The 279,814-nt window shown below is 52.9% G+C and overlaps 7 protein-coding genes and 3 long non-coding RNA genes across 21 annotated transcripts; 5 read left to right on the plus strand and 5 right to left on the minus strand.

Moving 5' to 3' along the window:
- Positions 1–993: 993 nt before the first annotated feature.
- GPR25 (G protein-coupled receptor 25) lies at positions 994–3,183 on the plus strand. Its single transcript, XM_058700998.1, has one exon. It carries the CDS (start codon positions 1,162–1,164, stop codon positions 2,263–2,265), a length of 1,104 nt encoding a protein of 367 aa, XP_058556981.1. The 5' UTR covers positions 994–1,161; the 3' UTR covers positions 2,266–3,183.
- Positions 3,184–6,172: 2,989 nt separating this feature from the next.
- LOC131495784 (uncharacterized) lies at positions 6,173–23,050 on the minus strand. The gene is made up of 2 exons (XR_009254119.1): positions 22,359–23,050; positions 6,173–6,506 (listed from the first exon to the last, which is right to left on the minus strand). It is a non-coding gene; the product is annotated as an uncharacterized LOC131495784 (long non-coding RNA).
- Positions 23,051–23,872: 822 nt separating this feature from the next.
- INAVA (innate immunity activator) lies at positions 23,873–45,071 on the plus strand. Of its 2 annotated transcripts, none has more exons than XM_058700661.1 (10): positions 23,873–24,061; positions 30,317–30,465; positions 31,228–31,352; positions 31,865–31,981; positions 32,935–33,157; positions 37,613–37,666; positions 38,499–38,709; positions 38,934–39,107; positions 40,981–41,638; positions 43,135–45,071. In XM_058700661.1, the coding sequence occupies exons 1-10, from the start codon at positions 23,901–23,903 to the stop codon at positions 43,225–43,227; spliced, it is 1,965 nt and encodes a 654-aa protein (XP_058556644.1). In that variant the 5' UTR covers positions 23,873–23,900; the 3' UTR covers positions 43,228–45,071. The 2 variants fall into 2 exon arrangements, with proteins under 2 accessions (XP_058556644.1, XP_058556645.1); XM_058700662.1 differs by lacking the exon at positions 23,873–24,061 and adding an exon at positions 27,157–27,383.
- A 23,577-nt stretch (positions 45,072–68,648) lies between these two features.
- Positions 68,649–77,885, plus strand: LOC131495554 (maestro heat-like repeat-containing protein family member 2A). The gene is made up of 8 exons (XM_058700558.1): positions 68,649–68,687; positions 69,594–69,734; positions 70,270–70,446; positions 70,793–70,951; positions 72,032–72,133; positions 75,558–75,660; positions 76,082–76,141; positions 77,603–77,885. Exons 1-8 carry the CDS (start codon positions 68,649–68,651, stop codon positions 77,749–77,751), a joined length of 930 nt encoding a protein of 309 aa, XP_058556541.1. The 3' UTR covers positions 77,752–77,885.
- A 3,798-nt stretch (positions 77,886–81,683) lies between these two features.
- On the minus strand, positions 81,684–132,285 carry KIF21B (kinesin family member 21B). 7 transcript variants are annotated; one of them, XR_009254501.1, is made up of 37 exons: positions 131,913–132,285; positions 118,349–118,571; positions 117,837–118,019; positions 115,330–115,479; positions 115,112–115,246; positions 114,546–114,713; positions 114,091–114,206; positions 113,380–113,575; positions 112,052–112,241; positions 110,759–110,822; positions 110,434–110,652; positions 110,015–110,096; positions 109,444–109,561; positions 108,430–108,621; positions 106,177–106,376; positions 102,868–102,975; positions 102,334–102,402; positions 101,686–101,918; positions 101,168–101,315; positions 100,728–100,922; positions 100,527–100,628; positions 99,078–99,243; positions 98,816–98,867; positions 98,573–98,630; positions 97,600–97,805; positions 97,447–97,521; positions 95,571–95,684; positions 93,784–93,822; positions 91,668–91,804; positions 90,545–90,725; positions 89,193–89,357; positions 88,740–88,857; positions 87,721–87,891; positions 86,982–87,181; positions 86,277–86,460; positions 85,271–85,841; positions 81,684–83,131 (listed from the first exon to the last, which is right to left on the minus strand). XR_009254501.1 is itself a non-coding variant. In XM_058702107.1 (35 exons), the coding sequence occupies exons 1-35, from the start codon at positions 131,951–131,953 to the stop codon at positions 85,787–85,789; spliced, it is 4,869 nt and encodes a 1,622-aa protein (XP_058558090.1). In that variant the 5' UTR covers positions 131,954–132,284; the 3' UTR covers positions 81,684–85,786. The 7 variants fall into 7 exon arrangements, 2 of the variants coding, with proteins under 2 accessions (XP_058558090.1, XP_058558091.1); XR_009254500.1 differs by having other exon boundaries at positions 83,399–85,841; XR_009254499.1 differs by having other exon boundaries at positions 81,684–85,841.
- Positions 122,255–124,680, plus strand: LOC131496495 (uncharacterized). Its single transcript, XR_009254506.1, has 2 exons — positions 122,255–122,395; positions 124,120–124,680. It is a non-coding gene; the product is annotated as an uncharacterized LOC131496495 (long non-coding RNA).
- Positions 132,286–132,407: 122 nt separating the features above from the next.
- Positions 132,408–136,372, plus strand: LOC131496494 (uncharacterized). Of its 2 annotated transcripts, none has more exons than XR_009254505.1 (2): positions 132,408–133,082; positions 135,722–136,372. It is a non-coding gene; the product is annotated as an uncharacterized LOC131496494 (long non-coding RNA). The 2 variants fall into 2 exon arrangements; XR_009254504.1 differs by lacking the exon at positions 132,408–133,082 and adding an exon at positions 133,091–133,909.
- An 8,591-nt stretch (positions 136,373–144,963) lies between these two features.
- CACNA1S (calcium voltage-gated channel subunit alpha1 S) lies at positions 144,964–210,365 on the minus strand. 2 transcript variants are annotated; one of them, XM_058700243.1, is made up of 44 exons: positions 210,121–210,365; positions 208,277–208,382; positions 194,227–194,366; positions 191,855–191,997; positions 191,531–191,683; positions 189,088–189,293; positions 187,398–187,501; positions 185,397–185,542; positions 184,877–184,958; positions 182,731–182,891; positions 180,930–181,155; positions 180,640–180,847; positions 179,746–179,866; positions 178,784–178,898; positions 177,561–177,654; positions 176,827–176,896; positions 174,138–174,270; positions 173,354–173,483; positions 172,984–173,043; positions 171,312–171,418; positions 170,776–170,863; positions 170,432–170,539; positions 168,035–168,087; positions 167,631–167,777; positions 166,956–167,157; positions 166,318–166,476; positions 164,872–164,982; positions 164,073–164,156; positions 158,323–158,379; positions 157,358–157,486; positions 157,093–157,158; positions 156,405–156,496; positions 154,835–154,994; positions 153,700–153,827; positions 152,597–152,693; positions 152,141–152,243; positions 151,110–151,211; positions 150,697–150,821; positions 149,380–149,508; positions 148,339–148,589; positions 146,871–146,956; positions 146,037–146,128; positions 145,694–145,831; positions 144,964–145,546 (listed from the first exon to the last, which is right to left on the minus strand). In XM_058700243.1, exons 1-44 carry the CDS (start codon positions 210,270–210,272, stop codon positions 145,295–145,297), a joined length of 5,616 nt encoding a protein of 1,871 aa, XP_058556226.1. In that variant the 5' UTR covers positions 210,273–210,365; the 3' UTR covers positions 144,964–145,294. The 2 variants fall into 2 exon arrangements, with proteins under 2 accessions (XP_058556226.1, XP_058556227.1); XM_058700244.1 differs by lacking the exon at positions 158,323–158,379.
- An 864-nt stretch (positions 210,366–211,229) lies between these two features.
- Positions 211,230–213,338, minus strand: ASCL5 (achaete-scute family bHLH transcription factor 5). Its single transcript, XM_058700245.1, has one exon. It carries the CDS (start codon positions 212,449–212,451, stop codon positions 211,879–211,881), a length of 573 nt encoding a protein of 190 aa, XP_058556228.1. The 5' UTR covers positions 212,452–213,338; the 3' UTR covers positions 211,230–211,878.
- Positions 213,339–231,675: 18,337 nt separating this feature from the next.
- Positions 231,676–251,542, minus strand: TMEM9 (transmembrane protein 9). Of its 3 annotated transcripts, none has more exons than XM_058700229.1 (6): positions 251,494–251,542; positions 250,895–250,996; positions 249,707–249,798; positions 243,868–243,976; positions 241,410–241,541; positions 231,676–232,715 (listed from the first exon to the last, which is right to left on the minus strand). In XM_058700229.1, exons 2-6 carry the CDS (start codon positions 250,958–250,960, stop codon positions 232,563–232,565), a joined length of 552 nt encoding a protein of 183 aa, XP_058556212.1. In that variant the 5' UTR covers positions 250,961–250,996; positions 251,494–251,542; the 3' UTR covers positions 231,676–232,562. The 3 variants fall into 3 exon arrangements, with proteins under 3 accessions (XP_058556212.1, XP_058556209.1, XP_058556210.1); XM_058700226.1 differs by having other exon boundaries at positions 250,886–250,996; XM_058700227.1 differs by lacking the exon at positions 251,494–251,542 and adding an exon at positions 251,410–251,487 and having other exon boundaries at positions 250,886–250,996.
- Between the last annotated feature and the right edge of the window lie 28,272 nt (positions 251,543–279,814).

The following is a 279,814-nucleotide window of genomic DNA, read 5'->3' on the forward strand; positions in this document are numbered from 1 at the left end:
TTTGAAAAGATAAAAAAGGATCCCGACCTAACTGGAGTTGCCCCAAATCCCTGATGTAGAAAGGGCACACCATAATAGAAGGCTTCTGCGCAACCAAGGAAATCATCAACAAAACAAAATGGGGAGAAGAAAGGGCACCTTCTGGAGTAAGGGTCAGCTTTGTCTCACCCATCCTCTCCTGGGGCCACCATTCCTTTCAAAGTCAGGCATCATTCCTACCCTTTCATGAATCTTCCCCTGACTCCCTCAGTAGGTAAGGGATTTCATCCTCCTCTAAACTCCTGACTCCTAATTAAAGACAACTAATGTGCGGCGAAATTGGGTACCATCTTGAGTCATCTTTTGTACTGAGCTTACTTCTGTGTTTGGCTTAATAGGGACGTTTGGCCAGATGAGGGCAGATAGAGAAGAGCTGCGATTAAAATCCCAGGCTCTGATCCTTTCTAGCTGGGTAGCTCTCCCTCTCTAGCTGAAAACCTTCCCACGTGGCTCCATGAAGACTTGATTTGGTCAGAAAAGCCACTGTTTGAGTTAAGACATTGAACCTACAACAGCTGAAGAGCTCTGATGGCCGATGCCCGCTTGGGAGGCAGGCCCCGAAGCCACAGGCTCCCCAGTTCACCCCGACCCCGCTGCACACCAGATAGCAGAACCCCTCTTTCCTAGAGGACGGGGGGCCCGCAGCAGGCTGAGGCACCAGCCTTACAAAACCCTCAGCTGGGGTTCTAGGCCCTCGCCCCTAATAAAACTAGAGAAAGCAGCAGCGCGGAGCATGGGAAGGAGCGAAGTGGGGGACCAGAAGGGAGGAAGGCTCTCGGGCACCCGCCACCTGTTGCAACCTGACATCAGACTCCCCCTGGGGGGGCAGAGCGGGTCTCCCAGCCCCGAGGCCTTGTCCTCGGAGGATCCAGCTGTGAAGCCCCCTCTGCCAGGTCCCCGTCTTTCCCCTGGGGCCAGCCCCAAATCGTAGGCCTCTACCCCCACGAGTCTGCCCCTCCCACTCCACCCCCTCCTCCCCCACCTTCCTGCCCACGCATTTGCCTGGGTCGAGGGTGGCAGGAAGGGAGGTGCTGGGCACCGGCCGTGAAGAGCAACCCCCCACCTCTCCCTGGGAGAGCCCGCACCCAGGCTGCGTCCGGCACAGGTCCGACGGCCCCCGCCATGCACCCCACCGAGCCCAGGAGCCCCAGCCCCGGGACGGCGTCCTGGGACTACTCGGGGTCCGGCGCCCTGGAGGAGCTGGAGCCTTGCCTGGCCCCGGACCTGCCCTACGGCTACGCCTACATCCCCGCGCTCTACCTGGCGGCCTTCGTGGTGGGCCTGCTGGGCAACGCCTTCGTGGTGTGGCTGCTGGCCGCGCGGCCTGGCCCGCGGCGCCTCGTGGACACCTTCGTGCTGCACCTGGCCGCCGCCGACCTGGGCTTCGTGCTCACGCTGCCGCTGTGGGCGGCGGCGGCGGCGAGCGGCGGCCGCTGGCCCTTCGGCGAGGGCCTCTGCAAGCTCAGCGGCTTCGCGCTGGCCGGCACGCGCTGCGCAGGCGCGCTGCTGCTGGCGGGCCTGAGCGTGGACCGCTACCTGGCGGTGGTGAAGCTGCTCGACGCGCGGCCCCTGCGCACCCCGCGCTGCGCGCTGGCCGTCTGCTGCGGCGTGTGGGCCGTGGCGCTCCTGGCCGGCCTGCCCTCCCTGGCCTACCGGGGGCTGCAGCCCCTCCCCGGCGGCGGGGGCAGCCAGTGCGGGGAGGAGCCCTCCGACGCCTTCCAGGGCCTGAGCCTGCTGGTGCTGCTGCTCACCTGCGTGCTGCCCCTGGGCGTCACCCTGGTCTGCTACTGCCGCATCTCCTGCCGCCTGCGCCGGCCGCCGCACCTGGGCCGGGCCCGGAGGAACTCGCTGCGCATCATCTTCGCCGTCGAGAGCGCGTTCGTGGGCTCCTGGCTGCCCTTCGGCGCCCTGCGGGCCGTCTTCCACCTGGCGCGCCTGGGGGCGGTGCCGCTGCCCTGCGGCCTGCTGCTGGCGCTGCGCTGGGGCCTCAGCATCGCCACCTGCCTGGCCTTCGTCAACAGCTGCGCCAACCCGCTCATCTACCTGCTGCTGGACCGTTCGTTCCGCGCCCGGGCCTGGCGCGGAGTCTGCTTGCGCGCCGACCGCCCGGCGCGCAGGGGCAGCTCGGTGTCCTCGCTCTGCAGGGACGACAGCTCAGTGTTCCGGAGTCCGGCCGGCAGCTGGGAGCGAGCCCGGACGGCGAACGCTGGCTCGGCAGTGCGGTAGCCGCCCCGGCCCCGTGGAGGTGGCGGCCCCGGAGCCCGCGGGGGGGACGAGACCCGCGGGAGTGCGTGGGGGGTGGGGGTGGTGCCGGCTTCCCCAGACATGCCTTCTCTGCTGGCTGCGGGCCGCCCCAGCCGGCGCTGCCTGGACTCCCAGGGTCTCCTTCATTAGCTTTCTCAGAACCTCAGCGCCTTTTGAACTCTCTCCCACCCCCGCCCCCAAACCAGTCGGCTGAGACCAGCTGTTCTCTCAGCCCAGTGGGTGTGTGGGGGGGGGGGGGTAATTTTCTCCAGTCCCATAAAGGTCCTATGAGACCGTGCAGACAGCAATCTGGACACCCACATACATGTTCGCCAAGTAGAAGAAGGAGAAGTGGGTTTCCTCCTTTGCCCCATCGGGAATAACACTGGCCAGAATACCAAACCCAGACTCCCCCAAGAGTGACTGTTGTCTCTGGCTATGCTTTCTCTGAACCCCTACAAATAGCTACTACCTTCTGAGAAATACCTTCTCGAAGTCGGACTCTCTGGCCCGCTCATTCTCCAAAATTTCTATAGAATATGGGAATCGACAGCCCTTTCATACTTAGTCATCTTTGTAGCTGTCTTTGCTGTATCATTAGTCACTATCAGTTCAGACTTTCGTTTTCAAAGCTCACCAAAGCCATGGGAACCAGCCCCAGCGTGAGCTGCCCAGTTTATCCCTCCGGACAATTTCCCTACATGTGCTTGGCCTGCCCTGGTTTTGTATCTTCTCCCCATTCCCACGAAGCTGAAGGACTCACCCTGGAAAGTATCTCGGCCCTTCCCTCTGGACAGAAGATTCTGAAATCGTTCACCAGAGTCTCTGTCACTTGGCCAGGGACACCAGAATCTCTTGCATCAGTTCACCTTTCTCAATAAACACTGTTGCTAGCCTGAATCTGACAACCGTGTCTTTTTTTACTTGAGCAATGGGAGTGAAATGAGCATCAGGAGGCAAATCCAATACTGCGCCAGACAAAATTCGAGCCAGTAGCTGAGGCTGCCCTCAGGATGATCAGAATTTGGTGTGAGGTCAAAGACCTGTACCACCTGTGGGTGCAGTAATCCTACAGAAAGGCAGCAAATCACTTACTCTTATTATTTCAATTTGTTTTGAATTTTTACACTTATTTATTTTTGAGAGACAGAGAGAGAGCACAAGAGGGGGAGGGGCAGAGAGAGAGACGGAGACACAGAATCTGAAGCAGGCTTCAGGCCCCGAGCTGACAGCACAGAGCCTGACGCGGGGCTCGAACTCACAAACTGTGAGACCTGAGCCAAAGTCAGACGCCCAACTGGCTGAGCCACCCAGGCGCCCATTTACTCTTATTATTTTAAAGGACGTTTCACATTTTGAAGGTTACGGGGAGAATAAAAACAGATTTAAGAGCATCTGCCAGCCACGTGTCACTTGAAAAAGGGTATCTGTCAATGTGATATTTTAAGTATGTATTGGGCATTTTTTCCTATCCTTTTTGGGCCTATCTATCCATTTTCTGACTATAACTTACCCCTTAAGGTTTCTGGAGGGTTTGGAAATTCGGTGTGTATACTTTTGATTTAAGGGGATTTGGCCTAAAGAAATGTTAGTCGGGGCAGGGAAAGGAATGTAATTCTTGAAAACCACCTCCCAGCCAGATCCCCACCAGGCCAATCATAAAGTTGTAGGCTCTGGGGGCGGTGTCCACTCAGATCAGCACGGCGATGTGAGGTTGGGTCTGTATCCTGGGCATTCATTCTCAAGCTGCTTAACCCCCTACCTAATACCTGCATTTGCGTTCAGCATTTGGGGCTGTTGGATTAGAGCGCATTGAATGTCACACTCCACCTTGACCCCACCTGTCAGCTGCCCCTAGCAGGTGAGGCTGTTAAGAAACGTTAACCACATTCCTCCCACATACCCAGAGAGTCACAAGCCTTGCAGCCTGTGGGGTTGCTGGTGCCAGTGGGACAAATTTCAGACGCACTAAGGTTTAAGAACTCAAGTATATCATGGCTCTTGTCATCCTCACCGTTCCTCTCTGGGCAAGAAATTATTCTGTGTCATATGGTGGGGCTGCAGGATGGGGGAGCCGGCTCTCGTCTGGGTCTGCATGTGCAAAACGTCCCCAACAACGAGGCTGTTCTGAGTGAGTCCCCACCTCCACTCCTGCCAATTTACTTCTCCTGATTTACCAGTTGGGCTCCCTGAAGGCAGGCAGAAAGAAGGCTTCTCCATGCCTGAGTTTTCATAGCCCCCCCTGCAGGAATTATTGAAACTCAGTGTTTCTCTCCCACTGTAGAACTGTGGCTGATGGGGAGAGAAAGTTCTCTTCCGTCGTTTGGGTAGGTCACTGAATTCGTCTGCCATGTGTCCCTTGGCAATTTTCTTTTATACTCAGGAATGAAAGGGGACCAGTAAACTTCCAGTTGCCACTGAGGCAGATGAGGCACAGGTTCAGGAAAGAACGGGTTAAATAAGTACTCCCACACAGATTGCTGGGAGGTGTGTAAGTGGCAGATTCTTTTAGAAAGTAATTTGTCAGTTGGGGGGCCTGGATGGCTCAGTCAGTTAAGACTCTGATTCTTAATTTTGGCTCCGATCACGAACTCTGGGTTCGTGAGATCGAGTCCCCGGATGGGTTCCACGCTAAGCGTGAAACCTGCTTGGGATTCTCTCTGTCTCCCTCTCTCTCCGCTCCTCCCACACTTAGGTGCACGGACACACTCTCTCAAAAAAAAAAAAAAATTAAGGGTAGTCCTACTTAAAAAAAGAAGTAAGCAATTTGTCAATCAATATCCACAGCTTTAAAAATATTCATATCCCAACCCCCCAAAATGTTCATTCTTTTTACCCTGTGCTTTCTTGTCTGCCACTCTCTTCTAAGCCAGTACTCCTGAATAAAACAAGTTTGATGCACTGAGTTCTAAGACATTCTGAAAGACTTACGCCTGAAAGAAACAACCTGAATGTTCAACAGTGGTGTAATGCCCTCGTTAGTATATGGGACTGTTGTTATGCAAATTTTAAGATGTTGATTTAATGTCAGATTGGAAAACGTTGACAGTAAATGAAAAGAAGGTAACAGGTACCTGGGTGGCTCAGTCAGTTGAACGTCCAGCTTCGTCATCATCATATGGTTCTCGGGAGTTTGAGCCCCGCATCACACTCACTGCTGTCAGTGCAGAGCCCTCTTCAGATCCTCTGTCCCCATCTCTCTGCCCCTCTCCCTATCCCCCTCTCAAAAATAAATAAACATTAAAAAAAAAAGAAATTTAGGGGCACCTGGGTGGCTTAGTCACTTAAGCATCCAACTTGAGTTCAGGTCATGATCTCGTGGTCCATGAGTTCAAGCCCCACGTCGGGCTCTGTGCTGACAGCTCAGAGCCTGGAGCCTGCTTCAGATTCTGTGTCTCCCTCTCTCTCTGCCCCTCCCCTGCTCGCGCTCTATCTCTCCTTCTCAAAAATAAATAAAAAACATTAAAAAAAATTTTTAAAAGGTGACAAAATTACTTGCGTTAAATATCCCCACACTTCAAGCTAAATAATTGTTAGCATTGGTTTTGTTGAAGCAAGACATTATATGCCACAAAGTCCTCTGGATAAAAATTATCTTTTGCTCTTTTCTTTCTTTAGCACAAGTTTTAAGCATCCTAGGTATGTTTCTTTCCTCTTGGTGCTAAGGTAAGAAATGCCATCTATTTTACTTTTTGGTTCATTGTTTGTCTCTGCCATCAGAATATGGGCTCCATAGTGAAAGGAGTTTGTCTGCTTTATTTAGTGCTGTATCCCCAGTGCCTGGAACACTGCCGGGCATGCGGTAGGTGCTCATGAACTGCCTGTCGAAGGAATGCTCATCAGAACCACATCGCAGTATAAAATAATATGATGCACTGTGAAGAGGAAGAGGAAGGTTATTGCATTTTATGTATGTTTGAGAAAAGGGTACACAAGAAAGTCTAGAGAATTCAATAAATGTTAGCAGTGATTGTGTCAAAGTAAGGGAACTACAGATTCTTTCTCTCCTCCCTCTCTTCATTCTTGAAATTTTCTATAACCTTTTTTTTAAGGGCAGTTGTCAAAGGGCTGTGAAACCGCTGATGCGCTGGGGCTAAAATCAGCCTGGGTCCGGTCTCCCACTGTCCCAGCTGGCTGCCCACCCGTCCTGAGGTATCTCTCCACCTCAGGAGCCTCACTTTCTTCATCTGAAGGATGGAGATGATCATGTCTGCTTGGGCTGCCTGGTAGATCAAAGGAAATCATGTCCTTGAAAGTACTTTGCAAGCTGTGGTGTTTTAGACAAACAAACCACAGGAGCCCCGCCCTTGGGATTGTCTTGTTCCAGGCCCAGCTGCCCCCTTCCCGTCCCCGCCACCACCACCCCCACCCAGGCCCTCGCCCTCGCCCTCTCTGTGGAGACAAGAAGGGTGGAGCTGCTCTGGGTTTTTAAAAGGTCAGCATCAACTATACTCAAATTTAAAAAAATATATTAAAAAAAAAAAAAGGTCAGCACCTGGTCAAAGCCTGGGCACATGGGGCTGTGTGTGATTCTGATTTCATTCTTGTGACTAATTCTGTGCTTTTTTTTTTTTTTTTTTTTGGTACCTCCTTTGACCCCAGGGTTCTTTCTCAGGGCACAGTGTGGGAACCCAGGGCCTCCCGGGGTGATGAGTGATCTGGGGAGTTCAGAAGAATGGCAGAGTTGGCAAAGCTGTACTTGGTGATATGACTCACCCCCGTGTCACCCCCCTCCCCATGTCACTCTGGGGGTAAAGAGAGGGCTCTGGACACTTGTGAGGACATCTCAGGTGGCAGAGTTTATCAGATCTAAATCCCTCCCTTACCCAGGCTGAGTGGCCGGCAGGAAGCTCCCTACCACCCCTGCTGGGCATCGAGCCCTCCAGCCTCAGTCCAGTGGGGAGAATGACGGAAAGACCCACAGCCAAAGGAGCAGGGAATGTTTGGTAAGTGAGAGGAAAAGAGGAAGCAAAGATGTGAAATCACTCTTCCTCGTCATTATCATCAAAGTCAAAAAGTGTTTATTGGGTGTGTAATTAATCACATCTTCCACGAGAGTGGACTGTGCCTGAGATTCACATTTACTCCATCGCAGTAACTTAGAGCTAGAGACCCATTTTCTCCGTTCTAAGAAGACACTGAGGATCAGAGGTGAAAGTCACTTGCTTAAGGTAATAATAACACCACTTAGGTCTCTGTAACACATCACAAATTTTTAAAAAGCACATACACATGATTTCATCAATTATTGTGACCCCGAAGCAAGCGGGAACGATTAGCTCCATTGTATTGATGATGAAACTGACAAGTAAAGAGGCTTGGTCAAGGTCACAGAGAAGCAAACATCGCAGCTCAAACCTTTGTTTAACTCTCCTACCCTCTCTTCCCCTGCCATCCCGCCCGTGTGAGACCCAAAGAGATGATCTCTCCATTCTGAACCCAGTCATACTCAGTGACTCCCTGACCCAGGCTCTCTCTTAAAAATTTTAAGAGTTTCCAAGACAAACACCGTTTGATTTCACTTAGATGGGGGATCGAAAAAATAAGGCAAATGAATAAGCAAACAAAAAGCAGACTCACGCCTAGAAATACACAGAACAAAATGGTGATTGCTCGAGGGACGGGGGGATGCACAAAACAGGTGAAGGGGAGTGCGAGATACAGGCTTCCAGTTACAGAATGAATAAGTCACGAGAATAAAAAGTACAGTATAGGAAATATAGTCAATGATATTGTAATAGTGTTGTATGGTGACAGACGGTAGCTATACTCTTGGTGAGCACAGCATAACCTATAGAGTTTTTGAATCACTGTTGTGCACCCGAAATTAATGTAACACCAACTCAAATTTTTTTTTAATTTTTAAGAGTTTTCCTCTAATCGTTAAGTTTTCCCCTAATTCCCCTTGATTATTAATCACAGGTTCTTTATTAATAAAAATGGATATTATGGAAAACACAAAGGAAAAAATGAAAAACACCCATTATTACACCATGAAGAGACACCTCAGAATATTTTTCTGTGTAGATGATAATACAGACGTGCCCTTTTTTTTTTTTTTTTTCCAGCTAAATTGGGGACAATCTACATGAGACCAAAGCCTACTGTGTTCCTAAGTGTATAATCAGTGCCTGGCACAAAATTGGGACTCAGTAACTATATGTGGAATGTATATCATATACATTATTTTGGTGTCAAAATAATGTATATGATATACATTTTTTTATTTATAATATAAAATTTATAATATAATTTTTTTAATTGAGTAGGCTCTACACCCAATGTGGGGCTTAAACTTACGACCCTGAGATTAAGAGTCACAAGCTCTACCGACTGAGCCAGCCAAGCACCAATGTATACATTATTTTGTAGCCTGCTTTCTTCACTTAGCAATATACTATATTTTATATCATTAGATATTTTTCTAAAACATGTTTTTAAGGTAACATTACATCAATATATGAAATAAAACCTCATTCATGTAACCAAGCCCCTAGTCTTTTTTTATTACGTTTATTTATTTTTTTAGTAGTCTCTATACCCAACATGGGGTTTGAACTCACGACCCCAAGATCAACAATCACATGCTCTTCTTACTGAGTCAGCCGGGAGTCCCTAAGCCCCTAATCTTGTTTCAAGTTTTCACCCTTATAAATAATTCTATGATGAACATCCTTGTACAAAGATTTTTATAACAAACTTTTATTCATTTCTTAGGACAAATTCCTAGAAGTGAAAGTATTCATCAAAGATTATAAACAATTTGAGACTTTTGGTACGTTGTGCCAAATTGTTGAAAAATTTATATTCTCTCTAGAGGTGTAGGCATTATTATTTCAACAAACATTTTGTCAGTTTGGTTTCCACCAAACTTTGAAAGAATATGCCACCTTATTGTATTATTCCAAAGACTTTTTATACATAATGTGTGATCACAACATCCCTCTGAAGGAGATGTTAAAATGACAGCTAATATTTACTGAGCACATACTATATGAGAGGCATCGAGCTAGAGGTTATATATATTGTCTTATTTATCCTCACAACAACTTTATGAGGTATAGAATTTATTGTCCCTGTTCTACAGACTAAAGAGTTGAGTCTCATTGAGTTTATGTAACTTGCGCAAGTATCTTCTCTAAAGAGCTTGTATTATTATCCCCATTTTACAGATGGAGGAACTAAAGTCCCAAGAGGTTTGATGACTTGCCGGGGTCACACACACACAGCAGCACACAAATCCCATGCATCCTGGACCACAGCTCAAGTCGGTTTCCATCTTCCACTACTCCTCCAGCACCTGCCTTGTCCTGTTTATCACTAATCAGTACTAAACCAAGGGCACACTGAGGTCAAGGCCACCATTACTGGCCCTGCAGAGAAATCACCCTGCTTCTGTTATCAAAAGATCAGTGGTTAATTGATGGTTAATTTAATGTGTCAACTTGACTGGGCCACGAGGTGCCCAGACATTTGGTCAAATATTATTCTGAGTGTGTCCCTAGGTGTGTATGAGATTAATATTTGAATCAACAGACTCAGTACAGTGGGTTGCCCTCCCCGAGGTGGGGTGGGGGGGGCCTCATCCAATCCATCGAAGGCCTGAAGAGAACAAAAACACTGAGTAAGAGGGAATTTATTCTCTGCCGTCTGAGCTGCGACATCAGTCTTCTTCCTGCGGACTCAGACTGGGTTTGAACTTACATTATCGACTCTCTCGGGTCTCCAGCTTGCCAGCTGCAGATCTTGGGACTTCTCAGCCTCCACAGGGGTGTGGGCCAATTTCTTATAATAAATGTCTTTAGAGACAGATGGATAGATAGATGGGTGGATTTAGATACAGATCTATAAATAGATATAGAACTGTATCTCTTCCGTTGGTTCTGTCTCTTTGGAGAATCCAGACTAATATAATCAGGGTCCTCTCACTAAGGAGAACTTGGGCATCTGACTGAGAGGGTGAATGGGGTTCTTCACAGATGTGCTGAGGTAAGGGGTCCAAATGGGAGAAACAGTGAGAACACCCACCACGTTGCCTGCATAGTCCTAACTGGCAAGCGAAAGTGGAGGGGCTTGGCCTTGGTGGGCAGCAAAGCCTGAAGTGCAGACCCGAGACAACGGCTGCCAGCGTCTGGTAGAGGCTGTGGTTTGCCCCAGTGAGATGTGCTAGACACAGGGTGATTAATCTCAGTCACCCTGCTCTGAAAATGACTGTCTTCATGATGTGCATGCTCACATCCCCTCTCTAATCCAATATGTCTTTTCACTGCAGCCCCCAAATCCCCCAAAGCGAGAAGGTCATGCCTTATACTAGCCCCATACTGGGCCCTATGCACACAAAGACACAACATGCTATGTAGGTCACAAGGCTTGCTGAATTTCTATCTTTTTAAACAAAATCTTGGGTTGTTTTTTTTTTTATAACCTATAGCTCCAAATCTTCTCAGGTTTCATTTTTTAAGTTCTTATTAGCATAAAGAGAGAAAATGTCATATTAAGAGTAAAATAACTCCAGACCCTCCACCCTAATCGCAGTAATTTTCTTGTTTGCACATTCTCTTCCCGAGCCCTTCTCTATCATGGTCACATTTTACATTGCTGTACTCAAGAGACATTCTGGTGTTTGGGGGTTGTTGTCACTGTTGGGTGTTTTTTGTGTTTTGTTTTGTTTTTGCAGAATATACTGTAAACGTTTTTCTCTGCCCCTATGTAGATTTCATAATGGTCATTTTTGAAGGTTTCCCTCTGTGGGTAAACCACCATGTAACACAACAATCCTCCATATTAGACATTCAACTTGCTCAAGAGCTTTCGCTTTGATAAATACATTGCAGTGAGCAGCTTTCCCATCTAGCTCAGGACTGGTTTTGAACGTCTGTTCCAAACCGAACGAAACTCCCTGACACCTGCTCCCCCTCCTTTAGCCTCTCTCCTTCGCTGCCTTCGTGGGATTCTATCACCTTCTTCTGGTCTGTGAGGAGCAGAAACAGGGAAACCCCCTCACCTCAAGAACAGCGGCCATGGACTCATGAACAATGCATTTTGGAAGCACTTTGAAAAGTAGCACAACACGTTAGTGGAATGAAGGGCATGTCAGTAGTTGTTTATTGTTATTTAGACCCTAATGAACCAACGGTGAAAACCAATATAACGTAGGGCTTTAGTCCGTAAACTAGTGCCACTGCCCGCGTTCAAGTTCCAGCTCTGCTTCTCACTTTCTTTGTTACCTGGGTAAGTTATTCAACCCTTTCCATTTCAAAATCCTCATCTGGAAAATGGGAACAATGCTTCTTATGTCAGTGGGCATGTGAAGGAGTTAAATGTGTTCAAATAGGAAGCGCTTAGAACTATGTGACACATATTAAGCATCGTATGTTTGCTACAATTATTGGGAGTAAAACAAACAACACAAACTATTGTTGACTGGAACTGCACTATACCATGGCTTTGGATTTCTCTTCTCAAATTCATGGATTCAACACATTTTTATTTTGCATTTATGATGCGCCAGTTAGTAAGTGAGGCCATGGGGCTACAGAAATTAAAGACTTCCAGTCCCTCTACAGAACAACCACCGAAGCTCGAGTCTCTGTCCTACACACACAAATAAGATGGGAAATGTGGGCTTACTGGTGTAAAAGAAGGAAATAAAAGCCATGTGGACCGTTAATTGGGGGCAAAATGTTATCTTTCTTCTTTCCTTTTTCTTGAAACTAAAAAGTACACAAAGACTTCTGTCCTATGAATAAGTCACTTTTGTAGATCATTGATTTCCAGAGAATTGGTTGATCACAGTGTCTCTTGAGTGAAAACCTGTGTATAGACCCAGGTTATTCTGTCTTTCAGGGCTGGGAATTTCCTGCTGAGCCCAAACATTCCCTGAAATGAGTGGGACTCAGAGACTTATACACAGCAACAGCCTTGCTGAACAACTGTGTCCAGCGGTGGACGGTCAGCCCTGGGTGGGGGTAGGATGAGGGGACCTCTCTGGTCCCTGTCAGACCAAAGATTCCATAGTCCCATGAATACAGGTCCAATCTGTTTTCCAGAGATATATCGAATTTATTACTTTCAAAAATATTTTAAATATTTTATAAAATGCACTCATCAAAAGGCTGGAAACACATATCCATCATTTAAAAATTAAACAATCAGGGCGCCTGGGTGGATCAGTTGGTTAAGTGTCCGACTCCGGCTCGGGTCATGATCTCATGGTTTGTGGATTCGAGCCCCATGTTAGCTGTGTTAACAGCTCGGAGCCTGGAGCCTGCTTCAGATTCTGTGTCTCCTTCTCTCTCTGCCCCTTCCCTACTCGTGCTCTCTCTGCCTCTCTCTCTTAAAAATAAATAAACATTAAAAAAATTTTTTTAATTAAACAATCAAAGCAAAACAATCCATACACACACACACACACACACACACAAAGGCAACAATTCGACCATGCCATCCATTACCACAACCAATCCCATCAAAAGGAGATCAAGGCAAGACAAACAACTTACATTAGGTCTGAATGTAAAATTCACTTATCAGCCCACTTAATAAACGCTTTTTGACACTTGAAAACCTGTTTCTCTGTGGTCCTACACTGAGAGAAATCCATGCATACATACTCTGGGTACTCTCAGAGGTTCAAGACCTGAAAGACTCCTGACCAGAGCCTGTCAGGGGCTCCCCAGCAGACTGCATGAATAGGGAAGTTATTTTAAAATATAATATAATAAATCAATACAGGTGTCTTTTGGGGGTTTTCTTATATCACAATCTGAATTTGGAAGGTAGTTCAATAAGAAGGTGATTGCGCACATCATAATGCAGTCTATTGCTTTTTAAGAAAAAAATTATTTTATTTATTTCTTTTATTTTGTGTATTAAACATTTTTTTTAATGTTTTTATTTATTTTTGAGAGAAAGAGAGAGAGAGAGAGAGAACGAGTAGGGGAGGGCCAGAGAGAGGGAGACACAGAATCTGAAGCAGGCTCCAGGCTCTAAGCTGTCAGCACAGAGCCCGATGCGGGGCTCGAACCCATGAGCTGCGAGACTGTGACCTGGGCCAAAGTCGTATGTTCAACCTACTGAGCCACCCAGGTGCCCCAGAAAAAAATTATTTTAAATAGAAACAGAAATCACCTTGTGTAACCTCTAAGAAAATGGTTCAGGCAACAATCATTGGTGGGTGCTAAAACCACGAGGCGAGAGCTGGACTATTACAAGATGCTGACGTGTCACCTCAGGGATTAGTTCTCAGTGATAAGAGAGACAACACGATGTGACAACCGAGGATGGTGAGGGTGAGGGTGGAGGATGACGAGGCGGATGGGATGCCCAGCACCACTTGTGAGGTGTTCTTGCCACAAATGATGAGCCGAAATCTATTTAAGCCTTTGCCGCTAATGTCCAGGTTACAGGAAACACGGGGGTCAGGAGTAAGTTAAATGACAATGTGAGGAGGCAAGCAGATAAAACACAGCATGTAGGGCATGAGACAACTGACCTGATTTCAACAAGGCACTGACATGATAAGAAAAAAATCGGGTGGGGGAAGGGGACCGACACAGGATTAAAAGAGCCAAATGCAAAGTGTAGACCTTACTTGGATCCAGATACAAACGGACCAACTTGAAAAGACCGTGTTGGGACAACTGGGGAGCTTTGAATGTGACTCGGTGTCAGGTGATATTAAGGAGTTATTGTGACAACAGTCATGTGATTATGTAAGAAAAGTGTCCAATTTTTTTCATAGCTGAGTTCTGAAACATCTACAAGTGATATGTCAGCATGATTAGGATTTTCTTTGAAATATTTTGCTAAAGGGGCACCTGGGTGGCTCGGTCGGTTAAGCATCGGACTTCGGCTCAGGTCATGGGTTTGAGCCCCACATCAGCCTCTGTGCTGACAGCTCAGAGCCTGAAGCCTGCTTCAGATTCCGTGTCTCCCTCTCTCTCTGCGCCTCCCTTGCTCATGCTCTGTGTGTGTGTGTCTCTCTCAAAAATAAATAAACATTAAATTAAAAAAAAAAAAACAAAATATTTTGCTAAAGAAAAGGTAAACTGGGGCGCCTGGGTGGCGCAGTCGGTTAAGCGTCCGACTTCAGCCAGGTCACGATCTCGCGGTCCGTGAGTTCGAGCCCCGCGTCAGGCTCTGGGCCGATGGCTCGGAGCCTGGAGCCTGTTTCTGATTCTGTGTCTCCCTCTCTCTCTGCCCCTCCCCCGTTCATGCTCTGTCTCTCTCTGTCCCAAAAATAAATAAAAAACGTTGAAAAAAAATATTTAAAAAATAAAAAAAAATAAAAATAAAAAAAAAAAAGAAAAGGTAAACTGAGGAAATATAGGGAAATGTTGATATCAGTAAGTCTAGGTGATAGATAAATGAGAGTTCATTATACTAGACTCTCTACTTTCACTTACGTTGGAAGGTATTCATAATAAAAAGTTTTAAACTATTAATTTTAATTACAGAAATTACACATGAATAAAGAATACATTTTCACAGCAAAAAGTCCACACAGAAATGATAAGTAAAGCTCAACTCCTCTTTGCCCCCCAGTCCCTAGGCCAGACTCCACCCCAGCGTTTGGGTGTATGGAGACTGTTTTTCAATTTCTTAGCTGCTCCTGCTAGAATCCCAGCTCTCAGCAGTGGGCAAGGATATAAAATAGACATCACCTACTTTCCAGCATCCAAGGCATTTTCGAAGCTTCTTGGACAAACTAACTGGTTTCTCCTCCCTGGTTTCAGCTTTAGGGGGCTTTTTGTCCATCATGAGCACCTAGCTAACCCTGGCTTCAGGATCCTCCATCAGACCCAGCATGGCGTCTTTCAACCATTCCATAGGACCAGCTCAGCCCTCTCTCTCCACCAACCTCCCACAGAGCTATCAAAGCACTGAGAACACATCAGTGCATGTGTTTATGAACAAATAGATGGAAATGCACTGACCAGGTGCAGAGGGGTTGGGACAAGAGCTTTGGGGTGGGAGGTGTGAAGAGGTCACACATCACCGGGTTTATGGACCATTTCAATTGATTTCAACAGCATCGTACCTCAAATTAAACCATCCTCCCTTTAAAACACACCCTTTTCTCTTCCTTTCTCATCATGTGGAGTATTTTAAGAGGAGACAGAGGCGTGAGGTACTAATTTGTTTCTAGTTAATCCATGCCAAGGCCCCAGGCCCGGGCCCGGTCACAGGAGGAAGGTGCCCTTTGAAGCCTCGAGCTGCAAAACCACAGGAAGTGAAACTTGGTCACCAGTAAACAGGTTTGGACCACTGAAGATGTAATTATCATGCAGAAGTTACTTGCTTTCTTTTTTTTCCCTGAGAGTTGGGTGTGAGGACGAGGAACTTATTTTTCTTTTAAGACGAAGAATGTGGAAAAAAATGTCTCTTAAAAAAATCACTACCTTTCCTTAGGTGCCTACTATGGGCAAAGCATAATGCTAAAAAGCATCTTTAAAAAAATGTTTATTACTTAAAAAAAAAAAATCTTTAATGAGCCCCAGAGAGAGAAAGAGAGAGAGAGAGGGTGAGGGGCAGAGAGAGGGAGACAGAGGGTCCGAAGAAGGCTCCACGCTGTCAGGGGAAAGCTCGATGTGGGGCTCGAACCCACGATCTGTGAGATCATGACCTGAGCTGAAGTCAGACGTTCAACCAACTGAGCCACCCAAGCGCTCTAAAAGGCATCTGATCTACACCCCCATTTTATATATGAAGAAACTGAGGCTGTCTGACTCCAAAACATACTTTTTATGTCTCTCCTAAACTAGGTACCTGAGCTGGTTAATAACCACCTACCAGGCAAAGTGAGGAAAAGGCCCCATGTAGGTCAAGTGCTATTTTGGAGGGCACCTCTATCTCTAGGCCTTTGAGAAAAGCAACCGGTTATTAGAATTCTGATAATAATCCAGCCCCAATGAGAGCCGCAGGCACCGCCACCCCACCCTCCACCTTTCCCGCCACGTCTCCTGTCAGCTGCCCAGTCTTCAGCCTTCCTGAGGTGCAGCTCAGACAGGGGCTGGGCGGCCAGGGGTCTGCTCCCAGGGGCCTGGGAATTCTCTACCACACATAACCCTGCCAGAGAAGAAATGCAGTGGGGACCAGGCTGACAAAGTGTCTTTACTACGTGCCTTCTGACTACAAGCAAATATGAGCTTTCTTTGTGGGAGCTGGAAGGGGGGGCCGGTGTGGAGAGCTTGGAGCAGAGGCGCCCTTGGGACCCAGGTGTCCTGTCTATCTGGATGCTGCCACATTTGAAAGCCCCCCAAAAGTCACAGCTCTCTCAGCTCTGGTATTTAGCTTTGTATCTTTGTAGTGGTGCTGTTTTTAACATAACTCACTATCTTTTCTTAGTTTCACGTTCTCTGTGGGTCTCTAGAAACAGAAGAGGGAATGGCTAGAGCCCAGGGCCTTCGGGCCTGCTGGGCAGTGGTCCCAGAAGGAAGGGAAGGTAGGCTGGGGACTTGGGGCTTGCAGTGAAGGAGAGGCCAGTCCTGCCCTCCGGAGAGGAAGGGTCCACGTCCTGCACCAGCTGGGCCGTAAGAAGCATGGAAGAGTCTCAGGCCAGATTAGAGCCTACAGGCAACTCCACTCTGCCCTCCATCACTTTTGCTCTCAGGATTTTTTTCTCCAGGGCGCAGGGAAGAAAGACCAGAACGTAGTTGGTCCAGACCCAAGAGCACTCAACTCTCGCCCCCTGGTGGTCCCACCAGGGAGAGCAAGTTACAACAGGGGCTTGCAGAGTAAGGGACGGGCGAGAAGGCGGCTCAGAGGCCAGTGCTCTGTACAGGTGCTCAGACATAATCCTGCGGTCCCTGGAATCCTGTGGAAGCCCTCGTGGCTAGGATGGAGAAGCTGGAGAGGAAGGGGTAGAAGGAACGAGAGAAGGCAGAGGAAAGATGAAAGAGAAGAGAGAGAGGAGGCGGGGAGGGTAAGGGGCAGGACCCTGAACACTGTGGAGAGGACCAGGCCGCGTTCAGAAACCAGCTGAGAATTGCTGGCCTGGAGGATGCTGGTGTGGCTTGGGGAAGTGGGTCCTTTCCCATCTCATGCAACTTGGGAGTCTGAGTCCCAGTGATAGGTCTGCCCTGCACTCCAAGCAGCTCCCTAGACTCCGTGTCCCCCAGCCCCAGTTTCTTAAGGGGGTGCTCTTCCCTTGAGGCAGTTAAGTACAGCTGCCTGGCTTGACCCCCGAAGTTGGTCATATGCATTTCCCATAGCTACTCACCTGCCTGCAGCCAGCCTGCGCCCCGTCGAGCGGGTTGTGGCCCACAGAGGCAGAGGCAGACGGGCACTGCCCCTCCTGCACCTGCCCCCAGCTTCGAGCTGCAGGATGCGGTCAGGAGAGGAAACAGGGCCTCCGGCTCCGAGTCATTCTGGGGTTTCCAAAGAGCTCCTTGCTGAGGGCATCGACGGGGCACTGTCTGGGCCGCTGAGAATCGACTCATTCTCCTCATCCAGCCCATAGAGGAAGGAGAGGGGGAGGGGAGGATGGACAAGGTGAGCCTCATCATCTGCCGGGCAGGCCCCGAGGCTGCCTGAGTCAGCAGCACCCGTGGGCAGGGAGAGGTCTGGGGCGAGTCCCCATCCCAGTGTGTGTGGGAGGGCTGTGTGCAGTGCAGAAAGGCAGCCGCCCAGCCCCCGGGAGGCTTTTAGAAGCTACGCCACGGAGATCCCAGCTTGTTCCTCTTTCTCCTTTCCAGCAAGAGCTCAGAGAGCTTTTCCCAAGACCCCTCCTCTACCATTTCTCAGGAATAACCACCTGACAGAGATGAACGGTTGCTCCTTCAGCCAAAGTGAGGAGAGGAACGTACTGGGGACTTGATAACCTCTCCCAACTTGTACCCCTTCCCTTCCTTCCATAGGGTGAACCAGTCCGTTCCCAGTGACGGCTCTGGTTTCTGCTTCCGGGACACTTGCTTCCCAAGCCCCAGCTTCAGCAGACCCCGTTCAAATCAGCCCCAGGCCCTGTGCTCAGAGCTGTGCAGCAGCAACTCAAACTTCAGCCCAAGGAGGGCAGACACATTTTTCTTGACTCCTTCTGAATAAAAACATTTTTTAAACGTTTATTTATACGTGAGAGAGACATAGAGACAGAGCAGGAGCAGGGGAGGGGGCGGTAGTGAGAGAGGGAGGCACAGGATGCGAAGCAGGCTCCAGGTTCCAAGCTGTCAGCACAGAGCCCGACGCGGGGCTCGAACCCACATACTGGGAGATCATGACCTGAGCCGAAGTTGGACGCTTAACCGACTGAGCCACCCAGACGCCCCTTGACTCCTTTTGATTTTTTAGTAAAAAAGTCAAATGTGTACAAACCAGATTTCGCGTAAACATTTGGATTTCCAGCATTTGTTTTTAAAATAGAAGCCCTTTGCTTGTGACATTTGCAGTGACAACCACCTTTGAGATAGAACCTCAGTGTTGGAATGTGCCACAGTCTCTACCACGCCTTTCCATGCTCCCCTCCAGCCACAACACATGCCAAGGCCAAGGTACAAGTTGTAGTGGGACAAACTAAATACGGCCATGTTGGAATGCCAGAATTCTTCTACCTGACATACTTCATTCCTTCACTTTATCTGATAGGCCCTTTAGGTGTTTGATGTTTTCCAACCACTGGTTTAGGGCTATGGAATTAGAAAGATCTGTCTTCCAATCCTGCATCAGTCATTTACTGGTTGTGTGACTTCGGGGTGTGTGGGTGGCTCAGTCAGTAAGGCATCCGACTTCTGCTCAGGTCATGATCTCACGGTTCACGGGTTCGGGCCCTGTGTCAGGCTCTGTGCTGACAGCTCGGAGCCTGGAGCCTTCTTCAGATTCTGTGTCTTCCTCTCTCTCTCTTCCTCCCCTGCTCATGCTCTTTCTCTCTCTCAAAAATAAAATAAAAATTTTAAATGTAAGACAGGAAGCCATCAAAATCCTAGAGGAGGAAGCAGGCAAAAACCTCTTAGACCTCAGGCACAGCAACTTCTTACTCAACATGTCTCCAGAGGCAAGGGAAACAAAAGCAAAAATGAACTACTGGGACCTCATCAAAATAAAAAGCTTCTGCACAGCGAAGGAAACAATCAGCAAAACTAAAAGGCAACCGACGGAATGGGAGAAGATATTTGCAAATGACATATCAGATAAAGGGTTAGTATCCAAAATCTACAAAGAACTTATCAAACTCAACACCCAAAAAACAAATAATCCAGTGAAGAAATGGGCAAAAGACGTGAATAGACACTTCACCAAAGAAGACATCCAGATGGCCAACCGACACATGAAAAAATGCTCAACATCACTCATCATCAGGGAAATACAAATCCAAACCACAATGAGATACTACCTCGCACCTGTCAGAATGGCCAACATGAACAACTCAGGCAATGACAGACGCTGGCGAGGATGCGGAGAGAGAGGATCTCTTTCACGATGCTGGTGGGAACGCAAACTGGTGCAACCACTCTGGAAAACAGTATGGAGGTTCCTCAAAAAACTAAAAATAGAACTACCCTACGACCCAGCAATTGCACTACTAGGTATTTATCCAAGGGATGCAGGTATGCTGTTTTGAAGGGGCACATTCACCCCCATGTTTATAGCAACACTATCAACAATAGCCAAAGTATGGAAAGAGCCCAAAGGTCCATCGATGGATGAATGGATAATGAAGATGTGGTATATTTATACAACGGAGTATTACTTGGCAATCAAAAAGAATGAAATCTTGCCATTTGCAACTACAGGGATGGAACTAGAGGGTATTATGCTAAGTGAAATTGGTCAGTCAGAGAAAGACAAATACCATATGACTTCACTCATATGTGGAATTTAAGAGACAAAACAGATGAACATAAGGGAAGGGAAGCAAAAATAATATAAAAAGGAAGGGGACAGAACGTAAGAGACATATATAGAGAACAGAGGGTTGCTGGAGGGGTTGTGGGTGGGGGGATGGGCTGAATGGGCAAGGGGCATTAAGGAGGACACTTGTCGGGATGAGCACTGGGTATTATATGTAGGAGAGGAATCACTGGATTTTACTCCTGAAATCATCATTGCAGTATAGGCTAACTAACTTGGATGTAAATTAAAAAATAATAATAGTAAACAAATTAATTAATTAAATTTAATTTAAATTTAACAAAAAGAGAGAGAGAGACTTAACTGGTTGTGTGGCTTTACCGCAATTACTTAGCTTCTCTAGGCCTCAGTTCCCTCATCTCTAAATGAAGGTAATAGTACTGCTACAAATCCCAAGCTACAAACTCAGGTTTGCAAGGCACACAGGTCGTTTCTTTTCTTTTAAATCAATTTGATTCTGTTCCGGGCCTGCTGGGATGGCAAAAACCGGCTACTTTCTCCAGCAGAATCCTGAAGGTTTAGGGGGATGCCAGAAAGCTGGGTAAGGGCGGACATCTAGATGCTGTAGCCCCCAGGGACCTCTTGTAGCCTGGGCTCCTGTTTCCTGGATGTGTGTGGTGCAAGAGTCTGTCGAGGCTAGAAACTTGGGGCCCAGCATCCCACCTCCCAGCCCTGCTGAGGCCTTGCCGCCTCTGAAGGGCATTGCATGAAGGTCCTTGCTGCTCAGGACACACACCATTTTCTTTCGCACTCCCAGGCCATCGCACCTCTTTTTCCTGGCTCTCAAAAGCCACCTCGCTGCCCTTGTCCCTGGGGACCCCTGCCATTGTCTCAGCAGGCTTAGGGCTAAGGCCTTTGGGAAGCTTCCACTTTCCACCCAGACAAAAGAGAGGGGTGAATGGGAAGGGAAAAGGAATGCAAATCAATATTTCAGCAAATTGTCCCATTGCATGAGTAATAATAATAATGTTTACCTTCATTTTTTTTTTTTAATGTTTATTTATTTTTGAGAGAGACAGAGACAGAATGTGAGTGGGTTAGGGTGAGAGAGTGAGGGAGACACAGAACCAGAAGCAGGCTCCAGGCTCCGAGCTGTCAGCACAGAGCCCGACGCGGGGCTTGAACTCACAAGCTGTGAGATCATGACCTGAGCCGAAGTCGGACGCCGACTGAGCCACCCAGGTGCCCTAATAATGTTTACCTTCAAAGGCACTTTCCCCTCTGTCTACCCCTTAAACGTTCCCAGGATCCCACCCCCTTCCCTGTCCTGTTCTCATTGTCCACACCCTTCCTGGGTGATTTCACCTACTCCCAGAGCTGCAGCTCTGTAGTGGCTCTCAAGCCCCCTTCTCCAAACTTCCTGGGGCTTTAGAACCCCCAGCCAGGCTGCTCACTGGACATCACCTTCAATGTCCTCAGGTGAACACATCTTACGCTGAACCCTCAAGCTAAAAACCTGGGAACCCCTAGACTCTTCCCTCTTTTTCCCTGCCACGTCTGTAGCCGGTCAACTGTGAAGTCAGGCCAGGTCTACCTCCTAAAAAGCTGTTTCTGAATGCTCCCCACTCCATTCACTCATTCATCAAAGTGATCTAAAACGGAGTCTGCCTAGGTTCCGGATCGACAGTTTTCAGTAGTGTGATGGATCATTTTATGTGTCAACTTGGCTAGGCCCGTGGTACCCAGATATCTGGTCAACCATTATTCTAGATGTTTCTGTGAAGGTATATTTATTTTTATATTTTTTTAAAGATTTTATTTTTAGGTAATCTCTACACCCAATGTGGGGCTTGAATTTACAAGCCCGAGATCAAGAGTTGCACACTCATCTATCAAATGAACCAGCCAGGTGCCCCTCTGTGAAAGTATTTTTATTTTTAGTTTTTTTTAATGTATTTATTTTAAGAGAGAGAGAGAGAGGCAGAGAGAGCTAGCACAAGTGGGGGAGGGGCAGAGAGAAGGAGAGACAGAATCCCAAACCGACTCTACACCATCAGTGCAGAGCTGGATGCGGGGCTCCACTCGACTCTTGAACCAAGAGATCACGACCTGAGCCAAGATCAAAAGTCTGATGCTTAACCGACTGTGCGCCACCCAGGTGCCCCTGTGAGGGTACTTTTAAATGAGATTAATATTTAAACCAACAGTAGACTGAGTAAAACAGATTATCCTCCATAATGTAGGTGGGCCTCATCCAAGCAGTTGAAGGTCTTAACAGAAAAAAGACTGACCTCTGATGAAGAAGGAATTTTGCAAGCAGACTGCCTCTGGACTCGAACTGCTATCTTCTCTGGGTCTCCAGCATGTCAGGTCACCCTGTAGATTTTGGACTCGACGGCATTTCCAACGGAATGAAACAATTCCTTAAAATAAATCTCTCTCTCCATTTCTCTCTCTCTCTCATATGTATTATATACATATATCCTATTGATTCTGTGTCTCTAGAGAACCTTGACTAATACAATTAGCTTCTCTTCAGTTTCAGGATAAAAACCTTAAATCCTTACTTAGCCCACGAGGCTCTTCAGTCAATTTAGCTCATATAGTGCCTTTGGACAAATGAGAAAAAGTCACCACCTCTAGGCAGGGCACACAGCTTGGTGGGTGGAACACGGGTGAGTCCTCCCTCTTAGTATGGTGGAAACCTGGACGACCAGACAGAGCTGCCCTGCTTCCTGATGAACCTCTGCCTGCCACTTTAGCCTTGTCTTTGTTTTCATTCTTTTCCTTCCTCCTCATCTGACACCCTAAGGTCCGCACAGCTCCTAGGTCCCCGTGCTTCTTTGCCACTCTGCGTTTGTATATCCCGTCATAGCTGCCTCAAGATCCTTCTTGCATTCTCCCGCCAGTTCCCCGGGCACATGCCTTCTCCTGCCAGACTTTGCGACCCTCAGCCTGGCCCAGCCGCGCGCACGGCCTCTCTCTCTCTCTCTCTCTCTCTCTCTCTCTCTCTCTCTCGCTGCTCTGAGTTTCAGCCCTTGCTTCATTGATGCTATTGCTACTTGATTACTGGCCTAGGTTGGGGAATCATCCAGGGAAGAATTTGAACTTTGATCCACCGTGCTGGGCACTCGTAGGTGCTCCATAAACTTCTCACACAAGTGAAAACAGGGACGTGTGAGTGAGTGAGTGAGTGAGTGAACGGATGGAGGGAGGGAGGGCACCAGGCTAGCGGTAACAGCAGGAGGCGCTCACCGGGAGTGGGCTCCTTTCCTTGCGCGGCGGAGCCCGGCCAGCCGGCGCCCAGGAGGAGGACTGGGCTCGGGCCGGGGGAGGGGGAGGCGGTTGCGGCTGCGCCAGCGCGCGGTGGCTCGGCAGCACCGCGGTGCCCAGCGAGGGGGAAGCGGACTCGCGGGGAGGGGGGACGGGGCCTGCGGGGGAGGGGCGCGGCGCCCTCTTGCCGGCTCCTCTCATTCTTTCACCCCGGGGTCTCCAGGAATGGAAACGGCCCCCGGCCAGGCCGGAGCGCGCGGATGAAAGGCGGCCCTCGGACGGAGAGAGGAGCCTCCTCCCGCCTGGGCGGAGGAAACTGGTAGTGCCGGGGGTGTCCCGCCGCACCGGCGTCCCAAAGCGGGAGAAGGGGGCGGTCTCGCCCCCCCGGGCCGGGGTCCCCAAAGGGTACCCATTCTCGCTGGCATCTTACCACCCCGCCATGGGGTCCCGCCCCGACTCTTGGATCGGAATCTCGAATCCCTTCTTGCGTCTTTCCCCTCTTTCCTCTGGGCCTTGGTATGCCCCAGGGGACAGATGTCTTGGGATCTTTAACATTTGGGATGCTGCAAATGCCGAAGTTAAATGAAATACCTCCCGGGAGGGAAGGCCGGGAGGAGGGTCGGGGAGAGAGAAGATGGCCTGGACAAACAGGTCCTGAAGCTTCGAGGCAGGAACGGGGGGCGCGGGGACAGGCGGGCGGCGCCAGAGCTCCATGGGACAGGTAAGGGGGAAAACTTAGGGGGACGCAGCGCGGGTGAACTGGGGGGCTCAAGCTCCTGAACCCGTGGTCCGTGGCCTGAGCGGAGCTGGCCCTACCAGGAACGGAGTGATTTACAAAGGGGGTGGGAATTTCAAGTTCCTACCCAAAGTGCACATTTCCGACTCCTCAACCCTTCTCCTTCGACCTTCCCCACGCCTGTGGATCCCCTGGCCAGGTTCCGGGAAGCCAGAAAGCAGCCAAACAAAAGGAGCAAAGTCTCGGGCCGCCTGGATGCGGAGGGGCGCGGTGGGGGAGGGGAGCAGGGTGGACCGGACAAAGGGGCTTTTTAAGGAAAGCCGAGAGGTCTGATTTCAGGGCGCATTCCTGGCTAGAACCCACTCCACCATCGCCTGCTGGAGGCGAACACCTTTCCCAGTGGGGACGGAGAAGAGTGGAGAAAGAAACCAGTTAAGGGACCCTCTTCCACCCTCCTTCGCCTTGAGGGTCCCGGGGCTATTCCCCTTCTTTCTGCACTGCTGGCTCCGGCGGCTGACCATTGATCTGTTAATTCATTAAGTGGGATCTTAGGAGTGCCTGAGACTGTTCTTTGCTGGGTGCTGGAGGCAATGTGATGATGGTAGATGAGGCTCTTGCTTTCAAGAACTTCTAATCTCGTGTAGCAGAAGAAACTTAAAGGGACTTTTTGAAACTGTGGGAGTGGATGGCCACAGAGTGTGGAAGTTTCCTGATGCAGCACTTCTCCTTGGGAAGTGAAAATCCTAAAGAGATGCAGTTTTTCTCCTTTGAACAATCAGATTCCAAGTAGTCTGACTTTATTCAAGGACACTCCACATCCTCACCAACTTGTGTTCTGGGTGTTGATGCTCTGGGGGTTGGGGCAGGGCACTGATCTGAGAACCCTGATCCCTTAGGCCAGCGGGCAGCAGGGCACTGAACCCCAGCCAGCTCCTGGGGGTACTACCCACCTCCCTTTTGGTATTTTGCGTTGAGTGGCCTGGCAGACAGTGAGATCCAACCCATTGGATCTAGGGTTCTTGGGAGAATTGGTTGGCTAGTCGCATTCCAGACCTCACGTTCTGCTGGGTCAGGAAATGCTGCATGTGAGTTTGAGGGAGCAGGGGGTTTACAAAAATTCCAGAGGATCAATGCGGTGAGTTGATTATCTGTATTTCTCTCCTCTGAACTCAGAGAGGGGGGATTACCTGAAAGTGGGGTTCTTCACTGGGTCCCGGGCACCAAAGCATCTGTGGATAGAATTCAGAGCGTTTGTGAACTTAGGTGGGAAGAAATATCTTTATTTCACACCAACCTTTAACAAAAATTTAGCATTGCCTTCAATCATGAAGGCAAGAAACCATTGGCAGTAGCTGTGGCTTTGCCGTTGATAGAATTCACAGATAGTTTACGGTCACGTCACAGTTGTTCTGTCTCGAAGCATCGTTTACATTCATCGCTTCTATGAAACTATCCACTGCCACATCCCGTTTAACATTAATAAAGAAGCATTATATATTACTATGTGTTTGTTTTTAGAACTGTATTTTAATATAATTCGTTCTCCTGGTGATTCTCTTCATTTCTTTTTTGTGCATTAAAAAACATGCCATGGGCTGGTTCCAGAGATTTCCAACACCCCCCACCTGGAGCTGGGGGATGGGCAAGGTGGAAGAAGGGGACTAGTTCCACTCAGAGTCAATCTCTCTGTGTTTGTCTTCTTTGGAAGAATGTGACAAGCCAATAGGGGGAGGGGAGGGCTGCAGGCTCTTTGGGACACCCAAAGCTGGCTCCACATCATGGGAGGGGTCTGCCCCCGGTTGGGGGGGCCCCCGTAGCCTCAGCCTGGGGAGAGGAGGAAGTGGTCAGCCTGGAGGACTCTGGGACTAGCATTGTTTGGAAAGAGGGTGTGTATAGGATGCGAAGGTGAGCTGGGTATGTGTGTAGGGACTGTGGGGGATGCAGGTGAAGGGAAGAAGGCAGACAGGAACTCCGTCGGTGACACAGCTCTGCTCTACAGGGGACACTTGGTGGAGCACACTTCTACCTGCCCAGCCACGGGGAAGGGGAGGGCGTTTGGAGATGGGGCTGGGAGAGGGGAGCAATCCAGAGAGATGCTGAGGTGCTGATACCCCAGCATGAAGGGACACAGTGGGAACATCAGAGTGGGAGAAAGGGAGGTGGTGCGATGTAAGCCTTGAGGGATGTAGTCCTTAATCTGTATCACGTCTGTGTGTTTTCCACGTGGAGCCACAGGTAGCCTTAGCCCTTGCTTCGCCCAATGAAGTGGGCTGAATTCTAAACAGTTTTGGGTTTGTCTGAGGACCAGTGGGGTGGGAGACCTGGAGGCTTGTTTTCTGTAGAAAACAAGTTCCGTTTCAGTCCCTGGTCCCTCATGTTTGGGGAGTGGATTTAGAGCCTGGGGCCCAGTGGCTCTCCTGTGGCATAGGGGCTAGGACTGGGGTTCAGCTTAGTGCGCCGTGGACCCTGTTGAGGGATGGATGTAAGAAATAAATAGGCCTTGATGATCCTGGGAGGAAATGAGTAGGATGAAAAGAGAGACCACTCTTGCTTTCTTAGGGACCCTAGAGCCTTCCCATACGGACTTCCATAGTTACTGCCTTGCCTGAAATTTCCTTAAACCTGATTTGGGAGAGACAAAACCCAGGCCTTGCTTTCCATGACTGTGTATGGAAAGAGTCATGACCTGTTCTTGTCATTCTGTCAACTTCTTGTTGGTATTCCCCATGGACAGTGGCCTTTCACCCTGCTTCTGGGGGTCTCGAATGCCTTGACCTCTCTCCTTGCTAGGGAGACTAAGGGTTAGGAGAGCAATTGTGCGCCCTAACCATTCACCACTTTTGCATTGGAGTCCCTTGAGGCCATGAAGACATGACCCCCGTTGCCTTCTCCTGGGGTTCCTCCACGGGGAGCCCCTCTCTCCCTCCTCACCCCACCCCCGGAAGCGTAGAGGCCCAGGAGCTGCCTGCTGGCAACAGCCACGGCAGGATTAGTTCAGGGAAGGACTTGCTCACCTGCTCCTCCCCTCTGACTCAAGTCGTAACAAGTAACCTGGTTCCCCTGGCCCGGCAGGCAGCCTAGGAGGAAAGGCAGCCTACAAGGAAAGGCAGGCAGGCCAGCAGGCGGGACCAGAGGGAGGGGCGGCCATCGGCAGCGGCAAGTAGAGAGCTGGAGCCAGGTCAGAGGAGAGCACAAGGGACACTGGCCTGTGGCCTGGGACACCCTGAGGCGACATGCGACACCCCTCGGCCCGCTGACCTGGGAACGGGGGTGTTTCCCGGAATCCTGGACTAAACCCCAGAAGCAGGTGAGAGCAGGGCAGGGTGGAACAGGTCTTTGGGGCTGGGGGGCAGGCCGGCCCGGGAGTGGGGGGAGCCCCTGTAGTAGCCCTCGTCACCACCTCCTCCTCCGCCTTGTGTCTGGGGCAAGGGATGATAGGGGGGTGCTGGTGGGCCCAGATGAGGAGCCCCTTGCTGTAGGTTTGCTACAGTTTCGCTGTAGTCCCCAGGCCTCCGTCTCCACAGGAAGAAGCGAGAGGCCCAGGACCTGGTTTTGGGGGCACACGGGTGATCGAGGAGGGTCCTCAGTGGCTCAGCCTGAGGGACGCTGCACTGGTGTTTCCCTGCCTTCCTCTATGCCTCTTCTTTCCTGTCTGCCTTTCCCTGGGGACATTGTTCAGTCAGGTGGACTGCTTCTTAGGACCCAGCCCTGGGGCTTGCCGCTTAGAGCTGAGGGTCTGGAGGGCAGGGAGAGATTCCTGCGTTGGGAAGGGGTTGGGCATGTTCCCTGAACTGCCTTTATCTGAAAGCAATGCCTTAAATATCTGAGGCTCAAGGGACTCCTGTGGTGCTGGTGGAGGCAGGAGCTGAGCAGATCCCTTGGGCTCCCGGGGCAGGGTCCCCACGGCCAGGAGGGCTGCCTTGGCAGGGCACATGAAGGCGACTGCTACATGGCTGTTTGGGGTTCCTGCTCAGCCCGGCATTGTCCAAGAGGTCCAGATTCTGAGCGGGGAGCTGGAAAGGGCCTTCCCTGGACACTGTCTAGTCTTTGTGTCCACGAGGAAAGGAGGCTGGCCGGGCCAGGTAACTTTCTCAGGACAACACAGGCAGTAGCCGAACTACAACTTGAAGCTCTCAACTTTGGGTCCTGTGCTCTTTGCTTTGCTTGGAGCCGTGAGTTAGCCCAGAGTGTGCCCGGCATCAGACCCTGGCAGCGTGTGCCCTTGACCCTGGCGGTGAACACTGGAGGAGAGGGGGTGTGCCAAGGGGGCTCTCCTCTCATACCCACCCCTCTGTCCGCATAATCCTACACACTGCACCAGTCAAGGAGGAAAGCAGGGGCTGAGTTATCGTAACTTGCCAAGGCAACTCCTTCGTGGTTAATAATTAATTAGCAAGTGTGACTAATTCATGGCTTTTCTCCCACATTACCTCCTCCCTTGTGCAAAGCAGAACGCTCACCGTGCTAGCTGAGACACCCTTGCTTCCTAGTTCTGGCTGGGCCCGGGCCCTGGCCCTGGCTTCTGGGGAAGGTCAGAGGCTGCCTGCGGCGGGTGGGAGGTGGGTGAGCCGCGTGCCCCTCTGTCCTGCTCTCATCTCCAGGGGACATGAAGGTTTGGGAGGGATGGGCCATGCAGAGGTAACTCTCACACGAATTACCCTGTTCTGGGTTTCTAGAACACGGGCTCTCTTTGGCATGTTTACAAAGGCCCTACGTAAACATTTTTTCTTTCTTTCTTTCTTTCTTTCTTTCTTTCTTTCTTTCTTTCTTTCTTTCTTTCTTTCTTCCTATCATCTATTCTCTGGACTTTCTGGGAAAAATGAAATTTCACAGTGCAGGTACATATTGTTATCAGGGCCACCTTTTTATTGCTATTGCCCACGGTACTTCGCTGGGCTGTGCCATTTATGGAGGTCTATAAAAGCGTTCCATCGGTCCTGCTCTTCCAGTCTCGAGAGGCAGAGGTCCTACTGGGGACCTGGCTGTGCGAAGTCCCTTCTCCCTCTCCTGGCCTTGCGCTGTGATCGGCTTTCCCAGGGCTGACTTGCCTCTGCTGTTGGCTGGTGGCAGAGGGGTGGAGCCCACCTCCTCCACCCCGTGGCCCTGTGCCGTGGGGAGGCAGGATAAGCTCCAGACAGAAACTCAGAAGGACTTTTGGACTGTTGCTCAATGGGCTGACTCAGTGAGGAGGTGGCTGGGCTCTCCTTCCAGACGGACTGCCTGGGCTCCTCCCGCCCCTCCCTACCCCTGCTCCAGCCAACAGCTACCAGGCCGCGGCCAGCTGAGACCCTGACCCAGGGATGTGGGCTCGGTGAGGAGCAGGTGTTGTTTTGGAGACTGGTACCCCTAGCTGGGCCGACACACGCTGAGACTGTACCTGTGCCACCCAAGTGCTCCAGGGAGATAGAGGAGTGGGTGGACTTCTTGTCCTCGGGCGGCTTCCACTCTAGTCACACAGCCCCTCCCCCTCCCCCGTGACCCTGACACACACACACACACACACACACACGCCGGGTCTCCTCTGGCTGTGGGGGATAGGGGATCTCAGCTGACTCCTCCTTGAGGGGTCTCCTAGACATAGTGGCTTGGGAATTATTTCAGAACTTTGGGACAGCTCTCTGGCACCTGCCTTTGGATGCATACCCTGGTCCAGAGGGCAGGGCAGCCTGGGCTTTGAGGACCCGAGAGCACAGGCTTGGGTGGGTACCCAGTGCCCAGCCAGTTTTGAAGTGTTGTCACCCACTGGGGCAGCGGGATGGGTCTCATGCCTCCTGGGTTCTCGGGCTGAGGACAGTCAGCCCCATGGCGATCGACGGCTGTGCCCCAAGAAGACATCTTCCCCTTCCTGCTTTCCTTTCCTCCTTTCTTTGTCCTCCCACCCATTTTTTCTTATCTTTTTCCTTTTCATTCTCTTTCTTGCTCTTTTCCTTGTCCTTGTCCCCAGTCTCAGTGGTCCCTGTGGCCACCACTGCTGTTGACTCTCTTGGGCTGAGAGGCCCCTCTCAGAAGGAGGAGGCAGGAGGCTAGGGTGGGCCCAGAGAGCCCCCGAGAGCGGCTTTGCTGGTGAGGCCCACAGAGCCTTCTCGGTAGCACCCCCAGAGCTGAGAACCCCCAAGGCCAGACTGTTCCAGAAATATGGCCCTCACTTCCACTCCCCGTGCCCTCAGATATCTGATCCTTAGGCTCTGTTTGGAACTAAGGGGTTTCACATCTATCTTTTTGTTGTTGTTCTCTTAAAAGCTGGGGAAACTGCAGGCCACTGACACATCCTGGCTCAGCTTGGGAACGGTGTCACCCCTCCCTACTCTGTGCCCCCTCCTCCCAGAAATCCACCATGGAGAGTAAGGATGAGGTCAGCGACACTGACAGCGGCATCATCCTGCAGTCTGGTGAGTGGTTTGGGGAATCCCGCCACGTGGGCCCCCTAGCCCTGCCTCTCTGAGGCCCCAGGCCCCAGGCCCCAGGCCCCAGGCCCCAGGCCCCAGGGCCGGCCAGGCTGAGAAGCTGGAAGACTGGAGTAGGGGGAGGGCAGGAGGGGTGGGAGAGGCCTCTGCTGGGGGCTAAATACGAGAGGGACTGCAGTTTTCCTGGATGGTCTGGCCTGGAGGTGTGATCCTATCTGGAACAGGTCTCTGCAACTCTGGCCCTAGTGATTACTAAGAAGTAGAAAAATCTTATCTGGCTGATAGAAAGGTCCTGTCTCTTTGGTTGGCCTGAGTCTGTGGGCCTGGTCTGGTCCTGACAGAAGAGAAGAAAGAAGCATGTGTGTGAATGAGAGAGAGAAAAAGAGAGAGGGAGAGGGAGAAAGGAGAAGGAGGAGGAGGCAGCAGTGAATTGTGTGGGTGGAGGGTGGGAAGGGTGAGAACGGAGCCCTGACCGGGTAGCCCTCCCACCACCTGCAGATGGCCTGGTGAGGCGGCCCTTCCTTTTGAGCTGTCATGTTGCCACCTCGGACAGCCAGGAGATGTGGCGTTTGTGGTCATGACACAGGCCGCAGCACCTCAGATCTGCGATCAGCGGGCAGGCATGAGGCTGTGTGTGTGTGTGTATGTGTGTGTGTGTACACGTGTGGGCCTGGGATAGTTAACGAGTGTCTGAGAGGGGCTTACCCACCTCGGCTTCCCTGAGCCAGTGCCCTGCGGCCCCCCTAGGCCCTGACAGCCCGGTGTCCCCGGTGAAGGAGCTGACCCACGCGGTGCGCAAGCAGCAGAGGGCCCTGGAAGAGCGGCTGGAGGCACACCTGGAGGAGCTGAAGAGACTCTGCCTCAGGGAGGCGGTGAGAGCCTCGGCCGGCCCCCGGTTCCTCCCAATAACTTGGGGTTAACCGGAGGAGCCCTAGAGCCACATTTGGGGATGTTTGGGCTGAGGGAAGGGAACCCCATTTGTGAGAGAGTTCTGGAAATCAGATGGGGGTGTGGTGCCTGGAGTCCCTGACCTGGGCCCTGAGCCGCCCTGAGCGAAGGAAGTAGCCAAGGTGGGGCCCCCAGACACGGGAGAGAAAGACAGAGGGGCTACAGAGGGAGTTGACAGAGGTGCCTGTGGGAATGTAACCAGGGCCAGAGTAGATCTCTGGCGGGGGTGAGCAGAAGGTAGAAGGGAAAGAGGAGGGAATGTGGAGGGTGCCCTGAAGAGGCCAGTGAGACAGGCCTGGGGGACGGGATGGGGTGGGGAGTGGGCAGGGGCCTCTGGGGAAGGGTGGGCACAGGCAAAGGGGGGTACCGGCTATGCTTGGTTGGCCAAGGGCTGGGCAGTTGGAGTGGGGCCTGGCTGATGTTGCTTCCACTGCAGGAGCTGACGGGTGTCTTGCCGGCCGAGTATCCCCTCAAACCAGGGGAAAAGGCCCCCAAGGTCCGCCGCAGGATTGGAGCAGCTTATAAACTGGACGAGCGGGCCTTGCACAGAGAGGTGAGGCACCTCAGGGGGATGTCTCTCACCCCCCCCCTCCAAATGTTGATCCCTGAGCCAAGGCCTCACCGTCTGGAGGGGCAGCTTCTGAGGCACAGGGCCCTCTCCTGGTTTTTGGCAATCTCCACCACCCCCCACCCCCCGCCATCACACCCAGTCAGGGTGCTCGGCTCCGTGTCGATGAGGGGCACCCACTCACATGTAGCCCAGTGGCCATGGGGAAGGTGTGTAAGAGCTGGGGACTCACGAGAGGACCCTGGGTTTGTTTGGGCCAGTAGGCAGAAGATCAGTTAAGAGCTCAACCACCAGCCCAGGGAGGCAATGGCCCATTTAAACAGGTTATTCTGGGGGCGCCTGGGTGGCGCAGTCGGTTAAGCGTCCGACTTCAGCCAGGTCACGATCTCGCGGTCCGTGAGTTCGAGCCCCGCGTCAGGCTCTGGGCTGATGGCTCGGAGCCTGGAGCCTGTTTCCGATTCTGTGTCTCCCTCTCTCTCTGCCCCTCCCCCGTTCATGCTCTATCTCTCTCTGTCCCAAAAATAAATAAAAAACATTAAAAAAAAAAAATTAAAAAACAGGTTATTCTGGCCCCTAGGGCTGTCCTCTTTCTCAGCGGGGGAAGGCAGGTGGTGAGGGGGCGGCTCGGGCCCCGGGATCCCTTCCCCACGGTGCGAAAGGTGGCAAGTGTCCCCTGGGCTCAGCTGCCCAGCCCTTAGGGTCAGGAGGGAGAGAGGCCCACGTTAGTGCCCGCTCTGCCCGGCTCAGTGGGCAGGTTGGCAGGTGGGTCCCCAGGCCAGCTTTTCGGGCCCACAAGTTTGCCCTCGGGCACCTCCCACCGCTCCACCTTCCACCCCAGGGCCGCCCGTGCTGCCGTCTGCTTCCCGGGCTGGGGGTCCGTCGGGGCCCTTCCCTGGGTCCCCATGGCCACTGAGCCCCCTGCCTCTCCCACTCCTCAGGACCCCCTGAGCGGCCTGGAGCGGGAGCTAGCCCTGCAGCTGCAGATCGCCGAAGCGGCCCGCCGCCTGTGCCGGGAGGGGAACCTCAGCAGGCAGGCCCGCCGGCAGCGGAAGCATGCCATGCTGCAGGAGGAGAAGAAGCTGAGGGAGCTGGAGCGCTGCCTGGGCGAGCAGCGGCGCACCAGTGGGCCCCCTCCCGCCGCTGCCCTGCCCCTGGGCCGAGGTGAGCCGGTCGCCCTGAGAGTCCCGTCCCGGGCCACGCGGGCCTCGTGGGAGCTTAGATGGGATGGCAGGTGGCATGGCCCCAGGGCCACTGCATTCGCCTTCGTGCCCAGCACTGTGTTTAATAGTCCAGATTGGCTTTAGCTGGGAAACCTGCTTCCTCGGTCCACCTCTACCCCATCCTGACCCTCTGCAACCCCGACAAGCTGTGGCCCAGGGCTTCTCCATCCCGTGAGGCCCTCTCCCCCAATCTCCTTAGGAAGCATCCCATTCCTTCCACGTCCACCTCAAAACCCACGGCCCTCAAGAAGGCCTTCTAGGCAGAAAGGTGCTCCCCAGGCTGACTTCAAGCTTCTTCCCAGGGTCTATGCAGCTGCCAGGTCCACCCTCCTGCCCTCCAGGCCCCAGGGGCTGGCTTATATGGTCAGGAAGCGTGAGGCTGACGTGAGCCTGAGGCTTGAGCTGACGTGCTGTCCCCGGCCTGAGTGAGGCTGCTCAGGGACCCAGGGCTACTCGTGGGATGTTTAGGTTGAAATCCAGCACCACCAGTGCCACACCCCACCATCCCTTAAGCATCTAGAACCACCCTGGTCAAGGGGAATCCCTCCACTTCTGCTCTTTGCTCTTACTGTGCCTCTAGTCTAGTCCCTGAGCCCCGTGGCCCAGAGACCTGGGGCTGTGGGGCACCTAGAAAGTCGTCCCTGCCCAGGACCTGCCGTTACTGGACACCGGTGCACCCAGCCCGGGTTACCTTCCAACAAGTGGTTCTGAGCCCTCAGTTGTGCCGGCTTTGCCCTCTCCTGACGCAAACCCAGCTTGTCAAGTCCACTCGCAGCCCTACCTTCTACTTCTCAGGGCATCATGCCCGTCGCTTGCCTCAACCCCTGGCCTCTCATGGGGCCCAGTTGTAGGGGAGGGACCTGGGGTGAAGAAGGGAGGGGTGACCTGGGGCCATCCTTGGAACTGGAGACCAAGGCCTTGGTCTGGGCTTGGGGAATTGTTTATTTCTCCCACACCCTCCGGCTCCTACCCCTGCACCTTGGGTTGGCTTTTCACAGAGGCTACTCTCCTCTTCTGGTTGGGGACGCTCATATTTAGAACCCCCCGTGCCCAGTGGCCCATGCTGTGGGCAAGGGGACGCTCCTAGTACAGGTCTCCAGAGTCCCCGCTGCCGCACGTTGTCTCTGATGTAGGTGAGAAAGGGTGTGACCAGACACCTCCCAGGTCACCTCCAGCAGAAGCAGAGAATGAGGGAGGAGGTACCTCTGTGTGACAGTTGACCCAGTAAACCCAGGAGACCGTGCACCTGACCCAGGCTCAGATGGCCAGACTTCTCTGGGTCGACTGGCTCTGGCCTGGCTGCAAGACAATACTCGTGGTCTCCCAGGCTCAGATGGAAAAGAAGTTCTCCATCCTCCCTCCACTCCGACAGGATCCCCAGGACTTGAGCCCCCCCCCCTTGAAAGGCAGCCACTGACTTGGGTGTGGAAGTCCCTAAGGGGCTTACCTGCGCTGTGCTGGTAGGGAGCCGGCGGGGGAGTGAGAAGTGCCCCTGTCCCAGTTTGCCTCAGCCCCTCCTGTGTCTTCTCCAGCCCCGTACTGCTCGGCAGCCTGCAGATGTTGGGGTGGCAGAAGGTGTGGGGAGATATCACACTGCTGCTGCCATTGTGACCAGTGATGCTTCTCGTTGGGGGTATGAGCGGGTCAGGACGTGCCTGGGGCTTTCGTTAACCTTCCATGGGAGACAGGCGGTTCTGAAACCTCGGTGCACTCAGCTGTAGAGAAGAAACCTGGGGTAGCGGGCGCCTTTCACCCTCCAGATCAGAGAAAAAGACGCGGCACCCTCCACCTTCAAACCCTGTCTTGCCGGTGGGCCTGAGGTCCTGGGTTCTAATGTCCTGCCTTGGCAGGGCAGGAGGAATCAGCTCTAGACAAGTGATTCCTTCTCTGGCTCCTCGGCCCAGCTGTGCTTTCCCCAGAAGGAGGAAGTAGAAAGGGATTAATAACTAGTTAGTAGCTGAGAGGTGTTTTGAATTAAAAAGGAAAAAAAAAGCAAACAGAAAAAAAAAAAGAAAAGGAAAAGCCACCCTGCCCCCTTGGTCTCCACACAAGGCTTATTCAATTTAGGATAATTACTAATTATGCCAAGTGGGGGTAATTAGCTAGTGCCTTGCAGGTGGCAGGGAGCAGTCAGGTGTTAAACTAATTCACCACAGTGAATTTGATGAGAAATCCCCCCACGCCCCCATCACACACCTCTAATTTTAGTAGGTGCTCGGAATGCGTTTGTGGACTGACAATACCTTCCTTTAGCAATGCTGTCTATTGGAATTTCTGCGGTGATGGAAATGGTCCATATCTGTGCTGTCTATAGTAGCCGCTAGAGTATACGAAATGTGCCTGGTTTGACCGAGGAACTGAATTTTTAATTTTATTTTATTTTAATTAACATAACCCCCATGCAGCTAGTGGCGACCCGTTGAACAGTGCGGCCTTTGAGAATGTGCAGAGTTGGTGGGTGTGACCTCTGTAGTTACCTCCTCACCTGGGGGGTCCAGCTGCCAGTGCTGCACTGAGGGCAGGGTGAGGTTGATCCGGGGCTGGGTTGGGGCAGTGTGGCTGAGACAGTGAGCGGCCCTCGGGAACCGCTGTGTTTGGCTGCCAGGTAGATGTGCTCCCTCCATGTCTTAACTCTACAAAAGCAGCGGGTCTCCAGATCACCCTCTTTGCATTGCATTTGTTTGGCCAATGAGTCTCTGACATGCTTGTTTTTATGAAGATTAGGGATGATGGGAGATGATGTCTCTCTTCCCAGATCATATAGTCAAACCAAAACACATGACACTAACCCCAGCTGCATCACGGGACCACGATAGTAACAGTCCCACAAATTCTTCAACTTGACAGATCTGTAAAAAAGAACACTCTTTATTCTCCGAGGTTTTGTAAAAGATCAGAGGCAGAGAACCAGAATTCAGTAAAAGGGTGTAGCCTCACTTGAACCCCAAAGCAAAGGCTAGTACGAGCCAAGCACAGCATGGCCTAGCTGGCTACTTGGGAGTCGGCCCAGCTCCTTGGGCAGTATGCCCTACGTGGTTTAAGAACTACTCTGGGTAGAGTTTTTTAATTCATTTAAGTTGTGGAGCAAAGGTTGACAAACTTCTATAGAGGCTCAGTAAATATTTTAGGCCTCAAGGGCTATAAGGTCTCTGTCACAACTACTCAACTCTGCCATCGTGGTGCAAAAGCAGCCAGACCTTATGTAAATAAATCTGTAGCTGTGTTTCGATAAAACTTTATTTATAAAAACAGTTAGTTAACTGTATTCAGCCCAAGGGCCCATAGTTTACCAGTCCTGGTACAAAGGATTTTAAGATGGCTGGAATTGTTTAACTGTCTTAGAACTTTCTGGATAATGACTTATGCATTAGATGCTAGCTAACAGGAGAACCCATAAATGGTAGGTAGCGGTGACAAGCCAGACTCTGGTCAGACTGTCTGGGTATGAATTCTGACTCAATCCACCTTTTGGTGGATTGGCCTAAGCCATGTTACTCAGTTCCTGCAAGCTTTGGTTTTCTTAGCTGTTACATGATGATAATAGTGTTTACCTTACACGGTGGTTATGATGACATAAATTAATATACATAAAGTACTTAGAAAACTACTGGTACAACAGAAATATTGGCTATTGTTAATTTCCCCTCATCATTGTTATCAAACACAGTTGAAAATACTTTGTGAATTCCATCCAGGTCAGTAGAGTATTCTCAGGGTCTAAATGTTTCAGTTTGTTCAAGGGCAATGGCAAATGTAAGTTCCCTCTGATTTCCTGGGTCACAGCTGCCGTTGCGCCATGCAGAAATGTCACACTCCCATTTCATGCAAGTGACTTGCCATATCACCAATTGAAGAATCAGATCGCTGTGAATTGATCCCACAACTCCACAACTCAAACTGCCACTTTGCGCTGCTCTTGGTACTCGTAATGCAGGGCTTCTCAGATTTGGGGTCTTTGAGTTGAGTTGTATTCATGATCTCAGAAGACTATAGAAACATTAGGCAAATTATTTCCATCCCAAAGGCCTTCCAGAATGACACTTCGCCTTTCCCTTCCACTGCTGGGAAACCCTGTCAGAAAAAGCCCTGGCTTTTTTTTTTTTTTTTTTTCTTATAGACAGGGAAACTGAGGCCTAGAGCATTGCAATGGCTTATTCAAGGTTGTGTAGTTAATGGAAGAGCTAGGATTGAAATCAGGCTTCCTGTTTCCTCCTAGCTTCTGATTTTTTTTTTCCACTTCCGAGTAATAAATTCATATCTAACATAGTATTTAGTACACAGTTGGTATTTCCTGATACGGGATGCTATCGGGAAGGGGGTGGGGTCAATACTGCCGGATAAGCCAGATCTAGGAGTTGATTTCCTCACCTCTTTCTCTCCTCTTTGACTTTTCCAGAGCTCAGCGCCTCAGATGACAGCTCTCTATCAGATGGGCTGCTCCTGGAGGAAGGTGAGAGGGGTAGTTTAGGGCCTATTGTCAGGATTGGGCTCATAACGGAAGACAGTGGGGCTTTGGCAGAGTTCACTGCTGAGGACTTCAAATGGGGAGTGAAGATTTACTGAACTAGTGAAGGCAGGAGTGCCGGGCTGGGCTCCAGGTCTCTGCTCCTACTTGATGCTAATTTCTATGTGCCCTTGCACACGTTCATTTGAGGGTGGGGATGTGCTGACCCTTTGCCATTCTAGAAGTTCAATCATTTTGACAGGGAAGGAAAAGGTGAATTCTAGCAGAGCCTATGGGCTCTGGGTTCCCTGCCTTTGCCCTGGGACCCTAAGAGCCATCTGGCCACAATCCTTGCCCTCTTTGAATAGAGGATGGCACGGGGGAAGGAAACACTGTCCATCGATTAAGAACCCTGTTTATAAACCTTAAGGATGCTGGGGGTCAAGGTGGACCAAGAGGGTAGCGCAGTCCTATGTAGGGGAGTGTCCAGGTCAATAAGGAAATAGTGCACCTGGGCACAGCATGAACAAGAAAATTAGGTAAGCGGAAAGGTAGCTGCAGATATAATACTAGGAGCAAAGGTTAGAAGGTGGAATGATGTGAACTAAAGGCAGTCAATCTGGGGAGGTTTCCTGAAGGAGGCAGGTGTAAAATAGAGCTATGGGTGAGGAAGTCCCAAAGGAGAACAAAACATTTTGAGCATCTGGGCCTGGAGCCACAGCCTGGAACAGCCAGATAAGCAGCCGTGGGAGGGAGAGCAAGGCGTGGGCCACGGAGGTTCTTGTTGGGCCGATTTCCTAGCCACTGCCTTCACCAGGTTTCTTTTCACTCCCCGCAGAGGAATCCCAAGTGCCAAAACCTCCCCCAGAGTCCCCAGCTCCACCTTCCCGGCCTCTCCCACCCCAGAGCCTGGAGGGGCTGAAGCCAGCAGGACCTGAGACTGGGGGCCTGGAGCGGGCCCCCATCCAGAACAGTCCCTGGAAGGAGACCAGCCTGGACCACCCCTACGAGAAGCCCAGAAAATCTTCTGAACCCAACAGCGAGTCCAGGTCAGGACGGGGAGGAAGGGGAGGGCTGGAAGTGGGTGGGAGCTGTGCTTGGCCAGGGGGGTACAGGCAGGGCAAGGCGTGGGAGACTGCCCCTCTCCTTAACTGTGTGATGGTGAGAGGTGTGAGTTTTGGGGCCCCCTTCCACTGTGCCCCCTTCCTCTGCACAGCTTGAGGCCCTGAATGGAGGCATTCTTGCCGCTGACCTGTCCCTAATTCTTTTGCAGCAGCCCAGCCACCACGCCACAGGACGGGCCCGGTGCCTCCAGCCTATGGCTGCTGGAGCCTGCCTCCTACCATGTGGTTCCCATCCGCAGCGTTCCTGGCCAGCGGCAGGGCCGCACCAGTGCCCCAGCCACCCCTGAGATGCAGGGGAGGAGGGGCCAGGCGCAGTCTCTGAGGTAAGAGACAGGTCACCCCAGAGATGCAGGGGGAGGCGAGACCCACTATTGAGAGCTTACATTTGGAGGGTGGTGGCTTCTAGGATACAGGTGGGACTGGGTGACACATGGCTAGTGCTGTGGCTTCTCCATCCCTTCTTGGGGCACCTCTCAATAGAGGCTTTGCCACAATCAGCAAAACCAGAGGCAAGTCACTTGTGAATCAAGCTGTTTTCTGCACAACCCAATTCAAGTTCCCCACCCCCCCCACCTATATTCTCCTATGGCACAAGAATATGTGCCTTGGTAGATACTTTTGCAACTGTTTAAGATTGTTGTATTACTGGTCGCTGACAGTGGATGATTCACTCTCTCAATTGACGTGCAGTCGATTCTCATTATTTGTGGGAGTCTGGCATCCTATAAAGTCACCGCAGACAGTAAAGTAGCAATACTGAACCATTGCTCCTAGGGAAAGCACAGGGTGAGGCTCTCGAGAGCTTCTGGTCACAACATTTTTGTCAGTCGATCAGTCCATAACCTTGTTTTATGTGTGTTTCTGTTGAAAGACACCTTATTTAATATATGCTGTTGACCCATTAACATTGAACTGGCCAATGGCACTGTCACTCATGCCCGAATAAAACTCATCTCCTATGTATATTCCACTGAAGGCACCTTCATAGCCTTCCTGCCCTTAGGAACACCAGACAGCACTTCAGCACTATGCTTAGGGCCATTTTAAACAGTGAAGTCACCAAGAAAAAGTACAAGAATATGAAACGCGTGACACTAAATAGACTGTGGCAAGAATACTCGTTTATGGTACAAAAGCCGAAACAAGAAGTCAGAGCATTGCCTTGTTCGGTCTCAGCTGGGAATGTGCCTATTGAGCATGTCAAAGTCTTCACCATTCTGTGTGTGCGTCCACAAATGACCGCAAAAGTATTGTGGGTGTTGACTTTGAGGCTACAAATGCATTTTGACTATGGGGGGGGGATTTGCAAATACAGAATCTGCAAATAATGAGAGTCAGTTGTATGTTATTTTCCAAGTGCTTTATCAGTATTCTTGGTGATAGTTTCAGTGACAGCGTTATGAAAGGCACTGTTAGCTACACCCCACGGAAAGCCCTGGGCACCAGTGCTGGGCTCTTCTGTCAGTTTAAATTCACTCATCAGGCAGCACTGGACTGGGTGCAGCCTGGGACAACTGCTCTCAAGTCAGGCCATGAATTTTATATTTTACATACTCCCAGGGCTATTTTACAAACAGTGCCTTTGTGCAAACTGGGAAAAGGGGCTGGGTTTCAGCCCCTGAGGGTCCTGGGCTGCCCCCTTGTGGAGGGTCGACCTGCGTGCAGTCCCCCTATGGTAGTTTGGTGGCGCCGCCAGAACAGCATGCCACAGAGTGGGTGGCTTAATGACAGGGATTTATGGTCTCACCGTTCGGGAGGCTGGAAGTTCAAGATCAGGGTGGGGTTGGTTTCTTCTAAGGCTTCTCCTTGGCTTGTGCATGGCCATCTACTTCCTTCACACGGTCTCTACCACATGACAGCTTTACAGGTCCAGCTTAGATACCTGACCACGGATTTTGTGGGTGTCATGTGGCTGAACACAGGGTCCCTAAAGCAGCTGAAAATAGCCCACGTGGCCGTGGCACGCTTTGCACAAAGCACAGAAGTGTGAATGCAACAGGAGGGATACGTTGAATGTCACACCAGGCCAGGAGGGCATCTGGATGCTTCCTGGAGGGGGGCGGGGGAGGTTTGTAGAGCGTCTGCCTCACCTGTTTATCTTCACCCCCCTCCCACCCCCCCCACCCCCCCACCCAAGGCCCAAAGGACTAGATTCGGCCTCCCCGACTCAGTGCGTCTCCCCTTCCCCCCCCTCAGGATGGATTCCTTCCGGGCGGGTCCCGAGGGCCGAGGCCGCAGCGCCTTCCCCCGCCGCCGCCCCACTCACTACACGGTGACGGTGCCCGACTCCTGCTTCCCCCCGACCAAGCCCCCGCTGCCCCACCCCGCCTACCACTCCTGCTCCGAGGACAGCGGCTCCGACGTCTCCAGCATCTCGCACCCCACGTCGCCGGGCAGCAGCAGCCCCGACATCTCCTTCCTGCGGCCCCTGTCCCCGCCAGAGCCGCCCCGTCCCCGCGGGGCCTGGGTCCCGGCCGGCGCGCACTACCCCAAGCTGCTGCCGCCGCCCGGGCGCTACGTGCTGGTGGCCGAGAGCCACCTGCCGCCGCCAGGCGAGTGGGAGCTGGGCCGCGCTGCCCTGGGCCCCGCCTACGAGGAGGACGCGGCCGCGCTGCGCTGGCAGCGGCTGGTGGCCTCCCGCGGCCGCCTGGTGCGGACGCCCTCCCTGAAGGACAGCCCGGCGGGCCGCGCGCTCAGCAAGGCGGCCGTGTCCGAGGAGCTCAAGTCGTGGCACGAGCGCGCGCGCCTCCGCAGCGGCCGCCCGCACTCGCTGGACCGCCAGGGGGCTTTCCGCGTCCGGAGCCTGCCCCCCGGGAGAGAGGGCTTCGCGCGAGCCCCGGCTCCCCGGACACAGGTACGGGCGGCCCCGGGGTCACGGGGCCTTCCAGCGGGGGGCGGGCTGCGATTCTAGCGGGCCCCAGAGTAGAGAGGTTTGATGCCACTAGGCTGGTGGCCGCGCCGTCCCCAGCTGAGAAGGACAAGCCACAGAACCTTTCCTCTTGGCTTTGGAAGGCACTCGTGACACCCCCCCCCCCCCACGCACCTCCCAATTTTGCCTCTAGCTCAAGTGCGCTCACCCACGTGCACTGGTGGAGGTAATCCTGGAAGAGAGCGGGGACTCTTTTCCTTAAGGGCTCCTTTCTTCTTGGCTTTGGAAGGCACTCGTGACATCCCCCCCCCCCCCCACGCACCTCCCAATTTTGCCTCTAGCTCAAGAGCGCTCACCCACGTGCACTGGTGGAGGTAATCCTGGAAGAGAGCGGGGACTCTTTTCCTTACGGGCTCCACAGATGATCCGCAAAGCAGATAAGCCTGTATTCAGAAGCAGAAGTCCAATCCGAATTAACCCCCAAGTTTCCTCATGTGAAGGCCCAGGACAAAGGGAGAGTCTGGACACGTGTTTGCAGAAGCCAGGACCTGTGATTGCCTGTGGGTCCACGTCCCCTCCGGCGGCCCTCCTGGCCGCAGGGCTGAGAAGCAGGGTGGCTAATGGTTAAGTGCACAGGCTTATCAGCCTCTCAAGCCAGGCCACGGGGGTGGGGGGGGTGGGGGGGGTGGGGGGGGTGGGTTCAAATCTCAGCCCTGCTCTCCCTGGAAGGGATATTAATGATTGGACAACTATGTCAGAGGGCCATGAACTTTAAATGAGTTATTATGTGTAAAATGATCAGAACAGTGTAGAGTAAGTATAAGAAAGCGGGATTCTTATCCGCCAAGGACCAGATTGGTAAGGTAGACGTGAGGTAAGGCTGCCCACTCTGGTTTCAGTGACCCAGTTTCTTCATTCTGGAAGTAGGGTAACACACATGTGTCTTGTCTTCTTTCTCCCTGGCATGGAGGGCTCTGCAGCCTCCAGAAGTTACCAACAGGCTGCTTCTTTGAGACCCAAGATCCCTACCAGGCCCAGCTGCACATCCCTCCCCCACCCACCAGGTCTCTGGGCTGCAGCTGGCATCCTGGCCTGGCAGCGGCCTGGCCTGGGTCCCAGGCCGCACCCTCCAGCTGACGTGCTTTTGCTTTTCCCTTCCTGCCAGCTTGGACCTGTCCTCAGCCCAGGCCCAGCCTATCCCAACCTGCCAGACAGGGAGGGTGACAAGAAGTGAGCCCAGGAAATGCGGGGAGGAGGAGGGCAGGGCGCCTGGCACACCCCAAAGAAAGTGGAGTGGAAAATGGATAAAGGGTGATCACTGGGGGACATAGAACCTCCTGGAAAGGCAGGGGCTGAGTGCCTGGGCCCCGGTAGCTGCCAGTCAGTGTCCTTAAGGGAAAGGGATGGTGTACCTGTGTTTGCTGTTTGATATTTCTACCTGGTTTGCTTACAGATCTCTCCTTTCTTCCTGACCCCGGCAGGTGACCACAGTGTATGTGCCCCGGAGATCGCCCGAAGGGGCCCCTGTGCAAGTCTTTGTGCCTGAGAATGGCGAGATCATCAGCCAGGTGTAACCAAGGCCGGGTGTCACCGTGTGCCCTGAATGCCTCGACCTGGCTGCCGGAAAAGACTGTTCCACAGCAGAGCTGGAGCCGAGACCTCCCTCCCTCGAGTGCCTTCTTCGGCTCCTTTACCCCATCGCTGGTCGATGACCTGGAGCTGAGCCTTTTTTTTTTTTTTTTTTTTTAATGTCTTTTGTTCAGAAACCCTGGCCTTAGGATTTATATTGTGATTTGTCCTCAAGATCCCAATAATATGATGATGCTTTATTCCCCAGAGCTTGGTCTACTGGACTTGAGGCATTGCCTGTCTGACTGACAGCATTTGTCTCCTTCTGCAAGACAAGTGGCAGGAGACACGTGGAGCAGAGAGGGCCACGTCGGGATTCCTCACAGACTATTCTCAGGCTCAATGCACATCCCCGGAGAACAGCTCCTGTCTCACTGCAGCTGGAGGCACACTAGTGCGCCTCACCACCCCCATTTCCCAGCTCTCTGGGTACTGTAGGGGTGCCTGACAGGGGGAGAATCTTCTTCCCCCTTTATAATGTGCTCTGTGATGCACACACGAAGTGGTAGGTTAAAGACCACACATCCTGGTGGAGTATTGTCTCCCTGGGCCCTATTTTCCTCACCCCATAACCCCCTCTGGAGGGCCCCCAGTCACTCACCATATGCTCTCTGTGCCGTGTGGGCTCCCACATCTACCCAGACTTCTGAGCCTTACGTTTGAGGCTTCACCGGACCGTAGCATTAGGAGGCCCGGGCTGGGGGCTGGCCCGTGGTGGTGTTTGGTGGAGAGCAGCCCACGCTTTGACCACCGTCTCCGGGCATCGTGAGAGCTTGCAACCCCACCCATTTCTCTGTCATCTTTTCATTATCGTCCTAAAAACGAAAACCTTCCAGATATCTTTGGAGAGGCACACTGTTGTGGCATGTTCTCCTAGGAGGGCATAGGGTTCCCTGCCCTTTTTACCCCTCACCCAGCTGTGCTTCTGCTTTTGAGACTGGATTTCCTTGAAAGACGGCAAGTCCTTATTTTTACCAATATGGGAATACTCACTCTTAAGGGCGTTCATTAATCATCCCATCTGCTAAGACTTGAGCAGGCCTGGACACTTCCTGTGCTAAGACCATCCGATAGTCTCTGGGTTCTCGTCCCAGGGCCTTTTTGCTGCCTGGTCACATACTCAGATCTCCTGCCTCAAGGAGAAAGCACAGAGTTGAAGCTTGGTGGTGTTAGGAAGAACGGCGTTCTGATTCTGCTCATGCAGACCCCTTTCCCCTCTGAGTGGCCTGGACTTGGACAGAAACTACAAATACAGCTTAAACCCCCAATCACTTTGATGCCTGACCCCAAAGAAACACAGTTCTCCCCACTGGACAGAAGGCAGTGTAGCCAACTGCACAAGGGTGCCGAGGGAGGAACTTAGGTGGCCTGTCAGGAATCCGGGGGAGGAGAGGAGAGCCTGAGGGGAAGCACTCGCATTTCTGTCACTGCCCTCTTACCACATCCTGCAGCTCCCTCCTTTTTGGGTGGACTCTGGCCCCATTATGTTAGAATGTCCTAGTTCGGATGCTGTTCTCTTCCATTTTATCTCTGAGTGCCTGTCCCTGGTGTAAAGCTATCTCCCCTCCCCGTGTCCTCCTGGGAGCCCAGAGCTCCTAGGCTGAGCCAGGAGACATCCCAGCACCGCCCCCCCCCACCCCCCACATGAGGGTCCTTTATGTTAACTTATTGGTCCTGTGTAATGCCTGGTGCAATTGCGAAGTGGCTGCATACTTGGCTGCGGGGCTGGAACTGTGTGGGTTTTAGTGCCAAATATGTCAATAAAGTCTGTTCTTTGTGATTGGCCTGAGCTGATGAAAGGTTCTTTTGTGCCAAGTTTTCTGAGCAGAGGTTTTGCCCAGCCCTCAAGATGCCTGACCAGGGAGGCAGAGTCTCCTGGTCTCCAGCGGGTCTGGCCTCGTCCCTGGGGAGCAGGGGGATGGCCGGGGTGGTAGAGGTTCTCTGCTCCCTGGCAGGATGGAATGAGGAACAGTCCCTGCCAGAGCTCCTTAGGTCTCCAGGGCCTGAGAAGATGGGCTCTGGGAGCCACTTTCTCAACGGCAGGGACTTCCGCTCCAGGAAGTCTGAAGGCTTCCCCCAGGCCAGGCTAGGCAGTGGATGGCGATGAGTGGGGCTGAGTCTCCTGTTCCTTGAAGCGGTTCTAGGAGCTCTGGCCGGCCCAGAGTGGAGGTTTCCATGAGAAATAGGAGCTTCTCCAAAGCTCTACAACGCAGGAGTTTCCTTGGGGTGGTGGGGGGAGGTGCTTTCCACAAGGTCTCCTCCCCCACATCTGGGCAGGGTTGCCCACAGCCCCTCCCACCTGGGGACCTGCGCGGGGAGGGGGAGGGGAGGGGGAGGAAAGCTCCAATTCAGCCCACTTCCCTGCCGGCCCTGCAGGGGCCGCTATAGGACCCGGGGCACAGCGCCCCCTGGAGCCACGATGCCCAGGAGAAGCGCGTGCCCTGGATCTGAGGTGCCCGGTGTGTCAGGTAAAGGGGTCCCTGCCTGCTTGTCCCTCTCCACAGCACACAGAGGGCCGATGGCTACGGGTAGGGGTGACTCCAGCCTGGCCCTGGGTGCTGAGCCCTGGGGACCGGGGGAATCTGTGGGCTTCAGGGGCTTGGCTTTCTCAGGCTTGGGGGAGACTCCATTCTGGGTAGAGGTGCGTGGGTGGAGCAGGTCTCTAGGGGTCTCTGGAGGAGTGAGCGTCCTAATTGTGGACCTAAGGATCTTCAACTTAACCGAACTGCTCATAACAGGGCGCTTGATTCTGTATTGTAGACAGTTGGGATGAGTTAGGCCCAGGGAAAGCGACCAAGTGCTGGGGAGTTCCGAGGGGGCAACCAGTCAGAGGAGGAAGCTCCCCAGCCACAGGACTGACAGAGACCAGCTAACACATGGGGACAGAAAAGAAGGCAGGGGCAGGCCCTCTGTCAAGGCTCTTCTAAGAACAGCCCATAATGGGATACACAAGTTTGGGGACCCCAAGGGCAGGGCAGTGAGAGAACTGGCTCAGGCAGTGGTCTCTTGGTCCACGAGAAGATTTTCCTGGGCAGTGTCTGGGGGCGGGGAAAGATATTTAGGGCTCTTAGCTCCCCTACCACAGGGCAGAATGGGATTGATGAATTGGAGAAGGGGGACAGAAGTCTCTGGTATAAGGGAGCTTTAGGATTTTATTCTATTTTATTTTATTTTTTTAATGTTTATTTTTGAGAGAGAGCGAGAGGGGGAGGGGCAGAGAGAGGGGGAGACCAAAAACCCCCGGCAGGCTCTGCAAAGTCAGTGCAGAGCCCAAGGTGGGGCTCGAACTCACAAACTGAGCCTGTAAGATCATGACCTGAGCTGAAAACAGGAGTTGGATGCTTGACCCACTGAGCCACCCAGGCACCCTGGGAGCTTTAGGATTTTAGCAACAAGACTCCCAGAGTCAATTTGACCCAGAGGCAGAGGGACGGACATCATTGGTGCCTGATTCTGTATTTTATTTTATTTTATTTATTTTTTTATTTTATTTATTTTTGGGACAGAGAGAGACAGAGCATGAACAGGGGAGGGGCAGAGAGAGAGGGAGACACAGAATCGGAAACAGGCTCCAGGCTCCCAGCCATCAGCCCAGAGCCTGACGCGGGGCTCGAACTCACGGACCGTGAGATCGTGACCTGGCTGAAGTCGGACGCTTAACCGACTGCGCCACCCAGGAGCCCCTGATTCTGTATTTTAGACAGTAGTGATGAGGCCCCCAGGAGACCACGTCTGCAGCTGAAATTTGCCCTTGCAGGTCACGCCCTGAATGGAAGACTCGTAAACAAGTCGGGATGAGTCAGGGCCCTTTCTGAGGGTCGCATGTCTTCCCATGGGGGAGGGAAAGGGAGCTGACGGTGAGAAGCTGGCGCTGGCATTGCTCAGCCAGTTCTTTTCTTGTAAATGTCCTGCCCCGCACAGCTTCACCCCTTGGTGGAGAAGCTGTATCCCTAGGAAGGAGCGTCTAACGCCTGACCTGGCTACCGTCCTCACGGGCTGCAGGCTGCTGCCCCAAGGATGCAGACGAATCCATATCCTCGCAAGCACCAATTAGGCAGAGTCACCTTTTTGCGATCAACTCACCAAGTCTCTTGGAATCCTGACTTAACGGGTGAGCAGTTGGCCCCAGACCGGGCTGTGTTTCAACTCATTGCAGTTCCAGAGGTGAAGGTGATAGGCCCAGCCTTTGCTCGAGATGTCACCTGGTGGGCACGAGCCTACCCACTTCCGGCTGCCTCCTTCACAGCTCTGGGCTCGTGTCGGTCTTCAGAAATGCCTCCGTGAGGAGCCTGGAGCCAGGCGGGGAACAGGACGCTGGGGCTTTGAATTTAAAGCTCACCCAGCTCACAGATGTTCAGGGAGCCAACTCCCATGCCCCCCTGCCTTGTGCATCTCTATGCCTGTCTCAGCTGAACAGCCAGACTGATCTTGTTAAACAAAAGTCAGACCATACCACTCTTTTACTCAAAGCCTATCCAGGGCTTCTGTCCCATTCAGGGCCAAAGCCCGAGTCCTTACAGTAGCCCTTTCCATAGGCCTTGAAAGGCCTTTGTGACGTGTCCCGTTACCACTCCGCTTCTGTCACCTGCCATTCTCCTTGCTCCCTCCACTCCAGGCACACGGTCCTTGCTTTCCATGAGCATGCCAGGCACGATCCTGCCTCTGGGCCTTTGCATTTGCTGTTCCTTGGGCCTAGAATGCTCTTTCCCTAGAAATCTGTATGGTTTGGTCCTCATGTAAAGGACCAGCCCTTCAAGACTGCTCAAGTTGAGTCAGTGAGCTTTTCTCTGTATAAAAACCTATATGAGCAAATACAAAAAGAATACCTTTAAAACAATAGTAACCAGAGTTTCCGTGAAGGAGCCATTTGGCCTGTAAGCTCTACTTTAGAAGAGGGCCTTTTCCCTAGAAGATGCTCAATAAACAGATGCCAAAGAATGAATTTATTGAGTTCCCTGCTATGTGCCAGGGATTCTCCTGATATTTTACATGAATGAATGAATTCAGACCTCACCACGGTAATACATACTGTGATTGTCATCCCCATGAGAAGATGACGGAACTGAAGCTGGGGACATTCAACTTGCTCTTTACATGCGTTCATCCATTTAAGCCTCACAACGGTAATAGTTAACCATCATCTTTGCCCTCGTATGGACGGGGACATACAAGTTGAGAGGGTTTGCTCTGCGGAAGCTCACGGAGCCAATAAAGTAGAAGAGCTGAGCTTTGAACTCAGGCAGTTTGGGGTTTGACTGCTGTGCTATGGCTTTAAGCCCCACCCTCAGTGCGCTCTGCTGGCCGGGCAGCGTGACTTGGCCTGAACCCAGGCCTGGTTGCTTCTGTTGCTTCTCGCTCTGGAACTGCTACCATCTCCAGCCTCTTGATTCACCCCTCCTGACACCCTGGGGGTGCTCAGTCTGCATTCTTAGCGTGGCCCCCCTCCCCCGCAGCCGCTGGGGCCCTCCTCCGGGAGGCTTTCCCAGAGGGCTCTACCAGCCCAATTGGCAAGGGAGGTTCCAAGGCTCATTTGAGATTTCAAGTCCGTTCACAGGATTTCAAAGCCTGTCTAGGAGAGCTCCAGTAATTCGTGGCCACTGGGGGTGACTTGAAGATCTCTCTCTTCATAATTACCCTTCTATATCTGGCCATTCGTGATGCAGACACCTGTCCATTGTCAGACCTGCCTCTGTGAGAAGCCAGGAGTCTTACCTGATTCCCCACATGATTGCTTTTCCACTTAGTCTTCAGAGATCCATACCAGGCCCTAGATCTGGAGAAGCTGGTTCTTGGAGCTGAGATACCCGCCCAGGCCCTGATGGTTTTGAACCTTCTTGGCAGACGATAGGGGGATAGGATGGCCCTGCTTTCTTGTTCCATCTGAGGTAATCAGCCAGCCTCCTCCCAACCACATCCCTTTGCAGGATTGCGCCAGTCAGAAAGAGAAGCTTGTGAGTTCATTGACGAATTTCTAGAAGAAGGACAACCGGTAAGGAAATTGTCTGGACCTTTTGAGAGCTGAGGAGAAAGTAGAAAAAAATGAGAACTCACGTTTCCTTGGGTTTTGGATACTAGCCCTGGTTCGAAAAGCACCTGAAATTCGGCCCATTTTTGCCTTCTGACCTGGACAATCTGACCTGAAAGAATCTTCCATGGGGACCCCTAGCTCCACTGTCCCCAGAGGGCTGTGAGGGGACCGGGACATTGATGAGTGTCAGTCTAGGGGATGGGGGAACTGTGTTGAGGAAATCAAGTGAGCTATCCATCCTGGCCGCTCTGAGGTCTGGGCTGGGTGTGTGGGGCAGGGTCTGGGGTACAGGTTTTGGGTGCAGCCCGTAGGAGAAGTGAAGGGCTGAGGCCTGGTTCACAGGCAAGAAATTTCTGTGGTTTTTTCCCCTAGTCAGAGTCGGAAAAACTGAAGTTCCTGAGGGCTGTGGAAACCTTGAGTGCCGCCGTTCAGGCCCAGGCAAATGGCAATATGAATGATTACTTTCCCAAAACCATTCTGGCCAAGAAAATTGAGGTGAGAAAGACCCAAGCTCTTCTGGGAGTTGGTCATCCAGGGATGAGGATGACCAAGTCCCAGAGCCAAGGGCTGGCATCTCTCCCTGAGGGAGATTCTTGTTTCTTCCCGGCCCTTCTAGGTATTAATCCTCGAAGAATCCACCGAGGTCTTGGTCAGCAGTGTGCATCAGCGAGCCATGCTCTGCATCGTGGCCCTGAGGTTCCTTCCTTGCTGTTACCTCCTCTGAGCCCCTGGGCCTTTGATGCTGTGAACATTTGGGTTGGGAGGAAGGGCAAGGTCTGGGGACTTGAGTTTTGTGCTGTGGGTGGCAGGGCCCCATGATTGCTGCCTCATCTACCAGCATCCTGGGGTGCTGGACGTACCCCCAGTTTCACTATCAGAAGCCTATTAGGACATCCAGTGTAGGGAAGGCTCCCCAAGAGGCCAGGACCTCTTTTCCTGGCAAGGAGGTCATTGGAAAGTGTTTGGGAGCCCAGGTCCTTACTGTTTGCTGTGCCTCAGAAGGGGCAGCAGAGAAGGTTCTGCCACAGGGTCCTGGAAACATATCCCACCCTGCCACTGATATCCTCCAAAGCTCTCTTGTCATTCCTCCCCTCTCACCCCAGCCAGGTGAATCCACCATTCTACTTATCCCAGAAACTGGATCTGGTGAATGCTGGCATCTCTAGCATATTCTCTCTGCCTCTCATCATGCCTAGTCTAGACAGAAAAGAGAGTGCTAGTCTCTACCTCCAGGTAATCCCCACCATCGCCTCCTGGTGGAGGTCTCCACAGGAGAGGATTTATCTTCAGTGGCTTCCTGGGTCCTCTTAGCTCCCAGACCCCCTTCCCCTCCTCTCTGACCTTCGGGAGCTCATAGCTCCATGGCCCTCGTGCTGCTCGAAGTAACCCCTCTGCCTCATCATCACCTGTCTCCCCGAGGACTGGCCCATGCTGCCACACTACCTGTGTCCTCTCTCACTAAGTGTCCTATTTCTCTAGGAAGAGACAGTCTAATGATAAAACCCACAAATTTTATGGAATAACTTAACCGGCCAATGGACTGCCAAGTCTTCTCAAGAGTTTTCAGTTTTAAAAATAGAACTTAATCTACCAGAATGAATCTCTAAGGGTGAGAATATCATGAGGGCTATATTTGTTGGGGAGAACTGCCCAATGCCTACATTTTGCTACTTGGTTTACAATTTGGGCTGGCCTTGGCCCAGCCTTCAGTGAGGTCAAGAAAGGTCAGCACTTGGGAAGATGGGAGTGTGGCAGCAGGGCTAGCCCGGCCCCCACTTTCCTTCCTCCTGAGGTGGGATCTGAGGGACAGGGGGGAGTGCCCCAGGGAGCCAAGCTAGCACAGCGGCTGTCGGTCCACCTACGCTCCATGCTTCCTCACTTGTCAGACGGTCCAGGCCTTAGATGACATGTTACAAGCTCTTGTAATGGAGGATATGGACCCCGACATGTCCCTGCTGCAGAACTTCCTGGAGGTAAGTGGCTGGAGAAATCGGGGAAACGGAAGTCTGATCTTTGGGAGGAAAGATAAGGAGTATGGGGATAGTCTGGGGGTCTTTTCAGCACAGAGGCCATCAGTTCTCAAACCTCAGAGAGCAATCACAATGACTTGGAGACCACTTCCTGTCTCCTTCTCACTGTCTTTAGAGCCTTTCAAATATTCTTAGTTATGATACGTTGTCATCTCTCGGGGTTGAATTTGAATTGGGGAAGTAGCCCAGAGTCACATGAAACCTACTTTCATCAACAAGATGGTAATTAATGAGGATAATATAATTTTGGATAAAACATTATGTGTGACTACAAATGCAGAGACAGGATCGCCTGGATATCTTTAAAAAACTTTTTTGTGGGTGCTTGGAGGGCTCAATCGGTTAAGTGTCTGACTTTGGCTTAGGTCATGATCTCACAGCTCATGAGTTCGAATCCCACGTCGGACTCTGTGCTGACAGCTCAGAGCCTGGATGGAGCCTGCTTCGGATTCTGTGTCTCCCTCTCTCTCTGCCCCTCCACCTGCTCGTGCTCACTCTGTCTCTCACTCTCTCTCAAGAATAAATAAACATTATAAGAAATAATAAAAACAACTTTGATGAGGGCTGTGTCTAGAGAGGAAACATATCCATATTGGGATTAGTGACGTGATTTTTTTTGAAATGTATCCTTTCTGGTACGTTTGTTGAGATGTGTTTCTGTGCTTTGTGGGTACCTTCACTGTAAGCAAACTAGTAAATGCACTGTTATAATTTGAGTTTATGGGGAATGGAGACGATGAACTTTGGTTCTCCATCAGGGTGGAGTCCTCAGGAAATCCATTACTGGGGTCCTCATTATCCAAAGATAAATGGTGCCCCCCAAAGGCACCGCTTATAGTTTCCAAAATTTCACTTATTGATTTATCTTGATAAATGAAATTTAAATGAGAAAAATAGATATTATTATATGCAACAACATTTGGATTATATTTCCTACTTCGAGGTAATTCTGAAAACAAAAAAATCAAGTGTGGCTATTTTAAGATTTTTTTTTTAACATTTTATTTATTTTTGAGACAGAGAGAGACAGAGCATGAACGGGGGAGGGTCAGAGAGAGGGAGACACAGAATCGGAAACAGGCTCCAGGCTCTGAGCCGTCAGCACAGAGCCCGACGCGGGGCTCGAACCCACAAACCATGAGATCATGACCTGAGCCAAAGTCGGCTGCCCAACCGACTGAGCCACCCAGGCGCCCCAAGTGTGGCTATTTTAGACATAATTTTTCCTACAAAATTATATGATTGCATGACACTTCACCTATTTCATGTTTGACTTTGCACAGCAGGATCAGAAAGAGTTTTAATTTTGAAAAAAAAAAAAAAAACATTTAAGGCCTATTTAGTTTTCCAAAGGGCTCCTCTCTCTTTTTGTCTTTGTTTTATTTTTCATATTTTTGTTAAGGTACAATTTACATATAGTATAATGCACCCTTCCTAGTGCATATAGTTCTACAGGTTTTGACAAACGCAGTCATGTAACCACAACGATAATCAAGCTACCGAGTAGATCTACCAACGCCAAAAATCTCCCCATGACTCTGTAGTCAACCCCTCTGCCCACCCTGGCAATAGATGATCTGTTTTCTGTCCCTATTGTTTTGCCTTTTCCAAAATGTCATATAAACAGAATCATATAGCCTCTTATGTCTGTCTTCTTTCATATAGCACAGTGTATCTGAGACTCACCCATGTTGTTATATATATCACTAATCCATTCCTTTCTATTTTGTCATTGTCCCGATGGATCACAGCTGTGTACCCCTTCTCTAGTTGAGGAATATTTGGCTTGTTTCCAGTTTGGGGTGATTATGAATAAAGCCGCAATGAATATGTGCATTCAGGCTTTTGTACATACATAGATTTTTTTTTTTTACTGTTCATATGTTAGAAGATTTTAATACATTTTTATCTATTTTATTTTATTTTATTTTATTTTATTTTATTTTATTTTATTTTATTTTTATTTACATCCAAATTAGTTCACATATAGTGCAATGGTGATTTCAGGCGTAGATTCCTTAATGCCCCTTACCCATTTAACCCCTCTGTTTACCTCCCACAACCCTTCCAGTAAACCTCTGTTTGTTCTCCATATTTAAGAGTCTCTTATGTTTTGTCCCCCTCCCTGTTTTTATATTATTTTTGCTTTCCTTACGTTCATCTGTTCTGTGTCTTAAAGTCCTCATATGAGTGAAGTCATATGATATTTGTCTTTCTCTGACTAATTTTGCTTAGCATAATACCCTCCAGTTCCATCCACGTAGTTGCAAATGGGTACATATATAGATTCTTCATTTCACTTGGGCAGATACCTAGGAGCGGGATTGTCGAATTGTATGTGCATATTTTACTGTTATAGGGAACTTCCAGAGTTTTTGCCAGAGTAGCTGTATAATTTTGTGATCCCAGCCACAATGTACCAGAACTGTAGCCAGCCTGCATCCCTGCCAGCACGTGGTATTGTTAGTGTGTTTTATTAAAGATGGTCATTCTTATGGGTGCGTAGTGGTATCTCCTTGTGGTTTAACTCACATTTCCTAATGACTAATGATGTCGAGCACCTTGCGTGGGTTTATTTTTTCTCTGTATATCTGCTCTGGTCAAGTGTCTATTCATATCTTTTGCCCATTTTTAAGAATTGGGGTATTATTGGGGCACCTGGGTGGCTCAGTTGGCTAAGCATCTGACTTGTGGCTTTGACTCAGGTCAGGTCATGATCTCACAGTTCATGGGTTTGAGCCCTGTGTCAGGCTTTGAGCTGACAGAGCAGAGCCTGCTTGGGATCTCTCTCTCCTTCTTTCTCTGCCCCTTCCCAGCTTGCTATCTCTCTCTCTCTCAAAAATAAATAAACATTACAAAATAAAAATTTGGTTTATTATCTTATTTTTGAGTTTTGAGAGTTCTTTATCCTGGATATAAGGCTTTTGTCAGATATGTGAATTGCAGATGTTTTCTCCCATTCTGTGGCTTGTCTTTTATTCTCTTAACAGGGTCTTTCGAAAAGTAGGTATGCATTTTGATGAAGCCCAAATATTAAGTTTTCCTCTTATGGTTATACTTTTATTGTCTTACCTAAGAATTGTTTGCTTAACCTAAGATCTCAAATATTTTCTCCTATTTTCCCCTAGAAGTTTATAGTTGTAGGTTTTAGATTTATGCCTGTGATCAGTTCTGAATTAATATTTGGATTGGGTGTCAGATACGTATGGGTGGTGGTTCATTCGTTTTATTTTTATTTGTTTTTTGCCTCTGAATGTTCACGATAGGATTTAATGTTCTGGCAGAAAGGCCACCCTGAAGGGCATCTGTCCAGCTCCTATGCAAGCAGGACACACTTTTCCAAAGGTTTGTGCCGAACAGGACACAGGTCTCTCCCACCTGATGGTGTCTCAACCTGTCTCATAGGGTTGTTGGGAGGATAAAGTGAATTATTATACACAGACAACTTATATGTTTGGTCACTAGGAGTATTACTACTAGTAATAGAAGTTAATGCTTCCAAATCTCATCTCTCGGAGACTATTTCCACCTTGGCCTGGGCTTAGTGGGGAAGAGTTTGTGCATTTATGATGTGAACAGAACCCCTGCTCTCCACGGCATCTCGTCCCTCCCAGCTCTTCTGCTTTGCAATTCCTCCTCCAAGTGCATCACTGTCTTTAACCGTTTCTATAGGAAGAGTCTCAGAAGGTAATAGGTGAAGGGCCAAAGACACCCTTGCTTTGCCAAGTTCATGGAGCTGTCACCTGCTGCGACTCCCTCCTGTTTGTCTTTTTGGTATATGCGCTGCCAGAGCGAGCAGCTGTTTGTCTTTTCGGCAGTTAGAGATGTAGACTCAAAACAAGGAGGGATGTTTCCCATCGAAGGCATTGTTGGTGTCTCTATGCTGCCTTTCCAGATCATCTTGCCTTGGCTAACATTGTCAGAGAAAGTGCATCAACAGATCCGGGCCTTGGGCACCATTTCCCGGATGCTGAGATTTATTTGCAATTTCCCTAGACTGTCGGTGAGTGCCTGGGGTGGCAGGAAAGGCTGACCCGATGGGCCTTGCCTCTCTGGGGTGCCTGATTGAGCCTGAGGCTCTCCAAGGGTTAACCAGAGCACCTTATTTATTTATTTGTTTATTTAGCCTTCGTGCCTTTTCTGCTTCCATGGGATATTGCCCTCAGACTAGTTAACTAACTGGCCAGACACATCTCAGTCTTGGTGGGGCAACTTGTCCTAGAGAGCTGGGATGCGTCCACAGCTTTGCATCGGCTAACGTATTTCAGGTGCCTGGCTGTCCCATTTCCCTAGGTGTCAGTTTGGAAGGTTCCCCACGCCAGGACAGAACATGGCACTGGCGGGGGGGGGGGGGGGGAGGTGAGAGGCCACACACAAGCAAATAATTTAGTGATGTGGGAAGAAAGGGAAGTTTGGAGGTGGATGATGGTCATGGTGGGGAGGAGCTCCTTTGGGGACAGTGAGGAGGTAATGGTTTCCTCTTCCCAGCAGCACATGATGGAGTTCTCGATGACTGGGAAGATGATGGGCATTTTAGGTCTCTCCTGCATGAACGCCAACCATGAGATCAGCGTAGAGGCATCGGAGGCATTGCATTACTTTTTCAAAATCCTTGTGCTTCATAGAAGTAAGTGATATGAGCCTGGACCATCATGTGGCTGCAGTTGGGGGACCCGCTGAGTAGCAGGAGCATACAAGCACCAGTCACTGAGTGCCTGCCTTGTGACAGGCACACCAAAGGGCAGTTCTCTCGTGCGGGGGTGCTGGAATAAATCTGCTTTATCTAAATGAACTCCAAACCCATTGCTGATGAAATGCCCTGTTATAAAAGATTCTAGGAAATCCCTGGCAAAAAGGGAGACCTAGATTTGCAGCCGCTTATGAGATCAGCTTGCATCTCCAAAACTTCCCGCTGTCCTGTCGCTACTGCTTGGGTGTAGGACTGAGAAAATGAGCATTGTTTCTCGGGGAACAAACTTGGGAATCTTTGGTCTAGACCTTCTCTGTCCCAGAAAAAACAAAGATACAGACAGCCACACACACTTACAGAGGTGCTAGAGGAATTTGCAAATGTGCCCTAGAGGGAGTTTCAGAAACCTTAGCTTTTTATGATTCAGTAGGATGTACTTCCTGTTTTGCTAGCTGTGGGGGTGGGGAGTGGGAACAGTTCTCACTGTGGCATGGGTACGGGGACAGCAGGGGTCAGGGGACCAGACCACCTTGCCAACTACAATCTCCCTCCACCCATCAACCTGGCACTAGGGAACTCTCCCCATTCTGCTGGGCAAACATTACTCCACCTGTTGAACCTTGTTGATCTTCTCTGAGGTTTGGAGGGGAAGTGAGGGAGGGTGTGTTCCTTTCTCCCAGTGAAGGCCCTGCCCCTTAATTGTTGTTTTTGGATCGGAGGTATGAAACAGAAGACAGAGATCATCCTGAAGGATTTGCAGAAGAATTTCCGCGGAGGATGGTTTGCCAACATACAGAATCTCGCAATGGTAACCCTCGCTCTCCATGGGTGTATGGGATGCCCAGATGGGGAGCGTTCACAGGGGAGAAAGATGGCCGAGTAGAGATTACAGAGAGCCTGGCTGGGGTCACAGAGGAGCACTCCCCCACACAGGGAACTGCCCCCAAATCAAGGTCTCATGGACAGCATGTTGGAGGGGTAAGGCCCATTCCTTAGCTGCACTTGAGTTGATTGAAGTTTGAGGTTATTGAGAGAGTTTTAAAATAGGGGCATAGCCGACCCTATCCTCCACTCACTGATTGTGTTCATGTACCTTTATTTGTGGACTAGCTTTAACCCTATTCAACCAGCAAGGGTGTATTGCTTGTCCTAACAATGGTGTCCTCAAGCTTAATCTATTTCAGACATGCCAGCCAGAAATCCAAGAGTCGTCCTTCCCTCTTTTCCTCACTTTCCACATCCAATTTAATCCCATGTCTGTCCACCCTCACCCTGAGTGGCTCTTGAATCCATCCACTCTGCTCTGGCCCCACCACAGCGATTCCACCATCAATCTCTTGCCTGGGTTATTGCAACAGCCTCTTGTCGATTGCCTTGCTTCCAACCATGCTTCTTGTCACACCATTTTCTGTACTGTCATCAGAGAATTAGTTCTAAAATGCACATATCATCATATTATTCCTCTTTGGACTTTGCACTGACTCTCCATTATTCTTATCCTAAAGGCCAGACTTCATATAGCCAATGAGGTCCTGCACGATCTGGCTCCTGACTCCCTTGCCTCATCTTGTCTTGATTCCCCTTTCCCACCTGGCCCAGGTCCCTTGCAGGACACAGTGACCACACAAAACTCCTCCCTAGGCCTTTGCAGAGTCTGTTCCCTGCCTGGAACTCTTTCCCCCACTTTCACCAAGTATGGATTTCGGAGATATTTCCTCCAGGAAGCCTTGTCTAATCTTGCAAGTCTAGCTTTGTCCACACTGTGTCCCTCACTGGCATTTCTCACATGGCACCACGACTGCCTATTTCCCTGCCCTGCCCTGACAGTAAGTTCCTTGAGGGCAAAGTCAGACAGTGCCTTGTGTGTGGGCTTCCCAGCTCCCAGCATAGAACCAGGTACAGAGTTGAGACTCTCTTTCTTGTGTGAGTGCATGAGCTTCACTGAGGTGTGTACATTTAGAGACAGGAGGCACATCTGTTTTAGACCCTGGCAGTCACTGCTCGCTTTGGAATGCTGCAAATTCACTAAACATCAGAACTTATTTCCAAATGGAATCACCTAATTATGTTCCAAATTCAAAATAGAAATGCCTTATTGCATTTTTCTCAGTATCATGTTGTGTGGACCATTGTTGTTACCTGAGGACTTAAGAGCTAATGACACTCGGGAGCCTGGCCTCACACCATGGAACAGCCAGATAGTAGCCAGGGGCTGCCTCCACTGGACCCTGGTTGACTGGTCTCTTTGGAGTCCAGAGGCTTCGGGCACTCCCAGAGTGGGATGCTGACATTGCAGAGACAACTGTCGTTCTCTCTTCAGTTCTTCAGGAAATACCTGACCCCCGAAGAGCGAGCGGATGTGATAATGGTGCCAATGGAGGCCCTGACCAATGCCAGCAGGCATGATGTCTGTGCAGCTTCCAAGATGTTAAAGATGATCCTGAAGCACCCTATGCCAGAGATTGGGAAGGTACCAGCTCTGAGGGACTTAATGGTTCAAGGTCAACTTAAGGATTCTTCCACTCTGTTTTGGATCTTGTTCTGTTTGATTTGCTACCGGTTGGGGTTCAAGGAATTGCAATCCTTTAGCCCAGAGGAGAAAAAGTTAAAGGAGGAGTTGTTTGCAATTGTGTGGAAGGCCATTCCATTGGAAAAGGTGACTTCCCAGTCTCCACTTCTACCAGAAAGGGAAGAATAAAGTTGTAGCAGGAGGCTACTTGTGGGGGCGTAGGACCAGAAGAGAACTCAGTTATCTCTTCTGCTTCCAGACAGTATGTTAGGTCTGTGGGCCCCTTCATCTTCATTCAGGTGGGAGAATACAAAGTGAAGACAGAGGTCTGTTTATCGATCGATTGATCGATCGATCTCATATATCTATATTATATGTATATGAATTTATGAGACACTGACCTGAATCAGAAATGGAATACAGAGACTCTTTTGTCAGAGGTGGGATTGTTTCTTAGTAAAATTAAGACAGCATAGTTTATCTTTGTCTTTTTGTTATGCCATTTTTAAAGGTCTCATGGATTGATAGATTCACTCTCATTTTAATGGCCTAACCCACTCCTCTATGATGCTAATGACACCTCCATGATAGGTCCAATTAGCAACCTGAGTCTTACCCTTGCCACTCTCTCTGGCCTGAACACTCATCCGAATGCCTCAGATAGACTAGGAATACGCTCTTCGAGCTGAATGCCACCCCAGAGGTCAGCCACTGCAACCTCCCACTCGATGCCTGTAACCCCTTCCAGAACACCCCTGAGCAGCCAGCCTCTGCTGAAAGCACTTTTGGGAAGCTCACTACCTTAAACCATAGCTCATTCTAATTTGTGGATCTTTCATTATAAGAAAGTTCCACTTTGTGGATTGAAATCTGCATCCCCATAGTTTCCAGACTCTGGCCCTAGTTTACTTTTTGGAGTTATGCGGAAATCAATTAATATTCACACTTTACTAAAACCAGGTGCCATGTGTGGTCCTAGCCTCATCCACATGTTATTTTGTTGAATTCTTACGACAGGTCTGCGAGGAAGTAATGGTTTTCTTTTTAGAAATGGGGGAAAGGGGCGCCTGGGTGGCAGTGTCGGTTAAGCGTCTGACTTCAGCCAGGTCACGATCTCGCAGTCCGTGAGTTCGAGCCCCACGTCAGGCTCTGGGCTGATGGCTCGGAGCCTGGAGCCTGTTTCCGATTCTGTGTCTCCCTCTCTCTCTGCCCCTCCCCTGTTCATGCTCTGCCTCTCTCTGTCCCAAAAATAAATAAAAAAAAAAAATTAAAAAAAAAAAAAGGAAATGGGGGAAAGGCTCAAGAAGGCTATGAGCCTTAGTAGCTGAAGTTTCTTGAGCACTTATTATGTGACAGACCTGTTCCAGCCAATGTAGATGTATTAGCTCAGAACCATGGAGGTGGGTAAAGTTGTTCTCATTTTCTATATGAGGAAATAATGCATCGAGAGGATGAAAACTTGCCCAAGGTCACACAACTGGTAGGTAAGGAAGTGAGGCTCAAATTCAGGCAGTGTGACTCCAGGGCCCATGCTGTTCACCACTAGGCACACTGTTGAGTCCATGTAGCCAATAAATGGTGAGACCTGAGCCCTCCCCTTCCCGCTACAATAGGCCTTATGTCTCCAGTCCTCCCTTCTCCGAGTTGCTCATCCCAGACACTTGCTTCATTCTTCATGACATGCTTTCCAGACATGACTTGAGTCACCCTTCCCTGATGCTCTCCATTTTGCCCCTCTTAACATATGGGGACAGGACAGCCCCCAGCCACACAGGTGTGGCCTAACCAGAATGGGACAGTGACTGCTGGGGACAGGTTTAGATCTGTGTGCCTCCACAGACTTTACGTGGGCGCTTGGTTACATGCCTCCCAATGAGCTGGCATTGAGTGTCCAGAAAGAACCTTGCTCCTCCTTGGCCCCCCTCCAACTTCAGGTGCCAGAAATCATCCAGTACATTTACCACAATATGAACAGAATTACTGAAACCACAGCCCAAGAGACCATAAAGAAGATCCTCTACCTGCTGGCTCAGACCTACACGGAAGAGGTTATCCTGACACTACTCAACATGGAAGATGGGTCACAGAGGTAGGTGACCCTATCAATTCCCCGGACAAGCCCCCAACACTCTTTTAATTTGCTTATTCTTAAAATGTACCCAGTTTTCAATACAAGTCAGTTCCTTATATATTTTATTTGGGAGCAGGGTGATTGTAAAAGTCATATGGACTTCTTGCAGCATATTTGAAAGCCTGTAAAATTTTTTGAAAAAGAAAAAAAAAATAAATCTTTTATCACCTAAGTATAATTTATAATTGGTCTACCTTTTAAACATGGTTTATAGAGGGCGCCTGGGTGGCTCAGTTGGTTAAGTGTCTGATGTCGGCTCAGGTCATGATCTCACGGTTCGTGAGTTCGAGTCCCTCCTCAGGTGAGCTCAGGCTCTGCTTCAGGTGAACATGAGGCCCTCTTCCGGTGAGCCTCACTTCTCTCTCTCTCTCTCTCTCTCTCTCTCTCTCTCTGCCCCTTGTGGGACTCTCTTTCTCTCTCCCTCTCTCTCTCCCTGCCCTCTCTCAATAAAAAAATTTTTTAAATGGTTTTTAAAAACGGATTATCAAGCCCATATTGTACATGCCAATTTGCATATTTTTCATTTAACATCTTAATCATAGAATTTTCCTAAGTTAAAACCTTTTTGGAAACATAATTTTAGTGGATAATATTATATGGTATGAATCTACTACACTATAATTTCCTTTATAATTTTTTTAAAAAGTTTATTTATTTTGAGAGAGAGACAGAGAGCACAAGCGGGGGTGGGGGGGAGCAGAGAGAGAGGGAGAGAGAGAATCCCAAGCAGGCTCCGCACTGTCAGCATGAAGCCCAGTGTGGGGCTTGAACTTATGAACTGTGAGATCATGACCTGAACTGAAGCCAAGAGTTGGGTGCTTAACTGACTGAGCCACCCAAGTGCCCTATAATTTCCTTTTCTAAACTTAAACAGTTTTGTAAAATATCAACTCTATGTAGACTATGAAAAGTTAGGTATGTAAAGAATCCTAAGACCCACTGAAACCCTAAAACATTGGAACAAAAACAGAGGAGACAAACAGAAAACAGATCATTAAACGGTAGATTTAAATCCAACCATACCTATCGATCTATCTATCTATCTATCTATCTATATACAATGGAATATTCTTTTGCCATAAAAAATGAGAAAATCCTGTCATTTGTGACAGCAGAGTGGACTCTGAGGGCATTATGCTAAGTGAAATAAGTCAGACAAAGAAAGACAAGTAGTGTATGGACTCACTTATATGTGGACTCTTAAACAACAACAACAACAAACAAACTCATAGAAAAAAAGATCACATCGATGGTTGTCAGAGGCGGTGGGGTGAGGGTGGGATTGGAGAAAGGTGGCCAAAAGGTATACACTTCCAGTGACAAGATAAAAAAATACTAGGGATCTAACAATATACATGATGACTGTAGCTAATACTGCCATATAATATATGTGAAAGTCATTAAGAGAGTAAATCCTGAGTTCTCATCACAAGGGGAAACTTTTTTCTTTTCTTTCTCTTTTTACTTTATCTATATGAGGTGCTGGATGCTAACCACACTTATTGCAGTAATCATTTCACAATATGTGTAGGTCAAACCATTATGTTATACACCTGAAATTTACACAGTGTCTTTATCAACTGCTAATTTCAGCATCTGGGTGATCTCAGGATTGGCCTCTGCTGATTTTTTGTTTGCCTTGAGAATTGATTACATTATCCTGCTTCTTTGTGTGTCAAGTAAATTTGGATTGTAGTCTGGACATTTTTAATATGATGTTGTGAGGCTCTTAGTCTTGTTAAATTTTCCTGGAGAACGTTGATTCTTTTTTAAGCAGTCAGTCTGGTGTATGGTTTAGACGGCAAGTTCTGTCTCACCTTCTGTTGGACGTAGTTTCAGTGTCTGTTATATTTTTAAAGTCTTTGCTATACTGCTTTGGGTCTGTCTTATGCATGTGCTTCTCAGGGGTTGTTGGGTCTGTCCCATACGTGCAGCTCTGGAGTGATCCCAGGACTTACAGGAATTTCTCTCTCTCTCTCTCTCTCTCTCTCTCTTCTCTTGGAGACTTCTCCTATTTTCTGGCTTTCAGAAATGTATTTTCCAGCTTTCAGAAATGCATTTTCCAGGTCCTCTGTCTAGAAAGTTGGGCTTTCTCTTAGAATTTTACCGCTTGTGCTACTACAACTGCATGGGGGCACCTGAGTGGCTCAGTCGGTTAAGCATCCGACTTTGGCTCAGGTCATGATGTCGTGGTTCATGAGTTCAAGCCCCACATCAGGCTCTGTGCTGACAGCCCAGAGCCTGGAGCCTGCTTTGGATTCTGTGTCTCCCTCTCTCTCTCTTTGCCCCTACTCTGCTTGCACTCTGTCTCTCTCTCTCTCAAAAATAAACATTTAAAAAAATACAACTGCACAACTGGGTCCACATTTAGGGCAGTAAAATGAGAAAAGAGAGAGAGCAAATATGGATCCCCTGCCATACACACATACTCTTTAGGTCATTAGTCCCTTTTGTTGCTGTGGCCACCTCCATTTCCACTACACAGCTTTGCATCTGGAACCATCCCCAGGACAGGGACAAAGAAAGAAAGAGTCCACCCATCCTCTCATAGAGTCACAACTCTTAGGTTCCCATTTTACCAGATCTTCTGCAGAATGACAGGGTTTTACTCAGAGATTTTGTTTCATGTGCCTGCTGCAACGTTTAACACTGCGGCCAGCTTCCGGTCAAAGTTGGGAGATAAAAGAGAAAGAAAAAAAATCTGGGACACTCATCCAGTAAGGGTTCCTTTTCAAATTGTGGCTTTCATCACCCAGTCCCCTTGCTATGAGCCATTTTCAAAATCTTCAAGTAGTTGCTTTCGTACTTGACCAGCACTTTTAGCGTGAATCAGAGGAAGAGATCAAATGCAATGTGCTTGCTCTGTCTTGGCCAGCGCAGCCCTGAAAGGACATAATTTCTTTGCAAAGAAATTAAGGAAATTGAGAGACTCTTAATCTTGGGGAAATTAAGATTGCCTGTTAACGTCTAATGAGTACTGAGTAGGAAACAAAAGCTTGGACAAGGCAATAGAGAGGACACCACAGGGGGCTCTTCTGACTGATCTGCAACATCGAAGTGTGGCCTGAGATGCTTTCTCATTTTAGACTCCTAGGCCAAGGGAACATCTTCAGATTTACCTATGTGTGAGACGATAGAGAACAGGGAGGTGTGGAGGTGAAGAAGAAGGAAAATTAGGAGTGAAAGGAGAAAAAGAAAATGAAGACAGAGGAAAGGAAGAAGAAGGGAGAAAGAGGGGGGCTGGAAACACTGGGCAAAGGAGTCTAGAGTCCCTTCCAGGGGGAATCTGTGGAGAGTGACCACGTTGGTGGGGTTCTGCCTCTACAGAGGGGTTTGCAAGCCCTGGGAAATCCTGGCATCGTTCCCCAAAGGCTACGAAGTCATCATGGAATTTCTGCTGCAGAAGCTGACTCCATACCAGAAATCGAAGGGTCAGGAGCCCAGCCACAGTACAGAGATCTCTCCGTTGATTGTATGGAGGGGCCCTCGGAGGGGGCTGGGGGCTGGGTGGGGGACATCCCAGTGCCCTGTCCCAGGCTGTCCTGAGCTCTCGGAGCCTCTCCCTTTTACATATCCGTGTTTGGTTGAACATTTTAATGGCAGAGTCTTGGGGTGCTTGGAGGGAGGGTTTTCTAGTTGCCTCTGCCTTGTAGGGAGACAGAGAAACTAGCTTCTCGTTCTCCCCCGGGGAGCTTAGGCAAGACACACACCCCCAACCCCTCCTTAACTCTCAAGGATGATAAGAGAACGAAACAGCCACCACGATGATGAGAGCACTTTAAAGTAGTAACGTTCTGGAAATTTCCCTTTATTTTCTTGGATCACGCTAATTTAGTCTTGACCTGCCCTGGCAGTATGGGCTTTTCGGGGCCAGCCCTTCATGGTGATAGGTTATGGGCAGGGATTTCATGATGACAGGACGCAAGAGTTGGAATATAAAATGATAATGCCCCTGCTCTCCTCCCCACCCGCAGGCCACCAGGGCCATCCAGGAACTCCTTCTGGAACCGAGTCGGCGGACGGAGGTGCAGACCTTCTTCCCCTCCCTGTGTATGGCCCTGTTGTTCCAGATCTCCTTTCTCGTGGTTGAGGGGGACACTGACTTTCAGGATCAGCAGCATGCAACCGAATGGATGGACCCTGTCAGGTATCCTTGGCCTCTGGGCCAGAGTTCTAGCCACTGTGCCCCAGGGCCCATCTGCTCAGCTCCCGTGTATGTCCAGGTATCTCCCTGCCACTTGCCTGGTCTGGTCCCAGGCTGCTGGTTCTGGACACCCTTCTTGCACCTCCTGGGCAGGGCACTGCGTGTGCTGCCCACACATCATTTCCACAAGTCTTACTGGACTTTTTAGAGAGGACTCTCTCCTTCTGACTCACTGGCCTGACACAGAGATTCTGTTCCAAAGTAAAATCAGTATAATGGATAAGAAGTGCACCTGCGCTCCACTCTCTACCCTTCTGCTGGCTTCCTGCAGCACCGCGGGAACCCCGCATCTCTCTCGGCCTCGGTTCTCATTTGTAAAATGTTAGCCTGGGTCTGTCTCTACAGGCTGCCCCACCTCTATCAGTTCACTGTTCTAAGGGAGGCTCCCGTAGACGGGAGAGGAGCCCAGATGGTGGGGGATGGCTTCCTGTCTGCTTTCTGCCCCGCCCCCACCCAGTTCCTCCGTGGAGGCCCTGAAGACGCTGATGCGAAGTACCGGGTATGGGGACTATGTGTCTTACATTCAGAAACTTGGAGGCTGGGAGCTGCTCACCAGTCCTGAAAGACACTACGAGGGTGTCACTCTACTGGCCAGGTAGGTCTGTGCCATCCTGTTGGCTCTCTCTTGGGGCCCGGGCCCGATCCTGAGCGTTCCGCTCTCCTCGGCAGGGCCATGGTCATCAAGAACTGTTGGCACAACCGCCCCCTCTTCAGCTTCCTCATCAGGATTCTCCAAGAACGAGACCACAAAAATCGCTTAACGGCCTTCATGTTCTTGACTGAAGTGAGCAGTTCTTGGTGGGAGGTGGGCAGGTGAGGGTTAGTTCCTCTGGAAAGCAGAGGTGTCCCAGGGGACACCTCCAGGGATGGCCAGTGGAGGAGGAGGAGGCCTAATTTCCTGTGGCTCCCTGCCTCACAGAAGGGTTGAGGGACATTGTTAACGACGGTGAGGTTACCTTGAGTCACAGGCTTTGAGTGTATGTGGTGTGATTCCTCCTTGAATCTTAAGGCAACTCAACTCTGTCCCAACTTCATGGGAAAACATAGCTCTTTCCTTCAGCCACCTCAGCTCTCATCAGTCTTCTAAAATTTTGTGGGGTGCCAGGGTGGCTCAATCCGTTAAGCATCCGACTCTTGGTTTCAGTTCAGGTCTTGATCTCACAGTTCGTGGGCTTGAGCCCCACGTCGGGCTCTATGCTGACAGTGCGGAGCCTGCTTGGGATTATTGCTCTCTCTGCCCCCATCCCTCAAAAATAAATAAAGGGGCGCCTGGGTGGCTCAGTCGGTTAAGCATCCGACTTCGACTCAGGTCATGATCTCACGGTTTGTGAGTTCGAGCCCTGCGTCGGGCTCTGTGCTGACAGCTCGGAGCCTGGAGCCTGCTTCAGATTCTGTGTCTCCCTCTCACTCTGCCCCTCCCCTGCTTGAGCTCTGCCTCTTTGTGTCTCTCAAAATAATAAATAAACATTTAAAAATGAAAACAATACATAAACATTAAGAAAAAAGCCTAATTTTTGCTAAGCACTGTTGATTGAGTCAGTATGTTCCAGCCATTTGACAGAAAAAAGGTGTAGAAAATTTAGAAAATATGAAAACTAAGTCAAAAAATTATAAAGCCCTTACTAATCACAATACCCAGGGGAAAGCACTTTTAGGTTTTGGCCTGAATGGGGGGGGGGGGGCATGTGTGTGTGTTCCCATGTGTGTGTTTCTTTATCAGGGTTGACATCATTTTCTGTTAATATTCTGTATCCTGCTCTCTTCAAGCATCTTCAAACAAATTTTATTTTATTTTTGAGATAGAGAGAATGTGCATGCATGTGAGCAGGGGAGGGGCAGAGAGAGAGGGAGAGAGAGAATCCTGACTCAGGGCTCCATCTCACCGACCCCAAGGTCATGACCTGAGCCAAGATCAAGACCCGGACACTTAACCGACTGAGCCACCCAGGCATTCCTCAAACCAGAATTTAATGGTGATGTAATATTTCATCACAAAGCTGTTCTATAATTTATTGGACATTTTGTTTCTAATTTTATACTATTATAAGTATCACTGTAATGGACATCTCTGTGCAAAAGACTCTGCCCATATTCTAGATTACTTCTTTAAATATTGAATGTAAGTACAAGTGTTGGCTCAGAAAATACGAATGTCTTCTATGATTTTGGCATGAGTGCCAAATTACTTTCCAGTAAAGTTGGGCCAAATCACACTTCCGCCAGCAGTGTTTGGGGAAGGTTTTGGGATTTCTGGCTCACAATATTTTTAAATAGGCTCCTTTTAAAATTCAAGCCACCTGACTTTTTTTTTTTACAGGAGCAGGATTACATTTCAACATAACTGAAGATACTACAGTGCGAATACTGGAATATAAGCAGATGTTCTCCTAGTGTGTCATAATGTGTCCTTACTTAGGTTGGGGGACATTGTCCTGCTGGAAGGTGCCCACTGCCATGAGCTGATATGTGCACAGTGGCAGGAGTGCTGATATATGCATTCAAGGATGTATGTCATGTTGGCAGAACTCTTGCTAGGGATGTGGGGATGTGGGAATGTGCATGCAAGGTGCAGAACTCTGCACGGAAGAGAGTGACTTAGCTCAGTGGGTGTCCAACATTAGTGGACCTCGTGTCACTAGGGAAGCTGTTTAAATGCAGATTCCTGAGCCGCATCCCCAGAGACCTGGGTTCAGTGGCTCTGGAGTAAGGCCTGGAAGTCTTAGTTTTCTATAAACACTCCCGGGGTTGATGCAGCACAGGTGGTCCTTGGCCCCAGCTTTGAGGAACAGTACGAGGTGCAAGCCTGGGTGGGACACCGGAAGGTGGACGGCACTCTCTGCAGAGCAGTCGTTCTGACCTCCGGCTGCATGTTAGAATCCTCTGGAGAGCTTTAAAAAGGCTAATGCCAAACCACAACTCCACTCCCTCGTCTTACTCCCTGCCTTGATATTCTGTTTGAATTGCTCTGGGATGAAGTCCAGGCATTGGTTTATTTTAGAAGTTCCCGAATTTAAAGCTCTATTCTAGAAATACAGTATTGAGAACCACTCTAGAAGTTCCCCCAAATATATAACACCCAACTAAACAAGCGGACACGTGAATGGCAGTTATTCACCTGCCACCCTTACTGGAATTTCGGGCTGAGAAGAGGGGAGGGAGGCGTCAGTAGGCTGGGGAGAAGGCTCCCAACTGCCCCTGAGTAAGGAGCTAGGTGAAACTCACTCTTGGACATTTAAACAGAGACCCAGTTTTAAAGTGGGGACCCGGGGCACTTGGTGGCTCTCAGTCGGTTAAGAATCCGACTCTTGGTTTTGGCTCAGGTCATGATCTAACGGTTTCTTGAGTTCGAGCCCTGCATCAGGCTCTATGCTGACAGCAGGGAGCCTGCTTGGGATTCTGTCTCCCTGGATCTCTGCCCCTCCCCCACTCCCGCTGTGCCTCTCTCAAAATAAATAAATAAACTAAAAAAAAAAAAAAAAAAAAAGGTGGAGAGCCAACAGGATTTGATGTACCGGCTAAAAAAGCTGATCAAACTCTATAAACAAGAGACCACAGCTGTGAAAGCTTTCTAATATTTCACAGCCTTTTGCAACGCCCTTGTTTGTTTTGTTACCCTCGGCCATTTCCCTGGGAGGATCGTTAAGTAGAAACATTGAAAACAGACAGGGCTGTGTACTTGTCTTCAGGGTACTTAGGGAACAGGGGAGACCTCAGTTATTTTGATTTTCATTGTAAGTGTGTGAAAAAGGTGTTATTATCTCTATTTTGTAGAGGATGAAACTGAAACTCAGAGAATTTAAGAAACTTGCTCAGGTAGTGGGTAAATGAGGTGGGTCTCCCTGGCAGCCGGCCAAAGACTGCGCTGTCCATGACAACTTTTTTTGCCAGTAGGATTACACTGTGAACATAGATAGATACACATACATTTGTGCATGTGTGCATACACACAAAAGCAAGTTCCTCTCGTTTAAATGTATCTGATTAGCTTTTGTCTTTTAAAATTCTATTTCAAATAACGTATAGACCCATATAATTTTACATAAATATACAAAGGAAGTCATGCATGCTATTTTTTTTATTGTAGCCTTTTTGTTCTTTCCCAATTTTTAAATGTTTATTCATTGTTGAGAGACACAGGGACACAGAGCATGAGCAGGGCAGGGGCAGAGAGAGAGATACACAGAATCCGAAGCAGTCTCCAGGTTCTAAGCTCTCAGCACAGAGCCTGACGCAGGGCTTGAACTCACAAACCACGAGATCATGATCTGAGCCAAGGGTGGATGCTTAACCGACTGAGCCACCGAGGTGCCCCTGTTCTTTCCCATCTTGCCTCCTCCCTTCTGCTATATCAGTTTCACATGCCGCCTCTTCGTTTCCTGAGTATTTCATATGCAAGCAACCAAATATGTATCCTTCCATATTTTTCTCCGTGCTCAAATAATTACACACACATGCACACACACACGGGTACACTTCTTACTTTATCCCCAACAGCTCCCCTCATCAAAGATGCCTAAGGGAAAACCTGCAGAATGGGTGAATGCCTTCTCACATGGAGTGCGACGTTACCTTTCAACTAAGCTTTGGCTTCTTTACCTGTCTTTCCAAATCCTTAAGAACATTTCTTTATGAATAATAGGAACCCAGATTCAAAAAAATCACTGGAGAGTTTTGTTCTCCTTGCCCACCATTCCAGTCTTTCTTGGTCTCCTTTTGCAGCTGCTTCGGTGCCCAGATGTGGCAGCCACCGTGGATGAAGTCACTGTGCACATCCTGGCAAACTGGTTCCAGTGTGAGGAGCCGGCCATAGTAAAGCTATTGCTGCGGGTGGTGGAGACCTTCGCAAAGCACGGGAACATGGTGAGATGAGGCAGAGGCCAAGGGCATGCTCTCAAGAGATGGCACCCAGGGAAGCAATAGAGAGGTCCAGAGGTCCGGTGTGTCATTACATAGAGGGTGGACCAAACTCTCAGGATCAGACAGAGAGAACCTTCGTGAAGCCAGGCCACTGAATACAGGGGTCAAGGACCTGAGCCATTCGTGCTTTCTCTCTCCCAGGAAAGGAAAGAGAAGGGTTTTCCATGGGTCATTTCTGGGTAGAGACCAAGCCAATTCCAAGATCCCAGACCATCCTGGTGTCCTGGAGATGTCATCACCAGGGATGATAAAGGCCATGGAGATGGGTGCTTATGGGCCTAGTGGGAAGAAGGGTCTCCTCTGCCTTCTCCCCTTTTTCCATGAGGACAAAGGACTGCCGCCCCTTTACCAGCCCGGTCCCAGTCCCAGAGTGCGTCAGCACTGGCTCTTGTGGGTCAGCCTGAGTGGAAATGCAAGTCCCTTGATGTAGCAGGAATTGTTCTGACTCCTCGTTTCCTGAGCAGCTCTCCCTCGGCAGGTGCAACAGTTCCACATCCTGGAGCCCTACGTGCTGGGCTGCTGCTACTCGCTGGACAATGACATTGTGATGGAGACTTTCACGGTGCTCAAGTGTCTCGTCGAGCACCTCACCTGGAAGCATTCCTCCTCATTCCTTACTCAGCTCACCTTCATGCTGGGGCCCCTCTTTGAGGAGGTGAAGCCCTTTGGGGGGCCATTTCTCGTCTCTGGGCATCCAAGGGAGTTGGGCAGAACTATCTTGAAAGGCCCTTCTGGCCTTTCTGCGAGGCCATTCTGCAATGGTCTGATTGTGTACGTCCTCTTGGGTAATGGCTGTAAAAGGGGTGAACGGCAGCGAGAGCAGACGGCAGTGACAGGGGAAGATCGGGATGCTGCACAGTCAAAGCAGATCCCTGGGGAGACAGGAGGGTGCATAGGGGCATGTGGTGGGAGGGGCGAGCTCGGGGGCCACCTGTCCCTCCTGGGTGAACAGAGGTGGTGGGTGAACAGAGGTGGGTGAACGTGTGTGTCTTCTCACACAGGAATCAGAGCATCTACGCTTGATGGCCTTTGAGATCTACGGGGCTCTCTTGGCTAAGGTCAAGAGGACAGTGCTTGTCTTCCCCTTGAAGCACCAGGTCCTCAACTTGATAGTCCTCCTTGTGCTCCACCTGGAGGATGCGAATGTCAACGTGGCTCAGGTGAGAGGGCCAGGCCACGGAGCCTGGTCTTCCATCCCCAGTTGTCACAGGAGGTAAATGCTAACCGGTGTTAGATGCTAAGGAAGGGGCTGTAGCAAGATTGGAAGGTGCTGCTGAAGGAGTTGCTTTGTCTCTGACCTTGGAGAGTTGCAGTGAGAGGCCCGATGTGACCAGATGCTTGCACCGGGGTTTTCTCCAGCTCCTGGCTCTCTCCAGCTGGCCCACAGCACACAGTGGGATGTGAAGTGGGTGTAAAGACTCCAGGGAGGAAAATCCTACCGTCAGGCACAGGGCCTCCCCCTGGTTCTCTGCCCTTGGCGTCAGCGGCCTTCCCTCCACGCTGTTCCCCGCACCCTCCTTCGCGCTGAACTGAGAGGGGCCTCCCTGAGCAGAGAAGCTCCCGTGAGGTAGCATGGTGGGCGGGACAGAGCGAGCCCGGAACTGGCCCGTGTTCTGGGATGCCAGGGCTGTGGGCTGCCGCTGGGGAAAGCTGCAGAGTGGCCGATGCGGTTGGTAACAGGACGCTGAGTTTCCAGATGGGGCTACTTTGCCAGGGCGAGCGAGGCCCCTGATGGGCACATGTGACGAAGCTGCTGGAACCAGCGATGACATTGGGATGTTACCTTTGTGGGGTGGAGCCCCTCCCAGGGAACCCAGTTCTGACAGCACCCACCCTGATTCAGAGGAGCGACCACGCCAGTGGAGGGATCAACACTTGGGGAGATCTGTTTCAGAGAGACTATTTTTGGGGGGGTGGGAAGCCGTGTGGTGGGTGCATGAGGCTAGGAGGTGGACAGGTTCATTGTGCCGGCTCTCAGGGCAGCACCATAGCAACTGGGAGAATCATTGCAACCACATGTTTTGACCTGCTCGTTAGTGGGAAACAGGTGTAAGCAAAGCCAAACTTTCTAGAAGACCCGGCCTTCCTCCTCACCCCTGGGTCCCTCTGGGTTCACTGGAGACTTCCATCCCTCCAGGGCTGGACTCACTGCTTGTTTGTCTCCCCTCTTTGTGTCCCTCCGTGTCCCCTCCCAGCCCCACCCCCGTAACTCCTCACGCGGCGCCTTCCTGTCCCTCCAGCTCTGCCGGCCTGCCCTCTGCCACACGGCCACCATACTGGGCTGGTCGAGACTCAAAGCGATATTTGCCGAGAAAGACGTGTGGACTATCCTCAGAGCCCTGGTAAGGCGGCAGCTTACTCACCGTTCTGCGGCTGCGGGGTGGTCAGCAAGTCTGCGCTGTTCCCTGAGGCGTCTGGGATTTGCAGCAGCTGTAGTTCAATAACGAGATGGCCACGGAGCATCTAGTTGAGCCCAGCACCTAAACCTGGTTCCCGCCCTCCCGTTGCTCCTTATCGAAGTTAGGGAGCTAGGCACACCACTGGACGATTTCAGTGGTGAGGGCTAAAAGAGAGGAAGGTACTTCATAGTACAAAGGAGGGGTGCCCAGCCCAGTCTGGGAGTTGAAGGCTTCCTGGAGGAGGTGTCATCTGGGAAGAGGGGGAAATGGAAAGCAGGATCTCACTTAGGCAAAGAGAAGCAATCAGTCTTGCAGGCCAAAGTGCTGCCATACACAGGGATGTGGAGCAAAGCACTCACTCTGTTCCGGGGAGTTTGCATATGTCACCTTATATAATTTGATCCTGGGAAATAAGGGTAGAGGAGCCTGGTCTGCGGGGCGGCTATCAGGGACTTGGAATAATGAGAGCAGGGGCAGAAAACTCAAAGGCCTACAAGGCTGTGCAGGGAACATTAATGAGGGAAGCTGACTGGGTGGGCCTGGAGGAGAATCGAAGGTCCTGGGGTCCAGCAAAGGCAGTGCCTTGTAGAATGGTCAGACACCGCACAGCCTTGTTCTAGTATGTCCTCAGTAACGCCTCCCTTGCTATCCTAAAACGAAGTTCACAGGTGATACCGTCTACCTATATGGATTTCCAAAATCGATATAATGCCCTAACTCCAATGGAGAAAGTAATTTTAAATGAAATAATGTGTACGTATGTAACACAATGTAACATAAATGATGCGACTACATGACAGGATATAACATAACATAAGGTCGAGCAATGGAATGGAACATAAATAGTATATGTAAGTGTCTGGGCCTCACTCCCCTGGAAGACACAATGAAGAGTTGGCTCCTTGTCCCTCTGTGTGGAACCTCTGTGACTTGACCTATTACAAATGCAGAATGGTACCGGACTGTTGTGCTGGGGACTCAAATGCCATAAGAAGTGCTGTCGTTGGTGACATGACTTTCAAAGAGAGGGACAATGTTTGGTGAAGATCTACATGCAATGAAGTATAGTCTTTCTTTGCTTCACATTGTAGGTGCATCCCTAGGAAATCCAGTGTGTATCTGAACTGTGAAAAAATATTGCGTTTATATAAAAGACAGGGTTGGGTTTTAGGCACAGATAATTAGAAACAGATCTTTGAGACAAATATGCAGTGGGGAATTGGAAATTAGTGTACCCCCTTTCATCATTTTGACAACCAAAAACATCCCCCCCCCAAGTTCTGAATTCCCCTGGGGACAGTACAGTCCCCATTTGAGAGGGCTGAGAACCAACTAATTGATTCTATGACATAGAGTGAGTTTAGTGTTGCTAGATTTTCCACTTTCTTAAGACAAGCAGGAAATCCTGACTTTAGGTGATATTTACTACATTTTATTGGCAAATAATTTACAATGTTTAAAACATCGTGTGGAGCAAAAGACAGAAAAAACCTGCGAGCTGGATTTAGCTCATGAACTGGCAGTGTGCGGGCTTGGTATGGGAAGCAGGAAGCAGGCGTCGGGGCTGTACCGTGTAGTGGGGGTTTGGGCACAATAAGGAACAGGATTTGATGCTGTAGGCAATGGGGAGCCACCGAACTGCTCTAAGCAAGGGGATAACATGGTTAGATAGCTGCGTGTTTTAGACAGACCACCTGGTTGCAGATTGGAGGATAAGTTCACAAGGGACAGGATTGGGGTCTGTGGTTGAGAGGGTCCAGGGAGAGAAGATGAGGTCATGAAGACAAAGACATGGAGTGAGTGGCCGGTGCTGGAGAGCTATCTGATGTGGAGTGTGTGAAGGTAAAGGTCACCTCTTGGGTTTCTGACTCGAGCAGATGCTGGTGTCATGGACTGAGGTCAGGAATACAGAGGGAAGAGCAGGTGTGGAGGCAAAGATGAGAGTGGCTTGATTTGGCACGGGTTGAGTTTGCAGAGCTTGTGAGATCTATCCCCCTGGAAGTAGATGCGCTCACTGAACCACGGAGGCTTGGAGAACAGAGCTGTGCTAAAGATACAGATTTGTGGACACTGAGCACACGGCTGAAGTGTAGATGGGAGCTGCAACCACGAGCCTGGCTGCACCCATCTAGGGAAATGGCATAGAGGGAGAAGCATATGGTTCAATATTGGGATCCCAGGAAGCATCAATTCCAAGGATCGCATGCCGGAGACTAGGAAAGGAAACCAGGCTAGGAGAGGAGGGTGGTGGTCACTTAGGAAGGAGATAGTTTCAGGAAGCAGTGAGTGGTTAACAGTGCAGTGACAATAGCACAAGTCCAGGGAGATAAAGACTGGATGTGCCTGTTGGATTGGGACCATGGAAGCCAGACCTGGATCAGTGGGAGGGTAGATGGAGACCAGCACACAAAGAACCCAAGGGTTTCTCAGGGTAACTTCGAACCTGGGGAAGATGAGAAGTGGGTGGGGCCCCGCCCACACCACCTTGGACCAGAACAGGCCCTCTTCTGCTGGGTCGGAATATTAGGTTTCCAGTTAGGATTTTTATTTGAAGAAAAGTTTTTTTGTTTTTGTTTTTGTTTTTTTACCAAAAAAGTCCGACACACCATGGATAGAGCCTCCCATTTAAGAACTGGGCTCCAGTGCAAAGGGGGAGGAGAAGAGTCACTAGGAAGGACACACAGGGGATGGGGTTACCGTTCGTGGTCTTTGCAAAAGACAGGACACGTCCATCCCCCAGAACCTTCACGGGAGAGAGTCTGGAAGCACGCAGAAGTAGGTGCATGCCTAGGCAGGGGAAGGTCTTAAAACACTTAATTATATGTGGCCCTGCTAGGCTGTGTTTAAACAGAAAGGTTTCTGTTACATGATTGTTTCTGTTGCAGCTTAACGTGGATGACAGTGAGATTGCAGATTTTAAGCCAAGCCGTAAATAAACAATATTGCAACAACTGAGTTCAATCCTCTATGGTTGGGAGTAGGAGAAAAAAAAAATGCACGAGCAAAAGACTGGGGTAAATCTATTCAGGTTTCACGCCTCCCACAGGGAAAGCGATCCCCATATCAATCCAGGAAGGCTTCATAGAGGAAACAAGACTTCAGGAGCTGGGGTGGGAGGGGACGGAGATGTAGAATTTTTGAAAATATAATTTATTTATGTTTTGAAAGTAATCCCTATACCCAACGGGAGGCTCAAACTCATGACCCCAAGATCAAGAGTTGCACGCTCTGAACCATCCAGGCACCCCTAGAATGCTGTGATGGGCTTTGGCACTGAGAAGATGTCTCCAGATTGTCGGGGCGGGGGAGGGGCAGGCAGAAGACCTGGCCATGAGTTCCTTACTTAACGCAGTTCCTGTTCTTACAGCTGAAGCAGGAGGGAAACAGAGCCCTCTGGTTTCTGAAGCAGTGCTTGGCTCTCTTCAAGAGCCCGCAGGCCCCCATTCGCCAGACAGCTGTACGATTTGCAGGTACCACTTTCCGTGTCCTTGTCCTAGTTCCTTCAAACAGCCTGAGGACCTTTCCCAGTGGAACAGGCCAGGTCCTGGCAGGCCAGGTCAGACCAGCAAAGTTCCCAAGGGGCGGGACGTCAGGGTGTGGGTGCTGCTCTGTTACAAAACTCAGAGACTGGTGAGGACTGCTTCGTGTCACCCCAAGGGAAGGCGTCTTTAGTGCAGAGGGATACCCTCCCCCTGCCCCATCTCCATTCGCTGATGACAGAAGAAGGGGAAGTAATTTCTACTTGCAGAAAAAGTCCAGGCAAGGCCAGTTAGGGGGAGGGAAATATAGACCAAAGGAAGTGTGTGTTTTGGGAAGGGACAAAAGAGCAGGTGCAGCCAGGGTCCTGTGGATCTTTGTGGGGCCCCTGAGGTGCTGTGTGTGCCCCTGTAGGCCAGATCATCCAAACCCTGGATGCGGAAGAGGCCAATGAAATTGAGGAAGTATATACAGGTGAGTAGCAATCCGCTTGCTATTTCTTGAATCTTTTAAGGGTAGTGGTGTTGGTGGGGAAGTCTCAGAAATGAGGGAGAATGGGCAGATAGTTCATGAAAAGTATCACTGGGAAGAATGAAGAGGTAGGCTCATCTTTCAAAAAAATTTTTTAGATGCTTATTCATTTTTGAGAGAGAGAAAGAGACAGAGCCTGAGAGGGGGAGGGGCAGAGAGAGAGGGAGACACAGAATCCAAAGCAGGCTCCAGGCTCTGAGCTGTCAACACAGAGCCCGATGTGGGGCTCCAACTCACGAACCCACAAACCATGAGATCATGACCTGAGCTGAAGCCAGACGCTTAACCAACTGAAACCACCCAGGCGCCCCCAAGGTAGGTTCATCTTAAAGGCGTTTAGCTTTGGGGCATTGGCCAGAGTCGTCCTCCTTTTCCTGTCCACTCACTGACCCACACCTGCATTGAACTCCAGGCCATTCATCAGCCAGGACAGTTCCTTGAACTCTTTCATTATTTCTTCTTCTTCTTTCTTCTTTCTTCTTTCTTCTTCTTTCTTCTTTCTTCTTTCTTCTTTCTTCTTCTTTCCTCTTTCTTCTTCTTCTTCTTTCTTCTTCTTCTTCTTCTTCTTCTTCTTCTTCTTCTTCTTCTTCTTCTTCTTCTTCTTCTTCCCCTTCTTCATGTTTACTTATTTTGAGAGAGAGAGACAGGCAAGCAGGGGGGAAGGGCAGAGAGAGGGGGAGAGAGAGAATCCCAAGCAGGCTCCACGCTGTCAGTGCAGAACCTAACTCGGGGCCCAGTCATGACCTGAACTGAAATCAAGAGCTGGACGCTTGACCGACTGAGCCACCCAGGCACCCCAGTTCCTTCAACTCTTGATAAAAAGGGCCATCATTGGATGATGATGATTTTCTCACTTAGGGATGTAGGGGTTTCCAGCCCCTCCCTTGTGGAGCCCCCAGGACTGCTCCAGTTATGGTCCACGTATTCTCCACCCATCCCTCTGAGACACGACCCCTCCCCCCCACCCCACCCCATGCTCTTCTCTTTTCCTCTGCCTTGTTTCTCTCAAGTCCCATATCTCATCCACCGCTGGGTTCCCTGGTACTGCCTGAAGTCCTTTGAAGTCAGAGGACTTCACTCAGAGGTACTCTCTGGAAAAGAGGACAGCACAGCTGGGCAGGAGGGGGTGGCAGAGGGGGCCAAATAGGTCGGTTGTGGATGCAGGACAAGCAGTGGTCGGCTCCCTGAGCCCGGGGCGGGCATGGCATCCTGCTTGTGACTGAGCAGTGTGGACTCCCTCCCAGCGGGAATTCTTCTCGGATTTTAAAACCTGCCAGTTCCCACCCCCCTGTGCTGCCCCTCTCTGCACAGCCGTCCTGGTGAGCCCACCGGCCGGGCCCAGACCTTGTGTCCAGCCCCACGGCATTACTTTTTCCAAGCACCTTAGCGGTCTCCGTGTTACAGCCCTAAAGTACATGCGGGAAGACCCCGACTCCATGGTCAGCTGCCTCGCCGCTCAGACCCTCTACATCCTGGAAGCCAAGGAGAAGCTGCTGGTCAACCCCCCTACCTCTTGCTTCTGCAGCAGGAGGCCACGAAAGACCTACTCCTGAGCCTGCGTCCTTGGGTCCTGGCCAGGGCGATCGAGACTGTGACAATGGTGACAGTGGGGCCAGGCTCCTGAGCCCTGTCCTAGAAGTGGGTATGTGTCCCTGCAGGACTCTGTAATAAAAGGAAGACGCATGAATTTCTGTGGAGTGTTTCCTGGCCTTTCCAGTTGGTTCTCTGGGGGCAGAGCCCTTCATTGTGAGCTGTCTCCTCTGCCTGAACACCTGGTGCAGGCTGGCCTCTCCCAGCCCCGCCCCTCCTGCCCCTCTCCCACGCAGCCCGGCGATCGGAGGCCGGAGCATGGGACATTCCTGTAACATCAGCCTGAACTACAAAGTGGGAGGAAAGTGATACTGGGACACGTGAGGTATTCTAGGCTCTGGTTGCACCGGGCAGGGTTCCCGGCGGCAGGCCACAGGGTCCACTCTGGCAGGTTTAAGCAGGGCAGTGATTTATTAAAGGGCATTAGTCAGCTCATAAAATATCCCCGGAGATCAGAGAGTTTGGAGACTACCCATCAGGAACAGGGTGGCTCTATAAAAACACCAGTGGGGCTGCCCCCTTGCGCAGCCCAAACCACAGCCCAGGTGACAACACTCAGGACCGGCTCTCAGAAGCTCCGCCACCATTTGTGCAAAGAGCCGGATGTTTCCTCCTCCCGCTCCCAGGGCTGAACTGGGTGAGCGCGATCTCCCGGGGCTCCTGTTAGAATCCGTCTTAACCCAGCGCCGTCTCACAGTCCCTGGAGTTTATCTTTAGGTTTACACAGGGTCATTGGATGCTCCCCTGCCACCTCCAACCCCCCATTGCCCACTCCCACCTCTGAGCCAGGCGTCACCTGTTGTGCCTGACCTTCAGTCAGCCGGGTCCCAAAGCTCTGGGCACAAGGACAGTAACCCAATGTCCTAAAATGTGGGCTCCCCCTTGGCCATACCTGCTCTGACTCGAAAGGAGCTCGGGCCACAGTGAAGCAGATTCCTAGGCTCTCGTCCTGCAGTGCTCAGCTACTGTCACCTGCATCCAAGCCCCCAGGAACATGTGGCATTCTGCCCTCGTTCACCCTCTCCACCCCGACGGGCCTCCTTCTGGGTGGTGGCCATGCTCCTCATAGCATTCTCTCAGCCCCGGTGCAGCCGCTGGAGTCGCTTGGGTCTGCTTGCAAACAAACCTCAGAGGGAGGCAGCATTAAAGCCCACACAAAGGTCTGCGTTGGCCGGAGGGCTCTTCTCACGTACTACCCTTGGCCTGGTCTCTGGTTCTCACATCAGCAGCCGCCGGCTGATGCTGGGGGCCTTATCAGCTGCACCTTTTATAGACGGAGGTGAGCAGAGAATAGCACAAGACAGTGGTACACTCACGTTCCCTTCCCTGACCTCCGAAGCACAATCAGGTCAAGTGTGTCTGTACGGGACCCACTTCAGAGACTGTTCTGACACCCCCCCTCCCCAAGTCACCCCCTCACGTTGGTCAAGCCAAGTTAACAGGCACGACGGGAAGAGACCACATGGGGGAAGTAATGGAAGTCCATCAGGCCATCTCTGTCCTGGTAGGATTGGGGCCAACTCTGTTGGCTTCTCTGGGCCTCAATCCCTCTCATCTGTAAATCGAGAGCGTTGGAAAAAACCCTCTTTGATGATGCCACCAGGCCTGACAATGAATGGCTCCTATCAAATTCTGAGAAGTGCTATTACATCCTAAATAGTATTTCTCTCCACACTCTCCTTTCCAAATTTTCTATAATAAGCAGATATTACTGTTACAGTTTGGCGGGGGAGGGAAGCAAATCCCACATTAAAAGAATAAAAGAACAATGTCCCTTCACCTGGTGTTCCTGCCTCCCTACCCCTAAGTGCTTTGGCATCTTCAAGACACAGGCTGACCTGAGTTTGAAAAAACCACCTTTGGAGGCAAAGCCTCTGCAGGGTGAGGGGAGCGGCACAATCACAAGGTAGAACCAGTTGGTTGGAGTCCGTTCCAGGGCCCTGCTCCTGACAAGTTCAGCAGCTCCTGGGCCTCCATTTTCTGGTTTCACCCACACCCCCCAGGCTTGCAGCTGGCCACACCCAATCGTCACCTCCCACAGTCAACAGTGGGCTCTGTCCCATAGGGTGGGATCTTCTGTAAAAGAAGGGCCTGTGGGGAGCAAGGGTGGGACAAGACCAGGTGGGAGGGTGGGGCAGGGCGGGTGGCATGGGGAAGGCTTGGTCAGCCGGCCAAAAACAATCATCCTTAGAAGCTACCCTTGCTTCCCAGGGTGGCCAGGCTCCTGTGCCTGCTGGACGGCCTTGGGAAATCAGGGCAACTCTGCCCACCTGGGTCCCCCTCTGTGGTTCGGGGTCCCCTTTTTCTTGCCAAGACCCTTCTGAGGACCAGGAGCCTCTTGGGTGGATCTCCACCCCCCCCCCCCCCCGCCTCCCCTCAGGGAGCCTCCCACCTCCAACCCACGATAACTTCTGCCTCCCACGGACCCACAGAACTCACCAGCTGGATCACCTGTCAACAGCCATAGGTCTAGATAAGCAGCACGGACTGTGTAGGTTGACAGGACAAACTCGGTTTTACATTCAGAAAAGCACAGCAGAGAGAGACCCTGTTGTCTTCACAATGCAAGAATCAGAAAGTAAAGCTTTCAGAATAGTCTTGGCTGGTGACGAAGATGCAGATCGTCCCCCAGGGGCCACCATGCCCAGGGGATGGGCCAGAATCTCCAGGAGTTGGTGGCATGATCTGTGGTTATCGAAAGGGAAGGTGACCGTTAAGCAAAGGAAAACTTCGGGGAAGGTATTTAATGACACCCCATAACTCAGCGCTCCCAAATATGCCACTTCTGCCCTTCCTTCGTTCACTGGCTCACCCACTCGTTCAAGGCCTGTTTGGCATCTGTCACCGCGAGGCACTGACAGGGAATATGGAAGTAACCAGAATAAAATCATCAGCCTCAAACAGAAAAGAGGGTGAGTTTTATGGTGTGGGAATTATATCTCAATAAAACTTGTATTAAAAATATTTTCTTGAGAACCGAGCCTGGCAAACTGGATAATTGCACACAGAGCGAACATAGGGCCACCGGTGCCATATAATTTTAGTGAGTGAAGCACAATCTAAAATTACATGGGGGCCCTGGGCTCCTGAAAATCAGTGGTAACGGACGAATGCATGGAGTTATAAGCACACGAGTATCTCGGGTGCACAGCAGCGACCCTGCATCTCCCGGGGGGAAGAGCCCATCACAGGTTTGCTTGGCATCTTCTCACACTCCTTTTTATGTTGAAAATAATGAGGCTAATAGGCAGAGGCAGGATTTTAGGACCTTAGGAAAAAAAGGGATTAGTTTTTAAAAATTGAAGAGCACTGATCTAGAAACAAAAATCAAGACCACTGTGGAGCTGTTTTCTTATACGAGCTTTGAATATTTGTCTTCCCTTCGTAAGTGGCAAGGGAAGGAAAGATGTCTTGTATGTGTCACGCACGGCGGCCTCCAGGCTCTAGGAAAGGCACTCGATGCGTGCGTGAAAGGAAAACGGGTGCTGTGGTCGGGAAGGTCTGGGTTCCAATCCTGGCGCTGTCTTTCCTAGCTCAGACCCTGGACAAGTCACTTCCTCTCGGAGACTTTCCCATTTCAGAAAATGGGAACACTACCTGTCACCCAGGGGAGCAAAGATCTAAGGAAAAATGCCCGAAATAGTGCCTGGAGTACAGCGGGTGCTCATTAAATGCTGGTGCCCCCTTTGCAGCTAATGTACCCATCCCAGGAGACAACATACGGAGTCTGCAGGCAATGCAACACTCTCAACACCGTTTTTTAATTAAGCCCCACACTCACAGCCCAGGAATTCTCACCCAGAGGCCTGCCCCACCTGCCTAGCATCAACCTCCCACCCCAGAGAAGGGCCGCCAGCTAAAAGCGGGCCGTTCTCGGGGGCCACATCACGACAGATGATGGTCATTCGGGTTTTATTGAGGACAACTTCTTTGAACACACACACATCCAGTCTGGGAACAGAAATGTACAGCATGAGGCTTAAATAACTTTCATACACTATGTACAGTCGTCGGCAGAGGTACAAAACATATATACATCTTGTGCTAGCCACATAGCGAGGAGGGCCGGAGCCAAATGAGACCCTGCAGCCTGGGCAGGGGGTGATCACTAGAAAAGAGCTGGTGGGCAGGGCAGGGCCCTGATTCACTTCAGGGGTCTTCTCTGACCCTTGGCTCTTCTTGGAGTAGTTCCCACTTCCCTGCAAAGCTCTCGGGACAAGGGTTCAAAAAATTGGACTGGGGTATGGTAAGGGTTGGGAGCTCATCTGAGTGCCGGGGATGGGTAGGGGGTGGGGGATAGAACAAAGATGCCACAGAAAACAGAACTTTCCTTGTAGACTCTGTCCTCGCACATAAGAGGGCAGTGAGGGATCTGGGAGCCAGGAGAGGAAGGCCAGGCCCAGGGAGGCCTGTGGGGCCAGTGGCCAAGCCCTGGCTCCTGAGGCTGGGCCAGGAGGCTGTGCTGAGCTAAGAGAGCAGTAAGCAGTTTCCTGTTTGGGATGGCAAGCGGACAAATGCCACAGATTTGGGCCACTTGGCGGGAAGAGACTCACCGCTCTTGCAGGGCAGGCCCTGTCCAGACAAACACGACGGTGGACACACCGGGCACAGGCAGGCGCTGAAGAGGCCAGGGGCCGTGCCTGCACCCAGCCCAGGCTGCGTCCGAGGATGCCCCCAAGAGTCGGCATTGTCCGCGTGATGGAAGAGAGCAGGGCGTTTCTGACTTCACAGCAGCGGCCTGCCTGCGTCTCCACCACACTGGGTGGCGTGAGAAAGTCCCAGCAACAGTCTTCCCTACGGTGGTTTTGTGCTTTAAAGCTGCCCTCTGCCCAAGCGACACCGCCCCAGGCGGGCAGCAGGGCCAGACAACCAAGGGTTGTCCTCGGTTGATGCTGTAGTGATGGTGGGTGGGCACGGAGACCACTCCCAGATCCACACGTGTCCCCTCCCAAGGGGCCGAAGGTGGCGCCGTGACCACGTCAAAGGCTTGGGTGTGCCTTTCCTCTTCCTTGGCAATCTCCAAGGGCAGCTGCAGGGGCTCCCCTGGGGAATTCTGGCTGTCATGGACGAATCGGCCACTCAGATGAAAGCAAACACCGAACTGGTTAATACTGAGAACAGAGCCCGGCGCAGGACTGTGCGGAGAAGGCCCACGGGCGGTCAGCTTCCAAAGCATTCGAGGGGGCTCGGCCTAGATGACAGGCACTGTGGCTCTGGGCTCCTTAGGCTCAATAGGGCTGCCACCCAGTCCGGGCTCAGACGTTTAAAGATCTGGGGCGTGGGGTCGAGTGAGGGAGCTACGCATTCTGATGTGGCTGGGCCGGCGTTGGCCCAGACCCAGGGCTGCAGATGGGCAAAGAAAAGTAAGAAGCAGTATGATGAGCCCAGAGTCAGGACAAGCCATGGGCCGAGCCCTGGTCTGAGTGAGGGCAGGCCCCTCCAGACACAGACATACCCAGTCTACCTTTGGACAGAACCAAGCTGGGGTGAGCCTCCCGGACTCGGGTCTGCCCAGGCCACCTGCCACAAGCCTTGCTATTGTGCTCAAATCACAACCATTTTGTGCTTCCAACCTTTAGGATGTTGGGGGCCTGCCCCCTAACTATGTACCTTGGACATCCCTGAAGGAGTAGGCAGAGACTCCAATGCTCTTGGAGCACAGCTTTTGGAAGGGCTCAGGGCTCCCGGGGGACTTCAAGTTTCGAATCAGTGATACTCGCCAGGACAGCAGAGCCAGCCCGCCATGAGGTAGCTGAGCCATCAGAAACAGCAGGAAACGGGCAACGACGCTGAGCACCTCTCGCAGGCCGTAAGGTCGTATCTGGCGCAAGAACGGGCCTTGCAGCTACAGTACAGTCGCCCCAGGCTGGGGCCTCCCTGGCCCATGGGGACAGTGCAGTCTTTTGTGTTTCTACAGTTTGTAAACAGTCATGCAGACAGATTCTTTCTTACAGGTTGCAAGGTTGAAGCTTTCTGACCGGGTGGAGAGAGGGTTGGGGAGGGGGAGAGGTGCTTACTTCCAAGTGGCTGAGGGAGCTGCCGGTCACCCCCGTGACGACTGGAGGAGGAGGGATTTCTGGCCATTGAAGACAGACTGTCCCCGGCTCCTCCGGGAGGCCAGTACTCAAGGGTATGCGCTTCAGCTGACCCAGACTCCACCAGCGTGTCCAGCAGGGGCCACTAACAGCAGGACAGCCTTCTTAGTCCCGGGGGCAGCTCTGATCAGGGCAGAGGCTGGGCTGGGGACTCAGGCCCCCGCAGGTGTTTTTCCCTTTCACAGCTAAGACCGCCTCCTCTGCCCAGTGCGCCGGCACACTCCCGTGCCGGGGACCACACAGAGAGGGCTCCGATCCCCTGGGCAAATCGGGAGAGGCACAGAGGACAAACACAGCTACCTCTGGAAAGTCTAAAAGTCACTGCATATCTCAGAACAGAGTGGGGGCTCCTGGCCCCCTCACTGAGGACAGGAAGCACAAGACCAGTTAAGCATTGGAAAAACACTGTGGACGGGTTGGGGCCCAGGAATGGAGGGATGTCCTGCGACTCCTTCCAAGGCCCAGTCCTGTAAATTCAGAACTGCCCCAACAGGGGGCGCTGGAACACGGATTTAACCACATCCTTGGAGCCTTGACTCCACAGCCCCAAGGCAAAAAGAAACTAGGAATTCCCCTCTTCGCTGCTAATCTAAAGGGGAGGACCTCTTGCCCCATGCCAGCTTTAAGGCTTGAAAATGTCTCTCTTGAATAACCAGAGAGAAAGAGGCTGGAAGGACTCCCTGCCCAGTCGGGGTGAAAATACAGGTGAGCTGGGGAAGGGGCTGGGCCATCCTCACCGTCCAAGCCACTTCCTGGTAGACACAATTCTCTGAGCTGCTTCCTACGTGGCCCACACGGGACACTGGGAACGGGGGACCCCTGGCCCTGGGCTGTGGGGCGGAGCTCCCCCGCCTTTGGGGGGCAGCGGGCATGAGACCCCGCGAGTGAAAAGACACATGTGGTGCCGCGGGCATGGCTGGTGTAAGGCTGCCCAGCATGGGTGCCAGGCCCCGGGGTGGAGGAAGGCACTGAAGCGTCAGGCGGCCTAGAGGTCAGGGGTGCACTAGAATGGTCCCTGGGGGCAATGTTGGGGACAGGCCCGAGCTGCAAAGCAAACAGAGGAGGTGGTCCTGGAGGGGCTGGTAGGGCAGATTCCCTTTGGGAGTCCCGAGCCCCAAGAGCAGAGGGGAAGAACATGTGGGGAGAAACTTCAAGTCAGTTTCCAGGAGGCAACAGCAAAAAATAAAAATAAAAATAAAATAAATTAAATAGCTGAAGTATTTCTGACTATCTCCCCAAAGGAATTTTTTCTAGCAGCTCTAACCTTGGCCCCGTCGGAAAGGGACCCCAAGGAATTGCTGGGGTCATCTGGGAATGGCTGTTGGTGGCCAAGGGGCTAAGGGTCAGCCGCAGGGCCCAGCTGCCTCCACCTGGTTTCCATGGTTACCTGAGGACTATCATTTTGGGCTCAGAGGCAGGTGTGGTGGCTCCAGAGGCTGCATTAGGGGAGGTAGGGGGAGGCCTGTTCATCGGAGGGGGCTCGGCAGGGGCTGGAGACGCTTCACCTCCCCTACGGGGCCCCACCACTGGGCCAGAGACTTGAGGAAGGGCATGGCCAGCTCAGCAGGAGAAAATGTGGCCAGAGGGAGGGCAAGGGGAGCCTGAGGGGCTGCAGGGAGAGAAATGAGAGGGAAAATGCCCTTTGGCTTCACAGCTTAAATTCCCCCCCAACCTCCCTCTCTCCCCAAGAGGCAGGGGCTGGGGGAATAGTATCCCATAGGAAGGTCAAGGGAGGGGAAGGATAACAGGAGAGGGGCAACACCCGATGCCCACACCCTCTGTCCCTAGGGCAGTTGGCCCCGTCAGGCCACAGCTTCCCTTCTGTGCTGTCCAGGCTGCCGGGGGCCGAGGGTCTGGGGGCCATCCTCTGAAAGACAGCCAGGGTGAGGACTGTTGTGTGCTCCTAGGGTGGGCCACCGGGTAACCGCCGAACACTCCAGAACTTCACCGTCAGGTCACTGGGGTGGAGGACAGAGAGGGACTGGTCAGCGATCGAAGGGGGCCTGGCTGGCTACCCCCAAAGCAAAGGATGAGCCAGATTCCCCAAACTCCCCAAATGTGGCTGGGGCCAAAGGGCAAGCATTGCTTAGGATGAGGGCGGACTGCAGGGGTGGAGGGGTGGCTGCTGGGCAGAGGGAGAGGGCCTGTGCTCTCAACGTCCCCAACAGAATTCTCATCATGGGTTTTCGTTGGTGTTGTGTTGTTTTGTTTTGTCCAGGCCTGGCTGCTCCCCCCTCTGCCTTCTGCCACCTGGCACCCCTCTCCTGGGGGTCTGTCCCACTGGTCATGCTCGGAAGAGGAGGGCGGGAGGAAGAGGGGCAGGCAGGGCATTCACTCCAGGCCAGGCAGGGCGTGAAGGGAGAGTAGGGAAGAGGAGTAAAATAATCTCATACCGTTGAGAAGCAGCTCAGACCGAAGTGGAGAAAGAGAGGGAAAAGGAAAGAGGGGGGAATGAGAGAGGAGACGGGAGGGGAGTGTCAAGGCAGGGTGGTGGCTCGGCCCTTTATGGCCAGGACCCGGCGAGGAAGGCAGGGGGTGAGTCCGGGGACGTAATTCCACACCTTTACCCGGCAGTCACTGTTGGGGGAGAGAGGCAGAGAGGCAGAGAGGAGAGGCAAGAGGACATGGGGAGGGAAAGAGGGGAGAGAAGGGACATGGTCGGACGAGAAGGAAAAAGAAGCGACCCCTCTGAGGAGCTCCCCTGTGGGACAGAGGGCCTGGCCATCCCCTGGATGGGGACCAGAGCTGGGGCGGGAGAGGGGCGAGTCCAGGGGGTGGCAGGCCTGCTCCGTGGTCTGAGATTCGTGGATGGGGGAGGGGGGTGTAAAGACAGCAGGGTGGGGGCTGCTCTGTGAGGGGCAGGAAAGGCTTGCAGATAAGGGGGTGAGTCCTGACCTGGGGCCCAGCACCTTCCTGCTCCCCTGCCCCCGCTGGGCACTCTTTGAAGGCCAGCACAGGCTAGCAGGCGCTGTGGGGTCTGCTCCACGAACCGAGCCTGTTAGGATAGCTGCAGGGGGGCCCGAGGCTCCCCAGCCTGCCCTGCCCACACCGGGGACCGGGGTGGGGAACAAAAGCAGACCTCTCTGCCCAGCACCCACCTGGAAGCAGTGAAGATGTGCTTGGCATTGGTGCAGATGGCGTTGATGGGGCTGTCGTGACCCCTGATCTCTCCGATGGGTGTGAAGTTATCCACGTTCCAGACCTTGATGACGCCTGCGCGGCAGGCGCTCAGCAGCATGGGGCGGCCCGGGACAAAGGCCAGGGCACACACCCAGTCCTTGTGTGCATTGGGGATTTGCTGCGGAAGGAACAGCACCAGTGAGGGCTGGGGCCAGTGCTGAGTGGGCAGAAGCCAGCAGAGGACCCTGTGCCACGAAGGACAGCTACCAGGATCCCTTCTGCCTCTGAGGTCCCCAGGTAGGCATCACTGGTCCAGGAGGCAGGCCAGGCGGGCCCATAGTAGGGATTGCAGGGGCCCAGTGATGGGTCCTTTGGTGGCCCCCCATTCCGGGACAAACCCAAGATCCTGCACTGGTGGAGAACTCTTCAGCTCTCCCAGGGTTAAATGCTCAGGAAAGGGAACATGGTGACTCAGCTTTAGAGTCAAACCTAGCGGCTGAGAGCAGCCCCCTTTCCTGAAAGCCGCTGCGTAATGGGGAAAATGGGGGGGGGGGGTGCGGTGCTGCAGGGAGGCAGGGGAGTGGACACAAAGGGGAAGAGGGTGGACAACAGGAAAGCTGAGGAGACTCTGGCCCAAGACCCTGGGTCCCCAAGGCCCTGCCTGGACTAGGGAATAGCCCCACCCTAGCGCCCCCCCTTCCCTTCCACCCTCCATACCTGGATGAGCTCCTGCTGTTCCAGGTCCCATTTCTTGATGCCATTATCCCGGGAGCCACTGAAGAGGATGTCTCCCTGGATGGCAAGACACTCGATGCCATCATAGTGCGGGGGCTCAAAGTTGTGGGTGGGGCCAATGGTGCCGGTCACACACTCGCCCAACTCGAACATCTGCAGGAGGAGAGGCTGGTAGGGAGGGCCCGAGGCAGTAGAGACCGAGGGAGGAGGGCCAGGGCCAGGGCCACCCCCCTGCTATCACACAGCACTGTGGTCCCCAGGAGCCCACAGACCCAGTTTGCCCGGCCCAGGGCAGTAGCCACTGTCCTGGGGGAGACAGGTGTCCCCAGCAGGAAAGGGGTCCCGGAGGAACACTGCTTCTTCCAAGGACAGAGGCCTCTGAAGGCTCGGGTCTTGACCCTTCCTAAGGGGACTGGGGGCAAGGGGTAGGGGGAGACTGGCTGAAATTAACACAGCTCAACATGCAGCCGATCTGGAGAAAGGTGGGTTTGGGGTGTGAACCTCCTTTTAAATTCCTTTTATTTTGTAATAAATATTACTTGTACTTTAAATAGAAACATTCGTCATGGCACCGACCGCCCTCTGCTTCTCTACTGCTTCCCAGTTTCTGACCGTGTACATACAGCTTTCAATGATGTAATCGGAGAGCAAACGGAATTAGTGTTGTTTTGTATCCTTTGTGTTTTGTTCTCATTTTATCATTTTAGAAGGTGCGCTGCAGCCCATTCAGCAGGTTTTCCCTAATTTATGTGACTGCTATTCGACCCTTGGACATTTAGTGGTTTTAAATTCTTCACCATTTACAAAATATCGCTGCCATCTACTTTCTTGCACACACCTGCTTGCTTCTTTGGGGTGATTTCTTCAGCATAAATCCCCAGAAGTCTCATTATATTTCATGAGTATTCCCAAGGCGACGGGGTGGGGGGAGCAGGCAGAAGAAACGCAGAGAATGCCCCCCACCCCCTGCCCCAGGCCGCAAGGGAGGTCTTCTTAGGTACCTTAACGTAGTGGTCCTTGGAGCCCGTCACCACCAGGTCGTGCTGGCTGGCGGTCTGGGTGACCGTCAGGCACATCACAGGGCCAATGTGGCCAGTCAGCTTGCCAACGGGCTGGAACCTGCGGGTGGGGAGAGGCCCGCCGGTGGGGGGAGATAGATCAGAGGGCACCCTGGGCTGTGGTGGCCGGGTCCATCCTGGAATGAATAGATCTGGCCAGGGCACTCTCCCTCCCTCAAAACAAGATGAACAATCTAGACATAAGCTGTCCTGGGTCCCAGGGATCTTGGGGAACACGGGATCTGCATCTCAGAGCAGGGACACAAGGCCGACAGCACGGGGAAACAGAGGACCCCCGGGTCCTGCCAGCCTGGAAGTGTGGCACCCAGAGCCGCGACCAGCGTACCCACCTCCACCACGCCAAGCCCCCTGCTGCCCCCCACGCATCTCCCTGACCTGCTGAGCTCCCAGATGCGGACGGCATTGCCCGAGGCAGCATACAGCACGGTGCCTGAAGGGCTGAGGGCGATCTGGTTGATCTGATGCTCCCCCTGAGCGCTGGTGATAGCGCGGGTGGATGTGGCAGCACAGGCGTCACCTGAGGTCACCTGGCCCGAGGACCTGCCACAAGCAAGGAAAGCAAGGTCAGAGATCAAAGCGGTCCATCCACACAGGCAGGAGACCGAGCAAACCTCACTCAGACCAGGCCTGATAACCCAGTTCTTCCAAGAAGTCTTCCCTGACCGACGGAGAGGAGCCAAGCTCCTCTTAGAAGTTTCTAGTCTGACGTGGGGGAGACCAGTGGTGATAGTGCCACTCCCCGCCCAGCAGAAAAAGACGGTAAGACTCAGTCAGGGGACTGGGTTTGAACCAGGGTCTGGTGGAAAACGCTTAATCTTTCTGAGTCTCAGTTTCCACCTCTTTAAAAAGAGGTGATAATACCCATTCTATTTCCTGCGCTTCTTTGGTTTTTTAAAAAGACTACTCTTAGAGAAATTACAGGATCACAGCAAAATTGAGGGGAAGGTTTCCCATATCCCCCGCCCCCACACATCCACAGCCCTCCCCCCCTTACCAACATCCCCACCAGAAGGGTGTGTTTGCTACAACCGACAGACCCAAATGGACACATCATAATCCCCCGCCGTCCACAGCTGACCTGAGGGCTCACTCACGGTGTGAGGTTTGGACAAATGTGTAATGACCCGTATCCACCATTATAGTCTCACGCAGCAGAGTTTCACTGCCCTAAAAATCCTCTGTGTTTACTCTTTTGAAAGGATCAAGTTAAATCACAGATGACAGCTTGTAACGTGAACACAAGGGTGAGCAAGACTTCTGTTAGGAAACAATTTCACTTTGCAGGAGCCCTTGTCTCACTTCTGTCTCCTGCACGTCTGTCCACCTGAGACCGTCAGGGTCGGGGATCAGGACCAGCTCTGGCGCCTCATTTAGGCAGCTAGGTGGCCAGCGCGGCTTTGGAGACTGCTGCCGTCTGCTGGGGCCACCCTGATTCCCGGCTCCCCTTTCAGACTCACAGGGGGCCGCCCAGCACACCCCAGGGCCAGGGTCTGGGAGGCTGAGATGAAGCGAGGGGGCCAAGCAGTGCAAAGGCTCGTTCAAGTTGCTGCCCTGGACGCTGTCCCCTAGCCCAGGGATCTCACTTTGCCCCCCAGATTCAGGTCAAATCCATGTGACTATAAGGGCCTCCGTGTCCAAGGAGCTGGACTCGGCTATACTGAGTAGGTCACCATGGCTGAGTGCTGGCACCCAGCCCACCACCACGAGCCAACTCGGGGAGTACCTACGTGAGGGTCCGAATGCACTTGGCGGAGTCCCGGATGTCCCACACCTTGATGTAGGAGGTAGACACGGAGAACACAAGCCCGGAATGGCTGCAGTACTTGATAGACACCACGTTGTTGGGGTGGCCCTTGAGCGCCGCGATCTCCTGGCCCGTGACCAAGTTCCACATCTTACAGCTGCGGTCTGGAAAGGACAGGGAGAGAGGCGGGGGGGAGGGCACGTGTCCGTTAGCGGGGGCCAGGTCATGCACGCTCCCCCTGCACGGGGGTTGTGGAGGATGGGGGAGACGGTCCACAGACATCCAGAGGGAGGAGCCCTAGGTCTAAGGGAGAGAAAGATGGGCTCGTGCATGTTCACGTGGTGTGTGTGCGCACAGAAAAACCCCGGCGAGAAGCCCGTTAGAACTTTAGGCCAGGGTTTCTCAAGCAAACTCTATACATAAAGACCAGAGTTCTGTGTGTGTGGCCAAGGTGCCCTGGGCTAAAATAAAATTCTTAAGCTTTTTGGTGTCTATTCCTACAATTGCTAATAGCTGACACGATCAATGAACAAACGGCGAGCAAATCTTACGGAGAAAACCTGGAATCAACAGATCACACCTGGATTGACAACTCGGCCCCTTCTCGCCGTGCAAATGTATATGTGTATGACTGTCTTTCTATTGACAGATCTACTGCAGAACTGTTCTTTCTGCTGGTAAGACTTTTCTGATTTTGTTGCTGTGATTAAGTAATCGTGACTGTGTGAGGTCCCACTGCCAAGATCATAGGGATTTCTTAGATGAAAGTGCTGGGGTAGATGTCAGGGGGTAGTAGTGTCGGGGGACTGCGATGAGGAGACAGGGTGGGGTACCTGAGAAGCTTCCTGGAATTTCCGAGGAAGCTTCGGAAGGAAATGCTGGATGGAGCCACTAGGATGAGCTATGAGGGGAGACTTGGTCAGGGGCACCCAGGCCGGGGATCCTTGAGCCAAGGCAAGAGCCATGAGACAAGGTAGCGAGCAAGCCGACCCCACGTCCTCAACTCCTGGGGGCTCTGTGTTTTCATCTTTATAGCCCACTCTAGCAAAGGAAGCAGGGATGGGTGTGAGACCTAACCCTACCAGGCCAGTCTGGGTTCTACTCACCTTTGGATCCGGTGAACAGCAGCTCATCCGTGGCGTCCAGGCAGAGGATGGGCTTGGTGTGGCCCTCGGCCATGGAGACGCACTGCAGTGGGGCTGTCCTCGCACCCTTGGCTCCTCCAACGGGGGTGATGATGCCCCTTCCCAGGAGAGAGGGAGAAAGGGGGCACCTGTCAGCCGGGAAGACTGAGGCCGGGTTGAGTGAGGTACACAGATAAGAGGGGGCAGAACGGAGAGAGGACTAAGGCCTAATGAAGGAGACCCCAGAGACTCCGGCCAAATGCCCTCAGTGCCTGAGAGCTGGGAATAGGCTGTGCAGGTGGGGAGGGCCTGTCTGCACAACAGCCTGTCAGTCACCATCTTGAGCACTTCTGGGAGCAAACTGTGTGCTAGGCACAGCAGGAAGGAGATGTGGGCCCTGCCCATGGGGAGTTGCCATCTGATGCCCGCCCGACCAGATCCTGAGACGTAAATGCACGGACGCCCCGGCGAGGCAGGGCAGAGGCCCAAGGGCTGCACTGGCTCCTGCAGCAACTATGACTCCTCCCTGCTGCTGCAGTTAACCCAGGGTGAGGTGAGGGGTGCAGAGAGGGAGGATGCTCGGGCTGTCACCCCCCAAGCACCTCGGTGTCATCTGTCAGCGACTTCTGGGGCTGATAAATGCACGCGTGCGTGCAAGTGTGCACACATACACTCCCGCCCACCCATGAGCCCCCTTTTGGACCTGCATGGTCAGACCTGTGACTGTCATTTACAACGGCCTAACTTGATCCCTTTAGGGGTCCTCAGCTCAGCTCTGGGTTAGGGATGTCGAGGCCCCCTGGGGAATGAGGCCACATACACCTGGAGAAGCACCTCCTCGTTTCCCACGAACATTCTGGGAGGGGGAATAAGGCTTGTCCTCAGTGAGCAAAAGGATTTTGCTACGCCAGCCTGCTGGAGGTTCTGGGGATGTTTTTTTTTTTGTTTTTTTTTTTCTCAATGAGGGTCTTTTGGAATGAGACCCTGGCCAAGTTATGTGCAAGTCTAAAAATATGTTCTAGTTCTTTTCCAAAGAGAACAATGCTCCTGACAGGGATGCCGTGGCCTGTGGGCTACTGAAGTGACCAGTGTTCTTCCCACAGTGCTGGTCATAGCCCCCATGGACTCAGCCAGGCCCCCCTGCAAGGATGGCAATCAGACAGGGCCAGGTGCCAGCTGGATGTCACACACGTGAGCCCCCAAAGATACCTGCTTCGGACACTGGTTTGGGCCCAGCTGTGTGGCTGGGAAAAAAGCCCAAGACTGCTGTGGAAAGTATATCACAAGGATAACCCTCCTTAAGGTTATGAGAGAGGCTGGTAGTCTGGCTAGCTTCTCACGGTGTAAAGCCTCGCTCCCTGCAGGCAGGTTTGCAAAGACATCAATAGCCCGGGCAGCAGGTGCAGTGAGCAGTGGGCACTGGGAGAGCCGGAGGGAGCTCTCCGCCCAGCAGGAGCTCAGGCCCACCAGGTCCTAGGACATGCTCCTCGTAGTAGGGTGCTATGCTGGGGTAGCTGGAGAAACTGGCCACTGGTCATCTCAAAGCTGGGAAAGGAGGTCTCCTAGCACCCCAGGTCCACGTACCAGGAGATGTGGGCAGCAGGCACCGCCCCCCTTGCTGCTCTTCTCAGAGCCAAGGTCTGAAATGTGCACCTCACTGGCACAAGCTGAGCAAGTCACAAGGACGCTGGCGACGGCCACCAACACCTGCCCAGCTGGGCCCTACAGGCCCCCAGGCTTTCCACAGCCTTGCCCCCTCACCCTAGCCCCTCAGCAGAGCTCGGTCCCAGCCCCAGACAACCCCGGGCTCCCATGCTCTCCCCCTCCCTGCCCAGGTGATAAGAAGAGAACAGTGCCTGTGGCAAGCAACTGTGCACCCCTCCCCAAGCCCCCAGCTCCAGCCGGGCCTGGCCAGTCTGAGGCCACGCAGCAACCCTGAGAGGGAGGAACCACGGGGGAGGGAGAGGCAGGCCAGTGGGGAGGGCGGCATGCTGAGGACTCAGGTGTGCAGGCGGGAGGGGAGGTGGAGCAAGAGGCAGAGAGGGGACAGTAGAGAGTGAGAGCTGGGAAGCCAACACGGGAGACATTCTGTGTGTACCTCAGGACCTCCGACAAAGAGGAGTCGCTGTCATCAGACCTGGGGAGGGCAGAAAATTAGCTGGATTAGGGGAGAGAGGAAAACACACGAAGGGATGGCAGAGGCAGCAGCAGCGTGGAAGGTCAGAGGGCAGGTTATTCTCTTCAAGGGCAGCGGGGAGAGGCAGAGGGCAAGGGCGCTAAGGGAAGCAGGAGAGGAGGTGGGGAGGGGCCGGCCGCCAGGGGTCCCTCAGTAACAGGGTAGGAGTGAGGAGAGGGCCACGCTCCAGGGCGACGTTCAGCTCGTGGGTCATTTGCCGGTTCCAAGCCCCTGGCTGCCCCATCGTACAAGCTGGGAACACCCTGCCCTGCCCCAGCAACGTTCCTACATGCCTGAGGCCAAAAGCCATGCCTGATCCTATCCACCCCCTCCACCCCCTACCCCCGGGAGCTGGCTTCTTCCAGCGATTCCTCAGGGACTTATTTACAAAGCCCACTGTCCCCCGCAAGCCCGCTGGGATGGGCCTAGGAGCTGAGTCTATACCATGCCTGGGCCCCAAGATCTGGTCCGCTGGACAGGGCCAAGGTCTGCAAGACAACCAGGCTGGAATGGCCAGAGTCCCACCTCCATGCTTCCGGAAAAGGGACCTGCTGACTGTAAAGGTATGGTGGGGGTGGGGGCACCCCGGTGGGCCTGGTCCAGGCTCGGTATGCTCCTTCCGAAAGGGAAACTGAGCCAAGGTGGGTTTGGGGAGGGAGCAGTATTTTGACCCGGCAAGAGACATTTCTGTGGAGAAGGGCTGATGTCAGGTACCAGGTGCAAGACCTAGCACTTTCTAGCCTGGGCTCCCCTGAACAACAGCGCTGCCGCCTTCCTCCCTGCCAGGGTACAGATGCTTTTAGGGAGCCAAGAGAAGAGCCCTCTCAGAGGCTGCAGAGAGTTGGAGAGGGCTGGGGCAAGGTCCAGAGTGTAGGGAGCACAGAGAGGAGCACGGGGAGGACAGGGTCCCCCCTCTCCCAAGGCAGAGTACCACTGGGAGGAACGTAGGCTGGAGCATGTCAGAGGCCCCAGGTTCTGGGCCCAAGCCTGCCACCTTCTAGGTAAATGTCCTTGGGCCTCTTTAAACCTCATTTCCTCTTCTGTAAAATAGGGAAGAGAGTTCTCATGGTTGATTATAGTCCACGTGAATCACATATATGAAAGCAGGGTGCACAGTGAAGGCACCTTCTGAACGCACAGGATTGCTGTTAATACCCACTCGACTATCCATAGTCACAGCAGCCCGATGGGAGCTGAACACATGAGTCGGGCTGATCCTGCCATGTGAAGGCAATTAGGGAGTCCCTTTCTGCTGGGACAGTGCACAAGGGCCACTGGGACCTCGCCTGAGCATGTGTGGCAGGGAGGGAGTGGCTGAAGTGCCAGGAAGGGGCTTCAGAGAAGAATCCGAGTCAAAGAATCAGCAGAGAATTCAAGGCCCAGTTCTGGTGAGGCCCTATGGGGGAGGGGGGGGTCTGACCTGTGTGAACATCCCCACCTGACTGCCCTCTGTCCCTGTGGCTTCCTTCTTGCCCTCTCCTGAGGTCCCAGCATGCTGGGGGGTGGGGGGGGGGGGTGGGGGGAGGAAGGGTCCACAGTTAGAATAGAAAGAACAGAGACACCAGCAGAAGAGCTTCAGAGGGGCTCTCTGAGAGCCTCTCAGAGGGGCTGGAGCAGCGTGGTCAGAGTCTGCCGGCTGCCCCAACCCTGCCTGCGTCAAGGATCAGCCCACCTCTGCAGCGCCCTCCCTGGCCCCCCCTGGCTCTTACTTGTCCAGTGCTGACCCTTGGCTCTGATTACTGGTGAGACGAGAGAAGACGTTACGGTCGTTGCGGGGCCGAGTAGGAGGGGATGAAGGGGGCGTGAATCCCACATCTGTGGACCTGGCGAGTGGGGACACAGCAGCATCTGTCAGTGACCACACCCCCAGCCCACAGCCTCACACGCACACTGTTTCCTGCACCACCTTCTGTCTTGGTTCTAAGGCCTGCAGGGCGGGGCCTGCTGTGCAATGATCCCCTCCGGGTTAAGCTCCTGGTTGCCGTTCTGAAACAGTCCATCCTCATTATTCATGGCTTCTGTATCTGGGAGTTTACTTGCGCATTAAAACGGATTTGTGATCCCAAATTAACTCTCACAGTGCTTTGGGGTCATTCCCAGACATGGAGCAGAGCAGCCAAAAATTCAAGTCCCCAGATGCACACCTTCTCAGCAGAGGTCAAATGAGGCGTCCCTCTGCCTTCTTGCTCTCCTACCGTAAACAAGTGGCCTTCTTGTGGTCTATTTAGGGCCATGTTTTTTGCATTTTTGTGCTTTTCGTTGGTGATTTCACTGCTTAAAATACCCCCAAAGCATAGTCCTGAAGGGCTGTCTGGCAGATGTCTAAGCACATGAAGGCTGAAATGTGTCTTATGGAGAAAATACATGTGTTAGGAAAGCTTCATTCAGGTGTGAGTTACAGTGCTGTTGGCTGCAAGTTCAATGTTAATGAATTGACAATATATATTAAATGGGATGTCTTGAAACAGAAACACACATAAAACAAGGTTCTATATCGACTGGCTGACAAAAATGTCATGACCGGAAGCTCTCAGGAACCTACCCCTGAATTTCCCCACGAGCAGTGGTTGAGTATTAGTTCAGTGAACGAATTCCATGTTCACAGTGACTAGATAGAACGTAAGTACCATGAATACTGAGGATTGACTGTATCGTCAGGGAAGGGTCCAAGACTTCACTGTACCGCCCCATTGCAATAGCCCAACATTTCCTCGCCTTGGAAAGCTGTCATCGGGTTTGGCCTACACCCTCCCTTCCTTTGAAGGGTCTTCATGAGTTCAGCCTAAAGCCCTCAGACCGCAGCTCAAGTGTGTTCTCTCAGTTCCTGGGTGAAGTGATGATGGTCTGTGAGGCCCCTAGTATACAGATATCCATGCAACTCCTCCCCACTGAAGGCCCCCACCACAAGCCACTGGTATGGGCATCTGGCCCGGCTTTGGACTGGAGGGAGGGCTGGGAGCTTGAGCAAATCCTCCTGCCTCCCATCAGGTCGCGTGGTGGCAAGAGGTCATCTTGAGCCCCTGCCCTTCTAGTACAAAGCTGTATGACTTGGAGAAAGCATCAAAGCTCTCTGAAAACTAAGTGCATGCCAGATGACCCCAGGAGGCATCTGGTGACCAGCAGAAGTTCTGTGGGTCATAGTGCTATGAATGGCTAACCAATTAGAGACTTGGCCACCATTCTGCAATCATCTCCTGGTTTTTCTTTAAACTTCTACGCTCCTCACATGACAAGACTTTAGAAAGGGCTGAGACCTCCCAAGTACCCGTGGTTATGAAAAGGAGCTGAAGCATATCAGTACAATGACTAGTTGAAGCCACGACAAAGCCACCAATGTTGAGCTCATATCAGCCAACAGTTTTGGGCAGCAGGCTTAGCCATCCAGTTCAAGGTGCTTATGGAGATGATATTTCCTGAGCCCATGCCTGACAGGATGGGGAAGGGGCCACTGGGGGAAGCTGAATGACTTAGTCAGACCAGCCCAGATTAAAGTATGCCTGATTATCTACAGAGTAGAACATCACAGCGATTCATGCATCCAAGGACGGCAGTGACTCTGGTGCAGGTTCCGGAACATGCTCTCACCTAATGGGCTGCCCTCGGTCATATGACTTCCTTCGGGTCAGCGGTGATGTCTCCGTGGCTCGAGACTGCCGGGGGCTAGAACAGAAGAGTCCAGTGAGGCCCAGACCTAACTCCCTGCCCACCCTGACCCACATGGCTGGCCTTCCTCCTTACAAAGTACTGCCTCTGGTGGGCAGGCTGATGGTGCGTGAGACCTTGTCCCGGTAGTAGGGGTCTCGGATGGAGAAGCCCACTCCATCCTCTTTGATCTCGACAAGGGAGGCCAGGGACTTGGTGATGTTCTTGGTGGAGATATCCAGTGGGGGACCCAGGCACTCGGCCGACACAGCCTTCATTTGGGCAGACAGCTTGGGCTCACCCTGGGAACAGAAGGACGGGGGTGAACCAACTTGCCCAAACATAACAGGAGAGCTGGGAGAATTCTAAGGAAGGAAATAGTGCCACTTGGCCGATGGTGAAACCACTAATGGAAGATCCAGGTGAACACCACCCAGAGACCATCTCTCAAGACTTGTAGAGAATCCAAAGCAACTGAAAGGGTTTTACTGCCCTTATTTGGACTCTGCACACACAGAATGCCCAGACTGACCTCTTTCCTGGTCACCAGCTAATCAGTTTACCCAAAAACTATGCACAACTCACTGTTCCCAGTCTGCAGTCCCCACCCTTCTCTCTTTAATAAATTCTTTTTCTTGGTTCAGATTAATAAGTGACCCCTCACTGGTAGGTAAGCTCCCCCATTGTTGACTCCCATATTATTGAATCAATAATCTGCATGCAGAATAACTAGAGGTCTCAAGTTAGCCTTTGACTCAGAGCATGAGGCAGAGTCTGGTGGGGAACGGGGCAACTTTTGAAAGCAGGGCCTCTGGCTCTGGTGACATCATTAGGCTGTGACTCCAGCCATTTCTCCCACCTTCCACCTATCTCAAAAAGGGTTGGGTTGTAACCGGGGTTACATATCTGAGCACCTCCCAATTCCAACCCAGGGCATCTCCATCCCAGCTGGAGGCAATATTGTTGGGTCAGGGCTGGGGGGTGGGGGCAGAGCTACAGAAAGATGGGAGACCAGGCTACAGGGAGACTGGCCCTGCTGCAGCCTGTCTGCCTTCCTATAGGGGCTCACCTTGAACTTGAAATCATCGTGGCTGGTGGAGCCCTTCATGGTGAATGACTGGGAGAAGCTAAGGAAGAAGCAGAGGGAGTTCAGGATACTGAGAGCCTATCCTCTGGCTCTCTGAGCCTTAGACTCGTGGATTCCAAAGAGCCCCCAAATCTAGGCTTAGCCCTGGGACCCTATGGCAACCCCCACCCCCAGCCCCAGGTTCATGCTATGAGCTGTCCTCTCACTCACGACTTGGAAACTCACCTCCCCTCAGAGAACTCTGAGATCTCCTCATCTGTGCTGGCATAACCATTCTCTGTGGAAGGGAGGAAGGATGAGTAATGAGAGGCCCCAACAGAGTGAGGGGAGAAGGGATGGCCTCCCTCCCACACCTTACCCACTGGGATCAGACTGGGACTTCCGGAGGAGTTCTGGGGAGGTGAAGGTCCCCCCCACCCAGGGGATGGAGCTAGGGAGCACTAGAAGAATCTAGGAGCTTCGAGGCCTCTTCCCACACCCACCATACCCTGCTGCACGTTGTAGATGAGGGCCTGCAGTTCAGGGTGTGTCTCAGCCTTCTCTCGCAGGGCATCCAGGAGCAGGTGGTTCTGGGAGGAACCCGCTATGTCTGTCTGCCTCAGCCGTCCCTCTAGCAGCCGGATCTGGGCCTCCTTCTGTGCCACTTGTAGCCCCTGTGGGCAAGGAACCAGGCCAGGGGTTACCATTCCCAGCCTGGCTTTGTGGGCACCTTCATCACCACCCTCAGACAACCTGCTCCCAAGGCACCTTGGAGGGTGGCCCTCCCAGACATCACCCGTGTACCTGCTGTCCCAGACCTGGGCTAACTCCCAGACATCACCTGTGTACCTGCTGTCCCAGACCTGGGCTAACTCCCAGACATCACCCGTGTACCTGCCCCAGACCAGAGATGCAACCCCACCCTTCTAACTTTCCCCATGTACACATGTCAGGAGAGGTCGCCTTAGATATGTTCCCCTGTTATGGGCTGAGTTGTGCCCCCACCCTCCCAAATTCACATGCTGACAGTCCAACCCTCAGGACTTCAGAATGTGACTGTATTTGGAGATACGGTCTCTAAATAGGTAATTAGGTTAAAATGGGGTTCTTAGGGTGGGCCCTAATCCAGTATCACTGGAGGCCTTCTAATAAGAAGACATTAAGACACAGGCACACACAGAGGGAAAACTGCACGAGGCAAGAAGGCACTCGCTTACAAACTAAAGAGAAAGGCCTCAGAAGCAACCAATCCTGCCGACATCTTAATCTTGGACTTTTAGCCTCCAGAACAGAGAAAATCAATCTGTGTTGTTTAGGCCACCCAGTCTGTGGCCGTTTGTCATGGCAGCACTAGGAGACTAACACAGTCCCCTAAAACACAGAGTAGAGCTAAGAGCTTAGTGCGAGCAGAGCGGGTCTCCCCACCACCTTGCCAGACACTCTACATGGTGTCTGTCCCCAAAGACCACAGGCCCCAGGGGGAAGGAGGCCCATCCCCTGGCCAGCTGTCAGGGAGAGAGGACAGGAGCACAGGACAGGTTGATCTGATGTCCGAGTGTAAATCTTCCTGAGTGGAATGTGGTCTATCTGTTTCCCGCTGCCCCTGTCCTGACATACAGATACATGCTTCTCCCAGCAGACTCGAGCCCTGCTGTGGATGGGCCTGGACCAGACATGTAGGGTCACTTCTAATGGAGGCCCTGCTATGTGCCAGGCATCATGCCAAGCCCTTTGCATGCATCATCTTGTTAAAGCTACGCAGCAAGCTAAGAGCTTGCTATTGTCATCACCCCAGCTTTACAGCTTCGGAATCAGAGGCTCGGGGGTGAGGCGGCTTGCCCTAGCCTGTAAGTGACGCAGCTCAGGAGCCAGGCCTGTGTGCTTCACCATGAGGGTAGATCACGGAGGTGCTTGTGACTGCTGGGCCCCCCACCCGGGAGGTGAGCTGCTGGCCCACCTTGTCAATGGACGCCTTGAGGAAATTGTCCAGCAAGAGACGGGCTTCAGCCAGGGAGCAGGAACTGATGACCACCGATGTGTCCGTGGAGTCCAGCTCCTCCTACGATGGGGAGGTAGAGATCCCTTGTCACTGAGACTGTCCCCCACCCCCCCTCATCCCTTCTGCCTCCGCCCAGGCCAGGCCAGGCCCTGTGGGCACCTTGGTCTCCTCCAGCTGCACGATGGTGGCCTGGCAGTCGGTGATGCTGTCGTTGATGTAGTCAATGTTGGCTGCCAGCACCTCGATCTCCTCCGCCAGCTCCTGCAGCCCCTTCTCCTCCTCCGGGCTCTCAGCCTGCAGCCGCTCCCGCTTCCTCCGCAGCGCCTCCTGCAGGAGGAACAGCTCCTCCCTTTTCTGCAGGGAGGGTGATGGAGGACAAGCCTCAGGTTGCTGCTCAGCCCTGCCCACAGCTCCCCCCAGGTGGGGTCCCTGGGTCCCCCTGCACCTCCGGATTCCAGAGCAGGCACAAGGAGTGAGCAGAATGGGGATGAGAAGGTCTGATGAGCTGGAGGAGTCAGAAGTGGCAGAGGACAGGCGGAGGAGTGCAGACGGGAAGGAAGGGGAGACGGGAGCCCCAGGCTCCTTGTGGTCAGGCCCACCTTGATGAGCCGCTCCATGTCAGCCTCCAGGTTGACGATGGTCATCCTCTGCATGACGATGTCAATGATCCTCCGCTCCAGGGACTGCCACTTGAGCCTGGCAGCCTTACTGAAGCTCTGGCTGGCCCCCTTCTTCTGGAACTTCTTTCTGGGAGACAGAGGCCAAGGGAATTGGTTGGGAACACCCCCTTTCTACATTTCCCTCCCCCCTATCCCAGGTTCTCTATAGTATTTTGTAATTAAACAATGTTAATAATATGTTCTTTTGGGGGCAAATGCATGTTTTTTATCATTTTATTTCATCATGAAAAGTGTACTCTTTAATCCCCATCCCCCCACCACCTGGAAGGGAGCACTCTCAGCCTCTGTAGCTCCGTGGTCCCCCTCAGCTCTGAGCCGACAGCCATGGGGACCCGTCACAGGACCACACTTCCCCTGAGCTTGCCTCTCTCTGCTCCTGCCCCCACATTCCTGCCCGCTCTGCCCACGGAAGCCAGGGTACTGCCCGCCCGGCTCACCTGGCGGGGCGGGTGCCGTTGACGGCAGGCGCGGGGTGGTCCCCCAAGAAGTGATTGATTTTGCGGTTCCACTGGCGCACGATGCTGGAGACAGAACGGGCCCCTGATTCGGCCTCAGACGAGGTGGTACTGGCTGACACCTCAGCCCCCGAGTCCAGCATGGGTGGCTTCGGTCCTGCACGCCCCGCCACCCTCTCAGACATGGGCTTGGCCAGGCGCCTCAGTGCAGAAACCTGTGGCCAAGAAAAGAGGAACCCAGTGAGCAGGGCACCCGGGGACCTGTGAAAAGGCCCAAATTGGGGGGGGGGGGGGGGGGGGGAGGGGCCGGAAAGGGAGACTACAGGAGCTGCTCCATCCAGCGTGAGCTTGGGACTGAGAAAGAGCCAAGGGCTCTCTGTTTGGTATGAAATGAATACAAGAGACTTCCACCTTTTGAATTAAGGTCTCAGGCCTTTGGGACCAGAGCCTGCAGCCTGCCTTCAGGCCTCAGCCCTCTTGCTGAGCAAGGCCCTACAGCAGGCCTCGCACAGGATCTGCTCCATCGTGTTTGCTGAGAGAAAAGGGAAGAGCCAGGGCCACTGCCAGCGGGCACTTGTTCCCTCCCGGCTCTGGAGGAACTCAGGAGAAGGGGAACTGTGTCTCGCTTACCTCCTGGGTTTTCCTCCTCAGGACCATTTCCTGCTGCCGCTTCTGGGACTCCAGAGCTCGGATCTGAAACTGTGGGTGAGAGAAGGGGGTTGGGGTCCACACTTCAGCCCCGCAGCCTGGTCTGCCCACCTCTGTAGGTGACGGCCTGGCTTTCGGGCTGATTCCTGTGTAGCCAAAACTTATAGACAAAAGTGGACACGGAGTCTGGTTCCCCTTCCCGGAGGTCACAGTGCAGACCCTTCTCTCCGTGCAGGCAATTCCCTGAGCCTCTTCTCCACTGCACAGCAAGGGATCCGGGACTAGAGGGCTCGGGGCTGGACGCTGCACAGTTCCGGCTCTGGATTGCTGGTGACCCTGGGCAGGGTCCTGCCATCTGGGGCTCGGGTCCCCCATGCCCTGTGCCCCCCACCCCCAGACACTAGAGGGGCTGGACCAGAAGCCTGCCGTGCCCTGGCCCTTCCATGCCCTGCTGTGGGAACCGAGGGGCAGCCAGGCACACAGGGAGGCTGAGGGTCCCCAAGGGCTGCCCCGCACCTCCTGTCGCCGCTGTTCCTTCTTGAGCTGAGCAATCTCCCGGTTCCTCTTAGTCTCCACCAGCCGCCGCCGCTGCTGCTCTTCACGCATCTGCTTCATCAGGGCCACCTGGGACGGGCAGGCATGGCAGGGGTGAGGGGGTCTGGGCAGTGGGGGGCCCATACCCTCCGGGGAGCAGCTGGTTCTGGGGATGTTGGGCAGGGGTGGTGGCCCGGGGCTCAGGGGTCTGCCCCTCCTCTTCCGTGGGAGTTGAAGCTGCCCCATGCCCGGGCAAGCTGCCAGCCCAGATGTGCAGGTGCAATGACTCTGCCAGGTCTAATCCTGGCCCCCCACTTCCAAATGTCACAGCTCTTGGTGGCTTTTACCCAAACCCGGGTCCTGGGTCTGGCCCCTGGAGACCCAGCCCAGGTTGCTGGAGGGAGGTAATCCTACCTGGGTGGGGCACATTCCTCTCTCCCACTGACAACTGCGCTGCAGACAGGGCTGAGGTGGGGGTCAAGGCCACATATCAGGGCCAGGCTCCCAGTGACAACTATAAAAGCCACCACCATTTATCGAGAACATGCAATACGCCAGACATTGTTCTTGTGACAGTCACATGAGAGAGGCATTACCGTTCTCGTTTTATAAATAAGGAAGTGAGCCCCAGAGAGACCAATGACTGAGTCACAAAACTGGTAATGAAAGGTCAGAGTTTTGGCCCCGGTCATTTTGTCCCCAAACTCCAGCTGTTACTCTAGCCCCAGGGAGGACCGCATGCCAGTTCAGAGCAAAGCCAGTGATCAAAGCTTGGAAAGCCTAGAACCTGGGGTTGTCAGAGCTGTGGAAAAGGCACAGAGAGCATCATCATAGTGGCCAGAGATGACCCAACATGATAGAGAGCTTGTGCCTGGGACCTCGCGGCATCCGCCCCCTCCTGCCAAGTGCTGGTGGCCAAAGAAGGACAGGGCAATGTACACGGGGTTTTAGACACTTTCCAAGTGACAGGGTAATGAAAGTCACACAGAGCTTGATCCTTCTCTGCCACTGAGGCCTCAGACATCTTCAGGAATGTCACCAGCCTGCAGTGCCCTGAGGACAGTCTCGAGTGGAAATGGCATGGGAGGGAAGGAAGGAGGCTCCAAGGGGGCTGGGGGCTGACGAGGTTGGCTTCTCCCTCAGAGGGCAGGCCCTGCAGGGGTGAATCTATAGAGGAAGGCTGGCAGCTGCTGGGTCTTCAAGGTCAAGAATGAGTTTTTTCCCAAAGAACTGGCATTGAGCAGACAGCCCCAGGCTGACCTGAGAACATGTTAGAAGCATGTTAGAAGCTGTGTGCAAACCTGAGATGGCACCTGCTGGGGTCAGGGGTCAGAGGCTTCCTGGGGAAGAACTGTGTACCCCTAGACAGAAGCCCACCCACCCAACTTCACATGTGTGGCCAAGTTGCACAGAGGGGAAGGTCTCAGAAGGGGCAGGCATATCCCAGGCACATGGCAGTGCAGACATGGGTCACAGTGCCTGAGACCAGCATTGCTCTGTACATCTGAAGTAGGAGGCATTGTCTCATCTCCCAGGGGACCCTGGGGACCGTGGACCCCACACGGGTTCAATTCTGTGAATCACACTGCAGCGAACCGAGGCGGGAGGGTTCTTAGACACTGGCTCTCATGGCATCAGGTGAGAACCCGAGGTTGCTGCACCATCTGTCCTTCTAACAGAACCCTGGGCCCTGCTGGGGCACCCTGGGAAGGTTCTTTTCTACCTCTCGCCAGGGCTCATGAGAGCACAGTTAGATGGGCAGATCTGGGCAGCTGGCTGAAGGGCCCTGGCAATCCTGAGACTGAAATGCAGGAAGACTGGTGGGTCCTCGGCCCTTCGGATATCCTGGACATCATATTATTTCGCCAGGCTTCCCTTACGAGGCTCTATCTAGGGTCACCCCAGCTAGGATGTGCACTGGCCAGCTCAGGCTGCAGGGGCGTTAGCCAGTGAGCCTCCAGGGAGACACAGAGTGAGGACACAGATACACCGCCCAGGAGCGCCTACACAACACAAACCTTGATGGGTGCGCTGCTTCCCCCAGGGAAAAACCAAGGCCCCCTGGTCACTCCCTTCTACACCACCAGAGGGCACTCCTTGGGACCAGGTCAGGCCAGCCAACCTGAGTAAAGCAACAGCCTGGCCAGGCTGATGGAGCCCCTGGATCTGTGGCCCAGCTGAGGCTGGAGACAGAGCGTGCCCGGGAGAGGTGGCCAGGACTACCCGATGGCTCAGAGCCCACCTCCTCTCAGAATGCATCACTAGCGCATGGCCTCCTTCCTCTGCACGCAGGTCAACACGTGAGTCAGCGGTGAGGCCACAGTTACCGACGGCTCCCCAAGTCCATACTGCTGTCCCATCAGCCTGAAGCACCTTTGGTGCTCCCATTTCTGAGGCCAGCCCTCCACAGCTTGCTGGGACGGCTGCCAATGCCAGGTTTTGCGAGGGGGTCTAGCTTCAGGGCCTGGCCCAGGGCTGGGGAGAGCTGGAATGCACGAGGGGCTAAGGGCCAGGGTAGGACAGCAGGGCCAGGAAGGCCAGGGGGAGGGAGGACACGAAGGGAGCGTGGAGGTGCCGGGCCGCAGGCCAGAACAAGAACACACTCAGACACCGGAGGCAGAAGACCTGAGCCAAGAAACCAGAACTTCAGGGGCAGACTCCAGGCCCCAGAGACTAAGTACTCTGGGTGACGGCAAAGTGGAAAAGGCACCATGCCACACAGGACTCGAGTTGGCTTGGGAGGCAGAGAAGTGAGTTTGAATCCCAGCGCTAACTCTGGGTAGCTGGAAGGGACCTCTCTGAGGCTCACTTTCCCATGCACGAAATGGGAATAATAATAGGGCCTCCTTCATGAGGTTCTCCTGAGTACTTAGTATGCTCATGCATGTTAGACCACTAGCCTAGAGCCTGACCACAGTAAGCATTCAGACAACAGTAATGATTATTATCACTGTAGGCCAAGGCCCAGCACACCGGCGATCCTTCACATGTACTTGGGAGGACTGGGGGCAACTGTGGCGCAGTTTCCTACCACAGGGGGCAGTGTTGAGCAGCGTCCCGCGAGTTCCTCCCCCGCCCCTCTACTGGGAGAGGTGGCTTCACCCTGCGCGGTGAACCCGGCTCAGATGACAGTGTCCAGGGCCAGGACGGGCTTGAATTACGCAATGCTGTGCGTCGGGAAGATTTCCACGCTGATCGCTAGGGTTATTTTTAACACAGTAAGTGGATTGATTCTAAGAGGACGTCACACGGCCACCCCTCAGCCCTGCTGCTCACCCCCTCGGCCCCTACCTTGGCCTTCTTCATCTCAGCCACCTCGGCCTGCAGCTTCTTCAGCTCCCTCTCATAGCGGGACTGGTTTTTGAGCAGCCGCGCGTGCTCCTTCTGGGCGGCCTGCAGCTTCTGCAAGTCTCGGTTCATCTCCCGCAGCCTCTTCTCATAGTCCGCCTTGATCTTGTTGGCCTTCTCCTCCGTGTAGCACTCCATGGTGCCTGAGAGCAGCAAGAGGCGGCTGTCAGTGCTGTGTCAGCTTTGGGCTCAGATGGTGGGCGGTGGGGGGCGGGAGCGGGAGCCCGGGTTCTAGTCTCACTGCGGGACCCTGAACAAGTCACACGCTTCTGTGCACCTGTTTCTTATTTAAACAATGAGGGGATCAGACTGGAAGATGCCAAGTCCCCTTCCTGCTCTGACTTTCTACTGGACCTGGAGGGGGTGTCTGCATCTCGAGACCTCTGAGCCTCCTGGGAGGGTCCTGGGGGCCACTCCTGCTGGCTTGGCTCTGACCCATAACTGGAGGAAAGAACCAGACCAGTGGGAAGGAAAGAGCTAGTAAGAAGACAGTGATGCGGGCCAGAGCAGAAGGAATAAACTGATTTCTCTACCCTTGACCTTTGCTGCCCGGAATGCCCACAGGCGTCCCCTTGGGGATGTGCAGCAGCTACTTCAAACTTAACAGGCACAAGACCAGACTCCCAATCTCTGTCCCCCTCACCCCCGCAGGCTTCCCCTTCTCAGTAGATGCCATCACCATCCTTCCAGAAGCTTGAACCCTGGAGACACTTTTGGCTCACCTTACGTCTTCTACCCAGTCAACAAAAGCTTTTTTCTCTACCTAAAAAATGGATCCAGAACTGGACCACTCCTCAAGCCCATGTTGTCTAAATCCTCTTTCACCACGGTTATTTATTTCTTCTTCGCTGTCTTTATTTATTTCTTCTTTGCTTTTTTTGCCCCAATGATTCACCAGAATCTTTTGTAACAGTTTCTAATTAGTCTCAAGCTACCACTTTCATTCCCCTCCACATCAGCCAGGGTGTTCTTGTCAAAATGCTTTTATTTTTTTTTTTTTAATTTTTTTTTTCAACGTTTTTTATTTATTTTTGGGACAGAGAGAGACAGAGCATGAACAGGGGAGGGCCAGAGAGAGAGGGAGACACAGAATCGGAAACAGGCTCCAGGCTCCGAGCCATCAGCCCAGAGCCTGACGCGGGGCTCGAACTCACAGACCGCGAGATCGTGACCTGGCTGAAGTCGGACGCTTAACCGACTGCGCCACCCAGGCGCCCCTCAAAATGCTTTTAAAATCTACATCACATCGCTCTCTCCAAACACCACACCCTCCCATCTCCCTCAGAGAATAAAGCAAGGTCCTTCCAGTGACGGACACGACCTGGTCCCGTCTTTCTTGTCTCATCTCTTGCTACTTGCCCCTTTCACCGTGTTCCAGCTGTCTGTCCCTTGTCGTTCCACCAACATGCCAGGCACACTCCCACTTCAGGGCCTTGGCATCTTCTGTTCTCTGCCTGGAATGCTCAGCCCTGTGCTCATTCTGCGCTGGCACTCTCTCACCTCCTTCAAGTCTGCTCAGATGTCACCTCCTCCGTGAAGTCTTCCATGACCATCCGTTATAAAACTCTAACCCACTCCCCAACACTCCCTGACCTCCTTCCCTGCTGTATATTTTTTTCTTGGTACTTATCAGCATCGGACATGTCACCCACTCTGTTTACTTATCGTATTTACGTCTGTCTCTGCCCATCAGAATGTACACTTCGTGATGCAGGGATTTTGCTCACCCCAATATCTCTAGGACCTAGAACAATGTCAGCTCTATAAGACAGAGTCAACAAATGTTTGCTGAATCAGTGGATTAATGAGTGAAACAGTAATTGAATGAATTACTGCTAAAAAGCAGTATAAAGAAGACAGAATGTGACAAGTAGGTTTGTAAATAGGTTCGAAGGAAAATGCTCCAGGAACTGAATGCAGAAAAAAAGCTGAGGAGCATCAGGTCTATGTGCCTAGGGAAATAAAGGATTCTAATACCAAAGATGCCAATAAAAGAATAATAAATGTAAAATGTAGCACGAAACTAGGGTTAGACCTAAGACATTGATGACAGTGGGTCAAAGGGCCACAGTCCACGGGTCAGAAGCCCTTGCCCAGGAGACCAGGTAAATCCCACAGGTGCCAGCTGCTGGGCGGGGCTTGTGACAGTGGAGGGAGGGGCCTCAGGGGAAAGCGAGGGCAGGGTGGTGGCCTCACTGAGGTTCTGCAGCACGCGGTCTCGCTCCAGCTGCGTGTCTCGGATCTTGTTCTGCAGGAGAATCAGCTTCTCCTCATACTGGTGCTTGAGAGTCTGCAGCCGCCGCTGGCTGTTCTCCAGCTCGTCGATCAGTTTCTGCTTGATCTCGATCTCGCACGTCAGGTCGGCCAGGTCTGCCTGGAAGTTCACCTCTGTGGGGGCAGAGACAGGCTCAATCGAGTTCCAGGGGCTTAGGGCCGGATGGGGGCGCTGGGGCTTTCCTTTGGTCAGCCGCGCCCAGTTAGCGAGCAGAGGCTGGAGGGAATGATAAGTCCCATGGTGGGTAGGGGCTGCCGGATGGGGTGACACATTTGAAGACCAGCCTCAGAAATTCGAGGTTGGCCCAGGAGCTGGGGGGGGGGGGTGGTCTAGGCATCCCACCACCCCTGTTGTGCCCCAGAGGCCGTCTACCTGTCATAGATGGCATGGGACCCAGCTGGGGTGGAGGAGGAAGGCTGTGCGTCAGGAAATGGCAGCAGGGCAGAGCTGACAGGGTGGGTGCCCCCACTTAGAGGAGTGGGTTTTGGCACCGGCCAGACCTACATTCAAGGCCTGGTTCTGCATCTGCCACGCGGGGGCGGGGGGGGGGGATCTCCTAACATCTGTGCACGGGGTTGTAGTGAGAACTGAACGATCCAGGCCAAAGGTCAGCAGTTCCCGGCATATAATGAGCGTTGCCATCCTTAATCACTACTATTGCCTTTGTTGATGGTGGTGGTGGTGATGGCGATATCACGTCTGGGAGTTCCGGGCCCTGGACATCCACACTCTTTGAGAACTCAGTTGAGGCCTGACCCCCTTAAGAGGGGCCTGACCTCCCCTCCCCGCCCCCCCCTCCTCGGGGCATCTGGCTCAGAGACTTGAGTCTGGAAGGTCCGCGCAGTTTCTCTGGGCCCAGGGCTGACAGGCAGCCCACCCCGCGCACCTACTACTCCGCGTGTCGCTTCCCCCTGCCCCAGCCCGGGCACACGCACCCTTCTCGTCAGGGTCTGAGTCCGAGTCCACCAGGCTCTCCTCACTGCCCGAGTCCTCGTCTTCATCCTCACGCCCCTCCTCCTCCTCACAGCCACTCTCGTCTCGCTCTTCCTCCTCCTGGGCACCAAGCACCATTAGGGGAGGCCCGCGGACCCTCCTCACTTAGGCTGGGCCTTGCCTCGGGGAGGGGAGTCCAGAAGCAGAAGGAGTCTGGACAATGCCCCAGGCGTGTCAAGATGGTGGGGAATGGGGCAGACCAGGCTCAGGGCCCCTTGTGCCCACCCCCAGTCCTGAAAGAGTACCACCTGACTCCCCCAGAAGCCTGAGCAGAGCCCCTTGGGGACAGCCTCCCCACCTGGCCTCACCCGTTTGGAATGAGGTGGGGGGCTGAGGGATGGAGAATGCCAGGGCAACCCGTCAGCCATACAAGGAAGCTCTGGGATCAACTCAACCGGAGGCAGACCTAAGCCCCTCTCCCATCCTGCCAAGGTAGCCAAATGGGGACCCCTCTGCTCAGTAGGGACACAGGAGTGAGCACGTAGAGGGGAGGGGACAGGGATGGTCCCTCACCTCCTCAGCTTCATTCTCGTCGGTCTCCTCACTGTTTTCCTGTTGGAGTTTTGCCTTCTTTTTGAAGGCCTCCTTCTCTGGACTGCCCAGGAGTGAAGGGTGGGCCAGGTTAGCTTTGAGCGTGTGGTGGGGGGTGGTAGGGGTAGGAAAGGGCAGGAGGATGGGGCTGGGTTCCTGTTCTGCAGAAAATGTGGCTACTCTTCTCTACCCCCAATCTAGAATTAACCCTGGGTAATCTCCACCCTCCCTCTCCCCGGGGGAAGGTGCAGCATTAGAGAAAGGAGAGTGGCTTCTGCCCAAAAGCCTAAGCAAAAGTGCTCAGAGACTTCCCAAGTAGCCCTGGGGCAGCTCCCCGCTAAACACAGGCAGGTGGCAGGGCTCCTGCAGAGCCCACCGGGACATGGGGGCTCCCCACTCACCTCTTTCTCCGCTGCCTGACCTCCTTCTTCTTGAGCCGCTCCAGGTCCTGCTTGGCCCTGCGGATCACCTCAGAGGCATCCTCCATGGAGCTGGCCGGGCTGCCCCCGAAGGCGGGAGCCCCCGGAGATGCACCCAGCGAGTAGGGGCTCCGAGCTGAGGCCCGAGACAGGCTGCGGCGCAGGGACTCATTCATGGCCTCGCTCTCCAGGAGCTTCGTCCTGCGTGGGGAGAGTAAGTGGTCGGGGCCAGGTGAGCTGACATCGCCCTGGGCTCTGGCCCAGCCCAGGCCCTCTGCCGTTCCCAGATATGCTGGGGCTCACTCACCGCAGCTCCTCAATCTCCCGGATGTAGTTCTGGATCAGAGCACCAATGGCCTCATTGCCATCACCTGGAGGGGGAAGGGGGCAAGGAGAGGGCAATAAAGAAGACAAGGAAGGGTAAGGACTTGCGGCTCAAAGCTGGTGGTCTTTTTTTTTTTTTTAATTTTTTTTTTAACGTTTATTTATTTCTGAGACAGAGAGAGACAGAGAACAGGGGAGGGGCAGAGAGAGAGGGAGACACAGAATTGGAAGCAGGCTCCAGGCTCTGAGCCATCAACCCAGAGCCCGACGTGGGGCTCGAACTCACGGACCGTGAGATCGTGACCTGAGCTGAAGTCGCCCAACCGACTGAGCCACCCAGGTGCCCCAAAGCTGGTGGTCTTGTACCTGTGCGTCCGGTAGGACAGCACACATGGACCTTTCCCAAAAAGGAATCCACATCAAAGAAAGATGCGTACATGTGCACAGATATACACAAGCACTGTTGGTAAAAGCACGAAATCGGAAACAACCGAGGGCCATCCACAGGCGCTGCTGCCGATGATCGGCACATATGGAACACTGTACAGCTTAAAAGAATGAAGTAGATTTATATGTTTAATAAAAGATCTCCAAAACTTAAGGCTAAGTGAAAATGGGAAGTCATAGGACAACACATACGATCTCACATACAGAAAAAAGGCAGTATATATTCACACACACATATGTGTGTACGTCCATATGAATACATAGCCACACTTGGAGCAAAGGTATGGGAAAATATGGGAAAATGTGCCCAGAGCTACCTCTAAGAAGTAGAGAAGACACAGAATGGAGACTTCAGTGAGAAGAGATTTTAACCTCTACTTTATGCATCCATGTTAAGCAAGGAAGACGTATTCATGTATTACTTGTGTCATAAAAAAAGGTTTAAAATCAATTGGAGGGGCTCCTTGGTGGCTCAGTCGGTTAAACGTCCGACTTCGGCTCAGGTCATGATCTCACGGTTCGTGGGTTTGAGCCCCACATTGGGATCTGTGCTGACAGCTCAGAGCCTGGAGCCTGCTTCGGAATCTATGTCTCCCTCTCTCTCTGCTCATGCTCTGTCTCTCTCTCAAAAATAAATAGACATTAAACAATTTTTTTAAAGTAATAAATAAAAAAACAAATAAAATCAATTGGAAAAAAATGCTTAAATGCATCGATCTGTGTGTGGATTGGTCGGCTAGCCCAGCCTCCCTAATGTCCTAGGGTGGGTATGGGGAGAAGGAGCCCCAGCCTGTTGGTGTCTGAGCTGGCCTGGTGCACCCCAACTTACCGGCCTTGGCGAGGAGCAGATTGGCCTCCTGGCTCATGAGATGGGTGACGCGGTTGTTGATGGCATCGATGGCCTCCTGCATGGCCTTTACCCGCAGACGCAGCGCCCCATTCTCCTTCTGCAGCATGGCATTCTCCCGGAACAGGTCACTGTAGCCCTCGGCACCGTCCTCTCCGATCACCCTCTTGCCCTGGGAGGAGGGGCAGGCAGGGGGTGGTCAGGTGCCAGAGCACATAGTGCGGGGAGGGGTTGATGATGCACATAGCAGTGCTGCTGGTCTCCCCCTGCCTCACGTTTTCTAAAACATAGCTCCTGTCTCCCAATACTCTCCTTGACAACCAGAAAGTCCAAATTCTATAGCCAGCCATTCCAAGCCTCCCCTAATCCTACCTTGCCTTACCTTTCCAGCACCTACCTTCATATCACCATAAGTGCTAACCCGAGGGCCAAAACCTCAAAGGGCCCAGGCAGTTGGCATATATGAGTAAATTAGTCTGGGTACAAGACAACAGGGAGTGGTGGGGACTGGAGCTAACAGAGTCACAGACTCAGTCTAAAAGGGGGCAGCAATATGCTACCCCAGCCAACTTAGTGCTCTCTGTTATTAGATCTTCAACTTTTTCAGGAAAAACTGAAATTTCCTGATTTTCAGAATGGCAGACAACAAAGCTGTATTCTTTTAAAACAAAGGGCAAGCCAAACCAAAACCCATTCGTGTACCAGATGCAAGCCACGGGCTACTAGGCAGCCACTGATTTTGCCTCAGTCATGTGGAATTAGACACTTCCCCAAGAAGCACCCATTTTTTCCATCTCTGTTCCTTTGCACATGGCTCGTTTGCATCCTAGAACGCCTGGTCCACTTGCTTTTGATGATATCTCATTCACTTTTCAAAATCCATATAAAAGGCCCCCGTCTCCACGCGGCCTTCCCTGACTGACCACCTGAGCGAGTAGGGCCAGCTCTCTCCCCTGCCCTGCCCCCAGGCACACTGGACTACTCGTGCGGTCCCCATCAATTCTTCTTCTGTACCAAAGTCTAGGAGTCTCATCTGGTCCAACGTAGCCTTTTCAGCGGACATGAAAACACCCAGCAGGGCGTCCATCCTGTGCTTAAGAGCTATGCAACAGAAGCTGAGTTCCCTCCTTTCTTTTAGTATGCTAAAACCCTGGGGGCTCTGACCGTGCTCACTTCACCCAGGGAAACCCCCTGTGCACACCGGCACAGAGCCGATACTCAGGACGTGGTGGGGACAGGGTGGGGAGGTGGTGGCAGGGTGCGAGGGACGCTGAAGAACAAGGGCCCGCCACGCCCAGGAGTGTGCTCACCGCCTTGTACTCCATTAGCTCCATCTGTAGGCGCGCGATCTCAGCCCGCAGAGCGCTGATCTGCTGGCTCGTCTTGTCCTGGTTCACCACCACCTTGTTCTTGATGTTGCGGGCCCGATTGGCGTACTTGAGCGTGTTGAGCGTCTCCATGAAGTCCCGGTCTGAGGGGCTCACACAGGCAATCATGATGGTCTGGCTGGGAGGGTGCAGTAGGAGAGTGAGGTTCGAGGGGGACAGCCAGGACCCCAGAAGCATCGCCTCAGGGCGCAGCTCCCAACCCATTCCTCTACTGTCCTAAGGCCCTAAGGCCCTGGGCATTCACCAGGGCAGAACCTGGGATGTGGGGCTCCGGACCACCTGGCCAAGGGCTTCCTTCCAACGGTGGTAACCCACAGTGAAGGCGGCTGGCAGGTTGTGATATGTCACCGCCAGTCACAGCTCTGTGTCTGCCTAGTAGTTCCCATCCATTACCCCATTTGGGCTCTGTCACTTTGAGACCATCTCTCCCGGTTGCACAGACAAAGAAGCTGAGTCTGACCATGTTGGCTAGAGGTCATACGGCATCTTGAGGCTCCTGTCTCCCAAGCCCGCAGCCCACAGTAGGAAGGCCTCCTCATCCACAAGGTCCTCATGAATCAAACCCTCACATCGATATTCTCCAGGAGGTTCCTGCCTACCCTGCCCCTTCCCTGGATGTTGGCTATAGGGTACCTGTTGCCTCCCAGCGAGTCCTGGAGGAGCCGGGTGAGCTTGGAGTCCCTGTAGGGCACGTGTACCACCTTCTTGCTCTGGTCCCCCAATGCGCTGATCACATTGCCCAAGGCCAGCTGCGGGAGACAGACCCTGGCAGTTGGGAGGCACTCAGAGAGAGAGGGAGTCGGGACAAGACAGCCCCGAGCCATCTGTACCTGCCTCGATGACCCAGCAGCCCTCCAGCTCCCTCAGAGGGTCTCTAGGCAGATGTGATCATTCGGTGAAATCAGGAACTGGGGCAAGAGTGAGGGTGAAGGACCAAGGGCCTCACAGTAGTGACATATGCGTGCCCTGGGCCACAACCAACAAGAGGCCCAAGGAGGACGGGGCAGCCATGGCCCATAGGGTCTAGAGAGGGGCTGAGACTGCGCTGTGCCAGCTGCTGGGGCTGGTGACCCGCCGCGTGTGCCTACCAGGCCGCAGTTGATGGAGATGCCCTCCTTGGCCCGCTCGCCAGTGGCCCCCGTCCGCTTCAGCCGCTCTGAGCCGGCCAGGTCCACAAAGTGAAACTTAGCAGTGAGCGTCTCATACTCACTTGTGGGAGCCGTGCCCTCAGGAAGCCCAGTCACAGCCTCATTCACCTGCAGCAGAAGCCGGCGTCTGAGTCACCTGGCCCTCGCCCCACCTTGCTGCTCCTCCGCTCTCAGCCCTCGTCCTTCAGTACTGCTGCCTGGGGCGCTGTGGGGCCGAGAGCCAGGGAGGCTGCAGGCGCCTCTCCCCTTGCACAGGCAGAGCATCTGGCAGTGTGCACAGTAATTGCACATGCCCGGTTCTCATGCAATCTTCAAAACCATAGAGGCATGGTTACCCCATTGTACAGGTGGGTAACTGAGGCTTAAGGAAAACGAAAAAGAAGAATCAACAAGCGACAGAGGCAAACCCAGGTTTGCTAGTTTCGGATCCACAGCTCCTTCCTCATTTTGCCCTCCTGAGAAGCCCCCATAATGCGCCAGCTCCTGCGCCTCTGCGGGCTCCTTACTGGGTCGGGCTGGGTGCACACTCGCATCTGGCACACGTGGATGGTGAAGATGGCGTGTGAGCGGGAGCTCTGCACGTTCATCTGGGTGCTGGCCGTGGTGCGGGACAGGGCCCCCTGCTTCAGGCACTGGATCAGCTGGGGAGGGAGGCATACGTGAGGACAGCAGACCAGCTACGCGGTCGGCCCCTGCCTGTCCCGGACCTTTAGTGGACACTCACCTCCTCCTGGGAGGTGATGAGGCGGGAAGTGACGCCCGTGGTGTAGATGCCACCGTTCCCGTCCTCGTGGATCTTGATGTTGGACCTGCGGTGGCGGGCGTCAGGGTCACGGGTGCTATCAAACAGGTCAAGGATCTCCTCGTTGTAGAGCTGGGCAGGGGCAGAAACAGCTGTTGGGTTCATGTGGCACATAATGTGGAGCCCCGAGGGGCTTTCCCATGTTTGTAAATCAGCTCCATTTTGCAGATATAGAAACTGAGGCTCTGGGAGGTGAACCTGTCAACGCTGGTTCCCTCTGGGTTCTAGATTCCATGATCTTTCTCCTGAACAGGTATGGGGGGGCAGCTGGGTCCTGGGAAGAACTATATTGAGGTTTTGTTTCCACTGCCCAAGCAACCAGCATTCAGCAGCTTTCAGTCGTGGCAAGGGACTAATGACCTAAAGGGGACAAGGGGACTCAACGTCCTAGATGTAAATGAGGAAGATATGACCGAGATTTGGGCAGATCCTATTATGTTTGTTACTAGGCTAGGAAAGGGGGTAGGGACATGGTTTCAGATGAGGGAGGGAAAGGCAGAGCTCAGTAGAGACTGATGGTCCCCGGGAGTTGAGGTGACGACTACCTCCCAATGGGGAAGGAACGTGGGCATGGAGAGCATGCCCTTGGGGCCTGGCATCCTGGGGAGGGCCTGCAGAGACCACTGGGAGAGGTGACCTGGCCAGGAGCAGTCACCTTATTTTACATGCTCTCAAAGATTCCTGTGCTTGGAATCCCTGCAGGGAAAGCTTCACCTGCTGAAGGGTTGGCCTATTCTCCAGGCGGGGCGGGGTTGGGGGTGGGGGCTGGGGCTGGGGGATGGGAAAAGGGACAGGGCAGCTTGGTCAGCGGCCAACAGAATCCTGTGGGGGAGGGGCAGACGGCAGCCCTCTGACATCCGAGGCTTTGATGCCTTAAAGAAACAGAAATACTCCACAGGAAGGGGAAGGGGAAACGGAAGGGACTGGTGCAGAGGTGGGTGCCATGGTGTCTGTCTGTCTGTTGAGACAGGCGCACCATCATTTAACCCCTTGTGGTTCCCCCTTTGGCATGAGTTTTCTAGGAACTGCCCTACTCATTGGGGATTCCCATGGCAATAGGATAGAGGAAAGAAGAAAACAAAGAGATGGAAAAGCTTATAGAGATACACAGCCGTAGGACACACACACACACACACACACACACACACACACACACACACACAAAGGCAGTCAATTTATCAGAAGCAAAAAGTCCAGAAGGACAAAGAAAAACTCTCACATCTAAAATACAGGGTCCTCTAAGGGGAAAGTAGTCGCTCTGAGTGCCCAGGAGGGAGAAGCAGTGGTGCGGTGGGCAGGGTGGGCCATGGAAGACCTACAGAGGGCTGGAGCCACAACCCTCCCTCAGAGGACAACCTGGGTACAGTCAGAGTCCAGGGCAGCTCCATACCCAGCAAATGCCCCAGTGCCAGGGGTTGGGGGGATCTATGGGTTGGAGCTTCAGATGCTGAGAACTGAAGGCACCTGGTTCAAGTGTCCTAAAGGAGGTGCCTGGTCAAGTCAGGCACCTATGAGCAGTACCCAGGTATACCTGCTTCCTCAGACACCCTTCTGAGAGGCCCCTTTATAGGCCGAAGATCCCTCCCTCCATCCCCAAAACCCCCAGATGCCAAAATCCTGGCCCTGACACACTGACATTCTCCCAGAGAGAGGCAGGAACTATTGCAAAGAAAAGCTCCTTCTGTTGGAACTTCCTGGCCTGGGGTCAGACAAGACTCAGAGGGTCAGGAAGGACCTCGGGCAGAAAGGGATAGGGCAGGCGCTCTGAGACTGGGGAGCAACCTGGCAGAGCCGAGGAGTTCTCACTATGTGCCAGGCATATGCTTCCGTGTCATCCTTACAAAACTCGTAAGGAAATAGATATTATAGCCACCATTGTGCAGTGGTGACATGATGTGCCCCAGGTTACACAGCTAGTAAGCGTCAGAGCTGAGAATCCGTCAGGGTTTGAAGAGATCTTAAAGGTTCTCATTGACTCAACCCCCTTCTTCTTTTTTTTGTGTTCATTTATTTTTGAGAGAGAGAGAGCGAGAGAGAGAGCGAGAGTGAGAGTACGCTAGGGGCAGAGAGAGGGGAGACACAGAAACCGAAGCAGACTCTAGGCTCTGAGCTGTCAGCCCAGAGCCCAACGCAGGGCTCGAACCCACAAACCGTGACATCATGACCTGAGCTGAAGTCGGACGCTTAACTGACTGAGCCACCCAGATGCCCCGACTGAAGCCCTTTCTGATACAGGAAACCACTTAAGAGTGTCCTACCAAGTGGTTTTCTGGCTCTTGCTTGGATACTTCCAGCAGCAGGATATTTATCAACTCTAGATGCTGCCACGGCTTCCTAGGCTCATTCCACTGTCCTGGGGGTAAGCCCAGCTTCCATGGTCTTGCTGTCCCCCAAGTCTCCCTCCTGCCAACCCTACGAGGCCACAGTACCTCCAGGAACTGAGCGCTGACTTTGAACTCAGGCCCAGCCACACCCTGCTCCTGTGCCCGCCGTTTCCGCTCAGCAATGCCCCCAAAGAGGTGTGCGATGGCCCTCGGAATGATGCCTTGCTCCTCCTCCGATGTTGCCGTGTCGAAGCCGGTGCCCATAGTGTACGTCTTCCCGGCCCCTGTCTGCACCCGCAAAGATGGAAGGAGGCGTTAGACAGCACCCTCTGGGGGACATCAGCAAGCCCTGGACCCCAGGCCGGGCAGAATTCCTTACGATTCACCTCCCAGCCCAGGTCACCTGTCCCTCCTGGCCCCTCCCTCCTCCCGCAGCCACACCCTGTGGAAGTCTCCTCTGACAGCCTCCCTCCCATAGCTAGCCAGGCTGCAGCATCCTCAGACAACAGACGAGACCATGGCTCCACTGCCACTGCTCTGAGGGGCAGGGCTCTCTCTTCCACCGGGTGGGGTGATGGGGGTCAGAATGGCCCTTGGTGGGAGTGGAGGCGGCTTACCTGCCCATAGGCCAGCACTGTGGCATTGTAGCCCTCGAAACAGCCCTCGATGAGCTTGCTCACACAGGTCGAATAGATCTGTTCCTGCCAGGTGTCCAGGTCGAAGACAAAGTCATAGGTGAAGGCCTTGTCCTTCCCCAGAAGGACCTGGGGCTCCCCCGGGGTGACAGAAGTGCAGATGTGACAGCCCTCAATCTTCTCCTTTGACAGCTGGGGCCGAATCCTGCCGGGGACGGGGAGAGCCCCAGGTCGGACCCAGCCGGCAGGGGAGTGCTGTGGCCCCCCGCTCCCCCTCACCTGCCTGCCAAGCCTCCCCTTCCCCCAGACCCTCCCACAGCCCCCACAAACTGGAGGAGAAGGAAGGAAGCTTAGGAGCCTCCCCAGAGGATGGAGGCAACTTTTGTAATAATACCACAATAGTAATAATAATATCAATATTATATCAAATATAATATCAATATCAGTAAAAATATCACCCAAACATTTATTGAGCAGTTGCTAATACTTATTGAGCACTGTATATATTGGATCTGTGTTAAAAGTATTTTACCTAAATGAGTTTATGTCTTCTTCACTATAAATCTGTGAGGTGTGTATCTGCCTGATTTTACAGATGTGAAAACTGAGGCCGAGGGACTTGAAGTGACTTGCCTAAGGTTGTCCAGTGGGATATGACAGAACCAAACCCACGTCCGACATTAAAGCACCCACTCCTGATTGAGCGGAGAGCCCTAGAATTAGTGTCCCGCAGATCAGGAAGAGAAGACAGCTTGCCCCCTGCTGGGGAGGTAAGGCTCAGCACCAGGGTGGGGACCGGAGGGACAGGCCTGGCTGCTCCCCTCAGGACTGAATTAAAGAGCAAACCTGAGCCTCTGCCAAGGCCTGCAGGGGCTGCAACAGTCCTCCAGCTGCAGAGCCCCCTCTCAGATGCCAGAGCCTGGCGGAACATTCTTAGGCACCAGCTCTGGTTCCTCTCCAGGAGCCAAGGGGGACAGGCCAAACACAGCCCTGACAGAGCAGGCCAAGTCAAAAGTCCGCTGAGAAGGGCAGAGACCTCTAGAAGGGATACTAGGCCTGCCACAGGCCTGGATCCCAATCCCAGATCCTGCTGGGATCCCTTACAATGAGGAAGAAAAGTGGCACCAGGGCTGGGTGGGAGCCAGCCACAGATAGGGCTATCTCCATCCAGCCACCTCTTCTCCCTCTTCCAAGCAGCCATTGCCATGGCAAGGTCCCCATGGCAACCAAGTGTGAGTCAGTGAGCATGCGCTGTAGGGACTGGCAGAAAAGCACTTCCCAAATGCCTAAAGTAAAAGGGGGGTGGGTTAGGCGCTGTCGCTCATGGGCTCACACAAGCCAGCCCTATCAGCCAGGAGCTTACAATGAGCTGCTTGTCAGGCTCCCTTTTCCAAAGCCAACATTTACCAAGAGAAGAAAAGAATGAGCGGGCCAGGCCAGCATGCATCCAGGCCCAGGCAGGGGCGCCTAGCCACAGAGCCAGGGCCACCAAGTCGCCATCCTGTCCCTTCTAGGGCTGCCCCGGCCCCCAAGGCCCACTCAGAGCTGCAGGCCAGGGGAGATGCTCCCGTCAGCCTGTTGCCTGCACTTTGCTGCCAGAGGGTCAAAGGGGACTGGGAGGAGGCGGGGTAGCTCCCTGGGGGAGGGTGTGGGGAAGTTAGCTACACCAGGCCCAGTCCACACCACAGATGGTGGCCTGGGTTTTCTTCAGAAGCGTTTTCCCTTAGGCGTCAACAGGTTCTCATAGGCCAGCGGCTCTCCCCTCGCCGAGGCTGCCGGCAATGGAAGGTTACCACCTTCGTCCACCCTATCCAGCTGTTCCAGGTCAAGTCAAAATTAGAACTCAGCTTCCCAGTCTCCCCACTGAACTGTTTTCTGACTGAGAAGGGAGAAGCTGATACTCGCTCATCCTGTCTAGACGTGCAGACTAGCACTTGACCCACACCAGGAGGAGGACTGGGCCAACGATTCTACCTCGGCCACTAAGGGTGGCACTTGACACACGCATTCACACTCACTCTATGCCAGGGGGTGTCTAAGCATGGACATTTACTACCTCTTGATCGTCAAGAGAACATCCGAGGTGAATACGGCCATCCCCATTTGTAGAGGAGGAAACATGATGCCCAGCTAGTCACAGACAGCGAGGAGCAGAGTGGGGGTTCGAACCATGGGTGTGCACGGCCTCTTCAACACTTCCGTGCTGTGCTGCGGTGTCAGTAAGGGCAGGGCTCAGCGGGCCGGGGTGGGGGAAGAGTGGCTCAGGTACATAGGGAGACAGATAGCACCTCCAGAGGAGGGGAGTGCCACTGCTCACAAGGCACCGGGTAGGTCCCTGGGACTCTGGCCCTCAGACCTGGCTCTGCCCCTGGGCCCGTGGGACCCAGGACCAAACACTTACTGCCCAGGGCGTCCAGATGTTCCCAGGTGAGCCCAGGGGCTGGCCTGGGAAGGCTCCGAGGAGTTTCTAGCATTGCTGGCCAGCACTAACTCCGGAAGACACCCTCCCTACAATGTGGGCTGCTTGTGATAGGATTTCTGGATCCAATTCAAATACCATTTAATTACTCCAGGCAGATGCCACTGCTGATGATTGGAGGAAATCGAATCAGGATCCCTGGAGACAGTGAGAGCAGGGGAGGGGGAGCAGCAGCCCTGCCTGTCAGGGCCCATCAGTGGGGGGGGGGGGGGGGGGCAGTTTCTCCTTCAACGACCAGTCCCCAGAACACTGGGGAGCCCACCTGCCAAGAACAAGAGAGCTAGCATAAGAGCAGTCTGGGAAAGAGGATGTGGAAGAGGGGTTCCAGAATTTGGGGTCCAGGAATTGTGGAGTCAGTCAGGCATTCCCCTTGGGGTCCTTATCCTGGGATGTGAGGCCCAGCACATCTTGATGTGGGGGTCCTCTGAGGCCAAGACAGCCAGCCAGCCCCAGGGTGGCTCCCTGTAGGCACCAGGGTGCTTTGCAGGGTGCAGATGGTGAGCAATGTTACTCAGAGAAAAGGGTACCAGCGGAGGACAGAGGACATGGGCTCAGAAAGAGTCACTAACTCCCAAAGCAACTGACCCAGAAGAGGGAGACAGTGTTGGTCCTAGGAATGGGACTTGAATGGGTAGCTAGAGGTGGAAGCAAAAGAGAATTAAGATTTTATATATGCTAGCTGGGCCAGGCACCCGCCACAGACTAGCTCACTTGAGTGATGCAATGAGCTAGGGATTTCAATGCCCATTTTCCAGAGAGGAAAGTTGAGGCTTGAAGTGGTTAGGTCACACACAGAGTAAATACAGTGAAGTTGGGTACCAATTTCTGCTCTGCTTGACTATGAAGCCTGCAGTCTGTTCTGCTTCTCCAGCTACCTCCTGCCCGGGGAAACTCTCAATCCCCAAATCAATAGATAAGCTTCCTCCCACAGCACCACCATTAGAGCCAGGGAGGCGCTCTGGAAGGAATCCTGCTACATCTATCTGCTCGTGCATGCCCCTGGCCAGGCACCAGGCTGGCCCTGCCTTCAGGGCTTGCAATTCAGCAGGGCTTGCAATTCAGACATTGTGTCTCAGCTGTCTGGGGGTTCACTCCTCACCACCCAGTGTAGCATTCAAACCTACATCCCACAGGTAGGAGACCAGAGGGCTGGGAGATAGAGTCCGAGGTCCTTGACGAGGCTCGGCCCCCACTCTCTTCTTATTCGTGAGCCCCTGCTTCCTCCTGTGTCACCTAGAAGATCTCTTCCCAGTTTTAACTTTCTAAGAACTCCATCACCTTCCCCTCCAGCAGCCTCCCCTCCTGGCCCCACCCTGGGTGAGGTCACTTCTATGGGCTGCCCTTAGCCAACTCCACCCAGCCCTGCCCCAGATAAAGGGAAGGAGGAGGCTTTCTAGTTACTGCAGGGTGGAAGGGGTAGGAGTCAGGCACAGCCCTGTTTCTCCTGGCGGGCATGGGAAGGGGGATCGGGGATGGAAACCAATTTCTAGGGTCTTCCAAGTAAACTACAGACTCCAGGAGCTGTGGACCAGATCCAGGAGTAGGATGAGGTGAGTGAGGTATTCGCCACAAGTGCAAAAGTTAAGGGGGTATGAAAAAACTCAGTAATCAAGATAAACTATAATTTAATGCAATCTTTGAGAAACTCCAATCGGCAGACAATGGCCCGCGGGGCCAGCTCTGCGTTTGTGGACCACACATCCAACGTCATTTCTGTCCGGGGACCACTAGAAGCGCACCCAGGGAGCCCCTCACCCCAGGCCCTACCCCTACAAAGCCTCGCTCCATCCCTTCTCGAGGTCCGGGCAGGGAGGGAAGGGGGCGGGCCGGACAGCCCCGCGCAGAAAGGCTCCCGGAACCTCCCGGAACAGAGCCGGGTCTATTCGCCGCTTGGCAACCCGCAGACCGAGAGGCGGTGGGAGCGGGCGCGAGAGCGAAGAGAAAGGGCCCAGGGCTTTTCAGAGGCAGGATCTGGCACGGGCGCGTGGCCGCTGGGCTTCCTCTGCTCACAATTGAGCAGGGACTGGTGTGATGTGGGAGGGTATTTAAATATCCTTCCCCCACCGCCGGAGAGATGTGCACCGGCCGAGGGACGCGCAGGCGGCTCGGGGCCGGCCCCCCACCCGTCGGTGCCCACGGCGGTGGCGGCGGGACAAAGGCCGCGAACCCGAGCCCGGCGCTGCGGGAAGAGCTGAGCTCAGCGGTTCCTCAGCTCTTTGGGAAGCCAGGAGGACGGGGCGGAAGGGGAGGATAGAGGAGACCGGGAGGAGGCAGGCCCCGGGGGGGGGTGGGGGGGGGGAAGGGGGATGCTGAGAGACTGCCAAGGAGAAAAGCTCCCTCGGCGAAGGGTAGCTTGCCCGGAGCCCCCACACCCTGCCCCCTGGCTTAGGAGGGGGAGGATGAGGCTAGCTCCCCTCGCCCCCGCCCCTTCCTCAGTGACATCACACAGAGCCAGCCAATCACCACCCCCCCCAGGGGCTCCGCCCAGTGACCTTGGGCTCCTAAGGGTTGGCTCCGCATCTCAGGTGAAATTAGTCCCACCCCATCAGCTGGCTAGGGCCCTTCCCTGGGCTCTTAACTTGAATTGCCCCCCAGTTAGGAGCTCAGTCCCCCGAGCTCTTAAGGGTGCAGCCCCAGGTTCTTTCTATTTGAAGAGTCTCGTCACTGAGAGGTAACAGCCGGTGATATTAAAATAACTAATCAAGAACTAACTGTTCCAGAGTGCTAGAAAATTCTTACAATTGTATGGTCTGTGATTCCTGACACCTTTCTTTGCTGGCACCTGGAACCCCTTTACATCGCCGCTTACTCAACTCCTCCAGTTAGTAACAACCACCATACTATGGGGCAAGACTGCCTCTTTGCTGGACACTGTAACCACAATGCTTTTGCACATTAGATCATTCTTCATTCTAATGCCCCTAATTTACAAATGAGACTTCAGAGGAAATTAACTGGGCTCAAGGTCACATAGCTAATAAAGAACAAGCTCTTCTAGGAAGACTACCTTTACTAGCCATCAGCCCCAAAGATTCAGTCCAGGAGGAGAGCTGGAGAGTACTAGTATGTTAGCAGCTATGCTTGTGAGTAATTTGCACTCTGGGGACTTCCAGGCTGGGAGACACCCTCCCGCCAGGCTCTGCCTCAAACACTTGGAGAAGAACCAGGGTCTTGGACTGGAATCACCCCTCAGATGGCCGAAATAACCAGCGTAAGTAGTCCCTCTGGAAGAGACCCCAGGGGGAATAAGCCTATCTGCTTTTATCTTCTATAGGATCCTTAATGCCCTTCTGGAATCCTGAAAAGCAGCCCCCAGAGGCTAGTGGAACAGCCTGGGGAGAAATGCAGAAATGAGGAAGTTCATTGCCTGGTCTCTAGGTGTGCTGCCCTCAAGCCTGAGATTGGGCAGACACCACGACCTCCCTTCTGCCCAGCCCCAGGCGGTCTGCCTGGCTCCAACCACAGGGCAGCACGGGTAAACTGGAACTGAGTGTTGTGTGCAAGTGTGGGTGGGGGGCAGGGAGCACAGAGAAGAGCACTGGGACTCCTAGTCTGCCTGGCACACGGAGTCACTTAGCCATGCTGTGACCTGCTGGGGACCAGCTCTTCTTCAGCAGTGACAGAGCCAGATCAAAGGGGACCTCAGCTACAGCAGGAGGGATTTAGATAAGTTAGCAAAAAGAACTTCCTGCCTGCAAAGATTGTTAAGCCCCGGAAAGGGGAGCCTGGGAGTCTGTGGAATCTTTTTGCTCCGAAATCATAGTCACTGGTATCACTGTGGCTTCTTCCGTGCCATGTCTGATAAGGACAAACAAACCCTAACATTTTTTGAGAACCTATGTGTCAAGCTCATTTACATACATGAACACATGTAATGTGTTAGGACCACCCTGTGAAGCAAGGGCCATTCCCCCCCCCCCCCATTTTACTGAGGCTCAGAAGGTGAAATTTCACAAGCCCAAAGTCACACAATTCATAATGGTGGAAATGAAATTCAAACCAAAGCTGACTCTGCCCAATCCCACTGCATCTACTGAGCAACCCGGCACCAGGGCAGGAGAGAGGTCGGACTGGAGAAAAATGATCCCCTCCGAGAATCTCTGGACTGATCCTACCAACAGCTGCCAGCAGCGCCACGAGCAGTCTGCTGGGAAAGCATTTTTCCCTGTTTTGTAGTTAAGAAAGCCGAAGCCTAGAGCATGGAGAAGCATGGAGACAAGAGCCCAGGAGGCTGCTTCCCTGCCAGAGGAAGGCAGCTCCCCTCTGCTGCAGAAACAGGGCGTCTACACCCCCACTCTAATGAGCATCCTCTCCCCCCTCCTCCCCGTGGCAGCCTGCCAGCTCTGGGGAAGGCGGCTGGAAGCAAAATCCTGCTCTCTCAGGGGAGTCTGGCTCCCAGACACCCGGGGGCTTTTAGCTGACTTAGCCCGGAGAAGGCGTCTTCCCCTAGAGGCCACTCCTCTCCAAAATAGGGTGGTGAGACCCAAGTTAGGGTGCTGGCTCTTGAAGCTGCAGAGATACCGAGTGGGAGGCCACCAGAGCCCTGCGACTGCCAGAGGGTCTCGTCGCCCTGTCACTGGACCTTCTCCTGGCCTCTCAGACCCTCCCCCAGCACTGCCTGAGACTGCCCTCAGGGAGAAGACACGGAACCCCTAAACAAGAAGGCTTTGTACTGTGGGGTCAGAAAGCATGAGGCCCTAGCAGATCTGGTGAAATGGGCCTGTCAACCCTCTGTGCTTGACCTCTGCCCCCAAATATGTTCCCAAGTGCACAGGGAGAGGGTGCCGACACTCCAAGAAAACCTATAGGAAGCCTTGGGGTGTCAATTCAGGGTACCTGGGGTTCAGCCTCCACTCCTTCCTCACATGTCCTTGACCTTTCTCTTTTAGTTCATCCAAGTCCTGGCCACTGTCTTCTGGGTAACAACCAGGGGCAGGCAGTCTGACAGGGGAGGGAACCTGGGGAGTCTTGTTCATGGCCCCCAGGGCATCACGATCTCAGCCGTGCCCCAGCAGAAGCGGGGTGAGGTGTCAGAGGCTGGGGAGTGGAGATGCCAGGAGAAGCTGAGGGAGGGGGCCGGGCCCTGTCCTGAGCTGGAAAGATGAACAGGCTGGGCCGTGAGCAGTGGCCAGGGCTTCCTGCCAGGGGCCAGTTCTGCCCCCACCCCCTGCAGGGGCCCTGGAAGAGGGGTGAGTGCAGCGCAGGGAACATCTGCTCTTCTGCGCTCCAGCATGGCTCTCCCTGTCCACTCCCTTCTCAGGGCATCTGGCAGGGGTTTCCCATGACCTCCCAGGAGACAGGAGACTCTGCAGAGTGGGGCTGAGTGGGGAGTGCCCAGAGCCCAGAGCTGTGATGGCATGTGCATCACATGGAGGACAGCTCAGTGTGAACTGGGCCCTGGGGACCCTCCCCTGCTGAGGAATGCGGAGTGACAGGCGGCTGGCCTCCTCCGAGCAGCTGGCTATGGAGCACAGTGAGCCTCTCCCCCAGCATGTTGTCCCTGGTCCTCGGTCCTCAGCCCTCAGTCCCTGCTGCCAGGTCCTCCTCAGTGCACCTTAACTCCAGTCTCAGGCAGGACCAGCCAGCCTAGAGAAAGGACAGGTGGCCTCCACCACTGCTCTGATGGTGGGCTTCCACCCAGCAAGGTAGAGGGATAGGGACTCAGATATTTGGGGACAGGGGACCATGGCACTGCCTCCCTTCCACAGCCCAGAACAGCCAGAGGTGAAAGAAGTATTCCAGAGGTCAGAACACGGCTACCAGCCCCCACGCCCCTCCCGCAGAGCTCCACAGCCCCCACGCCCATAGGGATGGAGCGGTAATTCTCTGGGACCAATGCCCACCAGTCCCAGCCTGGCTCCCCTCCCAGGGCAGGGAAGCATCCTCTCCTACCCAGCCTAGCAGCCTCTCAGTGTCCTTCTGGCTTTCCTCAACAGGCCGCTATGTCTAGAAGGCAAAATGAGAGAAGAGACCCAAGACACCTGAGGTTCTGCCCTGTGACTGGTGTGGGGGTGTATAGGGGTAGCAAGAGGCAATGTGGCTGCCCCCAGAACTTCCTTTCCTAGAGAGTGTCAAGATGGAACTCAGGCAGGAAAACAAATTCTAGGGACCACTGCAGGGATCTAAGGAAAGAGAGAACGGATGGACGCATACCCAGCAGGAAGGGAGAAGCTCCCCAAACACACGAACAGCATGGACATGGAGGGAGTAAACAGCTAGGACATGGAGGGGACAGGCAGCCCCAGGCTAAGCAACCCCAGAAAGGGAAATCCAGACCATGTCCCCTTGGTGCACATCTGCATAGTACCAAATGCCTTCCTAGGTACTTTTCTCACATTATGGTTATGGCAATCGGCGCGGTATGGCATATGAAGAAACTGAGGCAAAGAGCTAATTAGAGCTGTGTTGGGAGGCGGCTCAGAGCAGTCTAAGGAGCATGTGCTTGGAAGTGAGGGTGCCCTGGGTTCAGATCCAGACTCATCCATTCACTGGCTATGAGCGTTCGCTCATCTATAAGATGAGAAAAACATCAGTCAGCTGGTGGGGCTCCAGGAGGGGAGAGTGGGACAATGTAGGCACACTGCCTGGCACAGGGCATGTGTTCAAGAGGTAATGCTTAGCCACCTTCCAGTTCAGTCTCCTTTCCACCTTGGCATGCTTTCTGCTATAAATAAGTGGAAGGAAGGAGGAAGGGGAGGGAGGGAGGGAGGGAGGGAGGGAGGGAGGGAGGGAGGAAGGAAGGAAGGAAGGAAGGAAGGAAGGAAGAAAGGAAGGAAGGAAGGAAGGGGAGGGAGGGAGGAAGGAGAGGGAGGGAGGGAGGGATGGGGGGAAGGAAGGAAGAAGGAAGGAAGGAAGGAAGGAAGGAAGGAAGGAAGGAAGGAAGGAAGGAAGGAAGGGGAGGGAGGGAGAGAGAGGGAGGGGGAGGAGGTTCGAGGCGAACTCTTCATTCTACCTAACACTTTCTGTAGCTCAAACCAGACAGACACCTCGTAAGTATGCTTTAAGTTAAAACTTATTTTCAAAACATTTTATTCACATAAAAAATTCCTCAGGAGTCCACCCTTTATGGGCTATATATATGCCTTCTGCTTCATCCAAACCACTGCTCTTCACAAATGAACAAATTGTTCCTGTTCTACAGTGGGTGAAACCGAAGCCCAGAAGGACAAACAGAAAAAAAGCCCCATGACCCAGCCAATGGGTGAACTGCACTGGCCCCAGTCCTGCCTTTTGCCCCCAGAACTGGAAGGGTAAGGGTGCCAGGCTCATGTCACCTCTGCCACTTCCTTAGCCCCACCCCATCTTTGCTCTGAGGTTTTCAAAAGCTGAGATCCAATCAGCTTCAAGGTAGTCAGGCAGGCTGGCTGGGTGGTGGAGGGGGTCAGTTTCCGGGGCCTGTGGTTACTACACTCTACTTCCTTGTGATGACATAAGCCCTATTTCTGCAGCAGGAGGCCACCACTAAGATTCTCAGGTCTCCATGCAGAGGAGGTCCTGTCTGAGCCTGGGTTCCCCAGATCTATAACCTGGGCAGAATGGGACACAGCTGGCATTGATTGGCACTGAACGGCCTCGGGCTGTCAGAGTGGAGAAGGGGGACTCTGAAGGCACCCTCACATAGTCTTTTCGGTCTTCTCCGGTCTCTTTGTCCCAAGCCATCAATTCTTGTGATTCAACATTTATACAGACATCGACCAAGATTTCAGGGTAGCCTGAAGCTACAGGAATAACGGCAGGTAGAGAACCCAAATGAGAGAGGACAGGGGTGCAATCTAACACTATTCCCTGGGTCCCTGGCTCGTGCCCCCCTCCCCCATCTGCCTCCAGCCCCTGCTCAACCCTGTAGTTTCCATGGATGGATGCGGGACCCACAGAGGCACCTCCTCTCCCCAGTCACTAAAGGAAGGAAACTAAAGGAAACCAGGAAAAGATAACAGGGGCACTGAGGGCTCCCCTCATGGTGGGGCTTGAAAGGGTCTTAAACAAACGTACCATGTGACTTGGCTTCCTTCCCCAATTTCAACTTTGTCAACTTGCATTTCTTAACAGCCACCCCTTCCCCTTCTCCCCACATTAGTCAGGTCTGGGTTGCAGCCTGGGGCAGGGCACAGCTCAGCCTCACCTCTCCCAAACATCCATCCTCCCAACCCCCACCCATCCCCAGGTAGAGAGAGGCCCAGGAAGCTGAGTCCTTGTCTACAGGGGATTAATGGATAAAAGGATCACAGGGCAGGCTGGAGGGGCTGGCCTGGGAATCCCTTGGTGCAAAGGCAACTAGCCTGGGTTCAGGGGCACACAGATGGGCCAGACTCTGGGGAGGCCTGGGGTAGGGCTTATAGGGTCTGCTCACACCTAGATCTTTTGCCCTTATCTCACAGCCCCAGGTCCTGAAAGTTTCCACCTATAGCCCTTCCCCAGCCCTGGCCTGCCCTGCAGAGATCTGCAGACAGCCAGCTTTGATCCTTTTGCCAAGGAGATTATAGGGCCAAGAGCCCTGGGCCTGGCACTTCTCACCTAGTCTAAAAGGCCCCGCCAGAACCTCCCCCCTTGCCCACACACACACCCCAAACCAAGTCTGTCTCATTCTTGGCATCCCTGTCCCAAGAGTTGGACCCAGGGCTCACCATAATATTCTCATGGGGACTCAGAAAGCACTTTGGTTAGATACAAGAAAGGACTTCCAGGAAGTCAGAAAGACAGCAGAACACAGCACCAGGCTGGGCCCTCGGCAGTTCCAAAGCCTTGGCCTTTCGCAGCAATGCCCTCCTCCAATACTCTATTCCAGCCCACCACCCAGTCCTTTAGGTGGGACAAGTGGCTTCTAGAGGTGGGGATGGGAGCTTGACGGGGATCCAAAAGTATGGGGGACTCTCCCCTACAGCTCCTCAGTGGTTACCATCTGCTCCCTGTCCCGGCCAGAGGGAGCCCTAGTCTGGTCCTCCCCTCAGCTCTCTGATTAGAAACTGGGTTCTGTCCAGGCATTGTCTGCTTTCCACGGCCGGCTGCCCATTGAGGTCTGGCGTGTGCCAGGCTGGGCGCTCACACTGGAGTGGGAGGGGAGAAGTGGACTGAGCCCCCTAAATTAGCCTGGCTCTTCTGATGTTCAAATCTCCCCACCCCTCCATCTGAGATCAGCAACTCGAGGCAAGGAGTGGGGGCCTCTGGACACTACTAGAGCAATCTGAGTGGGAAGCAGAGATGATGTCCATCACCCTAAATAAAGAACTGGGCGCAGTGGGCAGGCACACTCCCTTCTCTGGAAAGGGTCTCAGAAACCTTCCGTTGGCTGTGCTAAGAAGGCAACCCCAGCTCTTCCTCTCTCCACTGCACAAAGTGCCAATCCCACAGGGCTTTTCCACACTTCACCATTCCTCAGTCTGGCCCGGGGAGGCTGACAGTGGTGGCAGTACAGGGGGCTTTGTTTGGCCCTCTCCTATAAGATGAAGTCTAAAGGAAAGCCCCCATGGGAGGAGCGAGCACCCTATGTCCCTTCCTTCCCAGCCCTGGTTCACAGTGAGTGGGGTCAGGGCTTCATTTCCCTTTTATGATGTACTCGGACTCTCCCGGTCTGCTGCAGATGTCATATTTACATTTCTCACTCCCCCCACCCCCACCTTTCTCCCTCCCTCCCTCGACCTCCACAGGATCCTGCTGCAATGTCAGCCCCAGCAGCAGCCAGGCCCCGCCCCGGCCAGCCCACCAGGCACCTGCAGGGCTCCTCTTTGTCTCTCAGGCTGCTCAGGGCCAGCAAGGCTGTGTTCAAGTGATGCTGAGGCTGCCTGATGCACGGGTGGGAAGCACCTCAATCTCCCTTCCTTGAGCCCAGAGCCGATATCAGCAGTCCACTCCTCCTCTCTGGGCTGCAGAGGACTGGCCGGATTGCCTGGGGGGCATCTTCCCGGGGGGAGGGGGGGGAAGGAGGGAGAAGCTTTTCCACAGTCCTCTCTGGCCCTGTCTAGAGTGACTTCCATGGGCTCTTGGAATCTGGGTCACCTACAACCTAGGGAATCTAGAGATCGGTCTCAGAGACCCACCCTGGAGACTTAGCCTCCATACCCCCACCCCCATCACACAGAGCTGGGGTAGAGATGGGTGTATTTCTCCATCATCTCTGCCTTGGTGACCAGTCCCAGATTGGCACTCTCCCACCAACAGACCCCGTCTCAAAGAGAAAGACGTAAAACAAAAACAGGGAGAGGTGGTGTTCATGTAAAGCATCTCCACCCAACACAAAGGACACAGATGGCTCAACTTTGCAGTATTCCCTGCCTTGCACCTCTGTGTACCCCTCCCAACAGAAGCTCTCCCCCCCCACCCCAGCCATGTCTTCTCCACACCTCAGTTCTGTCAGGATGTCTCGTCAAGTCCCAGATTAAGTCCATGCACCACCCTACCTCCATTTTATCTGAGTGCCTGAAGATGGGGTATCATTGTCTCACCCTCCTGCCCTCTCAGAGGTAGAACCTCAGATACACCTCTTCCTTCTCCTAGCCCCATCAGCTGTTGGGGACAGGGCCAGCACGTTTTGTCCAAAAGCCCTTGACCCCCCACGGAAGGCCAAGGCACCATCCCAGCCCTTCCATTCGTTCCTGCCCTCAATCTATCTTTGTCTGCAAGCCGGTTCCCGGGCCGGGTGTGCTGCCTTCTCAGCTGGACCAAGGGCACAGAAGTAGCCTACTAGGGTGGATGAAGGGAAATTTCCCCCCTCCAGTATCCCAGTATGAGACAGCAGCCCCAAGGGGAGGCGAAGAGGAAACACACAGACGCTCCGGCCTGGGCCAGGGCTGGGTGTGAAATACCGGATTTCCTTGTTTATTCGATTTTCTGATCATTAAGGGCTCCCAAGAGGGGCCCGAAATTACCACCCAAACAAAGCCACCTTCCAGCCTCCCGCGGGCCGCCGATCCCTTGCGGCAGCCTGTCCAGCTCACCGCGCCCTCCAGCCCGGCTCAGGCCGACCCCTCCTCCGGCAGTGCGGGCTCCGAATCCAGCGGCGCCCACGCGAGACAAAGCCCGAGCCCCTCCGCGCACGCCCCCTCCCCCCCACACCCCGCCGCCGGTCCCTACCTGACGGCCACCTTGACGCAGCAGTCCCCCTGGCCGGCCATGGTCCTCTGGCTCTAGGGTCTGGGCGTGGATCAGGGGCGGGGGTCTGGGGGCCAATGCCCCAGGCAGCGGCTGCGGCTGCGGCTGCGGGAGGCGGGGGCGCGGGCACTGCTGGCGGAATCTGCCGCGGCGGCTGGAGGTGACATGCTCGCGGGCGGCAAGCAGAGGGGCTCACCCGCGGCCAGGGGTGGCCCCACGGGGCTGGGCCCGCGCGCCTCCTCGCGCCATCGGGCGACGGCGCGCAGCTAACTGACAGCCCGCGGCGCGACCCGCCGCTCCCCACGGCGCGGCACACGCGCGCACACACCTCCCACCCTCGCAGCCACCTCCCGCCGCAGCGCGAACAAAGGGGGCGGGGGCCGGCCCGGCCCAGGACCCGCCCCCGAGCCCCGCCGAGCCCGCACTTGGCCCCGCCCCGCCCCCCATTCACCAATCCAAGGCCCGGGCAACGGCAGGGGCGGGACTTGAGCCTTTAAAGGGACCTCTTGGCTCGCGTCCACCCGCTCGCTGGGGGGCGGGCGGGATTGGAGGGCTGGGGAGGAGGAGGGCCCAGAAGCTGACCACGCCTGAGCCTCTGCCCCCCCAGCCGCCCGAGTGGCAGAATCTCAACCTAGATGGGACCCCGGTTTCATAAATGAGGAAACCGGAACGCAAAGAGGGGAACTACCCAAGGTCACTCAGATTTGGTGGCTAAGCAAGGGGTAAGAACCCAGGTCTCCGGAGCAGAGTGCTTCACTTCAAAGCATCCCACAGCGATTAGCGGTTTATATTTTGAAAGCACCAGGAAAGCTTCCCTTCTGATTTATGACAGTGAATGTGTCAACCTTTACTGAACGAGATTCTTGCTGGTGACTAACAAAATTCCCTTCACCTCCATCCTGCAGCATTTTAAAGTTCATCTTTTGGTTGATTCCTGGCTAGGCTCCTCGCCCAGATGGGCCCCTCCCTCTGCTAGACCGAAGTGGTTCCACTGACCTTTATGACCCACAGATGACCCGCTGAGCTTGCCTCACACTCTTTTGTGGCCGTGGGGGCAGAGGGTCGGCGTGGGAGGCCTGGGCTGCACTGGGAGAGAAGGCAACAAAGGGCGCACTCAACTCCAGGCACCTGGGTAGAGGCTGGAGGGGAGAGGTGGGTGCGGAAGGAGACAGAGCAGTGCAGCTGCCTTTACATGGATATAAAGGACAAGGGGAGCCCCGGAGCCTTTAAACATAGGGCAGAGATGGAGAAGAGCAACGCCCTGAGAAGTCACAATTCTCTTTCCACTCTACCTACCCTCCCATTGAGCCCAGACTCCCTCTCCCTGTCCCCCAACTCCCAACATGGGGGCCATTCCCAGGGCCCTCCCCAGCTGCCCTCCCTTCCCACACTTCAACCAGCTCCCTCCCCTGGAAAGAGCCCAAGAGGAGGACCCAGCTGCAGCTCCAGATGTGGATGATACTCTCTGGGGGAAGGGGGGAAGGGGAGTCAGACGCCAAGCCTCTTGCATCACTCTCCAATGATGATGAAACTATGCCAGAGATTTTGGCAAGGGTGTGGGTTAGGGTCTGAGGATGTATCTGTTGGTACCATCCTCTCTCCCTTCCCTCCCCCACTCACCCCCACAGATAACAGCTCCGTCCAGTAGTCCAGATCACTCTGGTTTTAATGAGTCAAACCCAAACAATGATAATTTCAAGGGCAAATCAACACCCCTCCCCCCAACCTGATTCAAAACAGGGCACCACGGGCAGTGGCCCAATGGTGGAGGAGGAGAGGGAGGGGATGCTGGTGGGATCCTGCACCTTTTATTAGCATTTGAACCTAGAGGAAGCTCTCTCTGGGCCAGTAGGTCACCCTTCCCCGAGCCGTAGGCCTGCAGAGTGTTGAGTCAGATCCTGGACATTCTCTCCCCATCTTCCAACCAAAATAAGAGATGGGGAGGTGGCTAACAGTTATGGACCATCCATGAGAACCAGGTATTTTTATGCATATTCTCATTTGAATCTCATAACCTTGTGAGCTGGGCTTTATTATTCTCTTTCAGTTTTGCAGTTGGGGGAGAATGAGTCTCACCCAGCATATAAGCAATGGAGCCAGGATTTGAACTTATGTATCTTGTTCCAAACTCCCCAGATCACCTCCAAGCAAGTGCCCAGAGGGAAGGGAGCCGGCCTGACCCAGGCTTTTGCTGGAGATTTAGCCCTCCTGGATGATAATGCTGCATTTTGCAAAGCTGCTCTCCCGCCCACTAGACCCTGGACTTCTCTGGGGCTCATCTCTGGTTTCCTGCCTCCAGGAGGTCCCCTCTGACTTCCGAGATTAGGTGACCCTTCTGACTCACAGCTTTACTGCTGGGAAATGGCGCCAGAGCCGCTGCAAGCACCCTCCCCTTCCCTCCAGGCCAAAGGATGTCAAGCCAGGAGGAGCAGGGAGGCACATGTGCTGGAAACTCTGGCTTCCTAGAGGTCAGGGCCCCACATCAGCTGTGCCAGCCACCTCAGCAGCTCCCTCCTGGACCACCAGGGCCATTAGATGTCCAGACTCTTGACTCCTGGGCACTGCTGCCCAGAGGTGAGCAGGGAAACCGGGCACAGAGGTCAGAGGAAGATCCAAGGGGCAGGAAGAGACGTGGGGAGATTCAGGTTAGATGGGTCAGAGGAGGCCGAGGACAATCCCTGCCCTCTCCAGTCTCTGTGTGCCTTCAGCACAGACTCTGCTTCCTCTCTCTGGCTTGTTCCCACCCCCACCCTTTCCCACCCCTTCTCCCTCCTCCCAGCTGCTCTTTCCTTCCCTAACCCTGAAGTTTCTCAAGGAGCTGCCTATATGCCTAGCCCTCCCAACCCCCACCCCTTTCCTCTCAGCCTGACAGAAATGGGCAAACACATATACACTACCTCCTGTTTGGTCCTTAATTCCACTACTTGGACTGGAGTTTGAGCCCCAGCTCTTGTCCTAAGCTGAGGCCTTTCCCCGTCAGGCGTCTAGGGGCCTCCATCATTTCTCTTGACAGGAGCCGTGGGCGTCTGGGCAGATGGGAACGTGGGGGAGCTGTGGAGGACCCTCTCTGAGGCAGGAAGCTCCCACTCCTGTAGTTAAAATACTCCAGCAGCAACTTGAGGAAGCCATCTGGCCCAGATCTCTCAGGCACGGCCTAGCTTTCAATAGCAACCCTACGGTAACAAATCAATATACCTAAGAGATACCCTTCAGCTCCAGAAATGTCTCTAGAGGTGGTCTGAACCTGAGACCTGTTCCCTCTTATCTTCTTTAGGGTTAGCACTAGGCATTGGCATTTGAAGAAATGATCTGAGCATTGTCCTAAAAGTTCCGGGGGTGGAAAGTATACAGTTCTGGACCTCCAGGCCTGTCAGCCCCACCCCAGCAGCTGGGCTTGGTTCCATGGGACAATGGGCATTAGCCCATCCTGCCAGCCATGCCCTCCCGTGTCCACCTGGATATGGAGCCCAGCTCTGCCTGCCAACAGGAGCTCAGAACCCCTGAAAGGATCTACTTGGGTGCAGATTCAGAGGTCTTAGATCAGGCGCGGGCTCAGCCTGACTTCCTGTGTTACAGAAGGAGACAGACTTAGCCTTAGAGGAAACCAGAATTTGTTATAAATAGAAGGGAGAGAGAACTGCTGTGGATTATAAACACCCCATCAGTCCTAAAAAAAAAAAAAAAACCCAACTATTTTTGGTTTCAAATGTTAATGACAATTTAATGAATACTCCATATAACCTCAGACATGGCTCTTCATCCACTTTCTGCTCTGCCATATTTCCTATCAGGGCCAAAAGCAGGAAGAGCAGGTGTGGGAAATTCTCAATGTCACAGAACCTTTGTGGAGTTGAAAAGAACGCTCAGATCATCGAGTTCTACAGTTTCATTTTCAGGTGAAGACACGGAAGCCCAGACGGGTAAAGAGACTCGTCGACAGTTGAACAATAAACTAGTGAGCAGGGACCAACGGTGTGGTCCTCATGGGTCCAGAGCAGGGCGGTTTCCACAGCAGCATGGAAGGACCCAGAAGCTAAACATCCAAGCCTGGGCCCTGTGTGAGTTTCTGGCTTGGATGAAAGTGAAGACTGTACCAGATAACAAGAGACAGGTGGAAGCTGAAGTGTGGTGTTCCAAGTCAGAGATCTGGGTTGAGATTCCCACCCTGCCACGCGCTAGCTACGTAACCCTGGGCAAGTTATGTAACTACCTCAGGAGTCCATTCCCTCACCTCCGAAAGAGGATAATCACACTCCCCTCATCGCAGGACCAGGATGAGGTTAAAGGCAGTAACCTGGGCCAAGCACCCAGTATAATGCTCAGCACAAAATAGATAGTAATTTCCTTCACATTTCCCGTGGATTCTCTGTCCCTTCTGCAATGGGCCTCTGCCCTCTAACTGGACAGAAGGGCACATCTGTCATAAAGAAATCTGCAGGATAGGGAGTGTCTGTAGTGAGTGTGAATGAGGTGTGGACAAGGTGAGGAGGTTTGCGGGGCCCAAGTGCTCCTTGTTGATGCGGGAGGTGGGAGGAAGCCAATTCGCAGTTATTTGGAGGCCTCTGCTGGCCACTCAGTGGTGGGGACCAGGGTGGGGGGGGGGGCAGGGTGAGTGTTCACAGAGGCAGGAAGGGGCCTGGGGTATGCTGGATCCCTTCTGTGCACAAACACTCCTGGTCTCAGCCTCACTGGGGGTTATCTGGAGGGCATCTCAACTTTATTTCACTCACCCCATGTGCCACACTGTGCCAAGGACGCCACATAGGATTTCTCATTTCATCCTCACGACAATCGCTGAGGTAAACACAGTTATTGTCCCCATTTTGCAGAAGAGGAAATGGGCTCAGAGGTCACTCGGCTAGTGTAGCAGTCATTAGTGCTGTGCACCAAATATTTCCGGCTCTCTGCTGTCCGTCACAAGGCAGGACTGCGTGTCCTCTGATGTTAGCTGTGGCCACGTGACTGACTTTGACCAGTGACGTTTGGGCGGAACGGACACATTTCACTTCTAGGTGGAAGCTGTCTGAGCTACTGGCGCCCTCGCATTACATCACGTTGTTGATCGAGTTTACGTGAGAAATAAACTTTTATTGTGTCAGGCCACCGAAATTATGGGCGGATTTGTTACCTTGGCCCAGCCTAGCCTACCCTGGTTGAGATAGTGAAGGGGCAGAGCCAGAGTTCAGAGCCCTGGTCTGTAAAGATCCCAAAGGGCCCAAGTGCCTTCGAGGACTCTACCCGCCTGTCTAAGACACAGAGGCCCCCTTTGGCTTCTGATCTGGACACTTTTGGAGCAGGAGAAGAGGGCAGGGAGCCTGTCTTGCCTTCCCTTCTTTCTACTCCCTATGATTTGACTAAGATTTTGCCATGTTTCCGGATTGCTGGGTCCTCAGTGAGCATGGTTTCCTGTCACCCCCTTGGGGGCTCCGAGTCTTCTGGTCAGCTGTGCTATCTCTCAGGGGTCTTCAGGGGCCACGCTGAGAAGTAATTAGAACAGTTCCAAGGGACTTCCAGTGCCTCTGCCCGTCGCTTGCCTAGGAAACAGCTCTCAAGTTGGGCATCAGGACACAACTGTGTTAAGCCCAACCCAGAGCTCCTAGAGGAAGCCAATTGAGGATCCCACAGATCTTCTCAGAGGCACATAGAAAGTAATAAGAGCTACCATTTTTTTTAACATTGTGTCCGGTGTTGTTTAAATGCTTCAGATCCCTACTGTCATGTAATGCTCACAACAACCCTGAGAGGTAGGAACAATTATCATTCCCATATGAACAAAGGACACCAAGAGCTGCCCAAGGTCATGCGTCAAGTGATGGGGGTGGGGGGGGGGGGGTCGAACCCACCCAAGCAAGCCAATTTCCTGTTTCATCCTGTGTCACATCATAGTGAAGAATAAGGATGGATCTAGACCTTGGCAGCTGCTGAGCTGAGAAAGAGCAGAGCACCTTGAGAATTCACCTGCTTCATAGGTCCACACAATGACCTGTACGCAAATGTTCACGGCAGCATTATTCCTCGTAGCCCCAAAATGGAAATAACCCAAATTTCCATCGACAGATGAATGCATAAGCTGGTATATATCAAATAATAGAATACAATCAGCAATAAGAAGGATGAACTATCAATGATACAGCATGGATGAACTCCAACATAATTATGCTGAGTATAAGAAGCCAGACCTGGGCACCGGGGGTGGTGGGGGGCCCGAGAGAAGGGAGGAAGGGGCGGTGAACAGAACTTGGAGGGGCAGAGGGGGCAGGGGGATCACTATTAGGCACCAAGAAATTTGGGGGGTGGTGAATACATCTATTATCTCGATGATGGTGTTGGTTCCAGGGCTGTATACGCATCTTTCAGAAATAATCAAATTGTGCACTTTGAATATTTGCAGTTTCGTATAACTCAATGAACTCTTTTAAAAAGGTAACTTGCTCCAACTTCTTTGCTCAAACAGGGATGCAGAATAGCTGGTGACTTTTCCTGCACCACTGGGACAGCGAACTGGAGTCTTGGCCACCTAAAAGGCAGCTGAGCCCCCTGCCCCGCCCCCTGTGGACCGTGCACTCATTGGGGGTCCCCTCTCCCCCAGAAGGGACAGTGCTGGGGAATTAGCACAGAGAGGGGAAGTAGACACAAAAGGAGAAGGAGCAAGCAGGGAATCAAGCTGGAAAAGCCAAAGAGAGGGGGAAAGAAAAGAGATGACCAGGAAGGAAGAAGGGAGGCGGCAGGCCCCTCCCCTCAAACCTGGTGGTGAGGAGGGGGCCTTCGAGGCAGTCCTAGCCAGGACCCCAGAGAAGTCAGGTCCTCTCTCTTACTAGGGCCACCCTAGTAAGGCCCTTCCTTCCGATTAACAAGTAAGTCCCACCCTGCCTAGGAGCTATTGATTTGTAGTCCCCAAGGATGCATCATTTCCTTGGATTTTAATAGACATTAGCTTCAGCGAGACCCTGCAGAGCAAACTGTCAGCAAACAAACATGTGACACTTTAAAAATGGGGGTGGGGGCAGTGTTGGGAGACTCGGAGAGGTGTTGGAGAGGTGGTGGTGAGAGATCACACAAGATTAACCACTGAAGTACACTTCTTTTACAACAATGTACCAGACTGGGAATGTTATGGGACCGTAATGAATGCCAGCACCCCAGGCTGTGCGTATGTGCTGAATCTCTGGGGATGATTTTAGGAGAATTTCAAAGCCCCTTTGACCATGACAGCCTGCATTGGCCTGAGGTGACATAATCTCTTGAAAAATGAATCTGTGTCCTCTCCCCCACCCCCGTACTTCCTGACACTTGTCCAGTTGACAGAAAGGACACTCTGCCTTGAGGAGAATTAGACGAGACTGGGGAGGATGCAAAGAGCGATGAAAAGAACTTTGTCTTCCTCTTTAACTCCCAAGCTAGGTTGGAGGAGCCAAAGAAGAGTTTGCAGTCATAACCCGAATTAGAAAGAACCCAGAGGGAGAGGCCATAATCTGTCTCCCATCCCTCCCTCCCCCACCACAGACTGCCCCAGCGCCCCTGGGGCTAGCCAAGGAGAGCCAGGAGATGGGAGGCCCGGGCCTTGGGGGAGGTCAAACTCCAAGACCGAAGACCAGACGTGGGGTGATCTGGAGAGATAGTCAACCTCTGATAGTGGCTGGCACTGGGGCCCCTGGGCGCCACCTGTAGACCACTCCTTGTGGTCACTATAGTGACCCCCCCACCCCCACTCTCAGAGGGGACAGCTCACCTATGGCAAATGCAGAAAGGCCCCCCTCAAGTCTGCACGCTGCCTGAGAACAGCCCTGCACAGGACACCGCCCTCAGTGAGCCCTCATCCCGATTTGTATACACTAACCCAAAGCAAAAGGTGGGGTCTCTGCCCCCCCTCCCCCCAGAGAGGCAGTGGTGGTATTGGGGTGGCCCTGGATGGTGGGGAAACCCACCCTCGTCACAGTAGGTTAAATATTATCAAACTGCCGTTTCATAGACAAAAAGGATAAAATATCTGCGATTTCAAATGATTCAATTGAATACACGTCATTTAGCAGTGAACTTGGTGTGGTCTCATGCATTCACCCTCCCTCCCTCCCTCCCCACCTCCTTCCTTTCTCCCTTCCTTCCTCTTCTCCTAGCTTGGGATACAAACTTGATAAAGAAACTCACTGACCTTGTGGAACTCACGGTAGAAAAAAACTTTAAACTCCTAGTCACACAGGTGACTAGTCACAGGTCACCCTAGGTGACCCTAGGTGACCCTAGTCACAGGGTAATAAATGCCATAATAAAAGTTACCACACACTACGGAAGAGGCAACTGAGTGTAGCCAGGCCACCGGGGATGACCAAGGCCAAGTGCAGAGGCATTTACTGGGCATGGAAAGGCACGGCGAGTGGGGGCACGAGCGTGGCCTGTGGGGCTGAGTTTAGTGCAGTGGGCGGTGCTTGGCAGGTTGTGGGAAGGGGATGCGGTGAGGAGGGGGGAGGCGGAGGGTCAGGGGGCGTTGCTGGGAGATGCTCACAGAGATAGGAGAAGTCAGCAGCTCAAGAATGGTGTCCCGGCTCCTGTCCTACACTGGGCTTCACTACTTCTTGGCCAAGTGACTCTGGGTAACTTAGTCTTTCTGAAGTTGTGTTTTCATCACAGAACGGGATTCACAATGACACTTATTTTACAGGTGGCAGGGCAAACACTAAACGAGATGTTGCAGGCAAGGCACTTAAGGACCTGGGCTTGACAAATACCGGCTACTATGGTTCCACAGAGGGGGAAGACAACGGCAGAGAGCTTTTGAAAACAATACACAACTGGAAGTTTCTCCACGTCCAGGACTTGTTGTCCCCTGCACATTTCACTGGCCGCTCTAAGGTGTGGCCCAGGGAGCCTGAGGTCTCCTCCTGGCTCCTCCCACTCATTCGGGAAGTTGGGTGTATATGGCTCTTTCCTCCTCTGGGTCTTGGTTTTCTTTCTCTGGGTGGGGAGAGTCACCTGGCACTATAAGCTGTCAGCCTCATGACAGGAGTGACATGTCATTGGGATCAGATGCCAGAAAAATGGGGATCAAGATCAGCTCTGGGTTGGCAGGGCCTTCTCTAGTGGCTTCTGCAGAGGCAGGAGCTGGCTTCTCCATCCCTGGACTGTCCTGGGAGCTGGCAGGGCTGTGGGGGATGGGGTCTGATGCAGAGCTACCTGGGTTGGCAGTCAAGTTGCCCGGGTTGCTTTCTTGTTGTTGTTGTTGTTGTTTTTTTTTTAAATATTTATTTATTTTGGGGAGAGCACAAGCAGGGGAGAGGCAGAGGATTCAAAGAGGGCTCTGTGCTGACAGGCCGACAGTAGTGAGCCCGATATGGGGCTCGAACTCACGAACCGTGAGATTGTGACTTGGGCTGAAATCAGAAGCTCAAGAGACTGAGTCACCCACGTTCCCCGCCCAGCTTTCAATAAGTGGCCTCAGGACCCCTCTGAGCTCAGTGTCCTCTCATCTAAAAGCCCAGCTCTCTCACCAGCCAGCATCAGACAGGATCAAAACAACAGCATCTTACTAAAGGCCTGCGCTTTACAGGGTCCTCTTCATACCTGTCGATAACCTGGAAGTAGGAATGAGTCCCCCATTTTACAGAAGGAGGAGCAGAAGCTTAAGAGGGCTACAGGAACTGCCTGAGATCACAGCATGGAGGTAATGAATGGGATGCAGGTCCAAAGGGGTCTGGCTTCCAAGACTATGCTCTGAAACGCGTTGCAGAGAGTAACCACATGCTTCCTTTAAGAATCACTTGGCCACATCTAGAGCAGGGCCTACACGTACACCTGGACCAGAGCCAGGGAGCTCCTCCCCACCCTGCAGATAGACTGGAACTGAGCCCACCCTCCACGGTGTCCAGGGGTCCTCCATCTGAGCCTCACACCTTCCAGAGCGCAGGGCTCCTCTCGTCCCCACAGCCAGCATGAGGCTCTGTGACCAGCCCCTCCCACCAGCTGCAGCCCCGCCCCTTCTGGCAGACCCCGCACCCAGCAGCTGGGCCCCAAGTCTGCAGGGAACCGCGGGCAGAAGATAGGGGTCCAGCAGACACTGCTTCTGGCCAGTGCCCCCCAGGCGACAGAAGGTGGCCCCACCGGCCCCTATGGGTACCCGGTCTCTGTCAGATGGTCCTGCTGAGAGGAGGGGCTTGTCTCCCCCCCAAACCTGTCTGGTCCCCTTCACTCCGCCCTCAGCCCTCATCCTTCCACACTTGTTCCTTTTAGGCTTTATTGGAGTGGCCCGGCAGCTACGTGTGGGAGGGGCTGAGGTGAAGTCCAGCGTGTGGCCCCTGGAGGCAGAGCACCTCCTCCCTGTCTCCCTGGGGCCTAGACAGACAGCCAAGGTGGCTGAGGTTGCAGAACTGAGGCAGGTGACACTGGGCAGTGAGCTAGCGAAGGGCCGGGCCCACACTTCCCACCATTTTCCTGCATTTATTTAACAGTCATTGAGCCACTGGTCTGTGCTGAAAAGTGTTCAGCTCCAGGTAGAGTACTTGGAACAAAGTGGACCTGCTCCTGATTTTGTGAAGCTTAGCCTCTGGCTAGGGTAACAATAAACAAGCGGTTTTGATCCCCACTGCACTCGAGGAAAAGGCCCGCCATGTTTCTGGGCCAGCCTCCAGAGGGTCTGGAGGGTGTCCGGGGAAAGCTTTCTGCAGGAAGCAAGAGCAAAGCTGAGATTTCAAAGATGACTAGGGAGGGATCCATGGAGTTTAGGGTTCATGGAGTTTTCCAGAGACAACAGCACTCTGGAAGTCAGAAGTGAGGGCAGCTCCCCCTGGTGGGGCTGGCAGGAGCCATGCGTGAGGTCCAGATCCAGGGAAGGCTTCTAAGCAGAGGGCAAGGATTTGCACGATGTTCTGAGGGTTTGGGGGTGCCTTTAAGGGTTTTAAGCAAAAGAATGAGACAACAGGCTTCTCCTTTTAGAAAGATCAGAGACAGGCAGGGAGGAAGAGAAGAGAGGAGCTGCTGAGAGGGCAGTCCAGAAGCTGTTGCAAAGGAAGAGGCATGAAATGTTGATTGAACAGGTCAGGAAAGTCACTGTGGGCATGAAGACAGGTTGGAGAAGTACTTAGGAGGGTGAATCTGTGGGGCAAGCTGGGAGCCCAGGACAACACCCAGACCCCTGGTTTCAACAAGGGGTGGGTAGCACCCAAGAGTATACCAGAGTAGCAGCAGCCTATGGGGAAAGGACAGTGGGGGGTCGAATTTGGACACGATGCACTTTTGGCACAGGTAGGACATACGTGAGGAGTTGTTGGGGAGAAGGATACAGAGATGTAGAGGTTTAGTCTAGCCACAGGGAACCGGGGATTTTCAACACAGAGGCAGCTGATGTGTGAGCGGCTGAGAGCAACCAGGAAGACCTCCCGAGTGGGAAGAGGGATCAAGGACACAGAACCTGAGAGGTAGATGGGCCAGGGGAGAGCTCACAGGGAAACTCTGGGTTGAGCGCTTGAAAGGTAGGAGAAAATTCAGGAGAGGCAGTGGTGGAGACATGTCAGGAAGGAGGGAGACGTCTATTGTACCTCATGCTGTCTAGAAATCAAGGAAGATGAAGATAAAAGAGGTCTCCTGGAAAAAAAAAAAAAAAGGCAGAGGGAGGGAATCTCCTGGATTTGCAACGAGGTTGTGGAGATATTGGTGAGTGTGGGCACAAGGCAGGCTGCATGGGGGTGAGAAATGGAAACTAGAAATGGAAACGTGGATGAGGAGACAACCCAGGTAAGAAGTTTGCTCTTCAGTAATGAACTAGATAGACAGATAGATAGATGAGAGAGAGAGAGAGATAATAGGCCTCAGGTAGGTAGACAGGGCAGCTGTGAGGCCATGTCGGTAAGATGGAAACGCTTTGAATGTGGTCCCTGCAGATGGAGGGAGCAGGGGGAGAGGGGAGGACGGGAGACGGGCTGGGGTAGAATCCGAAAAGCTGGCTGGAGGAGATGCCAGTCTCCCACTGGGTCAGGAGGAAAGGAGAGCAAGAGACGAAAGCATTGGCAAGCTCGTCAGTTTGGTAACAGGAGCTGAGGGAGGGACCTTCCGGCGGCCTCTGCTTCTCTGTGGAGGAAGACAGCAGGCTGTCGAGGGAAGGCGTGGGGGAAGCCAGTGGTGTCGAGGTTTGAGGAGCGGAGAGCCGGAACGGTCCGGGACCACACATCTGCGGCCAGGGCGAGTCTCCCTGCCCTTGCCCTTGCCCTTGCGGCCTGGGGCCCGCCCAAGGAGCCCGAGGAGCCCACCGGGGGGTTTGCCAGGAGGCTGCGGGGCGGCCCGGTGGTCACCACAGCCACCCAGCCACCAGCACTGGGCAAGCTCGGTGAAGGGATGGCAAGGAGAGGAAAGAGTATCCAGAGAAAGGCACCGCTGGGACCTGGCGGGCCTAACTCTGCCTCTCACTGGCTGTGTGACCACAGGCATGCCACATCACCTCTCTGTGCCTCCACTGCCACATCCTTAAATCCCTTTCATCCCTTAAAAACCCCGCCTTGCGAGGGTGCAATGAGAATGAAATGGACGCTGTGTGGAAATGCTTTGTACCTAGAACATAGAACACCCCACGGTGCGGGACAGCGTCTGGCACACAGGAGGTACTTGGTAAGTAGGAGCCACTGTGACTCATCACTGCTTGGTGTGGGTAAGACGAGCTGTGGAAACTGCAGATCTTTGATATCCAGGGGCACAAATACGTGAGGGACCTGAGGCCTATGTCAGTGGTGGATTCTGGCCAAAGGGACAGGGTCATAGCTTCAAAGAAGGTGGGTTGTGGTGTGGCCTGGGATGTAGGGCCATTGCTTCTAAGGCCGCCAGGCCCTCCTGCGGCGACGCGGCCCCGGTCAGTGGAACTGGCCATGCACTTCTAGGAGAATCCACGTTCTCCACGATGAGCCCCTCTCTGTTGCACGCAGGATAGCTGCCCAGAGAGCCCCTCTGTTCTCCTGGGCCCAGGCTCCCGAGCCTGTGCGCGGGGTTCCTGGGAAATGGGATGAGGAAGAGGGATGAGTGAGTGTAGAAGTTTCCAAAACAGGAGACAGGCAGGGGCCAGGGGCCAATGGCATAGGCCTGGAGACTTTAATGTCCTGCTGGTGGGAGTGGCCTTATGCCAGACAGACACTGGCACTGACTAGGCCTATTTGAAAGACATTAGAAGCTCCATCCAACCATGCCTCTTGCCAGTGAGGAGAAGGGTCTGTCAATCTACTTCTTCCGGACGTGTTTTCCGGTCGTTCCTGACCACCCCTACTCGGCCCATCCATTCAGCTGCTGAGAGAGAGAGGGGCTGCCGTGGTGGGCTAACCCTTCTCGGCCCCAGCCACCCCTCCCTCACCGTTGGTCATGCTAGCTCTAAGCCCATGCTGCTGCTGTGCGGAACCTCACAGCCTGCGGGGGATCAGGGTCTCCTGGGAGCCCTGATGCTGGTCAAGGCTCCCCAGCGAGGACCTGAGGCTCAAGCGTCCCTGGGCACTGGCCATGCCCTCTGGGGACTCTTGTCTTTTCAGTAGCTCTGTTGCTGCCACCTCCACATCCTCTGGTTCCATCTGGCAGGCATCTGCCAGGGCCCGGCCTGTCACCGTGACAAAGTCAGCATCAGCCGCCAAGGTGTCCAGGCCTCCTCGAACCAGAGCCTGCAGGGAAGAGAGAAGGCTGGGTGTGATCTCCTGGGGAGCTGCCTCAGGGGTCTGCCTCTGTTGGCTCTACCCTCTCTCTACCTGAGGACATCACAGGGCCACCCCCGAACGCAGCCCACTGCTCTGTCCCAGCCCCCATCTCACCTCCTGTATCAGCCGGGCTGTCGCTGGAGTCTGGCACCTGGAACTACTCTCCTTGGTCCTACCGTGGTGGGATGCTTCCTCAGGCCCCGGGGCAGGGTCCCTCCTCTCCCGAGGCAGGGGAGGCTCTGCGCCGGCACGCTGTTCCAAATGCACAAAAGCAAAGACCCCAACAGGGATGCTGGAGCCCACTGGGATCTGGTGAAACTCTAGCCCTAGGGAGCCTCAGCCAAGACTCACAGAAAAGGGAGGACCCAGAAGTCGGGTCCTTTCTGTTATTAATGGACAAATTACCACCACACCCTTCCTATGCATAGAGTTTCTTCCCAGGCCTGTGCCCTATTACCTGGCAGGGGGTAGGAGACGCCTGGGCCCCAGGCATTTCTCTCTGGGCCAGCTGTTCTTTTAGCTTTTCCACACAGGATTTGCTGTGGGCTCCTGTGGGCAAGACAGGGCAAAGGCAAGAGGGGCCTGAGTCAACAGAGCTCTGCCTGGCCAGGCATCCAAACTCTGAGAGCTCTCTGAGACCCTTGGGGCTGTGGAAGGGGTCCTAGAGGTGGATGTAGGCTGAGGCCCAAACAACTCCAGGCCAGGCAGGACCCTGTGTTGTCCCATTGCCCTTGTACTTGTCCTGGTCTTTGTGCTTGTGGGTTTGGGAGGGGGAATCAGGGCCAGAGTTTGACCAGCTCTGGTCAAGCTGTTTCTTAGTGTGTCCACGTGTGTTTGCATGCAGAAGTGTGTGTGTGCGTGTGTGTGTGTGTGTGTTTACACACCATGGAGCAAGGCAAGTGCCCTCATCTCCCTTGAACTCCAGCATCCTCAGGGCTCTTGCTGTCACACACAGCAGTCTAGGACCTGCCGGGAGATTGCCAGACCATCTGCCAAAGGGCCCCAGAGCCAAGGGGTCAGTCGTTCAGGAGCTGCCCTTCGGGCGAGTGGTGTGAGTTTCCAGGCATGCCCCCTTCCCACCTCACTCGGTGACCTACATGACAGCCTTGACCTCTGCCTGGATCAGGAGCTGGCCCTGACTGCTCTTCTGTCCCAGGCCCAGCTGATCCCACCGCAGCAGGCTCCCAAGCCAGCCCTCCCAGCCAGATTCCCCAAGCGTAAGGAATGAGCGAGGCTCCCCAGGCCTCTCTGGGAGAAGGCTCAGCTTCTAGGGTGCACAGAAAAGACTGACCCAGGACGCTTCGGGGCTGGTCAAAGGCTCCTCCTCTGGCAGCAGGCGTCTCTGTCTCTCCAGGGAACTCCCTTTCATAGCGGATGCTGAAATGGAAGCAAGGCTGGTGATAGGGAAGCAAGGCAGGCTGCTGGTTCTCCCGCCATCCTGCCCCTCTATGGCCCCAAACACCCTTTTCCCTCAGGATCTGGACCCATCATTGTGTGCAGCCTGGACTCCAGGGCTGGTGCTCCCACTGCTCTGTGCCCAGCCAGTCCTGGCTCTCTAAGAGAAATGGGCCAAATACATCCCCCACTCCTCTCCTTTGTTCAATGGTCCCTGCTGTCAGACATGCCCTTCCCTCTACCCTTTCCACATTCTGTTCATCTTCCGAGGCTCAGCCCAGCCTCACAACCTCCAGGACACTGGTTCTCAACCTTGGTGGTACACTGGATCACCTGGGGAGCTTTAAAGACTAGTAGTGGCCATGTCCCATCCCCAGAGTTTGCGGTGAGGCCCAGGAACTGCAATTTTGAAAGCTCCTTGGTGTTTCTGATGCTCGGTGGAGGCCGAGGAACGTTGTTTAGCTCAAATCTAGGCCTTTCCAGCCCATGGTGATCAATATGCCTGCATTCTCAGGACACCTGCTCTTTGTGATTATTCGGTCACTATCAGGTCCCGTGACACATCTCCCAAGAAGACTACAATCCTTTCAGGGAAGGGCCCAGGTCTGGTGCTTCTGTATTCCCAGAACACCTAACACCATGGTGACCCAAGGTGCAGGTGCCTCTCAAGGCTTGAGGGCTGAATTCAAAGGGTCTCTGAATGCAAGGGTGTGTAGGCAGCTCTGGCCATGGGAAACACCGGCTCACGGGGCTTCTGCCTTGTCCCGCCCATTACTGAGGGTGTGCAACTCAGCCTTTCCAGGTCTAAGGTACCTCTAATCACGCGGCCTCCTATCTATAAGGGAAGGTCTGCTTGGACCTCAGCCCGCAGGTTGATTTCTGAGAAGCTCCCCGACTTCATCCCGCTGTTTTTTCATGAGACTTATGTAATCACGGATTATATCTGGTCGACAGCTCAGGGTGAAAGAGAGGGGGCCCAAACAGCAGTGAGATATCCCTGGAACCCAAATCCTACAAATAAACTTTAACTTTCCACAGTTGTAGTAAGCTCTCTTTATAATCTAATACGTTCAGTAGGTCTCAGCTCCTAGACCTGCCGTAGATGATGGAATAAAGGAACCACGCGACGTTTGTGCCAACGCTGACATGAGGCTGCCCTCTGCTGGCCAAAGGAGTCTCTGCAGTCTGGGCCTGCCTCTTGCATTAAGGGGGAGGATGGATCCCAAAGGACACCAAGGCAAGCGGAGGACAACCTATATGTTTCAGGGTGTCCCCTCTCCGGAAAATCCTGGAACCCACTAACCACGTCTTTCCAGTCCTACCCCAGTACCCTTACACCCAAAGCTGGCAGTGACTGCCACTACCTGGACAATAGCTGGCTGTTGCTATGGCTGCTGTTGTCACAGGCAACATTGGCATTGGCATTATTGGTGTTGGCATGAGCAAGAGGGTTGGTGCGTGGATCTTGAGGGAAATCCTCCAAGAAGACAGGTGATTCCAGCTCTTCCATCTCTATCTCAGCAAACTGGAGGGGTCTCTGGTTGGCCATCACAGGGGGCAGGGAGTTGGTCCTTTCCATGAAGTTGTCCACCTGGCCAAACAGGCCCCCAGTCCTCTAGGGTCAAGAAGGAGAGCATAAGGGCTGAGAGCAGTGACAGGGAAATGAGAGCTGAGAGTGCATGGGGACTGCCATACTGGGATGATTTGCTGGGAACAAGTGATGGTATTAGAAGAAAAATCCTATAAGGCCAAAGGGAAATGGACTGGGCTGTAAGGCCAGAGAAGAAACCACCCGCCTTCAGAGAGTTCTCAGTACAATGGGGTAGACAGGACACATCTAAGGAACGACATAGGAGACACAGATAGCCAGATAGGGAAATATGGTATCATGGAAAGAGCACTGGATTGGGAGTCTGGAGAACTGGTTCTAGTCCCACCTCTAAAACTAACTAACTTGCTAACTTGGATATCTCATATAATCTCCTTGGGTCACCACTTCCTCATGAATAACCCAGAAGGTTTTAACTAGGTCATTAAGGTCATTAAGGACCTTTTAGTTCTGTAGCGTCATAAAAAACACTAGACAGCGCTAAGAACTGAGGGCCAGTGTAACTGGAAGCAGGTGGGGCATTTGACAATGAAGGGATTCTAAGAGATGAATGTTGACTAGTGGCTGTGGGGACGTGAGGAAAGGAGTGAGGCTTGGTAGAGGAAGGGAAGAAAATACGTGTCATATTTGATAACTGACTAGGTTGAGTCACTGATTTTGAGTCCCAAGAGATGTGGGGCTGTGGGTGTCTTCAGTTTCCAAATTCCCCTCCTGTGTGGCTTCTCGCCCTCATTTCTACGGGATGTTGCTATTCCCTGTGCCTGGGACACACAGCGTGGTCATGGCCTTCACATACCCGGAATATCCCTTCCTCCATCGCAGCCTCCACCATGGCTCTCTCCAGCTCCTCTTCAGCTGTCAGGTCTCCTGAGATGGTGCGCCGGATCTCTGGGGCTGCCTCTTCCTCAATGGTCCGCAGTCCGGCCTGGGGACAGAAGCTCCGTGACCCCTCCAGTCTAGTGGGGGAGACCAGACTGCTTCCCATGGCCTTGCTCATTTCTAGCTCCAGCTCCAGCCCCACTCTCTCCTGGACATTCAATGTCCCAGGACTCCATGAGGCCACTATGTCTTGCTCTGACTTCTGGGATGGTCCAACTTCATGGGGATTTCATACCCTCTCCAGCTTCCAGCTGGAAAAATCTTCCTACTCAGTAGAGTCTTTTAGACAAATGATCTCCTTTTACTGAATATGCCATTAATACAGTTTTTTAAGTTGATTAAAGCCATGGGACAAATCAAGATTGGTGTCACATGATAGCTTGCAGTGAGAACATGGCATCATTTCTGTGACATTGCTGTACAAGATGTATATCCCTAAATCTATCATGAAGAAGCATCACCTGAACTCAACCTGAAGGATATCCTGTAGTCTTCAAAAGCGTGAAGGTCTTGTCAAGGAAAGACCAAGGAACTGTTCTAGCTGAAAGAGTCTAAAGAGATATAACAACTAAATGCCATGTGTGATTCTAGATTGGATCCTTTTACTATAAAGGCATTCTTGGGACAGCTGGTGACATTTGCATGGGGCCTGAAGATTTGGTGGTTATAATGTCTTAATGTTAATTTCCTGACTTTGGTGGTTGCATTGTGGTTGTGTAGAAGAATTATGTAGGAGAATGCCCTTATTTGCAGGAAATACATATGAAAATGCTCCGGGTTGATGGAATGTCATGCTGGGAGTTACACTTAAAATGGTTCATAAAAAAGGTGTTTGTATTTTACACACAACTTTTAAAATCATGACACTGTTTTAAAGTAAAAATTGCAATTGAAATAAGTTTTTGAGCACACAGCCCAAAGGCACACATATTTTTGAATTTGTAAATTGTGTGCACTATAACTAACACCAAAAAATAGAAATAAAAGACAGATGAGATGAAACAAAGTTCTAAATTTCTCTGCATGCCAATGGACCAGTTTAAGCACTCAAATCCCTCTTCTGAACCAATGCCATTGCCTTTGGGTCTGTCACCCAAAGATGGAGGAGCTCCTGCCTGGCTCCTCACTCACCCTGGAGCCCTCCTTCCCTCTCTGCCTCTGTCACTGGCCTTCAAGGACATGGAGCCCGAAGACCTGGCTCAGTGGAGTCCCTTGGAGGTCAGGTTGGGCTTACCTGGATTTGTATAGTGTCCTTCTTGGGCCGATACCCATAATACTCTTCCTGGCGCTTCATGAACTTCCGGAAGTGCTCCTGGATGAGAAACGTGGCGTAGAACTTCCCTACAGTCACCTCATCATCTGCAGAAGAGTCAAAAGCGATGTCCTGAAGGTGGGTAGGAATCTGAACTAGGTTCAGAGTGGGAGCCAGGTGTAGCCAGGACCGGGCGCTTCAGGACACTCCTCTCCTTGCTGACTGGGCCAGTGGGCGGTTCCACCCTAAGGTTGGTACCCGCCCTGATTACCACCATGGGGTCTCTCCAAGGTATTTACGAAGGTTCTGGGCCATTCTCAGATTCCCACAGGGCTTCCTGGAGAAGTCCCCTTGTTCCCTGCCTCTGGATGCTGGTCTCCCAAAGCAGCACCCACCTCCTATTGGAGGAATGACCTGGTCCAGGAGCTTCATGCTGGTTCTCTTCCAGATCTTCTTGATGATGGCCCTCAGCTCCTCATTGGCCTGCTCAAAGTTACCTGGGAGCAAGGGACAGGCAGGGGCAGCCCTAAAGTCACACGGCCCAAGTCAACTGCACTTGACAAAGACACCTAGAATTCTCCAAACACCTCATTCAACAAATGTTGGCCAAGATTTTTTTTGTCTATTTGGTTTTGGCAGCTGCTGTGCTGAGCACTGGCCAGAAGGGGAGGGCATCACCATCCCCCTGGGGCAGCCCAACCCTTGAGTCATGTTTCCACACCCCACAAGCCTTGGCTTCCAGTGTTCAGAGTGGCTCCCTTTGAAGTCTGTCTGTCATCTCCTGGTCTTCTCCCTTTCCCCTCAAAATCCTTTAAATCCCCATGGCCCTCTGGTCTATTCCAAGGACTCTCAGGCAACCTTCCTGTTGCCCTAACGTGGTTTCTCTCACTCTTGGTCTTCCTCTCCTTGCCCTCCCAAGAAAACCTTCCCTGTGGTGGTCTCAGATCCCTGCAGTGGTCCTGATTGCCTTCGGGGACGGCTCTGATACAGCCGAGCGCTAAGTGAGGGCTCAGGAACCAAAGAGCCCCCAGCTTAAGTCCTTTCCCTGCTCCCATGATGTCTGCTTCCTGGCGGCAGGGCACTCAGCTGTGGAGCTGAGTGTGGGCTGCAAGCCCAGGGCTACCTGAGGCACCCCTCTGCTCCCCCCAGAGCCACACCACAGGCAGCCCCCACCTCTGCACGAACACTGCCATTTTTTGGGCCCCATTCAGACATAGCTGTGTGGGAAGAGATCCTTAGGGACCTTTCCCCTGCAGAGAATTTTTGAGCTCTCTCGAAGCCCTAAGAGGCATAGCCTGGGGTCCTCCTTCTGCTTTTCCTCATGGCTCTTGGTTCCAACCCTTAGCTCTGAGAATCTGGCAGAATCTGTACCAGAAAACTCATCCTCTGAGAGAAGGGAGGGGGCTGCATGCCAGAAAGTTCTCACCTTCCGTCTTGATCTTGAGTGCTGTGCGGACCAGGGCGAAGAGAGTGGCGTTGAAGGTGACCGTGCCGTCGCTGTTCAAGGGCATGTTCATGCCCACCAGCCGCTGTGAGGGGAGGGGCAGTGGCTGGCTGCTGAGCTGGGACCAGGCCAAGCTTGGCAGGTCATTCTGGCCTGGTCTGTGGACCGGGAGGGGATGGGACATGAAGGCTGGGGGTGCAGGTGATTCGGGATGCCCTTCACGAGGGGATGGAAAGGTAAGTTGGGAGACACTGTTGACTGTTGGGAGACACTGATGAGTTGGGAGACACTTTAGGCCCTCAGGAAGGGACTTGGGGACCCAGGAGATGACTGTTCTAAAATGACTCATCCAATCAGGCCCTCATCAGCTTCCCTGTCCCTTGATACTGGAGCCTCTTCCTCTCCCAGGGGGCACCCCTCCCTGGTCGCGCTGGTTACCTTACATGCTACCCGGTGTGGGCAGAACTTCCCAAAGCCCAGAGGGGGTTGGATCCGTCTCAGCAGGGTCACCACATCTAGGTGTTTGATTCTGCCCCTGCAGGAGGACACAGAGACTTGTACACCAGGCGTCTCCACCCTGGACCTCCTCCCTGCTCAGAGAACGGCCAAGGGGAAGAGAGCCAGGTGGCAGGGGAGTGCTTCCTGTTTTCAGAGTGTGTATAGGAAGTTGAAGCTGAGCTCCTGCTTTAAAGAAGAAACAATGTTTGGGTTCACTGTTACCCACCACCAGGAATGGGCTGTCCTTTTTTTGGGCAGACATCCTTTTGAGACCAGAATTCCCTCAGAGGTGGGATCTCCAGACCCAGAATCTGGACCTCATTTTCCCCACGGCAGAGCCTTCCTTGGGTTCTGTTTGAGCTGACTGGGGGGCTCTTGGGTTATATTAATAGAAGTAGAGGGTATGGATCACTGGAGGTGAAAGCTCACTTCCAGAGACTGGTAGAGAGCTAGAGACCTGTGTCATAGGTTGTTGTAAGGATTAAATGAGATAATGTACGCAATGGTTAGCACAATGCATGACACTTGGGAAATACTCATCAAATATGAGCTTATTACTTTTTAAAGAAAGAATATAAAGCACAAGTGCTTCCCAGGATTTAACATAGGTATGAATGCCCTGAGGATCAGGTTAATAAGCAATGCAGTTTGTGATTCAGTCAGTCCAGGGTACGGCTCGGGGCTTTGCATTTTAATCAAGCTAGGATGCTGTTAGTCAGTGGACTAAAACTTTGGCTAGCCAGAGCCCAGAGCTGCTCAGGTACTGAGTTCCCTGCTCTCAGACGTGTCCAAGCAGAAGCTGAATGACCATTTCCCAATAAAGTCAAGGGGTTTTCTGTCCTGAGAGGCTGTGGGATCCCTTCTAACTCTAAGAAACTCCAATTTTCTGATCTGGGACCTCAGATAATGAAGGAAGAAGAAGTCCATTCATTCTTATTAAACTGGAGAGTGATTCCCTATAGGACGCGAGGACAGGGGCTAGGATGGGGGGGGGGTGGACAGTGAAGGGAGGAGTCTGCACAGAATCTACAGACTGGACTCACTTAGCCTCCGGGTCATACTCTGCCCAAATGGCTTTGAACTCATCCAGGTGATGGGGGCCCAGGATGGACCAGTCCCGGGTGAGGTAGTCAAAGTTGTCCATGATGACAGCTACAAACAGGTTGATGATCTGCAAGAGGAGAACCAAGGGCTGCCACCACAGGAAAGCAGGTGACAATGGGGAGGGGCTGGGGGCTGGGAGATGTCCACTGGGTAAGGGGGCCAGAGCTCCTTCCTACTTGGGCCCTCACTGCAGTCCTTCCGAATGACCTGCGTCCCAAACACTAGTGACCTATGTCACACCTCTGCGCTCCTCCATAGACAGTGTCCTCTGCCCGGGTTCTTGGTGCTGATCCTTTAAAACCCAGCTCAAGCTCCTCCATCTCAGCCTCTTGCCCCCGCCCCAGAGAGATGAGCCCCCTCCTCTGTGCCCTCACTGGACCGTGCGTCATTACTGCTCTTGCGTTTTCTGTGTCTAGTGGGCGTCCCTTTGAACTGCAAGGCTTGCTCACACATGGATTCCCCAAGTGCCCAATGAGCTCCTCCAGGGCCAGACTGGGTCTTATCATGTTTCTACCCTCTGCACTGAGCCCAGGGGCACACAGATGCTCACACAACTGTTTTGACCGAATATAGGGAAGAAAATAGAGTGAAGAGACGACAGTCCCATGGATACTGCTGGCTCTTTGCGTTCCACATGAACAGACAGCAGCCCTCGCGTCTTAGAACAATCTGTGCTCTGTTTCTAACCCCATTCGGGACCTCCTCTGGGACCTTATTTCCAGAGCCCCAGCCTCCTCACAGCGGGGCAACTTTCTCTTCGGAGGAACAGGGAGGGGCAAATGGCTTTACTGGGAGCCCCTATTTATTTAGGACAGAGCCCCCACTAAATTCTTTCGATTATTCATTCGTAACCAAAAAAGGTAAAAAACAAAAACAAAAACAAAAAACCTTTTAGCAACCCCTCAGAAAACGAAGCCACCCGCAGGATGGCCAGAACCAGAATAATCTAACCAGAGCCTCCTGCCTCCTGTGCCCCTGAGGTCAATCCCCAAGAGACAGAAGCTGACGGGGAAGGGCGGGGGGGGGGGGGGGGGGGCAGATTCCCTTGTGAAATCACCCTCCTCGCCATCTCACCAGGAAGGCGCAGAGCATGTAGAAGCTGACGAAGTAATAGTAGGCGAAGTTGGTGCCACACGTGTACTCCTCACCCGGGGCATAATCCGATTCGGGGTCACACAACTTGCCGTAGCTGCAGGCCAGGAGGATCTCCTGCCACGCCTCACCTGTCGCACACCTGGAAGAGATGTGCTTCTGTTGGCCTTTTCACTCTTTTTTTTTTTTTTTATTCGTTGAATGTTTATTTTTGGGAGAGAGAGAGAGACAGAGCAAGAGTGGGGGAGGGGCAGAGAGAGACACACACACAGAATCCGGAGAGGGCTCCGGGCTCTGAGCTGTCAGCACACAGCACGACATGGGGCTCGAACTCACGAACCACGAGATCATGACCTGAGCCGAAGTCGGACGCTTAACCTACCCAGGCACCCCGAAGGCATGTCCACTCTTGGGCAGCCCCTCAGGAGGCCAGCAGCCTGGCAGGAGCAGAGTATGGACAGACGAGCAGACTAGGGCTGCTCCCCCAACCCAAAGGAAGCAGTTCAGATCCCTGGGTTCACCAAGTAGCTCAGTGTGAGGCAGGCCTCAGTTTCCCCTCTGTGCCGCGGCCCCACTGCTCTGTCCCTTAAGGAGCACTATAGGTAGGAGCTGAACTAAAGAAAAGGGGCAAAATCAATGCATGATTCAACTCCCTGGTGGGGGGTCACACAGGAGAGCCCTGTGCTGGCCAAGGCGACATACTCTTTTGAAGGGACATGTGACTTCTGTCTCCTGTTTCAGTGGGATGAGATCAGGGGAATATACCGTACTCCACTTAGACCAGCTACGTCATTTTTGGGGGCCAGTGCAAAACAAAGATGTGGGGCCATTCGTTCAAAAATGATTTTAAAAATGGCATCGGTGGGGCGCCTGGGTGGCGCAGTCGGTTAAGCGTCCGACTTCAGCCAGGTCACGATCTCGCGGTCCGTGAGTTCGAGCCCCGCGTCAGGCTCTGGGCTGATGGCTCGGAGCCTGGAGCCTGTTTCCGATTCTGTGTCTCCCTCTCTCTCTGCCCCTCCCCCGTTCATGCTCTGTCTCTCTCTGTCCCAAAAATAAATAAAAAATGTTGAAAAAAAAATTAAAAAAAAAAAAAAAAGGCATCGGTTGCATAATGGTGAGCGCGGCTAGCTTCTAAAAGTGATCAAACATTTCAAAACAGGGACAGGAGAGACTTAGCTCTTCTTTTTTCTTCTTCTTCTTCTTTTTTAAAAAAATTTTTAAAAAGTTTATTTATTTTGAGAGAGAGAGAGATAGAGTGAGCACGAGTAGGGGAGGGGCACAGAGAGAATCCCAAGCTGTCGGCACAGAGTCCCATGGGGCTTGATCTCCTGAACTGAGATCATGACCTGAGCAGAAATCAAGAGTCGGGAGCTTAACCAACTGAGCCACCCAGGCACCCTGAGCCTTAGCTCTTCTGAGTGAGGGCACTGTGTTGTGTGGCTGCTCAAGCCACAGGGTCAGGAAGCCGGCCCTGCCTGCAACGTAGAGTAGAGCAAAGCAAAGGCCAAGGTCAGAGGGTGGGGACAAGGTGGGGACAGAAGGAGACTGGTACCTGAAGAGCAGCAACACAGCTTGTGGGAAGGTCTGGAAGTTGTTGTTCCGGTTTATTTGGGTACCGTCCACCATGGCGATCTTACCAAACATCTGCAAATCACAAAGGGCTCCAACCATGGGACCTAGGTCACAGTTTCCCCTCAGCGCAGGCCCCACTGTCCTCTCCCACCTGACCTACTCCCCTCCTCCACCCCTACCTCCTGCAAATCCCCTTTATTTTAGGCCACAGCACACCCGAGGCCAAATCAGTTAGATTATTTTCAAGGTTGGGTGAAGTTCGTCCAATCAAGCCCAAGGAAAGCCCAAGAGTGGACTGGTTTTTCCAACAGCAAGCCAACCTGGGCACTCAGTGTGGGGAATGGGGGGGAGAGGGGACACTGGAGGGTAGACTGGGACCACTTGAAGCGCCTATCAGGGCCTGGGAGAGACACAGCCTGGCCCCTGCTGTTGACCTGCATGCCGAGGCCCCTCCCGGACTGCTCCCACCTGACCAGCACTGCAGCATCGGGGAGAAGGTGCAGTCTCCTTTCTCAGACTCACAGCTACGCCCCTGGTGGCCAGGATGGAAGATGCAGGGAGGGTGGAGGGTCCAACCTCCACACTAATTAGGCCTCTCTGGGGTCCACCGACGCCCCCTCCCACTTGGCCAAGATCCCCCCTTTGGCCTGGGCCCACCTGCCTCTCACCTGCATGCCGATGACGGCGTAGATGAAGAAGAGCATGACGATGAGCAGGGCCACGTATGGCAGGGCCTGGGGGTGAGGAGGGAGGGTCAGTGCACAGGGCTCCACGCCCTACCCTCCCCGAGCTCACTGCAGACCCCGTGGTCGCCCCAGGGCTCTCCCCCGGGCTGGACGGATGTCCCTCGCAGCCTCTCCAGGTACGTGCAGTTACCACGGCCCCCACGCAGACCTGGCTCGGACCCTGGCCAGGTAGGCTGGGCACACGCACCTGGAAGGACTTGATGAACGTCCACAGCAGAGTGCGCACTCCCTCTGCCCGGCTCAGCAGCTTGATCAGCCTCATGACCCGGAACAGGCGAAAGAAGGCGCTGGAGATGCGGGCACTCTCGTCTGGGTCCTGCGGGCCGGCAGCCCCAGAGGTCAGTCTGGAGGTGGCACCTCACAGGGGTAGTAAGGGGCAGGCGGGGGAGGGAGGGGCAACGTGTGTGTGCTGGGGAGGCTTCCATGGATTGGGGGGGCAGCTCCACCCCCACCTCACGGCCCCTGCTGCGAACTGCCGCTGGACCACCCGTAGCCTTAAGGCTTTGGGCTTGTTTAGCCGAGAGGAGGGAGTGGGCCAAGCAGCGTGGTAAGCCCCTTCTCAGGAGAGGGCAACAGGGAGGTGAGGCTGTGGCCGGGCCTGTCCTCCTGGGGCCTCCTGCCTTATCTCACCTTCTCCTCAAGCTGCCACGGAGCAGAGGACCCTTTCAGCGCAGTTTCCCTAAAGCTTGGCTGCTCTGTCACCATCAATCAACATCGCCACCCCACTCAGCACATGGCCGTCCTAAGCCAGGCAAGCCTAGCCTTAGACACCCGGATAACTCTGGAAGGGGAGAGCCCTGCCAGGCTTCCTGTGTCCCCAGAGACCTCGTGCCAGCGAACGGTCACTAAGGTCCTGTGCCAGCTAGCAGTCACAGTCCTCTCCGGATGTTCCCATCTGGACAGAGGGAGCCAGAGAGACCCTTCGCCCCGTTTCCCGGGGCTCCGAGAAAGCCACTACATCCATGCACAGTCTACCGCAGAGCCCCCGCTCCCCCCCGCCCCCAACCCGATCCCTCCAGGACGCCTGCTCTAGGGAAGGAAGCCCTCAGTGCTGGATCCACCCCATGCAATCCACGGCCAGGCCCGAGCATGCAAGCTGCAGGGCAGAGAGCCGGCGGGCGTGCAGGGCAGGCTCATGCAGCCTGGAATTACAACGTTCCCGCAGCCTCCACCCAGGCAATACAGTCCCCCGCTGGAGGCCAGGAAAGTCTGTGGAGAGAAGAGACCGGGGGAGGGGAAGGGGAGGAGAGAGAGAGGAGGAGGGACACGGTGGGAAGGGGGGGGAGGTGAGGAGAGGTTGTCAGAAAGGACACACAGAAGAGTTAAAGAGAGAAAAGACAGAGCGGCAGGGGATGAAGACCCCGAGTGGCTGCCAATCAGGGGTGGGGGTGGGCGGGTGTGAGGACGAAGCTGTGGGAACAGTGAGGCAACAGGCTGGGGACAAGGGAGCAAGAAGAGGAGGGAAGACCAGACACGGACAGGTCCCTTCCCATCTCCAGGATGTGCCTACAGCTGACAAGGGGCTCAGGTGCTTCCTGTGTGTCTGGGTCACATGATACTGGGGCCATCCCTGCGGGGACACACTGGAAACACCAGCTCATCACTCTGAGGGGGCTCACACCCCTATTTCTCCCCGGGTCCAGCAAGGCTCCCTTGTGCCACTGAGGCCCTTATGGAAGTCCCATCCTCCAGGGGCTAAGGCCCTCTGGGGGAGTCTGAGACCCCCACCGCAGCTGCTTCTCTGCCCCGGACCCGGGAGCGGGGCCGAGGCCTCCATCATAGGGGCCAGGAGCTGCATGTGTGAGAGCCGCATTTTCTCCTGTTTACTCTAAACTTCTCTCTTAGGCCACCTTTCAGGAGAAACCTTTGTCCCAGAGTTGTGGGACAGGGGAAGTCCTTGTTTCATCTTGCAATTATTTGTGGGTGGACTGGTTCCCAGTATACTGGTTTCCCCAGCAAGCAACATTCTCTTGGGCAGCTTTTCCCTGGACCACTGGTTCTCAATCCTGGCTGCACATCAGAATAAGCTGGAGAACTTAATATATTCCTTTGCTGGGTTCCCACCCAAGCCAATTAAGTCTGCTTCTAGGGGATGGGCCTGGCTCCAGGGGTTTAAACTGCATCCCAGGTGATTCTAATATGCAGCCAAGGATGAGAACCAGTGTTCTAGACCCATACCACCAATATGGTAGCTACTAAGCACATGTGGCTATCTGAATTACAGTGAAAATTAAATAAAATTAGAAATTCATCTCCTCGGTTGTACTAGCCACATTTCAAGTGACCACCAGACGCACAGACACGAATGGCTAGTGGCTACCGGACTGGACAGAACAGGAGATTTCTATCGTTACAGAAAGTTCTAACAGGCAGGGTTGCCCTAGTCTGCTCCCCGGTTTGTAGGTCAAGAATGTAAACCAACATTCAAATTTGAAGTCTTAACATGACTTCAGGGAAACATTATTAGTACATCTGCTCCTAAAAATCCAATAATGACCGATGCCCTCTGGGCCCTCCACCACCAAAGAAACTGTTTTGATTTATCCAGGCTTCCTCTACACAGATCTCAGGCTGTTTATTTTGGCTGTTTGGGGTTCTCTCTTCTAATTTTGCTGGCGAGAATCAAACCATGAGGCCTTTGGGATGCTATTTCCCAGTGGAAACCCAAAGTGGATGGAAATCTACAACACCCACCTACCCACCTATGCATGCACACTCACGCGCGCACGCACAAACACATGCGCGCGCGCGCACACACACACACACACACACACACACACACACACACACACACACTGATTTTGCCCAGGACCTATCCAGCCCTTAGTCTGCCCCACCCCCTCAGGATCTGAGTAGAGCTCTGTCATTGTCTTTCTGCACACGGGGGGTGAACAGGATTCCCAGGCCAAGCCCTCCCCCAGACAGCAAGGCAGCCAAGTCCCCAGAAAGTGCTGTTCCTGCCAGGGCTTCAGCCTAAAGGAATCTCAGGCTGAGGGCTCCTTCCTCACAGGCTCCAGACTCTTCCTCAGCTGCTCCCCCACTCCCCGCCCCCTCTCGGGTGTCTTTAGTGCCAGCCCTCTCCCCCACCTCTCCATAGGATTCACCCCTGGGCTGGCAGACCGTAAAGTGCTTATCATCAGGCAGCGGAAAGTTAAGAAGCCCTACGCATGGGTAAGGCTCCTGGCTTTGGGGCTAGTCCCCAGCTGGGCACCTCCACGGCCAAACCAGCCACCTCTGAGCAGAATCGCACTATGGCCACGGTTAGGGTGGCTCAGAAGGCCGAGTGTTCTCCACATCCTTCCTAGGATACTCCTCCGCAGGCACTCTGCCCAGAGGGAAGCCGTCTTTTGAGTTCTGTCTCTGATTCCTGGATCTCCTCTTCCCTGTCCCCTGCTCCCCTCTTTCACCCTGCAGTGACCCTCAGCCACTCAGCCTGGACGTTTGTCCTGCCATTTCTATAGCGCCCTTGCTTGCGCTGAGACGCTCTACCCAATGTGCCACCCCTCAAGACCACATCAGGGGTCTGGTCCCTTTCCTCGAGCATTACCCCAGGGTGAAACTGAGCTCACTAGGCCCACCTGAGACCCCGTCGTTCTTCCTGAAGATGGACTCATCACATTGGCTATTCCTCAAGGGTCAGTTCCTGCACTCACACCCGCTGTCCTGTCCTCACTTCCAGCGGAGGATTCTGCCTGCTGCTTCGGACACGCCTGTGACTGCCCAGGATGAACACCCTCTTCCCTCCGCCCCACCCCCCTGCTCCCTTGCACCCTTCGTGATTCTTGCCACCTCTGTTTACACTCTTCCTCTTCCAGTCTTCTGACTCGTGTCCTTTGCCGTCGCCTCCGAAACTCTAATCCCTTCCTCAACAATCTCTTCTCTCACATGTTGTGAATTTCTCCTCTGTACTCGCTCCGTCTGTGGTCTCCCTTTCCCTGTATTAATCAACATCCACTTTCCAGTAACTACCTCACCTAACCTCCTGGCAGAAACTGTTTCCTGTACTCACAGCTGCTTGATGTTTTTTGGGTTTTTTTTTCTTCTTATCACTTTCTGGTCACTGCTGCATCCTTTTAACTGGTTTCAGCCCCACAGTGTGCCAGTCTGTCACCCTGCTCATGGATGGCTTCCAATCACAAACCCTGTGGCCTTGCTGGCTTCAATTCTGCAGGATCTCAACTCCTTCGCAGCTGGCTCATCCCACCCGAGGCTTGAACCATCACCTCCATGCATCTGGGACCAGCCCATGTTGATCAAGCTGCCACCATGTGCCAGACGCAGAGTGACACTCGGCTCCTCTCCTGCATTTCCAATGACTTGCTACCCGTTTCCACTTGTGTACCCAGCATCCAAACCCACAGCACCAGAACAGAATCAAGGTGAGTGCATCATCCCAAGTCCTTCTCTTCAGGAGGTGCTGAGCCACCTTGGGTTCCTTCCTTCCCATGGCCACAGGGCCACATTCACCAAATCCTGCTGCCTCTGAGCTTTTCTGTTCCTCTCCTGCCATCCGAGCCCTGACTCTCATTGCTTTATGCCCGTTTGCTTTGCACACCCTCTTTCTACTATGGACGAACTACAGCTTTCTGAAATCCAGCTTCTCCCCTGGGACACCGGGTCTTAAGCCCTTTCATTTATTCAAAGACTTTGCTCCAGTAGTTACCTCCTTACTACCAGATATTTGCAAAGCCTGAGGATATGCTCCCATTTTTCTTGTTTTTGTTTCTGTTTTCTTCCAGTTTATTTATTTTGAGAGAGAGCAGGAGAGAGGCAGAGAGAGAGAGGGTGAGAGAGAATCCCAAGCAGGCTCCAGGTCGTCAGCACAGAGCCCAATGCAGGGCTCAATCCCATGAACTATGAGATCATGACCTGAGCCAAAATCAAGAGTCAGAGGCCCGACCGACTGAGCCACCCAGATGCCCCTTCTCCCATTTTCAAGGAAACTCTCCTTGGCTCCACATTTTTCTCTAACTCCTATGTCTCTCTGTAGCAAAACACCTCAAAGGAATTGTTCCATTCTTTGCTCTCCCTTCCCAGCCCACTGCAACCAGGCATTCTTCCCCATAATTCTAGTGAAACTTCTCCTGCCAAGGTCCCCATTGCCAAAATTCAAGTCAATGCTCAGCTCTTATCTTCCTTGACTTTTCTGTTCTCCTTGATCTCAGGACATCACTCTCTTTTGGTTCCCCTGCCTCAGAGGCCAATTCTTTCTTAGTCTGTTTGCTGGTTCCTCCTCGTCTCTCCAATCACTAAACATGGGAGCATTCCAGGGCTCAGCCTCCGGATCCCTTCTCTCTAAATACCTTCTCTCTTCTCTGCAGATCTCGTCCATCCCCACAACTTTAAAAAGCATCTTCAAATTTATACCTCCAACCCGCCCTAGCCTCTGAGCTCCAGACTCATAAATCCCAGCCTACTGGGTATCTCCTTCCGGATGCCTCGTAAGCATCCTAAATTATCGTGTCTAAAACAGAAATTTTGGCTTCTGCCCCACACCTGCCTTGCAGCAGTTTCCACATCTCAGTAAATGGAAGCTCAACTGCTTGGACAAGAATCCTGGTAGTCACCCTCGATTTGTTTCTCTCTCTCTCTCTCTCTCTCTCTCTCTCTCTCTCTCTCTCTCTCACTCTAAATCAAGGCCAGCTGCAAATTCTGTCAGCTCAAGCTCCCAAATAAATAGGATGTGTCCAGTTCTCACCACGTCCACAGCTAGCCCCCTAGCCACCATCACCTCTCACCTGGTTATCACAACACCCTCCTGGCGGCTCTCCCTGGGCCAGCCCTGTGTCCCCCACAGCTTTCTGTCAACACAGCAGCCAGAGGGATCCTTTAGAACTAAAGTCAGACCAGGCTTAAGCCCTCCAAAGGGCTCTCATCTCTCTCAGAATAAAACCCAGGATCATAACCATGGCCTTCAAGGGCCTAAGGGATCTGGCACCTTCCCTCTGTCTCTGACCTCATCTCTACCTTCTCCACTCCAGCTACAAGGGCCTCCTCCTATTCCTCAACCTCAGGGCCTTTGCACTCACTAGTTTTTCTCCCTACAACACTCTGTGCCAATACCTGCACAGCTTACCCCCTTGCTTTGTTCAGGTTGTCACTCAGATACCATCTTGGCACCAACCCTTCATTCCCTTCCAGTAAGTTTTCACCCTGGTTTATTTTTCTTTATAACACACGCTGAGCATATCTGCCATGTTAGAGAATTTTTATCGTCTGTTGGCCTCCGTGTTTTGTTTATTGCTCTATCTCTAGCATGGGTGGGAGGTACTTGATAAGTATTTGCAGACTAAATAAATAACTTCCTCCATAACAGCTTTAGTCCTTCTACTGCTTTGTTCCAAACCCTCTGGTAACTTCCCATTGTCTGCTACATAGAGTTCAAGGCCCCCTCGCCACTGCTTACCTCTCCAGCCATCCCTACCCGTCCCCCCCCACCCCCCCCGCCTCGTCCCTCTTCTGCACAGTCATGTGCTTCTGCTAAACCGGACCTCTGGGTGTGCCCCGAATCTTCTATCATTCATTTCCTACTCTGTGCCCCCCCTACAGCAGCTCTGCCTGTGGTGTTTGCTCTTGTCTCCACCTCCGGTCACCAGCTCGCTTTCCTTCAGGACCCACCTTCAGCTTGTACCACCTCTCGAAGCCTTCCCTGACCGCTCCACCCAGAGGAGACCTTTTCCCTTTCATAACAGCTCTTGCCTTGGACAGCCTGGTGCGTTCACGATGGCTGCCTAGAATCTGAGTTATCCGTCTGCTCTGTAGGCTGTGACGCCTGTCATTTCCAACTCTGTAGACCCCCGGGGCGCCATGCTGCACACACAGCAGGCACCCCACAAATGTCTATGGACTGCACAAGTGCTTGCACCCCACCCCGGGGATGGCTCTGTTTGCCTGATACTCACGTCGATTTCACTGAGAATGACATCGATGATGCTGCCGATGACAATCAAGAAGTCAAACACATTCCAGGGGTCTCCAAAATAGCCCTGGGAAGGACAGCAATGGGAGAACCAGGGGGTGAGCTCTAGGGGGAAGGAGTTTTGGTGGCCAGCAGAAGGTGATGGTCCCCGTCCAAGGTAATGCAGAATGGCCAAGCCAGGCCAAGGTGGGGTGGGCGTGGCCCCACTTTCCACTAGTGCTCCTGCGTGCCCACCCACTCCAGTACCCCTCTCCCTTGGGCTCTGTAGTTCCCTTCCTCCAGAGCATAAGGTGGTCAGAGAGGAGGGACAGAATAGTTGAGAACTCAGGATCTGGGACCCTGATCCGGATGGGGAACTCCTTCATCCTCCCCAGCTTTGAAGCCCCGTCTGGAGCTCGCTAGTGCAGACCTTTCAGAGTGTGGCTGGGCTTGGCTGGGCTTGGCCAGGTGGGAGTGGGACTGGGGAACCAAAGACACAGTGAGATACTCCCCCTTCAGAAGCCTAAGGGCAGGCAGGGAACATAAGGCAGGTTCAACAAAGGGCTTGGGGAAGAGGCAGCCAACATCTATTCGGTCATCAGCCAGTTCTGGCAGCCTGAATATCTTGCATGCCTTATGCCTTGTGTCTAAAGGTGGAAGTAAGCAAAGGGGTGAGCAGGGCGGCACCAGAAGTGCTGGATGAAGGGGCTTTCAGTAGAATGAGACTGGGGTGGGGGCGCACGAGAAGTGACCTGTCCTGTCAGGTGCCATCTGCTCATCTTGTCCTGTGCCCCAGCACTCACCCTGGCCTTGAACGCCATGAGCTTGAGGACCATCTCCAGGGTGAAGATGATGGTGAAGGCCACGTTGAGGATGTCTGAGATGTGGTTCATCTCCTCTGACTGGTTGTAGTGCTGTGGAGAGGCACAGGAGAGGGGGCTGGAAGGGCCCAGTGGCCCTACCCCGCAGGTTGCATCCCAGAGCCCCATTCTCTTCCCAGGCAGCTCCCTCAGGCTTCCTGCCCACTTTTTTGAAATCTCCAAAACCCAGGTGCCTGTTTTGGCAATCCCCACCAAGTCTAATGGATCCCCCTCTCCCCAAAGAGACAGCAAGAGGAGGAGGAGAGGTCCTGCTGAGCAGGCTGGTCTACGCGTGGGACTGCAAGGTCAGAGCTTATTTCCAGATCTGTTATGGGATGACCAGGAGGGGAGGCCCCTCAGCAGGACTCAGTGACAGGTTCCATCTAGTCATCTGGGCACAGAACTGGGAGAGAAGAATGCTGATTCCAGAGCTGGCATTATCACCAGCTACAGGTGTACAGGTGGGCCACCGAGCTCACCAGGCTGACACTCGTGCACACTCTCCCCCGGGATGGTGAAGCAGTCAGAGCAAGAACCTTAGCCCCCTTGACCCAGCACTGTGATGCTCCTTAATTCTGTTTCCTTATACAACCTGCCAGGAACCTCGTGGTCTTTTTGGAAAGTTGATGAACTCCCGCTTCTTCCATAACCCCCCCCCCCCCCAGGTAGTTCAGAAGGATCTGGGGGCTGCCCCCACCCCACCCTGTCTTAGCCAGACTGCCTAATTCTGCTGCCCAGCTCAGCCCAAACTTAAGCCATTGTTCACGATCCTCTGTATGACCTGGCCCTGCTGGCCCAGTGATTCACTTTCCATGTCCTCATCACCTGGCAATGCGGAGTCCTGTTGTTGGATGTGTCTGCCTAGGGCCAGGAAGCCTAGCTGTGCAATTCTATTTATACGGGGCTTAAGGGATCTGATGCTTAATTAAGGTTTGCTAACGATGCTGCTGATTGTGATATTGTCTATAAAGTACGCTCAACTCCTAAGAGACACCTGTTCTGTGAATATCAAAGCCATTTTTCTTGAGACTGCAGCCAAGATTCCAGCCAACTCAATCACGCAGATTTGCAACAGCCAAAGATAAACTGAGAAGGCACTTCCTACTTCCCACACTGCCGTGTGCTTCTGCACAGCTATCTCCTGTTTGCAGATTTGTGCAGCTATTTGTATGTCTGAATGCCTTCTTAATAAACTACTGGGTGCCTGGCAACCAGGCCTGGGCCCAGGGAACTTCTCTGTGCCCCGCAGTACCTCACCACACGGTGCCTGGCACATAGGAGGTGCCAGGAAAAGTATACTGGGGGAAGGAGACGGGAACCTTGCCCCGCCCACCTGCCCCGCCCCTGGCCCCAGTCCATCCGGCCCTTATCTCCTGGGGGCGCCCTTACCTGCATGCCCAGGCAGATGGTGTTGAGCATGATGAGGGCAAACATCAGGTACTCAAAGTAGGAGGAGGTGACGACATACCACACCCGGTACTGGTATGGGTTTTTGGGGATGTAGCACCTCAGCGGGCGGGCCTTCAGGGCATATTGCACACACTGGCGCTGAGACACAACACCACAGGGCAGGTCAGCGCTGACGGCCCCTCCCTTGCTCTCACACTCACATGCATGGGCTGGAGGGAACCCTGCATTCTGGTCAGCCAGGAGCAGCTGTGGCCAGGAACTCGTGGCTGACGGGCTCTGCAGGACTGTTTAGGGGACGAGTCCCAGTGGGCCTGTGGGTTTCCCTTGAGTTATCCCGGCCCATTTCTAACATGGCTGTAGCCCCACCCAGGGGCTCTGAAGGACTAGCCTTCTCTGGGCATCACGAGGGTTCCACGAGAAGACTCCCACAGCACCAACTTGTATTGCTTCATGTTGGGGATGGGTTGGGGATGGGATAGAGTGTATGCAGGCTGGGTCTGGGCACGAAATGGAGGTTCTGGGGTCAACCCCAGGCCCAGGACTCTTCACCGGTCAGAGCCTAGGGCTCAGGCTGGCAGGAGGCCTGCTGAGTCCGCTCTCCACCTCAGCCCAGGCACCTGGTTCTTGTCCAGTTCACAGTTCTTGTACTCAGTCTCCCCCTGCTCCTGGAAGGTGACAATAACGAAGCCCACAAAGATGTTCATCATGAAGAAGGCAATGAGGATGATGTAGATGATGAAGAAGATGGCCATCTCCACCCGGTTGTTGTAGACGGGGCCTGTGTCTTCCTTGTATGAGTCTATGGCCTGGTAAAGCAGCCTTGGGGTGGGCAGAGAAGAGACTGGTTGGACAGGGGTGATGAGGCAGAGAGCCAGGCCAGGAAGGACAGGCTTTCTCTCACTGGCCACAGGGACCCGAGGGAGCTTTCTGAACGATCAAGCACCAGGAGGGAAGTTAGGACCATGCCAGAAAAGATTGGGACAGGCCCTGGAAAGGGCCTGCCTTTCCGTGGGATGCCCCATCTACCCTAATCAATCAGTAGGGCTCCCCACATGGGCACAGAGGCCTACACCTGTTGGGGGACTGGGACATTCTGTCAGAGTGCCCAGGTCAGGATGTCTTTAGGGTGGCCGGTCAACACACTGGTCCCACACACCCTCCCAGCTGGTGGGTTTGTTGAGCGCTTACCGCGGGCCTGGCACGGAGTGGTGAGGGCTGCAGAAGGGCAAGATGGCTCCCTGGCACTGCCCCCACTATGCCCCCATTGGACCCAGGCCCCAGCCCTCACTCACTGAGGCCATCCCTCAAAGGTGGAGACCGTGAAGAGTGACATCATGGCCGAGAGCACATTGTCGAAATGGAAGTCGCTGTGTATCCACTGGCGGGGGCGCAGCTCCATCTGCGTGGGATCCCCATCCTTGTACACATAGTAATAGCCCCTGGGGTGGGGAGGCTCAGTCACTCCACTGTGCATGGCTGGGCTGCCCCCTCCCCACCCACATCCTCTGATCCCCCGTAGACTGGGGACCAGAGGGGACACTGCTGGGCACTCCCTCACCACAGTTTCCCAAGGAAGGACCCTTTAGAACACGCTTCCTGGGCCTAGGGGCTCAGGCTCCCCAGGTCCTCCTCACACAAGGTCCCCCACGCAGTGGCTGTCCCACCTCGTGCCCTCAGCCAGCAGAGTTCAGCCCACCTGCACTCCTTCTCTGTCATCTTGGATAAGTCATTGCAGCTGAAGAACTTCCCCTGTGTCAAGAAGAGGGAGGGAGGGAGGGAGGGAGGGACACACATTGTCATGGAAACAAGATTGAAAACTGGGCTACGGAAGTGAATAGCATCAGGGCATGTGGAAAGAGGGCCCCAGCACTGTCTTCCTCCTTCACCATCATCCCTTCCCTCAGCTGCCCTGTGGGCTTCCCTACCAGGCCCGAGGCTGTCGCGGCTGAGAAGCCAGTTCCTGAACAGGCTGGGCCTGAGGGGAAGGAAATATGGATACAGCTCGGCCCTGCCCCTCCCTCAGGGAGCCCCCTGCCCCCCATTGCTACGGGAAGCCCTCTTGAGGTCTCCCCATGACAGACCAAGAAGGGCTGCCCCCCCCTTCCTTCTCCTGCCAGTGGGGTGGCCACAGGGCACACAGGGCACAGTAAGAGTTGCAGGGACAGAGCCCAACCGGGTCTTGAGGGCGCAAATCATCTCAAAGTGGAACGGGGGTCCTGCACCCCCACTTGGAGGCCTGAAGAGGCGGGCACTGTGCCCCCTGTGCTGATTACAGTCAGAGCAGTTTCCCTTTTTGTCTACATCACAGACTGGGCACCCACAGAAGAGTCTGTGTGAAGAAAAGGAGTGATCGCCAGGCCTGAATGGAGCTACATGAAGCCTGAAGTTCACGGCATCTGGTCGAGTCCCCTCAAAGGCCCAGAGAAAGAGCTGCCTCAGCCAAGGATATGGGACTGGCTGATGGCACAGAGGCCCTGCCCGCTGCAGGGTTGTGCTGTTCCAGCCACATCCCCCTTTACGGTTGCCAGAGCAGAGGGGTGAAGGGGAGGCAGGTGACATTGGGGGAGAAGCAGGGAGAGGACACAGCTGTCACTGGGCAGGTTTCTGGGCACTTGAAACAAAACACCCAATTTAATATGGGAAGCAAACTCTTGATGTAATGTGGAATGTATGCGAAGTTTCCACAGGGTAAAACGTGGGGTAAAATGCCACTTGTAACTGATGTCTGGGCATTATCTGAGTGGGCAGGAGCTGGGGGTCTTTTGATGAGAGACTACAGCACAGGGGTTGGGGCAGGGGTCGGGGGGTTGAGGGACAGCTGCTCTTGCCTGGAAGGCACACAGGAGCCGGAGGAGGGGGCTGCTCATTCGTTCCTCCAGGGAGCATGTCTTGTGGGCTGCCTATATGCCAGGCCCAGGCTGGGTGCCAGGGTCAGGGAGGAGTGAGACATACACCCAGCGCCCCTGGTAGAGGAGGGGGCAGGGCTCGAGGGGAGGGGCAGCCCTCTGCCGGAACTAGGAGGGGAAGGTCACACGCCAATCATGGTAACTGAGGTTTGAAGGCTAAGCCATCTCAGTCCGGATGCGGTTTCCAAGGGGATGCCTCCACCCCTCCAGGACAGTAACCAACAGGACCCATCTCCCTTAAGGTCATCAGGGAACCCCACCTTGACTGCTCTCCCCCCAAACCTGCTCCCTGCCCACAGGGAGGGACTTGTGGGGTTTGCTTCATGACCCCGTCTCGGCCTTAACCGAGACGCCGGCTCGGAGAAAAATGCTCCACAAATGCTGTCGAATGAATGAATGACGGTATGATGATGTCAGTGCCCAAGTCTGACTGAAGTTATGTCATCGTGGTTTTCATGCTTCGGGGGACAGGAGCGGTTTGGGTCATGAAAGGAAATGTCAGGGTGTTGGAGCACTCGGACACCAATTTCTGTGTCCTGCAGATGGTATGAAGGGCAGAGGCATCCAGAAACCAGCTCGGGGGAAGGGGAGCCTTGCGGGGCTGATTCCTAGAGAGGAACTGCATAGCTGTGTCCTCCCAGGAAAGTGAGGACAGAACGAGGCGGCTCCCAGGGTAGAACGATGGCCTCCCTCCCTCAGAAGCTCCTGGTAGATATGAATGATGCCAGCCACACCGGCCAGAAGCACGGGGTGCTGAAGTCCAGCTGACGGACGAAGGTGGAGTGGATGGGGGCTAGAGGTAGGGGGCATGTTTTAGACAGGCCTGGCAGGATGGGAGGGGTGGGGGAGGTTGATAACGGGGAGGGGGGCTGACAGGGTCCGGCAGGTAGGGGAGGGGGCTTGGTCCTCAAGGAGAAGCCACGGAGAGCCAGGAAGACAGCAGGTGCAACGGTCATGGTGGCCAGCAGAGCCACTGGGGCCACGAAGGGGCATCGCCTAGGAAACCTCATCCAGACTCCAGGTAGCTTAGCCTCACAACTCTGTGCACTCGAGGACATCTGCTTTCACAGTCTGGGGCTCCCTTTGTTTAGAGGGTGGGGAACAGACTGGCTCTTGCCTTGGCCTCAGAGCTGGCACCCGAGCTGCGGAAGGCGGGGGGCAAAGCTGCCCGGGCAGGTGGGGCTCACCTTGAAAAGCTGGACGCCGATGCAGGCAAACATGAACTGCAGGAGGGTGGTGACGAGGACGATGTTCCCGATTGTGCGGATGGCCACAAACACACACTGCACCACGTGCTGGGGAGGGACACCAGGTCGGCAACATCCCGCCCTTGCTATCCCCTGCTGCCTCCCAGCTAGGTGGGGGCAGAGGGAGCTTCATGGGGAAGCATGGCTGCCCAGCCTCACCCCTACCCCCGTTTGGCAAAGGGGGTGCAACACGTGCCCCAGCAACGGCTGGGCGGAGGTTTCCAGGATCAGGTCCTTGCAGCCTCTCTTTTCCTGCTCCTGGGGTCCCACCCAGGCCCTCTCACCTTCAGCCCCTTGGCTCTGTTGATGGCCCGCAGGGGCCGGAGCACCCTCAGCACCCTCAGGATTTTCACCACGGAGATGGCGCTGGACCTGGGGGAGGCGGCGGGGGGTGGGGGGTGAGGGCAGCCTGCTCCAGCCCTCCACCTGCCCCCGGCCTCTGGTCCTCCACATCTGCCATCTTTCTGCCTGAACACAGTCCCCTCGTTCCCCACCCTTCCCTTAGGCTGCGCGAGGACCCCACCCCCGGATAAAGCCGCCTCCTGCCTGGTGGTGCAGCACAGTAAGGGATTCCTCCATGGGTGGCTACAGGCTCTGTTTCTCTCATCAGACTGGGGGCGACCCAGAGGCAGGGACTGCAGCCCCTCCTGCTAAGCACTGTCACTTCAGTCCAGTTGGTGACACCCTAGGGGACCCTGGACCCCCATCAATGGCCCTGAGAATCCCTCTCCTTGTGGCTTGGTGCCCACCAACGAACAGTGGGTGGGACTCTGCTCTGAGGAGGGGTCCTCGCCCGGGGCTGGCCCCTGCCACTGCTCACTCGAGTCCCATGGAGATGAGGGACACGGCCACCACCAGCAGGTCCAGGATGTTGAAGTAATTGCGGCAGAAGGAGCCCTTGTGCAGGAAGGCACCGTAGGTCGTCATCTGTGGGGAAAGCCAGCATCCTGGGTGGGTGGGGGCGGTGGGGAGCTTGGGGACGGGCGTGTCCCCACAAAGAAGGGCTTCCTGAGGGAAGATCTGCCTCAGTCTGCAGAGGCAGGTGGCTGCCAGGAGGTCTCTACCCTTCACTCCACTCCTTGCTGTGTCCTAAGTGCTTTTTCTCCCATTCTCTGCTCCCAGTTCTGGAAACATGAGGACTTCTCATGGGCACCTCCACCAGACTTTGCTCCCTGAGCTTGTCTCTTTGGTCAGATGCCACAGGGCGCCCCAGTCTCCTTCCCCACGGGGCCACAGAGTGGGGAAGCCCTGGCCCTTCTCTCCCCTGTGGAACATGATAAAATTCCTCTTCCTCCTCTCTGGGAAGCTTCTTCAGAAGTAACCTCTGCCCTGAGGATTGCTGAGTGAGGCTGAACAGCCCCTTTAGACTGGAAGACCTTCACCAGGCCCGGACCCCTCTCCCTTCCCCATTGTCCCACCTTCTCGCTGTTCCTTCAGCTTCTTCCGTGTACTCTGTGATGATCTCCCAGGCCCTTTGTGCAAACACGCTATGCCCTTGAAGTCTGATGAGCCTGAAGCCTTTTCTGGCATTCAAGGTGATTTCTTCTCAACTCGCCTTCCCAGGCTCTGTTTTCTGTGCTATATCCCAGCCCCAAAGGACCACTTTCTCCTCTCTGAGCACGTCTGAACCACCTTCTCATAATGCGTTTGCCATTTTCTGTCCTCCTGGACCGCCCCTGCTATCCCTCCCTAACGAAGTCCTGGCCACCTCTAACGCCACCACCCCCAGGAAGCCCTCTTGGACCTCAGGGAAGCCACCATCCCTCTGCTCAACTGCTTTAGTAGTCAAAGGCCTTGAAATAAAGAACTGTCCTGATTTCAGGTTGCAGCCTGCTCTGGGCTATTCCTTCTGCAAAGCTCCCCTCTCCCTTCTTCATTCATGAAGGTGAAGGCTGGGGCTACTGGGCCCCAGATGGGCCCTCCTTCTGCCTCTGAGACCCTCCACGGTGATGGTGTGAACCCAGTGTACCTGCCTCGAGAATGAGAGAGCAGTGATGTGCTGTGGGTAAGGAAGGGGGAGCTACGATGGGACAGAGCTGCCAGAAACCCATCTAGGGCAAAGGTCACTTCTCTGGGGATTCCCGGGAGATGGCTTTTAGTCATTGGTAACAAAGGTCTAGGAACAAATCACGGCTCCCTGGGTCTAAGGCTAATTGTGCCTTCACTATGGAGGAGGAATGCCCGAGGCTTTATAGACGCGGACGTGCTCACTGAGCTGTGCTGAGAGGTGCTCAGCTGCAGGTTGGTCGTACTTCATGTCCCCACCCATGCACCTGCTCACCTCCTTGCCCCAGCTTACGAGCAGAAACCCCATCTGCTCCTGGGTCCCGCGAGTCCCTCCCTGCTGTTCTCCACTTTCTTCTTGCTTTTCCCTCACCCCTGCCACCCAGCCTGTGAGCGAGTGCCGGGCGTGTAAGTTGGAGCCACATGAGGTCTGCTATCCTGGCCTGGAGACACCACTCACCCAGGCTGTCCCACAAGCCTTCACTCACCTTGAGGACAATCTCCACAGTGAAGACAGAGGTGAATGCAATGTCGAAATACCCAAGGATCTGGTGACAGGGCAGGGGAGAGAGAAGTCGGTGAGAGGAAGAACCGAACAATGACATCATCACTGTCACCACCATCACTATCATCATTAAAACTAGGCAACAAGAGCCTGTCACGTTACACGCTGAGACAGTTCAGGACCGGACCGGGCAGTCTTACCCCTCCAGGGATTTAAACTCTAAGAAACTCTGATGCCTATGGCCACACAGAGCCTACAGCTGAGCTCGGAGCCCCAGAGGGAGGTGTCCGGGTGGCTGAGGCCTGGGGTAGGGAGGGGTGCTGAGCTGGCAGAAGGCACAGGCCTGCCATCACCTGATTCCTCACGGACTCGGCCCGGATGGGGTCCTCCGCGGCCAGTGCGGCACTGCTGAGCAGGATGAAAAGAAGGATAAAGTTGGTGAACCAGGTAGCGTTGACAATGCGATGACACAAGACACGGATCCTGGGGGAAGATGGCCAGGGGGCCAGGGGAGCTGTGAGCCCCTGGGCACTCGGGCCTCACCAGCCTCGGTCCCACACACAGACGGTGGAACCCTCCCTCCCGGCTCGGTGGAGAAGGCTAGCCCGCACCTCAACTGTCCTCTGGCTGGACACGCAGGGGCCCTGCCCCTCATTCTCTCAGTGCGGCCCTAGCCCCCTCTCCCGCCACCCGTCCCCTCCCCCAGTACTCCTCCACCACCCTCTGGTTTCCCCCAAAAAGAACGGACCCGGCCGATCTCCATCCACGAAGCAGACAGATGAAACTCCCTGAAGACTACGGGCGATGTAGATTTTAAAGGTATAAAAGTGTGAAGCCAGGAAGAAATACAGCCTCACCGGGTTCTCATCCCCTCGTCCTGGCTAAAATTGCCCTCAGAAGGGAACTAAAATATACAGTCCCTCTCAGGAGTCAGTATTTGATAGGGTTTAAGGCACTGCTTCTCCCGGAGACACCAGCATTTTAAACAGGGCACCAGATCTTAAGTTAAAAGAGTCATTTTCTCCTGGTGTAACTGTAGGCCCAAAGAATCAGCGAAAGGGGACTTTTTAGAGCAGAAGCCATCCTTCTTCGAGAGCCCCATCAATCACCCTGTGCAGCAGCCAAGAGACTACCCACTTGTTGGTGGGGCTGAAAATGAAGAAGGAGCTGGCTTCTGGGATGGGCACTGCCTTCTCTTTGAGCTGCAGCTCAGCCAGCGGGCGTGGTCGGGGGCTCACTGGGATCTCAGGCTCATCTTCCTCATCATCTCCTGTCGGGGAGGGAGAGAGAGACATTGGGGGCGTCTTTACAAACCTTACTGCTCCGCCAGGTCTCTGTGCTCCGAATCCAACCACGAACCCCCAGCAACCAGCAAGTGACGGTGGTAGCAGGCCAAGGGCACGAGGATGTCAGCAGAGTCCAGTTTACCCAGCTCCCTTTCCCCTCAGGGAACAGATTTGAACCGTCAGGGGAAAATGGCAGCCCCAGAACCTTCCAGAAGTGGGGCCAGGAGCAAAGTCAAGGAGCCTTGCTGTCTCATCTGCTGTCTCAGGGCTGGACTCACCCCATCCCAAGTGCTCACAGCTGGGAGACTGGGGGGTTGCGGGGGGGTGGTCTCTACTTCTGATGAGACCTGAGCTGTGGTCCAGGCTCTGCCCCTGACTTGCTGTGCATGCTAGTTACGTTTCTGTCCTTCCTGGGCTTCAGGTCCCCAATTTGTGAAATCGATCAGGGGAAGGAGGCCTGTTGAAATAAACAGGCTCTGAGCTCCTCTCCTGGGTTAGAATTCTAAAAATGATCATTTCAGAGAGAAACTGCCAGCATGGGAAAAAAGTCAATATTCCTTGAGCTTCGGCCAGTCCTCAGCACCGAGGCAGATACCGGGGTGGGAGGGATCGAAGAGGAAGACATAGGCCCTCTAGGTTCACTTGCTAGGTCCCATGCCTTCATGAGACAGCCGACTACCTGAGGTCCTCAGCTGGGCTTAGCAGGGGGAGCCAAGGTTCCAGTGATCAGACTGGGGGCACTGTCCAAAGCTGGGCTGTCCCTCTGTTGGGCTCTGTGCTGATGGCTCAGAGCCTGGAGCCTGTTTCAGATTCTGTGTCTCCCTCGCTCTCTGCCCCTCCCCCACTTGTGATCTGTCTCTGTCTCTCAAAAATAAACACTTAAAAACATTAAAAAAATGGGGCAGGGGGACCTGGGTGGCCCAGTTGGTTAAGCATCCCACTTAAGCTCAGGTCATGATCTTACGGTTCGTGAGTTTGAGCCCTGCGTCGGGCTCTGTGCTGACAGCTCGGAGCCTGGAAGCTGCTTCCGATTCTGTGTCTCCCTCGCTCCCTGCCCCTCCCCTGCTCATGCTCTGTCTCTGTCTCTCTCTCAAAAATAAATTAACATTAAAAAAAAATTTTTTTGAAAATTGGGGTGTCCCTCGATATGCAGGTCTTTCCCAGGCCCTTGTTTCCCTCACCCCATCGCCACCTCATCCTTACCCCTGCTGGCCCCTGGCAGAGCCCCTTGGGGAAGCCAAGAAAGAACCACTAGATTCTTCTGTCTCCATTGTGGCAGCCTGCACAGGCTCGCAGCTCCACCAGAAACCCCCCTTCTTCCCTTCTTATAATGAGAAAGTGTTAATTCTTAGAACTAACATTTGCTTTCTTTTTTCCTTTGTCTATGCCCATTTTGTTAACTTCATTTTGTCCTAAGCCATTTCAAATCGTCTTTGGAAAGAAGCAGAATAAATGTATTCAACCTCTTTGGTAAGAGCTCTCTTCCAAATGCTCACGCCACCTCCCCTCTACCGTCTACCCTCCCCCCTTCTTTCCAACCCTGTTCCCTTTCCTTAACCTCTGATTTCCTGAGTCAGTCATCTCCCCTGCACACCAGCCACTCCCACCTGCTAGGTGATGGTTGTTAGATGAAACGGCTCAAGATGAATTATTTTAAAACCCAACTATTCACTTCTGGCAGACATTTGAAGAGATATGATTAGCCCTGTCTTGATCAGCTCCATTCTCCCCACACATCACTTTGCAAAATTCTTTCATGTGTTCACTTACTCTATTTATTGAGTGCCTACTCTGTGCCATTTGGAGCACAAAAAGTCCTCCCCCCCCCCCCCCCCCGGAGCTCAGAGTCACTGGGGCAAACAGACGCTAATCAGCTGATTCCACAATTTCCTGAAACTGCACCAGTGATTCAGTGCTCCAAGGACCCGTGAGCGAGCTGAGAGAGGACCTCAGAGCTTTTGGCCTCCAGGGCTCTGCCAGGCGGCCTCTGTGAACCTATGTGTTCCCGCCTGCAGCAGCCACTGGTTACTTACATTTGTGAGACGTTTATAGTTTGTCTGTGGCTGTGCATTACCCTCCTGCCCACCCTACGCTTGCCTCCTTCATTTCAATTCTCCCCACAGTGCAAGCCATGGTTCTGTTTATTCCTGTACCAGTCCAGCCCCAGCCCTGCTGGATGCTGGGTGGGGAGTAACCTGCCCATCTCCGACACCACAGACAGACAGGTCCTCATCTATGGTCTACTCTGTGTGGCCAGAGTGGAAAACTTGAAAACGGGAGTCCTCAGTACCGAAGTATATGACTGGCACTCAATAAATACTAGCTGAATTGAATGAAAATAGAATGTGTGGATTTTTTCCATTGTGTGCACTGGACACAAGGCAGACGGGCAGATGGCTTATTTGCATGACTAGGTCAGAAGGGAGGTCTCTGTCTTGCGATCCCCTCATGGAAGGATCCAGGAAGGGGAACACCCAAGAGATCGTCCCCGGGGAGAAATCAACACCAGCATACACCTCCAGCAGTCCCAGGACCCTCACCTGGGAAGTCAGCTGAGGGGTAGGGATCCTTCACTTCATTGACATTAGATTCAAATTCATCGATTTTCAGCTGTAGGAAGGAACACAACAAAGATGAGGATAAAAGCAAAAACTGCAGTTTCTGCTTACTGGAGGGTCATTGACTGGAGGGTCAGTGTAGGCTCCGGCTCAGTCCTCCCTACAGCCTGGGGGATAGGTCATATAGGATCATTCCTTTTTTATGAACGAGAAGCCAAGCCTAGAAAGGTCACACAAGTTGCCAAGACCTCAGACTGTCTGAGCCTGTGCACGGCATCCCCTGTTTAGTTCCCTGGGGCCCAATTCTCCAACCCTTGCACCTCTGCTTCCACCATTTCCAGAAAGTTTGAGCAGAGCCAGGCTGGAACAATCAGGAAGTGATGGGAAGCCAGTCTGGGTCTCTCAATGGAACAGGGGTGTCAAGTCGTGAGGGGGACACCTTGACTGGGGTGGGAACCCGGGACTCTGAGGAAGTCTGGTTCCCAGAGTGGGGCATCTATGCCTCTCAGTATAAAGGATTCCTTGTGGGAGGGTAGCGATTTACTCTCCCCCCAGTAGAGTGGAGACAGATGTCCTCACCTGGCTGATAACCAGGCAGATAGCCCCTTTCCACATTCCTACCCACCCACCAGCACCCTAAGTCATGGAGGTGAAACCAGAGGACTTGTAGAGTCCCTCCCCATCCTGCCTCTGAAGATACCCCACACGATGCTCACCTTGGCGGTGGTAGGGATGCCTTCACCCTTGGGTTTCTGTTCCAGCTTCTTGGCCATCACTGACTTCTCTTCCTCTGACTTATCTGGAAGACCCCTAAGTTAAAAAGAAAGAAAGAAAGAAAGAAAGAAAGAAAGAAAGAAAGAAAGAAAGAAAGAAAGAAAGAAAGAAAGAAAGAAAGAAAGAAAGAGAGAGAGAGAGGAAGGAAGGAAGGAAGGAAGGAAGGAAGGAAGGAAGGAAGGAAGGAAGGAGAAAGAAAGAAAGAAAGAAAGAAAGAAAGAAAGAAAGAAAGAAAGAAAGAAAGAAAGAAAGAAAGAAAGAAAGAAAGAAAGAAAGAAAGAAATCCCACAGTGGAAGCCCAACTAGAAAGTTCTCAGGGATCTGCTTAGTCTAATGGCATCCTCAAGGGGATCCCACACCAAGGACTCAGGGGACTCTGTGGAGGATGGAGCAGTGTAGACTGCCAAATGGGAGGGACTATAGCCCTGGGCAAGCCCTTTCCCTGTGATGAAAGGGCATGATGCCCAGCTTGGGGCCATGACTACATACGGCTTGCTGGTCAGCTACGCTCAATGTTCATTGAAGGGTAAATGGGTGAAAAATGGTTTTGTGCCTAGTTCATAAAGAATTCACAGTGTGGGAGCACGATTTGGTTCAAGACGGGGCTCAACTCTTTGGAAGTGTCTGGATTACATTGCTCTCTTTCTCTTCCTATCCTGCCTCTTCCCAGAATATGCATACCATTCCCGCAGGCATGGGCACTGGAGGAAGCAGGACTTTTGTCTAGAACCATTAAGTATGGTTCTCCAACCAGCAGATGGAGAAAGGTGTAAAAGACCTGAGAAGCCAACCACCACTTCACATACAACAAGGCCAGGGGGCAGCAAAGGGAAATGTCTCCCTTCAAGAAGTGCAGGGACTCCGTGGCAGGACTGGTTGAATTTCTAGAACTCTCCACCAGGGTTCCCTGGTCCCACCTGCCTGGCTCTGCCATCACATTTCCTGAGGCCTGTCTAGAGACCAACTGCCTCCAATTCTGCGCCCAGGGACACCTCATAGGACTTCAGCCATCCCTATGCACGCTGGTTGCAGAAGCCTGCCCACTGGGGCAGGTGTCACTGTGGCACAGCCTCTGCTCATCAGGCTCCAAGGAGCCACCTGCCCAGAGCTAGGAGGTCACCATCAGGCATGCCAGGTCCCTCCCTTCTGAGGATGCAGCACTCACTTGGACATCTTCCTGCGTTTTCTCTCCTCAGCTTTGGCCTTCTGGGCAGAAGTCAGGCTCTCTGCCTCAGCCAGGTTGTCCACAGCGATGGCCAGGAAGACATTGAGCAGGATATCTGAGGGTGTCCGGCTAAGGAGTCTTGGGTTGTGGATGAAAGGGAAACCTGGGGGGCCGGAGTCTCACCCTGCCCGTGGGTTGGCACGACAACCCTGCTTCCTTGGTGGGGTGTTGGAGTTCTTCTTGCCAGTTACCCCATGGGATGGCATGGGCCCAAGGACACGGACAAGCATCCCCAGGGGAGCCTGACTGCAGAGGGTGCCCATGATGGGCCTTGAGTACCGTCCATTTCCTGCCCAGGACTGATCCCAGCTCTCTCGGGGGGCTTTGTGGGGCACCCGTGAGGCGCTGTAACTGAGAGTCCTGTGCTCAGTGCACATAAGCTCAAGGACCACTGGTTCCCTCCCTCCCCACTACTCATAATATCAAATTCCACGGTACCGGCACCAGAACCCCGGGCACTGCCGGCTCTGTCTGCCCCGTCCACCTCGCCCTCCCCAGTGCCCATCTCATTCTTGGTCTGCCTTCTCCCTGGTTCCTCCCTGCCTGCCTCCGAACCTGTGGAGGAGGCTGCCCACCAACGTCACGGCCCCTCCACCAGACCTGTTCTTGCTCCTGCCTTGTTCCAGGCTCACCAGCCTCTTTGGGATGAAATCCTCCCACCTGTAACCAGTCACCTCTGTGGTCCTTCCCCTTTCCTGGTGGAAGGAATTATCCTACAGCTCGACCTGCACTTGCCATATGCTACGTCCCATCCCCCTGCCCCCTCCATGAGCCTGGGAGCTCCCCTCCAGCCAGAGGGCCCGGTGCCTGGCAAGTGGGTACCCTTGACCCGCATTGTAAGCCCCCGCCCGTCCCAACCCCCTCCCTCCGCTCTTTTCTGTGCCCTGCTCCCAAGGGGATACAATTGCCACAGACAAAAAGGATGATGAAATAAATGCACACGAGCACCCCAGGGTAGGACGGCCCGCCGTAGGCCATGATCCCGTTGTACATCACAGAATTCCAGTCTTCACCTGTTAGGACCTAGAGGGACAGGGAGCACTGGGGTAGAGGGACGCGGATGGACTTGAGAGCCTTCTGTCGGGACCACACTGCCCAAAAGGCCCCCTCCAACTCTGTCAGTTCCCCTAAACCTTTCCTCTCTTCATTCACGGCCAGGACAAAAGGTCCCTGCTCTTCTGGCCTCTCTCCCAGTGGTCAAAAGTGGGCCAAGGAGTTTGGCCGTGGGGTCGCCACATCCCTGTGCTCTGTCCCTAATGCCCAGGCCTACCTGTACTACGCCCACCCATGCCTCCTGGCATTCCAGCCTCCCGAAACAGTGTGAAATGTCAAGTGTCTTCTAAGGCATGACACCGGACCAGCCCTCGGGTGAATGGAAGAAAGAGAGGGTGACGTCATCTTTAAGACCAACTGATTGCCACACGCCGACCTCCCCACTGGTACCAACGAGGTGATGTTCCTCGTGAGTGCTGGCTCCGACACAGGGGAGTGATGTGGGTAGTGCGTGAGAGAGAAAGCAGACCCTGCGACTCCATTCGTTTGGTATCAGTGATCCTACTATGGGCCAGCGCTCCGCTTGGCACCGGGGACACAGGCAAATAGGACAAACTGGACACAGCTCCTAGCCTCGGGAGGGTGAGGGAGGCTCACAGTAGAGAGAAGACAGGGGGTGAGGGGGCCCGCAGAGGGACCTTGAACTCAAACCAGCAGATCGCAGAAGACTTCCTGGAGGAGGTGATGCCCACGCCGATCCCCAAGGACAAGAAGTGGGATTCAGCTCCTGCCGCACGGCCTACCTGAAAGACGCTGATGAGGGCCTGCGGGAAGTTGTCAAAGTTGCTGCGCCGCACCTCCGTGTCCTCGAAATCGTACCTGCCCCCGAAGAGCTGCATGCCCAGCAGGGCGAAGATGATGATGAAGAGGAAAAGCAGCAGCAGCAGGGAGGCGATGGAGCGGATGGAGTTGAGCAGGGATGCCACCAGGTTGCTCAGCGACGTCCAGTACCTGAAGGCAGACGGTCACCGGTCACCGGTGGAGACGAGCGGCGCCTCCCCCCCCCCCCCGCCCCCGCCAGCCCCGCGCTCACTTGGTGATCTTGAAGATCCGCAGGAGGCGGATGCAGCGCAGCACGGAGATGCCCAGGGGCGTCATGGCACCTGACTCCACCAGCAGCAGCTCGAGGACGCCGCTGCACACCACGAAGCAGTCGAAGCGGTTGAAGATGGACATGAAATACTGGCGCAGGCCCAGCCCGCACATCTTCAGCAGCATCTCGACGGCGAAGAGGGCCAGCAGCACGCGGTTGGCAACGTCTGCGGGGTGGGCGGCCGGGCCTCAGCGCCCCTCTTGCCCGCCCCCTGCCGCGGGGACTTGGCCTTGGCCACGCCCCCCCCCGGGACCCCCCCCCCCCCCCACGCGCTTCCAAAGCACGGTCCCTGTTCTGTTCCCCAACCCCCCAGCCCAGGAGAACCCGGGGAATGTTTGCCCATCGGAGGAACGCCGAGGCAGACGCCGGAGAAGCGCCACCGGTCCGTGTTTTCACAAAACCGAATTCTGTTGCTTTTGATTTCACTCCAGTTAATCGGGCTCTGCCCCCACTCTGCTTACCGTACACATCCCTTCTCCTGCGGGAGGAGGGGTCCCCCCACCTTGCCAGAGCCGGCCCGTCCACCTAGGCTTTGCCCCCTGACCCCCACCTGGCGAAACCCACCGTCAACCATCTCTTTTCTCTCCCGTGTGCTTCACTTCTCCTTTCAAGTGGATTCTCCCATCGCCGTTTTAAAAAAATGCAGAAGTCTCTCCCATTTCCACCCACCCCACCCCCCAAGCAGTTCCTGCTCTGGCTCTCTCCTCCCTATCACGGCCACACACAGCAAAAGGTTATCTTCTTGGATCTCTTCACCTCTTCACACCCTGCCCTGCCCCGTTGACCCTTGAACTCATACCTAACTGGGTCCACCTGGTCGCTCCAGCAACAAACTCTCTCTCAGGGGCACGACTTTCAGGTCACCAAATCCAATGGGTGTTTTAACCTGCAATTTTCCTGAGCTCCTGGAAGCACGGGGCACGGTTGACCAGCCTGGCTTTTTTCAAATATTCTCTTTCCTTAGCTTCTGTGACACCATATCCTTCTGGATTTCTTCTACTTCGCCTGCTTCTCCCAAGCCTCGTCTGCAGATGCAATTCTTTACCTAATCACTGAATGCTGACCTTGAGCTCTACATTTAGTATATTCCATCCTCTGGTGATCTGGTGATGTCTTCTAAGGCCATAGCTTCGATTGCCACCCCTGCCAGTGACGCCCAGATTTTAATTCTTGCACTCTTAGCTTAGGATCCCTACATCATGTGGGAGATACCCCAGCATCTCCTCCCCTGTAATCCTTCTCTTGCTATCTTACAGCTGCTTCTACTGTTGCCCTCCCTATATGGACTTGGCATTACTCATTAGCATCTGTCTTCTCCTCTGGCCAAGTAAGTTTCCTGGAAGGCAAGAACGGCATATTGATTCTCTCTGCATCCTGGGTTCTTTCTCTGTGCCTTACCTATGTAGTATGCACGCAATAAATAGTTGGTGAAAGATTGCTCTTTGGGGAGTAGAATTCGAACCTGGACGTTTGCAGTTTCAGATTGCCGGTAATCCTCATGTTCGGTGTCTGAAATTGTAATAATTTAACCAGACACCTGGGTGCGTGGTTGGAGGCTTTCCAGTGAGCTGCTGTTACTGCCCCCGGTAATGCCAGGAGGAAAAATACTACCAGCCTATAATTTCCAGAAAACAATGTCAATATCTGCTTGACGTCTTCTGCAAAACCTGAGGGGCTACCGGCTGGCTTTGGCCGTCGGCCACATCTGTCCCCTTCCTGGCTTCACTCTGTTCTGTCTCACCTTGCAAATGGGTCAACCAGAGAGGCTGGTTGTGGTGCTCTGAGGCGATAGACAGGGTGTTGAGGGCAACGACCAGGATCACCAGCCAATAGAAGACTCTGGACTTGATCACATCGTGGCATTTCCAGCGAAAGATGCGGTTCCACTGCCTCCAGTGGCGGCTGGGAGAGGAGAAAGAGGAGGACGGAGTCAAAGAGCTGCTTTACTCCAAGCTCCCTCCTTCCTGCGGTTGCTTTGGGCCAGACCGCAGCCCTACTTAGCCTGATCGCCCACTCTCTGGCCACATGGGAGACGCTCAGGGCAAGAACTGCAGAGCCAGACTGATTTAAAATCTTGCCTCTTACTAGCGAAGCTCTTCCTCTTTTCAAAGGAGAATAATAACGATGCCAGCCTCAGAGGGGATTAGAGATTATGCGAGTACAATGCTTAGTTGGCACTGTGCCCAGTATCCTATGGGGGCTCCACATACTTTAATTTTAGTTAGAGCACACTGGGAGGCCTCACTTTGCTCATTATGAAAGCAAATTCTGTAACAGATGAATCATATCTGGTGTTGGTGAGGGTGTGGAAAGGGCACTGTCACAGCCACTGCAACCGCCTTGGAGAACCATTTGGCAACGCCGACCAAGGTTTTAAAATCTACATACTCTTCGACCCAGCAATTCCATTTCTAGGAATCGGCCCAGCAGAAATGTTCATACTTAGGTACAACTGTTCCTGTGGCGCGTTTGTGTTGTCAAAAATTGCACAGGTTAAATATCTTATGGTATTATATTCATACTGTGAAATACTTCGCATCCAAAGACATACCAAATGAAGGTGTGTGGACCATCAAGCCACAAAGACACAGAGGAAACTTAATTGCCCATCACTAAGTGAAAGAAGCCAGTCTGAAAGTCCTACGTACTGTACGATTCTAACTATGTGACGTTCTGGAAAAGGCAGAGCTATGGAGACAGTAAAAAGATCAGTGGTTAGTGGCTGGGGTGGGGGGGCGGGGGCGGTGGGGGAAGGATGAGCAGTCAGAGTACAGACGATTTTTAGGGCAGTGAAGATACCGTGTATGATTTTATAATGATGGATGGGTCCCTGTCATTTCATATTTGCCCAAGCCCACGGGATGAAGGCACGGCACCAAGAGTGAGCCCTAGCGTAAACCAGGTGCATCAGGTGTAACAACTGTCCCGTTCTGGTGGGGGCTGGTGATGAGTGAGCTGTGCCCGTGTGGTGGCGGGGGGATATGAGACAACTCTGTGCCTTCTGCTGAATTTGCCGTGAACCTTAAAAAAATTAAAGTCTTAAAAACACCAAGATGGGTGTGTATGTATGAGGCTGCCCTAAATAGACGATTTTAAGTTGAAAGTGTTCATAGATGCTATGTGTATCATATTCATTTATTTATCAAATATTTGGCAGTATGTAGTCTATGTTGGGCACTGTTCTGGGTTCTGTTGGGACGGTAGTTAACGTAAAGACCCCTGTCACGTAAAAAGGCAAGCAAAACAAAAAACCTGGCATATGTGTGTGTGTGTGTGTGTGTGTGTGCGCGCGCGTGTAAGAGAGATAAAAGCATAGCAAAGGTCTTGGAGGGATAGCCATCTGTTACCATGGTTACCTCTTTGCAGGGCAGTGGGACCTTCATCTTTTCTTTGATGTATTTCTCTACCATTGGGCTTTCAAAATCACGGTTATGTATGGATTTTTAAAAGGAAGCAGCCAACCAAACAAATACAGCTTCCTCTTGAGACAAAGGCACTTGAGCCTGGAGTGTCCCCCTGTCTCCAGACCCCTGGCCGGCCAGCCTCATGCCTGCAAAGCTCTCCATGCCACCTCTTTGCAACGCACACCTTCCCTCTTCCCAAGCAGAGGTTTCCAGAACTAATTAGCCCACCGACTCGACTCTCATCAGAGGGCAGCAGCCAAATCCTCTCCTTGCCTCCTGGCAGGCTTCCAGTCCCTTCCCTGTGTGCTGTAGAAGCAGGTGATCTGCTGAGTGCCCTCTGATGGCGCTGAGGGATGGGGCATGTGACTCTAAAGCTAGTAAGTGGGTTCTAACAGTACATGGGGGACAGCACATGGGTTCTAACTCCATGTCTCGGGGAGTTCTGAGTCTGGGAAGACCCTGGGGTGAAGGGCAGGTACTTACACAAACTGGATGATTTTGTTCAAGCCCTCGATTTCATACAGGCTCTCTGTGTCGGAGCCTCCTTCATCCAGAGACAGCTTCCCTGGGAACAAGAGAGAAAAGCTGGGCCAGTCTTTGGGGCCCCTCCGGGCTGGACACACCTAAGCCGGGCACACCTGGAAAAGGGGCCCTTGGCTGGAGGCACCTGTGACCACAGGCCCTAGTGGGCCTGGATGGCTCTGCGTTTTCCCGAGCTGCCCGAGGAAGAGCCCACACTTGCAGGGGAGAGGCGGCTGTGGGCAGGCAGCATGGCACTCTGTACTTCAGGAGGAGCCCCGGGCTCACCCGGATGCCATCATTTCGAGCCGTAAGGCTTAAGGTGGGTCACTCACCCTCTAAGGGCCTGAGTTTTCTCACCTGCAAAATGGCAACAGTCTACCTGCCGGAAGGGCGACGTGACGCAGTGCCGTCTCTGGGAGCCGACCGCGAGGGGCCGCTCAGGGGTGGGGAGGGCATGCTGACTATGCCTTGGGGCCCGAACCTTCTCTCAAGTCCTCAACGTCCATGACCTCGCCCTGCGTGATCCAGCTCATGTAGCCCCGGAGGTCCTCTTCCAGCTGCTGCTTCTCCCGGAGCTTTTGGAAGGTTCCCCTGGACTTGGCCTTCTCCCGCTCCTTAGTGAATTCCCTGAAGGAACAGAGAGATGGGGAAGGGCGGAGAAAAAAGAGAGGGTGTGGAGAAGGATTGGGCTTCCCAAGGACAGAGAGAGCACATTTGGGGCTGGATGTGCCCCTGTCTTCGGGTCCAGGGTGTCGCCTGGGGTCCAGGTGCCCTTCCAGGTGACAGAGGGGCAGCTCCTCTCGTGCCCCCTCGCCATCCACACCCTCAGGAGCACCTTGGAGTGCCCAGCCTGCCTTTCTCATTGCCTTCTTCTCATCTCGTCTGGTATTTTATCCTCCCTCGTCTTGGGGTTGCCTTGGACACTAGGGGTTAATGACATGACCATTTCCCTAACAGAATCAGCCACGGATCCTCAAATTTTCCAGGCTTCCCTGACCCTTGAAGCTACCTTAGGAATTTAGTTCTGCTTACAGACCTAAGGTCTGGAGGAAATTCCCCTGAGTCTAGAAGAAACCAGGTGGCCACACTGGAAGGAAAGGACCGGAGGGTCAGCGAGGGATCTTCAGACCAGCAGAGGCAACCCACTAAGCAGGGTGGAGAGAGAGGGAGGAGAGAGGGAGACGCAGGCACAGTCATTGGCTTGTCACATCAGCGCCTCAGCCCTCAGCACCGTCCCCAGGGACAGGGCCCCGGGCAGGGGGGCTCTGACCCTTTCCTGCTGTGGATCCTTTGGTAGTCCCAGGAAAACTGAGGCTACCTCCTCAGGATAATGTTGCAAAATGCACAAAATAAAACCATCTCATTACAAAGGAGTCGATTGTATCGCAATATACTTATGGACATATAAAGAAATTGTGATAAGTACGTATATGCTTCTTTGTTAGCTCATTCCCTAGCAAAGCCGACTTGCAGATCTAACAGCTGTCATAGTTTCAAAGTAGTAATGCGTGTTGTGTGGGTTCTACTGGGACAAGTCACAGGGAGCGCTAAATACCACTGTGGCGCACTGTCTCCACGCCTAGTGAAAGGAGACGCTAGATTTCAATCAGAGCTAGCAGAAAAGAAAGACAAGTTTTTCTCATTCAAGTTCACAGACCCCCTGAGTTCTTTCTACAGAGTGCTTGGAGGGAAGCTTCTGGGGTGGGGTGCTGGCCATGGGGAAGGGGGCTGATGGTCACTTCTAGATTCTCCACTGTGGCTGCCTTGGAGCCGTCGCAGAGAGAACAGCTCTCAATAATGACCATTAGCACTTAGTGCTCATTATGTGCTGGACTCTGCTCTAAGGACTTTCTACGTATTAACTCATTTAATGCTCCCAACAACCCTTTGGGATTATTCCCGTTTGACAGATGAGGCACAGAGAGGTTAGGTGACGAGGCAAAGGTCACACAGCCACCAAGCAGTAGTGTAAAGATTTAAACTTGGACAGTCTAGCCCCAGTCTGTGTGCCTCACTGAAGGCCCCACACACTCCTAACATGAAGCATCAGCTCCTGCACATCCAGGGGCAGGAGGCTGGGATCTCGGGGGCTTCACCCAGAGGGAGTGCGGGTGTAGAGGGACAGAAGAAGAAAGGATGCGAGAAGGCTTGGGGAGAAGGGAGAAAAATTAAAAATCGAGGGGCTCCTGCCTGCATCTTCTACACCTCCCTTGCTAACCCGGGAGTGTGCTCTTGGCAAAGGGGGAGCCAGGGATAAGCGGAGGTTCTAATCCACATCTCCCTGCCCTGCTTCTCCCCTTCCTCCTCCTCCTCCTCCTCCCACACCTCTTCCTCCTTTACCGCCTACTCTCTTTCTCCCTCTTGCTCTTTTCCTGCTCTCCCCATCCCACCCCCAAACTCTCTGCCCCTTCTCCCTTCCACCCTCCATCCTTCTCCTCTCCTTTTCTTCCCTCTCCCCGCAGCTGCTTGTGAACTTCCTTACCCGCTCAGGACACCCAGCACCAGGTTGAGAATGAAGAAGGATCCCAGCAGAATGAGGGTGACAAAATAGATCCAGGGCCACTCGTTCCCGATGGCATCATTGACCTGGTCCAGACAAAAGTGTGAGTCCCATACACTGACCCGAGAGGGCTTAGGTCCCCTTCTGGACTCAATGCTCCGCCTGCCCCTGGGGACAAGGAGAGAGGCCATCTGGGCCCAGTGAGAGGACTGTCCTCACCCAAAGATCTAGGACCTGGAATCAGAAGTACATCTCAAAAGTAGCCTTGCTGTCTGTCCACTTGGGCCAGACAAGTCCGACACATTTCTTCCCCCAACCATTCACCTCCCTGGCTCGACTCTTTCGTTTACTTTTTTTAAATTGTTTTTGAGTGTTTATTTATTTTTGTAAGAGAAAGAGAGAGACAGTGTGAGCAGGGGAGGAGCAGAGAGAAAGGGAGACACAGACTCTGAATCAGGCTTCAGGCTCCCAGCTGTCAGCACAGAGCCCGATGCAGGGCTCGAACTCACAAATCGTGAGATCATGACCAAAGCTGAAGTCAGATGCTTAACCATCGGAGCCACCCAGGCACCCTGGGCTCGACTCTCTCATATACTCTCTCTCCAGTTGGTTTTCTTACAGCCAAGATTTTTCAAAGTAGAAGAAACACTAAAAAGTCTTGGCGTGAGCTTGGCCAGCTCCTTCATAAACAAGCTCTGTGACCCTAGACAAGTCACCTAACATCTCTGAGCATTATCCCATCTGTCCATGGGGATAATGATATATGCTTGCCCCTCACAGACCCGTAATAGAGGTGAAATAACACGTGACAGTCCTTTGAAATGTTTGATAACTCGCTCCCAAAATATGAGCTTACGAGAACTACCCATACTAATCCTTTATGTTTGCAAAGCATCTGACTGACAATCTTTTCCTCAACAGGCAGTATCACGTTGTGGTTAAGCGTTCTGGGATCAGAGCCCGAGGGATTAGAGTTTGCTCACCAGCTCCATAATTGTGGGCAAGTTACTGGACCTCCTTGAGCCTCAGTTTCCTCATCTGTAAAGTGGGACCCATGCCTTCCATTGTTGGAAGATTAATTAAGAAACGCAACCTAGCTCCTGATAACACCAAATAAATAATATACTCCAGCAAGAAAACTTATATAGCATTGACCACATTACTGTTGTAATTCAGTTAATCTTCCTGGTAGTAACCATCAGAACTACCCTATGATGTAGGCAGTATTTTTATTTTATAGACAAGGAAACTCATATCTAAAAATATTTATATGGGAAAGCAGTCTTGCCCTGGGGCAAAAAAAAAAAAAAAAGACTCAGAGGGTCCTTTATCCCTCAAGAAATCTGAGATTCTAGGTCACGGGAATGAGTCGCTCACAGCCAGGCTTAGGGAAAAGTTAGAAGTTGAGACCAGAACCCATGGAGCTCCTGGTTTCCATTCCTCTCCCACCTCTTAGGTTCTGCACAGACAGGTTGTACCTTGGAGATTGTCCAAAGGATGGTGGGACACACACCTGGGAACAGGAAGGGGGCCATGCACCCCGTGTAGGTTTCCCAGGGAGGGGTGAGAAGCAGCCGCCGACACTGGAGTCAGTGACTGTTGAGCCCCTCCCCCTCCCCGATGAGCCTGCGGATGAAGGGAGAAGGTTCTGCAGGCACAGGGCCAGACCCACCCAGTAGAGGACATCGGTCCACCCCTCCATGGTGATGCACTGGTACACGGTGAGCATGGAGAAGCCAAAGTTGTCAAAGTGCGTGATGCCGTGGTTGGGCCCCGGCCAGCCGCCCCGACACTCGCTGCCGTTGATGGTGCACGGGCGTCCCGAGCCCGTCCTGGCGCAGGGTGAGGGCTTCTCGTTCTCTACCGTGGCCACGATATCTGGGGGCGGAAGGCAGCATGAGCATCAGATGAGAGGAGCAGGTGGACAGGAATGAGAGAAGGTAGTTTGCAATCATTGAGCAATAGGTCTAAAACACACTCAGCTGAAAACACAAAGGACTGCGCCCCCTGGAGCATATGGCGATGGAGGAGGAGGGCTGCTTGGGGCGGGGGGCCCAGCCGTGGATGTCTACAGGCAGCAGCGGTCATATCTTAGGCCCCAGGGCCTCATCAGAGGGCCCGCTTCGAGGATTACTTTCCTATGAGGACGTAACCTACGTAGCAGGTGTAATGTGAATGTCAGGTATATCCACAGAGCTTTAAAACAGGAGGCAGCTATCCCACTGGGGCGGAGGTGAGGGGCGAGGTCACACGTGTTCTGACTCAAGAGTTCCTCTGGGAGATGACGTGGAGATACCCCAATGGTACTGAGATGAGCTGCACAAGACACGACGCTTCAGGGGTGCGGGTCTACAGGCATTCCCAGCAGTCCCCGCTGTGTCCCTGGATGGTGCTCTTATTATCTCTAAAATCCTTCAGTTTGGATTCCATCCTGGATCCCTTCTTATCGGGGGATGTTTTAGTCCTCTATTGTGCTCAGAGATTAAATTAGCTCATCAGAGTTGGAATGCCCTCCCTTACCCGTATTTACCATGTTGCCTCCATCTTCTGGAGAAGGGAGAGGAGAACATCAATAGTTCTGGGCTCTGAGTGGGTCCCTGACCCCTCAAGGCAAGGCGTGCCCATCCCAGAAAGGTTTTTGAGCACGGCTGGCCAGCACTGGTCAAGAACGCATGAGAACACGGGATGAGACCACAAATTTGGTCTGAAGGTTGTGATAGAAAGTCTCCTCCTCTCTGTCTGAATAAGGCGTTATCATAGGACATAGACTGTTACAGGAACAGGACGAGGCTTAACTAGGAGGGGACTAGGAATGAAACCACTGAAAGCTCTATGAGAGCTCACTGTTTTGGGTTGGGCTTGGACCTTGCGTTGCCCGTCCCCTCGTCAGTGGGCCTGGGGAAGTAAGGCGTCTCCCAAGACACTGCAGGTATTGTAGTCTTGGCCATCCTGGGTTACTCTGGTGAGTTAGGTTCTGGGCTTTTGGTGGGAGGGGTTCTCCTAACAAAAGTCACCTCTTCCTCATGCCATCACCAATTCCTGTCGACCCTGGTAGAATCAACCCTCCAACCGAGACAGATCGATACCTGCCATCTCGGCAGCAATGAGCCTCAGAGTGCAGTGTTCAGGGCCCCCACTCAGTCACAATTATTTTTATAACAATGCCAAGACATTATTTCATCTCCCGATCCTTCAACAAACGCAGGGTGGAGTTTTCTAGAGACGACATGACGTGTGATTTCACAACAGACTGAGTACAGAAGTAGCTGTGGGTATCCAGCAGATTGTATTAAGCCAGGCATTAAAGAGATTTAGACAAAAAGTAAGACAGTACCATTCTTGGATTAAATGTTTTGGGTTTGGGAAAATACAGTAATTTTTTAATAAAATAAATTATTTATGTTCATAATGGCCTTATTAGTGTCCTTTTAAAATGAATTAATAAGTTAATATTGTGACATTGTTTTCTCAGTTTTCGTACCTAATGCCATAAACATCAGTGAATAAAATCCATACCAACAAAAGCTCTTTGGGGTCCTTAATAATTTTTAAGAGTGCCAAGAGTCCTGAGGCAAACAGTTTGAGAACTACTGGCTTAGAAGGCTGGAGTCAGGCTCGGCTGGGCCTCAAGACGTATTATCTCTGAGAACCCTACAAATAACCCTTCGGCTCCTGGGTGCTTTCTTGAGATCCCCTTTCAAACACTGCTCTGTGGGTCCTGGTTCTGAGGGCCTGCTCAGACTAAAGCTAAAATGACGGCTGTAAAGAAAAGTACAAGTGGAAATTCGGGCTTGTCCTGACCTGCAGCTCAAGCCACAGCAGGCTCAGAAAGCCCAAAGATACCACATTTATTTATTTGGGGTGGGAGTGCTCCATTCAGAGCAAGCTGTGGCCTGGGCCCCTGTCCACGTGCCTCCATCACTGACCCTGGCAGACCTGTGCTTCCTTCAAGGGAGACTTTGTCCAAGAGAGAACCATTCCTCAGGTCAACAGGTGTGGGAAGCAATGGCCTTCTCCACGGCTGAGGTGGCTGTCCCTTTTGAGTTGTCTTAGGACTACGGCCACCACCGCCGCCACCACCACCCCGACCCCGCCCCAGCGCCCCGGGAGCTCACCTGTCCCAATGAAGTAGCAGGTCTTGTGCATTTTGCCCTTGAAGAGCTCCAGCCCGATGATGGCATAGATGATGACCATAAAGAGGACGAGCAGGGCGATGTGGAACAGGGGAAGCATGGCCTTGAAGATGGAGTTGAGGACCACCTGCAGGCCTGCAGAGAGCGAGCAGGGAGGAGAAAGGAGGAGTCACTTCCCCTCTTGGTTTCCTCGCCCTCCCACTCTCTATGTCCTGGGAAGCCTCTGGGTTGGAAGGGGACCCAGAACTGGGCCGGGGAACGGGTTGGGGGAGGAGAAAGGGCATCTGCAGGAGCACCGGCACGCACTCGGCACCCCCGACACAAGACGGAGGGGTCTGAGCACACGGAAGGCTCTCAGGGCCTTGACGTCCAGGCCAGCCCCTTTGCTGCTCATCGGGGCGGTGTTGCTTTGGATGACGTTAACCTGTTCCAGAATCACGGTGAAAACCCTAGAGGGGAGAAGAGGGAGAGAAGAGGGCCCAGTGGTCAGACAAGCGACTGGTCCAGTGGTCCGGGACCCTGTGTCTCATTTGTGCTCAAGGGGCCCGTGGACAGGCCTAGGGGACAGGAAGAAAGTCTCATCAGTCACTAACTCGGGTTTGGTCATGCCGGTCTGGAAAATTTTATTAGAAGATTCTGAGGCCAAGTTCAGACTCTGCACAAAGAGGATTGGATCCATCTGAGATGTCCAATCTGGGCACCGAAGGGGGGTTGAAGGGACACGTGCCACAGGCACTCACAGGCCGTGGCCTGGGAGCTGAGTGTACCCCGTGGGGGGGCTGAAGGTCACCAGTGGCGCTGCACTCAGTGGGGACCCAGAGGAGAAAGCCCAGAGCTGTGTCTCCCTGTGCAGCACTTTCTGGCAATGCCCTCTTATTTCCTTTCCTGCTCATTTGCTCCTCCTCTCAATTCACTCGAATTCCCATTATCCTCTGAAGACCATCTCAAACCCTTCTTTATGAATCCTGCCTTTGACAAGGAACCCCTGGGACAAGTCGCTGAGTCCAACAATGGTGCGCTGTGTGCTATTGTTTTCCCACACTCTATTATTCTGTCATCATTTGTCTTGGCCTCCCCCCCAGGCTGGTTCATCACGAGTAGAGGCCGATTCACAGAATTCTGCCTTCCCCAGTGTGCCTAAAGCCGCATGGGATACTTAGTAAATCATCAACATCATGTTTATTGAGTCGAGGGGCAGCCTAGTGGTTAAATACCAGGTTCTGGAGCCAAGATTGCCTTGGTGCGAATCCTGGCCCAGCCACTGGCTAGCTATGCGACCTCGGGCAAGTTGCTTGACCTCTCTGACCTTAGCCTCCTTAAGTGGAAAAAATGAGATTGTTGAAAAAGCTAAATGAGATGTTACATGTAAAATACATAGTAAGTGCTTGATAAATGCTGCTGTTGTAATTAGGGGGTGGTTATTAAAAGCTATATTATGGACTGAATTGTGTACCCCTCAAATTCAGATGTTGAAGCCCCAACCCTCAGTACCCCAGACAGTGGCTGTATTTGGAGACAGGGCCTTTTTACTTTATTTTTTAAATTTTTTAACATTTATTTATTTTTGAGAGACAGAGCACAAGCAGGGAAGGGGCAGAGAAAAAGGGAGACACAGAATCTGAAGTAGGCTCCAGGCTCTGGGCTGTCAGCACAAAGCCCGACTCAGGGCTTGAACCCACGAACCCATGAGATCATGACCTGGGCCGAAGTCAGATGCTTAACTGGCTGAGCCACTCAGGTGCCCTGACAAGGCCTCTTAAAAAAAATTTTTTTTAAATGTTTATTTGTTATTGAGAGGCAGAGAGAGACAGAGCATGAGCAGGGGAGGGGCAGAGAGAGGAGGAGACACAGAATCCCAAACAGGCTCCAGGCTCTGAGCTGTTAGCACAGAGCCCAACATGGGGCTCGAACCCACAAGCCACAAGATCACGACCTGAGGTGAAGTTGGGTGCTTAACCGACTGAGCCACCCAGGCACCCGACAAGTTCTTTTTAAAGAGTTAAGTTAAGTGAGGCTGTTAGGGTCGACCCTAATCCAATCTGGCTGGTGTTGTTAGAAGAGGAGGAAATTCAGGACACACGAAGAGGCACCCGGTGTCCACAGAGGAAGGAGCACGTGGTCGCAGGGAGGAGCGGGCCACCCACAATCCCAGGAGAGAGGCTGCAGGAAAAACCAAACCTGGGAACACCTTGACCTTGGCTTTCCAGCCTCCAGAGCTGCGAGGAAATGAGTTTCTGTTGTTTAAGCCCCCCAGTCTGTGGGATTTGGTTATGGTCCCCCCGGGCAGACAAATACAGGTTTCTAAATATCCATCTCTGTGAGCCCAAATAACAGGTTCCCCATATACCCCATATAGGTCCAGGGAATAAAGGCGGAGACATTTATAAATGTCCAGAAACTGCTGGCCATTGAAACCACACCCATCATTTCCCATTTTGTGTGAGGTGAAAAGAAGAAAGGAGCCCGTGGTGCCTCGCCGGGGGAGGGGCGGGACCTGCCAGGGCAGTGTGTCACTGTCAACAGGCAGGGGCCAGCCCCTAACAGAGGCTGCTCCATGGCAGGGCTTGCATGGTGCTGGGGGCCCCGCCTGCCTCTGGGATGCTGGTGACGGTGGTGGGCACAGCGTCCTCAGAGAGCCCCTCTGACCTCAAACCCCACTCCCCACATGTGGGCCTCACCCCAGGAAGACGATGATGAAGTCTAGCACATTCCAGCCGCTGCGCAGGTAGGCATCCTGGTGGAACAGGAAGCCATAGGCAATGATCTTCATGGCGGCTTCGATTGAGAAGACGATGAGGAAGAAATACTCCAGTTTCTCCTGTGGAGGCAAACAGTCACACCACTCCTCTGTGTATTCCGGGTGTGCCCTTGATCCTCCCTTTCTCTTCTCCCCCAGGCACACTGTTCCTCAGATGTGCCTGCCCCAGGACATTTGCACTGGCTGTTCCCTCCGCCTGGAATTCCCACCCCCCAGCCCCACATCACCACCACACATCCCCACATTGCCAGCTCCCTCCTTTCCTACAGGTCTTTACTCGAAAGTCATCCCTCACCCAGGCCTTTCCTGGCCCCACAAGTACAACTGGAGTGACCTCTGACTTTTTCTGTTCCTCTTCTCTGCTTTAGTTTATCTTCTTAGCACTTATCCCTAGCTAAAAATACCATATATATTTTTATCTTGTTCATTTTCTGTCTCACCCACTTGAATGTAAACTCCATGAAGTATGTGGATTTTTGTTCATTTCTTTTATGACTCTACTTCCGTGGCCTAGAATTGGATGAATAAATGAATGGTCTGGGCAGCCCCCAAAGTGAAGGTCCCCAGGTGGTTTCTGGTTTGGGCATCTTTCTTCTCGCGCCGTCCTGAGGACCGACAGTGGGGCATGACTGCAGAGAGGGGGTGCATTCCTCAGGGCCCCAGATGGCCCTCTGTGGCTGGTCGGGGTCTCACCTTTAACCCGTCTTTCTGTAACCTCCCCCTGCTCGTCCTACCAGCCCACCCACACCAGCTGCCTTCGGGGAGCCCTCTGGAGCCCACAAACAGGATGATTCAGGGGGAGGGAAATCGGGCACACCGTGTCTGGACGAGGGCCCGCAGGTACCAGGTGGGGGGGGGGAGGTGGGGGTTTCAGCTCAGCCTCTGCCCTGCAGGAGGCCTTGCTGACCCTTCCACGTTCTGGCCCTGCAGCCCGATCCTCTGATTCTCTCAGTTACCCCGTCCTGGACCCAGTCACCCTTCCCCCACCTCTGGGCCCAGGAGAGCTATTTCTAACTGAGAAGGCAGCATCCCCTGTGCCAGGACTCCAGGCTGAAACTGCTCTCCTTGCAGCCATCTGAACCCTGGTTGGTGGCTTCCAAGAGCCCTGCACCCCACCCCACCCCCACCAACCTCCCCGGACAAGCCCAGTCTCCCGAGAGGGTGTCGCCCAGCCCGCAGGCAGGACGGAGCTACGGCACTACACAACTCCGGGAGGGGTTGACTGCCCTCTGGAGCTGACCGACGAGGGGGTCTGTGCCCCAACCAGCGCCCTCCCTTACCATTAGTCACCAACACCCCCAGGAAAGCCCTCCCCCGGCCAGGGCCTCTCCATCAGCACACTCCGGAGGCATAACTCAGATTATGAATTCATAATATGAATGCTTTATTCTGGATGGAGCCAGATCAGGAAACGGGCCACCCCATTAATGATTTGGAAGAGAATTTATTTTTACTTCCAAGTGGTAGCTGTGGGAAGCAAGGGAAGAGGTTGCCAAATGGCCCGTTGACATGGATGCGGTCCGAGAAACCTCCCAGCTCGTCATTCAGAGAACATTCCCGAGAGCATAGTTTTCCCATCTATATGGAGGGGGAAACTGAGGCACATATGGACTGAGACTACTTTCCTTAACCTCACTCCTAGTTCCTCCCACCAGTTGTAATCCCAAAGCTTGCTTTTTCTTCCAGATAATGTATGGTTAAAATGCAAAACACACCATTCTACTAATGGGCCTATTTACAGGGATTGTGCCTAACTGAAGGTGAAACGGGAATCATGGGGCACCTGGCTCCATGGGGAGATGCACAGGGCAGTCGGGGCACCTCCCCGCTGAGGTGGAGTGGGAGGCAGCCTTGGAATGGGCTGGGTGCTTTCGTTCCCGGGCAGGGCCGGCTTCCGGGCAGTCAGGCTCACCGGTAAGGGAAAAGCATAGGGAGGAGAGTGAAGTCAAGTCAGCATTTAAAGTTTTAAGTTGCTGCAACCCCAGGGGCAAGACAGTTGAAGTGGGAGTGAGTGGAGGGAAAACAGGGCCCAAAATAGTTGTGGTGCTCAGAGGCTGGGCGGTCAGCCACGTCCACAGGGGCGCTGCCCACACCTGCCACTGCCTGTCCTACGGCCACCGGACCCTGAGTGAGCTTGTCGAGGCCCGTAGGCCTCAGATGGGGTCACTCAGGTTCCACAGCCTGTTGGCTCCCAGGCCCAGCTCTCCCCACCACACTCCCCTGACCCGATCGCGGAGCACCTGGAGCTCTACGGATCTGCCATAGGAGCCCCGTGTGCGCACGTAACACGGGCCCTCATCCAGGAGGACATGGGAGCAGGATATGTCCCTTCCTGAGTTTTGGGACAGTGTTGTCAATGCCACATTGGGTTGCCCCGTGGCCCCTCCAGCCTGGGCTCAGTCCTTGACAGAGGAACAAGGGACATCCATTCCACAGATATCTATTCAATGTTGGACTGGAGGCAGCAGGCAAGACCCTGCTATCTCTCCCCAAGATCGAAGTTATCAACTTTCCCCCAAACATCCCAGTTCCCCTCAGCACCCCCTTCAGAGGCTGCCGTCAGCAGGTGGGAGGCGGTAGGTGTGTGGCATAAAGGTTCCCATCAGCTCTGTTTCTTTGGACAAGTTCCTGACCTCTGTGACCCTCCGTTTCTTCATTTGTAAAGCTGAGATAACGACCACTACCTACCTGAAAGAGTCATTCTGAGGAATAAATGGCCTCCTGTAGGGAAGTGCCCACAACTTCCTGGCACATTCCAAATGCTCAGAAAGCCACAGCTTTTCTTATTAGATGCCGGGGCCCAGTTGTGAAGGTCTGATTTCTGCTTGCACCGTGTTCTACCAGTTTCCAAAGAGCAGTTGTCTCAGGTCACTTCTGCGGGTAGCTCACCAGGAAGGACTTGGCTCTGTCCTACCTTCAATTCAACATGCTTAAAACTGATCTCCTCTTACTCCTGAACTTGCTCCCTTCCTCGTTTGTCCCTGTCTCAGTCAATGACACCGAGTGGCTCAAGCTAGGAATCCAGGGTCTTTCCTGGCTCTTCCCATCACTCTTCCCTGGGCCGAGGGGCCTTGACTCTGTTCCCTGCTGTGTCACCTGAGTCTAGAACAGTGCCCGCCACACCAGTGTTTGTGATCAAAGGAATGAGCCAGTGTCCTTACCGCGCTGCTTCTCAACGTACAGACTGGAGGCTGGTGCCGTCCATAAACCGTTGCTATCAGTCTGAGACACGTATAGGCAGTGAGAATAAGCATTTGGAAATTGTTGCAGCAATTCGCCACAACTTCCGAGCACATGGGTGGACCATAGCCTCAGGTGGGGCTTGATGAGTCTCAGAGGGCACAGCTGTGACGTGATCCCATGAAGTAGGACCACCTACCAGTCCGCAGTGGATTGCAAATTGAAAGAAGCGACAAGCCGATTTTTTTCCCACGTAGTTGTCTCCGAGCCTCTGCTCTGGAGCACATCGTACTTCCTGACATATGGCAAGTGCCCAAGAAATGTTTGTTGAATGAATTAAAAAGGCAGTCAACAATCATCATCTCTCCTACGACGTAATTTAAAGGGAGGGTGTGACATTGCATTTATAACATGAAATGTATATTTCTTCTTCAAGGTCTTTGGCACAGAGCTCCTAAAACATTTGGAATTCCGTAAGCAATGAGAGTTGACAAAGATGTCTTTGTTACGTTAGCGGAGTAACGACTTGAGGAACTCACCTAAGGTTGGGGACGCATCACCAGAGGAACCAACCCTATCATTAAAAGGTTGGAACTTTCAGTCCAACCCCCTTAACCTCCCGGGAGGGGAAAGGAGTTAAAGGCTGAATCACCAACGGCCAGTGATGTAATCAACTGTGCCTATCTAAAAAGCCCCATGAAAACCCAGAAGGACAGGTTCAGAGAGTTTCTGGGTTGGTGAACGATGGAGACGCAGGGAAGGAGAGTGGTGCATTCAGAAAGCATGGAAGTTTCATGCCCTTTTCCCCCATACCTTGAGGTCAAGGTGTGCACCTCTTCCATCTGGCTGTACCTGAGTTATATTCTTTTACAATGAACCAGTGATCTAGTAAGTAGAATGTTTCTCTGCGTGAGCCACTCTAGCAAATTAATCAGACCCAAGGGGAAGGTCGTTGAAACCTGCCATCCACAGCCCGTCCGTCAGAAGCACAGATAACAACCCGAACTTGCTATTGGTATCTGAAGTTGGGGATGGTGGTGGCAATCTTGTAGGACCGAGCCCTTCATCTGTGAGATCTGATGTTCTATCCAGGTAGACAGTGTGAGAATTTTTTTGAATTGTAGGTTCACCCGGCTGGTGTCAGAGTTGCCTGGAGGTGTGGGAAAAACCCCCCACGTACACACTGGAAATGGGTGCCGAATCAATACGGGTGCAGCCTCGGGATCTCTATTCCTAAGGAGGGACGCTACACCCCAGGCTCTGAGACCAGAGTAGGGGAGACAGCGCTGATCCCCTGACCCTCCTGACCTCACGGGAGGACCGTGAACCAGTCTGACTTTGCGAGACGAACTTTGTTGCCAGCTTCCTACAAGTGCCTTCACTGCCACAATCCCCTTCAAGAGAATTCTCGTCTCTCCACAGACAGACCTCTAACTGGGCTTCCCCGGAGTATGGCCCCGACCACAGCCCTTGCACCTGTTCCTGGGGGCGTTGGAGCTGGACACTCCCAAAGTCCTGGGCTGGAAAAGGCAGGGGTTAGACTGCAGTCCCCTCGCCCTCCTACTGCCTCTATTTCCAGGCTATCCTCCATCTATGAGGGACAGCCAGTCCTGCCACGGACCTGCTCCCCCCACTGGCATGTGCTAGGCGTTGACGGAAGAGGGTGGGAGCTGGCTGGACCCTGTCTGGGACCACAGAAGCAACTGTTAGCATACCGTCTCCCTCCATATCCCTGCCCCAACACTGTAGCCTGCAGGAAGGCTGGACTGGACTCCAGTCTCCCGGGCCCCCTGCGCCCCCCTTGGAGGGCTCAGAAAGAACCACAGCCTAGAGCAGGGCTGACAGAAGAGCCAGAGGCCTCCTGCCACTGCCGGGCCTCATCTCCTGTGCCTGAGTCTCCTTCCTGAGGCTCAACCCATGGTGATCCCTTAGGATACAAATCCTACTGGTGGGAGGCGATTCATTCATAGTTGTTGTTAACTCTTTAAGGTACACTTGCTTCAAGGAGCCAAAGTGGGTTTGGCGGAGGGAGAGGGAACCCGGTGTGTGTGTAGGGAGCACAGGCTGGGTGAGGCGGGGCTCCGTGCGGGCCTCCTCGCACATGCCTTCATGCCTGGGGGCCTCACGGTAAGTGTTCCCAGCAGGCTGGTGGGTGCTGCGGTTATGAGATACTTTCATGACATTAATGATTGTTTTCCTCCCGGATTCATCCCCTTTCTCGCTCCCTGAAGCAGACAGCAGTGCTGGGCCTCCTGCCCCAGGAGACGTTTGGGCCAGGGCCCCAAGCCTTTGTTTTCTAAGCCTGAACCCACCATGTGGAAAAAGGGGTTGAAGAGAGAGGGCTGACTCACAAGTGAAACAGAGACTCACCCCAGGGCCGAGAGGCCCCAATGGTAGATCTGGCCTGGGGTCTGCGTCCTCATAGTGCCCTAAAGATGTGGCAGGGTCTGGGAAGAGGCCCCAGGGAGCCCCAGGAAAGCAGGGTCTCACCTTGGCAAGGATTCCTGCCCCTTAAACTTTGCATGGAGACAGTGGAGGGTGGACCTGAGGGGAACGTGGGACTGGAACAGTAGGTCTCCTCCAGGGCGGACAGAGCACTGGTGACCCCAGACCCTTAGCACTGCCTGAGACACAGGCCTGGCTCCAGGCCAGGGCAGGCAGGCCGACTAACCCTAACCCAAGAATAACTACAGGTGAAGCTCTCCCCATCCAGAGGGACATGGGCTCAGAATCCAGATTAAAGTCGATTTCTAGGAAAAAGGATGACATTTCCTGAGCACCTTAGTTGTGGACGAAGGTTCAGTCCTGCTACGCTGTTTTTCCTACTTCCCAGATGAAGAGAGTTGGGCTCAGAGAGGGGAGCCGGGTGCCCGAGGCCCAAAGGGCTAGTCCCACCTGCTGGGACTGAGTCAACGGCTTTTCTGCTAAGCCAGCCTGGTGGCCGGTGGCCACACCATTCAAGGGGTATCCAGGGTCCTGGCATGTGTCTCCATGACCACCTCAGCCTCCAGGTTTGGAAAATGACCCATTGAGGAGTGAGGAACGTGGCTATATTTAGGCCAATGGAGTCTTACCCAACTAGATGTGATCTGAGTGGGTCTCTCCTGCCATCATACTTCCCCCCTCCCTTCCCACAGGGGAGAACCGGGCTCCCCCCGGTCTAGGGGGGTCAGAAATGCCAGGGCTTTCTACCCTAGCAAGACCGTGGAGCTGAGGGTAGCAGGAGGAGCCGCACGCTTGTAGTGGAGGTGATGGAGGGGGGACGAGGGGAAAGCCCACCATGCGAGAGGGTGGGAGACCAGTACTGTCTCGGGTAATCATGATAATATTAGCTATTCGCTGAGGTTTATTAAGTACCCATGTATGTACCAGGCTATATCCTAGCCACATACATACATTTCAATCTCACGGGAACCGTGCAAGGGAGGTACTCCTACCCTCATTTTACAGATAAGGAAACTGAAGCACAGAGAGGTTATGTGATTTCTCTGGGGTCACACAGCTGCTATGTGGCAGAGCCATAATGTGAATCCAGACAGGTTAATTCCAGGGTCAGTGGTCCCAACCACTAGGCCATGCTGGTCTCAGATCCTGCCTGCCCCTGCCTCCCCCGCCCCGGCCCAGGTCTGCCCTTGCCCCTTGGCTGTGGTCTGGGAGGGCTGGTCAGGCAGGGAAGGAAAAGAATGACAACTGAACAACTCCCGTGTTGTGTGGGACATGATGCCCTTGCCCTCATCAATGTAAGAGTTCTGAAAGGACCCATCGTGGTCCCTGGTGAGGTGACTGAGGCTCAGAGAGCTTAGGAAGCTGCCAGCCAAAGTCCAGGGTGGAGGCAGGTTTGTCTGACTTGAAACCTCACGTTCCCCATGACTCCCCCATAGGGTGCCCAAGTTTCCTTCAAAGCTTTCATTGTTCACTACCTCCCTGTCCTCAGCCCTGCCCTCATGTGAGGGGTGCAGACGAGGGGTGGGGAGTGCTAATGCCCCGGAAGGGGAGCAGAGTCCCTGCAGTGGGACAGGGCAGGCTCCGAGGTGAGGCTGAAAGGCAGGCTTTGATTGTACTTTGCCAGACCCTCGTACGGTGACCCAGGCTCGGTCACCGGTGCCCAACAGGTCCCGGATCTCTGAAGGGCAAGGCCAGAGCCGGGGTCCATCTGAGGCCGGAGCCTCCCCAGATGGTGCGTAGAGTGGGCTGCTGGCCGCGGGAGTTGGCGGGCACATTCCAAACCCTATAAAAAAACAACTGCCCTGCTTGCCAGAGGCTTAGGCTGCAGCCTTGTGCATAAGACGGCACGGCAACCGGAACCCCAGGAATGTACCAGGGGCCTGGCCGAGTCTGCTGACACGGGAGGGGTGGCAGGGGTGGGCGCAGTGCTCTCAAAGGTCCAGGGACAGGGAGGCCGGGGGTGCCGACGCCAGGGACAGGCTGAAAGGCTGAATCCCGCTGGCCTGGCCCTGTGGTGGGCAGCACCAAGGCCTACCCGACTGGTGCTACCAAAAATCATCCAGAACTTAGAAATCAGGCAAACGGAGGTCACCGCGTCCTTGTAACGCCATGTTGGAGCATTTCATAACAGGCCTGGCCAAGGATTATTTAATTATCTAGGACAAAGTTTATCAGCCCCAGCCTTATTCATATTTCAAGCTGGATAACTCTTTTTTGGTGGGAGGGGGCCCTCCTGTGCTTTGCAGGATGCTTAGCAGCATCCCTGGCCTCTACCAGTAGATGCCAGTAGTGTGGGCACGGTCCCCACCAAACAGTCCCTCCTTTCCCTCGCCCTTGGAAACCATTGACCTGGGAGAATACACTGGTTCCCTTCTCACTGTTCTGTCCTGTAGAGCTGCAAATGATTTCTGCCTGCTAGAAAAGATAACCCCAGTAGGTTACTATTTTACTGCCCGGTGGACGTCAGCTAGCTTGATAACCAACCTGGCAATTTTATTCCATCATTTCTTTCTCCACTATCATATACTTCTGTTCCGCTAATTCTCTTTGAATCAGCTTTACCCTCCTGTTTGTGCTGAGGGGAACTGATCTTTAATGTGTGTTCCCTCTTTATTGTAATCAGTCATGTTTGCACTGTTTGAAAAGTCTCCTCGGATGCAGGATTGCTCTGTGGACGAAGTGAGATAATGTAGCGAGAGCAATCAGTTTCCAGTCTGTGCCCAGTAATTAGTAACTGTGACTCTTGTTGCTTTTCCATGTGGGTCCCCTCGGGCCGGTCTAGGTTGGAATGGTGACCCTCCCAAAGTCCCCTTTAACTCAGGCAGGGGGACCTCCTAAGATCAGCGTTGCTTCAGACCTCAGGGAGCAAGTGGGGCTTCAAGGGGCAGAGCTGGCTTTAGAAGGTCTTGGTTTGGGTTCAGGGTCTAGGGCCCTGCACTCTGGTCTTGGCTTCCAACTGCCCTTCGACATCTCACTGCCCTTTTGCTGGCCCCAGTGGTGACTCTGTGTCTCTTCTCTCCTCCCGCTTCGCTGACAAGCAGTGCCCCTCTGTGACCCGCATCCCCAGGCTTTTACTCTCCAGGGAGAATTCCGGGACAGGGCTGTGTTAGACACAGGCTTCCCAAGCCTAAGGCAGGCTTCTCTCTTGGGCAAGAGGAGTCCAGCCCAGGCAGAGCCTCGGGCTGGATGCTCTGTGTGTCCATTCTGGCCTGGGCAGGCAACAGCTTCACAATCAGGAGAAAGCAGACTTACAGTGAGGGGCTGGGGGCTGCTCTCGTGGGACGCCTTCCTGTACCAGTCCCCAGGGGAGCAGGGATGGTCATCATCCTCTGTCCTCCGCTGTCCAGAAGGCCACATCAAGATGCCCCACAAGGGGTACGGGCCCGCCCAGATAGCCGGGCGGGTATGTGCACCCAGTCTCTGTGCCTCAGTTTATTCTTCTGTAAAAAGGAGAAAAGTAGTACTACCTGCCTTGTGGGGCTGTTGTGGGCAATACATGAGATAATGCATATAAAGCATTAGAACAGAACCTCTACGATGCAAATGTTCGACAAATACCAGATGTTGCTGTCAAGGAAGAGGAGGAGGAGGAGGAGGAGGAGGAGGAGGAGGAGGAGGAGGAGGAGGAGGAAGAGGAGGACAGTTTGCTGCAGGATGGGGTTGGGGGTGGCCAGGAAAGCCATTCAGATAAGCTGGATGTTTCAAGGAGTGAAACTGAAGTATTAAAGAGACATCAGGGACAGACAGTGGGTGGAGGAAAGGGGAATTTTTTTATCTGAAATACTCCTTTGGTCATACCCTAGAACAACCCAAGGGTCTCTGGGATCAGGGCTTGGTGACTGGGGAGCCCACTCTGAGGCACAGTGGTGCCTCATCTAGTAACTTCTCTGAAGTGTATGATGTCATCCCCATCTTACAAATGAGGGGACCTAGGGTGCAAAGAAGTTAAATAACATGCCCAAGATCACACAGCTAGTATATCAATGGTTCTGGACTAGAAAACATACATTGTAGGGGCTCCTGGGTGGCTCAGTCGGTTAAGCATCCGACTTCGGCTCAGCTCATGATCTCTCAGTTCGTGGGTTCAAGCCCCGCATCGGGCTCTGTGCTGACAGCTCAGAGCCTGGAGCCTGCTTCGGATTCTGTGTCTCCCTCTCTCTCTGCCCCTCCCCTGCTCATGCTCTGTCTCTCTCTCTGTCTCAAAAATAAATAAAAACATTAAAAAAATTTTATATAAAAAAGAAAACATACATTGTAGCCTTAGGACCCATTCTTAACCACCACGCTGCTTCCCCAACCTGGCTGATTTCAGAGACCATTTCCCCCTCCGCCATGATGCTACATAGCTGGCCAAGACATGAGCATCCTGGATCTTCTTCTTGCCATCCTCTGACCCACTGTGTCTCCCCAGAACTCCCCTGCCCTCTCTGGGCAAGGGCCTCAGTTTCCCCTTCTGTTCAGGGAGGACCCAGGTTTCCCCACTGACACAGAACAGGCAGAGTCGGGGGGGGGGGTACCTCAGCACCAGTCCATCACCTGCAGCGAAAGCAGGGGGGAAGGAGATGGAGAGTAGGAGAAAGCTCCTGGAGAAGCACCCAGACCTTCCACGGGAGCCTGCTTCACAGACAAGCGTCAGGATTTCTTTCCCACAATCGGAGGTGCCAGCTGCCCCCTGACTCTGTTTGCACACAAGTCAACCGTGGGAAGCCCTTCCTGCCCCCTGACCAGCCCTGCCCCCCACCTGTCACCCATCAAATGCTCAGACCTGCAAAGCCCATTGCCCGGTGAACGTGGGCACCTGTATCTCCACGTGTCGGAAATTAAATTCACTGTAGCCCTCCCTCCCACCTCAGCCTGCTCCTCCCCCGGTGTTGCCTGTCGTGGTAAGTGATACCGCCATCTGCTCTGGCACCCACTCTGAAACCCAAGTGTCATCCTTGTCTTCTTCCCCTCCCCCATGCGTCCGTCCCTACATCCCGCAGTCACCAGGTCCCACTGAGCCGTCTCCTGTCTCTCAACGTCACCCTCTTATGCATCATGTCTCAATTCTAGTCTCCCCTGTTTCCTGCCTGGACGACTTCATGACCTCTTCCTCCCTCTCCCTGCTTCCCACATCGCACCGCGTTCCAGTCTACCCTCTACGTGGTAGCTTGAGAGATTCTTCTAAGTCCCAAACTCCTCTCTGAATCTCTTGCCTCCAGCCCTTTGCTCATGGGGCTTCCCTGCTGAGCCTTCTATAACCTCTCCCCGGTGCCCCGACCCCTCCTCCAGGACCAGCTACATGATCGACAGGCCCAGTACGAAATGAAAAACTGTAGGGCCCTTTGTCCAAAAAGTCGGAAATAAATGCCATTGAAGGTATCAAAATGCAAAGCTTTTTCCTTCCGTCCATGGTTTCTTTTTCAATCTGTCATGGTGGTTTTTGGTTTTTGGTTTTTTATTGCCTATTTAATGTTGTAAGGCACAAGGGCAGACCCTCACAGGCACTCCCGTCCTCCTCCATGACCTCCTCCAGGCTCCTCCCACCAGCTGCCAGGTTCCCCCCACACACACCATCCAGCAGCCAGACATCCTGTGTCTCGGCCAGAGGTGGGGAAGTGGAGACAGGCATCTCCCTTCCCACGGGCTTGCTGCCTCCACCCAAGGTGGACAGGAAGGAAGCACACAAGGGTGGATATGGCCACCTCTGCTCCAAGAGACACAGGGGATGTCTGTGTGCTTGATGTGGTTGAGGGATCAGCCACAGGCTCCACCCGGTGATCATTCACTGAATGGGCCGCGGAACCGTCAGCCCAGGGTGGGGACAGCCATTGCCATGCCCTGTCTTGAGACACCAAAGACAGACTGCATGTATCCAACCCTGACCCTGGCCCAGGGCACCGGCAGGGAGAGAATGAGCGGTGTCTGTCTTTTGAGGTGGGAAGGTGATAGGAGGTGGCAGAGGGCGAAATGTGAGTGAGCCGTGGCTCCAAGCTACTCATGCATGTACCATGATCTCACTGGTCTTCCCTCACAAAATATGGATTTAGAGATGAAATTATTTAAATTTTCAGTGCTATACCCACGGATCATTAAACCCCAACCATGGGGTCCTTCTGAATGCAGGCCCCGGAGGGACTGCACGGGTCACATGCACATGAAAGTTGGCCCTGTCCTCGTCCTTCACATCTCAGGGAAAACATCCCATCCTCTGGGAGGGAATAGGTTTTCCTCCAGTGCAATATCATAGTGTCCCAAACCTTATAGATTTCCCTTTTCAATTCAGATACTTGTGTAACTGGTTTAATTATCATCATTTTAATTGGTTTAATTAATTAAGGCCTGTGAAGACAGAAACTAGGTCCACTTGGTTCCCAATCTTATCCCCAGTATGTACCAGGGATATAATGGGCACTAAATAAATATTTGTAAAATGAGTGAGAATGCTAATGAAGAATTGGTCCTTGGGACTCCCTTCTTAAAAAATATGGGTTATTTTGGATGACTGGGAAGTCCCTAACCTTTCTCAGATACCTACAAAAGCAGGCAATAGGGTAAGAGAGAGATAAATGTCTGATTTCCCGTCCTTCTGGTCTAACTCCTCTCATTTCCCTCCTGCTGGATTATGTGGAGATGAACATATAATTGACAAGTAGGAGTGAGGAATCCACCGCTAGAAGCTGGCTGTGTGACTTTGAGCATCACCTACCCTCTCTGGGCTTTACCCCAAAGGGATCAGATCAGGAACCCTCACTGACTATTAATAGCCTGTCCAACTTTGACAGTTGAGGGGTATTCACTGCTTTGGAAAGGTTTCTGGTTAGTTCTTCCTCTTCCAGGTAATTTATCATCCTGTGTTTATGCACTCTAGACCTTACCCGAGGCGTTGTAACTCCAGCCCACAAGCTAAAGGGAAAGCACACAGGACTGCGTGAAATTTTTAGGGCAGCCATTTTGTTTCAAGATGGAAGAGGACAGACCCAGTAAGGCATAATTTAATAACCTCCAGAGGGCAATTTCTTTTGAAAGTAACCAACTTCTTAAGGAGTTGAAATAAAACTAAGGCCCCCAGATATGAAGTCCTGAAGAGTGGGGTGGACCCAGAGCCCTCCTAGATTCAGGAACACTGAACACTGGGTCTGCCTTGTGGAAGGCCCCTCCCAGCCTCAGTTGCAGTCCTGCCCACATTTTGTCTCACTTTCCTTCCACACGCAGGAGCTCAGAGTTTTTTCTGTTTATAGCCAAGCACACACTTAAAATCCCAGCTTCTCACCAGCTCAAGATAGATTCCCATGGAAACCGGCATAAAGGAGAGGCAAAGAGAAATACCTTTGTTTCAGGCCCTGGATGCATGTTAATTGCCCTCCCCCCCCTTCCTCCCCCATGGTATAAATGCGGGAAAAAACCTGTTGAAATGGCGGGTCCATTGTCCTGTCCCCTCGTGGGCCTGAGAGCACTGTTTCTGTGAGGGATTCCCCTAGAAGTCTTCATGCTGTTACCACATTAGCAACACAGCTGTCACAAAGGCAGGCCTTCAAGTCAGAGAGGCCTGAGTTTGAGACCCTATGGACAGGACCTGCACATGTGGGGTGATCCCGAGCAAGGTACCCAAACTCTCTGCCTCAGTTGCCTTGTCTTTTACATGGCTTTAATGTTGTTACCTCACAGGGATACTTCTGCGGATTAAGTAAGACAATAATGTAAAATATTTAGCATAGAACCTGGCATCTAGTAAGCACACGACAAATGGTAACCATGCTTACTATTCTCTAGCTGTTGAGTAAAATCAGCCCTTTTACTCCCTAGGGCTCCATTGTCTCATCCACAAACCAGTGAGGCAGGGAGAAGAGAGGACAAATCCCTCCTAGATCTGGCATTTTATGGTTCTGTGTCCGTGTTACTGGTGAAGGGGTGAGGAGAAAAGTGGTATAGAGGTCTAAAACGTGGTCTCTTGGGATTCCTAGATCCCACTCTCCCAGGAAGCAAGTTTCTTCTGGCTTATATCCAGGAAAGGGAAACTAGCCTTCTGCCTCCATTGCTCAGGAGCTGACCTTACTAAGCCTCAGTTTCCACATCTGTCAAATGGGACTACTTTATGGGGTTGCCGGGAGGATTTTAGAAGCTTACTCTCATCAGATGCCCAGCACAGTGCCTGGGCCCTTGCTCAGGGCTGGATGGTAATATTACAGAATCCAGAATTAGCAGGTGTAGCCTGCAAAGCTCTTGAGTCACTCAGCCAGCCCTGCAGGTGGCTGGGAGCTAGGCTGAGGCTCTGGCATCATCCACCAGCATGCCGTTCACCAGGGGGGCCTCCCTGAGCCTGGGGCTGCAGGCCCACAGGAGGGGGGTGGGAAGACCTGTCTTACCAGACCAAGGTTGAGAGTGTTGTTGTCATCTTCAGGCATGGGCAGATACACAGCCAGGGCCACACAGTTGGCAAAGATGGTGAGCAAGATGATTGTCTCGAAGGGTCTGGTGCCAGGGTTAAGGAGAGCCCTCGAGTGAGGCATCGGATTGGTGCAGTCAAGGGGACGAGAGCCCTGAAGGTCCGTCTGGACTAGGAATGTAAAGCCAGGCTGATGGGCCCATGTTGCTCCTTCCCTGCTCTCCTGCGGGTTGTACATTCTCCTCCGGAACAGGTGACTTCCATTTAGACCTGCTGGGACCTCGAAGCTCTGGTTCCTGGCTGGAGTCTTAATGCTCCGCTGTAAGCGCCTGCCCATCCCCCAACCCTACCTGCCCTGCTCCTGAGGAGCCATGACCTTCTGAGATTCCGGCCAGACAACCTGGGGGGCCCACTCGGAGAACTGGCAAGGGAGGCTGGGGGCTGAGTATCCACAGGGCAGGACAGGGAAAGGGGAGGCTGCCGAGATAGCACCCGAGCCTTGCAGCCAGAGGAAGGACTAGATAACCCAACTGAGCAGCCGTGCTCATACTCGCACTCACTCACCCTTCCCTTCCAGGCTCACCCACCGCTTCACGGGGCCGTTTTCCAGGGGGCACCCCACGCCCATTCCTTGTGGGTGAGCCGTACAGCCAACCGGATAGGCTGAGCCGTTGGAAAGCGGGTGTGGAAGGAGAGGAGGGAAAGGGAAGGAGGGGCGTGGTCAGTGGTGGAGGTGGGGACAGGTTGTGGGGTGGGAGGCACGCTTGTGGAGAAGGTCTGGACTGACAACCCCACCCTCTTCCCTTCAGTGTTTGAGAAGAGGCTGGCCACAGGGGCAGAGGCCAGCAGAGGAGGAGGCGTGGAGGAGCAGAGGTTGGAGGAGAGAGAACCCACCCGGGGAAACCCGATCTCACGGGAGACGGGCCACGGGGAGAGGCAGCGAGAGGTTCCACGTCACCAGGTGCAGCTGTGGGGAGCAGAGCTGACGCCGACCCCAACTATTCCAACTGACCCCATGTTTTTCTTATCTTTCCAATTATCCCTTATTCTCCTTTCTTCTAGGGAACAGCTGGTGGGAGCCTAGTCTTCCAGAACCCTACAGAAATATTTCAAATATTCCTGACCTCTCTCTGAGAAGGCACTTGACATAGCCCCTCCCACCAATCTCCTTCCTCCCTTCCCCAAATAACCCAGATATTTTCATCGGTCTTCCCCTCAGAGCTACTGCAAACATAGAAAGGGATCGCAAGTCCCTGGCCCCAGGCTGGTATGTCTGAGCTAAAACTGCCAGGCCTCTTAGCCACTGCCGGGAGCCCCTCACAGCAGCCCTTTGTTCAAGGCCATTTCTCCCCCAACTCCAGCCCCAGCCAGCCTCCCCTCACCCAGCAATCTCTTTGCTTTCACACTCTCCCACCAAGGGGGAGAATTTTCTTACAGAGGCCGCCACTTTTTTCTCTCCTAGCCTGTATCAAAATGAGACTGTTGCTTCAAACCCCGCAGGGGAGCTCCATGACAATGTGACTTGGGCACACCTGTGAACCGCCCCTCCCCCAACCCTGGCTCCTATTGTAGATGGTCCTAGGGCTGTCACTGGGCCTTGGGCGGTGCACTCAGGCCTCAGGAGCCTCGAGAGTTCTGCCGCTCCCTTCCCCCTCAACTGAAGGCTTCCTTCCCAAAGGCTCCTTATGTCATTCTGTGGAGTTCGCCCCATCTCCAAGCCCCCAGTCTCCCCGGCCCCCAATCTCGTGATCTGTGCCCATACCCGGTCTCCCTCTCCCACATTACACGCGCTCTCCCTGATACCCTGGGGACCCTAAAGGATACTTCCATTCCACGATGTTGATGCAGGCCTTCCTCAGGGGGTTCTGGAGGGTCAAGCAGAACAAGGCCCGGGGTGGCCTTGGCAGAATCTCAGGAACGGGCTTCTTGGGCTGTTTCTTCCTCAGGCCCTCATCCTGGGGTGAGGATAGCTCCATGGCTCCCCTGGCAGTCTCGCGGTCTCCCGTTCCCCCACCCCGCTGCCCGCTCCTCCCTGTGTCCCCAGCGCCCCAGCCTTGGGGACTGGACCGGCTGAGCCTGCTGGGCCAGGCGTGCCCTGCTGAGCCAGCCGTGGGCGTGGGCAGGAGGATTACTCCCCCTGCTCCCAGCAAGTAAAATTAGCCTCCGCTCGGCTCCCCGCTGCCTGGCCTGAGCTCCTGAGGCCAGGCAGCTGTCATTCCTTCCCAGCCCAGCCAGTGACATCCCAATACGTCCCTGAGGAGGTTGGTAGGGGGGTGGCGGAAGGAACTTTCACACGGGCCTGGGATGGGGGCGGCGGGCGACAGGATGGAGGGCTTCGAGGCTGGGGCAATCGAGGGTTCAAGAAGGGGATGGCCTATGATGGGGAGCCCCGAACTTCAGACTGGCTCCCTGCTCCCAAGATTAGTACCCCACCCCCCACCTCGCTCCCTAGCCCCTTGACACCGTCCAGAAAAGGTGCTGGGTGGCCTAGTTCGGCACGACTACACCGCACCCCCTCCCATCTCAGTCCCTGCTGCTAGAGGTCAGTCCCCCCCACCCCATGCACACCCCATGTCAGGGAAAGCTAACGCCTCCACACTGGTATGGAAGGCTCCCCATTAGAACCTTGAACATGAACGCTTCAGGCACAGCCCCTGCAGCACTGTGCAGAGACTGTGTGCCTCGTCCGCTTCTCCCCCAAGCCCTCAGCGCCTAACTGCACAAGGGTTGTGTCTCATGCCTGGGACTCTGGCCCCGCCCAGATACCTTCCCTGGTATACACAAAGCTCTGTCAATGTTAGTTGAATGCACGAGCTAACAGAACAGCCCACGCCGCCCACAGGAAGTGCTCTGAGCTGCGAATGGGAATGCAAGAGGGGCACCAAAGCACGTGGGGGTAGACAATGAGCTGGAATCACAAAACCCAACAAATCTTTTATTTAGCCTCTTGGTACAAACACTGTGCCATATGGTCCCACTGCCCACAGAGGGATACAGGCTGAAGGGAAAAAAAACACAGTCCTCACACAACCTCGGGGGGTGGGAAATATGAAAAGGCTACACCAGGAGGTTAGGGCTGGGGGTGGATCCTAGCCCTCCATCAGGGAAGCCAGACGGCGCCACCAAGGCCCTCTCTGGGCTTCTTCCCAAGTCTGATCTCGATCTCGGCCGAGGGCAAGCAGTAGTCTGGCCTCCGCCGCGGCCTCTGGGTTCCTATCGAGGTGGGGTGGGAGGCGGGGGTGGCAAGCCAGCTCCCAAAGTGGACGCTAGTGTTTGAGGCCATCTCGTGGACGGCAAGGGCACGGCTCATCCAAACCAAAGACCGGCTGGCCTCCTAGGGAGTCGCAGACACAGGGTTGCGCCTGTGGCGACAGAGGACGGGGCAGGGCCACCACTGCGGGTTGGGCACCACCCCGCCGCGGGCTGAAGCGGAGACGGAGACCCATCCAGGGACGGCCGTCCCGGGCTGCCCTCCTGAGGCCTGGAGCGGGCGCGGCGCGCACCCGCAACTTCCCGGGGCCCGGCGCCCTCACTGCTCCGACGGGGCTCCTCCGGTCTCTGTGGTGCCCCCTCTATCCCCGATCAGTGGCTGGATTCCTCCGACTCAAAGAAAGGCGAGGAGGAGAAGCAGGAAGACTCGGACGACTCGGGCACCAGGGAGGCGGCCCCTCGGGCCTCGCCGTCGCCCGGGCAGTCGGACGGGGAGCCCGCGGGCTGCGCGCCGTCGGGGGCCGCGCTCAGCAGCTCCTGCAGGTACTTGATGTAGCGGATGGCGGCGCGCAGGGTCTCCACCTTGCTGAGCCGCTTCTCCGCCAGGGCGCCCGGGAGGTGGCCGCGGAGGCGCGCGTAGCCCTCGTTGACGCACTTGACCCGCTGCCGCTCGCGCTCGTTGCGCTTCTGGATGAAGGCGGGCTCGAAGGGGTAATCGTACACCCCGAAAGCACCGGGGAAGGGCACGTAGGGGAACACGCCCGCGTAGGCGTCGTAATACTGCGGCTCGGCCGGGCCTGGGTACAGCAGCAAGGGCACGTTGCCCAGGGGCTCGGCGGGGGGCAGGGGCGCCCGGCGCGGAGGGGGCACGACGCCCAACTGCATGCAGCTGGGGGGCGCCAGGGACCGCCGGTCCACCAGGGCCCGGCAGAAGTTATTGTTCATGGTGCCGCGTGGAGCTGGACCCAGAGTGAGACCCTCCCCGGGAATCGCCCCTGCCTGGGGTCTGCGCCGTCCTGACCACGGGGATGAGTCACATCGCCAGCCACGGCCCTGGGGTACGAGGATCGGTTAGGGCTTCTCTTTGCCCTGTGGGATGGCCTCCGAGGTGTCCCAAACACCAGTCATCGTTGCGGCCTAGCGGGGCTCCTCGCAGGGACTCAGCAGGCACCCTCTCCAGTCCAGTAGTGGCGCTGCACAACTCTGGGGACCCCTGCCCTCTTCCGGGGCGCCCATGTGGGCAGGACGGCAGGCCTCTGCACCCCGCCCCCTCCTGAGCCCAGCATGCGCACCTCCCGCGGGCACTAACCCTGGGGCTCCATTCTGGTTCTTGTTCCTCACGGCCTTGGGGATCCCCCGGCTGCCTGGGCTGCAAACCGCCGGCTGCTGTTAGGAGTGTGCCCGCTCAGCTCAGGGACATGCTTCTAAAGAAGAGGAGAGTGAACACATCAGTTAGGAAAGGCTTTCTATGATGGGCTTCTTTGTGTTACCCCCATCCTCCAAGGGGATGTAAGCACTATGAGGGGAGGCAGTGTGGCTGCTGAAGACGATATACAGAGAGCAGGGTTCAGCCCTGCGTTCATCCCTTCATGGTTGGGGGGCCTCTCTGAGTCATGGTTTCCACACGTGGAAATTTAAATATCCCTCACTGGAGGTTAATAATATGGGAGAATCAAATGAGAAAAAAATATACCAAAAAACCCCACAAAACAAACAACCCTGGGCCTGGCTTATAAAAAGTGCCCAATGACCCTACAATCCAGCAATCACACTAGTAGGCATTTACCTAAAGAACACAAAAGTACAATTCAGAGGGATAGGTGCACCAGATATATATATATATATATATATATATATATATATATATATATATATATGTATTATCTACAATAGTCAAATTATGGGGAAAGCCCAAGTGTCCATTGATAGATGCATGGATAAAGAAGACACACACACACACACACACACACACACACACACTGGAATATTACTCGGGCACAAAAAAGAACGACATCTGGCCATTTGCAACAACATGGATGGATCTAGGGAGTATAATGCTACATGAAATCAGTCAGAGAAAGACAGATGCCATATGGTTTCACTCATGTATGGAATTTAAGAAACAAAACAAACAAAGGGAAAGAGAGAGAGGAGCAAAGAAAGAGACTCTTAGCTATAGAGACAAAACTGACGGTTACCACAGGGGGGTGGGTGGGGGATGGGTGAAATAGGTGATGGGGATTAAGGAGGGCACTTGTGATGCGCACCGGGTGTAGTATGTTAACTCACTGGAATTTAAATAAAAGCTTTATTTGTTTATTTTTAATGTTTTTATTTATTTTTGAGAGAGAGAGACAGAGCATGAGCTGGGGAGGGGCAGAGAGAGGGAGACACAGAATCCGAAGCAGGCTCCAGGCTCTGAGCTGTCAGCACAGAGCCCGACACGGGGCTCAAACCCACAGACTGTGAGATCACGACCTGAGCCGAAGTCGGACGCTTAACCGACTGAGCCACCCAGGTGGCCCACACTTGCTCATCTTTTTTTTTTTTTTTTTTTTTTTTTTTTTTTTTTTTTGGGACAGAGAGAGACAGAGCATGAACGGGGGAGGGGCAGAGAGAGAGGGAGACACAGAATCAGAAACAGGCTCCAGGCTCCGAGCCATCAGCCCGGAGCCCGACGCGGGGCTCGAACTCACGGACCGCGAGATCGTGACCTGGCTGAAGTCGGACGCTTAACCGACTGCGCTACCCAGGCGCCCCAACACACTTGCTCATCTTTGTCCTTCATTGGGTCCCAACTCTGTCCCCAGTGAGCTCTGCCCTCCGTGCTGAATGAAAACCAGGAAAACTCAACAGCGATTCCAAGCGCCGTGGAGACTTGCATCTGCTCTCAAAAGCAGAAGCAAATGTGTCAGACATCAGGACAAATTCACATATCCCTTCCCTGCCCAGCAGCCTTTCAGGGCTTCCCCCTCCTTTGTTCTAGAAAACCTCTCTCAGACTCCCAGCTTTATCAGGACCACTCTCTGCTCATTCCTGACCTCACTCCTTGGCTTCTACTGACTGATCTTGGGACCCATCTCACACCTTTCTTGATTTTCCCCATCCCCGCGGTAATTTTGAGGGAGCTCCTGCCCCTGCTGACTGCCGGAGCTTAGCAGCCCCCAGCGCGGACTTTCGGGGCTGTGCCTTCTGAGTCTTCAAGCAGACTGTAAGCCAGCAGAGGGCAAGGGCTTGGCCTTTCATTCTTACATAATGAAAGCGTATACAACAGCTTCTTGCCCAGTGTTGGGTACATAACGGAGCTGACAATCATTTGCTAGCGGTGCCCTTTTTTGGTAAAACCATGGGATCCAGACTAGACTCTCCCACGTGACCCCCGTCTCTTCGTATTTGATTTAATTCATTCAAGTTTCATTTTGACAGAGGTCAGTTTCTGTACCTCAAAGGACAATTTCCGTAAATAGAACTTCGTATCTACTTGTGTTGACTCGATATCCGATAATTTACTTTCCTCACACACTGTTTACGTTCTTCGTAAAACTCTGCTGAGAAGTGACTCAAACAAGAAACTTCCCAGCTTGAGGTTCTGGAGCCAGTTCTGTCTTTACCGTGAGGAAAGAGCGAAGAGCCTGGGAGGGAGCCTGGGCGAGAACACGCCTGCCTGCACGTGTGCTGTGCTCCACCCCTTCCGCCATCGGACTCCGCCCCCCTGCCCCCCCCCCGCCCCCCCCCGCAAACGGGGACACAGAAGTATCACTGAGAGGCAAGACTGTCATGCGGGCAGCGCGGCTTTACCCAGGGCCTCGTGTACGCTAGGGGCCGCTCTAGGCGCTGGGATAGGGCGGCGAACACGTGAACACGGCAGTGACTTAATGGTAACGATAGTTCTAGCTGGTGTTTATTATTTATGATGTGCAAGGCACCATGCTAGGCGCTTTCCATGAATCATCCCCTTTAACTCCTACACCATTCTCATGAGGTCGGTGCTAGAATCGACCAGTATTACGGGGGGGGGGGGGGGGGAGGATGGAGGCTCATAAACGTTAAGGTACTGCCCGCGTTTCCACAGTGAGTAATTTCATAAACTGACAAGTGCTAAATGACCATACCCTTCTTCATGCTTCTTCCCTCACTCCTTCCACCACGATTTCCCCCAGTGGCTTCACATTTGAACCAAAAGATCTCAGAGGGGCTTGCTCTAACCTAACACAAGTGTATTTTTTTTTTTTTAAGTAGGTTTCACGCCCCGTGCAGAGCCCAGCATGGGGCTTGAACTCATGACCCTGAGACCAAGACCTGAGCTGAGATCAAGAGTCGGACGCTGAACCGACTGAGCCATCCAGGCAATCCCGAGTATCTTATTAAATTATGATTCCTGTTGGAGGAGATGTCCCACTGCAGATTTGAATAATCCTGCTGTGACTGAACTTCTGCTCTGGTGACAGAGGTTCCTCAGGTCACCTTGGGAAGGTAACTCCCCCTTGAGGATATTCTCGAAGGGTAGCCATGAAGCTCTGTTGGGAAGGCAAGAATTGGGATGTAATCAGGCTGAGTCAAGAATCAGGAGCTGTGCTCCAGGAAACCTGATAAAGACCCTTGCCTGAGCTTAGACAACCTGGATAGTGGGATGGTCCTCACTCAAAGGTCTGCAGCCTGGGCAGGTTGCGGTCAGCAGCAGCGAGGAACTAACCCTTCCGCGGAGTTCACTCGATGGGGCAGAACCGTGTGTTAACAGTGCCCCCGTGTGGCGAGGAGAAGCAATGGCAGTGGTTGATGAAATTCCAGGTCAGGACCTCCTGAGCGGTTTAACTAACTGCCTGCTCTAAGTCTCCGTTGGGAACTGTGTTTCAAGGTCTTTTGGAAATTTAAGGAGGAGGGAAGACCCCCCCACCCCATGAAGACTCATTCAGTTTTCTGTTAAGATATACTAAATTCTCTTCCTGAGTTTGTGGATCAATTCGCATCACTTAAACTTCTGTTATGTACAATATGTATATCGAGCCCCGCATCGGGCTCTGTGCTTACAGCTCAGAGCCTGGAGCCCGCTTCGGATTCTGTGTCTTCCTCTTTCCCTGCCCCTCCCCTGCTCATGCTCTGTCTCTCTCTGTCTCAAAAATAAATAAAAACATTAAAAAAGTTTTAAGTATATATAATTAGACATATTTTGTTTTGAACAGAAACTTGCACATTGTGTCAGTATTAGACAACTCGCTAGATAGAAGTGTGGTTCTGAAGTCACGTAGAGGCACTCCCCCTCCCCCCGTGTTAGCTGTGGTGGTGACTACTGGATGGGTTAAGTTCAACCAACCCATAGATTGCTTTAAGCAGCCACAAAACAGCACCCGTGGGCAACGCTGTCCACTTTGCAAAGGGGTGCTGGCTCCTGTCTGGGACTGAGGGCACTCCTCGCCCCTGGCACCCCCACTCCTCACAGTTCTGCCCCACTCTGGTTTATTTTCACCCCTGCACAGCGGGGCAGATGTGCAGGGCAAGAGGTACCTGATATTTTTCCATGAAGCTTACCTCATGATGCGAGCACACTGAGCTTCCCCCTTTAGGACCACGATACGTTCACATCGTACCCTGCACGGCTGCTTTATTAAGGGCCAGCGGGACTCCAAACCCTCAAATCCAACTTGCAGTAGAGGAAGTTGCCAGTGGGGGTGTCCTGGGCTTCCCTCCCAAAGTCTTGCTGTTTCAATTGTGCAGCGTGCAGCGTTTGCCCCTCTGGTAACACCTCCTTGTTGTCACATGCTTCCAGAGGCTCTAATGTCACAAGTCCCAGGGATGATACATTGTTACAGCATCTTGCTGATGGCTTCATGAGCATCGCCTGCCGACCCCTGTCCCAGCCCCCTCCCAAGCCACTGAGTCTAGTGGCTACTCAGTCTCATTCTCCCACTTTCCCTCATGCTGGACTCTTGGTGGCCCACGGACAGCCAGCGGGCTCTCTCCCTGGAGCACATCCCGACGCCACCTCCTGACCAGGTTGTAAACTATAAGTGAAGGAACTCCTGTCTTATACTTCATTTAAAAAAAAAATGTTTATTTTTGAGAAAGAGTATGGGTGGGGGAGGGGCAGAGAGAGAGAGAGAGAGAGAGAGAGAGAGAGAGAGGAGGACAGAGGACCCGAAGCAGGCTCCGCGCTGACAGCAGAGATCCCGATGCGGGGCTTGAACTCACGAACTGTGAGATCATGACCTGAGCTGAAGTCAGATGCTCAACCGACTGAACCACCCAGGCGCCCCTTATACTTCGTTTTTAAGACAATAGCATATGCTCAATAAATGTTTGTTGATCGACACTGGGAATCCCCGGGGAGGGCCGAGCCATCATTTATCAAACAAAGGGAGATGCGAACTTCCAAAAAGACCAGTTAGAGAACAGCTTCTCTCACTGTCTTCCCTGGGACTGGAGCCGGAGGTGGGAGTCGGAGGTCAGAAATTGGCTGAACGTAGAACCCATGGCTGGAGCGGCAGCTTTGGGGACAGGGAGTTCACGGTCCTCAGCTTCTCCTACCACTCTCAGAGATTCCTACAGTTGATAAACCCACCATGGTGCCTTTGAGCCCCTGAGCCAAGACTTCTTCCAGAGCCTGCCACCCTCTGCGGCCAAAACCTGGGAGAATTTATAAGGAAACCAAGCACTTAAAATGACAGAGGGAGGACCTGGCTGACTCAGTCGGTGGAACATGTGACTCTCAATCTCAGGGTCGTGAGTTCGAGCCCCACGTTGAGCACAGAGATTAGTAAATTAAAAAAAAAAACACACATTTTAAGTGACGGAACTGTTTGGCCTTGTGCTGTCATCTTGTACATCTCCTGGCCGCCAGCAAGGTGGTCACTAAAACTTTTCCCCAAAGGGCTCCGTGGTCAAATACTTTCAGAAATGCAGCCCCCTTCATTCCCTTTCTTGGAGATTCTCAAGATGCACTGACATCCCAGAGAAAGCCCTACAGCAAAGAAAGCCATTTTGGGTTAACGCAGAAATTCCCAAATGACCTCAGAGAACTTTTTCCCTCATTTCAGGGAATTCAACGATAAAATCTCCAGAATAAATATGTACTTTTTTCTTTTAGGATAAGAAATCTCATAATATTCCTTGGGAGTCTGTCTTAGAGACTGTAACTCTTTTTTTTTTTTAATTTATTTATTTTTGAGGGAGAGAGAGAGAGAAGAAGAGAGTGGGGGAGGCGCAGAGAGAGAGGGAGACACAGAATCCGAAGCAGGCTCCAGGCTCTGAGCTGTCAGCACAGAACCTGACGTGGGGCTCGAACTGTGAGTTCATGACCTGAGCCGAAGTCGGACGCTTAACCGACTGAGCCACCCAGGTGCCCTTGGCCTGTAACTCATTCTAGAAAGATAACCTCACCACTCCCACCATATGCATATGCAACACCCCCCCAAATACATGTGTAACATACATAATCATTTCAGTATCTCACTGCTGTCACACTGGGTCTGACCAAAGAGGAGGGGGACAGCCAGGCCGGTGACCACATGCCCACATGGTGCCTTCGGAGGGTTAGACACTCTGGTGCCTTATGCTCTAAGCAGATACAGAGTGCGTGCAGGCTGATTTCAGCCCCTCTGGCCCCTCGGCCTGCACTGGACGAGGCAGGGCCATGGTGGCCTCAGCCCCAGAGCTGCCTAGCCTCACACTGCCCACCACACCATCCTTCCTGCCTCCTGTTTTGGAAAGCTCTGTTTGCCCCTGAGCAAACTGTCTGAACCACTTTCAGCAAATAGAACAGCACTGCAGAGCTTTGGCATGGGCTGACGGAGCCCCGTGCTACAACGTGGCATCACTCTGCTGAGAATCTCAAAGAAGAGGAAAGGAGTGGAGAAGGGAAGCCTAATGTGGGGTAGGTGCCTTCTGATGTCTGATACTTTGCCTGCTGGCCTGCTCTCCCTGTCTTGGGTGACCCTCATGCCAGAGAAGAGGTAGGTATTATTGTTTCCATTTACAGAAGAGGAAACTGAGGCTCAGAGAGGCTAAGAGAGCGCCTCAGTGGCGCACAGCTTGCGTGCAACTTACCGGGGTCTGGTCAGGTTGACGCATGAGGACCTTCTTGGCTAGGCAGGGGTCCCCAACTTTGTTGGAGGAGGATGATCATTACAGGATCTCCTGGGGGCCAGAGTCAAGTGAGGGGCTCGGTCCTTCCTACTTCCCTGGACTGCAACCTGGTATTTGCTTGGGGGTCACAGGAAGATGCTGTTGGAGGTACCTGCTTCGACTTCCTAGGAGTATCAGGCTCCCAGCCTCCTGCTGGGGGGAAAACCCCAGAGCACCCCAACTCCAGGAGTTCCCGAGAGAGGTGGCCAGACACGTGGGAGAGCACAGACTTTCACCCTGAACTGAATCCTGGCTCTACACTCACCGGTTGAGCAGCCTTAGGCCAGATAGTGATTTCTAGAAGCCTCAGCTTCCGCATCTGTAACAAGGGGGCAATGATATCTGTCTCGGGGGTTACTGTAGAGATAAAGGTAATGTGCCTTAGTCACGTGGCACCCAGTAGGAATGGCATTACCGGAAGCTGGTATCGTCAGTAAGTCAGGGCGACCTTGGGAAGAGTTTCTAGAAGCTCTGAGGTCCCTGGATACGTCTGCAAAAGGCCCAAAACAGCGTGTGCCGTTCTCCAACATCGTGGCTGGACACAGCGCTGATGCCCACATCAAACAGCTTCCCACAGTCGCATCTGTCCTGATAGAAGCCCAGAAGGAAAGGTCTGCACCCAGGGCTTGACTTTTTTCTCAAGTCTTTGGAGGAACAGGGTAACCGAATTCACATAACTCTCTACAGAAGCTGGATGTAGTTAGCGCATGTTCTCCTGCCTGTCAATTCACCCACCAAACGTCTTCTGAGCTCCTTCTGGGAAGCCTGCTCTGGGCTGGGGCTCAGCACAGGACAGCCACAACGGCTGTCCCCAGGGTGGCAGGGGAAAAGGACTGCGTGTGAGCAACAGTGCCCACCGCACACCTAGCACTTTCCTAGGTGCCGGACCCGTCTCTAAGTACGCTCTCATACAGCCCTAGAAGGGCAGCACTGACAGCAGCCTGGGTTACAGGTGAGGACGACAAGGCTCAGAGAGGTTAAGCCACTTGTCCAAAGTAACACAGCTGGCACAGGACAGAGTTGAGACTCACATCCAGGCATCTGGGCTCCTGAGTAAGCCCCGCTTACTGTCGTACTCATAAGGAGAAATATCACCAGAAAGGGAAAAGCAAAAGGAGCTGCGAGAAGATAAAGACTCACAGCATGAGGTTAAGGAAAATGCACCAGCTCAGGTTTGCTCCTGACTTCTCGGAACTGGGATGTGTGGACAGTAATGCCTGCCTGGTCTATTTGGTGATCAAATGGGTAAGTTTGTAAAATCACTTTGTAAACTGTAAAGTTGCAGACAAGTGTAAAAGGATTGTAATTGTTAGGTTTGCGATTGCCATTTTAAAAGAAGTGGCCGCCGGGGCGCCTGGGTGGCTCAGTCATTTAAGCGTCCGACTCTTGATTTCGGCTCAGGTCATGATGCCAGCGTTGAGGGAGAGAGTCTAAAGCCGGGCTGTGCGCTGAAAGTGAGGAGCCTGCTTGGGATTTTCTCTCTCTCTCCCTCTCTCTCTCTCTCTCTCTGTCTCTCCACCCCTCACCGCCCCCCCCAAATAAATAAACATTAAAAAAAATCAAATAAAAGACGCGGCCACCAATCAGGTACCACCTCTCTATATATGCTGGAAGGGTGAGTGCTAAGGGGTCAGAAAGAGTTCTCAAATATGCTTTCAAGCCTGCAATGAACTTTGGGAAAAACCCATTCTTGCATTCGTCACCAAGGGACCCACTAGAGTGACCTTCAGAAACAGTGACTGCTCCTCAGGAGCCATTGAGAGCTTAGAATTCTGAGCACGGCTGGACCAGAGAACAACAGCTAACTTGTCCATGAGATTTCCTCCAGGTCAGCCACTGTTGTAAATGACACAGATACGTGTGCTTGCTTGCACACACACGCACACATACATACATATGGCCAGTGACTGGATCCTCACTACAAGGCAGGAACTATTATTATCCTTATTTTGCAGATAGGAAACTGAAGCACAGAGAGGTCGAGTAACTTTCCTAAGGGCACACAGCTGATTAAATGCTAAACTTGGCATTTGAGAGAAACTGGCATACGCCTTGGGACTGGCTAGGCATCATCATTCTGTCCAAGGATGAGTCTTTTTTAACAGTCTAAGAGAATGAGGAAAAACTAAAATTCAAGAGAGAGAAAGACTGTTCTAGTCATTTCTCTTTCTACCCACACTCTCACCTCCCCCTGCCCCCTGCTGTCAGTTACACCCAAAACAGGGAGGAAAGAAGCCACAGCCTAGAAGCGAGGACATCTAAGACTCATCTGGATCCAAAGCTACCAGTAAGTGCTAATGTGATTCAGTGGGCAAATCTTACCAAGAGATGAAGCCGCTCCTTCCCTAGCCTTCAGGGAAACAGCTGAGGAGTCCAACAACCTCATGGTGGGGGTGAGGGTCGGGGCGGGGGGAGGGTGGTGTTAGGGTCGCAGGAGGGCAGCTGGGGAATGAAAGGCCAAGGGAAGGGGCACTCGCCAAAATTCTGTTGGGAGCCCAGTATATAACCAGATTCCTGGTTAAAAGAATACTGACTGCTTCCAAATGCAAGTTACCCTGATTCCTGTTCTGATCGTGGCCAGCACAGAGTAAGTGCTCAAGGGTGTTTCTGAAGCCATGCTAATTTCAGAGACAAGAACCGGGGAAATCACCCTGTGGAGGCATGGTGAGCACAAGCCAGGCAATTGGCAGAAGAGCTCCGACCGGGAGACTGGGAGCCAAGCCCAGCTTCCCTTGATGGGGAACAGTCGGCTGCAGGCTGGGTATGTGGGCCGAGGGGGCGCCACCGAGGACGCCCCCCAGGGCTCTCCCGAGTCACCCCCTCAGCCGTTAGTGTGGCTGTCTCCTCTCTGGGCCTCCTGCCGTGGGCCTAGCACCAACCCCAGGCAGAGAACTGGGCTTTGGAGCCCGTATCATTGCTGACTAGGGGAACGGAGGAAAAAGAGATTCTCACCCCCTTCGCCACAAAGAAAGTCACCCTTGGGCGCGATGGGTATTTTCCTGGCTAAAAAATCCCTGAGGGCCGCAGAGCAAAAGTCTGAGGTTTCCTGAGGCCCCTCCCAATCACGGAATCAGAGAGTTCGTAGGTGGGAAGTGACTTCCTGCTTTAGGGCCCCGGGAACATGGCATCTCCTTGGTCTGCGATGACAGAGGGGAAGAGAGGTAATGTTGTTTGCATTGGCGCTGCTTCAGGCGTTGGACCTCACTGCCTTCAGAGTGTCCCTGTGAGGAAGTGTTCCACTCCACAAGGAGGAAGTCAGGGCCCGTGTGGCCAGATCAGACAGTGGCCCTGTCTTCTCACCTCCTCACCCCAGCCCCCTCTCCTGGTGGCTGAGGTCGTCACGCCTCCCTCCACGTCCAATCCCCGGGCTTCTCCCATCTGCCTCTCATTCACGCACTTAGCCACGTTTCAGACAGAATTCGTGCTCTCTGCATCTTGTCAAGACTTGGCATCCAACCAGGGACTCTGGGGCTGGCCAACCGTGGCTTGGGATCCTGGCTTTGACACTTCCCAGCTACGGCGGCGTGAGCCACCCTGTTGGGTTTTCTCTTCTGTGGGTGGGGGACGGCTGTGACACTCCCTCCCTAGGGTTACCGTGCGGTTGCAGGAGGTCACAGGCGCGAGCATCTTTTGTGCAAGCGCTCAGTCCACATCTCTGCCGCTGCTGCCGCTGGGGACGGCAGCTGGTGTTGGGCTCCCATCCCGCCCCACACAGACCCTCTAGAGGCACAGAGCCAGACTCATGCTCTAAAACATTATTTTGATTATGTTGCCCCCTCCTCCATAGGCGACTTACAGCTCTTTAAAGCGTATCCCCCCTTGCCTGGCACCAAAGGCCCTCAGCGGCATGCCGACCTCCTCCTTCTCCGACCTTCCTTCTCGGCACTTGGCCGAGTCAGCCCTCGCCTCCGCTGTGACCCATTTCTCCACACCGGCCTCGGCCTTCTCCCCACGACGCCTCGGTCACTCCCCTCCTGGAGTGTCAGCCCCTGCCTTTCCACCCGTCCAAATTCAAGTCCTCTGGAGCCAGATGGAGTCTGTCCATGGCCATGGAGACCACCCTGCCCCCTCCTGTCCTATTCTTTCTCTCCCCTGAATCCTAGTGCCTTTGCGTTGTTGTCCCTCATCAGCCATCATCGGTTTGGGGACGCTCTCTCTCGGGCTGTCCTCTCACCCGGCCGATGACCTGGCCACATGTTTGCATCTTGCTCTCTCACGGAGAAAGGCGGGGCCATGGCTCGTGCGCCTCAGCATCCCGCAGGGCTGGCACTGCTCCTGATGCCCAGGAGGTGCCCCTGGTGGGTCCCAGGGGTGCCCTAAAGGTACAAGGGCGATTCAGCAGCCGAGCACACGCGGTCACACATGAGGGTGACCCACCCGGTCCACAGAACGCTTCGGTGACACAGGTGCTCACGAGCCATGTCTAGCTTCTCGCGTCTGCGGTGACGCAGCGATGCCGACATTCCAGGCCCGAGAAGACAAAACTTTTCTATCCAACCTGCTTCCTCTGGCAGCAGAATAAAAAAGCATAGGCGCCGAACGGGAGGAAATACGGTTTTAACAGGGACGGAATCTCGGCTCACTTCATGGGGATGGGGGCTGCAACTTAGCGGGCACCTACCATGTGCTGGCAACATATTTAATCCCCTCATGGTAACTTCTCTTCCCTGTGCTGCAGTTGGAGAAACTGAGGCTCAGAGAGCTTCGGTGAGCTTCAGTGAGATCGTGTTTCTGGGAGATAGCAGGATTACAAACCCCACATGGAGATTTCTGTAGAACTTCCTCGGTGCTAGGCGCTGGTCTATGCGTTTCCACCGTTTGACCCTCACAGCAGTCCTACGGGGTAGATATTACTGGCCCACTTCCCAGGTGATGGGACTGAGGGGCAGATAAGCAAATGGCCTGTGGTCTCACAGCTACCAAGTGACAGAGCTGGGATTTGACCCAGACAGCCTGCTCCGGAGGTCACACCCGGAACCACCTCAAGCCTGCTCCCACATTCAAACACAGGACCAAGCTCTCCCCTGCACACGCCTTCACATTGTAGCTGCTTTCCAGGAGGGCTAACCCCGGCTGATTCCCACCCAGAAAAGCCCTGCTTTAGTCTCCGGACACTGGCAGGCATCAGGCATTGGGCCAAACGCAATGGCAGTGGACTGTCCCAAGATCAAGTCCACGGGAAAATTCCCAGTTGGTGGCAAAGCCTTCGGCAGCACAGCTAATCTCGCCTGCTCCCCTCAGAGATGGGTGCCATAACCCCAGCCAGCAGGTGGCTCGGCTCCGCTTTCCTTTCCTTTGGGTAGGAGAGCCATCAGGGGTGACTAAGCCCTGAGTAAACTGTTCCCAACCTCACTCCTCCGAGCCGGGTGGGGCCGTCACTATTTCAGGACAAAACTCAGACGTATCCCTCAGCCCCCACCTCTGCACAGTTACCTCCTCGGGCGGGGATCGCTCCTCCAGCACGGCGGCTGCCGCTCACAGTGATCTGTGTCTCGTGGGCCTTCAGGGGGACAGAGGGACCTCGGTGCTGCCCGTCTGTCCTGCAGCGCCTTCGGCAGCCTCTGGCCCGGCTTCCCTGCCACAGCACCAGGAGCCAGGTACACTTTCCTGATTAAGCTTCAAACGGCGGCGACACACCCAGAAGGGGAGGGAGGAGGGCGGTGGGGGGCGGGGGGGCTCCTCTGATCTGGGATCCACTCCCAAGGAGGAGAGAGGGCTACTCTCGGCCTCCTGTGATTGGCTGCCCCAAGTCCAAGCAAGACAAATGCGGCTCTGGCTGGAGCCAAGGGTGAGCCGGGATGCTGTCCCCCCAGGGTGCTGCCCACCTGAGGGCCAGCGGAGGGCCAGCACACCAGCCCAGCTGGCAGGGAAGCTCAGAGAGCCTCCAAGATGGAAGTGTGTGCGGCAGGAGGGACTCTCGAGCTTAGGAAATGCCTCTTGACTGTGGCTGGTGCAAAACCTAGGACGACACAAGGGGCCAGTCCTTATGGCTAGGGGAAGACAGCCCTGTCTCTGGAGTGACTTTATGGTACCAGTCTGGGTGCTGGGAGCTGATGTGGTCCCTGGGCCCTCCTGGGGAAGGATCGGGGACTAAGAGGGCTGTGGTGGCTCTCTAGGACACAGTTCCAGGGCGGGGCAGGACACGTACTCGCAAAGCTGGGCTGGGGGCTGCTGTGTGCCCGCTGGGGACTACGGGGCAGCAGAGGGCTATTCCACAAAACTGCCTGATGCCAGAGCTGGAGGGGCCCTTGGAGGCCACCCAGGCCACAGAAACTGCCCCCCCAGAGAGGGCAGGGTTTGTTCAAGACACGCAACCAGCTAGTTTAGCCTTCTGCAAAGCAAGACCTCCGCTCTGGCAAAGCTTACTGACCTAGACAAGGTGGAAGCAAGGAGACCTGCGTGCTGGCCTCTGCCTTGTCACCCTCCCCTTTGCGTTGAATACTGTTTCCTTTCAGAAAGAGCCTGGGGGGGCCCAAGTACCCCTCTCAGCAGGAGGGGGAGACACTCCTTTCCCTCACATGGTTACAAACTGCACCACTGAGCACTTACTACCTGCCAGGCTCTGTTATACTCACACACGCCCATCGACCCCTTCCGACACCCTATGAGATAAGTTACTATTCCCGCTTCTCTGCCGAGGAAAGGAAGACAGATTAATTTGCCCAGATCCACACAGCTCGGAAGAGTCAGCGCTGGGATTAGGACCCAGGCAGACTGGCTCTGGGGCCTACACACCTGGCCTCTTTGCTACAGTGTCCTTTGGTCTGGGCCAGGTCCGGGGTTTCCGGGCATGGGTCCACTTGGTGCCTGCTCTGGGCTCCCCCGGCTCCATCACACCAGCAGAAGCTAGAGAAGACCCTCTCTCGGTACTCGTTTACCCCCGTTCGGCCAGTGGGACACTGGCATCCAGAGAGATTAAGTAGTTTACAGATGTCAGTTCTGAAAGTACCTTAGATATCAACCACCTCCGGGGTCCCCAACCAGCGGCAGTAGCACCCAGCTTCTTGCAAAATTTCTGCCATTTCCGAGCACCGTTTGAACGGTTTTGCTACGATTTCCTTGGTATGTACTCACTTCCCCGCTTTTTACTCGTCCTTAGCACTCATTTCCCTTGAAATCACGAAGTTTATGTGCTGATGGTGGGTTTTTTTTTTTCTAATACTCATTAAAATAATCATAGAACTACTAGAATAAAAAGTATTCTTCGGGGTACCCCCCCCCCCCCCTAAAATCATCACGCTCAGGTGAACCACACTTCGGGAAACAACGGGCTGGTGTAACGTCCTCACTCTCTACCTCGAGAACTTCAGGCTCAGTCAGGAGGCCTGCTGTTTGAGGTCAGGCAGCGAGTGACAGAGCCAGGACGGGACCAGGGCTCCCGACTCCCAGCCTGGAGCCTCACCCTCTGTGTCCACCCTGATGCAGTAATCAGAGAAGCCCAGTGCTGTCAGGGCCTGCCTGCCTCCAGCCTTGGCTCTGAGCTCAAGTCCATGGCTGGGGAGCAGGGAGATCGGGGGCTAAGGGAGTAGCTAAGGGCTAAGGGCCACCAACTAATCACCCCCAGGGGGCTCTGAGAAGAACTTCAACAAGAGAGGGATTTAGCTGAGGGGTCAGGGTTTCCTGGGGCCCTAGGGCCCCGATCGCACCAAGTAGGAATTCTCTGTTCAATCTATGCAACCTTAACCTGATGGGTAGGAGTTTATGCTGTAACAGTAATAACGGTGAAGTAAGAATAACCAGCACTAAGTGCTTATTTAGGTGCTAGGATTGTTCTAGGTGTTTTATACACGTTAATAATTTATTCCTTACAGCAACCCAGTGAGGTAGGTAATTACTCCCCTTCCACAGTGAGGAAACAGGCATGGCTTCAAGATCTACTCAAAGTTGCCAAGTCAGTAAGGGGCAGAGTTCGCATTTGTACCAGGCTACTGGCTCAGGGTTCACGCTTTTAAGTGCCCCACTTGCTTTACTAAATGGAGGGCTGATCTTATGGGGAGATTTTGGTCCAGCCCCTCAGAATGACAGCCATCACCAGATAAGCACTTAACCACGGGCTAGACCCCAGGCCAAGGTATCACTACAGATGAGGGGATTGGCTCAGAGGGGTGGAAGGGCTGTCCGTAGATGCCGGCTCTATTCCTCCCAGCTTCTAGGCTCGAGCTCCACCCAGCCACCCACCCTGCTGGCTGCCTGGAGCCTGTGGAAGTTGCCTGCGCTTGGAAAGCAGAGGTTCAGGAGGAGCTAGGAGGGAAAGACTCGGCCTTCTCCTCCACACCTGCAGTCATGTCTTAAAGCCCTGCTTCCTCCTCAGCCCCCCAGGGCAAGTGGGTGGACAGTGGGAGCTGGTAAGAAGCCCGAGTCAGCTTCTGACAGTGCCTCCTGCCCCAGACGGCGGAACCTCAGAGGCAGCTTGCTGGTAGCTACGCCTGCGCCCACCTAGGGGAGGGCCTGGGTGGAGGGCCCATCAATTCCTCCCTGGCGAGGGCCCCACCCAGTAACTCTGCCAATTTGTTCTGGGGCTAAATGTTGTGGTACAGGCAAAACATGGCCTCAAGGCCTAATAGGCCTTAATAAAGAACTCAAGACTTAGGAAATGGGGAGCCTTTATGGTTCTGAGGGAGGGAAGCAACAAGATCCCAAGAGAAATGAAGGCATGAAATGGGGAGCGGTGGTAGGGGTGGAGGAAGGGGACAGATTCCTGAACAGTTGACCCTTGAACAATAGGTGGCGGGGGGGGGGTTATGGGGGCTCACACCCTGCACAGTTGAAAATCCACATATAACTTTTGACTCCCCCAAAACTTAACTACCAATAGCCTACTGTTGATTTGAAGCCTTACTGATAACATGAACAGTTGATTAACACATATTTAGCATGTTATATGTAGTATATACTGTATTCTTACAATCAAGCTAGAGAAAAGAAACTGCTATTAAGAAAATCATAAGACAGAGAAAACACATTTACAATACTGTGCTGTAAAAAAATCCACACATAGGTGAACCCATGCAGTTCAAACTTATACAAGAGTCAGCTCTGCTTGGTGGTCAAGTTGGTGGGACTTTTGAGTGATTGGGCACAGGAACTGCAGACAAAGGAAATATCAAGAATTGAGTGACCTCCAGGTTTCTGGCTTGAACGATAACGAATATAAAGGTCAGTTAAAGAGCTTAATCTTGGACGTGTGTATTTTGACAGGCTTGAGGCACCCTGTGGGAGAGTCCATCTGAGAGCTGGGTAGACAACCGTGAAGCTCAAGGGTCGGGTCTGGGCTAGAGAGATTCTAGAGTTAATATCAGAAAATCACAAAGGAGAATAGACTTTCAGGAAGAGTACTTGGACATTAAACTTTAGATTGAGCCATGTAGGCTGGAAATGGAAGCCTGGAAATGTCAATCTTTAGGAAGAAGTGAAGGGATGGTGAGAAAGGGCAAGGAGGACGGAAGATGCAAGGTCCCAGAAGCCAAGTGAAGAATTTCATGAAGGAAGAAGGATCAGGGCATCACATGTAGTGGGGGGGGGGGGGGGGGGGCGGCGGGCAGAAAGATAAGAACCAACGGGTCTGACAATTACGGTCATCAATGACCTTGCCTACAGAGGGCTCGGGGTGAAGGACTGAAAGGGAAGGTGGAGGGCATGGGGTCATGGGGTCAGGTAGTAGACTCCATGGTGGTCAGAGGTGGACATGGGGCCTGTGGAAATTTCTTTGGAGGGCAGGAGGACTGGACATGTTAATAGGCTGAGAAGGACCAGGAAATAGGGTGAGGTAGAGGTCCTTGGGAGAAGGGGATGGGTGGGTTGGCTTTGAACAGGAGGGACATGCTATCCCCAAGACCACAGCAAAGGGAGTAAGGTAAGTATGAAGAAAAAGTTTCAGATGGGAGTAAGGAAGTTGAGAGATCATACCTACTGGCCTTGATTTTCTTGAAGTAGCAAGGTAAGATTTTCTAGGGTAGGGAGAAAGGGAAATAAAAAAAAAAAAACTTTTCTCCACTAGGAAAGTTGCCTAGTGACCTCCACAAAGAGTGAGCCACAAGAAAGGACTAATGCCAAGGGATTAATGGCCCCCACAAAGGCAGAGAGGAGGTGGGGGGGGTGGTAGCCACCAGCCCTCAGGGGCCCCACTCAGTCTCTCATAGGCAGAGCTGAACTGCCCAGGGAGGAACAGAGAAGACAGACTGGGTTGTAGATCCACACTTGGAATTTTGCTGGTGGAGTACGGTAGATGCAAGGAGACAAGGCAGAGTGGGTCTGAGTGAGAAATGCAGAGAGACCACCAGGAACTGTTCCGGCCTCACACCGTGGGGACCAATTCTAAGACCCTAGTCCCCAGGGCCAAACCCAGTGTCTTCCCGGTGGGCCTGAGCATTACTGAACAGTGGATCTCGTGGGTTTGATAGGAGACACAGGATTCCCGAGCACGACACTAAAATTCATGGCGTACTACATGAGATAGGATAGAGTGTCACTTCCGATCTTTTCTGTAATTAACTGTAGGGATCATAATCCTGTTCCAGATGACTTGCAGAGCAGTAAACTCTCCCTCTGCTGGGCTCCCTGTTCTTTCATCGTTCATAGAAAGAGGAGATACACTCTGGAAGAGTTGCCTAAGAATCAATTTTGTGTGTATGTAAGGTGAAGCATATCTAGATGTTTGGCTACTGGCTGAATCCTTATGTAAAGTGAACAGTCATCCTAATTTTTTATACTAATTTGTTTTTACACACTTGGCTTATTTATAGTTAGTGATAGTGGCTTGCTTCATTTTAAATCCTTAAAACTACCAACAACTAGCTGGATCATCTGTAGGATTTAACCAAGACTCCGAGAAACATGGTACTCGAGGTTTCTCCCAGGTGGTGTGGTTTGGTGGGGACTCAGCAGCGTTAGACACCAATTTCTGGATTGGTTATTCTAGATAAGTTAACACACGCACCTGCCCAGCTTTGAAAAGACCCAGTTTTGCCTGCCTCTTGAAATAAGAGCAACCTCTCATTGTGGAAGAGTTACAATGCCCCCATCCCCCGGCCTTCCAAAGTAGCGGTGGCCCCAGCAGGTGCCAAGTATGTGCCAGGAAAAGGAAGAGGGCAGAACTGGGACCCATGCTCCTTCCTCCCCGTGGCATGCGTGTCTCCTGTCAACGCCATCACAAACTTTCATGCTGACTGAGCACATTTGCTCAGGATCCCGCAATCACTCCAGCCCCTTCTCCGCTGCATCCCTTGCTTGCTTCAAGGCCAACTCCAAAGTCTCCGCTCTTCCTAGAAGCCCAATTGGTGTGTCACCGCTCCCCTCCCCCCATCCCCTTTATACTAGTATTGGACTCTGAACTTGGGCAAATCTTTGCAAACTGAAATCCGCGCCTCACATTGTTCTCTTAGCTTGCACTTCACCAAGGACCCAGCAGGGGGCTCCACACAAAGCTCCTCAATACAAGTTTGCTGGCCCAACCCAAGGGCAGAAACTTTAATCAGATCCAGCTGGTCCCTCTAGGTGCACCGTTTCTGTCTGGGTCTAGGACACACCCCGCACTGTATGTTCTGGGATGGGACGGAGGGCACCGGGCCAGGCTCTGCGGGATGGCCCCTGGATGGTGCTCAGATTTGTTTCCCCCAGGCAGCTCTGTTTTCCTTGCTGCCCCACACCTCTCTGAAGAGCCGTGGGTTTTCACTAGGGAAAACACACGAGTTTCGAAGTGAGCACTTTTTACTGGTCTGTAAGATACTGACTGACATCAGGACTGTTCAGAGTTGAAGGGGGAATCTCCCTCAAAGAGGAAACACAGAATTTCGAGGTAATTCCCGACGGCCAGTGGATAGAGCTCGTGAGGAGCCTGTCTCCAATCCATCAAGTAAGCGGCACTCCTGGCGAGCCCTGGGGCTCTGCCCGGACCCCGTGGACCCTGCCACACCGACCAGGACTTTCCAGGCTCTGCTTCTCTCCCTGGACCTATTAAAGGACAATGTTCTCTGTCCCTTCTCTGGGACACAGCGTTTATCACATCACTTGTGAAACACTCTTAGCTCTCTAGATCTCTTGAAATCCAGGAAGTGAGAGAAAGAAGACAATTTAATGATGGCTTCCTTGAGGTACAGACAACAGGAGGACAAACGTTTCTCTCCATGCACTGGTACAATGAAATTCAGAGACGAGTGGAAATCCAGGGACAGGAGCTATAGCATTTAGAGCCGCTGCTCAGCCCATGGTCATGTGGTCCCACCAACTGGCTCAGTGCAGACATGGGGAGATGGGGGGACAGCCCGGCCTCCTGAGGTGGGGGCGAGGGCCCAGGTGGCAGAGTGAGCAAGGTGCATCAGCACCACCGTGCCTTGGGGAAAGAGTGCGGGAGAGTGGGGGTGGGGGCAAGCGGGTGGGTGTGCCCTGAAGACACAGTGCGGCTCAGTGGCATCAGCTGCCCCATCAGAACCATCCTGAGGGCTGGAACCAGGCTGAGCAGGACTGAGGTATTGGAGCTGGGAGGAAGGTGGCCATAAGAACCACAGCAGAAAGGAGAACATGCTGACTGCCTTCCTCCCACACACTGAGTCCTCGATGGCCCAGCTCCATCCTGCGAAGGGTAAGAACATTCCGAGATCTGGAGCTGGAAGGGTGGCCAGGGTGAAGTAAGGAGGTACAGACCGTTCCAATCCTGAGGCCACCTGAGGTGTCTCTGCTCTACTCTGGCCACCACCTCTCCCCTTAAGCCCAAGATATGAGCAGGCAAACTAGAGATCAGGGACCCCATCACTCTTCCCAGATTCAATCAGCTGACTAGGACTTTCCTAAAAAGAGAGAGGAGAGGGAAAATGGCCACGGGCTTCTAAAGAGAAAACCTGGGGAGGGTGGCACCGAGTGGGGGGAGGGGGCATCTGGCTCCATCCAGCCCCAGAAGCTGGCGGCCGTGGCCTCTGGTCCTTGAGGCAACCTCGTCGGCCCATCTAGCTGAGCATCTTGTGCCGATCGAAGACGGTCTTCCGCTGCTCCTGCACCTGTAGCTTCCACCGCTGCTGGGCGCCTTCCACACGCTCTAGGACTGTGTTTGCTCGAGGGCCTCCAAGGGAGGCAGTGGCGGCTGCCACAGAGCGAGCATCCTGCAGTGGAAGAAAAGGGAGAGATTTGACACTGTGAGCTGGTGGCAGGGGTTGGGGGGGGGGGTGGTTTCGAAAGCCTGACACAGAAAAAAATGCCCTTAGAGCAATCCCAAAGGTTGAGCTCCCCGCAGACCGGGAGGCTGGACCTCCCCAATGGCTGGGGGTGGCTTGAGGGCCTTGCCTGGTGGTCCATGGGGCCTAGCACAGCACCACAGCCCAGCTGCAGGCTTGGTGTTTGTAGAATGTGTAAGGTAGGGCCTGGGAAAGGGGGCACTCTGGGAGGAAAATGATCTGAGGCCCCAGTCACCACACAGCTATAGCTTGAGTCCTCGGCTGCATCCCACTGGCCTATTTCTTTTACTTTATTTACTTGTTTATTTTTCAGAGAGAGAGAGAGAGAGGGCGGGGAGAGGGGCAGAGGGAGACAGCATCTCAAGCAGGCTCCATGTGTAGCGTGGAGCCCAATGAGGGGCTCGATCCCACAATCCTGGGAGCATGACCTGAGCAGAAATCATGAGTTGGCTGCTCAACCAACGGAGCCACCAAGCGCCCCCACACTGGCCTATTTCTAACCTTCAAGAGGAATACTTCTTCCTGGACTGTTCACCTCATTTGGTCAGCAGAGGCCTTGATGCCGTCTGCTGTTTGTGGATACGTATCGGTGGGCCCCACGGCGGGTACAAGGCTGCAGGACTCCTCCGCCCTTCCAGCCACGGCCCAGGGACAGCGGGAAGGCCCAGGGCTTAGGGCCTCGCTGCCCTGACATGGCAGCATGTGTGCTCCAGTGGGGAGGACGGGCCCACCGAGGCATCTGCACGGGAGCTGCTCTGCCAGGCGCCGGACACCTAGCTTACTCCCCCTGGGAAAGAGGGGTTGCCCCTCACTCAGGGGGTCCGGCAGGGATGGGGATTTGGGTTGGACCCCAGCACTCCCATTCCAGAGCCTGCTCTGGCCCACTCCCCTTTGACAGGTCAGGTCAGGACGGCTCAGCTCCCCTGGGTGCCCTACTGATCCCCTTCCCCTCTGCTCTCGGAACTGCTCTGTTGTCAAAGGCAGTGGCTCCCCTAATTACCACCTCTGCCTCTGAAGCTCCGGAGCCCATGCATTTCCTGCAGGACCCCAACCTGATCTTTGGGGGGAATTAGAGCCGAGGGCCAGGCCCACACCCCTGTGGGGATTTCCTCCCTCGCTCTCCCTGCCTCTCATCTGCTGCCACACATCTCTTAAGGGATTAGCACACCTCTCTAAGCCCAGAGCCGCCCAGTAAATGCAACTTTGCTTCTAATGCCCTGAGCTGGCACGGCTTCTGTCGCTTCACAGCTGCCAGGCTGGGGAGAAGGGAGGGGTGGTTAGGCAAGGGTAGGGGAGGCACAGAGAGCTGGCAGTTGCAGAGAGGTGGCTGGCCAGGGGTGAGGCTGGGAGGCAATTCGCCGTCGCCGCAGAGCTCCGAGTCACTGTCTCATAAGGAACACTGCCCTCTGGGAGCCCCAGTCCAGAACCCTGAGGAAGGCCTCCTCAGCCTGGTTAGCTGAGGATCACAGTGACATCAAGGACCCAGGTGCTGTCAGCATGAGGCGGGGGGCACATTGAGCCTGGAGTCAGGACTCCTGGGTTCTAGGCCGGGGCTCCGAGGGGCCACCTTCTCCCCGCCTCAGACCCCTAGGGCCCATCTCACAGGCCTCCAAGTGGGAGCTGGGACAGACGGGTGGCCTCAGCCACCTAGCAGCTCTGTGCCCCTGGACAAGTGACTACCTCTCCAAGCTTCAATTTAACGAAGCCAGTCTTTTCAGACTTTTCTGACTGTACTGTCAGCAGGAATTCCATTTAAAAGTTTTACAAGACACTTAGTATGAGGCATTCGGATACTCTCTGCTCTGCTCCGTTTCATTTTTTAAGATGCGGGTCATGACTCAGTATGTTGATTTCGTGGGCTAACAGTTGTGATCCATACTTTGAAAAACACGGTTTAGGATGAGGAGACAGGTAAGGCAAGGTTAAGGAAAACAGTATGTCCAGACTTCTTAGTGTACTGGCCGCCACGGAGTAGGAGCTCAGGAAATGTTTAGTTTCCTTCTTCCTGGACTGCGCAGCTCAGCGGTTAAGAATACTCCGGAATCAAACCAACCTGGCTGTGAGTCTTGGCTCTGACACCTATCGGAATATGACCCTGGGCCAGTCAGCTCATTCTCTGAACCCATTTCCCCATCCATAAGGTGAGCACTGCAAGAGCGGCTTCTTGATGAGGCAAAGAAAGTAAGGCCTTTAGCAGCGCCTGGCAGATAGCAAACGCTCCAATTACTCATGGCAGACCCTAGCTCTACTAGGTGGGAGAGAGGAGGAGAAAGCCGGCAGCCTGCTGCCGGAGGGAGCTGCCTTTGAAAAACCCCCATGGCCCTGTACCACCTTTCAATGCTGTTCCTTCCCCGTTCAGCTGTGCCAGCTGAAGGCTACGGGGGGCCAAGGACAGGGCTCCGTGTGGCAGTGTAGGTGACGTGGGCACTGAAGCCCTACTGAGGAAGCTGTTGGCCCACTAGGGCCTGGCTGTTCTGGCTTCAGGGGCCGCAGGGGCTTCTCTCCCCTCCCCCCCTCAGGCCCCCACCTCTAATCATGTCCCTTCCGGGTCCCACAAGGAGTGCCCAGGCGCGAGCTCCAAGGTGTGGGCTGGGATACCCAGGCAGGCTTGGAGGGATGGGGCAGCTCCAGCCCTGCTTCTCCTCGACTGCTCTGCATCTCGGGAGGACGTCTTGAGGAGAGGAAGCCAGAGGAAGCCAAGAGCAGAGCATTAAGGGAACATGCTGAAATTCACCGCATTACCACAGTATCATTTGTTTTCCCTTCATGTAAAGTCTTAACAAACAGCTCCTAAGTGGGGGAAAGCTGCTGCTGAGAGCCTCCGTGTTTCCATTGCTAATAGTCTGATTAAAAGGTATTAAAGACTCCACATCTGTTCTAGAGACGGCCCAGAGCGGGGCCTTACCCTTGCCCGTTCTGCAGGCAGAATGGCAGCTGGAGGAGGAGAACAGCACCATTTCTAGTCCCTTTCCTCCGATCTAGCTCCTTTCCTCTGGGGCCGAGTATCCGGGAACTAAGGGAGGCCAGAGGGCAGCTAGGAGAGGAGGAAGGCACCGGATACTGATAGGACACCAGGAGATGCCCGGTGGGACCAGACTAGCACGATGATGACAAGCATCACTAAGTGCCGTGGGTTCTGCTAAGTACTTTACGTGGATTCTCCCCAGGCTTACAAGACTGGCACATGGGAAACATCACTCCCATCTGCAGATGAGGAAACTGAGGCTATGGGAGATGAATCATTTTGCTACCCAAGGTCACACAGCCATTTTGGTGGCTGAGTTGGGGTTTGAACCATGTCTGCGATTCTCTTATCCCAGCACTCTGCTGGGTCCTTCTTTGGCTGGTTTCTCCTAAGAGGGAGCCAATGTGGAAACCCAAAGAAGCAAGCTGCTATCTTTCCACTACATTGGAGGAAGAACAAAGCACCTGTAAAGGCACCCAGAATCAGGCACTTCAAGCCACCCTCCCATCCAGGCCTGGCAGGCCCCAGATACTGGTGCACACAGGCCAGAGCTGATGACCACCATCAAAGTGGCCTAGATGAAGCCCCTCCAGCCCACACAGGAGCACTGGTTCTGAGTCAACACTGGGCTGGGCCGAAGCCTCTCTGATGACAAGAAGATGGAGGAAAAAAGAACCCCCACCTGGAGCTGCGGCCCCTCCACCCTTGTCCCCAGCCCTGGGAGTGGGGGCAGGACCGGCACTCTTGTCACTTACCCAGTCACACAGCTAAGAATGGCCCTGGTGCAAAGCCCTTCAGAAAAGTGACCACACAGCCTCCCTTCGTTTTCCCAGTTTAGCCCAAATCCTTCCTGCTGTCACCTAATCCCACTGCTTCTCTGCTGCAAAGCTCTCCCTGACTCCCACATGCTCCCAGTCACCTTCCTAGGACATGGCACGATGCCATTCCCCCACCCAAAAACCCTGCCTGCTGACTCGGCTCCTCACAGATGAAACACTCGTGGGCACGGCATTCAAGGCCCCCGAGCTGGCTGAGGCGCACACTCCCGGCCTCACCTCCCCTGCGTCCCCCAGCCCTGCAGCCATACCGGTCCAGGCAGCGGCCCCTCATTCTTAAGGATGCACAAACATTTGTCAAACTGGAACACACATGATCCTGATTACATCGCACCCAATCCAGACTGAGGAAACCACACTAAGGGTTCCGGTGTCGTGGCTACTAAGTGGCAGAGTCTGACTCCAACCCCAAGCTGTGGCTCCAGAGCCCTGCTCCCAACGACAGTGCTGGGAGTCCTCTAACGGATGCTCTAGAATCACATACTTTTCTGTCTATCCCCAGAGGAGGTGGGAGGACTGTTCCCGTCAGCGTGTATCTCCAAGTCTGTCAGCTTCCCTGGAGGGAGAGCCCTGAGCACACATGCGGCCCGCCTATCCGTGGACAGAGAGGGAGGCCATCCCAGTGGCCCTGAGCCTTCTCACCACCCCGGTTCCTTTGTGCCCCCAGCTGCTGCCCTCGTCGTCGCCACCATTCTTTGCTTCCCCACACACCCCCCCCATACAGGGGGCCTGGAGCTGCACCCAGCCCCAGTGGGGTGAGATCTCTGAGGACCCCGCAGAGCTCAGGGGCCCATGCTGCAAGAAGCAGAGACACCCAGAGCCTCATGGAAGCCCTTATTTCTCTCTTCAAAGAGGGCCAAACCTGTACATCTAAAACAGCTCTGTTTGCTGTTTCTGTCCCAGCAAACATGCTTGCTTCCTCCTTTCAAAGGGTGTCTGAGCCTGGGGATTAAGCCTAATGCTGCCGGAATCCCAGGGGAGGCAGCGCTAAGCAATCAGGGCCCACCGAGGCCTGCCAGCACTTTCAAAGGGAACACGCCAGGCTTTCATCTCCCTCCTCAGGCGCTGGGGCTGCGGCTGTGGGGGAGGCTTCCCTTCCCCTTCCAGACCTCTCGCCCCAGGGCAGGAGAGCTCCTGGCCACAGGAGTTGGGGGAATGGGGACAAGGGCCCCCAAACCTGGGAAGTGATCCAATCCCTAGATCCATCTCTGACTGGGTCCCAGACTCAAGGTGAGAGGTGGGGTGGGGGCACCAGAAACTGGACAGTTTCCTCTTCAAGGTCACTGAGTTGTACGGGCCCAGGAGAACTTTCAAAGAACTGAGAGGTCCTATTCCAACTTTCTTCCTTACAGGGTGAAGGCTAAATCCTTTACCCCAGGGGAGACCCCGTCCTTTTCGCTTCCTTAAGGGAAACATTCTCCAGACCATCAATGAACCCAGAGACACAGCCTCAGCCCTGGCTCTGCTGCTGCTCAGCCAGGTGGCCTTGGGGCCTGCTCTCCTTGCCCCCAACCCCACCCCACCCCCCTTTCCCCAAGTGCACTGAGAGAGGTGGGTCAGCACAGTATCCCTCAACATCCGAGACTAGGGGCACTGGGTCTCTGGAGAGATGAAACCTTTGGGCACTACTGACCCCAGTGTCCCTACAGCAGCTGAGCTATCAGTGTCCCATCCATCCTCTGAGCTGGCTCTGAAGAGCCCCCCGCCAGGAAGCCTTCCTTCCCAGACTAACAGGAAAAAAAGGGTAAGTACCCAGCCCCCAGTCTAATAAAGGGCTTCCCAGAGCACCCAGCTTTCTGACTGCCCATCTCCTAAGACCTGATCTCACCAACTGCCTTCATGGTCCCTGCTCATTCCTTTGGTTGGGGCTCGGTCTTGGGACATAAACCCCTGAGGGCAGACATGAGGTCTACAAATCTACACAGCGCCACCTGCAGGATTCTTGAGTCCAGAGGAAAGAAGAGACGCCATGTCCATGGGAGAAAAATGGTGCTGCTGAACCCCCAGGAGGGATGACCTAGGAACACCTAAGTTGGGGACACCATATAGAATCACAAGGTGAGGGGATGGGGAGCCAGGCCGAGTACTGGGACTAGGGGACAATCCATGCTAAGAGTGCTACAACGGGGGGACAGACCCCACTCACGGCTGCCTGAAGGTGTTCCTTTAACCACCCTCCGGGTAACCCAGGAGCTGCACCCTGCCCCACCCTCCACATCTGTGCAGAGCTGGCTGGGTCATGGTATCAGAGACTGAACACCTTTTATTACCTTCTAGAACCTTGGGGTAGGAGGTGAGGGTGTCATCCCACCTCTCTCTACCAAGGCAGAAATCCCCTCAACAGTGTGGAGTCTGGGCTCGCCGGCTTCCACTTGAGGGCTGCCTAAGGCACCCCACTGCCCTTGCAGGCACCCACGATACATGGCTGGACAGCACCCCCTCGTAGGCCAATCCTTCCTACTCAGCCAAAATCTGCACCCAGGGGACGTCTTCCCTTGGATTCAGGATCTGCTCCAGTGGATTCAGGATCTGCTCTCAGGAACTGGATGACCAAATCTAACCCCTCCACTCTCCCTAAAGCCCCCTCATACAAACAGAGGCAGCTGTGACTTAAGACTCCAAGTGGGGAGCGTCCCAGGTCTCCTGGGGGAGAGGGGCCTGCACCCAGACCCAGGGATGGCAGGCTGCCCTCCCCTCTGGCACCACATCCAGGATGGCAGGAGACACAACAAGGCCATGCCCGAGAGCCACACATTCCAGAGAAATCGCGGTGCGGACTGGGTAATCACGGGGCTGCATCTCTCAATTACTCCCCCAGCCAGGACTGCAATTACCACATTACCCCTAATCGCCGAGTGTTTATTAGCAACGCTCCTCCCCATCAGAGCTGCTATTACTGCACATTAATAACCGGGTAGGCACACAAGGTTTCCTCTTGAACACAGACCACCCAGCCGCCAGTGCCACCAGCTCCCAGGCCCCAGCTCCAAGGGGTGAGGCTCAGCCTCTCTGTTCCCCCTTTGGCCAAACGCATGTCGGCAGGAGGCTGGGGGCACACTGGGGATGGTCCAGGCACACACCCAAAAGAAGCAACAGGGCCCATGGGATGGCCAGGTCTCCCTCCTTTCCTGGCCTCGTCTTCCTGCTCGTGCTGGCTAAGACCCACAATGGCTGCACACTGAGGTCTGAGCCCTGGACCCTCTTGGTGGGGGACCCGCCCTTGCCCACCTCCGATCCAGTGCCTGAAATGTTCTAAATTCCGACTGCCTGGTGGCAGTTTAGCCGATGCCTGGTGATTTCTCGTGACTCCAAACGCACTCGCTTACAAGGGAGCCCACCCGACACATTATCAGCGGTGTCATCTGCAAGAAGATTCCTTCTTAGATCTCGTGAAATCTCCCTCTCGTGACTCCCAACTGTGGGTCCTCGTACCCCTGGCTTTACCTGGGCGAAGCAAAGCCCTCTTCTGAAGACGTGCTATCCGAAGGCCGCTGTCACGTATCTCCTTGAGTTTGGCTTGTTTGTTTTTTTTTTTTAAGCTAAACATCTCCCAGTTGCTTCAGCTTACCCTCCCAGGACATGGCTGAGATGCTTCGCCCCTAGAAGCCCCTTTGTGCATGCGCTGGTTCACTCACTCCTTCCCTCACTCTGGGGATAAACAGTATCTCCCAGCAGCCGGAGCCACCAAGGACAGAGCTAACGGACCGGTCTGTGCTTCCACAACTTCTCAGAGCGCGTCCCTCAGGGTAGAGAGTGGCAGTGAGACCTGCCCTGCCTTCGGATGCCACTGCTCTGAGGCTGTCGTGGTGGCTGTGTGATCCCATAGAGGGGGAGCTCCGGGCGCGCGGGGTGAGGAGCCTCCCTCGGGCGGCGTGCTGGCTCATCACACCCCTGCCCAGGCCCGGCTACACATGCACCACTTCTCACTTTTTTTTTTTTTCCTGCAGCCGTCCTCTGCCCCGCACAGGGCTTCCTCTGCAGGGCACCCCTAACCCCTCAGCATGGGGACACATACAAGAGGCAAGAGTGGCTGCTGGCCATGCCGGGACTGACCTGAAGGGTCTGCAGGCTGCCTGGTGCCAGTGGTCCCCCATCTCCTTTATCTAATGACGTTGAAACTCCTGAGCCTGATATCTGAGGCCAACAATAATCTGGCCTAAACCTACTGGCCAGCTCTATTTGCCACTATTCCTCTTGCCTACCTTACCCTCGGAACGCTCCAAATTCCTCAAGCACACACAGTGATTTCCCACCTCAGCACCGCTACCTACTTTACTCCTCACTGGCTCTCAAAATCCTACTTTCCTCTCGAGGCGCCCAGGTTGTGTTTTGCATCGAGCAGGTGCTCCGCAGAGGACTACAGAATGACTAAAGGACAAACCTGCCACCTCCAAGTCTGCCAAAGCTTGACACCAGGGTCTGAGCAACCAGTGTCACGTGTTGTGTTCACGTGTGACCGGCCCTGGCTGGCCCACTCCCCCTAGGCCTAGAAAGGCAGGGTACCAGGAACATACGGCTCCCCCCGCCGATGCCCTGAGGCTGCCTGATGCCAGACATCGGGAGATGTGTAGGGCCACCTTGCGCTTCATCTGGAAGTGCAAAGGGCAGTCCCCTGCCGAGGAAAACTCTAGAGTCAGGGCGACGTGTGGGACACTGAACACAAGAGCGAACTGGAGTATGGGGGGTGGGGGACACGGATCCTCAACGAGGCCTCTGTAATGCTATTCTGGTTCTGCCCCGGGGACTCGCATGCCGGGGGCCCAGGACCCCACATGTGGGCAGAGGTACTGGCAGGGCCCTGGCGCCCAGAACCCCGGTTACCTCGTTCTCCTCCTCATTGTGCAGCTGTTCGGTGTATGCATCCGGCTTTCGAATGAGAGGATCCACCAGCATCAGGAAGGCCATGTAGAGCAAGAGGGCCCCCACCACTGACAGGTAGATGACAATGGTAACCTGAGGGAAAGAGCCAGCTTGTCCTGTGAGCATCCTGGGCCAGGAGGGCAAATCGTGTCCATTCCCGTGCTGTGCATATTTGATGGCGCAGCTGCCTCAACTTCCGCACTGGGGAAGGGCGAGGACACTGGGGGCTTGGAGGGCAAGAGGGAAGGGAATGTGCCGTATCCCACATGTGTACCAGCTCTGCCCTAAAACTGAGGGGACCCCCCCAAGAATGGCGGACATAAAAACAACAGATAATGAAGGAAGACATCTGGATTCTGACACCCCAAGATGCTCCCAGGGGTGGGGATCGGGGAAACAGGGCTACCGGGATATCTCTAAGAAAGGGTGGAAAGCAATCGGACACTAAGAGCAAGGAAGAACCGGCTGGTGAAGAGGCCTGAAGGCAGAGGCCGAGCACCTGGGCACGAGGGCTCACTCCCCCCGCCAACGGGATGGACAGGTGCGAAGCTGCGGTCCTGAGACGGCACGCCAACAGGTGGAGGGGGACAGACCGGCAAGGTGTGCACTGGAGGCTGGAGGCTACATCTCCCCCCTCCCGGCGGTCACCCCGGGAGTAATTTCTATAATTTCTGTTTTACAGAAGATAGATTCAGTGAGGCCAATTCAAGGTTTCCAGTGTGATACTCTGGGCATTTAAGACAGGATTCTCCAAGACACTTAGCAGCTTCAGTCCCTGTAATGGCATTACTAATACACCTCAGTTACTGGGACTACAGAAGCACCTTTGCTTGTGTCCAAATGCCCCCTGGGCGGCTGCCATCACCTGAGAACCGTGAGGCTAAACCGCTCAGCCTAGGTGCCAAGGCTAGCAAGTGGGAGAGATGTAACTTGAACTCAGATTTACTGATTGTCTCAAATGCTTTCCTACTTTCACAATGCCTGGCCATCACTGGCCTCTGAACCCGGCCTTGACCCTAAATGGACTGCGAGGAGGGATAAAAGGAAGAAAGAAACCTTGGGACTTTCAAGTCAAAGCTCAGCTCAAAGGTCAAGTTCAACTGGACCAACTTCCTCCCTGACTGGGGCATCAGCGTTCATGCCTCTTTAAACAGGGCAAATGATCAGACCTCTTGCCTGTACCCCAGGAAGGGGAAGGGGAGTGGAGACTGAGTCTCTAATAGGCTAAAGCTGGGGGGAGGGGGAGGCTCCTTGGGAGGAGGACTGGAGGGAAATTTGAGGGATTAGGAAGTGTGTCTGATGAGGTCCCCGTATCGGGAAGTCCCTTTCTGCCAAACAGGGACAGGGGACACTTGGCTCAGAATTCAGTCTCAGCCACCTGGTCCCCAGAGGGTGGGGCCCCAGAGCACGTTCAGAGCAGGAGAAAGATGCTCCAGGAGTGGCTGGGTCAGGCGGGTGGATAAAAGGAGTGAAGGACGGGGGGATAGGCAGCTGCTTTCCATGAGAAAGGTGAGAACACAGAGGACTGCAGGGCAGGGAAGGTGCTGCCAGCTCCCTGGTCTGGGAGGACAGCAGTGAGCATCGCCTCCCCTCCCGAGCCTCAAAAGGAGAAACCTGGACGAGGCAGTGTCGTTAAATTCCCAAATTCCTTTCTCGAGGCTATTTCTAGACTCTCTACAGAACCAGGTTCTCCACAGAACCTGGCCAGGAAGGGCTTAAGTTAGAAATCGGTAGACGGGGTCTGGCTCAGGTGTTGGAACACAGACTAGGAGTCCCGGGGGGGCTGTGGGTGGACGAGACCCTGCTAGCGTGAGCCGTGGTCCTGTTGCGTCCGCCTCAGGCAGAGGAAAGAACAAGGCCCCCGTCCTCACTCGCTACGGGAGTGGTCGTGTCTACCACTTCTCTCCTGAATTCACCCAACAGCCTAGGAGAACGAGGGTCAGGGCTGAAGCCCCTCCTGCCCAGCTGCCCCACGCAGACACCTCGCCCTTGTCCACAGCTCTTGGGAGCTTTTCAGGACTCTGAGGAGTTCGGTAGACTGGATGTTCCAGGAGGGCGGGCTTACTGCTCTATTAGCAGCATCCTACACGGTGTCCAGAACATAAAAGGCACCTGAAGGAGGCTCCCTGAAGGAATGGGAGAGAGGAAGGGAAAGACTGGAAAGAAAAGAGTGACACTGAACACCTCTCCCAGGTTCCCAGCGCCCCCGTGTAATGGGAGCCACTGGACAGAGATCAGAGGAGAAAGCTGGCTCCAAGAAGGTGTGGGGAGCGGGCCCCTGCATCTGTGACCAGGCCAACCCAGAAGCCGGTCCCACAGCCACTTGGGATGCTCAGAATACAGCCAGAGACAGTGAGTGCCGGGCAGCCGGGGATTGGGGGGGGGGGGGGGGGGGGGGAGGGCCCGAGAGCCGGGCTACCTTGATGGTGGTGGTGCTGCGTTCCTCATACTTGCACTCGCACAGCAGACAGTAGGCCTCCACGTCGTGGCCGGGCACCGGCATGGGCTCCACCACGTGCAGGCAGTTGCTGCAACGGAGACAGACAGGGCGGTGGGAGCAGGGCCACAGGAAGCGGGCAGCCTGGGAGGGGAGGGGCTGGGCAAAGGTGAGGGTGTTCCCAGGGAGTATGGAGTTTATAAGGGTCAGGCTGGCGCCAGCCCCCTTCCCCAACTCAGAGCCTCACAGCACCTGGCCACTGGCCATCCGAACCAGCTCTCCAAAGTGCCTACAGGGCTGGCACAAAAAACGCTAACGTTCCCCAAACTTCTACCCTTAGCTGCCCTCGTGTCTCCTGCTATGGTTCCCCTGCTGGGGCTTATCCATTCCAAAGATTTTCAACTCCGAGCTGGTGAGGCCTAGACTGGTATCTTAGACTAGAATCTCTTAGTCAGGACCGCCCCGGGGCCCTCCTACGTCCAGCTGCCCACTGGATTCGCCATAGGAGCACCCCACAGGGTCCGCAAACTCTACGTCCACCCCTCCGCCCCTCTGCCCCAACCCCCCAGTCCCGGGGTCTGTGTTCCAAACAGCAGAAAGCACCCCTACTGTCCACTCCACTGACCAAGTCAAAACCTGGCAATCACCTTGACACTGCCTTTTCCTCTCACCTATGAATCCACCAAAAGCCAGTGATTTTATCCCCTTAGACATTTCTAAGACCCACCTTCTCTATTGTCTCCCGCTGCTGTGTCTCAGATGAAGTTCTCATCATGCTTGCTTTGGGCAAATGACCCAGCCTCCCCACTGCTCTCCTGCTCTTGTTGGCCCTGTGCCAATACTACCTGCACCTGGCAGCCGAGTGGTGTTACCAAAATGAAACTCTGGTCATGTCACCCCCAGCTTAAAGCCTAAAGCTGGTTCAATGTCTCCACCCAGCCTCTAGGGTGAGGACGAACTGAGCTGTTGCCCCTCGGCTTCCTACTGATCCACCTGATTCCAGGGCCGCCTACCTGTCCAGTTCCATCCCCTGCCTCCCCTCAACCTGCTCCCCATCCTCCTCCAGCTATGCTGGTCTTCTGGACTCTTCTCTGAATGAGCCATGCTCCCTTCCTTGATACATCTCCCGCCCTCTGCCAGGAATACATGGCTTTGCCACCTTCCTTTTCCATGCTCTGAATCCTACACATCCTTGAAGATCCAGCTCAAAGACCTGACCTCTCCCTCTGCTCATTTCTATCACAGAACTGACCACACTGTACTGTGATCTCACCTTTATTTGTACAGTCGCCCCCAGGAGATGTTGAGTTCCTTGAGGACAGAGGCCATCTCCAGCACCCTGGCAGAGCTGCGCTCAGTGAACAAGTGACTGCCAAATGAATCCCATGTTCTAACAGTATGCCCACTTAGCCCACCTTTCCCTAACAGGGCTCCTGCAGAAGGTGAGCCAAAGATCACAGGCCCATTTGAAAAGGCGGCGGGTTCAGGAAGGCAAAGTGGCATCTCCACCACGATGAGGTCAGGACCCAAACCCTGATCCTTGGCTCATCTTTACATCTGACCCTCAGCTTCAGTGGGGCCTGTGCTCAGCTCTTTATCTGGGTCTCTCGATCAGCCCCAGCCCTTCAGATCGGCAGGTTTTCAACAAGTATGGTTCACAGACCACAGTAAGCCAATGACCTAGAGGATGCGCCTTTATCACTACCACCAGGAAAGGTCAAACACACCCTCAGAGGTTCACGGAGGCGAACCAGGCATCACACTGCCATGGATCGCCAGGTCTGAGCCGTCCTGGCTGTGCCGCTGAGTGTCTGGGGCCCTGGGCCTATTTTCTCCTCTCTGAGATGCAGGGGTTGTACCAGATGACCTTTAAGGCCCTTTCTGGTCTAACAGGAAGCCTGCAAGAGTCACGCATAGCTCTCTGAAAACAACCAGGCCTGTGCTGAGCTATCCAGGGTCCTTTTCGACTCAGGCTGGGTTTTTCGCAGAGGCATCAAAGACGTGTGACGTGAAGATCAAGTGTTGACATAAAAATGAGATGTCCTCTAAAATCCTCTGATCCCCTTAAAAATCTGGCCCGCAGCATATGTGATTTCACCTAAACCTCCGACGATTCCAGTTTCACCACTGGGTAGCAACTTCACCACATCACTCCTAGCTGCACGAAGGGGTCCTCTTCTACCGTAACTAAATGCATCATTTCCAGACCCTGCACACTGCCAGTTCTGGGGGCTGATGGGCAAGGCCAGGTTCACGCACAACACTTGGTCATCACTGCTGGGACCTTCTCTTTTCCAGGAAGTCCCTACAAGCCTCCTGAGGACCAGATGCCTCCTTTCCGAGCCACACGGGGTCGTGGTTTAGAAGGTCACGCCAGTGTTGCAGGAGGATATGTGGACTACCCCCAAGGCCAAGGTGGAGTGTCAGGGGGAGCTGGGAGGGGCCAACCCAGGTTCTTCAAATTGGAATGCTATTACAGGAACAGGCTGTTTCTAGAAGGGTTAGGGCAACAGTAAACGAAAAGCTGTAATTTTTCTGCTGGCTCTGGCCCTCCTGAGAGTCAGTGAAACCCTAAACATGATCCTGCTCTCTAAGGCTTTCCTTTACCTTTTTGGGGATCAGTGCTATCAAATGACTCCAAGGACTGGCCAGAGGACATTAAGGGGAGAGGTCTACAAAGATAAGCTGGGTTTAATTCTCTGCTCTTCTCTGTGTTCTGTGATGGCAGGTAATTTATTTACCCTTTCTGGGTCTCGGTTTCCTCATTTATAAGTGGAGGCTGAACTCCATCGGTGTCTTTCAAGCTGTGCTCTCTTAGAACCACGCAAGAACCACTGTGCAAGGAGGTGGGCTGAGGGAGGGGCTGAGGGACGGGTCCCTCTCGGCACTGGTTCTGATTTTGTTTTGTACGTTGTGTTTCCAAAACAGATTCTGTTGATAGAAAGGTTCAGTTTGTGTAAGTCTGAAAGACACTGAACTAGCCAACCTGTTTGGTTCCTTCCTACTCTGGGATGGCCTCTAATACATTATCTCCTCGGCAGGCCCACCAACAGAGCAACATTGTTAGGGTTTCTGCCCTTCTACAGGCATGTGGTTATGAACTACCAGCACTAGATGGCAGGATACCAGCACCGCAGGAACATAAATGCCATTAAATGTGAGGACTGCGGCTCAAGCAGTTCTGGCTTCACTCTGCACCACAAAGGAGGGTGCAAGTATTGCCCCGGCTGTGGACCAATGTGACAGCACAGTGACAAGGTGGCAGAGACTTGAAGACACAACTGGACTCCTCTGGTCCTAGCACGGAGACCCTAAGACCACATGTCAAGCCCCATCCCATTACTAAGGGAGTGTCACCAGTGTCGCTGGGTCCTAGAATCTGTCCAGCCTCGGTTTGCACCTACCACCCTAATGGAACTGTCTCGAAGTTCTCCATTAAGATTGTTCATTAGGCAGTCCCTTAATTCTGAATTCTAAGGAGAAGATAAACTACAGCCTGAGAGGTCCAGACAAGACTCGTTTCTCTGTGGGCATCCACACTTGGGTTTTCAGACCATAGTATAACCCCAGGGCAGAGACATTGCTAATAAAATCTGCTGTTGCCTGTGGGATGTAGTCTTATTACCTGCCGTGGGGCTCTGACAGTCTATCAGATCATTTCCTGATGTTATTTGAGCTATAACCCCAACATACAAGGAGGTCACAGGGGCTCCTCCCAGGACTTCATGTCTCAGGGCTTTGTCACTCCATCAGGACAGGCAAAACCAGAGGGAAACAGTCTACCTATGTTGTGGGAGGAGCTCAAGTTTTCTGGGGCTTGGTGTAAGTCTGACGATTATCTATGCGGCCTCTAATAACACATGATAATATATATTAATATTAGCTAACATTTATACAGCACTTACTATGTGCCACGCATTGTCTAAGTGCTTTACTTACACAGGCACGTACAAGCACATATACCACACACACACACACACACACACACACACACACACACACACACACATTTAATACTCAAAATACTGCCGCCCATCTTACAGATGAGGAAACCGAAGTACATTGGAGAGGAAGTAACTTGTCACAGAATGAGCAAATGGCAGACCCAGAGTGAGGGCAAGGCAAGCCAGATCCCCAGCCTGTGCATCTAACTAGACAGCCTCTCGGAAAATCACTCAGACTATCTCAGAACTGGGTAAATTCAAAATTCCCAAATGCTTCTCTGAACAAACTGCCTCACGATCACCTACGGAACTTTAAGAAAATGTTACCCCTGCCTTCTTGCTCCCAATACTTACGGAATTGAAATCTTAGGGGGGAGGAGATCTAATGTAGGGCATGGTGACTATCGTTAACGATACTGTATTATACAGTTGAAAACTGTGGAGAGAGTAGATCTTAAATGTCCTGACCACAGACACAAAAGGTAATTATGTGAGGAGACGGAGGTGTTAATTTACCTTATTGTGGCAATCATTTCATAGTATGTATATCAAACCACCAGGCTATACACCTTAAACTTACACAAAGTTCTACGTCTAACGTATCTCAATAAAGCTGGGGAGAAAAAAAACAACAAAATCCAAAATCTTGGGGGGCAGAAGGTGCTGGCAATCTGTATTTTCTCAAAGCCCACCTGATGATATTGCCGTACAACCAAGCAGGTGCACTGACCTGGACATCCCCTCCCCATGATGTGAATCCCTTCTAACAGTGCCCTTAGCAAAGAATCACCCCATCTGTGCTCAGATCCCTCCAAGGATGGGGCTTCCCAGCTCCTAAAACAGTCTGGATTAGAAATGTTTCCTCAGCTCACACTTAAATCTGTTTCCCTGAAGCTTTCCTTAAAGTTGTTTCTATTGGCTCCAATTCTACACCAAAAAACCACATGGAACATAACCGATTCCCATTCCCATGCGCCCCACCTCCCATAGCATGCCAGCCCTGCTCCTGGTCTTTGTCAGTCACCAGATGTCCCCAAACCCTCCCCTCGTTGAGCCTCCCTTAAATCACTCCTTCTAGGACAATGTGTTGAAACTTCCTTTAATCAAGCTGGTCTCCTTTCTCTGTATTTGTGCTTCTTCATTTCTTTTTTAACGTGAAGCATCTAGAAATGAATTCAGGACTCCAGGAGTATAATTTAAAATTCCCCTTTGGATTTTAGACTCTGCAGTTATAAAAAGGGAACGCTACCTATCTCGCCTACCTCACAAGGTGTTAATGACACTGGCACAGAATAACACACATAACAGAGCTTTGCGAAAGCACACAAAAGATCCCACAGTATGCGGGCATACTAACAACCTCTCCCAATTTCTCTGCCACCATTTTGCATATATGAATAAACACCCAAACCAAAGCAAAATAACAACATCCACTTCTCTGACCAGGAACCCCTCAGCTAGAATTCAAGGCACCTAGGCCCTGTTCCCAATTGGCTGTGTGACCATGGACAAAACAGTGCTTTGTACACTGTCCATAGGAATGAGAGAGCAAGCTTATCCTCCAGGAGTCCAAGAATCCCAGGAAACACTTGTAAGTTCAACTGGTTGAAGCAGCCATGAGCCAGCCTGTACAGTGCCTTTTTTTTTTTTTTTTAACGTTTATTTATTTTTCAGACAGAGAGAGACAGGGCATGAACAGGGGAGGGGCAGAGGGAGAGGGAGACACAGAATCCGAAGCAGGCTCCAGGCTCTGAGCTGTCAGCCCAGAGCCCGACGCGGGGCTCGAACTCACAGACCGCGAGATCGTGACCTGAGCCGAAGTCGGCCGCCCAACCGACCGAGCCACCCAGGCGCCCCCAGCCTGTACAGTGCCTTACCAGTCCTTCTGTGACACATTCTGGTTGTAAATGTGCCCACTGATGTTTCTATATGGTGGACAGATGCATTTGCAACGGATATCTTCAGAGCTCTGGAAGAAAAAGCATATCAGGTAGACAGGGCCCATGGGTTCAGGTTCTAGCAAAGACTTTCAACTTTCATTTCCCTGTTCTATATATGAATGCTCTGACCTTTCCCATCCCCAAGTTCAGCAAGAAGTGGCTTCTGCAGGAAGGATGCTAATATCACAGGATCCTCAAGACGTAAACCATCCAGGTGGCAAACGAGACCCCCAGAGAGCTGCCGAGGGCTGTCATTCCCTAGTAGGGTGCTTTGGAGGAGGGATGTGTGTGGCAAGCAAAGTGACAGTCCTCTACTCTGGGCCCCACATCTGCTATGTGCACCTCTGTCCAGCAATCTTGATGGTGAGACCCTTTCTCCCCACCCCTCCATCGTCCCATCTCCAACTTCCCAGGTTAGGATGAGGGCAGAAGTAAACAAGAGAAAGAGGGTCATTTCTGTGGGAATACCCAAGCAACCCCTTAGAAAGTTCTTCCTCTCTGAAATGGGTAAGAAACAACACCACAAATATTTTCATTCCAATCAGGAATTCCCCAGGGAGACTGCAAGCAAACCCTCCGACTCCACCTTACTTAAAGCCTTGGGGATCTTCAAAATTTTCAAATACCACAGAGCTGCCCAGCTCCGGGCAATATGCCCCTGAAAAAAAATGGCAATTTCTCCAGAGTCCCAGTGCTTAGGGTGGGTTAGGCTGGTCACCCTTGGCAACAGAAACTTCCAACTGTGTAGGACTTCACACTTAAAGAGCATTTCTACTCACTGTATTACTTGATTCTCCTTCAGCAGAGTAGTGGATATTATAACCATAGTTATTTTAACCCAGGAGCAAAGGAAGGTATGGGGAACTTAGATAATTCCTTCAAACACAAACTCCCTTGCTGGAATCCTACCTCGGTTTCCATCTGGTCCAGAACCTATGTTCTGTGCACCACCCCACTCCTCTCACTCCACCCTTCCCGACGCCTGCAGTTCTGCGCCTGCGAGTCCCAAAAGTATGGCCCATAAACGAGTGAGAGGGGCAGGGCGGAACAGCAGCTACCCCTGGGGAAGCCCTGTCCGCAGGGAGGGTGGTCGTGCAAGAGGTGCTGCTGTCTCACCTCCCTCACCTTGTTGGCTTGAGCTGGGGGCACCAGCAAGCACCCGACCACGGCCACCAAACATAGGAGCTTCATGCTTGGCAGGCTGGGGGTGCCAACCAGACCGGACACCTGCATAAGAGATATGAAGTCGGGCAAGGAAAGGTGACCACACCACTGTCGGCACTCTCGGCCCCTTGTCCGTCTAGCCGGGACGTGGGAATGGGGTTGGGGGCTGGGCTCAGCATTCCAGGGCCTCCTAAAACCCTGTAGCTAAATGCTGCCTTCCCTCTCCCGCAAGTCTCCGGCTCTCGACTGCCCACCCGGAGCGCCCAGAATAGAGGCCTCTCGGGGACACAGCCGCAGGGGGCCTCGAGTCCCGAGGAGCAGGCCACGCTCCGTGCTCTGACCCTCGCATTCCGTTCCACCGCCCTCCGCCATCTCTGCCTCCGCCCGCCCGGCAGCTCCTCCCCGCTCAAGGCCCGACGAAAACTTTGGGTGCAGAGGCTGGAAGACCCGATCCGACCGCCAAGGCCAGTGCCCACCTAATCTAGGGGTCTTGGGCCGTCCCCGAATCCCCAGGTGCCCCCACGACCCCTGTCCCCTCCCCCAACGCGCCGTCCGCTAACCTGCGAGCCCCGCCGCTGCTGCAGAAGACCCGGCCGGTCCCGCCCCCTCCCGGCCTCTATTGGCTGCCGGAGCAGTCTCTCAGCCCAACCTCGCTATCGCCAAGGTAACAAGACCCACCTTCGCCCGGGCTTAGAGGCTCCGGCGCAAGGGAGAGGAAGGCATTTCTCAAACCCGACCAAACAAGAAAAGGGAGCGTCAGTCAGTCTTCCAGGCCAAAACGTGGAAGGGTCTTGCCTTTGTGGGGCCTGTAAAACTACCATTGTAGTGCTTGGCCCCTCCTTGTATTATAAAAGGCGGAGGATCGGAGAGGGACTAAGCTTGTTTCACCTTGTTGTTTTGAAGAGAAAGCACTTTATACACAATAAGCTAGTAACAACAATAACCTTAAAAATCCAATAAAGGGCTTTGTCCTCGCTCACAATCTGGAAATGTTATTTAGGGATCCATGTCTTTGCTGCATAAGACTTTGCCAGACCCCAGCTCTACTCTTCCCTCCACCCTCCTCCCTGAGGAGGAGGAAACCAGGGGTGGCAATGAAGTGGAGGACTGGGCCTGTGAGGCGTGTGCCCGGCCACCGGTTACCTGGTCTCACTGCCCCGAGTACCGGTTCTGGACCTGGCAGACTGGGGCAAGATGTGCAAGGCCAGCATGGGGAGTGGGGAGTGGAGGGTTGGGGACAAGAGAGGGAAGTCTGGGCTGCTGGGGGACAGAAGTGAACTTCTTGCCAGCTGTGAAGGAAAGAGAAGCCATCTGAGCCTGGGGTACCAGACCCAGAGTGAGGACACCGAGGCTCTGGCCCTGGCTTTGCCACTAAGCAGCTATGTTACCCTGGGAAAAACCACCTCCCCTCTCCGAGCCTCAGTGTCTTTATCTGTAAAATTATTTGGTTGGATACTAAGGTCCCTTTCAGCTTTGAAATTTTGGGGATTTCAGGGAGTGGCTTGATGTGGCCCGCTCTTGATGTTGGTGGCTGGAATCAGCATATGGGCTGGGTGTGGGCACAATTAAGCCCCTCACAGGCACACTAGACACCTTGTGTGGAGGTAGTTGGGTTTATGTTTCTTTACCAGACTCATGTCTTATGCCTTTTTAAATCCTCACCACCTGGTAGACTATCCTACCCTTGGTGGGTGCTCAGGAAATGTTTGCTAAACTGAACTGGGTAGTATTCAATTAAACCTCATTGGACAGCAGGCAGGAGGCACAATGGTGTGACACAAAATCATAGCTCAGGGACTAGGGAAGGAATCCTGGTTCCTCCTGTCGTAGATGTGAGGGTTTGGGTGGTTGGCTTATCCTTTAGGAGAGCTTTGGTTTCCATATCCATAAAATGGGGCTAATATTACCTACTTTTCAGGGTTATTGTGAGAGTATAATGGATCCTTATGTGCAAAGCACCAGGGGCAGGCTAGCACAAAGCAGGGGAGGGATCTATAAATGGAGATGTTAGCTCATTCTGGGGGTCAGAATGGCTGCTTGGGTGACTAAGCTGGGGCAGAGAAAGCATGCCTGCCACATGGGGGCAGAAGGGACAGTTCAGGCACGGGAAAAATACCCTCCTTCTCCCAATTCATCTCTTATATGGAGGTGGGGAACTTCACAGGGACAAAAGCAATTGGGCTGAGTCCCAGTCACCTCCAAGGCATGCCCCTCTGACACCCAACACTAAAAGTGCCCAATGCTGAATTCACCATCTTGTTCATCTGATGGAAGCCAGGCCTCCATCCTGCTGCTTTTCTCAGGCCCCAGACTGTGGTGTCAAATTATCCTTGTCTCGGGGCGCCTGGGTGGCTCCATCGGTTAAGGGGCCGACTTCAGCTCTGGTCATGATCTCGCGGTCCCTGAGTTTGAGCCCCGCGTCGGGCTCTGTGCTGACAGCTCAGAGCCTGGAGCTTCGTTTCAGATTCTGTGTCTGCCTCTCTCTGACCCTCCCCCGTTCATGCTCTGTCTCTCTCTGTCCCAAAAATAAATAAACGTTAAAAAAAAAAAATTATCCTTGTCTCTGCTATCTCCTGTCTCCATCTAGTCTATCTAGGTGTCTCTGTGGAGGGGCTATCATCCCCCGGTCTGCAAACCCTGCAGCCAGCACTCTGCTTCCTGAAATACACTCCCTTCCTCTGTCCTCCAACCCTGCTTTCAGTACATCGCTCATTGCTCAGTAATCCCTGGTAGGATCCTGTCACATCAAGTTCAGACAGTTCCACCTGACATCCAAGCCCTGGCCACCATTTCTGCCCTTACCCACCATATCTCTGGTTACAACCCACCAGTTATCTCCTATATTTGACTTTGTTCACACCAGTCCTTCTATAGGATGTTCTCACCCCCTCAGCCCTGCCAATCCTTATCCTGCGTCTCTTTCAAACCTCTACCCCAAGCACTTCTCTTCCAGGAACTCTTCCCCGGTCACCCTAGCTGACCCAGGGCCCCTCATTCCCACACACCCTCCGTGTGCCCTGAGTTTAAGTGCCAGGCCATTGAGATGAGTCTGAACCTATTTATTCAATTCAATCCCACAAACATTGACTAAGCACTGTCAAGACATCCCAGCAGGTACCACAGACAAGCCACATGGGAACCCTGCTTTCAAGAAGTGTGTAGTCTTGTACGGGAGTAATCATATGGCCGGGAAGTAACTTAAAATAGAAAGTGATCTGGGGCGTCTGGGTGGCTCAGTTAGTTAAGCGTCTGACTTGGCTCAGGTCATGATCTCGTGGTTTGTGAGTTTGAGCGCCACGTCGGGCTCTGTGCTGACAGCTCAGAGCCTGGAGCCTGTTTCAGATTCTGGTCTCCCTCTCTCTCTTCCCCTCCCCCACTCATGCTCTGTCTCTATGTGTGTGTATCTCTCTCTCTGTCTCTGTCTCTCTCAAAAATTAACATAAAAAATTTTTTTAAAAATCAAATGATGTGTCATAGAAGAGTTTTCTCCCTGAAAATATTTTTGAGCACTATGTTCCAGGCAACATGCTAGTTGCTGGGGATATATCAGTAAACAAGACCTACCCTGTCCCTGCTCTCATGGACCTTGAAGTTTATTGCAGGAAAATGACAGATCAACAAGTAATCACAATTTTGGGTGGTAAGAGCTATGGTGGGGAAGACCTACAGAGGCCGGTGAGAAACCGAGACCAAAGGCCAGAGGAGCCCACAATGGTAGAGAGGAGGCTTTGAAGGTAGTGGGGGGCTACTTGAGCTGGGCCAGTGTGATAGGCAGAAGAGTAGCCCCCCACATCATAATCCCTGGAACCTGTGATTATGTGACCTTCCATGGCAAGAGGGATTTTGCAGCTGTAGTTAAATGAAGGTCATTGGGATGGGGAGAGTAGCCTGGATTATCGAGACAGGCCAAATCTAATCAGGTGAGTCCTTAAAAAAAGGAAACCTTTTCTGGCTGCGATCAGAGAAAGAGATGTGACAATGGAAGCAGGGTGAGAGAGATTGAAGATGGAAGGGGCCACGAGCCAAGGAATGAGGGTATAACCTCTTGAAGCTGGGAAGAGCGAGGATCAGATTCTCCCCTAGAGTCCCCAGAAGGAACACAGCCCTGCTGACACCTTCATTTTAATTCGGTGACACCTGTGTCAGACTTCTGACCTACAGAACTGTAAGATAATAAATTTGTGATGTTTTAAGCCACTAAATTCATTACAGCAGCAATAGAAACCTAATATAGCCAGGAGGGTGGGCAAAATTTGGAACAGAATTCAGGAACAGGGTGATTATGGGGAAGGACATCCACATAGAGGGGGCATAGGAAGAGCACAGAGATGGCCCTGGGAACATGCACGTAGGGCAAGAGCAAACGATTCGGTTTGGCTCAAACCCAGGGCAGGTGAATGGGAAGGGAGGGCAGAGGGTAAGCCAAGGCCAGAACTTCATGACAGCAGAGAGTCGATGTGAGCCAGCGAATGAGCCCGGGCCCCTGGCTCAGGGTTCAAGGGCAGGGTTAGGACCAGGCAACTTAGAAAATGTGCTGCCTCCAGCAGAGGAGGCTGAACGAAGCCATGAGCTTCCTGCTGCTTCCTCGTAGGACTACTGGTCTTCATCCTGCACCTTGCTCCCTACTCCCAGATTTGGAGCTCTGGGACTTAGACCACAGGTCCCTCTCGGGGACCTGCTTTTACCCCAACAACCCTAATATCCGTTGGCCTGAAAAGACCAGGTTTTGGCATCTGTGCCAGAGCTGAAAGTCTGGGTTCCTCCTCACTCCTTGTCCCCACTCTTGGTTCTCCTGGAGAGGGACTGGACTGCTGTCATCACCTCCAAACGGTGCCTACTCTCCCCAGCATCAGCTATGTGCCCCCGCTCTTCCTCTACTCCCAGCAAAGCTTATCTATCTGTCCAGTGCCTTGGACCCTCAAGCTCCTATAAGATGATTAACTTCCTATCTGTACAACAGCACCCACGCTTTAGCCCCACCAGGGAATAGCTACACTGAAGCATCATCCAACCTAAACAGAGAATAAAGTGTCATCCAAGCCAAAGAAAGAATGAAGTTCAAGGGCTAGAATTCTGAAGCTTGTAACAGGCTCTAAGGGGGCAGTAGTTTGGAGTACAGAGAAGCCCTTGATCCACCTCTAATAGGAAGTCATCACTCTGCCCATAGATGGCAGGTCAGGGGCCCAGGGACGTCCTTGAGACAGAGTGAACACCATCGTCAGATGCCCTGAGGGTGTCTGCTCTCTCTGACCACAGCAGGATTTCTCAGGCATCAGGGGGCACAGAGCCGAGAGCATACTCCCCCGGCTTGACATCCGCCTGAATATGTGTACTCTTTTTTTTTGCCTGGGCCCCCAAAGTTGCCTTTTCACACACACGCTGCGCTCCCAAAACCAACTAAGACAGCACTTAGTCAAAGAAAAATTATATTTAACTGAGAAGAATTCCGAATGAAAGCATTATTCTATCTAAAGTGTATTACATGACATAAACTGCGCCCAGTCTAATACACGTAGACATATACATACACATACATACACACACACACATACACACACATATACATACATATGTAGTCCACACACACACACACACACACACACACACACATTTAAATTTAAGTTCTGGACCCACTTTATGCCAGTCATTCTACCAGCAATTATTAATTGGGCACAATTACGTGTATGATCTTACACTAAGTGGCTCCTCTCCTATCTTTCTTGGCCCAGCTTCTTTTGCTGCACATCCTCTTTGATGCAGGCTTGAGGGCACTGCAGAAGTATAGAACAACAGTTCGCTTTGGGGTTTCAATGGTCTTAACCACTCCAAGTATCTTGGATTCTGTTAGCTCAGCTCACAAAAGTACATGAGGCAGGATGGGGGCTGGGTAAGTCCCCGGGCTCAGAAATCACAAGATCTGGGTTTTATTTTGAAACTAGCCCACTGGGGCCTCAGTGTCTCCCTCAGAGGATTTGTTCGGAAGAGCAGCTCTAAATCTTTTTGGTCTCACGTCCTGTGAAATAATAAGAAATCTATATATTTGTCTCTGCCATGGTTCCTGACACAAAACTCCTAAAATCTTTTCTTTCCTGCATGACAGCCACAGCTGGCACGTACTCTTAAACCCTTGGGAATTCTTGGCCGATAGGAGCATCTTTTGTTCTAATGAAGTGACTCTCGGTGGGCTCCTGGGTGGGGGCTGATCACCTAGAAAGAACAAGCCAGGATTAGAAGCTTGAAACTTTCAGCCTCATCCCCAATCCTCTGCAGAGGGAAGACGGGCTGGAAAACGAGCCAACAATCGATCGTGCCTGCGTGATGAAGCTTCCATAAAAATCTCAAAATATGAGGTTCCGAGAGCTTCTGAATTCCCGAACACATAGAGGTACTGGGAGGGCGGTGTGCCTGGAAAGGCCTGGAAACTCTGCACCCGTTTCCCTATACCTTGCCCTCTGCGTCTCTTCCATCTGGCTGTTCCCGGGTTGTGTCCTTTTAAAATAAGCTGGTACTCTCATAATGAAAGCGCTTTCCTGAGTTCTGGGAGCAAATTATTGAACCTGAGGAGAGGGTCGTGGGATCCTCGATTTACAGCCCGCCAGTCAGACGCATAGGCGAAAGCAGGTGACTCACAATGGGCATCTGAAGTAGGGGAAAGGGAGCAGGCTTGTGGGACTGAATCCCCAATCTGTGAGGTCTGCACAGATTGCATTTGATTAGTGTCAGAATGAGATGGAACTGTAGGACACCCAGCTGATGTCACAGAATTGCTTGATGTGGGGAAAACCTACGCATCTGACGTCAGCGGTGTTGATATGTGAGTGTGAGCGGAGAAGGGGGAGCAGTTTTTCCCTATTTTCATGTCCCCTTTACACCTAACAATGACTGAGGACGCCAAAGAGCTTTACGTGATCCTATCCATCAATACTTACAGTATTAAAATTAAAGCTAGGAAGTTTTAAAAAATTTGTTTTAAAATAGCAATAACAAACACATTGTGTGCATAAACACCTTTTGGTGAAAAACAACCTGTATTTTCCAAAAGAAAAAATGGAGCGAGGAAGGTGGTATCGTTTTACCTGTTTTTCTGCTAAATCTCCCTAATGTCTGGTTTAATAGAAGACAGCTGGATTCTCACATCTGCTTCTGCATTCAGTTCCTTGTGAATTACGTGTTATCATGTGTCATCTGCTTCCCGAAAACCCCCCTGTATGCCTGGAGGAAAATGAGATTGAAAAGGCTAATAACATCTTAGCATCGCTAGGAAAATCAGCAGACCTTATGATTGCGCTAAAAGGGTTTTGGAGACCCACACGGTCCCCAGACCACGCTTTGAAAACCGCTGGCTTAGAAGGCCAAAACATTTCTACCAGATCTGACATTCTGTGGTCTTTCTGAGAATACTCCATGGTAGTGTTTTTCGAAATGTTTCAGAATTTACACTCCCAGGAATAATTTCATGGGATGTTACTGAACACGGGGAAATGTAGTTTCTATGAATAAATTAGTTTGAGAAGCCCTAGTTTAAATTACGTAGATGTATTTACTGCAGAACTTTTTAGAAGCTTTGATGTGATAATACATGTTACGAATCTCTTTAATTTTTTTATTTTTATTTATTTATTTTTTAATGGCTTTTTAAATTTTTTATTATATGAAATTTATTGTCAAATTAGTTTCCATACAACACCCAGTGCTCATCCCAAAACGAATCTCTTTAAAAAATACTACCGTGGATAAGGTTTCCTCATAGTTTTAGCCAGAAACTCTTTTTTTGAGAAGACTCTTTAAAGACCGTTGTAACAAGGAACATTGTTTGGGAAATGCTGCTTTAGTGACTCCTGGGTACTTTTCCTGAGTATTAACAGATCTGATTCTATCATTTGGAATGCATTTTTCTCTACATAAAATTCTGCATGTATACTTTTTAGTTCTTTCAATGCAGAGATTTTATGGTAGTCATTTCTAGGACTAAGAGAACCTCAGGTTGCTAAATATTTTGCCTTTAGACAAATTGCTGAAAATTAAATAGGAAGAATATATATATATATATATATATATATATATATATATATATATATTTGTTGAGTGGATGACTAAGTAACATTTCTTGAACATCTACTACATGCCAGCAATCTTTGTTTTTTTTTTTTTTAAGTAGGTTCCAGAGCCCAACATGGGGCTTGAACTCACGACCCTGAGATCAAAACCTGAGCTGAGATCAAGAGTCTGATGCTTAACAGACTAAGCCACCCAGGCACCCTGACCAGCAACCTTTTTAAAAACACAATAATCAAGACTGTGTGGTATTGGCGGAGGGGATAGACACATAGATCAATAGAACAGAACAGAGAACCCAGGAATAGACCCACACAAATATTCCCAACTGATTTTTGACAGAAGTTCAAAAGCAATTCAGTGGAAGAAAGATAACGTTCAACAAGTGATGCTGAAACAGTTGGACACCCAGCAGCACAACAATGAATCTGGACTAAAGTCTCACACCTTATTAAAAAACTGCTCGAAATGGATCACAAATTGGGGTGCCTGGCTGGTTCAGTCAGTAGAGCATCTGACTCTTGATCTTGGGGTCATGAGTTTGAGCCCCAAGCTGGGTATAGAGACGACTTAAAAAAAATGAATCATTGACTTAAATGTAAAACCTAAAACCATAAAATTTTTAGAAAAAAGTCATAAGAGAGAATTATTAAAATGTAGGGCTAGAAAAGCATTTTTACACTTGGACAGAAAGCACAATCCATAAAAGGAAAAAAATGATAAGTCTGACTTCATAAAAATTAGAAAACATTGGCTCTGCTAAAGACTCTGTTAAGAGGATGAAGAGACAATATTTGGAGATCACTTATCTGACAAAGGATTAGGATTTAGAGTACATAAAGAACTTTCAAAACTCAGTATTAGAAAGTGGGCAAAAGACACGGATAGACCTTTCAACTGAAAGCGACATACAGAAGGCAAATAAAAACATGAAACAATTTTCGGCATCACTAGCCATTTGGGAAATGCAAATTAAAACCACAATGCAGTATCTCTATATACCTGTAAGAATGACTAAGTTCAGGAAAAAACCGTGACAACACCAAATGCTGGTGAGGATGTGAAAAAATTGGGTGCTGGTGAGAATGGCATAGGTAAAATGGTACAGGTCTCTGGGAAACAGTCTGGTGGTTTCTTTGAAAACTAAATACGGATCTCCAGTGCAACTCTAGACAATTATACTCTCGGACATGTAACCTAGAGAAATGAAGACTTATGTTCACAAAAACCTACATGTAAATGTTTACAGAAGGTTTATTAAAAATAGCCCTAAATTGGGAGCAGCCCAGATGTTTTTCAATGGGTCAATGGTTAACCTAGTTGGTGCATCCATACCATGGAATACTACTCAGCAATAAAAAGGAACGAACTATTGATTCATGGAACAACCTGGATGAATCTCAGAGAATTATGTTGAATTTAGAAAGCCAATCCCAAAAGGTTACATACTTTATAAGTCCATTTATATAACATCCTTGAAATGGCAAAATTATAGAAATGGAGAATTAGTGGTTTCTGGGTATTAAGGAGAGAGTGTTGTTGGGAGGCAGGTGAATATGACTCCATAAAGGCAACGTGAGGGATCCCTGTGGTGATGGCAATGTTCTGTGTCTTGACTGTATCAATGTTAATATCCTGATTGTGATATTGCACTATTGTTTGGTAAGATGCTACCAAGGGGGGGAACTGGGTAATGAGTCTAGGTGATCTTTGTGTATTACTTCTTTAACTACCTGTGAATCTACAATTATCTCTAAACAGAAAGTTTAATTTTTTTTAATTACCTGAATTAGTCAAGATGCTAACTCTGTTAGAAATCTAACTCAAGGGGCACCTGTGTGGCTCTGTCAGTTATGCGTCCGACTCTGGATTTTGGCTCAGGTCCTGATCTTGCAATTCATGGGATTGAGCCCTGCATCAGGCTCTGTGCTGACAGCACGGAGCCTGCTTGGGATCGCCTCTCTCTGCTCCTCCCCCACTCATGTGTGCACTCTCTCTCTCTCAAAATAAATAAAATAAACTTTAAGGAAATCTAACTTGAATTTGCTTGAATTATAAGCTAAACTATGTTATATTGCTAATATTTACTGGTTTTGACTTATAAATGATGATTTCATATCAGTCAACTGACTACAACAGGAATGTATTAGTTCACGTAAGTGGGAAGGTCATGTGTTGAACCAGCTCAGGCACAGTTGGATTCAATAAATCAAATGACATCCTTACAGCTCTGTCACTCTCTTCGTCTCTGACTCTGCTTTCCTCTGTGAATTGGCTTTATTCTCAGGATCACTGCACACGGTTGGAAAGATGCCACTAATGACTCTAGGCCTACATCTTCATGACTGTAGACATCAAAGCAAAAGTGACCCTCTCTTCACAGCATAAATGTGGCAGATTTTAGGGAAGATTCTAATTGGATTTGCTTGGGTCACAAGTTGATCCATCAACCAATCATTTGGGCCACAGTGGTGAGTGACTCTGTCCAGCCTGGTTCAGATGCCCACCTCTGTGGGAAGGGGAAGGCCTGTGATTAACTCCTATCAGGACCAGGAGAATACCAAGAAGGCAAAATGACAGATGTCTACTCTTCTACCTAAGTGGATGGATGGATGGATGGATGGGAAAGAAATAACAAATATACATATTTCTCTTTATTGTTTGTTTCTCATAGGGGGGTAAGGGAAGGACTATGAGTAATTTATTTTACTTCAAAAGTAAATTTCCCTGTTCACTTTTCTTTAATGAGCATGGGTCACATGGTGTCACTTTTTGGGAGAAAATGTATATATTCATTACTCCCAGCATGATATTTACGAAAAAGTAAAGTCTAGGATGAAGTCTGCCAAAAATTCTAAGAATACTCAAAAGGGCTCTTTTACAAAGCTATGTTTGTAACTTAGAGGTGGAGGAAGGGATGGGCCTGCTGTTTGGGTCCCAGGGTCTAACGCTCGTGGTGAATGATCAGCATAGTAGAAGGTTATTTGGTTGTTTAGACAACTGTGGGATGATAGCACAAGTTGTAAAAGTACAATTTGTATTGTCAGAAGAAGAATAAATTTTAGGTTTATTATGTCGTAATAAGGTCTCTGACTCTACTCTCTTATTAGGGACTCTCCTTCCACTAGCAGTCCAAAGGGAGAAAAGAAAAACCTTGTCCCGCCAAAGGTTTTGTTTTTTTCTATAACTTTCTTTTAATGGAGACGTAACAAATCTATAGTAAAGTACATAAAGTGTACAGCTCAGTCAATTTTTTTTTCGTATGCAAGACTCAGGCCTGGGAGTCAGGAGTCCTGGTTCTGTCCTCAGCTCTGCCGTTAAATCTCTGCATGATTGAAGGGGCACGTCCCTCCCTTTGAATTTCAGTTGCCCCAACTATAAGGCAAGAGTATTAAACTAGATCATTATTCCACAAAGTGTGCTGTGTATATGCAAGATGATTCTAGAGTGGTTTTTTGCTTTGATAGGTATGTAGTCTCTTTTTTTAAACTTCCATATAGAGCTATACTTCGCATACAATAAAATGCACAAATTTTAATTGAACAGTTCAATGAATGTTTATCTAGGTATACAACATACAATACATAGAAACCATTTTTAGTTATTCAGAAAGTTCTTTGTGCACCAGCCCAGTTAGTATGCATTTCCTTGCCTCCAACGCATCCAGCTTTCTGAGTTCCATCAATATTAACTGGTTTTGGGTGTTCTTGAACTTCATGTAGTTAAATCACACAGCATGTACTTTTCATCTCTGCCTGGCTGCTTTTCTCATCACTATGCCTGTGAAAATGACCCCCGTTGCTGCAGGTAGTGGAAGGTCATTCACGTGCATTGCCAAACAGTATTCCATTGCACGAATGTACCACAGCTTATGTATCTGTTCCACTGAAGGCGGGCATTTGGATTATTTCCAGTTTGGGGCTATTGTGAACAAAGCTGCTATACCATAAATGTCTTTGGGGGATACATGCACTCATCTCTCTTGGGTATGTTCCCAGGAGCGGAACTGCTGAGTAATAGGGTACTCATATGTTCAGCTTTTGTATATACTACCAGTTTTCCAAACTGGATGTACCAATGTCCACTCCATCAGTGTATGAGGATTTTAGGTGACCCACACTGTTGCCAACACTCAGTGTTATTATGTCAAATCTTGTATGAATATAAGAAGGTGCATTGGTGGTGGGGTGGATAAAGATGATCTCAAACCTTTTCAGATTCTTGCAGGGATTTTCTGACTCAAAAGGGAGTTTTTAGTGTCCTGGTAAACACGCCCTTAGGGGGAGGATTTTAGTAGGGACGCATTTGGGTAAAGAATTTGGATGAAGAGAGACCACATCCTGAGCAAATTGCAGAGACCACAAAGCTGTGTGTGTGTGTGTGTGTGTGTGTGTGTGTGTGTGTGTGTAGAACTGGAGTGGGGAGGACGGTCCCAGAAAAGGCAATGTTCTGGAGGATAGAGTCAGGGTCCAAAATATCTTGTAACACTGTAATGAAGGCTGGATCTGTTTCCCCGCTTACACAAATACAGGATGAGAGAGATACGTAATGTAACACAAGATATGTTAGTGCTTTACACTAATACAGTGTGAAGTGACTGACAAACTCATTTGACTCAGGCTGAATTAGCAGAAGTTAAGACCGAAGGAGTCCTTTTGATCAGAACAGAACATTTTATGTTTGCTCTGCTCTGTACCAGAAGCCCACTTCTAGGCTGTTCTGTTTTAGAGATATATGCTATGAGGAGCACAGACACAATGCATTCAGAGCACACAGTGGCCAGCAGGCTGGAGGCTTTGAAACCGCACCACACGAGGAACAGCTGGAGGAAATGGGACATTGTTCTGGGAAAGAGACACCTCAGCGGTATGATAGCTGTCTTTGGCCATCTGAGGGAACGTCATGTGGAAGAGGAATAGAATTTATAGTGCATGACTCCAAAAGGTCAACACTAACAGAGAAAACTTTCAGTTTGGTGTCAGGAAGGATGTTTACCAAGGACGTCCAAAGAAGAAATAGATTGCCCGGAGAGACCGTTTTGCTATTACCGGGAATGTTCACGTATCTTTAGGTCAGCTACTTCCTGAAGCTACCTCAGAGGGAACTTCATCCCTCACAGCGATGAAAAGTTTGACAAATGACTCTAGGTTCCCTTTCAGCTCTGAGATCTCCCGAGTCTGGCTGTGTGACTGGATTTCCTGGAACCTCCATTCTTTATCTGTAAAACAGAGGGTGAGTTAAGGATTCTTCAACACCAAACCCAGTTCATTGTGAGTGGCTTCCCACAGGGGCCAGGTGGTGAGTTATGTGTATTCCCAATCAGTAGCTGCGACTCCGGCTGTTAGGGTGCTTTGGTTGTAAGCAACAGAAACTGACTGACTTGCCTAAGGAAAAGCGGAGTTTGTTGGAAAGAAGAGGAAAATCCATATAATATTATATAATCTAAGAGATGGCTGAAAAATAAGGCATGAAGAGGGAAAAAAATAGTGCATCCTCTCATATCTTTGCCACTGAGGTGAAACGGCGGTAGATGATGCCTCCACTCCCACCCTTAGCTTGCTACTCAGTCTTCAAAGTCCAGAAGAGGGAGTGGTGCCATGGACCTAACTGGGCCTTACAGTTGCCCCCTTGCAAGATAATTCAGGACACGTTGATTGTCAGCCCCAGGTCATCTCCCAAGATGAAGTCAGAAACTATTGTCAGAAGGGGCAAACGATAGTGTTTGCATACTTCACCCTTTTCTCTCCTACTCAGGACAGCACAACAGAGCTCTAGAGAGCATTTGATCTATTATGATAAAAACAATCTTCAACCGATTCTAATTTATCATTGAAAGGGAAAAATGCATCCCTCTGGAGGCTTACATTTTTACTAGTAGCACATGTGACACATGCCTTCACTGTGTGGTGACAAGCCAGCAGGCCTGAGACCACAACACCCCCTGGGGAGACAGACAAGCTGATAGGCGTGTACATCAACAAACAGGTATCAGATGCGTACTATGTGTCAAGCCCTATACTAGACACCAAGACTCATTAAGCCAGTGCAAAAATGGAAAGGTTAAATATTTGCCCCGTAGATGCAAAGGGCAAGTGCAATGCATTGGAGCTAAACAGCCTGGGGCTGGCCAAGGAGGGTTACCTTACAGGCCCGGGCCTTCCGGCCCTAATGTGGCCGCCCTAGCCCCACCCACAAGTGACCTCACGCTCCAGCTGTCCAACCGCTGATCACCCCACCCTGGTCTAGCCGGTCCTGGGCCTTTGCAGCCCTCTGGAGGAGGTGACGCCCCCAGGATGAGGACATTTCTATCTCGGCCAGCAGCTGTCACCTGAGAAAGATTGAGATCCCCCCACCGGCGACAAGGCTTGTTGTACCCGAGACAGGCACAGCTCAGATTCCCTCCGCTAGGTAATTAACCCCGGGGGAAAAAATGTGACAAATCCCTGGGGCAACCGCCCTCCAGCCTGCCGCTCACTCGCTCTGCTCACTCGCTCCGCTCGGGGCCTTTCCCAGACGGCCTGAGCCTAGAAGGTTTCAGGAAGAAATCAAGTGGTGGGGGCGTCCCCTCCCTTTCTCGAGGAGGTGCGGGTGGGAGGACTTGACACAAATCCCGTGGGGGACGTCTGGGGCTCCAGACTCGGGTGCCGCGACCAGGCGGCGAGCTAGAAGCACGAGGCTAAGGTCAGAGAAAGTGAGCCTGGACCACAGCAGGGGGTGTGCTGGCTACTGGGCTCACGGCGCCAGCAGCCCCGAGGTGACCGCTCTGCGTCCTCCCCAGCCTCCTGGGGCGGGGGACGCGGGTGGCGGCGGGTGGGGAGGCTCGGTCCAGCGGATCCCAGGAGACACAGCAGCACGGGAGACACTAATCCGCAGTTTTTACACATAATCACTTCAGACGGCAGAGATTAAGTACCTGTACCTCAAATTGCACTCATAGCTGGAAGGACTGGTGGTTTTAGAGGCTTTCAGCTCATGTTCTCAGGGGCCTTTGGGGGCAGAGCTTCCCAGGGAGGGACCAGGGGCCCTGACTCTGATCCCTGAGTTGCCACTCACTCTGAACCACAGCATCTCCCTGGACCTCAGTGTTCGTACCTGTTCAATGGGTTAAACTAAACCTGGCATATCTTACCTCCTTTTAAGAACAAAAAAGAGAATCCAAAGAGTGTTTGAAAGTTAAAATGGGATGGAAGTCTATGAATTTCACTGGCATGTGTGTTTGCTCACCAAGGAAAGCCAATTTGATCTTTTGTTTTCTTTTAAAAAGTCTGTAATTGACTTGAAGGAAATCAACGTAATGGCTAGGTCAGATGAGGGTCAGAGGTGGGTGGGGGGCAATGGTGTGGGAGGGACTGCTTATGTGCAGGAATTCTCTCAGGGAATGAAGGAATGAGGGGAAAGCCTGACCTGTGACTTCTGTAAACGTTCCTGTGATCACAGCCGGTGTTGTTGAATTGGCTGATGAGAGCAGGTGGCCCCCTCATTTTACAGATAAAGAAACTGAGGTCCGGACAAGGGGAAGTGGCTTGCCCAAGGTCACCCAGGTGTTGGCCAGAGTCAGCTCTGGAATTTCTTTGCGGCTTGTTGAAACTGGCTCCCCTGACCCGGACATCAGTCTTGCCTCCCCCTACCTTCAGGTTTTAGGGTTTGGACCTTTCCCCCAAAGGGTTAGCTTCTTGATTCCAAAGCATTTCCTAGGGTTGCTTCCTGATTCCAAAGCATTTTAAACTGCCCCCCCCCCACCCCGAGCCATTTTCTGATCCTATGTCTCTCAAACTGGGGGAGGCAGGAGGTTCCAGGGGTTAAAGAGTAGTCTCTGGTGTGGAATTCAGCAGGGGTGAGATGTTCACAGACACCGTGCACTCGATCAGTTTACAGCTTGCTGTTAATAGAGGCCATTAATCACAGCCAACTGCAGCTGGCTCCGCCTGGGACAGGGATGGCTCACCATCCTTGGGCGGGGCAGGCAGGAGTCCACCGGGAAGGGCCTCCTTCAGTTACCCCCAAGACCCAGAAATCTGTCCCAAGAAGGAGGCAGTGGAGTAAGTGCTCCCAACATGGCGCCATGGGCACATATGATTGGTGACTCACTCTTTCCAGCAAGTTCCCCAAATGTCTGAACTTGAGTAAAATGCCTAACACAGTGTCTGGCACACATCAGGCACTTACTGAGTACTTTTAAAGAGTCTGGTGTTTGGGAGGACTGGCCCCAAAGCATCAGGAGAGAGGGAGGGAGAAGTTATGGTGGTTTCAACTGTCATCTGGGTGGCAGAAACCTGCTGTGATTCGTCTCCAGGGTGATAGAAGCTGCCACTGGGTAGGTAGCTCAGGGACAGCATTTTCCTTGCAAGGGGGCAGTGGGCTCAAGATGTTAGCTTCATGTTGCAGAGCTTGCTTCTCTTTCTGTGGCCTCTCGTGGGGCCCACACCGCTCTGAGTCTTGGACATCCATAACACCTCTAACTGAAGACTCTGGACCCTTTTGGATTTACTCAGGGCCAGAATTCTGATGGACTAGCCTTCTCGACAGGCTTCCTAACAGAGTTCTAGGTGCTCAGCGCTGAGGAGGTAGGAAGGCCAGCTATCGTGTTCTGGAATGTTCTATCCCAGTTTTAGATTGTGCCCTGGAGCCAAACACTGACTCAACAGGACCCAACATACTATTAGGCCCCTCGAGGTCTGAATCAGAGGAAGGTATCTGTTGTCTTTTGCCAACTACTTATTTTAATGCTTGAGCCTACAAGAGCAAGTGAATATAAGTGAGGGAAAAGATTTAATAACTTGATTGAGTCTAGGAGCTGCTGTGTATTTTGAACTTACCCTATGCCAGGCACTCTTTTACATATTATTCAAATATTACCTCACTTAGAACTCCCAGCAACCCCGTGAAGCAGATATTATTTTATGCCCATTTTGCAAGTGTGGAAACAGAGGTGCTGAGAGATTAAATTATGTGACCAATGTCACAGAGCAAGGGAGTGGCCGAGCTGGCTTTCACACCCAGGCTATTGGGCTCCAGGGTCTATGCTTTTAACCACCTAGAAAGGATGGGCCTGGGAAGAACCTTCTAGGAGTGTGGTTGTCAGACTCAGATGTCACCCACCTGCAAGACTGCCCCTCCAGCCTGGTGTGTGCAGCCCACTCTGGAGAAGGGGGGAGAGCGAGATGACCTCTGAAGGCCCTTGCAGACAAGGAGACTCAAACTCTCCCTGGAGAATTCTTCCCTTCTGGACTTCACTTGCTTCTCTTTCTGTCCGGTCCAACAGGCTGGTCTGGGGCTCCTGATTGAGTTCAGCTGTCGCTGTGGGACCAGGAGAGGAGTGTGCAAACCCCTGCAGGATTAGGGATGCTGATGAGGCAGCCATCAGAAAACAGCATCACTTGACAGTCCTCTCTATTTCACTAGTCACAAGGGCTGAGTGTGGAGCCCTCTTCCTGCCCCTCTGGCTGCCCTGGCCTCCCTGTGACCCAGCCCTTCTGGCTGCCATCCCCCCTTCTCTCGCAGCTGCTGTTTTCATTAATTTTTTGTCAGACCCTCAAAGCTATCCCTCTGTCATCCAGCCTCAGCTCGCAGAAAGGGCTAGAAGGTTAAGAAGTGTACTTCCTGCTTCTCTGCAGGATAGTCCCTCCTCCATGCCCACCTGAGAGCTCTTCTCAAAAATCTCCACGGGAGGAAATTCTTCATGTTCTTTGTACTGCCCTGAGGCTAGGGCATTTGCTGAGATGGAATTTTTGGGGGCAGGCCTCCAGAAATGTTGCAGGTACACACACAGATTTAAAGTATTCCATTCATCTAGGCCAGGGGTCTGCAAAGGGCCAGGCAGTGAATATTTTATTCAGGCCGCACAAGTTCCGTTGCAGCTACTCGATTGTGCTGTCGTCACGCCAAAGTACCTCGAGAGGACAAGTAAATGAGTAGTAAGTCTGGCTGTTTCCATAAAACTTTATTTACAAAAACAGGCCATCGGCTGTAGTTTGTTGATCCCTGATAAAAGGCAGCAGCGGGCAGGTTCTATGTCATACTTCCCACCCTGGACCTACACAAGCAGGGATGCCTACCTCTCCCACCCCCACCCCCCCACCCCCAGAGGTCATAAGTGGACAGAGGCCCAGGGAGAGCACTGACTGAGGGTCAGGATTGCTGTCTTCGAAGCAGCCTAGAATGGGGCACTGGGATGCTGTCTTAAGAGTGAGGAGTTCCCCAGGCTTTTTGACCACTGTATTCAGTCCTTCTCTAGCACCTGTGCAGAGACAGCTTTCTTCCTAAGGGGGCAGTCTCCACAGGCCTTTTCATTGACTAACACCCATGTATTCTGCGGCTGGAGCCATAGCAGCCCAAGGCCGATGCACTTAGGAGAACACCCAAAGCACATCCTCACTGAGCTGAGTACGGCTGGTGACATGCTTCCTGTCTGGGACCTTTGGGACGACCTTGATGGGGACGAGCCTTGCGAGGAATCATCCCAGATGTGACAGAATCATTTCACTTCCTCCCGGGCACCCCTCTCTTTTCCACCTCTATCTGCCACTACACGTGCTGTTCTCTCTACCCGGAACACTCTTCCTCCATCTTCTTCACTTACCTTGCCCATCCTGTCCGCTTCCTCAGGAAGCCTCCTCAGATTGCTCCTGTCTCCCGCGTCTGGGCTGGGCCTGCCACATGTGCTCCTGTTAAACCCCAGCAGTCCCCTACTGTAGCTTTATTGTGCTTCGTTGTAACCGCTTGCTTGCCTGAATCCTCTGCTAGAAGGGGGTTAGACCGAAAACTCTGTGAAGGCAGGGACCCCAGCACTTGGCATAAGACCTGCTGCTCAATAAATGTTTATACAGTAGCTGATCAATTAAATATGTATCAAAGGGATGAATTTATCTCACCTGTCACTGGGCAGAGCTCTCCCTTAACTCTTGTGGGAATACGTGTGTCCACCACGTTCTCTATAAACTTCCCGAGAGGTTTGAGGGAGCAGAGGTCCTTTCCCGTTGTCATAGAACCAGCCTTTCTCCTTCAGCGCCTGTTTCCGTTAATTAAGGCCAAACACATGTGCATCACATGTTCCAAGAGTTGTTTGAACAGAGGCAGATATCTTGTCTTAAGAGACCTTCGTTTGGGGAGGGAAGTGATAGGAGGAATATTTTCCTGGACTCTGTCTGGAAGGGGGACTTCCAATAGGAAGATGCCATGTTTGTGGGGGGAGGGGTGAATGAGTGAAGGAACCCTTGAGAGAGTGAATATTTACCTCTGGAGCAGTTTGAGGGGTTTTCTTTTGAAAGGGGAGTTTCTGAGCTCGCACTGTCTTCAGAAAACTCCAATTATAACAGCGATTAGGACAGTCACACCGCTGAAAATTAACCGCGACCCTTCCCCTCCCTACCAGCTGGGCAACATGGGCCAGGCTTGCAGTCTAGGGTTCTGATAATACCCCTGGGGCCCAGCAACTGTCTCCCAAAGAACAAGAACTTGCCAGATATCACCATTCCAGCCTTCCCAATTTCCCCCCAAATGGAGGGAAGAGACAGAGATGGGTGTTGGAAAGCCAGGGAAACCGGGACACAGGCTAAAGGAAATCAGGTCAGAAAGTCAATGAGAATTTGAATCCAAATTGCAGCCCACCCTTCCTTCCCACCGCCCCCACTCCTCCCGTTGTGGCCGTGGAGGGTTTGTGGCTGTGCAGGGTGGTGCAGGCGCCAGGCCGGTGGGTGCCCAGCCAGACTCACTCCGCTGCAGCTCCATGTGGTGGGGGAGTCAGACAGGAGCACTGGGGAGAGGAGGCAGAAAGGGCGGTTTCCAACCTGATGGTTTTCTCATCTCAGTGCTCATCTCCCCCCAACTTTTTGGAAAACCTGTTCTGATCTTTCACCCTTTGCTTTAGAGCTAGCTGTGAATGGCCACAGTCCCAGCCCTTGGGCCCTGCCAGGCCTGTGCCTCGGGAGCTGCTACGTCTCTTCGTTTCAGGGTTTTGTGCCTTCGATGGGATAACTTCTGAGGTATTCTTGGGGGGCAACTGGAATGAGCCTGCCTGGCAGCTTAGTAGGCCTTGCTTACAAGCAAGGCATGTTGACGGGATATTAAAAATAGATTGCAAACCAATATCTCATTCTCTTTCTATTTTGGCCCTTTGCCTCTGCTCTCATACCTGGGGGGGGGGGGGGGGGGGCGGCGGCGTTAGATTTGATTTGCCCAGATTCCCTTTGAGTCCCCAGCTCCTTGCCACAGGACACCTGCCCTCCCTATTCCAGGTTGTTCCAGGTTCTTCTCACCTTCTCTCCTCACCAGAGAGCGCCTCTGGCAGGAAAGCTGACAAAGCAATTAACAGCCTGGGCAGCTCATTAAATACTAGAGCTGAGAGGTGCTAAATTTTCTCCAACCAGTCAAGGGCAACCGCCTGTAGGTCGTTCAATAGGAAAGATCTGTTTCAAGTGCGGAGATTGGCCTTGCTGGGTGGGGAGCTTAACCCCAGCACCTACAGTCCTGAAGGAGCCACCCTCTTACCATCCTGCCCCCTCTACCCTGCACCCCCGCCCCCATGCCCCATGCAGTCACTTGCGAACATGTGATATGCTTAGCCTGCTCAGGTCTCTGCTTTAAGGATCCCATCTCCTGGCAGAACACCCAAGGCTGAGTAATTCCTGGGCAGAACCCAGGATCGGGTGGTACAAGGATAACCAGAGGGAGAAGGAGACATCATCCTCTCCTTGGGGAGTTCACAGAGATTGTGTGCAAATATGCGGAGGGAGAGAAGGGGGTGTAAAAAAGACACCCGGGCTCAGTCCTTGGCAAACTTCCTTGCATCTGTGTGATGCTGGAATGGCAGCAGATGGCAGGGGAGGGCAGGAGAGAAAGGAGGGCAGGGAAGGTTTCTGGCAGAGAACGGCCTTCAACAAGCTTTGAACAATGCTTGACAGAAAGGCAGAGATCCAGGTTCAGGGCAGATTAAGTGACCTAGAAACAAGGCTCAGAGGCGGCAGAGGGGACCTTTGAATGGAAGGACTAGAATAAAGTCCTTGGAGGCAGAGGCTTTAGGATAAAATTACAGTACCATGAAAATTTTCCCTCTCTAGATCAGACCTAGAGAAAAATGAGGAGGCCAGAAAGGCTTTGTATCTCAGGGACAGACATAGAGATAGTAAGACTATGTTGCCTGGCGCCTGTTGTCCTGGTACTTGTGTGTGTATGGACATGGGTGTGTCTGTGGGTGGGTGTGCACGCGCACACATGCGCGCACTTCGGCCACTCTGACGTATAGGTTCTTCTGTGGTTAGGGCGGTGGAAGAAGCAAGTCACGTGGCATGTGTGTGCTGCAGGTACCAGGGCGAGCTGCGTGTGAACACTGAGGTGAGAGTGAGCCCGTGAGCTCCTGTGAACGGCCCCGGAGGACAGCGATCAGAAGTAATGACCCTGGCACCATGCGGAAGGATCGCTAATTTAAAAGACGGTATGGCATGTCAGGCAGAAGAGGGGCAGTGTTGTACCTCTGGATTCCTTCAGATTCCCGCCTTGGCTCCCTCCGTGGTTCTCCTTGCGCCTCCGCATGCCCCTTCCTCCTCCCTCACCTTTGCCCCTCGGAATCTCCATCCACCTGCAACCACCTCTACCCTGCCCCAGAGCTACCGGGCTACCGAAGGGGCAGACCTTTGACCTTGGTGCCCAGGGAGGAGCACAACCCCCACTTCCACGGCTGCGGGGTTGCTGCTGTGAAGTCCATCCCCACCATGCCCGTGACCCCATGCGCTGGTGGACTGATCTCAGGGGAGCACGTGTGTGGCCATGCAACTCTACTAGAAAGGTCCGTCTCTCTCCTCCTTCCCCCTGACTCATTCTCCCATCGCAGCTCCCTCTCTTTGGCCTTGTGATTCTTCAGGCTTCTGGATGAGTGCATCCTTCTCCCCCCATCCCTTCCCGCTGCCCGCATCATCTCCTCCGCTGGTGCAACTCCAGCCTCCGTCCCAGCCCACCCTGCCCTTTCGCTGTGGCATCAGAGGGCTTCTGGCAAGAGAAGGGAGCGTGGGCAAGAGGCCACCTGCTCAGGGGCACAACAGGCACAGGTTATCAAGAAGACGCCCGGGTTTCCTCCATTCCTCCCTCAAATACTGCTGAACTGGGCTCAACATGGGAAACCCATCAAGGAATAAAATACACGCGTGATTCGTGCTCCATAGAGCTTTCAGTCTAGTGGAACAAAGGCTTAAAAATACTTGCTCAAATATATAATGGTAAACGATGACAAGTCAGCAGATCCTGCCGTTTCTACCTGCAGATGCATCTAGAATCTGACCACTGCCCATAGCCCCACTGCTATAAGATGCCCCAAGGCATCTTCATCTATCGCTAGATTATTGCAGGTGCTGCTTGTCTGCTCTCCCTCTTCCACTCTTGTTTCCCGGCAGTCTATTTCCAACCCTGCAGCCAGAGTGGTCCTTTCATCACATAAGCCAAATCTTGTGATCCCTCTGCTGAGAACAGCCATCTTAGAGTAAAAGGCAAGTCATTATCACGGCCAGTGGCCCAGTGTGATTGCTGACCCCTTGCCTCTGTGACATATTTCCTCCCACTTTTCCTCTGCTCAAGCCCTCCAAGCTGAAAGCCTCTGGATAGCAAAAGTGCTTTTTAAACCTGGGTTTGTCTGATTCAAGAGTCCATACCCCCTCCACTAAGAATATTATCATCCCCTTTCTGCAAACAAGGAGACAGATGCTCAATAAGTTTAAGATGAGGCTAGAGTCACATGATTAAGAAATGTGACTATCTTTGCAAATTATATCTGCAGTTACTTGCATAATTGCAAATCCAGGATAGACCCCCTACCACTTCTTCTGGAAGATCATAAGTGTCCACCAGTGTAGACCAGGAAATAATATCACTGGCAACTCAAGTGACTTCCATCATACAAAATTTCCCTTGATTTTCATTTCTAGGGAGCTGTGATCTTGATCCTTTAAGCCTAAGGTCATTTCAAACTGATCTCAGAAAGTCGGCCAGGAAACGAAAAGTTTTCTTCCTTAAATTCTCATGCTACCCTCAATGTAAAGGTAATTTTTTATCCCCATGATTTTTTTTTTAACGTTTTATTTATTTTTGAGACAGAGAGAGACAGAGCATGAACAGGGGAGGGTCAGAGAGAGAGGGAGACACAGAATCTGAAACAGGCTCCGGGCTCTGAGCTGTCAGCACAGAGCCCGACGCGGGGCTCGAACTCACGGACCGCGAGATCGTGACCTGAGCCGAAGTCGGCCGCTTAACCAACTGAGCCACCCAGGCACCCCGATCCCCATGATTTTTGTAAATAAAGCTGAGGGTGGCATCCAGGAAGTCTGAAATCACATCTTCTGCTTCAGAGCCTCCTTCAGAGAGGTCCTCGGGACAACGTTCAGGAGAAGCCAGTGAAATCCTTCACTGTATAGTCAGTGGAATCATTGTGGGGGAACAGAGGAAAGCCCATCAGACATTGTAACCCTGGAGAGAACCAAGAGGCTCAGGGCACCATTATCTCCTTCATGTGGGTCAGATCAGAACCAGGCAAAGAGATGAAATGGGCAAGAGGGTCCTGGAGAACTTTCTCCAGAATAGAGATGAACACTGGTGTTCCCGTCTCCAGCATGGACACAAGACTAGACCAAGTAGGGACCTGGGATCTTCAGGTTCCTGGTTCTGTGTAGCCATCATGCTGGCACTCTGTCAAGTGGTTCCTGATTGAGTTCCTCCAGGGGCACAAGTCAGCCACCAGGCAGTAAATCCCTCTTCTGTCCTGGGCATTAATGAGATCCAGCCGCCTCCTGTCAATCTCCCAAGAGCAAACATCTAACAACCTAGGCTGACAGGTGGCCCCCTGGGATATAGTCTATATCCCAGGGCATTTCCAGGAACTGTCCAGGGCATTTCCCAGAATTAACTGCAGGGAGGGTGGGAGGCATGAGAGCTTTAGGAAAAGGAAAGTGGGAACATAGGTGGGGGTCCCGCAGTCTCTTGATGCAGGCTGGGCTTTTGGAAGGAACAGCACGAAAATGTGTCGCTGAGCTAAACAAACCAAAGGGGTTTGTCACCTTTCCTTGTGACTGGAACTAATAGAATTGCTGTGGCGGAATTATCTTTCTCTATGTTTCTTTTTTGAGGGGGATGGCAGTGCTTTCTTTCTCTGTCTTCTCTGTCTTCCTCCCTCCCTCTCTCCTGCCCTCTCTTTCTTTCTTTTTGTCTTTTCCGGTTCTCGAGGAGGAACTTCCAGAGTGGTATCGGACAGGGTTGCAGTCAAGCAGACCTGAACTTCTCTTGTTTTATAAATGGAGAAGCCCAAGTTTTGAGGGACACAGAGGTTTTTCTGCCTGGCTCTATTCCCAGCTCTATTCCCAGCTCTCAGTTAAGGCTCACTCTGTGACCTAAACTTACTTCACCTCTCAATGTCTCAGGTCCCCTCTCTGTAAAATGGGGATAATTTAATTGTGGAATTAAAGGTGTCCATAGGTGTAAGAGCCAAGGATGGGGTCTGCCACTAAGTCAAGGCCCTTGGTGAAGGTCTTCAAGTCCACCTGGTTACTCCATCATTCACTGGCCTCTGACAGCAGCTCATACCTCCTGGAACATTGAATTTAATCTTTGGAAAAAGAAATAAAACTTTCATTTGGAGCCGTGTTTGAGGAATTAAATGGGTGGGGATCAATTGTGGGGAAAACATTTGGAGGAGGTCAAAGAGTTGATGTTTATCTCAAACAATAAGATCTCACAGGGTTGGCTTTGCCACACTGCATGGAGACACATAAGCTATGGATTCTCGATCTTACTTTATAGGGGCTAACGTCCTCCTCTACTCAATGGTTATTTCCTGTTGCTGTTCTACTCTTTGAGAATATTTAATTATTTGAGTTTTAACACTTCGCATCTCAAATTCTGATTGGGCAGGTGAGCCCCTGATCTTTCTGAACCAAAGCCAATAAAGAGGAGTTAGTTTTCACTGTGGCTCCTTTGTGTCTTTAAACATTAGCTGATTCTCCATCTCTGTCCAGAATTGCTCAGGAGGATGGCTTGGATGACTGTAAGAGTTTGGCAATGCTGTGGTTAGGATTGAGTCAAGGGCCTGTCACTCTGTTAATCTTACATCCTGACCCTCATCTGTCAGCCCCTAACTTTGAGGCTATGATCAACCATGCTTCTCACAACCTGCACCTAAATGGCTGTGTAATTCCCAATGAGTCCCATCCCTGTTTTGAGTCTCATTGTTGCTTTTTGTTGGGACCTCTCCCTTCCCCATCTTCCGGTTCCATTACACAGAGCTGTGAGAGGTATCTTCTTCCTGTCTTTTAATCATCTCAGTTACACTGGGGTCTCCAAACGGGCCCACCTAAAATCAAATAGTGGTGGGGGCTTGCTTGTCACTCCCCCCAGTTAGAGTCAGGTAAATAATTTGTAGATTTTCTGGCTGGGAGCCCTTCATTCAACAAATGAATGCCAAACACTGTTCTCAACTCAGTAAACAAAACAGAATCTCTCTCATGGGGTTTCTATTTCAAACTGGGGAGACAGCCAACAAACAAAGGCATGGATTGGATCAGTTCTGTATCAATAAATTCTAGCTACTTTGCATTGGATCATCAGAGAAGGAGTTCCAACCAGTGACAAGAGCCAGCCAGGCAGAGGCAACAGCGTGCACAAACACCTCTCTGCAAGCCACAGTGGAAACTGTAAGAGGAAATGAGACAATTAAACGACATAATGATTCCAAGTGCCTAGCTCAGTCACCCATTGTGGATGCTTCAAATGCGCTAGTTTCCATCTCTGTCATGGAGAACTGTCAGAGCCAACCACAATGACAGACACCATTTATTGGTGACCCTGACGGTGGAGATTACGTCTCCCCAATCAGACGAGAGTCTCTGAGGACTGGGGCTGTTCCTCTGCCACCATGTGTAGAAGGCAAGGGCTGTCTCCCCATCAGAGAGCAAGCCCCCTGAGGGCAGGACTGGTCTCCTTTCCAGTCCCCGGGGGAGGTCCTGACCTCAGGCTTTCTTAAGCAGGAGACTGACGGGTACCTTCCTTCCCCATGGCTGGATCTCACAAGGACTTGAAGTGCCCCGCAGGCCCCAGCCTCGCTCCCTGCCCAGCCCTCGGCCAGGCCCCGGCCAGTGGTGTTTTGGCATGGTACCCCAGGGCCAAGCCACTGGTCAGGGATGGGGTTTCAGCCTGAACTTTACCACCAGCTGCATGTGGTCAGGCTGCTGGGAACTCAGAAAGTTGATGCCAGAGAAAGGCCAGCTGATGTCAGGGAAGGAGCCATACTACCCTTGGAACCTGAGGCCGGGGGGTTGCGTCATAGGGTCTCATCCCTATGGTACTCATCTCAGCTGGCCAGTGGGAGTGGAGGTTCCTAGGGACAAGTCATACCTCATCTGGGCCTCGATTTCCACCTTTTGCAAACCAGTCCACAAGACTGAGCTTTCCCTGGGTATGTATCCAGGCTTAGGTGCAGGGATTGGAAGTCCCTGTCCCTGACCTTGGAAGCCCCTGGTCTGATGTTGGAGACACAGCCCTACTCTCAAAAATATCAGTCTAAGAGGGGAGGGGGTAGATAGGTTCTGGCTTTGAATTTTTTCCCACTCCAATCTAACCAAGAAACAATACCCAAAAGCTCTTTCGAAAAGACAAATCTATTATTTCTCTGCCTAAAAACCTCATGGCTCCTCATCCACTCCCAAATAAAGACCAAACTCCACTGCAAGGCACAAAAAGCACTTTACAACCTCCCTGGGTATGAAGCCTTCAGGGTAGGTGGGAGTTTTACTGAAGGGCTCTTTCCTGCCCTGTCAAGGAATTTGACCTGCCTAAAGGCTCCTTCAAGGGTGTGCTAAACTCAGGTTTAGCCAGAACTCTTTTCTGCTTAAAGGGAATGTTTCTTTGCAGGGTGGGACGGGGACCATGAAGAGAGAGCTTCTGACCATCTCCTAACCCCTGAGGCTACAGGTTCAGGAGACACTGCCCTGTGATAAAGCTGCCGGGAGCAGAGCCCTGTCCTGGGACACAGTGGGTGTGGGGAAAGGAAAGACACACTTTGGCATTTAGGAAATTCCAGGGACTCGGAGACAGAACGTATCCCCAGGACAGGCCTGAGACATAAAAGCTGAGGTGAATTAATGTGGTCACACGGACATGTCACTTAATATGGGTGTCACAGGAGGGCAAGAAAGTCACCATTCTAGATGGGGTTGGGGTGTGGGGGAGAATGAATTGAAGGACAAGGGCCAGCGTGTCTGAGTTGGAGAGAATAAGTCAGGAGGTCAGCTGGGAAGGGCGCTGGTTGGTGGAAAGGCCTTGAACGCCATGAGGAGCTTAGATTTGGTACAAGCAGAATCCTTGCACAGCATGGAGGTTCCACTAGGGCCTAGCCCTGATGGAGCTTGCTTCTAATACAAGAGTCTGAGTCAGGTTGCCCTGTGGGGCTTCCATGGGCAGTTCCAGGACTTGAGGCTCCCAGCTCCCCCTACCCCAGTCTGCCTCATGTCCCAGCTCAAGGTGGCTGGCTCCTCTTCCAGACTGCTTCGCTGCTGCTTTCCCAGCTCCCCACTGCCTTCTGGACTCAGTTTCTCTACCTGAGAAAGGGGAGTTGAGCTCTGCTCAGGGTAGCAATCTGACAGAGAGCTGGGTCAGGATTCCAGAGGAGTGCCCAGGTGGGATCTCCTGCCCTCCGTGTCCCCTCTTCTACCAGCATAAAGCCTCTTGCTATGAGGCCTGTGGTTGTCAGGGGCACATGGCCTGGATGCCATGAGAGTTCTCTGGAGAGATGCCAGGAGGGCGTCTTCTCTCCAGTCGGTTTGCCACCTGCAAACCCGTCCTGCATTGCCCGTCATCGGGTGGGGCTGCTAAGGACATTGAGCTGGGACAACTTTCCGAGAGGTGGGGGGACTGGAGAAGGGGTGACAAAGAGCGTTCTCTGAACCCCATGGATTTCCCTCCCCTTCCGGCTCCTGCCCCAGCAGAGCCTGTAACCAGTGACGGCAGGGTGTTTCTTGAAGGGTTCAACATTATCGCCCAATGATCTTTCCACACGGTCATAGGAGAAACACCGACAGGAATGAAAGAAAGGGACAGTCCTTTTAATTTTTTTAAGCACAAACTGTTCATTCCCAGATCGTGCTACTGGCAGAACACCAAGAATTAGCCATTTTATCAGCCCTGTAATAACTGTAAAGTGCATGATTACATTGCACGGTACTTTGTGTCTAAGTGTTAAAAGTGTAAAGTGGCTAAATGTAAATATTTAAAGTACACTACTCATATTTTAACCCTGTCTTTATTATTTTTTCCTTAAAAAATGCCAGAAGGCTCAAAAATTGCAAGTGGCTGGACCCTTCTCAACTTCTGATAGGCCCTGGTAGATCTTTTGAGGATAAGGCTTATGGTCAAAAGAATCCAGCCATAAAGGCTGCAAAATGTTGGATTATATCTAATTCTTAAAGTTCTGAAGAGCCGGGCCAGGAGGCAAGTGTAATGGAGTTAGAGTGCCTGCTTGACATTCCTACTCAGTCTTTTTTTTTTTTTTTTTGACAAACAGAGATAGAGAGGGAGAGGGGTAGAGAAGGAGAGAGAGAGAATCCCAAGAAGACCCCACGAAGACAGCGTGGAGCCTGACACAGGGCTTGAACCCACGAACCAGGCGATCACGACCCGAACCCAAACCGAGAATCGAACGCTTAACCAACTGAACCACCCAGGTGTCCCAGCGTTCCTACTCAGTCTTTTACTAGTTGTGTAAGCAGGAGATGGGTATTTAATCATTCTTAGCTTCAGCTTTTTTCTCTGTAAAGTGGACCATAGTAAGTGTCTACTTCATAAGGTTGTTACACGGCTAAA

The sequence above is a fragment of the Neofelis nebulosa genome, chromosome 15 (assembly GCF_028018385.1).
Source record: "Neofelis nebulosa isolate mNeoNeb1 chromosome 15, mNeoNeb1.pri, whole genome shotgun sequence".
NCBI lineage: Eukaryota > Metazoa > Chordata > Mammalia > Carnivora > Felidae > Neofelis > Neofelis nebulosa.

Excerpts from the sequence above, each read along its gene's own strand:
- INAVA (XM_058700661.1), top strand. The coding sequence starts at position 23,901 with ATGCTGCAAATGCCGAAGTTAAATGAAATACCTCCCGGGAGGGAAGGC. Across the intron at positions 31,353-31,864 it reads GACTCTGCCTCAGGGAGGCG|GAGCTGACGGGTGTCTTGCC; the intron begins GTGAGAGCCTCG and ends CTTCCACTGCAG. Across the intron at positions 31,982-32,934 it reads AGCGGGCCTTGCACAGAGAG|GACCCCCTGAGCGGCCTGGA; the intron begins GTGAGGCACCTC and ends CCCACTCCTCAG.
- LOC131495554 (XM_058700558.1), top strand. The coding sequence starts at position 68,649 with ATGAAACTGAAACTCAGAGAATTTAAGAAACTTGCTCAG. Across the intron at positions 68,688-69,593 it reads AATTTAAGAAACTTGCTCAG|CTGCTTCGGTGCCCAGATGT; the intron begins GTAGTGGGTAAA and ends CTCCTTTTGCAG. Across the intron at positions 70,447-70,792 it reads TGGGGCCCCTCTTTGAGGAG|GAATCAGAGCATCTACGCTT; the intron begins GTGAAGCCCTTT and ends CTTCTCACACAG.
- CACNA1S (XM_058700243.1), bottom strand. The coding sequence starts at position 210,272 with ATGGAGCTATCCTCACCCCAGGATGAGGGCCTGAGGAAGAAACAGCCC. Across the intron at positions 164,983-166,317 it reads CCATCTGCCTGGGCATGCAG|CACTACAACCAGTCAGAGGA; the intron begins GTAAGGGCGCCC and ends GCCTCTCCACAG. Across the intron at positions 158,380-164,072 it reads TCATTCTCAGTGAAATCGAC|ACTTTCCTGGCCTCCAGCGG; the intron begins GTGAGTATCAGG and ends TTCTCTCCACAG.
- TMEM9 (XM_058700226.1), bottom strand. The coding sequence starts at position 250,960 with ATGAAGCTCCTATGTTTGGTGGCCGTGGTCGGGTGCTTGCTGGTGCCC. Across the intron at positions 249,799-250,885 it reads AAGCCAACAAGGTGAGGGAG|AGCTCTGAAGATATCCGTTG; the intron begins GTGAGACAGCAG and ends TTTTTCTTCCAG. Across the intron at positions 243,977-249,706 it reads AATGTGTCACAGAAGGACTG|CAACTGCCTGCACGTGGTGG; the intron begins GTAAGGCACTGT and ends TCTCCGTTGCAG.
- KIF21B (XM_058702107.1), bottom strand. The coding sequence starts at position 131,953 with ATGGCCGGCCAGGGGGACTGCTGCGTCAAGGTGGCCGTCAG. Across the intron at positions 118,020-118,348 it reads CAGTGCTGGCCTATGGGCAG|ACAGGGGCCGGGAAGACGTA; the intron begins GTAAGCCGCCTC and ends TTGCGGGTGCAG. Across the intron at positions 85,842-86,981 it reads CACATCTTCACTGCTTCCAG|TGACCTGACGGTGAAGTTCT; the intron begins GTGGGTGCTGGG and ends CCTCCACCCCAG.
- ASCL5 (XM_058700245.1), bottom strand. The coding sequence starts at position 212,451 with ATGAACAATAACTTCTGCCGGGCCCTGGTGGACCGGCGGTCCCTGGCG.
- GPR25 (XM_058700998.1), top strand. The coding sequence starts at position 1,162 with ATGCACCCCACCGAGCCCAGGAGCCCCAGCCCCGGGACGGCGTCCTGG.